Source organism: Syngnathus leptorhynchus, chromosome 7, assembly GCF_054491065.1.
Source record: "Syngnathus leptorhynchus isolate UIUO chromosome 7, UIUO_Slep, whole genome shotgun sequence".
Taxonomy (NCBI): Eukaryota; Metazoa; Chordata; class Actinopteri; order Syngnathiformes; family Syngnathidae; genus Syngnathus; species Syngnathus leptorhynchus.
The window spans coordinates 12,451,046-12,739,403 of NC_141201.1; the positions used below are offsets into that span (position 1 = coordinate 12,451,046).

The following is a 288,358-nucleotide window of genomic DNA, read 5'->3' on the forward strand; positions in this document are numbered from 1 at the left end:
AAAAAATCTGTTCAGTACTTTTCCGCGGCTTAACCATCTCACCTCTGTGTGATACGGCACGTCTGTGTGTTCCGAACCAAACTCTTCCAGAAAAGACTTAAACTCGCGGTGATTCAGACCTTTGGCTCTTATAAAGTTAACAACTTGTGTTACTGTGGTCATAACATGTTCCATCTTTAGGGCTTTAGCACACAGTGACTCTTGATGTATAATGCAGTGATAGACCGATAGCTCACCTGCACAGTTCTCTTCCTGCATCTTTTCACGCATCCTGCCCACCAGGCCATTCTTTTTACCACTCATCGCTGGCGCACCATCAGTGGTTAATCCCACGAGTTTATCCCACGGCAGGTTTATTTTAGTTACACATTTGCAAACCTCCTCAAAAATGTCCTTCCCTGTGGTTGTGCCATGCATGGATTTAAATCCCAAAAGCTCCTCTGTAACACACATTTTTGAGTCGACACCGCGGATGAAGACTGACAGCTGCGCAGTATCAGACGCGTCAGTGCTCTCGTCCACAGCGAGGGAAAAAGAAACAAAATCTTTCCCCTTTTCCATCAGCTGGTCATGCAGATTGGTGGCAAGATCACATATGCTCTCCGCTATTGTGTTCCTGCTCAGGCTTACGTTTGAAAAGGCCTGTTTTTTGTCTGGGCACACTTGGTCACAAACTTTCAGCATTATCTTTTTAATAAATTCTCCCTCATTAAAGGATCGGGCTGATTTGGCGATTTCTTCTGCCACGATATAACTCGCCTTTACAGCAGCCTCATTTTGTGCTGTGGCTTTTTTGAACATATTTTGTTGTGAAACCAACCCTCTCTTCATCTCCTCTACTTTTTGGCTCCTTTGAGTCGTGTCCAGGTCCTTGTACTTGTCCTGATGTTTCGTTTCATAGTGTCGCCTAAGGTTGTACTCCTTAGGTACCGACACGCTCCACAGACGAGACAAACAGGTCTGTCTTTCAGATAAGTAAACATATATTCTGTCTCCCACCTGTCCTGAAAAGTTCTGTTTTCTCCCTTCCTTTTCGTCATTTTTGGTAGGGGTAAAACAATGACACCTAGAGTTGTAGTATTGGGCCGCAGCACGTTTGGAAAGAACGCTGCTTGCTAGAAATCTACTGACACCAAGCTGGCGCGCCAAAACAACCGCAGAGCATTATGGGATTTGTAGTATTCGCGGTGAATGCGGTGTTACAGCAACACCACCGCTGTATTATACCGGCAGCCCAGCTCTGATGTTAATTTGATATTACCCCGCGGGCCAAATAAAATTACACGGCGGGCCAAATTTGCCCCGCGGGCCAGAGTTTGACACCTGTGAGGTAGAGCATCAGACTTCACCCTCAACGTCGTGAGTTTGAGTCCCGTAATAACAGTAGTGTGAAGTGTCTTCGCCTTCACACGCAATTTCTCCAGAAATTGCAAATTCTAGTGTTAACACATCATTTTAATTATTAATTTTATTCAACATCATCATCATAATTAATTTACCATTTTTAATTATTTTATTTCTCATCATTTAGCATCATTCCACCGCATTAATGGTGAGTCACTGTTTCGCTCAGTAGGTAGAGCATCAGACTTCCACCCTCAACGTCATGAGTTCGAGTCCCGTGATAAATTGCAAGTTCTAGTTCTACTTTATTATCATTAATTTTTTTTCTTATTCCTCCCACTTTTTTATTTTAGTCAACATCATCATCATAATTAATTTACCATTTTTCATCTTAATCATTTTATTTCTCATCATTTAGCATCATTCCACCGCATCAATAGTAAGTCACTGTTTAGCTCAGTAGGTAGAGCATCAGAATTCCACCCTCATCGTTGTGAGTTCGAGTCCCACAATAGTGTGAAGTTTCTTCGCCTTCACACGCAATTTCTCCAGCAATTGCAAATTCTACTTCCAATAATCTGCCCACTTTTTTTACACTTAACTACTTCCACATACTTCAACCGATTCACTCCGTTCCACTTTTCACTTATTCCAAATATTCATGACACTGTTGCTCACATTTATTTCATTCAAAAAAAATTCCCTTTTCAGAAAATTGCTCAAAAGTTTGCAAAATTTCACAAAATTTCGTTTTTCACTTCTAATTTCTACATTTTCAACCGATTCAACCCATTCCAACTTTCAACTGTTCATCATTTTCCTACCTATTTTACAACTTTCCACTTACCAAAAATTCCACATTTTCAATTTTGAAATTCACACCAAATTTCCTTTTTCCCTTCTAATTTCTACATTTTTCAACCAATTCAACTCGTTTCAACATCATTCGGCAGCATTTCCCAATTAATATTCAACCATTTCGTCTTCACACGTAATTTCTTCAGAAATTGCAAATTCTAGTTGTTATATGTCAATGTGCTTTTTGTTTGGTGTCTTATGCCGTATTTTGGGTGTACTGCAGTGACGTGATATTTTCTTTTTTATGTACTGTGGACATTTTATGTTGGTTTTCACCTTGTTTGCGGCAACGGGAAGTGAATGTAAGGAAGCCCGCCAAGAAGCACCGGTTTGGAGATGAGAGTGATAGAGGAATAGTAAAGACGTGAATGCCTGATCATAGCTATGATTCTGAAGGGACTCCCGGAGTCATACAAAGCCTTTCAGCATTCACACAACGCAAAGCAGCGAAGACTTAATGTTTTCCCAGTTTAAGGGTAAACTGCGAAGCTTTAAGGAGACAGAGAAATTTCACCACACCCAGATGTGTATGTGACGATGATCATTGGGACTTTTGACTTTAACAAAAGTGCCTCACACAGTGATGAGACATGCAGGCAAAAAGTGAAGTGGAAAGACGATGCAAAACAAATAGCAGTAAAACAGGAGGACCACAAGGCGGAAATGACATTTGTCTTCAAAATCCATCTGACACCTTCCAGAGGACATCAAAAGAAAAGGAATAATGATTGATTGTGGAGCCACATCACACATCATGAATGAAGAAAACCTATTCACAACATTCGACGAGACTTTTAACCCAGCAAAGCACTGCATGGAACTAGCTGATGGAACCAGGGAAAACAACGTGGGATTGAGGAGAGGAGATGCCAAGGTAATCCTTCAGGACAAGACAGTAAGATGCGTTGGTGTCACTTTGAAGAAAGTCTTACGAGTGATGGAGCCAAAGTAACATTTGAAGAAGGACGAAACGAACTGATGACCAAGGATGGAACAGTCTTCAGCATTGAGTAACAGGAACGTCTATACTACATGAGCACGCTAAATCCAAACGAATAATGTATTGATGAATCAATCAGTGACATGACGACCAAAGACGATGTGATGTTAACTTGTGATATCCAAACATGGCATGAGATTTTGGGACATTGTTGAAATTGCCAAGTGTGGTAAACGGTATGAAAATTACCGGTAAAACAAGAGGAGATTGTAATGTGTGCGCAGAAGGAAAATTCATAAACACAAGAAATAAGAAATCAGATGAAAAAGCGAATGCCCCTCTTGAGCTAGTACACAATGAGGTCCCATTGAGCCAACTAGTCGAGGAGGTTATAGGTATGCCATATCATTCACAGATGACTTTTCAGGAGCTGTGTCACTCTATTTCCTCAGAAGCAAAAGTGATGTATTACTGGCAACTGAAAAATTCCTAGCTGACAGTGCCCCCATATGGTAATATGTAGGCAATACCAGGAATGCCTTTCAGTCGCTCTTGAGAAATAGACGGATGAGACACGAAACATCATCACCATACTCTCCACACCAAAATGGTACCGCTGAACGACAGTGGAGAACGCTGTTCGAAATGGTTCGCTGTATGTTATTAGAAAAGGGGTTACTGAAGGTGCTGTGGCCTTATGCGGTCCAAAATGCTGCCCAAATCCGTAATAGATGTTCCAATAACAGGACCAAATTTTTTTTATATGCTAACGAAAAGAATGCCAGATCTTTCCGAAATGTGGGTGTTTGTATCCGAATGTTATATATACAAGCATGATCATAAGAAACTAGATGCTAGAGGTGAGAAAGGGATATTTGTTGGGTATAGTAGAAGTAGCCCAGCATATCTGATCTACAACCCACAGACAGGAAAAGTATCAAAACACAGGCTCGTTAAATTCATCAAAAGCATCAGCGTTGACAGTCAAATACAAACAGATGACGACTATGATTGGGAAACCATAGACATCAGGAGTAGAACCACTGAAACTAGGGTTGGTGAGGAGACATCACATAGTGACGATAATGGTGACATGATTGAGAACAAGAGATGGATGAATACAGATGCATCACAGCATAATGAGGCAGAAGTGCAACACAGGAACCAGACTGATGTAGACACTGAGCATCACCGCTATCCAAGAAGGGAAAGAAAGAGGCCAAAATACTTAGACGATTATGTTACACACAGCCGAGATAACAATATAGTCAATACTAACATTGATTATTGTTATAGAGCCATATGTGGAATTCCCCAGACCTACAGTGAAGCCCTGAGGTCTGACGAGGCAACCAAATGGATGCAAGCAATGAAAGATGAAATCCTATCACTTGAAGAAAACAAAACATTTGAACTGGTCTCTTTACCCAAAGGTAAAAGCACAATAGGGGGGAAATGGTTATATGCCTTCAAAGAAAATGCTGGAATAGGAAAAGTATATAAAGCTAGATATGTAGCCAAAGGTTACAATCAAACAGAAGGCATAGACTATCACGAGACATTTGCTCCAACAGCAAACCTCACGTCAATACGGGCATTGATGCAAATAACTGTTCAAAACAAACTCATTGTCCATAAAATGGATGTAAAGACAGCATATTTACATGGGCCAATAGAGGAAGAAGTTTTTTTGGAGCAACCAGAGGGTTTTGAAGAGACACAGCAAGGTACAAAGTTAGTAAACTAAAGAAATCCCTCTATGGTCTCAAACAGTCTGGGAGAAACTGGTACAAACTTCTGAATGACAACTTAGAACAAGACAATTTTGTGAGAAATCCCTCAGATCACTCTGTATATCGAAAACAGGTGGAAAATGATCTGGTCATTGTCATCATTTGGGTAGACGACCTAATCATTGCAGCAAGCGACACTCTTTTACTCAATCGATTCAAAGACACCACGAAATCCAAGTTTAACATGAAAGATCTAGGAAAAATATCACATTTCCTGGGGATCCAGTTTGAACAAGAGGACGAGAAAATCTGAATGAGCCAGAAAAGATATATTCTAAGGCAGAGAGTGGGTTCTGCATTGGCACATGTTGCTACTACCATTCAAAATTATAATTCATGATGCACTGTAAACCACATGTTTATAACTGTATTTCCCACCATTACCAAACAAATCCCTTCCGTGGCAATGTAATTGCACACAATCAAGTCATGAAACGGGTGTTGGGAGTGTTAACAGCTATATCCAGCAGGTAGAGCCAGAAGGCAACTCACAATTTTGCGTGTGATGTCGCCGTAAAACAAAACAAAGAAGAAAATGACGTAACTTCCCGTTCACGAACGAGTCGTGAATTGCATTTCCCGTTCACCAGCGAAAGAACCAATGAGTGAACGAATCAGTGAGTGATTCCGTTACATCGCGAGAACGGATCACTGAGGGAACGAATCCTGACTTTCCCGACTTCCCGTTCGCGAACGAGTCAATGGGTGAACTGCCTTTCCGTGCATCAACGGATCAGTCAGTGAATTATTATTCATTCATCTTCTGTTTACTATTTCATCCTCAAGAGGTTCGCAGGCGTGTTGGAACCTATCCCAGCAATCTATACGTAGGGTACACCCTGTATGTTATCCATAATGTTTTATTCTAGCAGTTGTTTTATGTCAGGTTTATGATTATCAGTTTTGTTATTGCTGTTTTATTTATTTGTAATCTAAGGAACATCTGCTGAAAAGAGCTGCAAATTAACCTACGTATCGCTACAATCTGGCATGTTTATATCGCTGCATTTTGTACAAGATGTTTGTTAACTTGCATTGTCCCTTCAAATAAATTAATTGAATTGAGATTGGCTCAGGGGGAACTGAGCCATTTATCAAATAAATGGAATAATGGGCCGCCCCATCTAGGTTGGGGGCCGGTTTTCTGGCAAAAAACAAAACAATACCACCACAGCTGTTCCAGGATCGCGGGCCCCACAGGCATTTGCCCTGGGTAAAATTGCTTTAATGCCATTCATAGCACAACAGATAACACAGATAAATTTGTGGCCTGTCCAATGCATTTGACAGAGACTGTACCTGAAGCACTCAAGTGTGGGCCATAAAACTGTGTGAATATGTGTCCTTTACCAAGTCTTGTGCAAATTTTCTTGCTGTAATTTGTAACAATTTAACACCCATCTGTGAATTTGTAACTCATAGAGACCAAGGACATGCACACACATTGATGGTGTGGGATAAAAATCTTTAAAGAAAATAGCACTGGCTGTGAGGATAAGTAGGGCCAGTATGTGGGGACTAACAGCTGGATAAATAGTGGTTTTTAATCCCCCTGGATTTGAACGGGAACAAATCAGTGCATGTGTTTTAATTTTTTTTTACATCTTATAATACTGGCAAAAGTTGACAGAGGTTAGTATGTACATGTGGTCACAGAAAATTATTCAAGTCTCATGAAGAGGTTAAGCAACTTTGGACTTCAATTCATAATTCAAACATCCCCGTTGGCAAGTAAGTACATTGGGGTCATAGAAATAAATGTATCCTTAGACACAAATAGGATCATACTTTGCACCTAAAATACACACGTTAAGAAAAGGCCATCAACTTGAAAGGCCAATATCTTATCTTATGTAATAGTGATCATAACAAATTGGTGTCGAAGTACACATATTTGGGGTCAAGTAATATGATAGAGAGTTTAAAGTTATTTCCGGACTATAAACCGCTTTTTCTTGGACAAGCTATGGACCGGACCCTTTATTACACTCCAGTGCATCTTATCTATAGATTTTTCATGATTTTTATGATATTATAATAGGATTTGTTTTGGTAATACAGGAAATAGAAATGAGGACAGTTCATTTAAAACACCTGCATTTTATAGTCCAGTGTAGCTTATATATGAACAAAACAGTAGTTTCCCCTAATTTTAGCTGGTGCGGTTTATATTTGATGGCTTATCAGAAATTCCAAAAGTTACGGTACATCAAAACCATTATTTCACTATACATGACAGTTGGAGTAAAATATGTAATTGTTAATAAAAAAAAAAAAGACAGTCCATTCACAACTATGTTTAAGTTTTTCCTTTAATCTTCTACTGCTTATCTGAAGTAGGGTCGCAGATGTGTCAGCTTCAGCAGAGAAGCCTGGACATCCCTGTCCCATTAACGCCTTCCAGGAGGATCACAAGGCTAACTGGGAGACAGTCTTTCCAGCATGTCCTGGTTTGTCTCTGTGGCCTCTTCACAGTAAAACCTGCCTTGGAAACATCCCCAGGAGGCATCCTAACCAGATTCCAGAACCACCTCATATGGCTCTTCTCGACAGAAGTTGTGGAAGAACAGCAGATGTACTCTGTACCCCTGATGCCCAAGCTTTTCACACCATCTGTGAGGGAAAGTACAGACACTGTCAAGGAAAGTACGTAATGTAGGTTCTTCATATCAGTGATCTTGTCATTTCTTTAGTGTCTTTAGTCATGATCCACAGTAGTGATGTGAATTCCAGTTCTTTTAGGTGAACTGAATCTTTAGAATCAGTTCACTCCAAAGAGTCCTTCAAGCGAATCGTTCAAGCGAATCGTTCAAGCGAATCGTTCAACAAATCGTCCCCCCTCGGGCGCCCCGCCCCCCCCCACACACAGACTGATCCGTTTTCTTTCTTTTTTTTATTTTTATTTTTTGCAACATCCCGTGGAAACAACCCATATGTCACGGGTGGAAGCGGAATGGAGCAGGGCGACAAAGTGCAGCTTGGACCAGGGTTTATTGGCGGAACTCAAAATACAGACTCGATAACCGGACCTGACAAAACTAACATGACTTCCTAACCAAAACATACTTGAAAACAACAGGAACCAAAATGACATGAAGACGACACGACAACAAAACAACAGACAACAATGATCCGACGGGGAGTGAAGGGCAGAAACCAAGACAAACGACACATAATGGAACGGCTGGGGACGAGACGTGACAGATGCCCCCCCCCACACACACACACACACACAAGCGACGGCTCCCGACGTCCCTAAAAGACCGAAACCCCCACATGGTGAAAGGGGGGGAAGCGCACCAGTTCAAATTACCTCACTGGCCATAGCAAAGTCCTAACCACGCTCTGCGGCATTCGGGGGAGTCAGAACCTCACTCGGCGGCATTAGGGGGAGTCAAGACCGCACTCGGCAGAATTCGCGGGACCTGAACCGTAACCGGCGGCGTTCACGGGGCCAAGGCCACAATCGCGGCACACTCTGGGGACCTGAACCGCAATCGGCAGCAACTCGGGGACATGAACCATGCTTGGCGGCAACTCGGGGACATGAACCGCGCTCGGCGGCAACTCGGGGACAAGAACCACGCTGGGCGGCAACTTGGGGACGTGAACCACGCTCGGCGGTGAAGGAACATAAGAGTTTGATCTTAAAGTAGTTCATTAGACATCCTGTGCATGAGAGTATGAAACTGTAAAGTGCTGAGTGTGTGACGGTGGGAACAAAACAAGATATGTGGTGCAAGGACGTCTGAGTTCCAGAACAAAAGATAACCCAGGAGCAGCAAGGAGGACAAGATACCCACAGGGCCAGCTGGTAGATAACAACTGGTGACCCTGGAAGGAAAACTACAACCAGGAGGAGCGAGCAAGTGATTCTGCAGGAGAAGAAAGACCAATGAGAGCAAGCTAAAGTTAACTGCAGTTTACACATAGCCAATAGAATAATGACAGAATGCCTTTGTTGATGTGCCATTTGCATATTGTGTAGTATAACTAATGGCTGGGCAACTCGGATGTAGAGTACGTCTGCTGGTGGCAACAGAGGCGTACAGAGGTGTATTGAGAGGGAGCCGAGACCCAGGTGATGTATTAGATTTGTGTGTTAGGAATAAATCCACTCGTGTGTGAAAATGCCGGCTTCCTAATACCTTTCTATTGCAGAACGAGCGCGCATATTGTTGGATGAGTGGCAGTTGGGTAAGGTCACAAATTGGAGTCAGATTAGTAACTTGAGTTTATGTTAAATTAGAAATAAATTCCAACAGCGGTAACTCGGGGACATGAACCACAACCAGCGGCGTTCAAGGAGCCAGGGCAATAATCGCAGTACACACTGGGGACCTGAACCGCAATCGGCGGGAACTCGGGGACATAAACCACAATCGGCAGCGTTCAAGGAGCCAGGGCCACATTCACGGCACACCCTGAGGTCCTGAACCGCAATCGGCGGCAACTCGGGAACATGAACCGCAACCGGCGGCGTTCAGGGAGCCAGGGCCACAATCGTGGCACACACTGGGGACCTGAACCACAATCGCCGGCAACTCTGGGATATGAACCGCAATCGGGCGGCAACTCAGGGGACAGAACCGCACTCGGGCAGCAACTCAGGGGACAGAACCGCACTCGGGCGGGAACTTGGGGAACAGAACCATACTCGGGCAACGACTTGGGGGACAGAACCGCACTCGGGCGGCAACTCGGGGGACAGAACCGCACTCGGGCGGCAACTTGGGGGAAAGAACCGCGCTCGGCGGAAACTCGGGGACAGAACCGCGCTCGGACGGCAACTTGGGGAACAGAACCACACTCGGGCGGCAACTTGGGGGACAGAACCGCACTTGGACAGCAAATTGGGGGACAGAACCGCACTCGGACGACAACTTGGGGAACAGACCCCCCCCCCCCCCCCCACACACACACACACACTGATCCGTTTTCTTTATTTTTTTTATTTTTTATTTTGCAACATCCCGTGGAAACAACCCATATGTCACGGGTGGAAGCGGAATGGAGCAGGGCGACAAAGTGCAGCTTGGAACAGGGTTTATTGGCGGAACTCAAATTACAGACTCGATAACCTGACCAGACTTAACAAAACTAACATGACTTCCTAACCAAAACATACTTGAAAACGACAGGAACCAAAAGGACATGAAAACGACACGACAACAAAACAACAGACAACAACAATGATTCAACGGGGAGCGAGGGGCAGACAGGACTTATATACACGACAGGTAACAAGAGGCAGGTGAGAACAATCCAACCAATCATGGGCACACAGGAGGGGCGAGCACACAGACAGAAACCAAGTCAACCAACACATAGTGGAACGGCTGGGGACGAGACGTGACACCATACACATGAAACAATACAACTACACCCCCCCCCCCCCCCCGCAAATTATTCTATATAATAATAATTGGCTAGGGTAATTAACACATTTCTTTCTATAATACAACACCTACACACTGATCCGTTGGCAAGTCTCTCACCTGGTCGTGAACGGGAAATTACGTCATTGACTCGGAAGGTCCCTCCTCCATCTATCACTCGCTGCTGATTGGTCGTTCGCAAATATTCACGAATGAGTGACAAACAGCATTACCGCTATGCCATTGCCAGCCAACACACGTTATGACGACATTTATGTTTTAATTTTGTATTTGTTGGCTTGTAGTTGATGGTATTAATATACCAAATGTGTTTGTGTTTGAATAAAAGGTTGAAAAAAAACGTTATGCCGACATCTTTTTATTTTGGGGGGCACCAACTCATATAACAATGTAAAACACGTATGCAAATTGTCATATAAAGCAGTTAACCAAGTGACTGATTTTTATGTTTTGTTTGGCGAATATAAAAATAAGGAATAAAACACCAGACAATTTATAACAAATGTGTATTAAAATAATAATGATGATAATAATAATAACTAATAATAATAATAAAAGTCTCAAACCAGCAATTTAATGTAAAACTGCAGTCGATATATTGGATAACAATATTTAGGCATATATATGCATACACGTTATGTAAAACCTATTATAAGTAAATCGTAAATTACATTCTTGCTTACATAGTTGACGCAAGGAGACGCAACACGTTCACTGACTTATCCGTTGATGCACGAAAAGGCAGTTCACCAATTGACTCGTTCGCGAACGGGAAAGTCAGGATTCGTTCCCTCACTGATCCGTTATCACGATGAACTGGAAATGCGAATCACTCACTCACTGATTCGTTCACTCAGATTCGTTCGTTGGTGAACGGCAAATGCAATTCACGACTTGTTCGTGAACTGGAAGTTACGTCACTGACTCGTAAAGTCCCTCCTCCATCTAACGCTCGCTGGCGCTGCTGATTGGTCTTCACGAGTGAGTGAGTGAGTGAGTGAGTGAGTGAGTGAGTGAGTGAGTGAGTGAGTGAGTGAGTGAGTGAGTGAGTGACAGACAGCATTGCTGCTATGCCATTGCCAGCCGACACGTTATGCCGACATTGATGTTTTAATTTTGTATTTGTTGGCTTGTAGTTGATGGTGTTAATATACCAAATGTGTTTGTGTTTGAATAAAAGGTTGAAAAAAAAACGTTATGCCGACATCTTTTTATTTTGGGGGGCACCAACTCATATAACAACGTAAAACACGTATGCAAATTGTCATATAAAGCAGTTAACCAAGTGTCTGATTTTTATGTTTTGTTTGGCGAATATAAAAATAAGGAATAAAACACCAGACAATTTATAACAAATGTGTATTAAAATAATAATAATGATGATAATAATAATAATTGATAATAATAATAAAAGTAAGTCTCAAACGTTATGCCGACATTTTTTTATTTTGGGGGGCACCAAGTCATAACGTAAAACACGTATACATATTGTCGTATAAAGCAGTTAACCAAATGTCAGATTTTTGTGTTTTGATTGGCGAATATAAAAACAAGGAATAAAACACCAGACAACTTATGATATAAATGTTTAATCATAATATTAAGAAAAACCAGACAAGTAATGATATAAATGTTTAATAATAATAATAATAATAATAATAATAATAATAATAATAATAATAATAATAATAATAATAATAATAATAATAATAGGGTGGCTCGGTGTCGCAGTGGGTAGCACGTTAGCCTCACAGTTAGGAGGGTGCGGGTTCGATTCCACCTCCGGCCCTCCCTGTGTGGAGTTTGCATGTTCTCCTCGTGTCCGCGTGGGTTTTCTCCGGGCACTCCGATTTCCTCCCACATCCCAAAAACATGCTTGATAGGCCAATTGGGCACTCCAAATTGTCTCTACGTGTGAGTGCGAGTGCGGATGATTGTTTGCTCCGATTGAGCACTCCAAATTGTCCCTAGGTGTGAGTGTGAATGGTTGTTCATCTCTGTGTGCCCTGTGATTGGCTGGCAACCAGTTCAGGTTGTCCCCCGCCTACAGCCCGATGACGGCTGAGATAGGCTACAGCACGCCCGCGACCCCGGTGGGGACAAAGCGGTTCAGAAAATGGATGGATGGATAATAATAACAATAATATTAATAATAAAAGTACATCTCAAACCAGCAATCCAATGTGAAACTGCAATCGATATATTGGATAACAATATTTAGGCATATATATGCATACAAGTTATTTAAAACCTACTATAAGTAAATCGGAAATCTACATTCTGGTTTACATTGTTCACGCTCGGAGACGAAAGACGTTCACTGACTGATCCGTTGATGCACGGAAAGCCAGTTCGCCCATTGACTCGTTCGCGAACGAGAAGTCGGGAAAGTCAGGATTCGTTCCCTCATGTGATCCGGTCTCGCGATGAACCAGAAATGCAAATCGCTCACTGATTCGTTCGTTGGTGAACGGGAAATGCAATCCACGACTCGTTCGTGAACGGGGAGTTACGTCATTTTCTTCTTGGTTTCGTTTTGCGGCGAGGTGGCACCAGCTTCAATGCGCATTACTGTCCCCTACTGGTTGAAGTCATATGAACTGAAAAAAAGAACGAATCACTTTTGGAAGTGATTCGTTCACTCTCGTTCACTGAAAAGATTCGTTGCTTTGAACGTATCGTTCACTTAGGAGCACAGCTCCGGCGCGCTCATAATCAATTGAGGATGTTGCTGTGATGGTGCTCTGGACAGGACGACACACTGGCACAAGACAAGGGGAAAATAAACACAGAAGGGTAAGGGCACAGATACAGACAATTAGGATTAAGGACATAGGAAGTGACAATACGACAAAAAAGACAAGACAACAATGACCCACAAAACATAACGGCATGACAGTTTTTCCTTTTTCAGATTTGTTCCAAGACTACAGTTACAGTTAAGACTTCACTTTGATAGTTAATGCAGTTATTGCAATTTTGTTGTTTTATCATAGTAGATAGGTTTATTTATATTTCAAAAACCTGAAGCCATTCATTTACAAATGTGATTGCACTTTAGTTTACATATTTAAATGTTCAGATATTAAGATGTGATAAACAGTTTTTGCATGATTTCAATGAGGCAAAATATCATGCTTTTTCTCTCGAATACATTGTTATAATCATTTGTTTCAGATGTACTGTAAATATTTTCTGTATAAAAATTAAATTTGGTCAAAAAGTCTTTTTTCAAACTTGAATCTTGAAAAAGAGTGGGTCGTCTGATAATCGGGGTCGTCTTATATCGGGACCAATACGGTATATATATATATATATATATATATATATATATATATATATATATATATATATATATATATATATATAGGAGTGCATGCTATAATGTTCAATTGTGTCAATTGAAGCATCTAGCTGTTCTAGGTATAAACTGCTGTATCTTGCACAGATATAATGTAAATAAGTTTTTGTCTTTGTTTTTCTCCTAAACATGCTAAAAAAATAAAAGTCAGATTTTTTCAGATTTTTCCGACAAACGCGTATTAAGTAGTCATGACGCAAAGTTGTGATGCGCGTTGACACGTCCAGCTGTTCTAGCTGTTAATTATTTACATGTTTGAAACAATTATTTCATGTTCTAAGAATAAAATATGCTCTCAAAGCCTTGGAATTGCTGCATAACACAAACCAATGTAAATGTTCAGTGTACATATAATAACAAGACCCTATTATTTTCATTTTGCCCAACACCAAAATGAGTTTTGCTGCCCATGTTTGGGACAACATTGCGCCTCTATGGACATTCAGACAGACAGACCCTCTCACATGCACACGCGCGACAATCTCCAAACTATTAGTTCATTTTATACCCATGTTGTTTCTTTGGTTTAACCTAATAGAGTGAAGAAAGGAGACAATGAATGTACTTCACAAAAGACCTTAACACTGCCGTGAGAGTCTGATAAACAAACGAACAAACGAACAAACAAACAAACAAACAAACAAACAAACAAACAAACAAACAAACAGACAAACAAATAGAAGACTAATAAATTGAAGCCTGGGACAGCATAAATGAACAGAAAAGGATTCACATGGTCTATTAGAGATATAAAGTGGACCCTTAATATCTGTTCCTTAGCACAACCTTTTCACCTTTATAACCACCCTGCTCTTGTATGGTCTTACTTTTTGTCCTTCTCTGCAAAGCAAAAAGAGTTTGACTATAATGTGTACCGACAGTGTGAGACAATGAATAACTCTTGTTTTCACTTGAATCCATGGCCACTACCACTTATCCCTACTTCCTTTTATCCTTTCAACTCTACAGAAAAGTCAAGCCTGGATATCATTGTATCATTTATCTTAGACTCCATTCTGCCAGTTTTGTCTTGAGGGGGAGCAATAAAAAGTCTCCATGTGTATGAACTTTGAACGTAAAGAGCAAAAATATATTCATAGAGTAATAAACTGGACAATATTAAAAACTATTTACATAAATCTTATGAAAATGGTAGACTGAATTTAAAAAATCTTTAGTAGATGCATTATTCTTTAAAGGCCTCCTGGGTTGTTAAATTTATTCAAACAAACAATGGATGATTAGTCAACTATTATACTTGAACTTGTCCTTTTCAAATCATTTATTTGCATTTTATCGGTTGAAAACCATACACATTGAAACATGATTTCAAAACTATTTTGAGCGATATACTCAAAGCGTAATTGAACTTCCATGATCATCACCCTGATTCGATTCAGGGTATTCGGACACAGACACTGTGGATACATTTTAGTTCTACAGGAGACAAACACTTACACTGGGATAGATGTATTAAAATGCATGTTTAATCAATATTCTCTTGATGAATCTGGAGTTGTTATATCTATTCTTTATATATATATATATATATATATATATATATATATATATATATATATATATATATATATATATATATATATACTGATTCTCTAGATTATTTAAGATTTAAAGATGGACTCCACAGGATTCTGCTTCAAAGTACCGTAATTTTCGGAGTATAAATCGCTCCGGAGTATAAATCGCACCAGCCATAAAATACACAATAAAGTGAAAAAAAACCATATATAAGTCGCACTTTTGGGGCAAATTTATTTGTCAAAATCCAACACCAAAGACAGACATGAACCAGCAACAACAGGCTAAACGATACGGTATGCTAATGTGACATATACACAAATGAGGAGCTGAGAACGGGCCTGACGTAACATTCAGAGTTATTCAAGTAAGTATTACATAAATAACACGTTTATCAAACCATCTGTGTCACTCCAATTCATTAAATCCATCGATCGTGCTTTATGTAAACAATGCCGCGTATGCGCCGCATATGCTCACGTCGGACCCGTTGTAAATTGCATTTCTAATTATTCCACAGACCCATATAACGATATATAAAGTATATTTCAAATAACTATCATATTACAACAATATTATCAAACCATCTGTGTCACTCCAAATCATTAAATCCATCGATCAAATTCCTCGTTCTTTATGTCAACAACGCCACGCGTGCACTGCAGAGATCTAGTATATAACTATATTGCAGCGTTAACAAAGTACCAGGAAAGACGTGGGTTTATATAACAACAATATTATCAAAGCATCTGTGTCACTCCAAATCATTAAATCCATGGCAATGTCCTCCAGGCTGGGCAGAGGGCAGGCTGTGATTTTCTGGGCTGTGCAGATGACCCTTTGTAGCGCTCTCCTGTCAGCTGCAGAACACCCCGCGTACCACGCTGTGATGCAGTACACCAGGATGCTCTCTATGATGGGTCTGTAGATCATCAGCAGGCTCTCCGTCAGGTTGTTCCTCTAAGGAAGTGGAGGCGCTGCTGGGCTTTCCTCATCACCGCTGAGGTGTTCGCACCTCAGATATCCCCACTCCCAGGAATCTCATGGTGTGGACCCTTTCTACCCTTAAACCGGCTTGACGAAGAGAGTGGGTCACATCAAATAAACGTCTGACTGGCCACGGCAGAATGGAGAAGAACCTACACCGCTGTGGCATTAGAGAGTCACCAACGTCCCCGCGGTGTTGGGAGAGGGAGCAGGACACTGATCACATCCTCAACATATGAGATTCGCTGGAGGCATTCAAACCGTGCTGAACTGTGAAAAGGCATTTAGCAACTGGCTGAGAGACACGGGGGTCGTGGTGTGACAGCCAAACAATACTACTGAGATCAGTCTGGAAGAGTGTGGTGCCTCAGCTGTGGAAGACGTCGTGCATCGTCCCTGTCGCGGCTGGAGAAGCCGCAACCCGCAGAGCAAAATATTTTCAGACCAGTTGCGCTGAGTTCACACATAATTAAGACTCTGGAACGATTGCTATTTCACCACCTCAGGCCTCAGGTTCGGCACGCTCTCAGCCCTCTATAATTTGCGTATCGGGAGAAGATGGGGATGGATGTTGTTGCCCATATGCTGCATCGCTCTCTCTCTCTCACCAGGGACAAGGGAAAAGGGGCTGAAAGGATTATTTTCCTGGATTTCTCCAGTGTCTTTAACATCATTCAGCCTGTGCTCTGAGTAACAAGATGTTGGTGATGGGCATGAGCTCACACCTGAGGGTGGATTACCCAATGGGCAGATCTCAGTATGTGTGCATGGAAGGCTGTAGGTCAGGAACAGTGAGGAGCATTGCGGGAGGTTCGCAGGGAACGGTGCTCTCTCCCATCCTATTCACCCTGTACATCTCTGACTAACTCTAACTCTGAGTTCTGCCATATGCAGATGTTTACGGACAACACTGCTATTGTTGGTTGTATTAGAGATGGATGGGAGGAGGACTATAGGAGCCTGGTCACACCAACCTCTTAGCCTACGATTTCCTGGCAACCAGTTTAGGGTGTCCCCCGCCTAGTGCCTGATGACTGCTGGTATAAGCTTCAGAACCCCCGTGACCCCTGTGGGGACAAGCGGTATGGGAAATGGATGGATGGGTATATAACGTAATTTTCTGACTGTCGCTCCGGAGTATAAGTCGCACCAGCCATAAAATTCACAATAAAGTGAAAAAAACCATACCGTAATTTTCGGACTATAAGTCGCTCCGGACTATAAGTCGCACCAGCCATAAAATGCACAATAAAGTGAAAAAAAAACATATATAAGTCGCACTTTTGGGGCAAATTTATTTGTCAAAATCCAACACCAAAGACAGACATGAACCAGCAACAACAGGCTAAATGATACGGTATGCTAAAGTGACATATTCACAAACGAGGAGCTGAGAACGGGCCTGACGTAACATTCAGAGTTATTCAAGTAAGTATTACATAAATAACACGTTTATCAAACCATCTGTGTCACTCCAATTCATTAAATCCATCGATCGTGCTTTATGTAAACAATGCCGCGTATGCGCCGCATATGCACACGTCGGACCCGATGACGTAGGGAGGAAGTGTGGAAGCCGGTGTGTGAGCTGCGGTCAGTCCATAGTGTTGGAATACAGTCTTTGGTGTTTAAAGTCCAGAAGAATATTCCGCGAGATCTGCAATGGATGTAGTCACAGGTGTAGAAGGGCCAAAGTGCGTTGACCAGCTCGCCAAAAGGAGAAAGTGTGGGAACGAGCCAGCGAAGCTCCGCTGGCGTGTAATGGACAATCATGACAGACGCTGAGAAGTGGCAGATCCCAGAGATAAGTGGAGGCATTTGCCGCAGCCGAAAGCCAGATGGTGAAGAAGGGTGAGCAGCAACAGCTGCGCCCCCGATGGCGGCGCGCCGGGTCCAGCCCCGGGAGTACGCAGCCGCAGAAGTATAAATATACTTTATATATAAAGTATATTTCAAATAACTATCATTTTAAAACAATATTATCAAACCATCTGTGTCACTCCAAATCATTAAATCCATCGATCAAATTCCTCGTTCTTTATGTCAACAACGCCGCGCGTGCTCTGCGTATATAACTATATTGTAGCGTGGGAAACGGCTCTTTATTTAACAAAACAAGAGTTCAACGAGCCAACAACTACTGAACTTCCAGCCACGGAGGTGGAAGAGAGCTCCATAGAATAGGAGCGGGCGTGCGTAAACGCCATGTCCGAGCCCCATCCACCGTCCCCGGACAGCGACCCGGCTGAGCGCCGGCCCCCGACTTCCAGCCACGGAGGTGAAAGAGAGCTCCCGTCGAGAAGGACCGGGCATCCGTAAAAGCCATAATAGTTTTTCAAACCTTCTGTGTCACTCCAAATCATTAAATCCTTCAAACTCTTCGTCCTCCGTGTCACTTACAAACAAAGCCGCTAATGATGCCGGTAGTACGTGAGGCCCTTCGTCATCTTCGTCATCCCATGATCGAATCCTTTGCCCTTTATGTAAACAACCGCCGTGCGGCATGGGTGACGTCACTTGCAGTTCAAATGACAGTAATCCCTTGCTACATCGTGGTTCATTTATCGCAGTTTCACTAGCGGTTTTTCGCTGATTTTTGAATTTTGAAAATTTGTGAAAAAAATCACATATAAGTCGCTCCTGAGTACAAGTCGCCCCCTCCACCCAAACTACCGCGATTTATAGTCCGAAAATTACGGTATCTTTACCTTTTCACTTTATCTGTCATTGCAGCTGGAGTCGCTGCCGGACTGACAAAGGTGGTGGAAAAAAAGAGGCAAGTCTTCCTGGTTTCTGGCTGATGTCCCACTTTGAGCGTTACGGGAGTGCAAAGCAGCAGGGCGGTGTGCTGGTTGTATTGTTTGGTCAGTTTGTACTGTAAGGGACGAGGCAGAGCAACCAAATGAGGCACAGACCTTTATTGAGGAGGGAAGGAAAAGGGAAGTGGATTGCTAGAATACGAGGATTGGACCATCAGCAAGCAGGACGTGAGGCTAACTCGTGGTCAGAGACGGTCGACCGGCCGGGGCCTTACGGCACCTGTACGCCGCCGGCTGGTTGGACGAGTTAATGTATTTGGCAACTAAAACAGACTGAGCGCAAGCACAGGGAAACAGACGGGCAGCAGAACAGGATAACAGGTAAGGCAACAGAAAGAAATGAGTTTTGAGCCGGTTAATATTCGAGAATAGGTGCCGATAATTAGTTGATTACAAGTGTGGCTGTTAACGATTGACGTCAACGAAAATCACTGGTTGGATGGCAGTTGGCCACCATTTATGACTCACATCTCATAAATAGCAGATTAACACAAACTATTTAAGATGGGTGTTCTTACAAGCCTCTGGAAATAATTTTCAGGCTGGAATCAAGTTAGAATTTCATGCGCTCTTTCTCTGGTTGTGGCATCAAGCATGTTCTCATGTGAGCCTCTTGTCTCATAGACCAGAAGCTATTATTTTGTCATAATGTTGCCTTTTTGTTCAGAAGAGACTGCCATCTATTATGCCCCCACCCAGTCCCTCCGACGCAGGCAAAAAAAGAAAAACCTTGCATACGAAAAAAAGAGTGTGAGATTTCATTTCTGGCGCAGGGGATAGTAACGATTGGAATCTCAAAATCCTGTGAAGTACTGCATTAATCAGTTTCAGCCATTCTTAAGACGTCCGTCCGTCCATCCATCCATCCATCCATCCATCCATCCATCCATCCATCCATCCATCCATCCATCCATCCATCCATCCATCCATCCATCCATCCATCCATCCATCCATCCATCCCAGGAGTCATTTGGCAGTAGGCGGGGGACACCTTGAACTGGTTGTCAGCCAATCGCAGGGCACACAGAGACAAACAGCACAACGCACTCACACCTACGGGCAATTTGGAGTGCTGAATAAGCCTACCGTGCTTGTTTTTGGGAAGTGGGAGGAAACGGGAGTGCCCGGGAAAACCTATGCTAAAGAGTCCTATGGAGACGAACTGATGCGAGTTGAAGAATTTGATTATTTGAAGCTTCGCACGCTGGGGCGGAGGAGCTGCATCCAGTGACTGATAATGTCTTCTCCATGTATTGTCCAATGTCCACTGATTTGCTTCACTCAAAGGATCGATCTGTTGCGTGTTTATTTCTTATCTAATATAAACTAGGTGAATGAACATTTTCAAAATGTAATGAAAAAAATCTTGTCACTTTGTGTGATTTCCAGATTAAATGAATAAAAATGGATCCAAGCATCCATTTTACCCTCATTATCGGGGTCACAAGTGAGCTTTCTTTTAAATGTGTTTTTATTAATTTTCAGGTTGACAACAACAAATATGACACCAAATCAAATATAATTGACCGTTTCAGTTATTTTAACAAAACAAATCTCTTCGTCAGCAAGCGCATATATGAGCACGCGCACACAAACATACGCACGCACCCACACACACAATAGATTACAAAGATCTTGAGCCTATCACTGACTTCAGGCAAAAGAGGGACCCAGAATTAAAACTCAAATGAAAATTTTATTTAACTCAATATGTTGGGTTAAAATGAGTGAATATTTATTTGAGTTCAATAATAATAATAATACTTAAAACTAATAATAATAAATTACAAAACATGCTTTGTAGTAATCAATGTTAGGCACATTGGATACAGTGCAACAAGTGTTGTGTAAATGAAATGATCATATATGGTTTATCCATCCATCCATTTTCTGAACCGCTTAGTCCTCACGGGGGTCGCGGGCGTGCTGGAGCCTATCCCAGCCGTTATCGGGCAGTAGGCGGGGGACACCCTGAACTGGTTGCCAACCAATCGCAGGGCACACACAGAGACGAACAACCATTCGCACTCGCACTCACACCTGGGGACAATTTGGAGTGCTCAATCGGCCTATCAAGCATGTTTTTGGGATGTGGGAGGAAACCGGTGCCCGGAGAAAATCCACGCGGACACGGGGAGAACATTCAAACTCCACACAGGGAGGGCCGGAGGTGGAATCGAACCCGCACCCTACCCCAATTCTTCCAATAATAATAATAAATCACAAAACATGCTTTCTCTGTTGGAATTAATGTTTGGCACATTGGATGCAGTACAAGTGTAGTGTAAAATAAAATTATCAAATGTTTTTTTACTCTCCCCCTAATTCTTCCAGAGGTCTTGTACTGTTTACATTTTGGATTTTGGGATTCCTAAACAGCCTCACATTGAGCCTGGGTTACACATATCAGATTTTATTCACAAATAAACCACACGGAAGGTTGTGTAATGCTGATTAAGCTTACAGCATTTTATGATATACCTTGAATAAAAATGTAATTATGTTGACGTGCAGTGTCATTTAAAATAATCAACAAATGTTTCGAAACTAAGTGATGTCCAAAGAAGAATGGAGCCGCAGATGCAGCTGTTGATGGTTTCATGGCGTTACACACACGCAGGACCCCAGGCTAAATATGAAGAGACAAGCAATTGTTCAAACTGCGAGCTGGCGCCTCTTAAGCTATAGCAAAGTGAGCGACCTACTTTGAAGAGCTTTTATATATATATATATATATATATATATATATATATATATATATATATATATATATATATATATATATGACAGCACTGCTCAGTGGGACCTCGTAACAGTGAGTCCCACCAATTTTCCACTATTCTGCCAATAATGATGGTTTATATATATATATATATATATATATATATATATATATATATATATATATATATATATATATATATATATATATATATATATATATATATATATAAAGACACAATAAAAGAAATCATATGTAATATGATTTATTTTATTGTCTCTACGTGCATGGAATCGCTGTGCATGTTTGCGGACGGACCATTATATTAAAAAAAGCGCAAACTCTTAATAATAATACCCTTGCAATATATCAAAGAATAAACTCACCGTTCTCCTTTTTGTTCAATTATTAATTGGGTACCTTCGTTTGCCCTGAATGTGGCAAGTGGATTTGCAATTTTTTGTTTCAATATTAAGATGTTACTACCTGCTCCCCGTGACAGCTGCTGTCTCTGTCGTTCCATGACAATCACGCAATGTTCCATGCACGAATAAATCTGGACCACCGATACCAAAACCTCAGCAGGAAAAAAATAAAATACTAATCACATGAGAAGGTGAAGTACTCCGCATTCAAACTATACCTCAAGTAACTAAAATAAAATCAGGCATGAAAATGTACGTACAGTATATCTGCTTTCCTCACTTTGGGAGGACACGACTCACGGGTAAACGCAAGCACATCTCTGCTGAATTTGAGCAAAAGGCGAGGAACTCCTTGAACTAATTGGCAGTACATCTCCGTTTTGTAAAAGTAATTGTTCAACACTGAAAACTGCTTGCTCCGCTGGTGGACAATAAACGGAGTGACGCCTTATTTGGCCCACAGCTGAGAACTGACCGTATTAAGCTCTAAAATGAGGGTGGGATTTCATGATCTCTCCTGTCATTGGTTACTCATTTTGTTATGTTTACACGTTTTCTCACAAGTAATGCTTCCGACACTTCTTTTTGCTACTCTTCTTATAGAGTCTGACCAGAACTGTCATAGCCACGCCCATAGAGGCCCGCAATTGGTCCAGAAAGCGAAAAATCAGCAATCAAATTGACTTGGTTCATTAAATGGGGGTCGAGGCAGGAAGGATGTGTGAGATTGGTCCCAGCCCCGCAGTGAACAGTGACCCGTCTCTCCTGTCAGTGTGGGATGACTGAGGCAAAGGAACGTCTCACTTCCTTCGGAGGGAGACTGCGCAACTCGGATCTGGCAACGCTCCGGGAATAACACTAAAGGACGGGAGACTATAAGGAAATCGAGTAGAAAATCGAAATGTTTGAGTAACATGTAGTGTAACGGACAAGGCCATTGTACTGACACTGATTAAGGTAGCCTATAATAGGTAGCGATTTAATACCAATTTTGATTTTTTTTTTTTTTGATGCACCGATGAGAGATCCAGCTTTTACTGGGACTGAAATGGCTTATCACCCTTTCCACGCGCACCTGCCCCCAGACTTCCCTATGTCCGCTTTCTTAGCGGCCGCTCAACCCTCTTTCTTCCCGGCGCTCAACCTTACCCCTGGGGCACTCACCAAGTCTATATCGGAACACAGTTTAGCTGGCGCGGAAACGGGACTCCACTCGGCGCTGGGCCACCACCAGGCTTCTCAAATCCGCAGCATTAAAAGCTTGGAGCCTGAAGGAGAAGTGGACGATGATCCCAAAGTTACTTTGGAAGCCAAGGATCTTTGGGACCAGTTTCATAAACTCGGCACCGAAATGGTCATTACTAAATCCGGAAGGTAAGAATTATACAGACTAATGACCCAGCACTACCTCTTACAGTATAAAAAAATAAAAGCAAATGTTCGTCATTATAAAACGATTTGGAGTAATGGGTGTATTGTAAGGGGAAATTAGTCTTATTTGACCATTTCTACAAAGAGTTATTATTTTTAATCCGTCAAATAATTGCGTGTGTGTGTGTGTGTGTGTGTGTGTGTGTGTGTGTGTGTGTGTGTGTGTGTGTGTGTGTGTGTGTGTGTGTGTGTGTGTGTGTGTGTGTGTGTGTGTGTGTGTGTGTGTGTGTGTGTGTGTGTGTGTGTGTGTGTGTGTGTGTGTGTGTGTGTGTGTGTGTGTGTGTGTGTGTGTGTGTGTGTGTGTGTGGAGGGGGGACTTAAATAGAACAAATCTAAGTAAAATGAAATTAGCATTCATTACATTTAAATTACGGCTGATACATTTATTGATTCAGGTTAAATAATTGACTACATTTAGTTCGTAAGAATTTAGTAGAAAACCAGACACTTGGAAACAACAACGATTGCACATTAAATAAGATATAAGGACACACAATGATGCGGATAAATCAAGTCTTAATAAATCAAGAAACACCAACGCGCAGCTTTCACCAATTGCGTTTAATTAAATTATTTCTTTTAGGCTTTTGGTCGCATCTGACATGAATGTCTTTCCTTTATAGGAGAATGTTTCCACCGTTCAAAGTGCGAATAAATGGGCTAGACAAAAAAGCAAAATATATTTTGCTAATGGATATCGTGGCAGCAGATGACTGCCGCTACAAGTTTCACAACTCCCGCTGGATGGTCGCGGGCAAAGCCGACCCAGAGATGCCGAAGAGAATGTACATCCACCCGGACAGTCCAGCCACTGGGGAGCAGTGGATGGCCAAGTCTGTTGCTTTTCATAAACTCAAACTCACCAATAATATATCAGATAAGCACGGATTTGTGAGTACAATAAATCTTTTTTTTTTTCCAAGGAGGTGTATATCTTCAGATTATGATTGTTTTTTGCTGAGTAATTATTTGGTGTTAACTCGTTTTTATGACCATTTTTGATGGTTAGATGCAAGAAAGCACGTGACTGAAACAAAAAAAATTGCCTCATTATTTTATATTATATTATATTATATTATATTACTGCCAGTAAAGCAAAATCAGTCCAGTGGGACAATTATGAGAAAATATGGGAAAATTGCTTGGAGCAATCTAAGTTGGTGTCTTCTTTACTAACAATTTAATGGTTCATAAAAATAAGATGCAAGTTGCATGGATTTATTTGTAATTAACATTATCAAGATTTTTAATGTCCCTCTTTTAAAAACGTAATGTCCTACTAATAATAGATTTATTGGTATATATATATATATATATATATATATATTGCTTGTTTGTGTCTTTCATTGTTTTTTTTATTGCGACAGACCATCCTAAATTCAATGCAAGTTGCATCGATATATTTCACAAAACTTGTTCTCTCAATGTATCGCAATTAACATTATCAGGCTATATATATATATATATATATATATATATATATATATATATATACATTGATTATTTGTGTCATTTTTTTTTTGCCACAGACGATCCTAAATTCAATGCACAAGTATCAGCCAAGATTCCACATTGTGCGGGCCAACGACATCTTGAAACTCCCTTACAGCACATTTAGAACATATGTTTTTCCGGAGACCGAGTTTGTGGCTGTGACAGCATATCAAAATGACAAGGTGAGTCAGTTTGCAAACTCAGGTGCCTCTATTGGTGCTGTTATATAATTCATATATCATACATGATGATCTTAATTAATTATTTTTCCCAATTCTTTAACATTAGATAAAACATTGTCCATTGTCTGCAATAATATAAAACATTAGCGGTAAATACTGTGAGAAATCATATTTATTATTTTTACAGCAACATTTTCGGCTCTTCAGAAATTACCCATTTTAATAATCTAGACCTAATGATTGAAAATTGAATTGAAGATCAGAATTGAATTGAACTGAAGATTTAGATGGGGGTTATTTTGCTCGTACCAGATTTTCACCTCACAAACGCTCATTGGAATTAAGTCTGGCGAAATTCAAATATAGAAGAGCGATTATGTCGAGGACTCTTGATCAAAAAAGGACTGGTCACCATGCAGCTAACAAAGACTGATACTAAAACTCTCTTTGTTGAAATAGAGAACGCCATAAATGCTTTGTTTAAGAAACATATTGGAGTAAAGCATCCAAGTATTGATAGTAAATGGACTGACTTGAAAGATTTCTGGAATGTTATGCAATATTTCTAACACAAGCAGCAGATTAATTATTCACGTCACAGTTATCTGTTTAAGTATTGCAGCCCGTGTGTGTGTGTGTGTGTGTGTGTGTGTGTGTGTGTGTGTGTGTGTGTGTGTGTGTGTGTGTGTGTGTGTGTGTGTGTGTGTGTGTGTGTGTGTGTGTGTGTGTGTGTGTGTGTGTGTGTGTGTGTGTGTGTGTGTGTGTGTGTGTGTGTGTGTGTGTGTGTGTGTGTGTGTGTGTGGGGTGGGGGGGGGGGGGGGGTTCTTTGCTCTTTTGAAGCGACACAGCTCCAGCTTTTTGTTGGCGAATGTCTCATCAGAGGCCCTATGAGTATAAAGCCTTTTATGCAAATCCAAAAGTATTGGGCTCTCTATTTTCATCTTTATTTGTAGGAAACTTAAATAAATCTGAGTAACAAGACATTGTTTTTTTATCTTTGCTGCTCTTATCACTGACAGATAACACAACTTAAGATTGACAACAATCCATTTGCCAAAGGATTCAGAGACACTGGGAACGGAAGAAGAGAGAAAAGGTTATTATTATTATAATTATTATTATTATCATTGGTCGACTGGTTAGCGCATCTGCCTCACAGTGGTAGTGAGTTCGATTTCGGCTTCGGCCTTCCTGTGTGGAGTTTGCATGGGTTTCTTCTGTGTTCTCCGGTTTCCTTTCACATCCCAAAAACATGCATGATAGGCCGATTGAGCACTCTAAATTGCCCATAGGTGTGATTGTGAGTGTGAATGTTTTTTTTTTTGTCTATGTGTGCCCTGCAACCAGTTCAGGGCATCCCCCAACTATTGCTCAAACTCAGATGGGATAGGCTCCAGCACGCCTGCGACCCTCAAGAGGAAACACAATTGGATGGATATTATATACTATATATCAGGGGTCACCAACACGGTGCCCGCGGGCACCAGGTCGCCCGTGAGGACCGCGTGAGTCGCCCGCAGGGCTTTTCCAAAATTAGCTCAAACAGCAGCACTTATCAGTGAGCTGCATCTATTTATTTTGTTTTATTTTTGCTATTCTTGTTTAAATCACACGTGAACTGGAAATGACAATTAATAATACCACATAGTTAAAGCAAAATTGAGCAAATTGGCTATTTCAGGAGTGTGTGTCAAACTGCTAGCCCTTTGCCTTAGTACCCAGGAAGTAGCCCTCGGTTTAAGAAAGGTTGGTGACCCCTGCTATATATACTACAATATGCTATTATTACTACTATTACTATAAATGTTGTCGTTGGCAGGAAACAATTAAGTCTGCCATCGTTGCGAATGTTTGACGACCAGCGCAGGGATGGCGGGGACTCAGATGCGTCAAGTGAAACTCCAACTGTTCGAGACAACATTCATTCCCCACTGGGAGCAGGCAGAAGCCCGTCGTGGTTCTACAGGCCTGGTCGAGGTGAGAATTGTTTATTGGTTATAATGATTCATTTTATTTATTGACTTGGTCTAATAATATATTGCTGTGTGTTTGTCTCACTAGTAGTGTGAGGTTGTGTGATACTCTTGACAGTTAAGCATTATTACATTTTAAGGGTTGATGTTGTATATATTTCTGATACATTCTTAGATGGACAACCAACAATGGTCTTGAAATAAAATTTGTGTATCTAAATTAAAGTTTTCAAAAATTCTGATCTTTACAACTGTATTGTGACGAGTCAACAACGTTGTCTACAATACCACAAATAATTGCATTTTGCATGCACAATTATTAGGGAAATTGTATTTTTGAGGATTCTTTTTTTTTTTTTAACTCAATCTGGTCAACCAAAGTGTAAAAAAGTTCAACTTGAAAATTTAAGAGAGCAAAAGTGAGATTCTGGCCTATCTGGAATATTTTCGTCAAAGTCACCTTTATTGTCAATCACTTCACATGCCAAGACACACAAAGAGATAGAAATTGCGTTACCCACTATCCCACGGTGACAAGACACATAACAAAACATCCCAAAAAAACAACACAAAAAGTAAAAGTAAAAACAAGAAGGCACATACAATGAATAAACAAGAGCGACGAATAAATATAAATAAATAAACAAATAAGAGGAGCAAAAATGGAGCAAGTGCGCATACAGCAGACAGTCAGAATATAGCGCGAGAGTAGTAGTGCAAGGCAGCCAACGCGGCCCGAAAGGTCAGGACGTTATGCAGCCGAGGGCAGAGGGGAGATAGAGTTCAGGATCCTAACAGCCAGGAGTATGAAGCTGTTGGGGAGTCTGGTGATGCGGGAGCGCAGGCGTGCTGAAATATGCCGACGACACAACTCTGGTGGGTATCATCACCGGGGTGACGAGACTCAATGCAGGTCGGAGGTCGACCTGGCCACATGGTGCAGGGACAACAATCTCCTGCTGAACGTCAGCAAGACCAAGGAGTTGTTGTTGACTCCTGGAAGGGTCACACCCAACACCTGCCGCTGACCATCAACAGTGCTGTGGTGGAGAGAGTGAGAAGCACTAGATACCTGGGGGTGCACATCCGTGAAAACCTCTCCTGGACCACCAACACTGCGTCGCTGGCAAAAAAAGCTCAGCCCCGCCTGTACTTTCTGTGGAAACTCAGGCGAGCGAGTGCTCCTCCTGCCATCATGACCACATTCTACCGTGGCACCATTGAGAGCGTCCTCTCAGTTGTATCGCTGTGTGGGGTGGTAGTTGCACTGAATACAACATGAAGGGCCTGCAGCGCATAGTGAACACAGCCGGTAGGATTATTGGTGCTTCACTCCCCTCCCTGAAGGACATTTACACCTCCCGTCTCATCCGCAAGGCGACCGCGATCGTGTGTGATGTGAGTCACCCTGCTCACACTTTGTTTGATCTGCTGCCCTCTGGGAAGAGGTACAGTCAAAGTCAAAGTCTGCTTTATTGTCAACTTTGTTGATACAACTGAGAGGACGCTCTCAATGGTGCCACGGTAGAATGTGGTCATGATGGCTGGTGGAGCACCTGCTCGCCTGAGTTTCCGCAGGAAGTTTAGAGAGTAAAAGTGAGATTCTGGCTTTCTTGGAAAATTTCTGTGTGCACAATTATCAGGCAACCATTATTGTGCAAAATTATGCCATCTCACTTGATTATTTTCATTTGCTAAAGAAAGAATAATAAACAACTCAAAATTTCCAAAATAACTTGGAAAAAAAAAAGTCAGTGACCAATATAGCCACCCTTCTCTTTAATAACAGTTATAAGACTTTCATCCATGGAGTCTGTCAGTTTCTTGATCTCTTGACCTTTGACTTTTTGTGCAGCAACAATCAGAGTCTCCCAGACATTCCTTCACCACTCCATAAGATCTTTGAAAAATGTGTTTTTTGATATTTCCTGGCTCAGTCGATATGTTTCAACATGCATGTCTTGTTCCGTGGTGGTCAGGTGTCAGCATTCTGTATCCTGGCCATGTCTCTGTGCACTCAACACTTGGTATTTCTGGGCACTCCAGGTAGATTGAAGTTCTGGAATATGGTAGCACCGATGGGTTCTTGGTAGCTTCATGTTTGAGTCATCTCAAATCTTTGGCAGTTAATATGCGTCTTTGTTTTCCAAAAGACATTTCTTGACATTGTTGACAATTTGCAATGAAACATTTGATGGTTCTGGGGTCACGCCCCAATATCTTAGCAATTTGACTTTTCAGAGTCACTTAAATCTCTTTTTTGTGCTGTTTTGTCTGAGGAAAACAAGCTGCTGACTAATTATGCACACTGAAATAGGGTGTTGATCTGATCTGCTGAGACCCCACCATCCCTTATAACACAAATACACTTCATCTCCTCCCTGACCCGGAGATGGCATTCCAGCTTTTTCCAACTGAGGACTATGGTCTCAGATTTGGCAGTGTTAATTTTCATCCCAGCCGCTTCACACTCAGCTGTGGATCATGGCGTAAAGAAAGCACCCCCCCCACAATACTCCCCAAGGGACACGGTTGACCGCCTTCTCCAAGTCTATGAAGCACATGGAGACTGGTTGGGCAAACTCCCATGCATGTAGAGCTAGTCCACAGTTCCACGGCTAGGACAAAAACCAAGTTGATACTCCTAAATCTGACATTTGACCTCCTGACGGACCCTCCGATCCAGTATCCCTGAATAGAGCTTACTGGGTAGGCTGAGGAATGTTATTCCTCTGTAGTTGGAACATATCCTCCAGTCCTCCTCCTTAAAACTGTAGACCATCACCCTGGCTGCCAATCTAGAGGCACTGTACCCAATGTCCACGTGATGTTGTAGAGGCCAGGGCCGCCCCACAACATCCGGAGCCTTTAGGACACAGGTGTCACACAAGGCCCTGGGGCCAGATGCGGCCCGCCACATCATTCTATGTGGCCCGCGAAGACAAATTGTGCACCAAATTTGTGTGTCATTACTAGAATTGCAAATTGTCTTCATTTTTAGTAATATATATTTTTGGAATATTTGACCAGTTTTTACTCGTCTGATTTGAAAACGAGTCATTTGTCAGTTTGTTTTGTAGCTTTTACTGTATATAATACGAGGTGCTCATACATTTATTTGGGTTGACAGTCATAATGGCCCTCCGAAAGAAGCTATGACTACAATGCGGCGCGCATAAAAAATGAGTTTGACACCCCTGCTTTAGGGACTCCGGGTGGATCTCATCAAAACACACTGTAAAAAACAAGTTGTTGGTCAAAATAAAGATGTCACAATTTTCCTGAATATTTAAAGTATATTTCAACGAAGCTATTGTTGAGTACAAGGTACAGAATCTAGCTAAGGAGAGAAAAAAATGTTCCTTCTGTCTTTCAAGCTGAGTAGTATCGTAGTAGATGGCATTAAGTCTATGTCTGGCTTTGCCTACCTTGCTGAGTTGGAGATCCGAGATCTAGCATAGGGTTGATTAGAATTCTGACAGAGGTACAAAATCTGACATTGTTGATAGATCAAAAGATGTAGCTCAGCTTAGTCTATTATGCTCATCCCGATGGAAGAGAGACAGTCTTTTGTTTTACTGTTTAACATTTTTGTTCCCTTACGTCACAAAAGTCGAGGGATTGATCATGTTCTTTATGATCCTGAACGGGGCGCAGTCCCCAGACCATATTAGTTTATCTTCCACTTCTGCCCTTTTAAGATTGCCATTCATCAAAGAATAGGTTATTTACAGGCTTTTTACAGTCACCTCACAGTTTATTATTACAGCTGATAAATTTGTTGACTTTCATAAATCCCATTAGAATCGGTCTAAGAACAAATGAAAACAAATTATAAATAGATGCCTACAAATTGCTGAAATCAGTATTTTTACTGTGTTTGGAAATGTGCATTCAGCTTGCCTTGTGTATCACATTCACCTTGATAACCGTTTTGCTTTTTTGTAATATTTGTTGTTTTAGATGAGAAAACGTGTACTGACAGTGAGCCGGAGCTTGAAAATCATGGTGAGCGTTGCACAAGCTCAAACAGCCTGGGGACTGAACCTGTGTCTCCCTATAGCACTCGATGTGAGGAGCGGATCAAAGAAAGGCCTGATATGGACATGAAGGATGACCACACATTCAATGTAAGGTACATGGATCAAGACAAAGATGAGATGAGGCATCGTAAAAACACTGCAGATATGTCGTTTAAAGACCCTGAACCTGGGACCATCAGTGCTATTAAGGACAACTTCTCCCCACTCGTGGTCCAGACCGAAAACCCTTCACACTTAAAGTCAGGTCATTTACAAAGCCTGGCACTGACTGGCCTCCACAGCCAACAGTTCTTTAACACTCTAAACACTGGATCACCACTTTTGTTTCACCCTGGGCAGTTTGCCATGACCCACGGAGCCCTTTCTGCTATGGGAATGGGTCATTTATTGGCCTCTGTATCTGGAGTAAATAGTCTGGAAAATAGCCATCTTTCTTCTCAAGAAGCAGGAGGAACCACCAATGCCTTCCCCTTCCATTTGTCTCAGCATGTGCTTGCCTCTCAGGTAAGGCTGACAATTCCTTTTATAAATGATCTAGCACACCTATACACCTGCAGCATTAAGTTTGATATCTACTCTATGGCTGTAACTGTGAGGTGTTTTATTTTACTCTGATTCAGCAGTACACTTACCTGGCACTATTAGGGGATAGGTTCATCAGTTCTCAAAAATTTACTTTTTCAATCAAGTAGCATTGCAGAATTTTGCATGGCAAAGGCTTACCATGACTCGAATTTGTAAATCAGTACATCATTAAAATATGTGAATATGAATCAACATCATAGGACTACAGTTTAGTCACAAATACTACCCCCACTACTACAAATGATAATGATAATAATAGTAGTTGTAGTAATATTAGTAGTCTTAGTATTGATAGTAGTAGTAATGATGATAGTAATAATAATAATAATAAAAATAATAATAGTAATATGAGTAGTAATCTTACTTTCAACAATAGTTTGAATTGAATATTAATAGTAGTAGTAGTAATCCAAATTTTCAACAAAAGTTTGAATTAAAAACCCCCAAAACTCATTCATGTAATTAGTTGATCTATTGACTAGACTGTATTGTTGAAAAATAAATATCCACTTTACCCTGTTGCATTTCAGGGCATCCCCATCCCTCAGTTTGGAGGTTTCTTTCCCTATCCCTACACCTATATGGCAGCAGCTGCAGCCTCAGCCATCCCAGCAACCAACACTTCCAGCCCATTCTCCAGAAACCCTTTTCTGGTCACATCTCGACCATGTCTCCGCTTCAACCCGTACCGGCTCCCAATGTCTTTGTCTCAGAGTTCTAGCATACTTACAACCAATCTGCAATGTAGCCTCAACCCGGGCTCTAAATCATGCAGTCGGGAGACCAGCCCAGCCCCAGTACACCACAGCCACAACAAGAATGGGGGATCCTACGGGACGGTCAAGTCTCCCAAAACGAAAGACTCTCTGAATGAAAAACAGAATATTCGGAAACTTGTGAGTGGCCTGGAGGGCCACAGTGATCCATCCCCAGCAGAACATTCTCCAGAGTGATATACGACTCAGTATGTTATGGCTTGGCTTGCAGATGTGAGGACTATTCTGTTATTTTTAGCACACTACAACAACTAAGGTGATGTTTTGATTAAGAATTGCTATTGAAACAATTATACATTAGTAAAAAGCCCAACACCAAAGCTGTGATATAGAATGGAAAAACTTATAACAAACCACATCCTCCTAATTTTCTTCCCCTGACTGAATCTTCCTGACGGGTAACATAAACCTACATAGTATGTTTGGGGTGGAAGGGGGTATTTGAGTGGCATCATAGTGTAAAACAAACAAAAACATCAACAAAACTAGACCATTTTGAGGCTGTGATCTGTTAATTGCACTCATGGGGAATTTTATTCAAGAGAAATTGATTTCTGATCAATTTATGTAATGCGAAGCTAAATAATTCTGTAAATAAGTATATGCAATTGGTATTAGATTATTTAAATGTGTGTACTAGTGTGTATATATCTTGAATATCACACTTTGCTATCTAACCCGCTTCGTTACATAGACTTCAACAATTTAAACGTGTTTTGAGTCACTGATTGTGGGACGTGTGCCATATTTGGTCTACGATATCCAGCAATATTTTCAGAGCAGCGGAGAAAACGGTTCATGTGATTTAAAACACCTCAGGTTACTTAACTTCTGTCAGGCTATTGACGATCAAAGCAGTCCCTGATTTAAAAATACGTCAGTTGATGGATTTATTGAATCAGTAAATGTTTTTAGTCATCCTGGTTGTCCGTTTTCTCTGATTGTCTCACACTTTTTAATAAAGCTTCTGTGTTGAAAATGTGTCTGATCATTTTAGTAATATTTACATAATTTGGTAGGAACAAATCGGAGATTAACGTCAGTTTACATATGAACAACTGTTGGACAGGAGCGCCCTCTGTTGCCCATATGCAAGTGAAACGTTGGCTTGGAGTTTATTTGTTCAAGAGCGTTTTAATGTATTTATGTACAGTAAACCATTCACTCAACTTAAGATCTCTTTATTTTATTCTCTTTATTTTTATAGGGTCAGATGAATGGATAGGTGGATGGGATTTTGAAACTGGGGGGGTATGTATATATCTATATACACTGCAAAAAATTTTTAAAGGAACAGTTTTTTATCAGGGTATGGCATGAATTCAATTACACTTCTCTGATAAGGTTTTGGTCAGGCACGTGGCAGAGGGGGTTGTTAATCACGTTCAGCTGCAACAACGAGATGGTCCCAAAAACGACTGGTTTTGCAGGTGGAGGCCATTTCAAGCTCCTCCCTCTTGATCTTTTTTAACTGTTTTAACAAGTGTTGGCTTTAGCAAGAGTCATTATCACGACTGGAAGCATGAGGCGATTTCTTAACCCTCCTGAAGTTGCGCAGATTGTCCAATTCCTCCAGGATGCCACATCCATGCGTGCTATTGCAAGAAGATTTGATGTGTCTCCCAGTACAATCTCCAGAGCATGGAGGAGATTCCAGGAGACAGGCAGTTACTCTAGGAGAGCTGCACAGGGCCGTAGACGGTCCTCATCCCATCAGCAGGACCGATATCCGCTGCTTTGTGCAAGGAGAAACACGTGACTTTCAGCAGGCTACTGGTCTGAATGTTTTTGCCCAAATAGTCAGAAACAGACTTCACGAGGGTGGCCTCAGGGCACGACGTCCTGTAGTGTGCCCTATGCTCACGACTCCGCACCGTGGAGCTCGTTTTGGGGGCTACACAAGATATTGAAAGAGTTTTGAATTGCAGAAATTGAATTTAGACAAAATGGACGAGCCTGCCACATCATTTTTTCACTTTGATTTGTGGGGTGTCTATATACTGAGCCCTCTGTAGGCTGAAAACTTTTATTTCTATCAAAAGATGTGGCATCCTTTTGTTCCCGAGACATTAAACTGTCCATATCAGTATAGATATCCAACTTTTTTTTCACTATTGAAATCTGATGTGTTTTCAAAGTGTTCGTTGAATTTTTTTGAGCAGTGTATAAATAAGCAGTATGAATGATCAATTATAATGTGTATGTATACCAAAAACCCATTATACAACTACACTTTTACCACTTTTGACCAGAGATTAGTTTTATTATTATTATTATTATTATTATCCATACATCCATTATCCCATACCGCTTGTCCCCACGGGTGTCATGGGTGTACCGAAGCCAATCCAGCATTCATGGCGCAGCAGGCGGGGGGGACACAGACAGTCGCAGGCCACACGGAGACAAATAACCATACGCACTCGCACCTACAGGCATTTTGATGTGTCCAATCAATGCACACGAGGAGAAAATGCACACAGGGAGGGCGGTGGAATCGAACCCACAACCCTAACTGTGTTCACTCATAACGTTCGTTCAAATGAATCGTTCAACGAATCATCACCCCTGGGCCGCACCCCCCCCCCCCCCCCCTTCCCCAGACTGATCGGTTTTCTCTTTTTTTTTTTTTTTTTTTTTTACAACATCCTGTGGAAACAACCCATTCACATCAAACAATACAACTACACCCCCCCCCCCCCATTATTATAGATAATAATAAATTAACACATTTCTTTCTATAATACAACACCTACACACCGATCCATTGGCAACAGACTCTCGCCTGGTCGTGAACGGAAAGTTGCGTCACTGACTCGTTCGTGAACGGGAAAATACGTCACTGACTCGTAAAGTCCCTCCTTCATCTATCACTCGCTGCTGATTGGTCGTTCGCGAAGATTCACGAATGAGTGACAGACAGCACTAACCCTAAGCCATTGCCTGCCGACACACATTGATGTTTTAATTTTGTATTTGTTGGCTTGTAGTTGATGGTGTTATTATATCGAATGGGTTTTGTGTTTGAATAAAAGGTTGGAAAAAAAAAACGTTATGCCGACATTTGTTAATTTTGGGGACACCAACTCATATAATGTCAACATTCCGGACTCTGCTGTGCAAATGGAGCAGCTAGCGTGCTATCGAGCGGACTGGGCCATTGTAAAAGGGGGAAAATCACGTGGAGGAGGAATCTGTGTCTACATCCGTGACAAATGATGCCGGTACTCTGTAGTTGTGCGCAGACACTGCTCGCCACTGGCGGAGTTTGTGATCATTAAGTGCCGTCCTTTTTAGCTGCCAAGGGAAATTACTGCAATTCTGCTAGTTGCCGTCTACTTCCCGCCTTCCAGCATTGAAAGCGACAGGATCACGGCCCTTAGTGAACTGTACCAGCCTGTCAGTGAACAGCAGACGGCGCACCCTGACGGTTTCACCATCTTCGCTGGGGATTTTAATCATGCTGACGTAAAGTCTGTCTTTCCAAAGCTTCACCAGCATGTTAATTTTCCGACACGTGGTGACAGCTTCCTGGACCCGGTCTACACTGCACATAAAGGAGCTTTCAAGGCCACCCACCTCCCCCACATTGGACTTTCTGACCATATCACTGTTATGCTTATGCCCGCGTACAAACAAAGAGTGAGAGCTTCCAGGCCGGTTCGCAAGCGAGGAAGAGTATTGCAACAATCAGACGGACTTTGAGGAGTATACTGACTCTGTGACCAATTACATCGCGAAGTGCATTGATGATGTGCCCGTCACAAAATACATCATCACTCGGGCTAACTGGAAGCCATGGCTGACAGGGGCTGTCCTCAGGCTGCTGAGGGCCAGCGACAAAGCCGACAGGGCTGGGGACGAAGCGGGCGTGAGATCAGCTAGGGCGAACCTGTCCCGGGGCATCAAGGAAGCGAAAAAGGCATTCTCTTCCAAGATTACCGCCCACTTCAAAGACAGCAGGGACGCCTGAGGCAAGGCATTCAGACCATCACGGACTACAAGCCCACACCGCAGAGCTGTGAGGGCGACGTCTTTCTGCTCAACGATCTGAACTGCTTCTTTGCTCGCTTTGAAGCTAAGAACAGCACTTGCCCGCTGAAGACGCCTCCCCCTCCGAACGAGCACCCCCTGTGCCTCTCTGCCGTTCGCGTGAGGAGGACGCTTGCCGCTATCAACACCCGTAAGGCGGCAGGCCGGGACAACATCCCAGATCGAGCGCTGAAGGACTGTGCTGATGAGCTGATGAATGTCTTCACGGACATCTTTAACATTTCCCTGCAGCAGGCCATCGTCCCATCATGTTTCAAGGCTGCCACCATCATACCTGTGCGGAAGAAACCTGCTCCTTCTTGCTTCAATTACTACTGCCCCGTGGCACTGACACCCATCATCATGAAGTGCTTTGAGCGGCTTGTCATAGCGCACGTCAGATCCGTTTTCCCCCCCACCATAGACCTGTGAACATTGCTGATTGGCTAAGACCTGTTAGAGCAGTTGTAACCTAGCTTTATCTCAGCCTCCGCTACGTATCCACTCTTCTTTTGTTCGTGTCAACAGAGTCAGCAGCATCGCTGAAGTGCGCTTCGTTTTGTCACGTATGTCAGGTATGACGACCAAATGCAACACAGATTCTTTACTTGAGGAAAGGTTAAAGTAGACAAGAAGGGTTGGAATGCCGGCAGAGCAGGACGACGAGGCAAGATGACGAGCTGGTCGGCGAGTGCGCGTCGTGCATCATCAAATAGCATACTCGTGGCTGAGGACAGGCAGAAATCTGAGCCAAACCGATTTCAAAACAGATCAGATCATGAAAACAGGCTTTCGCTAAACAGCGAATCACAGCTGACGGGCTTGCGGGATTTAAATCCACGCCCTAATCAGACGGTAAAGAGGGCACAGGTGGCAGTGATCAGCACTGATTAGTGCGAAGTTCCACATTGGATTTGCATGGGTATGAGGGCGCATCATCCGGCCAGCACGGCGAGAACAGAGTAGAGCCATGGCACGTTTACGGTCATTTTTTTTTTGTGACTTTGTGTGTTTTAGTGAAGAATGTTTCTAAAGATCAGTTTAACTTTTAAATGGTTGAAAAGTGGCGGCTCGGTGTAGCAGTGGGTAGCACGTCCGCCTCACAGTTAGGAGGGTGCGGGTTCGATTCCACCTCCAGCCCTCCCTGTGTGGAGTTTGCATGTTCTCCCCGTGTTCGCGTGGGTTTTCTCCGGGCACTCCGGTTTCCTCCCACATCCCAAAAACATGCTTGATAGGCCGATTCAGCACTCCAAATTGTCCCTAGGTGTGAGTGCGAGTGCGAATGGTTGTTCGTCTCTGTGTGCCCTGCGATTGGTTGGCAACCAGTTCAGGGTGTCCCCCACCTACTGCCGGGATAGGCTCCAGCACGCCCGCGACCCCCGTGGGGACTAAGCGGTTCAGAAAATGAATGAATGAATGAAAAGTGTTTTAGAATACAATAAAGTGTTAAAAATACAATTATAAGTCTTGTGTAGATATTGTTAAAACATTGACTCCTATTGGTGCCAATTTTGGCTTAATTTTGACATTTTCAGTTGGGGTGTACTCACTTTTGTTGCCAGCATTTTCCACATTCATTGTTATATTTTGAGTTACTTTGAAGTAACAATAAATTTACTTTGCTGTCCAAGCTCTACAGTGATTACTTAACATTGGATCAAAGTGTCATTTCTTCAGTGTTGTCTATGACAAGATATAAATAGAACATTGCAGAAATGAGAGGGGTGTACTCACTCTTGTGAGATACTGTATATCCTTTGCTGTCTGCAGATAGGTTGATATTGCAAATGAGAATCTATTGTCAATTGCACTACCAGAAAAGTTAAAAATTAAAATAATAATACATTAAATACAAATGAACAATTATCTGGAAATTTAATGATTTTTTTATTAGATGTATTAATTTTACTTATTGTGTGAAGGCCTTCACACTTATCTTATTCTACTCCATTCTCTATTATTGTGTGAAGGCGAAGGCCTTCACACTTATGTTATTCAACTGTATTCACTTTATTAATATTATTATGAGTGTGAAGGTGAAGACCTTCACACTATTGTTATTCCTGTCCTTTATTATTAGTGTGAAGGCGAAGGCCTTCACACTATTGTTATTCTACTTTTTTATTATTAGTGTGAAGGCGAAGGCCTTCACACTATTGTTATTCTACTTTATTAGTGTGCCTTCACACTTATGTTAGTCTACTCCTTTCACTTTATTATTGTGTGAAGGAAGGCCTTCACACATGTTATTCTACTCCTTTCACTTTATTATTATTGTGTGAAGGCGAAGGCCTTCACACTTGTTATTCTACTCCTTTCACTTTATTGTGTGAACACTTGTTATTCTACTCCTTTCACTTTATTGTGTGAAGGCTAAGGCCTTCACACTTATGTTATTCTACTCCTTTCACTTTATTATTATTATTGTGTGAAGGCGAAGGCCTTCACACTTATGTTATTCTACTCCATTCACTTTATTATTATTATTATTGTGTGAAGGCGAAGGCCTTCACACATATGTTATTCTACTCCATTCACTTTATTATTATTATTGTGTGAAGGCGAAGGCCTTCACACTTTTGTTATTCTTCTCCATTCACTTTATTGTGTGAACACTTGTTATTCTACTCCTTTCATTTTATTGTGTGAAGGTGTTTTTTCTGTCCTCTTCTTCCACACAATTCAACCCATTCACTCTATTCCACTTTTCACGCATTCCAAATATTCAAGAGATGAGCGCTTCCATTTTTCTTATTCCGAAAATTCTCAATTTCCGCAAAATTCCCAAATTTCCGACAAATTTTCCCCCATTCATTCTTAATGGCACATTCAACATTTCACATTTACGTCATTCCAGTTTCAAATTCACATCATTCAGCACACAAAAATTCCACATTTTCGAATTTGAAATTCCACCTGGAAAGCTAAAAAGGCCCAGTGAGGAGACAGAAGAAAAGGCTACAACTTTCAAGAAAAAGAAAGCTGGCTTAAAATCAAGGCAGAATATCCCGAGATCGCCTCAAAAGCACTGAAAACCCTGCTTCCCTTTCTAACATCCTACCTTTGTGAAGGGGGATTTTCTGCGCCTACAGCGACCAAAACAAAGCTACTGAACAGATACTTAATGGTGAGTTTTATTTTCATGCGGTTTGTATTTGTTTTTATGCTAGTTGTACAATTTTATTTCATTGTATTTATATATTTATTATAAATTTATTATTTACTTATATATTTATATGAAGGCCGGTCAGTGAAAATATTGTCTGACATGTAACTGGTCTGTGGCACAAAAAGATGCTCTAAAACAAGGGTGCAGATGTTTGACCTCTAAATGTGTAAAAGTACCTCGCCACTTTTGAACCCCACTGCAAGTCACTGCTACGGAGGCATGTCAGCCATCAAATCTGTAATCACAGTCCACAATCACAATGATGCTGTCTCCTTACAGCTTAATCTTTAGCTGCCAGCCTGGTCTGGCTCAAGTACTTAGTTTGATAAGTACAGTTTACCGGGGATCACATGCTGCTGATGGATGGTTAGCCAAAGCAGGAACAATCCTTCTGGAGGTGATTAAGTACCTAAATAAAGGCTAACTGGGATAAGCCTACTTGTCTTGTGCATACTGTACAAGTTATGCTTCAGACAGGTCAAAGATAAGACAACTATAACTAGAACCTTATAGAACCTGGATTTAACGCATCCAGAACCAGCGGACTCTGGAATTAATGAACAGAAAATAGAGTCCAGTCCATTCAAAACGCCTCTTTGTACAGTAATTATTACCAGTCTGTTATTTCAAGAATTGGTTGCGTGGCGCAATAAGCAGACACTGGTAAATGTATTTGTGAGTATATATATATATATATATATATATATATATATATATATATATATATATATATATATATATATTTATTTCTCTTAATTATTATTTTTTTGACTATAAACCGCTACTTTTTTCTCAAATTTTGAACCCTGCAGCTTTTAATCTGGTGCGTCTTATATAGTTTTTTTTCCATGATTTTTCTCATGACTTATACACTTATAAAAAGGCTGTGGACCGCTGTTGTGCTGTTATGTTAGTAAGTTACGCGTCCCCAAATAATCATCTCTCTCCTGACAATCATATTTGTTTGTATTCTCTTACAAATGGGAATTAAACATTAAAAACCTTACGCGATCATGCGACTTTACATGCATATTCCAATTGGACACTAAGGAGGAAGACAAAGACAGCTCTCAGTGACTTTGTTGACTGGTATGTTGTTGTTTTTTTACCCGCCTAGTTAGTGCTGTTACTTCCTTGTTTACAACAAAATGTTAATGTTATTAAAACTCTAGCCCAGCTAGTGCTGTTACTTCCGTGTTTACAACAAAATGTTAATGCTATTAAGACTTTACCCCAGCTAGTGCTGTTACTTCCGTGTTTACAACAAAATGTTAATGTGATTAAAACTTTAAAAAGGCTTTCTGTGTGCTGTCTTTCTTTGTAAATACCTCGTGCGCACGTGTGTACAATATATATATATATATATATATATATATATATATATATATATATATATATATATATATATATATATATATATATATATATATATATATATATTGTAGGGCTGTACTGGCTGACACGCCTCTGGAATGGCAATGGCAGACTGGGATGATGGTCCCCCTTTCTAAGAAGGGGAACCGGAGGGTGTGTTTCAGAGAATCACACTCCCTTACCTCCCTGGTAGGTCTATTCCAGGGTGCTGGAGAGGAGGCTCTGTCAGGAGGTTGAATCTCATCTTCAGGAGTAGCAGTGTGGTTTTTGTCCTGGCTGTGGAACACTGGACCTTGAGGGGAGTTCGCTCAACCAGTCCACATGTGTTTTGTGGACTTGGAGAAGGCATTCGACTGTGTCCCTTGGGGAGTTCTGTGGGGTTTGCTTTGGGAGTATGGATACCGAACCCCGTGATAAGGGTGGTTCAGTCCCTGTATCACTGATGTCAGAGTTTGGTCTGCATAATCGGCAGTAAGTCGGATTTGTTTCTGGTGATGTTTAGACTCTGCCAAGGCCGCCCTTTGTCACAGATTCTGTTCATAACTTTTATGGACAGAATATCTAGGCGCAGCCGAGGCGTTGAGGGGCCCAGATTGGCAGCCTCAGGATTGCATCTCTGCTTTTTGCAGACGATGTGGTGCTGTTGACTTCTTCAAGGCATGATCTCCAGCTATTGCTGGAGTGGTTCGCAGCTGAGTGTGAAGCAGTTGGTATGAAATATGAGACCATGGTCCTCAGTTGGAAACAGGGTGGAATGCTGTTAATAACATTTATGGACAAAATTTTAGGCGCAGTCGAGGCGTTGAGGGTGTCCGGTTTGGTTACCTTAGCATTGCATCTCTGCTTTTTTCAGCTGATGTGGTGCTATTGGCTTCTTCAAGCTGTGATCTCCAACTCACTGGAGTGGTTCACAGCAAAGTGTCAAGCGGTCGGGATGAAAATCAGCACCTCCCAATCTGAGACCATGGTCTTCAGTCGGCAAAGGGTGGAATGCCCTCTCCGGGTCGAGGATGAGATTCTGCCCTAAGTGGAGTTTAACTATCTTGGGGTCTTGTTCATGAGCAAGGGCAGGATGGAAGGTGAGATTTGACAGGCAGATCGGATGTTGTGATGCGGACTCTGTACCGTTCTGTTGTGGTAAAAATGCCAAAACGCGAAGCTTGCGATTCACTGATCGAGCTATGTTTCTGCCCTCACCTATGGTGACGAGCTATGGGTCATGACCGAAAGAACAAGGGTCTTGGATAAAAATGAGTTTGCTCCACCCGGTGTCCGGGCTCTCCCTTAGAGCTAGAGTGAGAAGCTCGGTCACCTGTTAGGGACTTGGAGTCGAACCACTGCTCCTATACATTGAGAGGAGCCAAATGAGGTGGCTCATTTGGACGCCTCCCATGGGAGAGAGGGGATGTGGAGAGCAGTAGTGTATTTTTTTCTTTTTAAATAATTTGAGACAAATGTAAAAAAAATCACAATTGTAAAATCTAAAATGAAATGTGAAGAAATATTGGCCATGCTATCTACAGAAAGACTTGTACACTCCCAGTATTCTTTTATCATGCACAGTATGACTCTCTAACTTGCCAACTAACTTAAAACTCACAAGAAACACTGAAAACGCCTAAAAGGCAGCGCAAGGTTTGGAGTGTTATTATGAACTAACGATACATTGAATGACGTTATCCACAAAAAACCTAGTGCTCGTTTGTCATCGATCATGTGATTTTCTTGGAAACAACATGCTCTGAATTGGGGCTTCATTGGGCACATCCAGTCTTGCCCGAGACATGCGCCAACGCTTCAGCACATGTCATAACATCACTACCAGTTTGCCTTTTTGTTCTTTCAAAAGTAAATTCTTATTTTGTGAGCTTCCCTGCTTTCACTCTCAATATTAATGAGGCCAACCATGTAAGGTGTAATGAACTGTCCTTACCTTGAAAATGTAATCTCGGGTAGTATGGACACCAGGTGATTAAACGGCAGGTGTTGGATTACTGAAGAATCTTTCCCGGTACGTATGTAACCTTGTGTCCTGCACAGTTGACATACAGTAAGAGGACTAGGCATGGTAAGAAAGGTAAACTAGGGTATTATGGTCCTTAGCTCTGACTGCAAAGAGTCTTAACAGATTATCTGTACCTAATCCCCTCAAGGTTTAGGCTGTGACGATCCGACAAAGTTCACTCATCAATTCAGGCATTTGTTTAACACAGCACTGCCAGGTTGATCTGGGCGACAGCCGAAGAACAAGTTGCTAATTGTTAATGCCACTGTTTCAATTTGCATTTTCTTGGTGATCCCATTATGCATGATTGAAAGCTGACAAATGTGTTCAAAAAAGGTCAAAGAAGGATTGTCATGTGTTGACATGACAACATTAAGAGTCAGTAGACATTTAAAGAGTGTTTGTGTGTGTGTGTGTGTGTTTTCATGGATTTATTCATAAATTTTCAAAGATTCTGCCTGTTCTTTTTACGGCGTATTCTCACTAAGTTTGGAAGTGTGATTGCCTACCCAAGCTTACTATACGCAAAATTGAGGTTCACCTCAAATTGTTTGCCAGCCAATCGCAAGGCATAAATAGACAAAGAACCATTCACACAAAGCAGGGGTGTCAAATTCATTTTAGTTTAGGGTCCACATAGAGGGATAATAATTCCCAAGTGGTACAGTAGGTAAAACCATGGTATATAACTTAATGAAAACAGATTTCTTTTTTTTCTTTCTTTTAATATGTTCCAAAATATAACAAGCACAACGTCACTATTAATTAAAAAACACGAGCAGGAAAAATAGGCCAATTATAGGCCAAAATAATTTCAAATATATATATAATGCCTGAAAAAAAATCCCCATGCATTTCAATTGGCATCAACCAATTATATGATCCTTCATGAAGTTGCAGCTGCTGCCAACTCCATACCATATCGTACCGTACCATACCATACCATACCATACCATACCATACAACTTTATTTTTCATAGCACATTTTACAACAAAGCTGCAACAAATAATTCAACAATCAGAATCAAAGACAATAAACTGTCAAGCAGTATAAAAATTATAAATTAAAGCACAAATACAATAACGCCAACATAACAACAAAGACAGTCTAAAGCCAGAGAATGAAAATGGGACTTCAAATCAGTTTTAATAATGAACACAGAGGGGCCTTGCCTAACATTTAAGAGAAGATAACTGCAGAGGAATGAAACGGTGTAGGTACCTGTGGTGTCTTGGTCCTGCCACTAGGAGGAATATAGAGATAGAATAAGGAGTGGAAACCAAAGAAGAGTGAGACCATGAGTGAAGGTTGTATATGCAGTTGAATGCTGAAGAAGGTCTAAAATAAATACAAATTGAATGAACGCAACAGCTTTCATTTTGGAATACAACATACTGGCGAAGAGCATCGTGGCTCTGAACTTGGTCCAACCTGCACCTTTTATAGAGAGAAAAAAATGCTTTTATTGTCATTGTACAACTGGTGTATCAATAAACATCGCCTTCCAGTGGGAGGCTGGTGCCATGGCAGCAGCCAATGGGAGCAAATTATGGTTCAGTATCTCAGGGTTGGAATTGGGGGGTTAGATATCCAAATGATTCCCGAGCGCGGCACCGCTGCTGCTCACTGCTCCCCTCTCCCCCAGGGGATGGATCAAAATCACATGGGGATGGGTTAAATGCAGAGGACAAATTTCACCACACCCAGATGTGTGTGTGACGATGATCATTGGGACTTTAACTTTAACTTCACTCAAGGACAATTCCACGTGGTGACCAGGGATGAGGTTTGAACTCACAACATTCAAATTGGGAGACAAACACGACCACTGAGCCACACCGCCCTTTTTTCTGTGAGTGGTTGGGTAACCACCAGTGCCATTCAAAGCATGGATAAGAACATAGAATTATTTGCTGACGATATTGTTAGAATAGGCCTCCTTGGCACATGTAATTAGCTAGGTAGCTTGAGCTATGCCGTTAAATTAAAAAATCTGCGATGTAGTGAAACCGTGATAAACGAACCGCGATGTAGCAAGGGATTATTGTCATTTGAACTGCAAGTGACGTCACCCGTGCCACGCGGCGGTTGTTTACATAAAGGGCAAAGGATTGGATCACGGGATGACGAAGATGACGAAGGGCCCCACGTACTACCGGCATCATTTGCGGCTTTGTTTGTAAGTGACACGAAGGACGAAGAGTTTGAAGGATTTAATGATTTGGAGTGACACAGAAGGTTTGAAAAACTATTATGGCTTTTACGCACGCCCGGTCCTTCTCGACGGGAGCTCTCTTTCACCTCCGTGGATGGAAGTCGGGGGCCGGCGCTCAGCCGGGTCGCTGTCCGGGGACGGTGGATGGGGCTCGGACATGGCGTTTACGCACGCCCGCTCCTATTCTATGGAGCTCTCTTCCACCTCCGTGGCTGGAAGTTCAGTAGTTGTTGGCTCGTTGAACTCTTGTCACCAGCTCAGTGGCCTAGTAGTAGAGTGTCCGCCCTGAGACTGGAAGGTTGTGGGTTCAAACCCCGGCCGGGTCATACCAAAGACTATAAAAATGGAACCCATTGCCTCCCTGCTTGGCACTCAGCATTAAGGGTTGGAATTGGGGGGTTAGATCACCAAAAATGATTCCCGAGCGCGGCGCCGCTGCTGCTCACTGCTCCCCTCTCCCCCAGGGGATGGATCAAAATCACATGGGGATGGGTTAAATGCAGAGGACAGAGCCCTTTGAGACTGCTTGTGATTTAGGGCTATATAAACTTGACTTGATTGATTGATTGATTGTTTTGTTAAATAAAGAGCCGTTTCCCACGCTACAATATAGTTATATACGCAGAGCACGCGCGGCGTTGTTGACATAAAGAACGAGGAATTTGATCGATGGATTTAATGATTTGGAGTGACACAGATGGTTTGATAATATTGTTTTAAAATGATAGTTATTTGAAATATACTTTATATATAAAGTACATTTATACTTCTGCAGCTGCGTACTCCCGGGGCTGGACCCGGCGCGCCGTCATCGGGGGCGCAGCTGTTGCTGCTCACCCTTCTTCACCATCTGGCTTTCGGCTGCGGCAAATGCCTCCACTCATCTCTGGGATCTGCCACTTCTCAGCGTCTGTCATGATTGTCCATTACACGCCAGCGGAGCTTCGCTGGCTCGTTCCCACACTTCCTCCTTTTGGCGAGCTGGTCAACGCACTTTGGCCCTTCTACACCTGTGACTACATCCATTGCAGATCTCGCGGAATATTCTTCTGGACTTTAAACACCAAAGACTGTATTCCAACACTATGGACTGACCGCAGCTCACACACCGGCTTCCACACTTCCTCCCTACGTCATCGGGTCCGACGTGTGCATATGCGGCGCATACGCGGCATTGTTTACATAAAGCACGATCGATGGATTTAATGAATTGGAGTGACACAGATGGTTTGATAAACGTGTTATTTATGTAATACTTACTTGAATAACTCTGAATGTTACGTCAGGCCCGTTCTCAGCTCCTCGTTTGTGAATATGTCACGTTAGCATACCGTATCATTTAGCCTGTTGTTGCTGGTTCATGTCTGTCTTTGGTGTTGGATTTTGACAAATAAATTTGCCCCAAAAGTGCGACTTATATATGTTTTTTTTTCACTTTATTGTGCATTTTATGGCTGGTGCGACTTATAGTCCGGAGCGACTTATAGTCCGAAAATTACGGTATGGTTTTTTTCACTTTATTGTGAATTTTATGGCTGGTGCGACTTATACTCCGGAGCGACAGTCAGAAAATTACGTTATATACCCATCCATCCATTTCCCATACCGCTTGTCCCCACAGGGGTCACGGGGGTTCTGAAGCTTATACCAGCAGTCATCAGGCACTAGGCGGGGGACACCCTAAACTGGTTGCCAGGAAATCGTAGGGTAAGAGGTTGGTGTGACCAGGCTCCTATAGTCCTCCTCCCATCCATCTCTAATACAACCAACAATAGCAGTGTTGTCCGCAAACATCTGCATATGGCAGAACTCAGAGTTAGAGTTAGTCAGAGATGTACAGGGTGAATAGGATGGGAGAGAGCACCGTTCCCTGCGAACCTCCCGCAATGCTCCTCACTGTTCCTGACCTACAGCCTTCCATGCACACATACTGAGATCTGCCCATTGGGTAATCCACCCTCAAGTGTGAGCTCATGCCCATCACACACATCTTGTTACTCAGAGCACAGGCTGAATGATGTTAAAGACACTGGAGAAATCCAGGAAAATAATCCTTTCAGCCCCTTTCCCCTTGTCCCTGGTGAGAGAGAGAGAGCGATGCAGCATATGGGCAACAACATCCATCCCCATCTTCTCCCGATACGCAAATTATAGAGGGCTGAGAGCGTGCCGAACCTGAGGCCTGAGGTGGTGAAATAGCAATCGTTCCAGAGTCTTAATTATGTGTGAACTCAGCGCAACTGGTCTGAAAATATTTTGCTCTGCGGGTTGCGGCTTCTCCAGCCGCGACAGGGACGATGCACGACGTCTTCCACAGCTGAGGCACCACACTCTTCCAGACTGATCTTAGTAGTATTGTTTGGCTGTCACACCACGACCCCCGTGTCTCTCAGCCAGTTGCTAAATGCCTTTTCACAGTTCAGCACGGTTTGAATGCCTCCAGCGAATCTCAAATGTTGAGGATGTGATCAGTGTCCTGCTCCCTCTCCCAACACCGCGGGGACGTTGGTGACTCTCTAATGCCACAGCGGTGTAGGTTCTTCTCCGTTCTGCCGTGGCCAGTCAGACGTTTATTTGATGTGACCCACTCTCTTCGTCAAGCCGGTTTAAGGGTAGAAAGGGTCCACACCATGAGATTCCTGGGAGTGGGGATATCTGAGCGGTGATGAGGAAAGCCCAGCAGCGCCTCCACTTCCTTAGAGGAACAACCTGACGGAGAGGCTGCTGATGATCTACAGACCCACCATAGAGAGCATCCTGGCGTACTGCATCACAGCGTGGTACGCGGGGTGTTCTGCAGCTGACAGGAGAGCGCTACAAAGGGTCATCTGCACAGCCCAGAAAATCACAGCCTGCCCTCTGCCCAGCCTGGAGGACATTGCCAACTCTCGCTATCTGACCAGAGCGGGCAACATCATCAAGGACTCTTACTACCCCGGTAATCACCGGTTTGACCTGTTACTGTCGGACCGAAGGTACAGGTCACACAAAACAAGGACAAGCAGACTCGGGGATAGCTTCTTTCTGGAGTCAACAAAAACAGATGAATCCAAAAATACATATACATATATAAATATATTCTGATCATATTGATCACAGTGCAATTTTCTTATCTATCTGAATCTTGTGCAATATTTTGGTTCCTGTGCAATAATCGGGTTTACCATATCATTATATGTTGTACATATATACATATACTCACTCCTGTCTGTACATACTACTGCCCTTTCTATATATTCTGTATGCTTTTTACATTTTATTTCGTGTACTCTAATGCTCTTTGATTTTAATTTGCTTTTTGTACCAAAAGGAGCAGCGCTCAAATTTTGATGTACTGTGTACAGCGACAATAAAGGTGATTCTGATTTTGACATGTCATTCCTGGAGTACACAATATAGCGGATGATGTCATTGTTTCAGGAGAAACCACTCAACAGCATGATAAGAGACTACATCAAGTCATGCAGCAACTGCAGGAAAGGGGCCTAATAGTCCATCCATCCATCCATCCATCCATCCATCCATCCATCCATCCATCCATCCGTCCATCCATCCATCCATCCATCCATCCATCTTCTTCTGCTTATCCGGGGTCGGGTCGCAGGGGCAGCAGCTTCAGGAGGGACTTCCAGACTTCCTGGGGAGACCCAGCCACTTCATCCAGCTCATCCCTGGGATCCCAAGGCGTTCCCAGGCCAGCCGAGAGACATAGTCTCTTCAGCGCATCCTGGGTTGCCCTTGGTGTCTCCTGCGGGTGGGACATGCCCGGAACACCTCCCCAAGGAAGCGTCCAGGCGGCATCCTGATGAGATGCCCGAGCCACCTCATCTGGCTCCTTTCAACGTGGAGGAGCAGCGGCTCTACTGCCAGTCTCTCCCGGATGACCGAGCTTCTCACCCTATCTCTAAGGGAGAGCCCGGACACCCTGTGGAGGAAACTCATTTCGGCCGCTTGTATCCTGGATCTCGTTCTTTCGGTCACAACCTGAGGTCCCCAAACCGGACCCCCTCAACCCCTCGGCTGCGCCTAGAAATCCTGTCCATAAAAATTATTAACAGAATCGATGACAAAGGGCAGCCTTGGCGGAGTCCAACCCTCACTGGGAACAAATCCGACTTACTGCCGGAAATGGCAGTGATGGTTTTGCGTGCCCTTATGATCCTAGGAGCCATGTTATCTGGGGCTTCATGCCCCTGGTAGGGTCACCCATGGCAAAAGGGTCCTAGGTGAGGGGCCAGACAAAGCACGGCTCAGAAGACCCCTCATGACGAAAAAGACAAATGGGGCCAAATAGTCGATAGAGAAAAATGCCAACTCAAGATCTCAGAGCTTGCGTTTATGGGTCATGTCCAAAAGTGGCATTGGGGCAGCTCAGTCTTAATTGAAGCAGTAGAGAATACGAGCCGCCCAACAATTGCAACTGAAGTCAGAGGTTTCATGGGGCTCGTCAACTATTGTGGCAGGTTCCTTCCCAATTTGGCGACGACGTCTGAACCACTGCAGAGGCTCACGAGACAATCATGCCAATGGACATGGGAAGCTGACCAGGAATCAGCTTTTGCAGAGCTAAAAAGACAGCTGGTGAGTTCACGTTATGGCATACTTCAAACAGGATGCGGAAACACGTCATTGTGGATTCTAGTCCCGTTGGACTGGGGGCAATATTAAGCCAAAAACAAAGTAATGATACAGGCCAGTCTACTATGCCAGCAGAGCCTGGATGTCGCTCTTCTCAGACAGAAAGAGAAGCTCCCGCCATCGTTGGGGGGCTGATGACAGCAGTTTGTCACCATTGATGAGAGCCACTTTAGACATACATAAACGAAAGGCAAGTACACGTTTCAAGATACTAATGTAAATTACTGTTGAGTAACAGATTATTCCTTCTGTTATAACTCATAACATTTAGAGGCCAAAGCTAAGACGGAGTGGATAGCGGATAGATACAGACGCGAATGAGAGTAAAGCGGATTGTGAATCCTTTGGTATTGCTGTGCTAAAGCAGGAGCTTTCCAGTCACTGCGCACAAGTTAATTCAACTCGGTAGGTGAGTGCAACTTTTCGGCAATCAGCTGTTACTGTTTGCTATTAGCTTTAGCTTAATGTGTTAACATTGCTACTTGCTGTTTTAGCTGCACACGAGAATACTGAGTGGATTTGACTTCAACGTGCTGTATTCTGTGCTTGAACCCACTCAAGGAGATCGTTTTTTGTTCCCCCCTTTTTATTCCCATCTGACGGATTGTCATTCTGATAAATCCGTTTATATCGATGGCGAGCCTTCTTAGTTGGATCTAAAAAGAGACAGAGATACCCTGCGGAGGAAACTCATTTCGGCCACTTGTATCCTGGATCTCGTTCTTTCGGTCACGACCCATAGCTCGTGACCATAGGTGAGGGTAGGAGCATAGATCGACCGGTAAATCGAGAGCTTTGCCTCAGCTCTCTCTTCACCACGACGGACCGGTACAGAGTCCGCATTACTGCCGACGCCGCACCGATCCGCCTGTCGATCTCGCGCTCTATCCTGCCCTCACTCGTGAACAAGACCCCAAGATACTTGAACTCCTCCACTTGGGGCAGGATCTCATCTCCGATCCGGAGAGGGCATTCCACCCTTTTCAAATTAATAGATCTCCATTGTGAAATTTTGATTTTAATTGGAATTTGAGGTTATTTTACCAATTTTCAAATCACACTGGGTGCACCCTAAAAAGAAAAATATAAACAGAGATTTCCATTGGCCAATGATGTATTGAGAGTGTGAATAATTTGTTTTCTATGTTGTATGTTTCAAAACTGTTAATATTTTCCTATGGAACGGCTGGGGACGAGACGTGACATTTTTCACTAGTCGGCAATATAATTCATTTTGTCTCAGTGTCTCATTTGAATGCTCACTCAGCTTTTGCAGCCGAACCAACTGGTCCATTTACTAAGAAACCTATGGTAAATAATTATTAAATTATCCTTCATAAGTGTTGCAAGTGGGTGTTTGGGATGCTAGGCGTGAGTCGGAGTAAAAAAACATGCAAAGCCTTTTCTTCGCTTAGTAGAGAGAAGAAGGCAGGACCTGGTGGCACTCATAGCGTATCATGTCAAAGTGGGATCTACAATAATAAGTGATGAATGGCGGGCTTATCGTAATGCTCCGTGAGGCTACACCCATTTCACTGTCAATCACAGTGTATCTTATGTCAATGCTCAAAACAGGTGCACATACTCAGCATATAGAGAGGGCCTGGAGAATGGAGAATGTGTGGAGACTCAGAAAGAACCGTAGAGAGGAGTTACTGGTGGACCATCTCAGAGTTATTGAATAGCATGAGTGAGACTAGCTAGTATGACAAAGGGCCAATAGGATGTATAATCCATGATATTGCTTTGATGTATGGTCATTTAATGTTCCTCTTAAATTTTGTTAGCACAAGTGTCCTAAATCTTTGTAGGACTATACTGTTGTATACTGTGTTTCTGTTTTTCTTTACATTTAACAGAATGTTCAGAATTCATCTGTGGTGTCTCTTTGGTCAAGTACATTACACAGAAAAGCTAGTATGACAAAGGGCCAATAGGATGTATAATCCATGATATTGCTTTGATGTATGATCATTTAATGTTCCTCTTAAATTTTGTTAGCACAAGTGTCCTAAATCTTTGTAGGACTATACTGTTGTATACTGTGTTTCTGTTTTTCTTTACATTAAACAGAATGTTCAGAATTCATCTGTGGTGTCTCTTTGGTCAAGTACATTACACAGAAAAGTCCAGTATGAAAAGTCTACAGTTTGTACAAAATGCTGCTGCAAGGCTGCTCTCACGGACAAGAAAATTTGATCACATTACCCCAATATTAGCCAACTCCCGGTCGATTTAAGATGTGACTTCAAGGTTTTCCTATTAACCTATCAATCATTGCATGGCTTAGGGCCTTCATATCTCATCGACCTAGTTGTTCCTTATGTTCCGTCTCGTAACCTTCGTTCGCAAAACGCTAGTCTTTTAGTGACACCGAGGGCCATGAAAATGTCTGCAGAGTCTAGAGCATTTTCTATTCGGGCTCCAGAGCTCTGGAATGCCCTACCAATGGATATTAGAACTGCTACCTCAGTAGAAATATTTAAGACACGTATAAAGACACATTTTTATAATATGGCCTTTAATTAACCTGTAATGGCCGATTTGGCTGGAGTTTGTGTTTTCACTTCCTACCTGGTGGGAGGTGGTTAGGTGACACCCAAACTGACAGCGGCTATCTAGATTCTCATGTACCAAATTCAGGATGAGGGAACTGCAGAAGATTACCCACCTCGAAGACACTGCCAGTACGATCGAGGGCTCCTCCGACAGCTCTTTGCTTTGGCCTGGACATCCACTTTTTGATTTCCATATTATGTATTTTATGTGCCCTCTCTGCATCCATTGCAGCCTGGTCATCTTGGAAAGGGGATCCTCCCATCTGTGGTCCCTTCTCAAGGGTTCTCATTTTTCCCCTGATAGGTTTTTTTTATTCCTTGCCCTCCTGGGAGTTTAAGATCAGGGGATGTTTGAGAATAATTGTCAATTTTTGGGGATATGTGAAGCCATTTGAGACTTGTTTGCGTCTACAGTGTTGAAGGCAGCACTAAGATCGAGTAGTAACAATATGAAGTGTATGAACTCATATGAATATGAAATATGAATGAAGTGTTTGAATCCATAGCTATGAGGAGATCATTCGTCACTTTAGCAAGTGCCGTCTCAGTGGAATGATTAGCTCTAAAATCAAACTGAAAAGATTCAAATCGATTATTAGCGACCATGTAATCAATAAGCTGCTGCCCTACTACTTTTTCAAGAAGTTTTGCTATGAATGGGAGATTTGAAACTGGCCTATAATTACTGAGACAGTCCGGGTCAAGATTTGGTCACTTAAGTAGTGGTTTAATGATACCAGTTTTAAAGGCTGTTGGCACTATCCCAGAGGAGACAGACAGATTAATTATATTTAAGACGGACGGTCCTAAGATTTGAAATAATTCTTTAAATAGTTTGGCTGGAAGTGGGTCGAGTAAACATGTTGTTTGTCTAGCCGCACTAACTAATTGTGTAAGCCTTTCGAGGGACACACTTTTAAAATTTGAGAGGGTTATTGCACGATCGTCAGCGCTGGTAATCGGCGGTCTCGACTGAGCGATCGGAATGGTCATCTTGATCTCATCCCTAATGGATTCAATCTTTCGAGCGAAGAATTTCATGAACTCGTCAGCTGAGTGAAAAGAGCTATCGGGGGTCGGCTGGCGTAGTGTTAGCTTTGCCACTGTATCAAATAGGTATTTGGGATTGTTTTTATTGAGATTAATGACTTGCGCAAAATAACGTGTTTTTGCTAAGATAAGCACATCTTTATATTTCAGGAGGCTGTCGCGCCAAGCCTGATGGAAAACCTAAAGTTTGGTTAAACGGCATTTCCGTTCATGCTTTCTACATAATTGTTTAAGCGTACGTGTTTCATCCGTAAACCATTGAGTAGGCAATCTACGGCGAGTTTTCAGACGTAGCGGCGCCACAGAGTCGATGGCATTTAACAATGCAGCATTGAATTCATTTGTAAGATTATCAATAGAGCCGGTATATGGGGGGAATACGACAGTTGCTGGTAGCAGTTGCTCAGATAGTGCAGTTGCAGTCATGGAGTTAATATTACGACTGCTATAATTCTGATTGCTCTCTTGTCTTTGACTAAGAACTAAATTTTCAAATTTTATTCAGTAATGATCAGACAAAACAGTAGTGTATGGCAGTACTGTTATGTTTGAGGTTGCCAGTCCTCGGGATATTACCAGATCTAAGGTGTTTCCATTCTTATGCGTTGCTGCCTGTACGGCTTGGGTAAAATCAAACGTATCAGTTACAGTCTGAAACACCAAAGTAAGTGGCTCTGACGGTAAATTCATGTGGATATTAAAATTGCCCATGATTATTATATTATCCGCATTTGTCACTAGATCAGCCATGAATTCTGAGAATTCATCCAGGAAGCCAGAGTAAGCCCCGGGTGGACAGTAAATAACAGCAAGATAAAATGACGGTAAAGCGGTGGATCAGACAGTGAGAAAGAACTTCAAATGTTTTAAATACGTTAATCGAACGAGGCATAAATCTAAGATCGGAATCTGAGATGAGGGCAACACCCCCACCCTTTTTTCGAGGACGCGTCACATGTGAGCTCACAGAATTTGGAGGCGAGGCCTCATTAAGCGGTAGCAGTTCATTAGGTTTTAATCAGGTCTCGGAAATACCAAATACATTTAGATTATGTTCCGTCATTAACAAGAACTGCTTTCGTATGAAGCGATCTAATATTCATAAAACCGAGTTTCAGTGTAATCGGTCGATCAGGGTTCATATCTGTCAAAGGATTTTTAAACGAAATGAAAGTAAGATTGTGTTCACTAGGCCTGACATCACCTCTCAATTGTTTATTAGCGCGGTCGGACGATACGACCGTAGGAATTTGATAGTAAATATTTGGTACACATGTAATATTATCTGAAACAGGCACCGTATCATCAGCTATACTGGTCGGGGTGGAGCGATAGGATTTCTCTACTACCTCAGTAGAAAGTGTGTTCATGTGTACTGTAGCACTATTCAAACTGTGACGCTCTAGTCTACACAAGGAGCTACCATAATTTTTGGACCATAAGCCCCAAAACATGCTTGGTAGGCGGATTGAGCACTCCAAATTGTCCCTAGGTGTGAGTGCGAGTGCGAATGGTTGTTCTTCCCTGTGTGCCCTGCGATTGGCTGGCAACCAGTTCAGTGTCCCCCGCCTACTGCCCGATGACGGCTGGGATAGGCTCCAGCACGCCCACGACCCCCGTGGGGACTAAGCGGTTCAGAAAATGGATGGCTGGATGGATGGATAATGCACTGGCAAGATATAACTTTCCTATCATATATTCAAAAGCGCCCACAGTAAATGCATTATTGATACGCTCACACGATAACACTCTGGTGGTGGTAAGCTACGTAAATAGCCACAGCACTCCTGGGCCAGGCTGACAGACGCGTGGCAACCAGTGCGCACCTACAGCCTGTCACACGGCGGTGAGGTTGTCTTTCTAAAGTTTTGTCTTGTCCTGTTATTTCCTGTTTTATTTTGAAATCCTGATTCCTCTCATTCCAGTTCACTTGCCCTTCGTCATGCCTCATCTATCCCCACCCTGATTCCTAATGGTGTCCACCTATTCCCAATTGGCATTTGTTAAATAGTCCCCGAAATGTTTCCCTTGTGGTCATCAAAGTGTCCACAGTCCTTATTGAGGAGGCTATTTTGCTGAGTCGTTAGGATGTATACAGCGTACAATCTGGTGTATCGGTAAGAATACAGGATGTGATGGATTGGGTACCGTATTTTTACGTTCAAACGACGCACTGTAATAAAAGGCGCAGTCTCAGTTGTGTGCCATGACTGTGTTTAACACACACATAGGGCGCTACGGCTCATAGGGCGCGAGTTTTATATAAACAATCCACGTGCGCACACACTGCAAATCCACGCCCACACTTTCCCCGTAAACGTTCTCATTTACATTTTCATTTATCAACAACACACACACACACACACACACACACACACACACACACACACACACACACACACACACACACACACACACACACACACACACAAAAGCATACAAGTGTGCGTATTTAAAAATGAAGCGGGAGCAAAACTGAGTTTGGTATTCACATTTTTATTACCGGTAATAGTCATCAATTGAACCCATCGAAGTCGTCATCCTCTGTTTCCGCATTGAAATCTCCAACTGACATGCCAGGTTCACTTTCTTCACTGTCTTTTTCTGTGGCGTGTGCCTCCTCGGCTATGATGCCGGCTTTGCAACATGAAGGCCCTGCACCGCATAGTGAACACAGCCGGTAGGATTATTGGTGCTTCACTCCCCTCCCTGAAGGACATTTACACCTCCCGTCTCACCTGCAAGGCAACCCCGATTGTGTGTGATGTGAGTCACCCCGCTCACCTTGATCTGATGCCCTCCAGAAAGTGGTACAGAAGCCTGCACCCCCGCGCCACCAGACTCATCAACAGCTTCATACTCCAGGCTGTTAGGATCCTGGACTCTCTCCCCCCTCCACCCTCGGCTGCATAACATCCTGACCTTTTGGGCCACGTTGGCTGCCTTGCACTACTCTCGCGCTATATTCTGACTGTCTGCTGTATGCACACTTGCTCCATTTTTGCTCCTCCTATTTATTTATTATTTATTCATCGCTCTTGTTTATTCATTATATGTGCCTTCTTGTTTTTACTCTTTATGTTGTTTTCTTGGATGTTTTGTAATATGTCTTGTCACCGTGGGATAGTGGGTAACGCAATTTCGATCTCTTTGTGTGTCTTGGCATGTGAAGAAATTGACAATAAAGCAGACTTTGACTTTTACAAAAGCTTGCACAACAGTGCCAGCAGACATGTTAGCCCAGGCATCCACAATTCATTCGCAAATTGTGGCGTAACTCGCCCGGCGCTGCCTTCCACTCTTAGTGAAACAGTGCTCGCCATCAGTCATCCATCGCTCCCATGTCGCTCGCAGCTTTACTTTGAACGGCCGGTTCACTCCGATGTCCAGCGGTTGGAGTTGCTTTGTCGTGCCTCCCGGAATGACAACAAGCTCGGCGTTCATTTGCTTCACCATTTTTTTCACATCGGCTGTGAGATGGGCACGCATAGAGTCACAGATCAACAGCGATGGTGACTGGTGGAAAAAAAACACCTGGTCTCCTCACATACACCTCCCTAGCCACTCAGTCATCATTTCCTCATCCATCCAGCCCTTTTCATTTGCCTTAATGATGACTCCTGCTGTGCTAACGTAGTCCTGGTCCGGATGGAAAAATGGCACCGTTTCATGAAACAAGCGCACCAAGACGGACCTCCTTGAAAATGTTAAATTTTCATTTGTTCTGCTAGCATTGCTGCTTTTAGTCATTCTCTACTACGTCCGCCTTACAACAACAACACACACACAGGGCGGGGCGTACTGCAAATCCATGCCCACAATTCTCCCTATAATGTTCTCATGGCGCTCTTTAATACGTGCGCCTTATAACAACAACACACATGAGGACCACCACATGATAGGGCGCGCCACACATTTTGAAGAAAATCTAAGACGTTAACCCGCGCCTAATAAACGTGAAAATACGGTATCTTTCTCAAGGGTTAGATTTACAGGTGGAGAAATGATGGTTGATGATAAATAAAAAATAATGGGTAGCAGGAATTCAACAACAGATTTCCTACAAAAGAAATCCAATAACAGAGGTCTTACAACAGATAATGTAAAATAACAATTAGAATATACACAATACTGAACTAAATGTCACATCTTAACATATAAGTTAAGATGTGACAACTTAACTTAAGTTGGGGAAACTCATGGTCCCCAACCTTTTTTGCGCCACAGACGTGTCAAAAATATTCTCATGGACCGCGCTTTCTATGAATAAATAATACATTTATATAAATAAATAATACATTTACAATAAATATACAATTTGTATGGAGGAAGGGAGACACCGTGACAACAAGCTGATGAAATTGATTTCATTAAGCTTATTTAACCTGATTAACCAGATCATCTGGCCTTAAAAAATCTGTCTACTGAAGCAGCTGTTAGAACTTGGCTTGAGTCATCGCTTTGAAACTATTCGGAAGAATAAACACAGATTTATTTCAGAGGGTCAGGAGAATTAAACACCTAATCTGGCTGCGTGGTTTCATAAGTATACTAATCTTGATTTGTACATTCCTTGTTTGGTCTTATCTGTGCTTAATGCATTAGCCAGTTAATGCTCTAAGTTATTGTGCTATTTGTCAGGTGACTGTCTTTTTGGTTTACAATGTGATAGAGACTTAATAAAGAACTATTAAGCTGTTACATATTATGCAACAACATTTTTCAATTACATAATCAAAAATGCAATTAGAGGTTATTTAAATACCACTAGTTTCATTTGGTAGTTACAAATTAAATAAATTATCAATTGTTTTATAACATACTGTAGAATCCTTCACTATGGTAATTTGTTGCAATACAAGTACAGTAATCCCTCGGTTCGTTTATTGCCGTTTTACTTGTAAATCAGTTAGTTTATTGACAAAAGAGTAAAACTTTGGGCCCAAACAAAAAAAGGTACACATTACAAAAGATTAAAATAAATAACACAATAGATTAAAATAAAAACAAAACACAAAAATCCTTGCTTCATACAGTTTTCTGTTTTTCCAACGTTGACAGGCAGGCATGTAACATTTGCAAAGTTTCTCTGTTAATGCCCACAAAGAGTGAGTTCAGGTCTTAACACTCAAGTCCATATTTCTCTCCGATGTCTTGTGTGAGGGGAGACACCAGTATGTGCTGTTTGTTCTGTATACCAGTCTCACATTGACATGTACGCTGCTCAGGTGGTGTGCGACTATACCTTCCCATTTCCATCCACATCGCGGATTTTTTCGCCAACTTAATTTTTTTCTTTTAAGTCAAAATGAAACTTCTAAATTGAGGAATTATGGCACAAAACCTGCCCACACGCCAGCAGAAGGCAAGGAGCGCCCACACAATTGCATTTTTTATAAAAAGGTATTTGTACCTTTTTATAATTTTTTTTTTATAATAATAAGAGTTCTAAAAACATATTTACAGTTACCTTGTTAAAAAATTTTTTTTATAATGATGAGTTCTAAAACCATATTTACAGTATGTACACTTGTACCTTGTTATAAAAAAAATATAAGAATAAAACTTGGTCTAAAAACACATTTACAGTCTGTGTTAAGAATTCTCCGCGTTATTTTTGTTATCCAGCCGTACTTTGATTTGAGGGTGATTTATTTTGAAGGCCGTTTTCAGTAGTGATGTAAATTCCAGTTCTTGTGGTGAACTGAATCTATAGAATCAGTTCACTCAAAAGATTCGTTCAAACAAATCATTTAACCAATCGTATTGGATAACAATATTATGGCAAATATATGAATACACATTATATAAAACCGACTAAGTAAATCGTAAATCTACAGTCTTGCTTACATAGTTCATGCAAGGAGACGCAACGCGTTCACGGACTGATCCCCTGATGCATAGAAAGGCAGTTCACCCATTTGCGAATGGGAAAATGGGAAAGTCAGGATTCGTTCCCTCACTGGAGCTAGGCCTGGAGGTGGGGCTCGAAGGCGAGCACCTGGTGGCCAGAACTTCACCCATGGGGTCCGGCCAGGCATAGCCCGAAAAGAGAATGTGGGTCCCCCTTCCCATGGGCTCACCACCTGTAGGAGGGGCCAAAGGGGTCGGGTGCAAAGTGAGCTGGGCGGCGGCCAAAGGCAGGGACCTTGGCGGTCCGATCCCCGGCTGCAGAGGCTGGCTCTACTGACATGGAATGTCACCTCTCTGGCTGGAAAGGAGCTCGAGCTGGTGTGTGAGGCAGAAAAGTTCCGACTAGAAATAGTCGGACTTGCCTCCACACATAGTTTGGGCTCTGGTACACGCCCTCTTGAGAGGGACTGGACTCTCTTCCACTCTGGAGTTGCCCATGGTGAGAGGCGTCGAGCAGGTGTTGGCATACTCATTTGCCCCTGGCTGGGCCCCTGCACATTGGGGTTCACCCTGGTGAGCGAGGGGGTAGGCTCCCTCCGCCTTCGGGTGGGGGGATGGGTCCTGACTGTTGTTTGTGTCTATGTACCGAACGGCAGCTCAGAGTACCCACCCTTTTTGGAGTCCCTGGAGGAAGTGCTGGAGAGCGCTCCTTCTGGGGACTCCATCGTTCTACTGGGTGACTTCAATTCTCACGTGGGCAACGACAGTGAGACCTGGAAGGGCGTGATTGGGAGGAACGGCCCCCCCGATCTGAACCCGAGCGGTGTTCTATTGTTGGACCCCTGTGCTCGACACAGATTTTCTAGAATGAACACCATATTCAAGCATAAGGGGGTCCATGTGTGCGCTTGGCACCAGGACAACCTCGGCCGCAGTTCGTTGATCGACTTTGTAGTCGTGTCATCGAATTTGCGGCCGCATGTTTTGGACACTCGGGTGAAGAGAGGGGCGGAGCTGTCAACTGATCACCACCTGGTGGTGGGTTGGTTCTGATAGTGGGGGAAGATGTCGGTCCGACCTGGCAGGCCCAAACGCTCTGTGAGGGTCTGCTGGGAACGTCTGGCAGAATCCCCTGTCAGGAAGAGCTTCAACTCCCACCTCCGGCAGAGCTTTTCCCACGTCCCGCGGGAGGCAGGGGACATTGAGTCCGAGTGGACCATGTTCCGCGCCTCCATTGTTGAGGCAGCCGACTGGAGCTGTGGCCGTAAGGTTGTTGGTGCCTGTTGTGGCGGCCATCCCCGAACCCGCTGGTGGACACCGGCGGTAAGAGATGCCGTCAAGCTGAAGAAGGAGTCCTATCGGGCCGTTTTGGCCTGCGGGACTCCGGAGGCAGCTGACGGGTACCGGATGGCCAAACGGAATGCGGCTTTGACGGTTGCTGAGGCAAAAACCCGGGCGTGGGAGGAGCTTGGCGAGGCCATGGACAATGACTTCAGAGAACAATTGAGAACGGTCTGAGTAAGCTGCCAAACACATCGCAAAAGGCCAAGCGAATTACGAAAGGCATCGTGGAATTCATTGCAATGCGTTTGCAACCTTACTCGGTTGTAGAGAATCGGGGATTTCGGAGAATGATGGAGGCAACGGAGCCGAGGTACGTCATCCCATCCCAACGCTATTTCACCACACTCTACAAGCAGACTAAAGCAGAAATATCATCGGTGTTGAATGCAGACCGAGTCGCCGTCACATGTGATGCGTGGACGTCTGTAGCAACAGACGTCCATGCATCACATGTAACGGTGACATGTTTGTTACTCTAACTGCGCATTTCATAACCGATGAGTGGGAGCTGAAAGCACACGTGCTTCAAACGAGCAATGCATGAAAGCCACACGGGTGCTAATATGGCTGAGCTGCTAAGCAGTGCTTTAAATGGATGAAACATCGCAAATAAAGAAGTTGTTCTAGTTACAAACAACGCAGCTAATATGGTTGTCGCTGCAGTCAATCGTGCACTTATCTGATGTAAGTGACCGATTCTCCGTTTAAAGGGTAAAATTCTGTACTTTGGCCCCTCTGCAGTAACGCAGTGTGTAGGGGAGACGAGAATTGATCCGGTACGGAAAGAAGATTCGTTCCGAGTCTAACCGCTGTTCAGGTAACTAATCTATTGTTAGATTAATTCCGTCATTTCCGGACGCCAGTCCCGTTGAAATCAAAGAAACCCGAGGGTTGAGTAGCTACTTTGTTGAGACCCAGGATCTTCAGCGGCTCTCCTTTCCGATTAAGATTGTTGCTTTTGTTATCCGCTTGGAATAGTTTAGCTGTCTTTGTTAAGACCGCAGGAACTTGTTTATTTTCACTAGCGTGCTCTCACACTAGCTGAGCTCAAGTTAACTGTTTCGAACCAGATTCTGACACTCCCTGATGTCAAGGATTAAAGCTGTCTTCATTTAAAAAAGTACTGAACGGTTTAAAGCTTAAAAGATCAAAATAATCCTCAATCGAAATTAAATGATTATAAAGGAGAAATTTAATGAATAAGCAAGAAAGAGAATTACAAGTTTCAATTGTTCAAACAACTAACAATAATTTCCACTCACCATTCTCAACAGAGCAAAAATTATTCAGTCTCGAAGTTCTCTCGATTGAAAACTAAAAAATATAGTAAAAAAGGGGAAGAGGCTAGAGGTCTAAAATGCTGTTTGGTGGAAAAGTCAAGGGATCAGGTCTCCTTGTTCCAAAATCCAAATTCTGTTTAAAAGAACAGGCTGGCCTGAAGAATATAGATGACGACTCCCTAAAAATGGCTCCTCTCTCCAGCACCGAGGTCTGCATCTCCTAGCCTGTCTTTAAGCTTAACATTTGACTAAGTCTAATTTGAAGATAGTATAAATTCATTTTAACGGACCTTGGGTTAATCTCAGAAAGAATGAAATCTATCTTTGTCTAATCGGCGTTCTCGACCCACGGCATTAGCCGCAGAGGCCGAGCCCGAGCCCGATGGGGAGAACCCACCGGGGGAAAGAGGGCGCTACTCTTTGTCTGAACGAACCTTTTATACCAGTCCAGTTCGTGGGTAGGTACTATGCCTGCTTGGTCACGTACCAATTTTTTTCCATGACGTCTTACATTGGCCTCAGATGACCCAAATGCTTCCAGAATAGACTGCACCTGCATCTTGGCCGGTCTCAACCGGATTCAACCAGATGACAAGTTTCTCACGGAAGTAACAATTTTCTCAGGGATGCTTCATCCTGTTTCCCACTTCCAAATCTTGTCAACTGTCCGTCAACTTGACATTTGCAAATATTTTTTCTCTGGCTTGTGTTCCGTCAAACAGCATTCTGTTTTGACCTCAACTGAGTATCACCATTAAGGTTTTCCGCCTCCTTGTCTTCGCTCACATTTATACATTCATGTGTAAATGGAACATCAATATTGCATACATGTTTGATACTGATTAAACATCGTGACAATAATAACACATACTTTCAGAATAATCAATTTAACACAATCATAACTATGATTGTGGATTCTCTTAGTTCGCGGGTTACAACACTCAACCAGCTTCAAAACGTATTTTGACAAGCTGGTGACCTCTGGGTCAAGCTCAAGCGTGGGATTGCAGTCTTCCACCCACGGTATCACTGTCAACCCCTTGTCCTTACTCAACTCTTAATACATTCATGTGTAAATGAAACATCAGTGCTATGATGCTGCTGAAGTTGCTACTAACTATACAATATTGCAAAGCAGAATAAAAAAAAGTATATTGCAGCTTACTCTAACTGTGATTAACATGTCTCATTCTTATTACCTAACGATGAGCATGGGCTTCCCGTTAGCAAATTAAAATATTCAAGCAGTTTCAAAGTATATTATAGCAAAACAAAATAATATAATCCAAAATTGTGTGTTGCTGTGCTTCAGAACAAGTCTTCATCTAATCGATGACTTATTCAACTATTAATTTACTATGTTAGATCTATCTGACTTTGGCACCATCTTCTGGTGAAATTTGGAAAGGGAATGGAGGTTTACTAGTTCAACAAACAAATTCTCCTTCACCAATTTAACAGTAGTTAATTTTGAAGAACTAACTTTTAAGTAACCCCTACTCAAGCCCCCTTCTTCAGGTCTTCCATGTCAAGCTTTGAAATTTGGAATTTCATCTTAGCCAATTCGTCTGGGCCAAATCCAATACACACTCACGCACCATCTTTTACCATCCTATCTACCATGTAACTCGACACTGCCCAGCTGGGTAACTTCAGCCATCTGAAATCCTACGCCCACACGCTGAACCGTGCGGCTCAACGTGCCCTGAAGGTGCCAAGTGTGGCCAGACTGCTAGGAAGAGTGAGACGCATCGGCACTTTTTTCCACCGCAGCACAGTCGGCGCACATCAGGTTAAAGAGAACCAGAAGCTGCTTAACATCCCCAAGCACAAACTGAAGGTAGACTGCTGTACTAGATGGAATAGTGCCTTTGAGATGGTGAGCAAGTTTTTGGAGCAGACGCCTGCCATCACCGCCACACTCCTCTCCCCTCAAGTGAGCAGATCAGAGAAAGACCTATGTACACTCAGTGAGGCTGATGTCACAAATGCTGAGGATATCAGAGCAGCCCTCAAGCCCCTGAAGGATGCCGGACCTTCGCAACGCTTAGCACCTGGTACGCCCCCGGGAGGGAGACGGATGGAAGACAAACTTCAACACTCCTCGCGGCACTGTGAATACCTGGTGGTTCCGTTTGGGCTTCCAAGCCCTGATCAACGATGTTCTGCGAGACATGTTAAATAGGTTCGTGCTCGTTTACCTGGATGACTTTCTCATCTTCTCCTACTCCCTCTGAACACATCAAACATGTCCGGGCAGTGCTGCGGTGTCTCCTTGAGAATTCCCTGTACGTTATGTTGGAGAAGTGCGACTTCCACACGTCTTCTGCCAAGTTTCTCGGCTATGTGGTGCGAGAGGGATCCGTTGAGATGGACCCCGAAAATACTTAGACTTTAGACTTAGACAAACTTTATTGTCATTTTGTCTGCACAGGGTGCATACAAAACGAAATTCCGTTGCAAACGGCTTACAACAATGCAGTGATATTGCAGTTGAATAAAAATAACATACTATATAAAAATATAAAATAAAATAAGTATAAAGTGCAGCAGTGATAAGTGCAAGGAGACAAAACAGTATTTAAAAAGTGCAGAGCAATGCCAAACCAGGTTGCGTACCTTTACATTTACATGGATTATAAAAGTTCAGCAAAGTTGGCAGTGCAAGATAGTGGTTCGTAGTGTCATAATGTTCAGTTCTGTGTATGTGTGATGCGAAGTCCAGTTTAGAGTTCAACAGTTCAACAGTCTGATAACAGCAGGGAAAAAGCTGTTGCAGAACCTGGTGGTCCTGCAGCGGATGCTGCAAAAATCTCTTCCCAGAGGGCAGCAGGGAGAACAGTCCATGGTGGGGGTGTGATGGGTCACCGATGATGTTACGGGCTCGGGACACGCAGCGCTGAGATGAAATGTCCTGAATGGAGGGAAGGGGAGCCACGATGACCCTCTCTGCTGTCCTCACCACTCTCCTCACGTTCTTCCAATCGGAGGCGCTGCAGCCTCCACACCACACAGAGAGACAGCTTGTCAGAATGCTCTATGGTGCTTCTGTAGAACATCCTCAAGACGGGTGGGGGCAGGTGGGCTCTCCTCATCCTCCGCAGGAAGTACAAGCGCTTCTGTGCCCTCTTGACCAGTGCCGTGGTGTTCACAGTCCAGGTGAGGTCGTCTGTGATGTGGACCCCCAGGAATTTGGTGCTGCTGACCACCTCCACAGCTGAGCTGTTGATGATCAGTGGAGCGTGGTGAGGCTGTTTTTTTCTGAAGTCGACGATGATCTTCTTCTCCACATTCAGAATCAGGCTGCTGTCTCTGCACCAGCCCACTAGCTGCTCCACCTCCTCTCTGTAGTCCAGGTCGTTGTTGTCTCTGATGAGGCCCACCACCGTTGTGTCATCTGCGAACGTCACGATGTGATTGGTGGTGAACCTGGGGACGCAGTCGTGTGTCATCAGGGTGAACAGCAGGGGGCTCAGGACGCAGCCCTGAGGGGAGCCTGTGCTGAGGGTGATGACATCGGAGGTGTTCTGTCCAACCCGGACTGACTGAGGTCTGTTGGTGAGGAAGTCTAGCAGCCAGTTGCGAAGGGGGGTGCTGAAGCCCAGGTGTTCCAGTTTTCCTACCAGATGCTGTGGGATGATGGTGTTAAACGCTGAACTGAAGTCCAGGAACAGCATCTGCACATGGGTGTTCTTCTCCTCCAGGTGAGCCAGGCTCAGGTGAAGAGTGGAGCGGTTCTGCCGGTAGGCAAACTGGAACGGGTCGAATGTTGGGGGGAGTCTGGACACGATGTGTTCTTTAAGCAGCCTTTCGAAGCACTTCATCATGATGGGAATCAAAGCAACAGGCCGGTAGTCATTAAATGAGGTGATTTGAGGTTTCTTCGGCACCGGAATGATGGAGGCAGTCTTGAAGCATGCTGGCACTGTGGCTTGGCCCAGTGAGGTGTTAAAAATGTCTGTGATGACACCAGCCAGCTGACCTGCAGATTCCCTGAACACCCGCCCAGGTATGTTGTCGGGGCCTGGGGCCTTACGTGGGTTGACTCTCCTCAGTCTTCAACACGTCGGCTGAGTCAAGGCAGAGTGCCTCCTCTTCCTGATGGGGAACAGTTTTAACTGCTGGAGTGTTGTTTAGTGCCTTGAACCTCCCAAAGAAATTATTTAGTCCATTTAGGAGGGTGGGAGGGTGAGATGTAGTCTGTAATCGCCCGTATGCCTTGCCACATACTCCTGGTGTTGTTGGCGTCGTGGAAAAGATCCTGAATTTTCCGACTGTGGCTCCGCTTTGCTAACCTGATGGCACGGTTCAAGTTGGCTCTCGCTGTCCTCAGTACCTCCTTGTCGCCAGACTTGAAGGCTGAGTTTCGTGCTCGTAGCGGTTGACGTAGCTCCTGAGTCATCCAGGGTCGTTGGTTGGCCCGAGTGATGATGTTCGTAGTGGTGCTGACGTCCTCGGTGCATTTGTTGATGTAGACTGACAGTCATGGCGTACTCATCAATGTTCATCTGGTTGTCATATGTTGCTGCTGATTTGAACATGTCCTAGTCAGAGCATTTAAAGCAGTCCTGGAGCGCCTCCATGGCCCCCTCAGACCACACCCTCACCTGCTTCACTGTGGGTTTTGCTCTGATCAGCAGAGGCCTGTATGCAGGGCCCTGCGGATCAGAGCAGGTGAGGGCAGTCACGTCTTGGCCATTTCCCAAAACACGCAAGCGGCTACAACAATTCTTGGGATTTGTGAAGTTCTACCACCGCTTCATCCGCAACTACAGCACCGTGGCAGCACCCCTCACCGCTCTTACCAGCCCCGCCTCCTCGTACAAATGGACAGACCCGGCAGAGCACGCCTTTGCAGAATTAAAGAGGAGGTTTATGTCTGCTACCATCCTCTGAGTGCCTGATCCCGAGAGGCAGTTCGTGGTCGAGGTGGATGCCTCCAACGTGCGAGTCGGGGCAGTATTGTCCCAGCATAGCCACGAGGATGATCGCCTCCACCCATGCGCTTTCGTTTCTCGCCACCTGTTGGCCGCAAAACGAAATTATGACATCGGCAATCGGGAACTCCTGGCAGTCAACCTGGCTCTGGAGGAGTGGAGGGACTGGTTGGAAGGCGCCACCACGCCGTTCATCGTCTGTACGGACCACCGGAACCTAGAATATTTTAGATCAGCCAAGAGACTGAACGCCAGGCAAGCTCGGTGGGCCCTTTTTTTTTTTACCCTTTTGAATTCTCGCTCTCTTACAGACTGGCCTCCCGTAATGCGAAGGCGGACGCCTTGTCGCGCAGGTTCCCTGGAGGGGAGGAGGTGAAGGGTCCGATTCCCACTATCCTTCCGAGCTCTGTTCGGGTGGCGGCCCTGTCGTAGGAGATTGGGCGTCAGGTGGAGGCCGCGGCGTGCGATTAACCTGGTCCCAGCAACTGCCCAGTGGGTCGCCTGTTTGTCACCAAGGACCGGCGGTCATCTGTCCTTCAACGGGCACACGACTCCCGCCTCGCCTGCCATCCCGGGACTGCCCGCACAAGGTTCATGGTGGCTCAGCGGTTCTGCTGGCCCACCTGGAGGGAGGACACGCGCGACTACGTCCGGGCCTGCCCTACCTGTAACCGCTGTAAGTCATCTAATTAGCCCCCGGCCGGGTTGCTCCAGCCCCTGCCTGTTCCCCGACGACCCTGGTCTCATCTATCGGTTGACTTCGTTCGTCACAAGGCTCCTGTCCCTGGAGGGGAACACTGTGGTCCTCACAGTTGTGGACCGGTTCAGCAAAATGGCCCATTTTATTCCACTGCCCAAACTCCCGTCTGCAAAACAATCAGAGTCTATTCTGCTGCAGGAGGTTTTTGGGCACTACAGCATCCCTCAGGACATTGTGTCAGACCGTGGCCCGCAATTCTCTTCCGCCTTCTGGGTGGAGTTCTGCCGGCTCCTCGGCGCCACGGCCAGCTTCTCCCTCAGGATTCTATCCGCAGTCAAATAAATGGACAAGCCGTACGTCTGAACCAGGAGCTGGGCAAGGCTCTCCAGTGCATGGCTGCTGCAGATCAGCGCGGGTGGGCCAAACAGCTTCCCTTGGTGGAGTATGCACACAATCCCCTTCCCAGCTCGGCCACAGGTCTGCCACTCTTTCATTGTGTGTTTGGTTATCAACCGCCCTTGTTCACCCACCAGGAGCAGAGCGCGACGTACCCGTCGGCCCTCGGTTGTGTGCGCCGCAGTCATCGGGCCTGGGCGAGGGATTGGGTCTCTCTCTTCCGCTCTGTCTCCAGCGACGCTCGCCAGGCCAATAAGCATCGGACGCCAGCTCCGTCGTACTGCGTGGGACAGCGTGTTTGGCTCTCGTCGCGGGATCTGCCGCTGCGCACGGAATCCCGCAAGCTGGCGCCCCGCTTCGTCAGTCCCTTCCCCATAAGCAAGGTAATCAACCCATCTGCTGTTCGTCTGCGCCTTCCTAGCTCCATGAAGGGCCATCCCACGTTCCACGTCTTTCAGGTGAGACCTGTGTTTGAGAGCACCTTGGCTGCGGCGTCTGCTCCTCCGCCGCCCCGGCTCGTCGAGGGAGAGCCGGCTTACACCGTCTGCTCCTTGCTTCGGTCATGGCCGCGGGCTCCAGTACCTCGTCGATTGGGAGGGGTACGATGATTCGCACCGCTCCTGGGTGCCGAGTCGCTGGATACTCGAACCCTCACTCGTCGTGGAGTTCCACCGCCTCCATCCGTACCAGTTGGGCCCCCGGCGAGGGCGTCCGTGTTGGAGGGAGATGGCCTATGGGGAAAGTTCGTCGCTGCACCGCGCCCCGGCCTCATCGCCTCCTGTGCTCCTGCGCCCGCGTCTGCTGCTTCGGCTGCCGATTCGGATGGTTCGACGGACTATTTAAAAACAATATTTTTCTACAAAATGCTACCATTTATTTTATTGAAAATTGAATGTACTGTTAAGCTGCTGATACAAAATGAGACTTGAGTCTTTTATTTACTTTTTTGAGCTGTTGGTACTGAAGTAGTCGCTCATTTAAGCCTGAGAGCACTTTTGTTTTATTTGTAACACATGAAACACAAAAAGCACCTTGAGCTGTACACTAGAGTTCAAATGTTCATGCATTTCCATTCCAATGGATATTTCCGTAAAGGTTAATAAAACATAATGGAAATTAATTCAACTCTTCTCTTGTTTCTTATTACAAATGCAGGGTTTTTTTGAACTGCAAGTGATGAATGCTCATTCACTGAGACAAAAAGAAATGTGGAAAAAGTGCATCATATACATAAATTAAAAATGCATCAATAATCATTTTATAATCGAATTGTAGCCTCTGAATTGTAATCGAATCGTGAGGTGCCTCAAGATTCCCACCCCTACTGATGAATGCTTAAATGTTTCTACACACGCCATTAATGTAGGCATCCAGGGTGTCTTAGACTCCAGGAGTGGATGTAACTAGTGTAAACAGCAAGGTTGGAAGTTCACCCGTCTTGCAGCGTTCTGCCCAATGAATGGTGGTAATGAGTGATTGTAGCTGAGCATTTAGTTGCACAAATTGTCACAGAATTCCTTAGCAGCTGACTGCTCTGTAGTTCACAGCAGAAGATGCTGGCATCCATCCATCCATCCATCCATCCATCCATCCATCCATCCATCCATCCATCCATCCATCCATCATCTGTACCGCTTGTCCCCACATGTGTCGCGGGCGTGCTGGAGCCTATCCCAGCCGTCATCGGGCAGTAGGCAGGGGACACCTTGAACTGGTTGCCATCCACTCTCAGAGCACACAGAGACGAACAACCTCGTACTCACATCTGTGAGCAATTTGAAGTGTTTAATTGGCCTACCAAGCATGTTTTTGGAATGTGGGAGAAATCGAAGTGCCCGGAGAAAACCCACGCGGGCCCAGGGAGAACATGCAACTCCACACAGGGAGGGCCGGAGGTGGAATCGAACCCGCACCCTCTTAACTGTGAGGCGGTCGTGCTAACCAGTGCCCCACCGAGCCGCCACATAGTCCAACATATTGAGTTATATAAAATTTTCATTTGAGTTTTAATTCTGGGTCCCTCTTGCCTAAAGAACATGCGGAGAACATGCAAACTCCACACAGGGAGGACGGGAGGTGGAATCGAACCCGCACCCTCGGAACTATCAGGCAGACGTCCAAACCAGTGCTCCAATGTGCCGCCCCGATCCATCCATTCATCCGCCCGTCCATCCATTTTCTGTATCGCTTTGTCCCCACAGGGGTCGCGGGCGTGCTGGAGTCTATCCCAGCCGTCGTCGGGCAGTAGGCGGAGGACACCCTGAATCGGTTGCCAGCCAATCGCAGGGCACACGGAGACAAACAACCATCCGCACTCGCACTCACACCTAGAGGCAATTTGGAGTGCTCGATAAGCCTACCATGCATGTTTTTGAGATGTGGGAGCAGACCGGAGTGCCCGGATTAAACCCATGCGGGCATGGGGAGGTGGAATCGAACCTGCACCTTCTTAACTGTGAGGCGGATGTGCTACCCAGTGCGTCACCATGCTGGCTGTTGTTGTATTTACCACTCTCCAAAACTGTTTGCCGCCTATTGTGTGTATTTCCCGCCTGTTGTTGTATCTACCGCTCTCCAAAATGTTTTTTTTACAATGCAAGCTGGCGATGACTGTTGTGTACTAGCTTGGAGGCTTGCAAAAAATGTATATTAACAAAGCACCAGTGATTGTTAAATGTTTACTTTATTGTTTCTAAAAACATACAATTCAAGCTGCATTTGCTACAGTATCTATTTGTTGACCTGAGGCTATGACTTATCTGTTAGAGAAAGGTGAGCTTTCTGTCTGGATCTTGACAGCCTGATCTTGTTTCTTACATGCTCTCCTGCAACATTTGTATCTTCTCTGCCCGATAATCCTATCTTTGTTGCGTCGATGGCAACCACGCGCTTTTCATCCAAGGGAGAAACCTGGTCAAGTTCAGATCCATAAGGATTCTGTGGGTGCAGGGTTCGACCCTCTGCTCCAAAAATGATCTGCGATGGAGATTCAATCTCAGCTTCTTTATGGGTATCAGCTTCTTCTGCTTCTAAAAGTTCAGATGTAAAAAAGACAGTCTTGTCCTCTTTGTTTTCATCTTTTTTGTTTGTTAGGGTCAATTCACGATAGGTGTTTGGATGGGATGTTAGTGTTTTCGATTTCCTCTTTTTGAATTCACTGGATTTAACTGCAGCTGATGATTCAAGGACTGAGTCCTCTGACTTCTTTTGCAGAGAGATACTTTGTTGTCGCTCTACAAAGGCAAAAAAAAAAAAAACATTTCTAAATGCTCATTTTTTGAACAGGTCTTTTTGAAAATAATTACCTGACGTCAGAAGGGCAGGTGGCGGATGTAAAAGTGGCACTGAAAAATGATCGTGTGTCACCCTTTGCCATTCTACAACAAGGACAACAAAGTTAGCATTTTACATCTCATTTTTAAACAATATGCTATGAAGAGATAAATGGAAACTAAGTACACAGCACACTCATGTCAAAATAAAATCAAACATCAAAGAATAAAACATTTTCTGTTAGCAAGTGGCATTCATTACCAATACGCAATACTGTCATCAAATGTGAATAATTATGACATTACAGGATTATGTTTTGTTACAGTAGATCTTTTAAGTAGAAGCTATGCCAAATTATAAAGTTAATTCTAAATGACTGACTTCTTAAGTATCACATGGCTGCAAAACATTTTTTCAGGGCTTTTTTAGGCTGACATATACAGCGAAATGTTCACAGATCTTGGTAAACCGTACAAACAAATGCTCTGTTAATTTTCTTGGGAATCAGATTTATTTTTTTATTTTTTTTAAATCACATTTGGGTGGCAACCGATTCAGGGTGTTCCCCTGCCTACCCGATGACCACTGTGATAGGCTCTAGTACGCCCGTGACCCCCGTGGGGACAAAGTGGTACAGAAAATGGATGGATGGATAATTCATGACATATTGATGATTATACCAAGCCTGATGTATTTGCAAAGTTTCATGAGTTTCCCTGCATGTTTATATCCTCAAACTGAGCGTTTTTTCCTTGGGAAAAATCTGTTGTAACTTGACAAATGATCCTATCTCCTCATTTGATGAGTCCAGGCCTGAAGACATCTACCAACTTGTTTTTCACTATCGTGGTAGTGCCAACTACTGGCTCAAAAATATAAATAAATTATTCTTTGACATTTTCGACCTAGCGGGTCAACCAAACCCACTTAATATTTGCTTGGAAGAGTGTTTAGGCCTTCATGATAATGAAACACGAAGTTCAAGAGTTTTTTCAAAACGCTGTTGCCGTGGCAATGCAAAGCACCCCAAGAATGGGGACAGGTTGCACAAGACTTTAGAGCGTTTGCTGCTTCACCACCTCAGGCCTCAGATTCGCCATGCTCTCAACCCTCTACAATTTGCGTATCAGGAGAAGGTGGGAGTGGAGGATGCTGTTGCCTTTATGCTGCATCGCTCTCTCACTTGGACAAGGGAAAAGGGGCTGTGAGGATTACCTTCCTGGATTTATCCAGCGCCTTTAACACCATTCAGCCTGCGCTCCTGAAAGAGAAGATCTTTGTGAAGGGCGTGAGCTCACACCTGAGGGCATGGATCATGACGGGAAGACCTCAGTATGTGCACATGGGAGGCTGTAAGTCAAGCAAGGTGAGGAGGAGCGTGGGAAGACCACAGGGAATGGTGTTGTCTCCCTTTCGGTTCACCCTGTACACCTCTGACTTTCAGTACAGCTCTGAGTTCTACCATGTGCAGAAGTTAGCGGAAGATACTACTATTGTTGGCTGTATTAGAGCCATTTTTAATTTACTTTAAAATTTGGCGTAGCTTCAGGTTGAAAGGTGCTGTAACATTACTCACATCATGCTTTTGTGTTAAAATATGCACGTTTGATGACAGTCTAAGCCTGAAACTATCTACAAAGTCAATTTCCATCGTTGTGGTAACGCCACATAATGGCAACAGGAATTGCTTTTCTTTCTGATTGTCTACTAATAGGTTCACAAGATCTTTACTAGGAAGTGTATCGATTATCGTCAGTCGCCATTGCACACAACACATGACTCGTCTGAAAACTCACAGTGCTTCCTGGATTGGGTCTTGAGGACACCCCCATCTTGGACACACACATTCAGGTTTGCAATTGCCCAAGACCTAAAATGTATCTGGAGCTCTACTTTAAATTCAACAATAAGTTGGCCGTTTTCTGCCCAAAAAAGTGTGACTTTTGGCCTTTTAATGAGGTCATATTTTATGGCAGTAACGCTTAATGATAATTTTCTGGAAACTCCAATTCCAATGTCCCAGTATCTCAACGTGCCAGTACCCCAATGTTGCCAGGGCTGCGAAGGCCTTTTATAGCTGCTCGCAGTTCGAGTCTAGTTGTTTTTCTTTTTACAAACACAAATACAACATCAAAGTCTGCTTTATAGTCAATTTCTTCACATGTTAAGACACACAAAGAGATCGAAATTACGTTTCCCACCGTCCCACGGTGACTATTCTTTTGTTCAGACAAATGAAATAATTTTTAGTTGTTACCTGCTGATTGATTTTGATTATGAAGCTAATCAAAACAAATACTACATCTTTAAAAAATCTTTTTAGAGAAATGCTAATAAAGAAACATTTGTTTTCCAGAAATGATGTTGGGGATTTTCTTCCTAAAACTTCCACAAATATGAGAATTTAAGGGTGCTGAATTGTTGAACCTTTTCCTATGGACTTACCACCTGTGGAAGGGGCCAAAGGGTCAAGCTCGTGATGAGGGAAATTTGTTGTTCTAATCCCGGGGTAGAGATACAAGCTCTAGGAACATGGAATATAACCTGTCTGGCAGGGAGGTATACCAAGCTGGTGTGCTGCACTGTTGTTTGTGCTTATGCACAAAACAGCAGTTCAGAGCACCCACCCTTTTTGGAGTTCTTGGAGGTGTTCTAGAGAGCACCCACCCTTTTTGGAGTTCTTGGAGGTGTTCTAGAGAGCGCTCCTCCAGTCCAAAATTGTTCAGCTGGGAGACTTCAGTGCTCATGTGGGCAATGACAGTGAGACCTGGAAGGGGGTGAATAGGAGCAACTTTGATCTGAACCCCAGTGGTGTTCTGTTATTGGCCTGTGTCCCACATAGATTGTCCATAACTAACACCATGTTCGAGCATAATGGTGTCCATAGGTGCAATTGCCACAAGGAGACCCAAGGCCACAACTCGATGATCGACTTTGTAGTCATGTCAGCCGATTTGTGCTACATGTTTTGGACACTCGGATGAAGAAATGGGCAGCGCTGTCAACTGATCACCACCTAGTGGTGTGTTGACTCCAATGGTGGTGGAAGATACCGATCTGACCTAGCAGACCCTAACTTATTGTAAGGGTTTGCTGGGAATGTCTGGCAGAATCCCCTGTCAGAGTGACTTTTAACTCCCACGTGAATGGATGGACAGATGCATGGACTGACGGATGGAATATATATGTAGAGGCTGACTAATGCACTTTTTGTAACAGTTAAATGTGTGTAAAATTATTATTTTTACTCATTTTGAAAAACAAAACGTTTGTGCCCTTTTATCTATGAACCAGGAATAGACAACATTTAAATTTGACTCACCTTGTTCACCACATTCAGTGTTAATTTGTGAGTGGGATGAAAAATCCACTGGTTTGGGTAAACCTTGTAATGCTTTAGTTATGGTTATGCTGCTTGGGAAGGAGATGGTTGAGTTCTGGCTGTCTGTCGGATAGCAACATTTCTGTAGTTGTTGAGAGAACTTAACAAGGGACTGCATGGCAGTGGAGAAGGTGTCATAATGCTGGACTAGTAGGCGAACCCATTTGGACAGACCTGAGACATCAGAAAAACAAGTTATTTTGCAAAATTATCATTTTAAGCCCCTATCCCACCAAAGAATGAACATTTGCGAGTGTTTATGATATATATATTTATTTATTTTCACGTTATTGTGCACAATATGGCTAATGTGACCAATATTCCGGAGTGACTTTTAGTCCGAAAAATACGGTAATGGTGCCGTCTACGAGTGTTGTGTGACGTCAGAGGTTGAGCGTGGACTTACGTGTTGTATTTCTGTCTGTTGCAGAACCACACACACACACCCCACAAACCACACACACCCTTGACACGTTTCACACACTACCCATTTGCCAATTTGCCTGTATGTCCTTATGAGCCACAGTGCCTGTTACCTTTTAGCCAAGAATTGAGTAAAGCAATCAAAACTGAACTACGTCTTCCTTCCTGTGTTCTGACCGACACCCGGGGGCGAAAAAAGCATAACCATCCGAGCCAACCCCCTATACAGTCAGTCCCTAGGCTCCCCAACAATAGCGGAAGCAGTTTCCATTATTTTATTGCAATGTTTTTCCTTATTCAGATTTGTTTCAAGACTACAGTCACAGTTGGACTTCACTTTGATGGTTAATGCAGTTATTGCAATTTTGTTGTTTTATCACAGTAGATTGGTTTATTTACATTTCAAAAACTAGAAGCCATTCATTTACAAATGTGATTGCACTTTAGTTTACATATGTAAATGTTCAGATATTAAGATGTGATAGACAGTTTTTGCATGATTTGAATGAGGCAAAATATCATGCTTTTTCTCTCGAATATATTGTTTAATCATTTGTTTTCGATGTACTGTACTTATTTTCTGTATAAAAATTAAATTTGGTGTTCAAAAAGTCTTTTTTCAAACTTGAGTCAAAAAGTCTTTTTTCAAACTTGAGTCTTGAAAAAGAGGGGATCGTCTTATAATCAGGGTCATCTTATATTTGGGCCAATACGGTAAGTGATAGTTATTTGATTAATTAGATCAACAATTACCCCACATTCACTACAGAAATGGTGCCCCGTGAGTGAGGAGCAGTTTTTTATTGAGATACAGTCAAAACCAGATCCGTGCAGTGTGCTCTACTTGTGGGAAAATACAGTGTTGGTACATTACCATAGAACTAACTTACGCTTCAGAACCGCTTAAATTTTAAGGGCAAAGCTGTGAAATAAGCAAGATGTTTAAACCTAGCCCCAGTTAAACTGGAGTAAATGTGTCTACTTGGTTAAGGGGTCCACACCGGAAACATTCACATTTTGTTTTGCATGCATTGTCTTTTTGTGCTCTGAGCTGACGTCAGACTCATCGTCAGTTGCAGTTCCAATTACTCCACAGGCCTATATACCTATATATAAACTATACATCAAATAACTATAATGAGTTTATCGAACCTTCCCTGTCACTCCAAATCATTAAAGATAGAATCAGATAAGGTTTTATATAAAGTAAGAAGGGATGAGCATGGGAGGAGGTGCCGCAGCTTGAAGAAAAGACCAACATATTTTGACAGTTTTTGAGCTAGGTAGTCTATGTGACTTTTGAAATTTAAACAGTCATCTATGTGGACCCCAAGGAATTTGGTAGAGTGGACCCTTTTAATCTCTTCACCATTTATTTTTATTTTAGTGATAGGATTTTCCATTTTTAATTGTTTTTGTTAGAGTGGAATAGGATATAATTAGTTTTCCCAATGTTGAGAGAAAGTTTGTTTACTTTAAGCTAAGAGTTCACCCTCTGTAGTTCCTTGTTGAGAAGGTCATGAAGTTCATAAATATTATTGTGTGATAAAAACAGGTTGGTGTCATCTGTAAAAAATATTTTATGGAGAGTTTTAGAGGAATTAACCAAGTCGTTTATATAGATGAAGAGCAACGGGCCAAGAATAGAGCCTTGTGGGACCCCACACTTGATGCATTTCTGTGGCGACTTAGTGTTGTTAATGCTGACATATTGTTGTCTCTGAGTAAGATAACTTTTGAACCAGTTAAGAGCTAAGCCACGGATCCCTTAATGATTCAATTTATCTAGGAGTATGTTCCGATCAATGGTGTCAAAGGCCTTTGATAGGTCCAGAAATACACCAATACCATAGTCACCTTGATCTAACGTGTCGTTAACTTTTTCAAGTAGATCCAGGATAGCCATACAGGTGGTGTGTTTCTTCCTGAAACCGTATTGGGATGATGTTCATATGTTTAGTTTGTCGAGGTAATTGATTAATCTATTGCAGACGATTCTCTCCAATATTTTGGAGAGGGTGGGTAGTATAGCTATGGGCCTTTCGGGAACAATGCCTGTGGATAGGGAGAGGTTGAGACAGTGGGCAAGTGGGTCAGCAATTACATTTGCTATAGATTTTAAAATTCTGCTGTTAATCTCATCCTCACCAGCTGAGTTGGAGGTCTTCATGGACTTTATGATGTTGAGAATTTCATTTTTGTCTGTTGGTTTCAGGAAGAAAGCTGTTGGGTAACTCTACCTGTCAGGTAATGTTGATACGAAGCTCCCTGTCGTTGGCTGATCTTACTTGATAAATTCTCACCTAGCGAAGTCAATGTTGCTGTTAGTAAAGGAGTCGGGGAGCGTAGTTTGTTTACGGCGTCTGTTTAGGACATTGTTTAATATGTGCCAAGATTTTTTTGAGTCTCCCTGCGCATCTTGCAGGAGTTAGCGATAGTGGTTGGCTTTACTCATCCTTAATAAATGTGTAAATTCATTTTTGTAGGTGATATATATATATTTTTTTTTCAATTGTTATCTGTCTTAAATATCTTTTGTATAGTTTTTTTTGTGCTTAATCGAATTAGAGAGCCCTTGGGTTACCCAGGGTTTAGTTTGCCTCTTGCCGCGTGTGACAGTCTTGACAGGGATGGTATTTAATATTGCATCACTAATTGCCAGGACCAGGCTGTCATATGCCGTGTTTGGATCATTGCACAGATAAACATTGTCCCAGTCTTTGGCCTGGAGGTCAGTGTTTAATTGCTGTAGTGTACTCTCGTTTATGACTCTAGTTTGCACTATATGTTGTAGTGTAGGACACTTGAGTGCAAGATTACAAAACATTACTATTGGGAGGTGGTCAGAGATATCAGAGAAGAGCACACCAGAATCAAGTTTGTTATTTTGAATGTTTATGATGATGTTGTCTATGATAGTTCTGGAGGAGTGGGTTACTCGTGTGGGTAATGTAATGGTAGGGAAAAAGGCTGATGAAAGAAGAGTATTAATGAAGTCATTTTTAGCTGTGTCTTCTCTGGAGATATCAATATTGTAATCTCCGAGATGGATACAGTCATTATTTGTTGTATTAATGAGCATCAGCGGCTCATCCAAGTTTGAATTAAAGGTAGATAGAGTGGAATCTGGTGGGTGGTATATCACTCCTACTATAAGTTTATGTTTTTACTTATAGTAACCTCAAGGCGCTCAAGACATAAGTCACTCCTGAATACAAGTCGCCCCCGGCCAAACTATGAAAAAAAACTGCGACGTATAGTCTGGAAAATACGGTATCTAGAACACACAAAGATAATTTATTAATTATGGTTTATTGAATATACAGGACCTAGTTAAATTACAGACATTGTGTGTTATGTTTAAGGCTAAAAATAAAGAATTACCAGCTCATTTACAAAAACTGTTTGTCGTCACCAGAGAATGAGGAGCATAGAAGAAAAGGTCATTTCAAACATCAGCATTCACGGGCAACTTTAAAACAAATGTGTATAACAGTGGTGGGGGTTAAACTGTGGGTATTGTATAAATATAGAGTAATCCCTCACTACTTCGCGGTTCAACTATCGCGGCCTCGCTGTAAGGCGGATTTTTTTAAAACAAATATTGCGGATAGATTCGGTACATTGCAGATTTTTTTTAAAAGTCTGCCCCCCCCCCACACACACACACACATTCATAGCGTCATATGCAATGAAGCACACAAGCCAGGCAACAAGACAGGCAAGTGCACCACGACACCATCAGCGACTGTCGTGGATTTTTGCAGCATCACTTGGAGCGCAGGGCTTTGTCTGTCCATATGACACTAATGACAACGTGAACATGTTGATCTGTGTCCTTGCAGCTGATTGGCTTAGCAGTTCGAACTACACTTTAGCTCAGCCTCCCGCACTTTATTCATTCCGTCTGCGTCAACATGTCAGCAGCACCCCAGAATTGCATTTCATTACACACATATTAGCACATCTCCGATCCTCGATCGCCAAGCGAAGTAGAACTGCGTCTGCTTGTCACTCCCAATCGGATCGTCCTGTTTGCCCGTCATAAAATTATGAAAGTCTTGTGCGGCTGCCCTTGCACTGGGTAGCGGGGGTGCGAAAGCAGGTCAGCACGGCAGGAGCAGAGCAGAGCAGAGCCGTTGCACGATTACACTTTAAAATGACGAGCTGGTCAGCGAGCTCGCGTCGTGCAGGCATCTTGTAACACAGCGGTTCAGGCAAACGAGAATCAGGTGGTACACGTGCATGTCAAAAAAGACAAAACTGTGAGGACTGATGATAAACAGTTTCATATTGGCGACGCGCGTCTCAGAGGTCTGGCGCGGAGGGCGCGTGATGCCATAGACCAGCAAGGCACGCAAGTGCAGACGTGACACAACTGCGCACGAAGGAAAAATGTACCACCGTGCAGAAACAGTTGTGAAAACAGCTGTGAGCGTAACCGCGCACATACGAAAAAAGCACCGTCGTCTAGGATTTGGGACAGCTGTCGGCACTAAGCAGAGGGCGTGCCTCTGAGCAGTGTGTGGATGCCCTCACGCTGGGCACTCTCAAGAGGGGCTGGACTCTCTTGTCAAGTCAAGTTTATTTGTATAGCCCTAAATCACAAGCAGTCTCAAAGGGCTTCACATAGACAAACAATTGACAATTATTCTCAAAGCATCCCCTGATTTCAAGCTACCAAAAGGGCAAGGAAAAACTCAAAAAAACCCTACCAGGGGAAAAATGAGAAACCTTGAAAAGGGACCACAGATGGAAGGATCCCCCTTTCAGGATCACCAGGCTGCAATGGATGCAAAGAGGGCACATAAAATACATAATATGGAAATCAAAAGTGGATGTCCAGGCCAAAGCAAAGAGCTGTCGAAGGAGCCCTCGATCGTACTGGCAGTGTCTTCGAGGAGGGTAATCCGCTCCAGTTCCCTCATCCGGAATTTGGTCCACGAGAATCTAAATAGCCGCTGTCAGCTTAGGTGTCACCTAACCACCTCCCCAGCCAGGGAGGGGTGGGGGAAGTGGGGTCGGGAAGAGGGAGCAAAAACAAACTCCAGCCGCATCGGCCACTACAGGTTGATTAAAGGCCATATTATAGAAATATGTCTTTAAACGTGTCTTAAATGTTTCTACTGAGTCAGCAGTTCTAATATCCATTGGTAGGGCATTCCAGAGCTCTGAAGCCCGAATAGAAAATGCTCTAGACCCTGCAGACATTTTCTTGGCCCTTGGTGTCACTAAAAGACTAGCGTTTTGCGAACAAAGGTTACGAGACGGAACATAACCTTGAAGTCATATCTTAAATGGACCGGGAGCCAGTGTAAATTGGCTAATATTGGGGTAATGTGATCAAATTTTCTTGTCCGTGAGAGCAGCCTTCCAGCAGCATTTTGTACTAACTGTAGACTTTTGATGCTGGACTTGGGAAGACCGGAGAATAATACATTACAGTAGTCCAGGCACGACGTGATAAACGGATGTATAATAATTTCTGCATCACCGGTCGAGAGGATTGGGCGAATCTTAGCATTATTCCGAAGGTGAAAAAACATAATTCTGGTTATATTCTTAATGTGCTTTTGAAAGGAGAGCGTTTGGTCAAATATTACTCCGAGATTAGTTAAAGTATCACTCTGACTGATAGTATAGTTATCTATAGTTAGAGTGGTTTCCTTAAACAAATGTTGATAACGAGCTGGACCAATAATCAACATCTCAGTTTCATCTGGGTTATCCGGAATATATAATTGGGTGTCATCCGCGTAACATTGAAAACTAATATTATATTTACGTATTATGTCCCCAAGCGGACCCCTCCGTGAGTCGTCACCTTATCGTGGTGGAGGGGTTTGCGTGCCCCTATGATCCTAGGAGCCATGTTGTCTGGGGCTTCATGCCCCTGGTAGGGTCACCCATGGCAGAAGGGTCCTAGGTGAGGGGACAGACAAAGCACGGCTCAGAAGACCCCTGATGATGATTACAATAAATGGACGTCGTTTTCCCTCGCCCGGACGCGGGTCACCGGGGCCCCTCTCTGGAGCCAGGCCTGGAGGTGGGGCTCGAAGGCGAGCGCCTGGTGGCCGGGCCTTCGCTCATGGTGTCCGGTCGGGCATAGCCCGAAAAGAAAACGTGGGTCCCCCTTCCAATGGGCTCACCACCTATAGGAGGGGCCAAAGGGGTCGAGTGCATAGTGAGCTGGGCGGCGGCCAAAGGCGGGGACCTTGGCGGTCCGATCCCCGGCTGCAGAAACTGGCTCTAGGGACATGGAATGTCACCTCTCTGGCTGGAAAGGAGCCCGAGCTGGTGTGTGAGGCAGAAAGGTTCCGACTAGATATAGTCGGACTTGCCTCCGCACATAGTTTGGGCTCTGGTACAAGTCCTCTCGAGAGGGGCTGGACTCTCTTCCACTCTGGAGTTGCCCACGGTGAGAGGCGTCGAGCAGGTGTTGGCATACTTATTGCCCCCCGGCTGGGCGCCTGCACATTGGGGTTCACCCCGGTGAGCGAGAGGGTAGCCTCCCTCCGCCTTTGGGTGGGGGGACGGGTCCTGACTGTTGTCTGTGTCTATGCACCGAACGGCAGCTCAGAGTACCCACCCTTCTTAGAGTCCCTGGAGGAAGTGCTGGAGAGCGCTCCTTCTGGGGACTCCATCGTTCTACTGGGTGACTTCAACGCTCACGTGGGCAATGACAGTGAGACCTGGAAGGGCGTGATTGGGAGGAACGGCCCCCCCGGGGACCTCAGCATCGCGTCTCTGCTTTTTGCAGATGACGTGGTGCTGTTGGCTTCTTCAGTCCGTGATCTCCAGCTCTCACTGGAGCGGTTCGCAGCCGAGTGTGAAGCGGTCGGGATGAGGGTCAGCACCTCCAAATCCGAGTCCATGGTCCTCGGTCGGAAAAGGGTGGAATGCCCTCTCCGGATCGGGGATGAGATCCTGCCCCAAGTGGAGGAGTTCAAGTATCTTGGGGTCTTGTTCACGAGTGAGGGCAGGATGGAGCGCGAGATCGACAGGCGGATCGGTGCAGCGTCGGCAGTAATGCGGACTCTGTACCGGTCCGTCGTGGTGAAGAGAGAGCTGAGCCAAAAGGCAAAGCTCTCGATTTACCGGTCGATCTACGCTCCTGCCCTCACCTATGGTCATGAGCTATGGGTCGTGACCGAAAGAACGAGATCCAGGATACAAGCGGCTGAAATGAGTTTCCTCCGCAGGGTGTCCGGGCTCTCCCTTAGAGATAGGGTGAGAAGCTCGGTCATCCGGGAGAGACTCGGAGTAGAGCCGCTGCTCCTCCACGTTGAGAGGAGCCAGATGAGGTGGCTCGGGCATCTCATCAGGATGCCTCCTGGACGCCTCCCTGGGGAGGTGTTCCGGGCATGTCCCACCGGTAGGAGACCCCGGGGTCGACCCAGGACGCGCTGGAGAGACTACGCCTCTCGGCTGGCCTGGGAACGCCTTGGGATCCCCCGGGATGAGCTGGAGGAAGTGGCTGGGGAGAGGGAGGTCTGGGAGTCCCTCCTAAAGCTGCTGCCCCCGCGACCCGACCCCGGATAAGCGGAAGAAGATGAAGGTGAAGAAGAAGGTGAAGGTCCCCAAGCGGAATCATATAAATATTAAATAGAATTGGTCCTAGTACCGATCCCTGTGGGACACCACACGTAACCTTATAGAGCTCAGAGGACGTATTGCCATGGACCACTCTGTGTGTCCTGTCTGATAGATATGAGTGAAAACAGCATAGTGCTGACCCTGAAATACCAACACAATCTTTAAGACGCTCTAATAAAATATCAAAGTCTACAGTGTCGAAGGCAGCACTAAGATTGAGTAGTAACAATACTGATAAAGTGTTTGAATCCATAGCTATGAGGAGATCATTCGTCACTTTAGCAAGTGCCGTCTCAGTGGAATGATTAGCTCTAAAATCAAACTGAAAAGATTCAAATCGATTATTAGCGACCATGTAATCAATAAGCTGCTGCCCTACTACTTTTTCAAGAAGTTTTGCTATGAATGGGAGATTTGAAACTGGCCTATAATTACTGAGACAGTCCGGGTCAAGATTTGGTCGCTTAAGTAGCAGTTTAATGATACCAGTTTTAAAGACTGTTGGCACTATCCCAGAGGAGACAGACAGATTAATTATATTTAAGACGGACGGTCCTAAGATTTGAAATAATTATTTAAATAGTTTGTCTGGAAGCGGGTCGAGTAAACATGTTGTTTGTCTAGCCGCGCTAACTAATTGTGTAAGCCTTTCGAGGGACAAAATTTGAGAGGGTTATTGCATGATCGTCAGCCCTGGTAATCGGCGGTCTCGACTGAGCGATCGGAATGGTCATGAACTCGTCAGCTGAGTGAAAGGAGCTATCGGGGGTCGGCTGGCGTAGTGTTAGCTTTGCCACTGTATCAAATAGGTATTTGGGATTGTTTTTATTGAGATTAATGACTTGCGAAAAATAACGTGTTTTTGCCAAGATAAGCGCGTCTTTATATTTCAGGAGGCTGTCGCGCCATGCCTGATGGAAAACCTCAAGTTTGGTTAAACGACATTTGCGTTCATGCTTTCTACATAATTGCTTAAGCGTAAGTGTTTCATCCGTGAACCACGGAGTAGGCAATCTACGGCGAGTTTTCAGACGTAGCGGCGCCACAGAGTCGATGTCATTTAACAATGCAGCATTGAATTCATTTGTAAGATTATCAATGGAGCCGGTATATGGGGGGAATACGGCAGTTGGTGGTAGCAGTTGCTCAGATAGCGCAGTTGCAGTCATGGAATTAATATTACGACTGCTATAATTCTGATTGCTCTCTTGTCTTTGACTAAGAACTAAAATTTCAAATTTTATTAAGTAATGATCAGACAAAACAGTAGTGTATGGCAGTACTGTTATATTTGAGGTTGCCAGTCCTCGGGATGATACCAGATCTATGGTATTTCCATTTTTATGCGTTGCTGCCTGTACGGCTTGAGTAAAACCAAACGTATCAGTTAGAGTCTGAAATGCCGAAGTAAGTGGCTCTGACGGTAAATTCATGTGGATATTAAAATCGCCCATGATTACTATATTATCCGCATTTGTCACTAGATCAGCCATGCATTCTGAAAATTCATCCAGGAAGCCAGAGTAAGCCTCAGGTGGACGGTAAATAACAGCAAGATAAAATGACGGTAAAGCGGTGGATTGGACAGTGAGAACTTCAAATGTTTTAAATACGGTAATCGAACGAGGCGTAAATCTAAGATTGGAATCTGAGATGAGGGCAACACCCCCACCCTTTTTTCGAGGACGCGCCACACGTGAGCTCACAAAATTTGGAGGCGAGGCCTCATTAAGCGGTAGCAGTTCATTAGGTTTTAACCAGGTCTCGCAAAGACCAAATACATTTAGATTGTGTTTCGTGATGAGGTCATTAACGAGAACTGCTTTCGTATGAAGCGATCTAATATTCATAAAACCGAGTTTAAGTGTAATCGGTCGATCAGGGTTCGTATATATCAAAGGATTTTTAAACAAAATGAAAGTAGGATTGTGTTCTTTAGGCCTGACATCACCTCTCAATTGTTTATTAGCGCGGTGGGATGATACGACCGTAGGAACTTGATAGTAAATATTTGGTACACATGTAATATTATCCGAAAGAGGCACCGTATCATCAGCTATACCGGTCAGGGTGGAGCGATTGGATTTGTCTACTACCTCAGTAGAAAGTGTGTTCACATGTACTGTAGCACGATTCAAACTGTGATGCTCTAGTCTACACAAGGAGCTATGTGCATGCTGGAAGTCTAGCCTAGCGCTAGTTAACTTTAACTTAACTGACTCCAAACCCATCCTGACAGGTGGTCTAATCACCTGTGCCCTGGCCTGCTCTAAAGTGACCTGTCATGAGTGGCACAATCAGTAATCTATATTCCTAGAAAGAGTGAAGCCGCCTTCACGGTTAGGATGAAGGCCGTCCTTCCTCAGCAGGTCGGGGCGGCCCCAGAAGGAGGACCAGTTATCTATACAATACAGTCCCTGCTTTTTACAGAACCCAGTCATCCATCGATTAAGGGAGACTAATCTACTAAACCTCTCATCAGAGCCTCTCCCAGGCAGGGGGCCAGAGACAAATACTCAATGCCGACTCATCTTTCTGGCGAGATCACAAGTCCTCGCTATGTTTTTCTTTGTGATCTCAGATTGCCTCATCCTAACATCATTGGCGCCGACGTGTATCACTATGTCCGAATAGCTAGTGTTGAAACTACGCTGTTGACTAGTCCTATTGCGAGTCAGCTCCCTAAGATTAGCTTCTATGTCGGGTGCTCTGCCCCCAGGAATACACATTGTGTGTGTGTGTGTGTGAGGGGGGGGGGGGGGGTTCCTGACTGTTGTTGGTGTCTATGCACCAAACGGCAGTTCAGAGTACCCACCCTTTTTGGAGTCGTTGGAAGAAGTGCTGGAGAGCGCTCCGTCTGGGGACTCCATCGTTCTCTTGGGTGACTTCAATGCTCACGTGGGCAATGACAGTGAGACCTGGAAGGGCGTGATTGGGAGGAACGGCCCCCCCGATCTGAACCCGAGCGGTGTTCTATTATTGGAATTCTGTGCTCGACACGGATTTTCTATAATGAACACCATGTTCAAGCATAAGGGTGTCCATGTGTGCACTTGGCACCAGGACACCCTAGGCCGCAGTTCGTTGATCGACCTTGTAGTCGTGTCATCGGATTTGCGGCCGCATGTTTTGGACACTCGGGTGAAGAGAGGGGCGGAGCTGTCAACTGATCACCACCTGGTGGTGGGTTGGCTCCGATGGTGGGGGAAGATGCCAGTCCGACCTGGCAGGCCCAAACGCTCTGTGAGGGTCTGCTGGGAACGTCTGTCAGAATCCCCTGTCAGGAAGAGCTTCAACTCCCACCTCCGGCAGAGCTTTTTCCACGTCCCGGGGGAGGCGGGGGACATTGAGTCCGAGTGGACCTTGTTCCGCGGCTCCATTGTTGAGGCAGCCGACCGGAGCTGTGGCCGTAAGGTTGTTGGTGCCTGTCGTGGCGGCAATCCCCGAACCCGGTGGTGGACACCGGCGGTAAGGGATGATGTCAAGCTGAAGAAGGAGTCCTATAGGGCTTTTTTGGCCTGCGGGACTCCGGAGGCAGCTGACAGGTACCGGATGGCCAAGCGGAACGCGGCTTCGGCGGTTGCTGAGGCAAATACTCGGGCGTGGGAGGAGTTTGGCGAGGCCATGGAGAATGACTTCCGGACAGCTTCGAGGAAATTCTGGTCCAGCATCCGGCGTCTCAGAAGGGGGAAGCAGTGCACAGTCAACACTGTTTACAGTGGAGATGGCGTGCTGCTGACCTCGACTCGGGACATCGTGAGTCGGTGGGGAGAATACTTCGAAGACCTCATCAATTCCAACGACACGCCTTCCATTGTGGAAGCAGGGCCTGGAGACTCTAAGGCGGACTCTCCAATCTCTGGGGTCAAAGTCACTGAGGTAGTTAAAAACCTTCATGGTGGCAGGGCCCCGGGGGTGGATGAGATCCGCCCAGAGTTTTTAAAGGCTCTGGATGTTGTGGGGCTGTCATGGCTGACATGTCTCTGCAGCATTGAATGGACATCGGGGACGGTGCCTTTGGATTGGCAGACTGGGGTGGTGGTTCCCCTCTTTAAGAAGCGGGACCGGTGGGTGAGTTTCAATTACAGGGGAATAACACTCCTAAGCCTTCCTGGTAAGGTCTATTCAGGGGTGCTGGAGAGGAGGGTCCGTCGGGAGGTCGAACCTCGGATTCGGGAGGAGCAGTGTGGCTTTCGTCCTGGCCGTGGAACAGTGGACCAGCTCTACACCCTCAGCAGGATCCTCGAGGGTGCATGGGAGTTCGCCCAACCAGTCCACATGTGTTTTGTGGACTTGGCGAAGGCGTTCGACTGTGTCCCTCGGGAGGTTCTGTGGAGTGTGGTTCGGGAGTACGGGGTGCCCAGCCAACTGATAAGGGCGGTTCAGTCCCTGTATCACCGATGCCAGAGTTTGGTTCGCATTTTCGGCAGTAAGTCGGATTCGTTTCCAGTGAGGGTTGGAGTCCGCCAAGGCTTTCCTTTGTCACCGTTTCTGTTCATAATTTATATGGACAGAATTTCTAGGCGCAGCCGAGGCGTTGAGGGGGTCCGGTTTGGGGACCTCAGCATCGGGTCTCTGCTTTTAGCAGATGACGTGGTGCTGTTGGCTTCTTCAGGCCGTGATCTCCAGCTCTCACTGGAGCGGTTCGCAGCCGAGTGTGAAGCGGTCGGGATGAGGGTCAGCACCTCCAAATCAGAGTCCATGGTCCTCGGTCTTAAAAGGGTGAAATGCCCCTCCGGATTGGGGATGAGATCCTGCCCTAAGTGGAGTTCAAGTATCTTGGGGTTTTGTACACAAGTGAGGGCAGGTGGGAGCGTGAGATAGACAGGCGGATCAGTGCAGCGTCGGCAGTAATGCGGACTCTGTACCGGTCCGTCGTGGTGAAGAGAGAGCTAAGCCAAAAGTCTCAGCTCTCGATTTATCGGTCGATCTATGCCCCTACCGTCTGTAGGGTGTCCGGGCTCACCCTTAGAGATAGGGTGAGAAGCTTGGTCATCTGGGAGAGACTCGGAGTAGAGCCGCTGCTCCTCCATGTTGAGAGGACCCAGATGAGGTGGCTCGGGTATCTCATCAGGATGCCTCCTGGACGCCTCCCTGGGGAGGTGTTCCGGGCATGTCCCACCGGTAGGAGACCCTGGGTACCTGTATGTGAGTTGTGCGTGAAGGTGAACAGCGCAAACTAATACTGCTCTCAAAACGTGTGCTGACGCGAAGAAAAGAAAAGTTGACAAGGAGTGCCGTGTTTTCAACAAGACATGGACTGCCAAGTATTTCTTTACAGAAAAGAAAGGTAATGCCGTGTGCCTGATTTGAGGTACACAGGTCATTGTGTTTAAAGAACTTAATTTGAGTCGCCAGTACACGACCAAGCATGAGGAAAAATACAGAAATCTGTCTGATAAAGAGCGCGCAAAAGAGGCAGATGCATAGCTAGCAAAACTGCAAGCCCAACAAGGACTTTTTATCAAACTTCACACCCACAGAGATGCTGCGGACAAGTTTTGTCATTTGAGGAAAAGTTAAAGAAGTTATGAATAAATTGTACTGATTAATGATTATTGTTTTTTTTTTTTACCTATACCCCACAATTTCATATAGCTTAATATAAATATATACAGAATAATTGTATTCTTCTAATTACCAATACCAGCTATTTAAAATAAATACTTTAGTGGATTTTATGATGGAAGAAAATTGAGCAGGTTTAAGTTATCGTTGGTGTGGCCCTCTGACACAACTCGGGTTTTTCATGTGGCCCCTTGTAAAAATTAATCGTCCACCCCTGGTATAAGGGCTGCTCCCATGTGGAATATGACACTGGGCTAACCAGGACACAATCTGAGGATGCTGTCGTCACTGTTGTGACAGAAAATTCAAATACAGGGCTGTACTTTAGAGTGACACCTCACTTGATCATGTCCAACGAAATCAACAACATGGTGTGTATGCAATTTTGAGAACTTCAAGAGATTGCATTTGTGTTTCATGTTGTGATGCATATCTGATTATGTCTGCACAATGCCTTATCTACATTAATGTATTGGAATATGAGTTATATGTATCTTAGATTTAAAATGTGCTTTCTTTCAGATTTACTCATGGTGGGTTGCTTGAACATTGATTAGATTTCAAAGCTAGATTTGTGATACGCCATAACTGTGAGCCATTTTGACCCCTGTTTAAATTACAGCTGGTATTGGGTTACAGAGACCTTCAGCCTATCCCTGAGCTGGGGGCATGTCTGGTTTGTTTAACGCAGCGTTAGCCAACCCGCGGCTCACGAGCCGCATGCGGCTCTTTGCCTGGTTTCATGCGTCTCTTTTACGTTCATATCAACTTTTGTGTTTGTGGTTTTTTTTTGTGTCGCTTCGCTTGAGTTCAATATGGTATTTCCATCAAACGTGCATGCGCATGAGGTTAAATCCCGCAAAGGAGGAGGGGCAAACCCATTTGAGGAAACAAATACAGTCTTCCCTCGTTTATTGTGGATAATTGGTTCCAAAAACCACCCACGAGAAGTGAAATCCGCTAAATATGGTCACCAACAAAAAGTACTGGGCAGGCTAACAAATTAACGGAAAGATGCTAATTCGCGATCGTGCTAACATGCGAAAACAGACTTCTAAAGGAATGTAAACGAACATTTGGAGCAATACAACATTGTCCTAAAGGTTAGACACATGTTTCCTCAATTTAGAAGTTTTATTTTGACTTTTAAATGTTTTTTTAAATTTGGAAAAAAAATCCATGATGTAGTGAAGCCGCGATAAACGAAATGGAAGGGATCGTTTGGCAATTTCGCTCTCAAAATGGCAGGGAGAAAATACACAGCTAAACGAAAATATGAAGATGAACACAGGACGTTTGTAACAGAGTGATAAAGTTTATATGTTTTTGTTGAACGCAATGGCAAGCCATTCTGCCTAAGTCAGACGTCATTAGCGCATTTCAAAGCTTCAAATCTTCAGCACCACTTCATGCTAATATCGATAAGAACTCTCCAAAGGGACTGAATTTCGCAAGCGCAAGTTGGACACTTTAAAAAGTCAGGCAGAAAACCAGGTAGTTTTTCAAAAAAATTACGATGGACTCAGAGACTGTCACGCTTGCATCGCATCAACTAGCTTGGAACATCGCACGGGCTAAAAAGCCATACAATGAAGGGGAGTTCGTTAAAAAATGCCTTCGTGACGGTGTTGAAATCTTGTCTCCTGAAAACTACAAACTAAAATAAATGGTAACAGACTTCCAACAAAAAGAATTGCTTCGAGTAGCAACAACGGAATACAAGCCAGATTTGAAGACGATTGTTCAAGGCAAGGAATGCACTATGCAACATGCATAGTAAGTGAAAAAACGCTATTGTAAATTATGTTTTTGTTTGTGGACTTTGTTGAAATGACAGTTTGTGTGTGAGATCTTAGTACTGTAGGAGTCAATTTCTGTCATTGTGTGTGTGTGTGTGTGTGTGTGTGTGTGTGCGTGCGAGAAAGAGTGTGAGTGGGGAGGGTGATGTTCATTGTGTGCTCATGTGTATGATGTGGCTGTTTGCGGTAACACAGTAAAAAATGTGGCTGTTAGTCTCTGACTGGTTGGCCACCCCTGGTCTAACGTGTAAAACCAGAGGCCACTTCCTTTCTCACTCTCTTTGCTGGTACCCTCCTCTGAACCCTCTTGTTCTTTGGACATTCTGTGGGCCTGTTGCCCTGACCATGGGCTTTTACGACCCCTCTCCGATGGGGGGGCTGGTTCCCTTGTTTCACTGCGAGCATATTGGCAAGCGACTTGGCTCACAATCAACCAAGCTGCCATTATTTGTTTTTGGCTGGGCCAGCCCTGTGGATTGCGCTCCACGTGTCTACGAAGACAGCAATGATGGCTTGCCTGGGTGAATGATGCCAGAATTGTTCTGGTACACGCACAGGATGATGCAACAGCCAAGAGATAAAAAACAGGCTGGCACATGCTAAAGAGCTCCCGTTACCATGTGCTGTGTGAGACCAGGATAATGCAGCAGTCAGGTGATAAAAATCAGGCTGGCAAATGCTGATGAGCTCTCGTGACCACGAGCTGTGCGAGACCAGCCTTGTCTCAATTATTTCATTTCCCATCTTTATTTTTAATTTTTTCCATCAACCTTTTAAAGGAACATAAGAGTTTGATCTTAAAGTAGTTCATCAGACATCCTGTGTATGAGAGTATGAAACTGTAAAGTGCTGAGTGTGTGACGGTGGGAACAAAACAAGATATGTGGTGCAAGGTATGAGAATGGAATCTTCCAGAACAAAAGATAACCCAGGAGCAGCAAGGAGGACAAGATAACCCCAGGGCCAGCTGGTAGATAACAACTGGTGACCCTGGAAGGAAAACTACAACCAGGAGGAGCGAGCAAGTGATTCTGCAGGAGAAGAAAGACCAATGAGAGCAAGCTAAAGTTAACTGCAGTATACACATAGCCAATAGAATAATGACAGAATGCCTTTGTTGATGTGCCATTTGCATATTGTGTAGTATAACTCATGGCTGGGCAACTCCGAAGTAGAGTACGTCTGCTGGTGGCAACAGAGGCGTACAGAGGTGTATTGAGAGGGACCCGAGACCCAGGTGATGTATAAGATTTGTGTGTTAGGAATAAATCCACTCGTGTGTGAAAATGCCGGCTTCCTGATACCTTTCTATTGCAGAACGAGCGTGCATATTGTTGGATGAGTGGCAGTTGGGTAAGGTCACAAATTGGAGTCAGATTAGTAACTTGAGTTTATGTTAAATTATAAATAAATTCCAACACTTTGCTGCCAACTCCTGACTTTGGGGCCCGGCTGACTGCAGAGCCACTCCAGTACCGCTTTCAGCTCATTCATTCAAGAACACAATCATTGAAATCAGTATATGAAATTAGAATGATAAATAAGAGATGCACATTCAAACATTTTAATAAACACTGCAACCTAAGAAAATACGAGATGAGAAAGGTTTTGACTGGTCGATCATTTTAGTGTAATTAACAACTGATTTAAAACATGGACAAAATCAAACAGTTAAGGTTGAGAAAGCTACCACAGAAGCTGAAGTAAATGAAATGAAATGTATTTAAATAAACCATCTTACCTTTGATATACTTGTTAGGATTACTCCTGTAACGGTCATCCACAAGAATTAGGGCACCCCAGTCATTTCTGTGTCGAATACACCTGAACAAGAGGTAAAATTGTATAAGTAGGACATGTATGTTAAATGAGGTGTGTTAGGCTATGTTCAGTCTACGGGTTTATTGCTCATATCAGATTTTGGGGTGAAATCCAATTTTTTGGGAATCCTTCACACTATATGCTGTATTAATTGCAACCTCTGTCTATCTGGTGTGTGAACCAAAATGCATCCCCAAAGTGACCCGCATGCACACAAGAGACAATATAACGTAAAATGTACCGTATTTTTCAGACTATAAGTCGCGTTTTTTTTCATAGTTTGGGTGGGAGGGCGACTTATACTCAGGAGTGACTTATATGTGAAATTTTTCCCAAAAATTTACTTGACACATTACTTACTAGTATAGTTGATCACTTCACATGTTATTTTCACTTTAGACCGCATGAGGGCGCACTATGGCTGTGGAATAATTGGAGTTTCCGATTGCGGGGGGGGGGGGGGGGGGGGATACGGGAAGAGCGATCCAGGGCGCTTGCATGTGTTGGCTCATATGTTGAGCTCTTTATTTGTGAAATAAAGAGACGGTTACAAAAACCCACGTCTTGCCTGGTACTTTGGTAAAACTACAATATAGTTAGATGCTAGATCTGTGGAATGATTGGGGCCACAACTAACGACGAGGCTGACGTCAGCGGCGCACGTAGGTCCGGAATCGACAGCTGTTTTTTGAGGGGGTTTTTTGACACAGAGGATGAATATTCCGGTGGATTTAATGATTTGAAGTGACACGGATGGTTCATTAAAATTCTTGTTTATATTACATTTATTTGATATATCTAGTCTGACGTCAGCAGCTCACGTGGTTCCGGCGTCAACAGCTGTGTATTTTTCTTTTTTGACTCAGAGGATAAATATTCCGATGGATTTAATGATTTAGAGTGTCACGGATGGTTTGTTAAAATTCTTCTTTATATTACATTTATTTGATACATCTTGTCTGACGTCAGCGGCGCATGTAGTCTTTCCGGGGTCAACAGCTGTGTGTGTGTGTTTTCTTATTTTTTATTATAATTGTTTTTTAAGGGACACAAGACTAAGATTCCGATGGATTTAAAGATTTTGAGTGACATGGATCGTTCGATAAAATTGTTTATATTATTGTTATTTCATACATGGTTTATATATTGTTATATGGGTCTGTGGAAAAATTTGAACTGCAACCCGCCGCTGACGTCAGACTTGTTCACATAAAAAAGGAAGAACTCGATCGATGGCTTTAATGATTTGGAGTGACACATGGTTTGATAAACGTGTTATTTATGTTATAGTTACTTGAATAACTGTTAATGTTACATCAGGCCCGTTCTCAGCTTCTCATTTGTGTTTATGTCACGTTAGCATACCGTATCGTGAGCCTGTTGTTGCTGGTTCATGTCTGTTTTTGGTGTTGGATTTTGTCAAATAAATTTTCCCCAAAATGCGACTTAAACTCCAGAGCGACTTATATATGTTTTTTCCTCTATATTGTGCATTTTATGGCTGATGCAACTTGTATTAATCGACTTTTAATCCGAAAAATACGGTAGTTTACAGAAGTAAATATGGTCAGGCAGTTTTTGCTTGATTTCCTGCAAAGTCTGCAGCAGATCACTAAACTTGGATGAATGTGGTACTCTTGTCTTTATTCTGGGTCAACTCTCAAGCAGACTTGATTGTTTGTAGCGTGTTTGCCGACACCGCTCAGCTGCTACCTGTGTGCTAGCTGGTCGTTGCTTCGCTGGTCCCTATCATCGTTTTCCTGTCCGGGCCGTGCATCATGCATGTTAACAACCCTGCTGGGAGCTCCATGCTGTGACGTCAAACTGGGACTACTTAACATCCGCTCCCTCACTGGCAAGGGACAGCTGCTACAGGGCATCCTTGATTGCAAGTTTGACTTTCTGTGTATGACTGAAATGTGGCAACATCCTGGTTGCTTTTCTCAGTTGAACGAACTATGTCCACCCGGGTTTGTTTATATGTGCAAATCACATGACTTTCTGTGTATGACTGAAACGTGGCAACATCCTGGTGACTTTTCTCAGTTGAACAAATCATGTCCACCCGGGTTTGTTTATATGTGCAAACCACGTCTCACCGGTCGAGGAGGAGGTCTTGCAATACTTCACTGTGAGACTTGGAAGGTCTCATCTGTTTTAGTGCCAGAGACCAGTTCTTTTGAATCTGTGGCTCTGCAACTAAATGGACCCTCACCAATTATTTTAGCTAATATCTACCGCCCACCCAAACCAAATAAGGACTTTCTTTATTAATGAATTCACCACATTCCTCACTCACATCTGCTCACTTTCATCCAACATCATTCTGCTAGGTGACTTAAATATTAGAGAAAGTTACAGCTGGTGCGGGGAACACCAGAGTCCCTTTCTCCATAATTAATACCGTAATTTTCAGACTATAAATCGCTCTGGAGTATAAGTCGCACCAGGCATAAAATGCACAATAAAGTGAAAAACAACATATATAAGTCGCAATGGAGTATAAGTCGCACTTTTGGGGCAAATTTATTTGTCAAAATCCAACACTAAAAACAGACATGAACCAGCAACAACAGGCTAAACCATACGATATGCTAACGTGACATATATACAAACGAGGAGCTGAGAACAGGCCTGACGTAACATTCAGAGTTATTCAAGTCAGTATTACATAAATAACACGTTTACCAAACCATCTGTGTCACTCCAATTCTTTAAATCCATCGATCATGCTTTATGTAAACAATGCCGCGTATGCGCCGCATATGCTCACGTCGGACCCGATGACGTAGGGAGGAAGTGTGGAAGCCGGTGTGTGAGCTGCGGTCAGTCCATAGTGTTGGAATACTACATAGTGTTGGAAAAGAAATAAAATCCTAGTTCACCTCAAACTTCCTTAAACTAAACAGCGACAAAACTGAGGTAGTCCTCATAGGTTCCAAAGCTTCTCTCAATAAACAACCCTATCTTACTCTCACCATTGACACCTCCTCGGTTTCCCCTTCCCCTCAAACAAAGAGTCTGGGTGTCATCCTTGATTAGACCCTATCATTCAGCATCCACATAAACAACACTATCCGTTCCGCTTATTTTCACCTCCGTAACATTAATCGCCTCCGCTCATCACTCACACCATCCAGCGCTGCTATCTTAGACCACTCGTCACCTCTCACTTAGATTACTGCATCCTTTTTGGTCTCCCTCAAAAACTCCTCCATAAATTGCAACTGGTCCAGAATGCTACTGCTCGCATTATCACCGGAACACCTGTCTACCATCATATCACTCCCGTTCTACACCAACTTCACTGGCTCCCCATAAAACAGCGCATTGATTATAAAATTCTCCTCCACACATTCAAGGCCATCCATAACCTTGCTCCTCCATACCTGTCAGACCTCCTTCATGTACACATTCCTACCCGGTCTTTCAGGTCTGCCTCCAGTATCACCCTCACTGTCCCCTCATTTCATCTGTCAACTATGGGGGCCAGAGCCTTCAGTTGCTCTGCCCCTCGCCTCTGGAATTCCCTCCCCCCGGACATCAGAAACATTGACTCCATTAAACTGTTCATATCCCACCTCAAAACCCACCTGTTTAGGCAGGCATTTGTCTAATTCTATTACTCTGCTGCAGAGGTTCTTTGATTTTAGACTTTCTTTTAATTGTGGCTGCTATTTTATGTGTGTCCGGCAACCTTGAGTGCCTTGAAAGGCGCTTTACAAATAAAATGCATTATTATTATTGAAATGTATTATTATTATTATTATAGTATAGAGGCTAATCTTTATCATCTCAGAGGAGCTATCCTAGATGAGATAGAAATGTTTCAGGGAAATGATGCAAATGCAAAAAATGCAAATACACACTGTTACAAAACTAATTTCGTTGTCCCAATTGTCTTTATTTTTTAAATGACAAAACAACCAAATATAAGCCAGTCAGGCAGATGTGAGCAACTCTAAAAACACAAATTCTGCCTTTCATTCATATCTGAAGAGTCCAATAACATTGAACAAACTGTATGAATTACCTTAAATTTACATGAGTTTAATATTATTTTTGCCTCATAAACATTTTAAACAGGAGTTATAAGTAATGCAAAGTTTAAAATTATTTTTGCATCATGTGTCAGGGTTTATAAACTATCTTGATCGTATGATTATGTTGGAATGTAGACTAGAATGATGAACTTTGTTTGAACCTTTTACCTTTCCTTGACCCTGAAAAGTTTAACCATTCAGTTGTTGAGACTTTCCAAATGGTGTGGAAACATCCTTGTTTAGATAGTCATCTAAAATGCTCCACTAGGTTTTATTTCCACGACCTCGTAAAACAATAAACTGGGACCCTCTGCACTGATTGACCAGTTGCTGAGGTGACCACCAAACATGCCAGATGTCACCCCCACCTTGGCCACTCCCACCCCCACCCTTCTTCTCTCAATAAATACTCTCTTGCATGAATCCAACGGCAGACTTTGTTCGAACATTGCTGTACCTACAGTAACGAACAAACTCTCCGCTTGCAAGTGTTCAAAGGGCATACTGTCTCCCGTGTGGTTCTTGCAAAATAAGTTAGAGTCAGAACATCTCCAACAATGGACATTTTAAACAGGAGTTATATGTAATGCAAAGTTGTCTGATATTAATTAAAACTTAAAATAAGTGAATTTTGCTCGTCATTTCCAATATATATCAGAAAGTAATAGTTTGTCACGTCTACAGGTTCATAACATCAGCAGTATTAACATATGACCACTCCGTAATATTTAATATTAAGTAATATTTACTTTTAATTAACTTTTGACTCACAGCCCCGTGAAGAATCGCTGTTGTGATGTCGGTTTAGCTTGGAGCTGCTTCAGCGCGGACACTCCCTGTTAGCTTGTTGTATGTGTTAGCATCTTTAGTCTAATAGTGTCTCTTTAGGTTGAAATCCTTAAACAAGGCAACCGTTTCTTTAGAAATTAGACAAACACAATTGCCTTGATTTTCAGTGAAGTATTGTAATTCCCATTTCTCTTGAAAGCGACGGCCCTCAATGTCAACTTTCCTCGTTTTCTTTGCAGTTGCAATGGCAGAAATGAGCGGAGGGGTGGTGCTGTCACCTTTTGATAATAGGACGAATTACAGTTTCACGTTTCATGATTATTATTATTTTTTTTAATTCAGTTTGACAGTGGAGGCGGGTCATAAATAATTCTAAGACCGAAGCTGCGGGCCGTAGGAAATCTGATCGGGGGCCAGACTTTGGACATTACTGCTTTAGACGGTTGCTGTCTGGTTAAGATTATCATCTTTCTTGCTAAATCCAAAGTGTTTCCATATTTGCATTGTCATTTTATCTATTTTCCCTCATTGCCATGATATATATTTTGTCCTTTCAGTCTCTGGAGCCAACGGTAGATGACGTGTGGGAGTTGATTAAAAACGACATTCACACTTGAATGAAAAAGAATAAATGTACAATATTAGGAATTTTGAGGATACAATAATTTTGTCAATTTTATCTATGCGATTAAATCGATTGAGATCTGACGAAAATTTTGTGTTGATGAGTGGCCACTGCCCAGCAATGATGTGCACTTGTTCAGCGCCGTCCGATGAAGCTAAATTGAAGGGCAGGCACATTGATCAAGTAGATGTCTTGTTAAAACCCTATTTCAGGCTGTCATGAAGAAAAAACAGATGCAGGTCATAAGGGAAAAATGATTTGAGCTGTATTTGCTTGCACTCTCAACATAACCTTAGATTTAAATCAAAATCAATAAAATTACAATAGCATATTTACCTTCCCAGGGCCTGGTTTAGAGCTCGGTAAGCCTGAATCTCATACCACTGATGGCCAGACAGAAGACCTCTACTCTTTGAGTGCTGATCATTGTATTTCATCTTGAGTTCGACCTGTAACACACCGTTATAGGGTAAACTTTGGAACGTCTGTGAGATATGGATAATGGCTCTGTCAAATCTCAGTAAAAGCCCACTCAATTAATTTTGAAAATACATTTATCAACATTTAATCTTTGTTTGGGTTGTCAAAAAAATACAAATATAACTTTAGTCGTAACATGAACCTGAACTTAAAACTATGGATAGTTTCATCTTATCTCACATATACTGTATAGGACAGATGCCAAGACAAATTGAGGGGATGGAAGTGAAGTCATTCCTGTCCAAAAATTACTGGAATCTGTCAATGCTGACAAATAGCATCAACATTTTGAAATGGAGCAATGAAAAGTTCATCTGCCATCTGAGGGGTAGCCATGAAGGGCAAGTGACTGAACAGAGCTATGACTAATCTTGACAGGTACTATTAGTTCGCCCAGAGCAACAAACGGATGTGACAGGTACATAATGTGTATCAAACAAAGTCACTGTAGCATGGCTTGCCTTTTTACAACACTATGACTAAGCACAGGTCAAATACTGAAAGAACCACATAATAGGTACTATGTGCTTGTGGAAAAACACAAAATCACCGTCATTATCAATAGACAGTGGAACACTAGAAACCTATTGAGTTGCGCTTAGGATGTCTTTTATATACCCACTTTGCAGTCTGAATACTGCTGAAAAACAGAATCTGTCCTATCCCGCTCAATCAATCAATCAATCAATCAATCAATCAATCAATCACGCACTCTATCTATCTATCTATCTATCTATCTATCTATCTATCTATCTATCTATCTATCTATCTATCTATCTATCTATCTATCTATCTATCTATCTATCTATCTATCTATCTATCTATCTATCTATCTATCTATCTATCTATCTATCTAAACAAACAAACAAACAAACAAACAAACAAACAAACAAACAAAGCGTCATAAGAAGTCCGGCTAATGATTGTCCACGATAAACCGCATGAGACAGCTGAGCCATTTATAAAAAAATAATAATAATAAAAAAAATAAAATAAAAAAAAATCTAAATCTACAGCTTTTGCACAAAATGCCAGTAGCCCAGGGGGATTTTGTCATCTAAATCCAATCCTGACCCATTGTAGCATTCAGGCTTCTAACAATCCTGGCCTACTCACTGTCATTGCCAATCTAACATGACAGGTAACATATGTGAAAAAGCCAATTCTGGCTTGGAGCAAATCTCAAAAATGTGCACGAAACAACAAGCTAGAAGCGATTAGTTAAAATGTCAAGGGATCACTTGCTTGCTTTGGCCTTGATTCCTGAAACCTGTTCATCCTGAAAAATATATTTGACTATTATAAGCCATGGCTCTCAGCAAAGGACATCTTAAATACTATTTTAAACTGGACTTTGGAGGTGGTGGTTAAATGGGAGGTGAATTTTGAGCTACATGTCTCTCCCTGTGGCAGTTTGCAGCATCACTGAGGTTGCTGGGGCTTTCATCTGTTTCTGAAATGAATTGACATCATTGTGACTCATTAAGATGTGTCTGCTTGAGTGAGCAGGAACATAGGCATTTGTTTAAAAAAAAAACTGCTATTTTATCACATTATTCCTACTCAATAGTCAATTTAGTTCCGTGTTGTCTTTTTTTTTTTTGCAACCCCCCCCCCCCAAACAAAAAACAGCTCCTCGAATCTAGATGTAAATCTGGAAATAAAAGATGTTCTATTGATTATGTATAATTTGAAGTGAATCCCAAATGGTTACTGTCTATGACAAACGTTTGAATAGAGTGTAGATTTATAAAATGAACTCAGAAATCAACAAAGGAATGTCAGCAATTTAAACACAAAAAGTTGACAAAAATTATTTGGAGACCCTTCATCATGCAGTACTGCTAAAACAACAAAGACAAGTGTACATTTAAACTTAAAATCTATACCTTGCTCTATGTGGAAACAGAAACGTTTTTCAGTTCAACTCCAGGTGAGTGAGAGCTCAGGATTTTACGACACTGCACTGGCACTCAGGAAATGTGGTCGTCTTCACGCAAAACACTACCGCTTTTTGTCCATAGGCACCACAATAATCAACAAAAACGGAATCATTTGCGGTGCTACTTTAAAAATATCATGGATTGACAGCGACAGTTCATCACCCACTACCTACCTGGAGATTTTTAATATTTGGAAATGGGATTCCAATAGTGATCACTGCTCTGGCATTGTCGTCTGTGAAGTCCAGTCCTTCACTCACTTTTCCCCGACACACAGCCATGAACAGAGCACCATCTATGGGAACAAAACCGGGAGTGAAAATATGCACCACGAGGGAAGGGTATAGAGCAGCGACCCCCAATCTTTTTAGCATCAGTAGGTGTAGGAAAGAATCCAGTCCATTATTCAAAATAAAAGACCGTTCAAACTCAGATAAATAAAACGGAAATAATGCAAGTTATTCATACTTTCTTGTGTGGTCTGGTACCAAATGATCCATGGACCGGTATCGGTCTACGGCCCAGGGGTTGAAGACCACTGGTATAGAGTACAATAAAAGGAAGTCAATTTAAAATGATTTGGTGCTGCACTCAAAAAGGGGAAAAGGGTAAGTCACCCCCAAAAGATTATTGGCAATAATGTGTCTCTTACAGACATATGGGGTATGTCTACTACTCTAAATATGGCATTCTGATTTTGCCACTTGCTGTTGGGTCACAACCAATCACGACTAAGCTTGAGAAAGCCATTTTCAGTCACTAGCAAGTCGACCAACGAAACATTTAATCAGAAAACTTTGTTTTGAATAGGTGAACTGCACAGTCCAACTAGTCTTTGGGTTGACTTCCACTTTATGTTGAGTGAAATGGAAGATCATTTTAAAGACCTGGAGCTTAGACACCAGACGGTGACAATTTGTATCTTGCTTACAAAAGCTAAAAAGACAGCTCAAATATAAAGCAATGTTTGTTGAAAATTACCTTGAGGGATGAATACAAAAGAAATCTCACCTCTTTTCTCACATGACTTAATTGCATTGTAGTAAGCCTGAAGTAGTTCATCCAAGTCATTCTTGCCACCACCACGAGGCTCTGTTATCACTTCTTTTTGTTTTTCAAGTTTTTCCCAAACGCCTGTGATGTTCCACCGATCCCGCATCTTATCGAGCATCTGAACAAATATATATATCAAAGTCCGCTTTATTATCAATTTCTTCACATGTTAAGACACACAAAGAGATCGAAATTACGTTTCCCACCGTCCCACGGTGACTAGACACAGTACACAACACTTACAATCAAATAGCACAAAGAGTAAAAATGAACAGACAAGAGCAATGGATAAGTAATAAGCAAATAACCCAAATACCTAAACAATAAATAAATAAATAAATAAATAAATAGACAAATAAGAGCAGCAAAATGGAGCAAGCGTGCTAATAGCAGACAGCCAGACCAAAGCGCAAAAGAACAGGACGTTATGCAGCCGAGGGTAGAGGGGGGAGGGAATTCAGGATCCTGACAGCTTGGAGTATGAAGCTGTTTTTTACTCTGGTGGTGCGGGAGCGCGGGCATCTGTACCTCTTCCCAGAGGGCAGAAGTTCAGACAAAGAGTGAGCGGGGTGACTCACATCACACACAATCGCGGTCGCCTTGCGGGTGAGACGGGAGGCGTAAATAAATATATATATATATTTAAGTAACTTAAAGTAAACGTTAAATCATAACAAATCATAACATTCCATTTTCCTGTCCTATATAGTCAGCAACTAATACTTGGAGTCTTTTCTTTGCAACAAATTTGTTTATGTTTGGGGTTAGGTTCTGTGGTGTGGAGATTCTCAGGATGGATTGCAGGTATTCATCAGTGCGGTGACTCCTGTGTGATGTTTTGTTAAGTTTCATCAGAGAACAGGTGCTCGCATAGATATGTGCTGCCAAACATGGACAGGATTCGAGCCACATGTTGGCGGAGCTGTGGCATCGCTTCAGGAAGGAAGCGAGTGAACTGGTTTGGCCCTGCAGTGTCGTATTTTGTCTTCAGTGTCCTGCTACATTACAGTTCTATCACCTCCATCTGCATTTCTACAGGTGCAGTTTCCACACCGACTCCAAATGAGTTGCAAAGCAGCTCGGAGTTACTTTTCTGTGCCTCAAAATCACCGAAGTGCCGTGTGAACTCAGCAAGTTTTTCAACAAAGGTGGCATTTGCGAAAACTGGCACTTTTTTGGTTCAGCATTACTTCGCAACAGGGATAGTGAGACAAGTTGCATTGGTGCATTTGTGTCTCCCATAAGCGCAGTTTCACTTGAAATGCCTTCACTGCATCATGCATATCAGTTATTATGTCCAAGCACATTAATAGACGGGTGAAGGGATGGAAGAAATGTGGCAGAAAAAAGTATACAAGCTATAGGGATAACACATCCTGGAGAGAACTGTGAAAAAAACCCCATTCAAGAATATGGGGGAGATTCACAAAAAGTGGACTGCAGCTAGAGTCATCACTTCAAGAACTACCACGAAGAGACGCATGAAAGACATGGGTTTCAGCTGTCACATTCCTTGTATCAAGCCACTCTTGAACAACAGACAGCGTAAGAAGCATCTCGCTTGGGCTAAGGACAAAAAGGACTGGACTGCTGCTGAGCGGTCCAAAGTTATGTTCTCTGATGAGAGTAAATTTTGCATTTCCTTTGGAAATCATGGTCCCAGAGTCTGGAGGAAGAGCGAAGAAGCACAGAATCCACGTTGCATGAAGTCCAGTGTAAAGTTTCCACTGTCAGCTGTGGGGTGCCATGTCATCTGCCGGTGTTGGCCCACTCTGTTTTCTGAGGTCCAAGGTCAATGCAGCATTTTACCAGTATGTTTTAGAGCACGTAATGCTTCCTGATTCTGACCAACTTTATGGAGATGCAGACTTCACTTGCCAACAGACTTGGCACCTGAACACAGTGCAAAAAACAGCAGTACCTGTTTTAGGACCATGGTATACCTGTCCTTGATTGGCCAGCAAACTCGCCTGACCCCATAGAAAATCTATGAGTTATTGTTAAAGTCCCAATGATCATCGTCACACACACATCTGGGTGTGTGACTGCATTTAACCCATCCTCATGTGATTTTGATCCATCCCCTAGGAGACAGGGGAGCAGTGAGCAGCAGCGGTGCCGCGCTCGGGAATCATTTGGTGATCTAACCCCCCAATTCCATCCCTTAATGCTGAGTGTCAAGCAGGGAGGCAAGGGGTCCCATTTTTATAGTCTTTGGTATGACCCGGCCGGGGTTAAAACCCACAACCTTCCAGTCTCAGGGCGGACACTCACCACTAGGCCAATGAGCTCTACTGTGAAGAAGAAGATGCACTTTGCTAGACCCAACAATCCAGAGGAGCTGAAGGCGACAATCAGAGCAAACTGGGCTCTTATAACACCTGAGCAGTGCCACGCTGCATTAATGCAGTAATTGAGGTATAAGGAGCACCGACCAAGTGCTGTACATGAAAATGTAATGTCATGCAAATATGTTTATAGAACTCTTTTATTATTAGAACTTTATTATAACTAGGTACAAGCGTACATACTGTAAATATATTTTTAGAACTTTTTAGAACAACTATAACAAGGTACATTACTGTAAATATGTTTTTAGAACTCACAACCTTTTTATAAAAAAGTGTACGTACTGCAATTGTGTGGACACTCCCTGCCTTCTGGTGGCGTATGGGCAACTTTTGTGCCATAATTCCTCAATTTAGAAGGTTTATTTTGAAGTTGTGATTTTTTTTTTATTTGGAAAAAAACAAACCGCGATGTATTGAGGGATTACTGTATACCCATTCTCCTACTGGCTTTGAAAGCCTCTGTTTTCAGGATAAAGTTTTTTTTTGGCCAGTGTTGGGGTCTAGCTTTAATTTGATACAAGCGTTGTATACATCAACAGACCGCGGCTTGCCCTTGGTTGTCAACAATTGCACTGCATCATGGGATTTGTAGTGTGTTAAGTTCATCCATGGATTTGCACAGACAGCGGTGGTAGCGTTCCGTTAGTAGAGCTGGACAGTGGAGCCACAGGTGATTCAGTCTCCTCGTTACAAGCAGCAGCGATCCGAGTTGGATTTCCCCATATGGTGGAGCCAACGACGGAGCAGGGGATGGTGTCCACTACGGAAACGAATCAGATCCGTGCGATCTCCTTTCAGCAGGGCAAGTTCTTCTTCAGTGACTTTTATGGTGTATGTCTGCAAGAGGCGGGGGCGGGAGAAGGGGGAGGGCGATATTCACGCTGGATGATGGCGTGTCTCGTGGCTGCATCGGGGGGAGTGGGAGGTTGGTCGTCGTTCGAACCAAGTTTAACTTGCGAGTCCGCCAGGTCGTTCCCACGTAGGTGACAGTGGCCCGGGATCCACAGTCATTGGAGTCGCTTGGACGGAGGGAGAAGGGTTAGATCACCCTGAAGCCTCTGAATAGTCGGGTCTTGCGTATGGGGGTTTCCCATGGCTAGAACTAGCGATTTACAATCAGTTAGGATAATTCATGTTTGCTAGTTGGGTGCTGTCATCAGCCAGGAGAGTGCCTCAGTGAGTGCCACTTTTTCGGAGTAATAGGAGCTGCTTTGAGCGCCTGTGGCACCATGCCATTGATGGATGATGAAGTCCTCCTTGAAGACGACAAACCCTGCACCGCCCATCCGTGGTGCCTTCTTTGGTGGATCCGTCAGTGAAGATCTGATTTGCCTACATTTATGATCAGCTCTTTGGCCCTAGCTCTTTGTATGCTGACTGGCATTTGCTATAAAACTTGAGTAAAAACAGCTAGAGTGAGGAGGTAAAAGCCAGGGTGGTAAGGGTTGAGAAGAATATGTACAGGGAAGGTAGAGGTTAAGGGCAGTAAGACCCCCGGGGGCGAGTCGTTGAGTGCCAGTCTGACTTCTTTTGCAGCCGCATTTTAAGGTTTTCGTGAATGTGGTATCGGGGGTCTGTAGGGGGCAGCTGGTTCCACCTGTCAGCTTTCAGAAGGAAATGCACTTTTAGACGGGATAAGAGCGGTGTAAGATGAACCTCGTGCAGGACTGCTTTGATTGGGGTTGACCAGACATGGTGGGTTATAGCGCAGGCTGCTTCCATTTGGTCTGTTTCAAGGGACTTGAGGTGGGTTGGAGCCAGCCCGAGGGCCCATGCGGGTGCGGCATATTCTGCAAGGCTTCTTTGGGTGGCAATATACACCATTCTGAGGTCGTTCGGTTGCCATCCCCACGAGGTGCCACTGAGCTTGCAGAGGACGTTAGACCGTTTTGACATTACTTGTCAGACCTTTTTTGCGTGCTCCGTAAACGTGAGTTGTCGGTCGAAGGAAACACTAAGGAAGCGTTTGGACGGGGTTATGTTTGAGCATGGCGCCATTTATGGAAATATTTGGTTTCCAGTTGGCCTCAGCTGAGTCCAAGTTGAAAAACGACACCTCACACTTGGCTGTGTTAAGTTTTAAGTGTGCTTTAGTACTCCACCGCCAGACTTTTTCTACCTCAGACTGCAGTCTTCTTTCCACCTCCTCTTTGTTCCGTCCCCGGCAAGCAAGAGCCAAATCGTCCGCATAGGCGCTGACAAGAGTGGATTCATTAAACTTGCCGAGGAGGTCATTAATATAGATGATGAATAGGAGATGCAACAGGACCGAGCCTTGCGGAAGTCCTTCTTTGAAGGTTCTGCTCCTTCCTTTGGTGGCGTTCATCTTGACTTTGGCTGTATGGTTAGTGAGCCAGGAGGCGGTCCATTTGATGAAGCAAAAGGTCTGCCATTTTTTGAAGGAGACCTGTTCTCCAGACCTGATCATACACTTTGCTGAAGTCGAATAATGTTGCAATCGTACACTGGCGCTGTGTTGACTGAAAGCTGTCGGAGATGAACTGCGACAGCCGAAGGGTCTAGTCCGTCATACTCCTTCCCTTTCTAAAACCGGCCTGCCAATGACTGAGGAGCCGTTTGTCTTCCAGCCACCATGCAAGACAGTTGGCGATGAGCCGCTCCATCGTTTTGCTGAGCGTAGAGGTGAGAGCGATGGATCTGTAGTTTCCAACGTCCTGTGGTGCTTTCCTTTTTTGAGGAAGGGTATGATGGTAGCCACGTGCCTAACTTGCGGGCACCAGCTCACTAGCCAACTGGTAATGACGATGTGGAGCAGTTCAGGGAGAAGAGCTTCCAGGAGGTTTATCAGAAGGTCTGGAGTAATGCTATCAGGTCCAGCTGCCTTGCCTGCTTGGAGTTGATTTAGCGCGGCCTGTAGCTCATTGACGGTGAACGGGAGCTCGAGTACTTGTCGCGGTGAACCGAGTAAGCTGGGGGTTGTCGTTCGAAGATTATGCACCGCTCTTCTACTTGGTTTGTCACTTTTGCATCCGCTGACCGAGGCATACTCTGATAAATGCAGTGGTTTTGGCGCCATCACTGACATATTCTTATAGACCAGTGTCTCACCAAAGTGTTGCGTTTTGTTGCCTGAGAGGGACTTTACGAGGGACCACGCTTGTCCCATAGATTTAGTCTCGGCAATCTTGGTTGGTGAGCATGCCATGCATTTCTCTTTGCTTCATCAGTTTCTTCCTTGACACATTTACAAAGGTTAAGCCATTCTTTCCCGTTATGTAGATTTCGGTGCAGTCTATTCCTCTCGTGGATGAGGTCTTTCAGGTCCTGTCAGCCAAGGGAGCTCCTTCTGGCTGGTAACTTTAGCTGGTATTGCCAGAGCGGCTCCCTCCTTCATATGCTGGACTAGGAGTTGCAGTTTTACCGGCCGGGGCTGCGGCAGCAGAGATCAGTTGTACTGTCGCTGGTGCTTGGGTGGTGGATGAGGATGGTTGTGATAAAAGGTTTTGTGGTGATAAGAGTGGTGGGATTTGTTGGGGCAGTTAGAGCAGGAGGTGGGGGAAATGGTGGAGGGGAAAGAGATTGTGCAGACACAGCATTTACCTTTCGGTCCCATGTAGACTGAACACGTAAGTGACAGCACGACGGCATTTCCAGAGCAGGATCCGCAGAGAAAGCCTTGATGACTCTTTCTGTGCACGGGTCAGGTCGCTACAGGTCCTGTGGAAACTCCGTCGGAAAGCGGTGTAGACTAGCAGGATGAAGTCACGACAGATCGTCTTAGAGCAGCCAAGGCAAGTAGGGCCCGGGTTCTCCGCGACGTCGCCCGCCCTTAGGAGGAGTTGCCGGAGATGTGGGGCAGGACGGACAGCTCCGGCTGGAAGAAAAACAAAGACAAGCGTGTTCCTCGGCGACATCTCTGGGTGGTTTCATTGGATTCGTAGACCGCGGGGGGCGGCCTCCTGAGAGACACCTCGTGAAGGTTCTAACGATCGTCTCTCATGGCTGCTGTTGAAACTGATGGGCAGCGGCTGGTGGCTGCGGCTGGAACTGAGGGGCAGCGGCAATTGGTGGTGGCTGGAGCTGATGGGCAGCGACTGGTGGCTGCGGCTGGAACCAATGGGCAGTGACTGGCGGTGGCTGCTGGAGCCGATGGGCAGTGACTGGCGGTGGCTGCTGGAGGTGATGGGCAGTGACTGCGGCTGCTGCTGGAGCTCATGGACGACGGCTGCTGGAGGTGACGGGTGGCGTCTGGTGGCTGCTGGAGCTGAGGGGCAGTGACTGATGGCGGCTGTTGCTGGAGCTGATGGGCGGCTACTGGTGGCTGCTGGAGCTGATGGGTGACGACTGATGGTGGCTGGGGCTAAAGGGCGGCGACTGATGGCTGCTTTTGGAGCTGATGGGCAGTGACTGATGGCTGTTGCTGGGCCTGATAGGCAGCACTGATGGTTGATGTTGGAGCTGATGGCCAGCGAACAATGGCAGCTGCTGGACCTAATGGGCAGCGACTGGTGGCAGCTGCCAGAGCTGAGAGAAGTTTCTGGAGCCGATGGGCAGCAACCGATTGCGGCTTAAGGTGATGGGCAGTGACTAGAACCTGGCACTAACATCACACTTGGTACAAAAATCCCTTCAAGTTAATTGCGCTTTAAAAATGTCTTAGTTGCACCCCTACAAATTTTCAACGAAATTTAAACATTCACCAAGATCAACTGGAACCTGGCACTCACATCACGCTTGTCACAGAAATCCCTACAAGTTAATTGCACTTTAAAAATCGCTTAGTTACACCCCCCTCCTACATCCCAAAACATGCTTGGTAGGCCAATTGAGCACTCCAAATTGTCCCTAGGTGTGAGTCCAAGTGCGAATGGTTGTTTGTCTCTGTGTCCCCTGCGATTGTCTGGCAACCAGTTCAGGGTGTCAACTGCCTACGGCCCAATGACGGCTGGGAAAGGCTCCAGCACGCCCGTGACCCCCCGTGGGGACAAGGCGGTACAGAAAATGGATGGATGGATATTGTTACAATATCCGCACAAGACTGTTATGAACCTTTATTGTAGTTTTATAAATTTTATTGCTTCTCAAACACGTTTTTTTGTATTTATAAAATCTTGTAGATTTTTTAAAAGTGAATCTGACTTTCAGAAGCATTCTTATGTATTTAAAAAAATAAGAAAATAAATAGGAGTACCGTAATTTTCAGACTATAAGTCGCGGTTTTTTTCATACTTTAGGTGTGTGTGTGTGGGGGGGGGCGACTCATACTCAGGAGCGACTTATGTGATTTTTTTCACAAATTCACAAAATTCAAAAATCCGCGAAGTACATGAACCGTGATGTAGTAAGGGATTACTGTCATTTGAACTGCAAGTGACGTCACCGGTGCCGCGCGTCGATTGTTTACATAAAGGACAAAGGATACGATCACGGGATGATGAAGATGAGGAAGGGCCCCACGTTTGAAGGATTTAATGATTTGGAGTGACACAAGGTTTGAAAAACGTATTTATGTTATAGTTATTTGATATATTTTATTTAGTGTAGCAACTTGTACATGTTTTTATCGTTACAGTTCAGTAGTTGTTGGCTCGTTGAACTCGTTTTGTTAAATAAAGAGCCGTTTACCAAACCCACGTCTTTCCTGGTACTTTGTTAACGCTACAATATAGTTATATACTAGATATGTGCGGAGCGCGCGCGGCGTTGTTGACATAAAGGACGAGGAATTTGATCGATGGATTTAATGATTAGGAGTGACACAGATGGTTTGATAATATTGTTGTTATGATAGTTATTTGAAATATACTTTATATATCGTTATATGGGTCTGTGGAATAATTAGAAATGCAATTTACGAGTTCGATGTCAGCGGTGCGGCGCATATGCGGCTCATACGCGGCATTGTTTACATGAAGGACGATCGATGGATTTAATGAATTGGAGTGACACAGATGGTTTGATAAACGTGTTCTTTATGTAATACTTGTTTGAATAACTCTGAATGTTGCATCAGGCCCGTTCTCAGCTCCTCGTTTGTGTATATGTCACGTTAGCATACCGTATCGTTTAGCCTGTTGTTGCTGGTTCATGTCTGTTCTTGGTGTCGGATTTTGACAAATAAATTTGCTCCAAAAGTGCGACTTTTACTCCGGTGCGACTTATATATGTTTTCTTTCCATTTTACTGTGCATTTTATGGCTGGTGCGACTTATACTCCGGAGCGACTTATAGTCCGAAAATTACGGAAAATTTATTGTTACAATATTCACACAAGCCTTTTATGAACCTTTTTTGAAGTGTAAATGTATCTCGGTCCTCTCTGCTCTTGCGTGCTGTAAAGGTGTCACGGCTCCGCTCTGCTCTCGTGGTGCTGACCGGCTGACGCACCCCTGCAGCCCAGCGCGAGGGCATGCGCACATTGCTCAGAGGCACACCCCACGCTATTCGTGCTCATTTCCGGATGCTGTCTCAAATCCTGGACGGAGGTGTGTTTTTCCTACGTGCGCGGTTGCGCTCACTGCTGTTGTCCCGACTGTTTCTGCACAGCAGTAAATTATTCCTTCGTGCGTGGCTGTGTCACGTCTCTGCTCTCGCCCTGCCGGACACGCCCTCCTCGCTAGACCTCTAAGGCGTGCGTCGCCAATACGGAACTGCTGATTTGTCTGTTTTGACACACACGCCTGCCACCTGATTCTCGTTTGCCTGACCCGCTGTGTTACGAGAGGCCTGCACGATGTGAGCCCGCTGACCACCTCATCAATTTTAAGTGTAGACGTGCAACGGCTCCGCTCTGCTCTTGCCGTGCTGACCAGCTGAAGCGCCCCCCCGCAGCCTAACGCGAGGGCATCCGCACAAGACTTTTATAATGTTAAACACTTTATTATACTTTAAACACTTTTTAAATAGCTTTAAAAAGCTTGCTATGCCCTTCTGCTTCAATGATGAACAACGCGAGCTCGCTGACTGGCTCGTCAGCCTTCCTCGTAGTCCTTTTCTGCCGGCATTTCAGACCTCCTTGTTTCCTTTAAACTTTCCCCAAACAAAGAGCCCATGTTGCATTTGGTTGTCCTGCCTCATTTGTGATAACAAAATGAAGCGCAAATCAGAGATGCTGCTGATTCTGCAGACACAAACAAAGTGGAGTGGATATGAAGCAGGAGACTGAGATAAACCCTAGTTAGAGTTGCTCTAAGCCAGGGGTGGCAAACATTTTTTTCGCGGGCCGCATTGTAGTCAAAGCTTCTTTCGGACGGCCATTATGACTGTCAACCCAAATAAATGTATGAGCACCTCATATTATATGCAGTAAAAGCTACAAAACAAACTGACAAATAACACGTTTTCAAATTAGACGAATAATAACTGGTCAAATATATATATATATATATATATATATATATATATATATATAAAGATATTAAAAGTGAAGACAATTTGCAATTCTAGTAATTACACACAAATTTGATGCACAATTTGTATTTGCGGGCCACATAAAATGATGAGGCGGGCCGTATCTGGCGCCCGGGCCTTGAGTTTGACATCTGTGCTCTAAGCCAATCATTGGCAAGGATACAGATCAACATGTTCCCATTTGTCTTTTACCAGCCAATAGTGTGCTGTAAAGTCATATGGGCGAACAAAGCTCCAAGCAAAACGCAGCGATGTATCGAATATATCCGCAATATGTGTTTTCAGAAAAATCCGTGATGCACCGAGGCCGTGATAAGTGAATCGCGAAGTAGCGATGGATTACTGTACACTTTCGGGTCATGTATTTTCGCCATACATATTAACAGTAATGACAGTGATTGAAATGACTGACAGAATATGTATTGTAAAGTGTCCTCCTGGGTCACTTTTGTGACCAATTATCATTTCTAAATAATTTTCTTTTAACACTAGAACCCTGGTGGCCTTTTCTGACTTGCGTGCTTCCCACAACTACTTGGCCCACTGGCTTTTCCTAAACTTTGTATCATTAGCAGTCCTATGAGACGCTTGTAAAATGACAAAATCACATTTAAATGTTATAGTCAATAAAGTAGCTTTTCTCTTAACCCCTTGGTATTAAGGGTGAAGAGAGAGGGACATGGTGAAGGTTAAAATAAGGAAATTAAAACCCATCCATCCATCCATCCATCCATCCATCCATCCATCCATCCATCCATCCATCTTCTTCCGCTTATCCTGGGTCGGGTCGCGGGGGCAGCAGCTTTAGGAGGGACTCCCAGACTTCCCTCTCCCCAGCCACTTCATCCAGCTCATCCCGGGGGATCCCCAGGCCAGCCGAGACACATAGTCTCTCCAGCGCATCCTGGGTCGTCCCCGGGGTCTCCTACCTGGGACATGCCCGGAACACTTCCCCAGGGAGGCTTCCAGGAGGCATCCTGATAAGATGCCCGAGCCACATTCTCTGGCTCCTCTCAATGTGGGGGAGCAGCGGCTCTACTCCGAGTCTCTCCCGGATGACCGAGCTTCTCACCCTATCTCTAAGGGAGAGCCTGGACCCTTTTCCGACCGAGGACCATGGACTTGGAGGTGCTGACCCTCATCCCGACCGCTTCACACTCTGCTGCAAACCGCTCCAGTGAGAGCTGGAGATCACGGCCTGAAGAAGCCAACAGCACCACGTCATCTGCAAAAAGCAGACACGATGCTGAGGTCCCCAAACCAGACCCCCTCAACGCCTCGACGGCGCCTAGAAATTCTGTCCATAAAAATTATGAACAGAATCTGTGACAAAGGACAGCCTTGGCGGAGTCCAACCCTCACTGGGAACGAATCCGACTTACTGCCGGAAATGCGGACCAAACTCTGGCATCGGTGATACAGGGACCGAATCACCCTTATCAGTTGGCTCGGCACCCCGTACTCCCGAAGCACCCTCCACAGAACCTCCTGAGGGACATGGTTGAACGCCTTCTCCAAGTCCACAAAACACACGTGGACTGGTTGGGCACACTCCCATGCACCCTCGAGGATCCTGCCGAGGGTGTAGAGCTGGTCCACTGTTCCACGGCCAGGACGAAAGCCACACTGCTCCTCCTGAATCCGAGGCTCGACCTCCTGACGGATCCTCCTCTCCAGCACCCCTGAATAGATCTTACTAGGGAGGCTGAGGAGTATGATTCCCTTGTAATTGGAACACACCCTCCGGCCCCCCTTCTTAAAGGGGGACCCCAGTCTGCCAATCCAGAGGCACCGTCCCCAATGTCCACGCAATGCTCTAGAGGCGTGTCAGCCATGACAGCCCCACAACATCCAGAGCTTTTAAGAACTTCAGGCGGATCTCATCCACCCCCGGGGCCTTGCCACGTAGGAGTTTTTTAACTACCTCAGTGACTTTGATCCCAGAGATTGGAGAGTCCGCCTCAGAGTCTCCAGGCCCTGCTTCCACAATGGAAGGCGTGTCGTTGGAATTGATGAGGTCTTCGAAGTATTCTCCCCACTGACTCACGACGTCCCGAGTTGAGGTCAACAGCAAGCCATCTCCACTGTAAACAGTGTTGACTGCGCACTGCTTCCTCCTCCCGAGACAGCGGATGGTGGACCAGAATTTCTTTGAAGCCGTCTGGAAGTCATTCTCCATGGCCTCGCCAAACTCCTCCCACGCCCGGGTTTTTGCCTCAGCAAACGCCGTAGCAACGTTCCGCTTGGCCATCCGGTACCTGTCAGCCCCCTCTGGAGTCCCGCAGGCCAAAATGGCCCGATAGGACTTCTTCTTCAGCTTGACGGCATCCCTTACCGCCGGTGTTCACCAGCGGGTCCGAGGATTGCCGCCACGACAGGCACCAACGACCTTACGGCCACAGCTCCGGTCGGCTGCCTCAACAATGGAGGCGCGGAACATGGTCTACTCGGACTCAATGTCCCCCGCCTCCCCCTGAACATGGGAAAAGCTCTGCCGGAAGTGGGAGTTGAAGCTCTCCCGTTCCTCCCAATCACGCCCTTCCAGGTCTCACTGTCATTGCCCACGTGAGCATTGAAGTCACCCAGTAGAACGATGGAGTCCCCAGAAGGAGCGCTCTCCAGCACTTCCTCCAGGGACTCCAAGAAGGATGTGTACTCTGAGCTATTGTTCGGTGCATAGACACAAACAACAGTCAGGACCCGTCACCCCACCCAAAGGCGGAGGGAGGCTACCCTCTCGCTCATCGGGGTGAACCCCAATGTGCAGGCACCCAGCTGGGGGGCAATAAGTATGCCCACACCTGCTCGACGCCTCTCACCGTGAGCAACTCCAGAGTGGAAGAGAGCCCAGCCCCTCTCAAGAGGGCTTGTACCAGAGCCCAAATTATGTGTGGAGGCAAGTCCGACTATGTCTAGTCGGAACTTTTCTGCCTCACACACCAGCTCAGGCACCTTTCCAGCCAGAGAGGTGACATTCCATGTCCCTAGAGCCAGCCTCTGCAGCCGGGGATCAGACCGCCAAGGTCCCCCGCCTTTGGCCGACTATGTGTGGAGGCAAGTCCGACTATGTCTAGTCAAAACCTTTCTGCCTCATACAGCAGCCCGGGCTCCTTTCCAGCCAGAGAGGTGACATTCCATGTCCCTAGAAGCAGCCTCTGCAGCCGGGGATCGGACCACCAAGGTCCCCGCCTTTGGTCGCCGCCCAGATCACTTTGCACCCGACCTCTTTGGCCCCTCCTACAGGTGGTGAGCCCATGGGAAGGAGGACCCACGTTTTCTTTTTAGGCTATGCCCGGCCGGGCATCATGGGCGAAGGCCGGCCACCAGGTGCTCGCCTTCGAGCCCCATCTCCAGGCCTGGCTCGAGAGGGGTGCCCCGGTGACCCGCGTCCGGGCGAGGGAAAACGAAGTTCATTTTTGTTTGTCATCATGAGGGGCTTTGGTGAGCCGTGCTTTGTCTGGCCCCTCACCTAGGACCCTTTTGCCATGGGTGACCCTACCAGGGGCATGAAGCCCCAGACAACATGGCTCCTAGGATCATAGGGGCACGCAAACCCCTCCACCACGATAAGGTGACGACTCACGGTACTTTAGATGACTAACTAAGGAAGAATGTTTCAAATCATTTGGAAATTAAAAACAAGAGAGCCAAATGGATTTGCCATCGGAGTGGCAGAGCACAAACTTTAGGGTGTAGCATCGAGAGTGAGGTCTGTAACCCGTCTAAACGACAAAAAATACTCTGCCAGAGTGGCTTGTATTTGGTTATTTTGTCATTTGAAAAAACAAAGACAATTGTGACAATGAAATTTGTTTTATAACAGTGTACAGTGTAACAGTTGTTTTATAACAATTTTCGTCGTTAGAAAATGTCCCAAAAAACTATTGGCCCCCGGGCCTCTTCACTTTATCAAATCTGGCTCTCCTTGCAATAGGTTTGGACACCCCTGTCTTAAGTGGACTGGGAACCAATGCAAGTTGGCTAGTAATATGATCAAACTTTCTCTTCCTTGTGAGCAGTCTAGTTGCAGAATTTTGTACCAACTGTAGACTTTTAATACTAGACCTAGTAAGAACAGAGAACAACACATTAAAGTAATTAAGGCGCAACGTAACGAACGCATGTATAATAATTTCTGCATCACGGGTTGAAAGGAGGCGGCTCAGTGACGCACTGCGTAGCACGTCTGCCTCACAGTTAGGAGGGTGCGGGTTTGACTCCACCTCCGGCCCTCCCTGTGTTGAGTTTGCATGTTCTCCCCGTGTCCGCGTGGGTTTTCTCCGGGCACTTTGGTTTCCTACAACATCCTAAAAACATGCTTAGTAGGCCGAAAGGTGTGAGTGGGAGTGTGGATGGTTAGTCGTCTGCGATTGGCTGGCAACCAGTCCAGGGTGTCCTCCGCCTGCTGCCCGATGACGGCTGGGATAGGCTTTACCACTCCCACGACCCCCGTGGGGACAAAGCAGTAAAGAAAATGGATGGATGGATGGATGGATGGATGGATGGATGGATGGATGGATGGATGGATGGGTTGAAAGGATTGGACATACCTTAGCAATATTACAGAGGGGAAAAAAACGCAGTTTTTAGTTACCGTATTTTCTGGACTATAATTTTTTTTATAGGGTGGGATTTATACTCTGGAGCAACTTATGTGTAAAATCAATAACACATTATTACATAATTTAATATGTTATTTTCACACTAAAGCGCAAGAGGGCCCTCAAGGCCTGTGTTGGCAACTGACGAGTCTGACGTGACATACAAAAGAAAGCGCCGCAACTTCTACCTCCGGAGTTAGCGGAGTTCTTTAAAAATGACACACAGGATAACAATTTCATTGGATTTAGTGATTTGGAGTGACAAGGGTGGTTTGGTTAGTATGTTTGCATGTTATTTATGCTATAGTTATCTGAACAACTCTTAATATGTTATGTTAACATACCAGGCACGTTCTCAGTTCATTGTTTGTTATGGAACATTAGCATACCATAAAATTGTCCAGTTGGTTGTTGTCTTTATTCCATTTTTATTTTATGTCTGTTTTTGGTGTTGGATTTCATTAAATAAATTTCTCCCAAAATGCGATTTATACTCCAGTGTGTCTTTTCCTTCTTTATTAAGCATTTTATGGCTGGTGCGACATGTACTCTGCAGCGATTTATAATTCAGAAAATACGGTATGTTTTATTGTGTTTTTGATAAGAGAGAGTTTGGTTCTATATTAAACAGAGATTCGTTACAGTATCACTTTGGGTAATTTATCTAGCTTGATAGCGGTTTCCTTAAATAGGTGCTGATTACGTGCAGGACCAATTATCAATATCTCGGTTTTATCTGGTTTAGGAAGTAGGAAATTGAGAGACATCCGTTGTTTAATCTCAGCAAGACACACTTTAGGATTACAACAATCCCGCGGATTTGTCATTTCTAACAGCAAATATAATTGGGTGTCATCAGCATAACAATGAAAACTAATATATTTACGTATAATGTCCCCATGCGTAATCATAAAAATGCTAAACAGTATAATAGGTCCAACTACAGATCAGCATCTTCGTGACACCACATGTAACATTCATGAACTCAGAGGTCGTGTTGCCATGGACTTTGCAGTGGGTCCTCTCAGAGAGACAAAAACTAAACGAAGAAAGTGCCGCCGTTGAAATACCAACAAAGGTTTCAAGACGATCTAATAATATGTTGTGATCGACAGTGTCAAAGGCAGCACTAAAATGGAGTCATAATAGTAAAAATGAGGTGTTTGAGCCCATATCCAGGGATGAGCAATGTTAGCCTCAGCGACTTGCGAGCATTCACCCGCCCACCCGGCATCTTTTGGCACATCTCAAGGCAAAATTAGTTAAGCCGTGAGTACGGAAATCAGCTTGCCTCTGTAAACCTAACTCACTGGCAGCAGTGATCCTCCTTATTTTCGGCAGCATTTTGGCGCTACTTTCGTCACATAATTTCCACTTGTTAACTTACGTGGAGAACAAAGTGCTTTTACACCACCACAATGTGAATTTGCGACTGGGTTTTCATCACTTGTAGACGAGTTATTTTGTTAGATAGATCTAGGGCCTACTCAGCAAAGGTTTTCGCCAGCATGGCGAAAAATGTGGACAAAAAAGACGAGGATCGTGCCAGGTAAATAGACAAGTTGAATGGGATCAAGAACTTCTTCAGATGGGCATGGCTCGAGAGCAGCGTCATCGAACAACTTAGAACACAGTCTGTAACCACGTGCCTGACGGAACATAAAGTAGATGTCACGGGGAAGGTTTTGTGTATTCTCTGTCAAGATATGATCAGCTATGGAGGTCGCTAGGAACATAAAGGAGCACATCGAAACAAAAAAACACAAGAACTAGGGCATAAAACAAACCATAATAAGTGTAAATGAGCGTTTAAAAGCAGACAAATAGTATTTAAACACCTTTTCACAGAGAATTTAAATCCTGAAAAAAATAATGAAAGAAATTAAACACAAATACCTTGTCCCCATTCCAGCCGGGTGCTGGCGTACATATAAGTCTGTTACGTCTGAGAGCAGCAACAAAAAAGTAACACATCAGATCGCGACCTCTTTTTCCTTTTTTTTGGCAGTGTCTCGCAACAATCAAGACACCGGGTAGAGGGTCAGCACTTTCTGAACTACTGAAGACCACCAAAATAAAAGCACAGCGCATCAAATTGTGGACTCAGAACATACACATGGCACGAACAGTATTTTACCATTCGGAAAAAAAAGCTAAAATTAGGGGAAAGTCCTGTTTTGTTCATATATAAGCTGTACTGGACTATAAAATGCAGGTGTTTTACATGATAAAAACACCATCATTTCTATTACCTTGTTTTACCAAAACAAATGCTTTTACAATATTATAAAAATCATGAAAAATCCATAGATAAGCCACACCGGACGATAAACCCCAGGGTTCAAAGCATGTGCAAAGAGTAGTGTCGTATAGTCCGAGAATTACGCTAACAATATTAATTATTACAATTAATAATGATAATAATAATAATAATAATAATAATCTGTTACAGTTACGCCAATTAGCTTCTCAATACCTACTCGACCAGATATCTTAAATCCAGAATCTCGGAACATCAGTTAATGTCCGTATTTCTTTTCTAGTGTCAAATCCGTAACCAAGTCATTAATTTGCATTATTAATCCAAATAAGATCCAAGAAATCAAACATAACAAAAAGGCTTCAAATGGACACACAGCAACCACCGTGACATTCCCAGAAATATGAAGTCCAAAACATGAGACTGACATTGTAAATCATGGCTCACTTTTAGCCAACCTTTATAACAAGTGCCGTGCTCACAATACAGAAATTTTGTACGTCACCGAAGGCCAAATACACTGAGCAGATTTCTTTTTTTTAATTGATATGTATACATATTTACCTTGTAGGAAGGCAAGAAGCAGAGCACACCCTTGGGCACAACTTTGCAGACATTCAGGAGGAGGGCACCAACTTCATCCTGGAAGGCATATGTTTCAGCATGTTGAAAGGTGGCACAGAGCTTTCTACCTTGAGGTCCTACACCAACAGTGCCAACCCAAACCTGCAGAAACATTTTTTTAATTTGAATTTCAAGTTTTTCATTCTTCATTCAGAGAACGTCTGCTCTCATGTACTATTAAATGCAACGTTTTGTTATTTTTTTTATTTTATAAATTATATTACCAGTTGTTATACATCATGGGTAAATTTATGTGGATTTATGGGTGTGCTTCATTTAACCCAATAAGGCCTAAAGTGCCTGGCAAAACACACCTAAGGGGAATGACAAGCTCTCCTGAAAACCTGAGGTTTTGATGGAAATCCAACACAATTGTCAACACCTACTTGTTAATGCCCCTGTTGCTGATAGAAACATAATTTCAATTCTACCTGTCGATGAGGTTTGACCCTCACCATGTAAAATAATTGGCAACTACAACGAGATAAAAAATATATATTTTATGTGATGAAACAATTTTTCCACATTATTGAAATTGATAGTGGGTTTTTAAAATTAACTACAATTTGCAATTTCTGGAGAAATTGCTTGTGAAAGCGAAATGGTTGAATAACCTTTTGGGGAATACCGCCGAATGATTTGGAAACGAGTTGAATTACCTGAGAAACATAGAATTTATAGGTGAAAAACGGAATTTGGGAGATTTTGGTTTTGGAAATGTAAGCAGTCGATTCCTGAATATTTGGAATAAGTGAAAAGTGGAACGGAGTGAATCGGTTGAAGTATGTGGAAGTAGTTAAGCGGCAAAAAAGTGGGCACAACAAAAAAGTAGAATAACAATAGTGTGAAGGTCTTCACCTTCACACTAACAACAGTGTGAAGGCCTTCGCCTTCACACTAATAATAAAGGACAGGAATAACAATAGTGTGAAGGTCTTCACCTTCACACTAATAATAACTAGAATTGGCAATTTCTGGAGAAATTGCGTGTGAAGGCGAAGGCACTTCACACTATTGTGGGACTCGAAATAATGATTAAATGAAATAAAAATGGTAAATTAATTATGATGTTGAATGAAATAAATTATTAAAACGAAATAATGATTAAATGAAATAAAAGTGGGGCGGCTCGGTGACGCAGTGGGTAATACGTCCGCCTCACAGTTAGGAGGGTGTGGGTTCGATTCCACCTCCGGCCCTCCCTGTGTGGAGTTTGCATGTTCTCCCCGTGTCCGCGTGGGTTTTCTCCGGGCACTCCGGTTTCCTCCCACATCCCAAAAACATGCTTGATAGGCCGATTGAGCACTCCAAAATGTCCCTAGGTGTGAGTGCGAGTGCGAATGGTTGTTCGTCTCTGTGTGCCCTGCGATTGGTTGGCAACCAGTTCAGGGTGTCCCCCGCCTACTGCCCGATGACGGCTGGGATAGGCATCAGCACACCCGCGACCCCCGTGGGGAGTAAGCGGTTCAGAAAATGAATGAATGAATGTAGACTTTTGATGCTGGACTTGGGAAGACCAGAGAATAATGAATTACAGTAGTCCAGGCGCGACGTGATAAATGCCTGTATAATAATTTCCGCATCTCCGGTCGAGAGCAATATTACGAAGGTGAGAAAATGCTATTCTGGTTATATTCTTAAAGTGCTTTTGAAAGGAGAGCGTTTGCTCAAATATTACCCCGAGATTAGTTACAGTATCACTCTGAGTGATAGTACGGTTATCTAGAGTTATAGTGGTTTCCTTAAATAAATGTTGATAACGAGCTGGACCAATTATCAACATCTCAGTTTTATCTGGGTTCAGACGAAGGAAGTTAAGAGACATCCATTGCTTGATCTCCGCAAGGCATGCCTCAAGATTACAACAGTCCCGCGGATCTGTCATTGATAACGGCATATATAATTGGGTGTCATCCGCGTAACATTGAAAACTAATATTATATTTACGTATTATGTCCCCAAGCGGAGTCATATAAATATTAAATAGAATTGGGCCTAGTACCGATCCCTGTGGGACACCACACGTAACTTTATAGAGCTCAGAGGACGCACTGCCATGGACCACTCGGTGGGTCCTGTCTGATAGATACGAATGAAACCAGCCTAGTGATGACCCCGAAATGCCAACACAACCAAGACACAGAGACAGCTTCTTCCCCCAGGCTGTTGCTCTGATGAACTCACACCACTCTTAGAGTCTCAGAGTCATTGCTGTGCAATAACATCCTGCTCTCCATACCTTTTTGGATTGTCTACACTGTTTATACGATGTGTCTTCTCTGCATCCATTGCAACCTGGTCATCCTGGAAGAGGGACCCTCCCATCTGTGGTCTCTTCTCAAGGTTTCTCATTTCTTTTAGTTAGAGTTTTGAGTTTTTCCTTGCCCTCCTGGGAGTTTAAGATCAGGGGATGGCTGAGAATATTTGTCATTTGTCATTTTGACTAAATGTTGAAAAGAGACTGTGATGTACCGAAGTCAAATTCCTTGTTTGGCAAACATGGCGAATAAAAATTCTTGAATCTGAATCTTGAAAGTGTGCGCACCAGTATGAGTGTTGCATGTAGGGGACCTCAGATTTGGAACTGAATGGATGAAGCCTTAAAGGTCATTCCCTTTATTTCCAATTTCAAAAAGCATCTTTTTGGGGATCTTTTACAAACCTATAATTAAATTTACATTTCCATAGTTAGCTGGGTTGAGAGTGTGTATGTGTGTGTATAATGAGTGTCTGTCTGTCCGTCCGTCTGTCTGACGGGGCCCCGTTATATAAGCTGATACTTAGCTTCACTCATGGACCTTTTTCCTCATGCTATTAAAATGTCATGATATATGTATATGTAATAATGATTAATGATGGTGTGAAGAAATAGTAAAATCAATCAATCAAATCAATCAAAACTTTGTTTCTTACTACAAATTGAAGAGGGAGCAACAGCAATGTGGACATGTTCTATCAGGGTGGACAATCTCTGTACAATATGATGCTCATATGTACAATTCTTTTATCATTTTATGCAAACATAACTGCTCAATCAGAACACGAATACAACACACAGAGGCAAACACACACGCACACACTGGGGGGTGCCGCCCCCCACACTCGACATGGTCATGTGACAAGTTCCCGCCTTTCCGGACAGTATAAAACAAGCTGACCTGGAGACAGAAGTTGTTGTTTCATCTGCTGTCGTGCCGTGTGTATTGGCCGCCATTAAACAACCCAAGATCTTGCCAATAAAGAACCAACTCTAAACTCCACACCTTTGCTTTCCTGGCTCAACAACGGACATCCCGCACAACACGCAACAAAATGCAGTGTTTTTTTTAACTGCAAGTGATGAATGCTCATTCAGTGAGACAAAAAAAAATGTGGAAAAAGTGCATCATATACATGAATTAAAAATGCATCAATAATCGTTTTATTATCGAGTTGTAGCCTCTGAATCGTAATCAAATCGTGAGGTGCCTCAAGATTCCCACCCCTAATGGTGTGGGAAAGGTGGCAAAAAATACTGAGAAAGCTGAGAAAAGCTCATCAAACAGGTATTTGGAACCTCCCACATGTGATCAGGCTAATTGGGAACAGGTGGGTACCATGATTGGGTATAAAAGGAGCCTCCCCAAACATGCTCAGTCTTTCACAAGCAAGGATGGGGCGAGTCCATTACCACTTTGTCCACAACTGCGTGAGAAAGTAGTTGAACAGTTTAAGAACAACATTTCTCTAAGCAAAATTGCAAGGAATTTAGGGATTTCAACGTCTACGGTCCATAATAATATCCAAAGGTTCAGAGAATCTGGTGAAATCACTGCACATAAGCGCCACGGCCGGAAACCAAGACTGAATGACCGTGACCTTCGATCCTTCAGACGACACTGCCTTAAAAACCGACATGAGTGTGTAAAGGATATCGCCAAATGGGCTCAGGAAAACTTCAGAAAACCACTGTCAGTAAATACAGTTCATCACTACATCAGTAAATGCGGGTTAAAATTCTACCATGCAAAGCCATGGTACCATGTTTATGAACAACATCCAGAAACCCCGCCGGGGTTCTCTGGGCCCGAGCTCATGTAAAATGGACTGATGCACAATGGAAAAGTGTTTTGTGGTCTGATGAGTCCACTTTTCAAATTGTTTTTGGAAACACTGGATGTCGTGTTCTCCGGACCAAAGAGGAAGCGGACCATCCAGACTGTTATTAACTCAAAGTTCAAAAGCCAGCATCTGTGATGGTATGGGGGTGCATTAGTTTCTGTGAAGGCAACATAAATGCTGAAAAGTAAGATTTTATAGCAACATATGCTACCATCCAAGCGACGTCTTTTTCATGGACGCTGCTGCTTATTTCAGCAAGATAATGCCAAGCCACATTCTGCACGTGTTACAATAGCGTGGCTTCGAAGTAAAAGAGTCCAGGTTCCCAGAAGCCCTGGCCCACTTGCAGTCCAGGCCTGTCTCGCATTGAAAATGTGTGGCGCAATATGAAGCGTAAAATACGACAGGGAAGACCCCGGACTGTTGAACAACTGAAGCTGTTCATCAAGGAAGAATGGGAAAGAATTCCACTTGAGAAGCTAAGAGAATTAGTCTCCTCTCTTCCAAAATGTTTATTGAGTGTTATTAAAAGGAAAGGTGATGTAACAAAGAGGTAAACATGCCCTTTCCCCACTTCTACTGCACGTGTTGCAGCCATGAAATTCTAAGTTAATTGTTAATTGAAAAATAAAATAAAGTTGATGAGTTTGAGCATTAAATATGTTGTCTTCGTAATGTAGTCAATTGAATATATGTCATGCCGTTGTTTTGTGGGTCATTGTTGTCTTTTATTGTTTGTCGTATTGTCACTTCCTGTTTTATTTTGATAAGTAACTCCTCTCGTTTCAGTTCGTGGGTCCTTCTTCTGTGCGTCAGTCTGCTTGTCTTCCCTGATCCTAATTGTGCGCACCTGTGTCCTTAAACCTAATTGTCTGCACCTGTGCCCTTACCCTTCTGTGTGTATTTAGTCAGAGTCTTCCCCTTGTCTTGTGCCAGCGGGTCTTGTCATGTCCAGAGCACCAGCGATCGCGTCAGTTGAAGAGACCTTTTTATCATCAAGCCCAAGCTCGTATTTTGTTTTTTGCCACCTCGTTTTCCCTTCTTAGAGGCACTTTTGGTTTTTGCTGACTCCAGCCTGTTAGAATAAAATCCCTTTTTGTTGTCAATCTGCATCCGAGTCCTCTCCTTGATCCAAGTCTGACAATATAGGTTGAAAAGGATTTTCAAATCATTGTTCATTGTTTATATTTACATTTTACACAATTTCCCAACTTCAATTGAATCCGGTTTGTCCAATAACATATTTAAAAGCACAATAGAGTGCATAAAAATAAAATTACCGTAATTTTCGGACTACAAGTCGCTCCAGCCATAAAATGCACAATAAAGTGAAAAAAAAACATATATAAGTCGCACCGGAATATAAGTCACATTTTTGGGGCAAATTCATTTGTGAAAATCCAACACCAACAACAGACATAAACCAGCAACAACAGGCTAAACGATACGGTGACATATAACGTGACATATACACAAACCAGGATCTGAGAACGGGCCTGACGTAACATTCAGAGAAATTCAAATAAGTATTACATAAATAACACTTTTATCAAACCATATGCGTTACTCCAATTCATTAAATCTATCGATCGTCCTTAATGTAAACAATGCCGCGTATGCGCCGCGTATGTGCCGTGCTGCTGACGTCGGACTCATTGTAAGTTACATTTCTAATGATTCCACAGACCCATATATAAAGTATGTATGTATGGTATGTTTTTTTTACCCGCCTAGTTAGTGCTGTTACTTCCGTGTGTACAACAAAATGTTAATGTCATTAAAACTTTAGCCTGGCTAGTGCTGTTACTTCCGTGTTTACAACGAAATGTTAGTGCTATTAAAACCTTGGCCCAGCTAGTGCTGTTACTTCCATGGTTAAAACCAAAATGTTAATGTGATTAGAACTTTAAAAAGGATTTCTGTGTACTGTCTTTCTTTGAAAATAACTCGTGCGCACGTGCGGCTTATATCAGTATAAAACAAAAAATAGCACGAATTTTAGCTGGTGCGGCTTGTAGTCTGGTGCGGTTTATAGCCCGGAAATTACAGTATGTTTTAATCGGAAATCTAAACCCTATTCCCACTGAGCACTTGACATCTATTAAGACATCTCGTCTATGTGTAGACTGATTTTAGACAAGTCTATAATTCGACTACACATAGATCTAATATAGATGACATAATTAAATCCAACAAATATGATCATATTTCATATTCTAAACCAGCTGTAAGTTTTAGAAATGAAGTACAAAGTTGTATTGCTTTGTTTGAAACAACCATTGATCTGTGTAAAGTGTGGTTATTTTTGTAACCAGATTTAGACGCATCTATAATTGGTTGTTACATAGACCAAATATAGACGACAAAATTAAATCCATTAATTATAAAATAGTTAAACTCTGAACCAGCAGTAAGTTGTATAAATAATGTATTGCTTCATTTTAAATCTTAAATAAATCCCATGGACGAAGATGAATTTAGAGTAAAACCAACTCGATAACTTCCCACTAGGAGGCAGCAACGTGCATAAATTGTGTGCTACCGTAAAACAAAACAAGAAGAAGTGTGCGGAGCAAGTAAAGTTTTTCTGCGTGTTTGTTGGAGTTTAAGTCGACGACTGTTGGGTCTTATGGACAAAATCACTCCAGAAAGATACTGAGAAAGGCTGCTTAGAGGTGAGTCCTCAAGTATTTCAATAAGAATTGTTTTGTCTTGCAAAGTTTGTCCATTTCATTATCAATTGATTGCAAAGTTGCACTCAAGATGTGGCTTGCCTGCTAGCTTGTAATTTGTTTTGCCATGGTTGTACTAAGTTCATTTTGTTTCCCTTGTCAAGCACTTTTTTGGCCAGAGTCATCCGCACCAAAGAAAATAAACCTCAGCGTTGGGTCAGGGAGGCCATTGAGATCCGAAAACGGGGCCCGAGGACCATCAACAGGGACGAGGGAACCTGCATGCTCTCTACCACCTGGAGCAGCATTTTGGAGAGGTGAAGGGACAACAGAGGGTGTGACTCATCTGTCAAATCTGACAGGTGAGGCACGCCTTCATTCATCCATCAGCTGAAAAAGACGTGTCACAACTACAGCAGTGAGACTCTGATGAAGGCGGAAGTACATGCCGAAACATGTCAGGTAATGCAACCTAAAATAAATTGTTTGTGATAAAAGAACCGAAAAAGTGATTGTTTTCCCATGATTTGCTACCTGACTAGTTGTTTTAGTTTTAATAATTTGGAAGAGAAGAGCTCCTGACACAAACATTAACGCTAAAGGGAATTTGTTTCAAATTCAAAACAGCTTGTTTCATGTCGATGTATAGTACATGTAGTGGTTTTCTTAAGTATATAAAATGAATTAAATCTTTTTGAAACTTTATAACTGTGTGAATAGCCGACATTTAAAAAGCAAATGTTATTTTTGACAAGATGTTACGCTGTACGCATTTACAATTTATATGTTAATTATGTGAAAAACTAATGTAAATAATGGCATTGCTTTTGCAGATGTCAGCAGCTCACTTTCAAAAATCGCCATGGCTAATGAAGAGGGAGCAACAGCAATGTGTACATGTTCTATTAGTGGAGACAATCTCTGTACAATGTGATGCTCATTTGTACAATTCTTTTATTATTTTATGTAAACATAACTACTCAATCAGAACACGTATTCAACACACAACTGGATGAACACACACAGGGGGGTGATGCCCCCACACTCAGGTACGAAACGGTCATGTGACAAGTTCCCGCCTCAGGTACGAAATGGTCATGTGACAAGTTCCCGCCTTTCCGGGCAGTATAAAAGAAGCTAACCTGGAGACAGAAGCTGTTTCATCTGCTGCCGTGCCTTGTGTATTGACCGCCATTAAACAACCCAAGATCTTGCCAATAAAGAACCAAATCCATACCCCACATCCTTGCTTTCCTGGCTCAACAACAGACATCCCATCCCGTACAACACTAATATAAAAAACTAGAATTGGCAATTTCTGGAGAAATTGCGTGTGAAGGCGAAGGCACTTCACACTATTGTGGGACTCGAAATGATGATTAAATGAAATAAAAATGGTAAATTAATGATGATGATGAAAATAATTATTAAAATGTGTTAAAATTGAATGAATGAAAAATTAATGAATAAAAAAATTATGGCCAAGCGGGATTCGAACGCCCTCGTGGAAGTGGCTCATGTTCAAAGCGCCATTGTCTTCTTACTGAGCTAAACAGCAACTTAGAGCTGCTCTGGTGGAATGATGCTATTAAACGAGAAATAAAAATGGTACATGCCGTTAAAACGGTAAAATGATGTTTTTAACTTAAAATTAAATGAATAACTAAATGAATGATGAAAATAATTATTAAAATGTGTTAAAATTGAATGAATGAAAAATTAATGAATAAAAAAATTATGGCCAAGCGGGATTCGAACTCGCTCGCGGACGTGGCTCGTGTTCAATGGACCATTGTCTTCTTACTGAGCTAAACAGCGACTTAGTGTTGCTGCGGTGGAATGATGATATTAAACAAGAAATAAAAACGGTAAAATGATGTTTTTAACTTAAAATTAAATGAATAACTAAATGAATGAACGGAAAATAAATAAATAAAAAATAAAAGAGTTAAATAAACGAGTTAAGGAAAGAAATCATGAAAAAAGTTGTCAGATGTCAAAATTTGAACTCACTCCTGAACGTCGCTCGTGTCTAATGCGCCATTAAGAATGAATGGGGGATTTTAAGGCACAAATTTGCTAATTATGCAAAAACGGTAAATGTTATGAACAAATGAAATACTAGCAGTCATGCCGTGAATTTTTGGAACGTGTGAAAGTTGGAATGGGGTGAATCGGTTAAAGCATGTGGGAGTAGTTAAGTGTAAAAAAAGTGGGAGGAATAAAGTAGGATAATAATAATAAGAAAAAAATAAAGTAGAATAACAATAGTGTGAAGGCCTTTGCCTTCACACTAACAAGATCAGTGTAAAGGTAGGTTTCTATCTGCTGTAACTATTGTCATTAAAATGTGCACCTAACTTTGTTTTACGCTCACCAGGCATTGGAACTCAAAGGCAAAGCACTACAAAAGTTAAAATTGTGTTGTGTAATGTGATTAACAGCGGTTAATGGGTGAGTTGTCAAATAGGTTTATAGAACCACAAATCTTTTTTCCCCTTTCCCAACACAGAGTCAAAACCGGAGAGAAGAGGAGTATCTTTATAAAAAACTGACCGGACTCCACCAAGTACCGATTGATTATAGAATTATTCTTGATTGTAGAAGTAATCGCAACTGCCTTGTGTTTTCTTAAGAAATTGTTATAGTATCGGTGGTTTGAATATGCTTATGTATGCTTAGCTACTGTCGATTTAGAGCATATGCAAAAAGCATATGCCTCCTGGACGCCTCCCTGGGGAGAGTTTCCAGGCATGTCCCACTGGAAGGAGGCCCAGGGGACGATCCAGAACACGCTTGAAGAGACTATGTTTCCCGGCTGACCAGGATGAGCCTGAAGAGGTGGCTGGGAGAGTAAAGTCTGGGCTTCCCTACTGAAGGTGCTGCCGCCGTGACCCGACTCCGGATAAGCTGTGGATGAATGTATGGACAGGTGGAATAACGGATGGAAGGACTGAAGTACTGACACTTGAGGGCAGAAAGCACTTTTTGACCTGAATTGTGCATTAGGGATATTAAGATTTTTTGTTTTATTGTACAGAAATGTTTAAACAAATCCATTTGTAAATTGAAAATATTCACTGATTCTTGGGGGACAAAAGATAATTTCTTGGACAATTTAAACATCTGATCTTGTGTGAGTTCCTTTCTGAAACCTTTTGCTCCAGAGTCTTGGTGTAACTGTCAGTCCATGGACGTTGCCTTAATTTTTGCTGAGCACCTACCAAAATGGTAGAGATGTGTAGAGGTGACATGCTATAGAGGTACATGTATACATGTGTACAGTATATTGTGAAAATGGTGAGACGTAAAAACATTGTCACTTGCCATTGGTTAGTATTTGGGGCTTCGATGTATGGTAAAAGGAACATAAAACGTTTAGTCTTGAGTTGTGCACACCGGAGGGCACAAATTATAGACCCAAATTTCTGGCCCAGTACTTCCCTGATAGAGATGTTTAGGACATGTTATAAATTGTTTAACTTTTTGAGAAAAATCCAATTCAATTGAATTACAAATACTTTACATTGACCTGAGATTTGTTGATGACATGGTTGGCCTCTAGTTGAACAGAAAACTTTACTCCAAGTTCCAAGGAGAAGGATCCCATTGGCGCCAATGTTCCTGATGTTAGAACAATGCTGTGCACTGTCCTGCTCAAGTCAGAAAAGGCCTAAAAACAGACACAACACACAACAGTTATTTGATTATTTCATTTCATTGTTTTATTTTTAATTAAACTCAGAGCGCCAGCCGTAATTGTGTGTAGAAGTTATTATCTTTTGTGAATGGCATTGCAACTGGCAGTTAAACTGATACACACAAATTCAGTCAGTGAATTAAAGAGGCCAACATGTATTGAGCAGAGAACTGCTTCTGTAGATTATCAGTTCTGAAGGTGTTCCACAGAGGCTGAATTGAGGCGGTTAGATTTGTAAACTATTTCCTTTGTATTTGTAAACTATTTCATCTTTAGTCAAAAACCACTTCATTCAACATTCTTATCCATTCCTATTATTATGCCTTGTACTCCGGAGCGTCTTATAGTCCGGAAAATTCGTTACATTAAAAGGTAGTTGTTAAAAATAACTGATGGGCAGCAAGAAGATGACGATGTCTGTGGAGTCCCAAGTGCCTCTTGCTAGCTTGCAATCATGCATAGATGTAATATTTTTGCCAGAAATCTCATGAGGTGTAATGCTTTTCGTGACCCCGCATTACCGTATTTTCCAGACCATAAGTCGCACCAGCCATAAAATGCATAATATAGAAGAAAAAACATATTTCAGTCGTACAGGAGTATAAGTTGCATTTTTGGGGAAAATTTATTTGACAAAATCCAACACCAAGAACAGACATGAAGAGGCAACAGGAGGCTGAACGATACGGTATGCTAATGTTGAACACAAACGAGGAACTGAGAATGTGCCTGATGTAACATATTAAGAGTTATTCAAATAACTAACAGTTATTTATGTAACTGTTACATAAACAGTTACTGTCACTCCAAGTCGTTAAATCCATCGAAATCTTCGTTCTCTGTGTCACTTTTAAACAACTCCGTTGACTCCGGAAGTAGATGCCGCGCTTCCTTTCTATGTCGCTGACGTCAGACTCGTCAGCTGCAGTTCCAATTATTCCACAGGCCTAGCGCGCCCTCATGTGGTTCAGTGTAAAAAAAACATGTGAAGTGATATACTAGTAAGTAAGTAATATTTAAATCAAGTAATATGTGTTAAGTAAAAATCGCACCCCCGGCCAAACTGAAAAATCTGCGACTTGTAGTCCGGAAGATACGGTACATTAAGACAGTTTCAATTTTAATATTTCCCATATTCCAACAATATCCCTCTGTCAGCAGTCTCAGGTAGTACGTGTTGGCGACAATGTCTCCAGCAGCATCACGCTGACCACGGGGGCCCCTCAAGGCTACGTGCTCAGTCCGCTCACTCTTCACCCTGCTGACGCATGACTGCACCGCAACCTACAGCAGCAACCGCGTGCTGAAATGTGCCGACGACACGACTGGTGGATCTGCTCACCGGTGGCGACGAGACTCACTACAGATCGGAGGTCGACCTTTTGGCCGCATGGTGCAGGGACAACAACCTTCTGCTGAACGTCAGCAAGACCGAGGAGATTGTTGTTGACTTCCGGAAGGGTCACACCCAACACCTGCCGCTGACCATCAACGGTGCTGTGGTGGAGAGAGTGAGCGGCACCAGATTCCTGGGGGTGCACATCAGTGAGGACCTCTCCTGGACCACTAACACTGCGCCGCTGGCGAAGAAAGCTCAGCGCGGCCTGTACTTTCTGCGGAAACTCAGGCGAGCAAGTGCTCCTCCTGCCATCATGACCACATTCTACCGTGGCACCATTGAGAACGTCCTCTCCAGTTGTATCGCTGTGTGGGGTGGTGGCTGCACTGAATACAACATGAAGGCTCTGCAGCGCATAGTAAACACTGCTAGTAAGATCGTCGGGGCTCCGCTCCCCTCCCTGAAAGACATTTACACCTCCCGTCTCACCCGCAAGGCGACCGCGATTGTGTGAGATGTGAATCACCCCCCTCACTCTTTGTTTGATCTTCTGCCCTCTGGGAAGAGGTACAGATGCCTGCGCTCCCGCACGACCAGACTCGCCAACAGCTTTGTACTCCAAGCTGTCAGGATCCTGAATTCTCTCCCCCCTCCACCCTCGGCTCCATGACGTCCTGTTCTTTTGCGCTTTATTCTGGCTGTCTGCTGTATGCACGCTTGCTCCATTTTGCTCCTCTTATTTATCTATTTATTTATTTGGGTTATTCGCTTATTACTTATTCATTGCTCTTGTCTATTCGTTTGTGCTATTTGCTTGTATGTGTTGTGTAATGTGTCTAGTCACCGTGGGACGGTGGGAAACCTAATTTTGATCTCTGTGTGTCTTCACATGTGAAGAAATTGACAATAAAGCTGACTGACTTTTTTTGACTTTGAAATAGGCGCCATATGGATGATAACTCTTTTTACATCTTTCTGATAGAATGCATTTGTTTTGTTGCTGTGTAATTTTCTGCAGTATTTATTAAAGAGTTATCGTTGTTGTTTTGGCTGTGGAACAAACTACAGTGTATTCTTATGGAAATATTTGATCCAACATACAAAGTAGGTTCCAGAACTAATTAAATTTGTATGTTGAGATTTGACTGTATTCGGTTTTTGACGCAAAATGTCAGGAAATGTTTGCCCTGGTACTTGGACTAAGCTTTGCAAAACGATGTCAGTTGGCAATTGTACGTGGCACGCATACGGAAAGCTACTACCATATGGGATTTATGCCACTACCATATGGGATTTATGCCACAACCATATGGGATTTATTCTATATCCACAACGTCCTGGAGTACACTGACACCGTACTTTCTTGCATAAGGAGCTGCATTGACAACGTCTCACCATCAACAAAAGGGTCAGGGTTTTTGCAATCCCTCCTGAAACAACGCAACACTGCCTTCAATTTAGGGGACAGGGCAATGTACAGCAAGACCAGGGCGGACCAGAAAAGGGGTATCAGTGAAGCCAAAGCGGCCTACAGAAGAAGAATTGAAGATCACTTCGCTGTTAATGTGGCAGGGAATAAATCACATCACGAACTATAGAGGAAACCACCAGACGACAGCCAGGACTGATGCCTTGCTGACAGAAGAATTAATTTACTTCTTTGACCCCAGTGGTCACATCACTCCCACCTCCCCCGAAGCACCAGCACACTGACATTCCAGGAGCAGGAACTAAGATGTGCGCTAAGGACAGTGACACCAAGGAAGGTGGCCGACCCGATGGAGTACCCGGTAAGGTATTCAGAACGTGTGCTGACAAACTGGCTGGTGTGTTTACGAGAATCTTCAATGTGTCCCTATCCTTAGCCACCGTCCCTCCCTGCCTCAAGACCTTCACAATCATCCCCATCCCCCAAAAAACAGATGTGGTCAACCCCAACGACTACAGGCCTGTAGTCATAAAATGCTTTGTGAGACTGGTCTCTCAGCACATCATAAGATGGCGCCGCGGATGGCCGCCTTGGTGACTCGCTCTCTGCTACTTTGTGTTATTTTCTGTGTTTTTTGCATCTTCTGCTGTGTTTTTTGCGACTTCTGCTGCCCATCCCAGATCACATTTAGCAGAGAAGAACTGTTTAACATCGAACAGTCTTCTCCTGGCACTTTCTCTCCGGTTTTCACTGACCCAGACATTTTGAGGGATATTTTAGCCGGAGCGGCGGCGTTCTACAAGTTCTGCCGGAGACGGCGGCGTGGCAAGCACGCCGCAGCCCTCATGAATATGAGGCAGAGAGGGTTCCGTCCTCTCCTACCATCAATTCATCTGGCGAATGTCCGCTCCCTGGCAAACAAGATGGATAAAATGCTGCTTCTCATCCCAAGGAACCTGGACGTTAACAGATTTGCCGTCTTGTGCTTTGCCGAAACGTGGCTCAACGAACACATCCCCACGGTGTTCAGCTGCGCGGATTACGACTAATAGCGCGGATCGCAGCACGGAGCTCACAGGGAAAACCAAAAGGAGGTGGTCTATGCTTCTACATTAATGAAGGTTGGTGGACTGATGTCACAGTGTTGAAAGAGTCTTGCAGCCCTCTCCTAGAGGCACTTTTCATAAACTGCCGGCCGTTATATTCACCATGTGAGTTCTCCTCGGTCGCAATGGCGGTTGCTTACATTTCACCACACGCACGTGCGATCGAAGCCACACATCTGCTGGCTGACCAGGTAACAGACATGGAGACAAAACTAACAAACTCACTGATCATTGTTTTGGGTGATTTTAACAGAGCGAACCTCACACACGCAGCACATAACGTCTCCCACCAGAGTGACACAGACACTGGACCACTGGTACTCCGTAATAAAGGACGCATACCGCTCTGTGCCCCGTGCAGCTTTAGGACTCTCGGACTCTTTTCGGACTTTTCATAAACTGCCGGCCATTATATTCACCACGTGAGTTCTCCTCAGTCGTAATGGCGGCTGCTTACATTTCACCACACGCACGTGCGATCGAAGCCACGCAGCTGCTGGCTGAGCAGGTAACAGACATGGAGACAAAACGAACAAACTCACTGATGATTGTTTTGGGTGATTTTAACAGAGCGAACCTCACAAACGCAGCACATAACGTCTCCCACCAGAGTGACACAGACACTGGACCACTGCTACTCCGTAATAAAGGACTCATACCACTCTGTGCCCTGTGCAGCTTTAGAACTCTCGGACCACTGTCTAGTTAATCTGATCGCTACCTACATAAAGAAATTAAAAACTTGTAAGCCTGTGGTGAGGACTGTGAGGAAATGGACAGTGGAGTCAAAGTAGGACCTCCAAGCCTGCTTTGACTGCGCTGGGGTGTTTTTGAGTGTCAGAACTGCATGAACTCACAGATACTGTGACATCATACATCAGCTTTTGTGAGGACTTGTGGGTGCAAACTAAGACTTTCTGCACGTACAACAACAACAAACCGTGGTTTACACCAAACCTCAGGATGCTGCGCAAAGCCAAGGAGGAGGCCTAGAGGAGTGGGGACTGTGACCTGTCCCAAGTGATCAGGAAAGCTAAGAGGAGCTATGGGCAGAGTTTGGAGAGACACCTCTCTGCAAATCCTGATATCTCATCAGTGTGGAAAGGCCTGCAGGGCATCACGAGCTTCAAGAGACCAACCCCCCTTCCTGTGGAGAACCCAGGCTTGCAAACCAGCTAAACAGGTTTTAACTGCAGGTTTGAACGGTCCAACCACACAATAGGAGCTTCAATCAACATACACAACCTGTTCACACCTCTATCGTCATTAACACCTACACTCTTTCAGAGGCCGTGCCCACATTTCAGATCCGCGAAGAGAAGTGTCAGATGTTCTGGAGACAAAAGGTCAGGAAGGCACGGGGCTCAGCGTGTCTTCCTCCTGCCTGAAGGTCTGTGCTGAACAACTGGCACCCACCTTTACACGGATCTTCAACCGTTCCCTGGAACTGTGTGAGGTGCCCTCGTGTTTCAGAAGCTCCATCATCGTACCGGTGACCAAGAAGCCTGCCATCACAGCATTGAATGTTTACGAACCTGTCGCCCTGACATCTGTGGTCATGAAATCCTTTGAAAAGGCTAGTGTTAGCCAACTGAAGGACATCACGGGCCCCCTGCTCGACCCCCTGCAGTTTGCTTACCGGGCAAACAAGTCGGTGGACGATGCGGTCAACATGGGGCAGCATTACATCCTGCGCCACCTAGACACCCCAGGGATGTACGCCATGATCCTGTTTGTGGTGTTCAACACCATCGCTCCCGACATCCTCCACCAGAAACTCATCCAGCTCGTGGTGCCTGCCTCCACCTGTCAGTGGATCACCAGCTTCCTGACCAACAGGAGACGGCATGAGAACATCACATCCGACACCCAGACCACCAGCACTGGCGCCCCCCAGGGGTGCGTACTCCCCCTACTGCTCTTCTCTCTGTTCCTTAGGCGACTCTTCTGTGAAGCTCCTGAAGTATACAGATTACACCACCCTCATCGGACTGATCCGGGTGGGTGACGAGACTGTGTACAGACAGGAGGTGGAGCGGCGGTCCACTCATGCAGCCAAAACCACAGGAGCTGAACCCATTCAAGACCGTGGCGATGACAGTGGACTTCAGGAGAGACCCTTCACCACGTCCACCCCTCACCATCCTCAGTAATGTTATTCCTACCACAGAAACATTCAAGTTCCTGGGATCCACAATCTCCTGGGACCTGAAATGGACCGGCAACATAGACTGTCCAGAAGAAGGCCCAGCAGAGGTTGTACTTTCTGAGACAAACTCAGGATGTTCAACCTGCCACAGGAGCTGCTGAAGACCTTCTACACTGCCATCATCCAGTCTATCCTCTGGATCTCGATCACTGTCTGGTTTGGATCGGCCACCAAACAAGACAAGCATGGACTGCAACGGACAATCAGGTCTGCGGAAAAGATAATCGGGACCAAACTCTCATCTATCCAATACTTGTACTTGTCCAGGACCAGGAAACGTGCAAGCAACATCTCTACAGGCTCTTCTCACCCAGGTTAGAGTCTGTTTGAACTACTCACCTCCGGACGGCGTTATAGAGCGCAGTACGCGAAAACCAGCAGACACAGACGCAGCTTCTTCCTCCAGGTTGTCGCTCTGATGAACTCACACCACTCACAGAGACTCAGAGACATCACTGTTGATAATTGGTCCAGCTTGTTATCAACACTTATTTAAGGAAACCACTCTAACTATAGATAACCGTACTATCACTCAGAGCGATACTGTATCTAATCGCGGGGTAATATTTGACCAAACGCTCTCCTTTCAAAAGCACATTAAGAATATAACCAGAATTGCGTTTTTTTCACCCTCGTAATATTGCTAAGATTCGTCTGATCCTCTTGACCGGTGATGCGGAAACTATTATACATGCGTTTATCACGTCGCACCTGGACTACTGTAATGCATTATTCTCTGGTTTTCATAAGTCCAGCATCAAAACTCTACAGTTAGTACAAAATGCTGCTGCAAGGCTGCTCTCACGGACAAGACAATTTGATCACATTACCCCAATATTAGCCAACTTACATTGGCTCCCGGTCCATTTAAGATGTGACTTCAAGGTTCTTCTATTAACCTATAAATCATTGCATGGCTTAGCGCCTTCATATCTCGTCGACCTAGTTGTTCCTTATGTTCCGTCTCGTAACCTTCATTCGCAAAACGCTAGTCTTTTAGTGACACCGAGGACCAAGAAAATGTCTGCAGGGTCTAAATCATTTTCTATTTGGGCTCCAGAGCTTTGGAATGCCCTATCAATGGATATTAGAACTGCTACCTCAGTAGAAACATTCAAGACACGTTTAAAGACACATTTCTATAATATGGCCTTTAATTAACCTGTAGTAGCCGATTCGGCTAGAGTTTGTTTTCACTCCCGCTCCTCATCCGCCCTCCCCGGCTGAAGAGGTGGTTAGGTGACACCCAAGCTGACAGCGGCTATCTGGATTCTCGTGGACCAATTCAGGATGAGGGAACTGCAGTGGACTGCCCACCTAGTAGACACTGCCAGGACAATCGAGGGCACCTCTGGCAGCTCTTTGCTTTGACTTGGACATCCACTTTTACATTGATTTTCACATTTTGTATTTTACGTGCCCTCTTTGCATCCATTGCAGCCTGGTGATCCTGAAAGGGAGATCCATCCATCTGTGGTCCCTTCTCAAGGTTTCTCATTTTTCCCCTGGTAGTTTTTTTTTTTTAGTTTTTCCTTGCCCTCCTGGGAGTTTAAGATCAGGGGATGTTGGGAATATTTGTGAATTTTTGAACATGCGAAGCCCTTTGAGACTTTTCTGTGATTTAGGGCTATACAAATAAATTTGACTTGACTTTGAGGACCTGAGAATAATTTCATTCGATCATATTATTTTCCCTAACATTCTCAAGGTTTCTCATTTTTCCCCTGGTAGTTTTTTTTTTTTTAGTTTTTCCTTGCCCTTTTGGGAGCTTAAGATCAGGGGATACTTTGAGAATAATTGTCAATTGTTTGTCTATGTGAAGCCCTTTGAGACTGCTTGTGATTTAGGGCTATACAAATAAACTTGACTTTACTGTGCAATAACATCCTGCTCTCGCTACTTAAATGTTGGTGGTTGCCTGAATGTTGTCAGTCACTTAAATGTCGTACAGAAGCTGAGATCAACCAGAGTCAAATTCCCTGTTTGGCAGGCACAAACTTGGTCAAAAAAGCTGATTCTGATAAAAACCTGTATGCCTCAAACTCTGGACCCCCACCAGTTTGGGCAAACCGATCAACCTATCACCATAGCGCTCCACCCCAAGCTGAGCCATCTGGAGCACCAGGGGAACTACGTAAGAATGCTCTTCCTGGACTTCAGCTCAGCTTTCAACCACATCATCCCGCAGATCCTGATCCAGAAGCTGCTCCACCTGGGTCTCCCCATCACGACCTGCCTCAGGATTAAGGACTTCTTGACAAACCGCCCACAGTCTGTCAGACTCAGCACCCACCAGTCCAACACCATCACACTCAACATCGGCTCTCCACAAGGCTCTGTTCTGAGTCCCCTCCTGTACATGCTCTAAACGTCTGACTGCCTCCTGACCTATCTGACATCTTCATAAAGTTTGCAGATGACACAACCGTGGTCAGACTCATCTTTGACTACAGAGAAGAGGTCTACAGACTGACTGTGTGGTGTTCAGTTAACAACCATCAACTGAACGCCACAAAAACAAAAGAAATCATAATAGATTTAAGGATGGGCAGAGTGGACCCGGCCAAACTTCACATCCACGGGCACTGTGTAGAAAGGGTCCACACCATAAGATTCCTGGGACTGCAGATATCCGAGGACCTCTCCTGGACCGTGGACACCTTGGCCCGGATGAGGAAAGACCAGCAGTGTCTCCACTTCCTGAGAGTGCTAAGAGGAACAACCTGGAGGAGATGCTGCTGGTGACCTTCTACAGAGCCACCATAGATAGCATCCTTGCATACTGCATCACAGCGTGGCACGCGGGGTGTTCTGCAGCTGACAGGAGAGTGCTCCAGAGGGTCATCTGCACAGTCCAGAAGATCACAGGCTGCCCTCTGCCCAGCCTGGAGGACATCGCCAACTCTCGCTACCTGACCAGAGCTGGCAACATCATCAAGGACTTCTACAACCCCGGTTATCACCTGTTTGACCTCTTACCGTCAGTAACATTATAGGTGAGGGGCCAGACAAAGCACGGCTCACCAAAGCCCCTTATGATGATGAACAAAAATGGACTCAGTTTTCCTTCGCCCGGACACGGGTCACCGGGACCCCTCAATAGAGCCAGGCCTGGAGGTGGGGCTCGAAGGCGAACGCCTGGTGGCCGGGCCTTCGCCCATGGGGTCCGGCCGGGCATAGCCCGAAAAGAAAATGTGGGTCCCCCTTTCCATGGGCTCACCACCTGTAGGAGGAAACAAAGGGGTCGGGTGCAAAGTGAGTTGGGCGGCGGCCAAAGGCGGGGACCTTGGCGGTCTGATCCCCGGCTGCAGAGGCTGGCTCTAGGGACATGGAATGTCACCTCTCTGGCTGGAAAGGTGCCTGAGCTGGTGTGTGAGGCAGAAAAGTTCCGACTAGACATAGTCGGACTTGCCTCCACACATAGTTTGGGCTCTGGTACAAGCCCTCTTGAGAGGGGCTGGACTCTCTTCCACTCTGGAGTTGCCCACGGTGAGAGGCGTCGAGCAGGTGTTGGCATACTTATTGCCCCCCGGCTGGGCGCCTGCACATTGGTGTTCACCCCGGTGAGCGAGCGGGTAGCCTCCCTCCGCCTTCGGGTGGGGGGACGGGTCCTGACTGTTGTTTGTGTCTATACAACGAACGGCAGCTCAGAGTACCCACCCTTTTTGGAGTCCCTGGAGGAAGTGCTGGAGAGCGCTCCTTCTGGGGACTCCATCGTTCTACTGGGTGACTTCAATGCTCACGTGGGCAATGAGAGTGAGACCTGGAAGGGCGTGATTAAGAGGAAATTTGGCGAGGCCATGGAGAATGACTTCCGGGCGGCTTCGAGGAAATTCTGGTCCATCATCCGGCGTCTCAGGAGGGGGAAGCAGTGCACGGTCAACACTGTTTACAGTGGAGCTGGTGTGCTGCTGACCTCGACTCGGGATGTCGTGAGTTGGTGGGGGGAATACTGCGAAGACCTGCTCAATTCCACCGACACGCCTTCCAGTGTGGAAGCAGGGCCTGGAGACTTTGAGGCGGACTCTCCAATCTCGGAGGTCGAAGTCACTGAGGTAGTTAAAAAACTCCTCTGTGGCAGGGCCCCGGGGGTGGATGAGATCCGCCCGGAGTTCTTAAAGGCTCTGGATGTTGTCGGGCTGTCATGGCTGACATGCCTCTACAGCTTTGCGTGGACATCGGGGATGGTGCCTCTGGATTGGCAGACTGGGGTGGTGGTTCCCCTCTTTAAGAAGGGGGACCGGAGGGTGGGTTACAATTACACGGGAATCACACTCCTCAGCCTCCCTGGTAAGGTCTATTCAGGGATGCTGAAGAGGAGGATCCGTCGGGAGGTTGAGCCTCGGATTCAGGAGGAGCAGTGTGGCTTTCGTCCTGGCCGTGGAAAAGTGGACCAGCTCTACACCCTCGACAGGATCCTCGAGGGTGCATGGGAGTTTGCCCAACCAGTCCACATGTGTTTTGTGGACTTGAAGAAGGCGTTCGACCGTGTCCCTCGGGAGGTTCTGTGGAGGGTGCTTCGGGAGTACGGGGTGCTGAGCCAACTGATAAGGGCGTTTCGGTCCCTGTATCACTGATGCCAGAGTTTGGTTCGCATTTCCGGCACTAAGTCAGATTCGTTCCCAGTGAGGGTTGGACTCAACCAAGCCTGCCTTTTGTCACCGACTCTGTTCATAATTTTTATGGACAGAATTTCTAGGCCCAGCCGAGGCGTTGAGGGGGTCCGGTTTGGGGACCTCAGCATCGCGTCACTGCTTTTTGCAGATGACGTGGTGCTGCTATTTTCTTCACCCCGTGATCTCCAGCTCTCACTTGAGCGGTTCGCAGCTGAGTGTGAAGCGGTCGAGATGAGGGTCAGCACCTCCAAATCAGAGTCCATGGTCCTCGGTCGGAAAAGGGTGGAATGCCCTCTCCGGATCGGGGATGAGATCCTGCCCCAAGTGGAGGAGTTCAAGTATCTTGGGGTCTTGTTCACGAGTGAGGGCAGGATGGAGCGCGAGATAGATAGGCGGATCGGTGCAGCGTCGGCAGTAATGCAGACTCTGTACCGGTCCGTCGTGGTAAAGAGAGAGCTGAGCCAAATGTCAAAGCTCTCTATTTACCGGTTGATCTACGCTCCTACCCTCACCTATGGTCACGAGCTATGGATCGTGACCGAAAGAACGAGATCCAGGATATAAGCGGCCGAAATGAGTTTCCTCCGCAGGGTGTCCGGGCTCTCCGTTAGAGATAGGGTGAGAAGCTTGGTCATCCGGGAGAGACTCGGAGAGCCGCTGCTCCTCCACGTTGAGAGGAGCCAGATTAGGTGGCTCGGGCATATCAGGATGCCTCCCTGGGGAAGTGTTCCGGGCATGTCCCAGGTAGGGTCAACCCCGGGGACGACCCAGGATGCGCTGGAGAGACTATGTGTCTCGGCTGGCCTGGGAACACCTTGGGATCCCACGGGATGAGCTGGATGAAGTGGCAGGGGAGAGGGAAGTCTGGGAGTCCCTCCTAAAGCTGCTGCCCCCGCGACCCGACCCCGGATAAGCGGGATATATATATATATATATATATATATATATATATATATATATATATATATATATATATATATATATAGAGGGCGGCTCGGTGGTGCAGTGGGTAGCACGTCCGCCTCACAGTTAGGAGGGTGCGGGTTCGATTCCACCTCCGGCCCTCCCTGTGTGGAGTTTGCATGTTCTTCCCATGTCCGCGTGGGTTTTCTCCGGGCACTCCGGTTTCCTCCCACATCCCAAAAACATGCTTGATAGGCCGATTGAGCACTTCAAATTGTCCCTAGGTGTGAGTGCGAGTGCGAATGGTTGTTCGTCTCTGTGTGCCCTGCGATTGGTTGGCAACCAGTTGAGGGTGTCCCCCGCCTACTGCCCGATGACGGCTGGGATAGGCTCCAGCACGCCCGCGACCCCCGTGGGGACTAAGCGGTTCAGAAAATGGATGGATGGATATATATATATATATATATATATATATATATATATATGGAAGCTATATATATACACACACACACACACACACACACACACACACACACACACACACACACACACACACACACACACACACACACACACACACACACCGTAATTTTCGGACTATAAGTCGCGCCGGAGTTTAAGTCACAACAGCCATAAAATGCACAATTAAGTGAAAAAAACATCAGTCGCACTTTTGGGGCAAATTTATTTGTCAAAATCCAACACCAAAAACAGACATTAACCAGCAAAAACAGGCTAAATGATACGGTATGCTAACGTGACATACACAAACGAGGAGCTGAGAACGGGCCTGACGTAACATTCAGAGTTATTTAAGTATTACATAAATAACACTTATCAAACCATCTGTCTCACTCCAATTTATTAAATCCTTGGATCGTGCTTTATGTAAACAGTATGCGCCGCATATGCTCACGTCGGACCCGTTGTAAGTTGCATTTCTAATTATTCCACAGACCCACATAACAATATAAAGTATATTTCAAATAACTATCATATTAAAACAATATTATCAAACCATCTGTGTCACTCCAAATCATTAAATCCATCGATCAAATTCCTCGTTCTTTATGTTAACAACGCCGCGCGTGCGCTGCAGAGATCTAGTATATAACTATATTGTAGCGTTAACAAAGTACCAGGAAAGACGTGGGTTTATATAACAATATTATCAAACCATCTGTGTCACTCCAAATCATTAAATCCATAGATCAAATTCCCCGTTCTTTATCTCAACAACGCTGTGCGTGCGCTGCAGAGATCTAGTATATAACTATATTGTAGTGTTAAAGTACCAGGAAAGATGTGGGTTTGGTAAACGGCTCTTTATTTAACAAAACAAGAGTTCAACGAGCCAACAATTACTGAACTTCTAGCCACGGAGGTGGAAGAGAGCTCCATAAATAGGACCGGGCGTGCGTAAAAGCCATGTCCGAGCCCCATCCACTGTCCCCGGACAGCCACCCGGCCGAGCCCCGGCCCCCGACTTCCATCCACGGAGGTAAAAGAGAGCTCCCGTCGAGAAGGACCGGGATTGCGTAAAATCCATAATAGTTTTTCAAACCTTCTGTGTCACTCCAAATCATTAAATCCTTCAAACTCTTTGTCCTCCGTGTCACTTACAAACAAAGCCGCTAATGATGCCGGTAGTACGTGGGGCCCTTTGTCATCTTCGTCATCCCGTGATCGAATCCTTTGTCCTTTCTGTAAATAACCGCCGCTCGGCACGGGTGACGTCACTTGCAGTTCCAATGACAGTAATCCCGTGCTACATCGCGGTCCGTTTATCATGGTTTCACTACATCGCGGATTTTTGAATTTTGAAAATTTGTGAAAAAAATCACATATGTCGCTCCTGAGTACAAGTCGCCCCCCCACCCAAACTACCGTAATTTTCGGACTATAAGTCGTGTTTTTTTCCATAGTTTGGGTGGGGGGGCGACTTATACTCAGAGCGACTTATATGTGTTTTTTTTCCCAAAAAATTTACTTGATCATTAACACATTACTTACCAGTACAGTTGATCACCTCACATATTATTTTTAATACACTGAAAAAACAAATAAAGCAATTCACACTTTAAAGCACAATATTCAAGTTCATGAAACAAAAAAAAACAACTGAAAAAGAAATAATAGTTATTTTCAAACTAAACTGAACGAGGGTGATTTAAATTTCACCATTGGCCGTGACGCAACAACTGGGAGGGGAAAGTGCTGTTTTTTGGAGTTTTTAAAAAGCACAGGTCTGGTGAAGAGAATTTAGTGTGGTGATGTAAAAAAAAACAAAAAAAAAACAGTAGGGGCAGCAATGCAATTTAGGATGCAAGCTCTGCTTGTGATGGACAGCATGCGAGCACACATCACGCCAGACATGCAAATCACGAGTGCGACGGCGCGCGTACCCGGCATTGTTTACACGATCGATGATCGATGTATTTTATGATTTGGAGTGACAGATGGTTTGGTAATATTGTTGCTATATGATAGTTATTTAAAATATACTTTATATATCGTTATATGGGTCTGTGGAATAATTAGACATGCAAATCACGAGTCCGACGGCGCGCGTACGCGGCATTGTTTACACGATCGATGATCGATAGATTTTATGATTTGGAGTGACAGATGGTTTGGTAATATTGTTGCTATATGATAGTTATTTGAAATATACTTTATATATCGTTATATGGGTCTGTGGAATAATTAGACATGCAAATCACGAGTCCGACGGCGCGCGTACGCGGCATTGTTTACACGATCGATGAATGATGTATTTTATGATTTGGAGTGACACATATATACACTTATATATGTTTTTTCACGTTATTGTGCATTTTATGGGTGGTGCGACATACTCCGGAGCGACTAATAGTCCGAAAATTACGGTATGACAAAATCCGCAATTTATAGTCCGAAAATTACGGTAATGATGAAATTATAATTAGTGTGAAGGCGAAGGCCTTCACACTATTGTTATTCTACTTTATTTTTTTTTATTGAACTCTATTGTTATTCTACTTTATTTTTCTTATTAGTGTGAAGGCGAACTTTCACACGTTCCAAAAATTCACGGCATAATTGCTAGTATTTTATTTGTTCATAACATTTACCGTTTTTGCATAATTAGCAAATTTGTGCCTTAAAATCCCCCATTCATTCTTAATGGCGTATTAGACACGAGCGACGTATACGACCGAGTTCGAATTTTGACATCTGACAACTTTTTTCATGATTTCTTTGCCTAACTCATTTATTTAACTCTTTTATTTTTTATTTATTTATTCTAGTAATAACTAGAATTGGCAATTTCTGGAGAAATTGCGTGTGAAGGCGAAGGCACTTCACACTATTGTGGGGCTCGAAATGATGATTAAATGACATACAAATGGTAAATTGATGATTAAATAAAACTAGAATTGGCAATTTCTGGAGAAATTGCGTGTGAAGGCGAAGGCACTTCACACTATTGTGGGACTCGAAATGATGATTAAATGAAATAAAAATGGTAAATTAATAATGATGATTAAATAAAATACAAATGGTAAATTAATGATGATGATGAAAATAATTATTAAAATGTGTTAAAATTGAATGAATGAAAAAAAATAATTGCCAAGCGGGATTCGAACTCGCACGGGAACAGGGCTCGTGTTTAAAGCTCCATTCTCTTCTTACTGAGCTAAACAGCGACTTAGTGTTGCTGCGGTGGAATGATGCTATTAAACAAGAAATAAAAATGGTAAATGCCGTTAAAACGGTAAAATGATGTTTTTAACTTAAAATTAAATGAATAACTAAATGAATGAATGGAAAATAAATAAATAAAAAATAAAAGAGTTAAATAAACGAGTTAAGGAAAGAAATCATGAAAAAAGTTGTCAGATGTCAAAATTTGAACTCACTCCTGAACGTCGCTCGTGTCTAATGCGCCATTAAGAATGAATGGGGGATTTTAAGGCACAAATTTGCTAATTATGCAAAAACGGTAAATGTTATGAACAAATAAAATACTAGCAATTATGCCGTGAATTTTTGGAACGTGTGAAAGTTGGAATGGGGTGAATCGGTTAAAGCATGTGGGAGTAGTTAGGTGTCAAAAAAGTGGGAGGAATAAATTGTTTAATAACTAGAATTGGCAATTTCTGGAGAAATTGCGTGTGAAGGCGAAGGCACTTCACACTATTGTGGGACTCGAAATAATGATTAAATGAAATAAAAATGGTAAATTAATAATGATGATTAAATAAAATAAAAATGGTAAATTAATGATGATGATGAAAATAATTATTAAAATGTGTTAAAATTGAATGAATGAAAAATTAATGAATAAAAAAATTATGGCCAAGCGGGATTCGAACGCCCTCGTGGAAGTGGCTCATGTTCAAAGCGCCATTGTCTTCTTACTGAGCTAAACAGCGACTTAGAGCTGCTCTGGTGGAATGATGCTATTAAACAAGAAATAAAAATGGTACATGCCGTTAAAACGGTAAAATGATGTTTTTAACTTAAAATTAAATGAATAACTAAATGAATGATGAAAATAATTATTAAAATGTGTTAAAATTGAATGAATGAAAAATTAATGAATAAAAAAATTATGGCCAAGCGGGATTCGAACTCGCTCGCGGACGTGGCTCGTGTTCAATGGACCATTGTCTTCTTACTGAGCTAAACGGCGACTTAGTTTTGCTGCGGTGGAATGATGATATTAAACAAGAAATAAAAATGGTAAAATGATGTTTTTAACTTAAAATTAAATGAATAACTAAATGAATGAATGGAAAATAAATAAATAAAAAATAAAAGAGTTAAATAAACGAGTTAAGGAAAGAAGTTGTCAGATGTCAAAATTTGAACTCACTCCTGAACGTCGCTCGTGTCTAATGCGCCATTAAGAATGAATGGGGGATTTTAAGGCACAAATTTGCTAATTATGCAAAAACGGTAAATGTTATGAACAAATAAAATACTAGCAATTATGCCGTGAATTTTTGGAACGTGTGAAAGTTGGAATGGGGTGAATCGGTTAAAGCATGTGGGAGTAGTTAGGTGTCAAAAAAGTGGGAAGAATAAATTGTTTAATAACTAGAATTGGCAATTTCTGGAGAAATTGCGTGTGAAGGCGAAGGCACTTCACACTATTGTGGGACTCGAAATGATGATTGAATGACATAAAAATGGTAAATTGATGATGATTAAATAAAATAAAAATGGTAAATTAATGATGATGATGAAAATAATTATTAAAGTGATGTGTTAAAATTGAATGAATGAAAAAAAAATATTGGTCAAGCGGGATTCGAACTCGCACGGGAACAGCGCTCGTGCTCCAAATTCCAGTCTCTTCTTACTGAGCTAAACAGCGGCTTAGTGTTGCTGTGGTGGAATGATGATATTAAACAAGAAATAAAAATGGTAAATGCCGTTAAAACGGTAAAATGATGTTTTTAACTTAAAATTAAATGAATAACTAAATGAATGAATGGAAAATAAATAAATAAAAAATAAAAGAGTTAAATAAACGAGTTAAGGAAAGAAATCATGAAAAAAGTTGTCAGATGTCAAAATTTGAACTCACTCCTGAACGTCGCTCGTGTCTAATGCGCCATTAAGAATGAATGGGGGATTTTAAGGCACAAATTTGCTAATTATGCAAAAACGGTAAATGTTATGAACAAATGAAATACCAGCAGTCATGCCGTGAATTTTTGGAACGTGTGAAAGTTGGAATGGGGTGAATCGGTTAAAGCATGTGGGAGTAGTTAGGTGTCAAAAAAGTGGGAGGAATAAAGTAGGATAATAATAAGAAGAAAAATAAAGTAGAATAACAATAGTGTGAAGGCCTTCGCCTTCACACTAATAATAATAAGAAGAAAAATAAAGTAGAATAACAATAGTGTGAAGGCCTTCGCCTTCACACTAATAATAAGAAGAAGAAAAACTAGAATTGGCAATTTCTGGAGAAATTGCGTGTGAAGGCGAAGGCACTTCACACTATTGTGGGACTCGAAATAATGATTAAATGAAATAAAAATGGTAAATTAATATAATGATTAAATAAAATTAAAATAATAAATTAATGATGATGATGAAAATAATTATTAAAATGTCTTAAAATTGAATGAATGAAAAATTAATGAATAAAAAAATTATGGCCAAGCGGGATTCGAACGCCCTCGTGGAAATGGCTCGTGTTTAGAGCGCCATTGTCCTCTTACTGACTTACTTATTATCCTACCGTTATAAAGTAGGATAATAATAAGAAGAAGAAAAATAAAGTAGAATAAATTGTTTAATAATAATAATAAAAAAATAATAAATAAAGTAGAATAACAATAGTGTGAAGGCCTTCGCCTTCACACTAATTATCCTACTTTATTCCTCCCACTTTTTTGACACCTAACTACTCCCACATGCTTTAACCGATTCACCCCATTCCAACTTTCACACGTTCCAAAAATTCACGGCATGACTGCTAGTATTTTGTTTGTTCATAACATTTACCGTTTTTGCATAATTAGCAAATTTGTGCCTTAAAATCCCCCATTCATTCTTAATGGCGCATTAGACACGAGCGACGTTCAGGAGCGAGTTCAAATTTTGACATCTGACAACTTTCTTCATGATTTCTTTCCTTAACTCTTTTATTTTTTATTTATTTATTTTTCATTCATTCATTTAGTTATTCATTTAATTTTAAGTTAAAAACATAATTTTACCGTTTTAACGGCATTTACCATTTTTATTTCTCGTTTAATAGCATCATTCCGCCGCAGCATCACTAAGTCGCTGTTTAGCTCAGTAAGAAGACAATGGCGCTTTGAACACGAGCCATTTCCACGAGGGAGTTCGAATCCCGCTTGGCCATAATTTTTTTATTCATTAATTTTTCATTCATTCAATTTTAACACATTTTAATAATTATTTTCATCATTCATTTAGTTATTCATTTAATTTTAAGTTAAAAACATCATTTTACCGTTTTAACGGCATGTACCATTTTTATTTCTCGTTTAATAGCATCATTCCACCGGAGCAACACTAAGTCGCTGTTTAGCTCAGTAAGAACACAATGGCGCTTTGAACACGAGCCACTTCCGCGAGGGCATTCGAATCCCGCTTGGCCATAATTTTTTTATTCATTAATTTTTCATTCATTCAATTTTAACACATTTTAATAATTATTTTAATCATCATCATTAATTTACCATTTTTATTTTATTTAATCATCATTAATTTACCATTTTTATTTCATTTAATCATTATTTCGAGTCCCACAATAGTGTGAAGTGCCTTCGCCTTCACACGCAATTTCTCCAGAAATTGCCAATTCTAGTTCTACTTTATTATTTTTTTCTTATTATTATTATCCTACTTTATTCCTCCCACTTTTTTGACACCTAACTACTCCCACATGCTTTAACCGATTCACCCCATTCCAACTTTCACACGTTCCAAAAATTCACGGCATGATTGCTAGTATTTTATTTGTTCATAACATTTACCGTTTTTGCATAATTAGCAAATTTGTGCCTTAAAATCCCCCATTCATTCTTAATGGCGCCTTAGACACGAGCGACGTTCACGAGTGAGTTCGAATTTTGACATCTGACAACTTTTTTCATGATTTCTTTCCTTAACTCATTTATTTTTTTATTTTTTGTTCATTCATTTATTTATTCATTTAATTTTAATTTAAAAACATCATTTTACCAAACGGCATTTACCATCTTTATTTCTCGTTTAATAGCATCATTCCACCACACAACACTAAGTCGCTGTTTAGCTCAGTAAGTAGAGAAAGGCTCTATCAACACGTGCCATTTTGAATAGCATCATTCCACCATGTTCTACCGCTTTGATAGTGTGTCACTGTTTAGCTCAGTAAATAGAGAATGGCGCTTTCAACTCTTGCCACTTTGACGAGTGAGTTCGAATCCCACTTGGCCGTTTTTTTTTATTCATTAATTTTTCATTCATTCAATTTTAACACATCACTTTAATAATTATTTTCATCATCATCATTAATTTACCATTTTTATTTTATTTAATCATCATTATTAATTTACCATTTTTATTTCATTTAATCATTATTTCGAGTCCCACAATAGTGTGAAGTGCCTTCGCCTTCACACGCAATTTCTCCATAAATTGCCAATTCTAGTTGGAAGCTGTTATTGAAAAGTGTTTCCAAACATTTGACTGGTACTGTATATGCTGGAAAGAACAACAGCTTTTCAGATATCTCCATTTAATATTCATAGCTGTGCTGTATACTTTATCTGTGGTACTTTGAAATGAAATGTAGCAAACATCATACCAAGTACATAGGTAATCTCACCACAGCAGGATTGAGGCACCAGAAATTTAGTGACAGAGATCCAGTCTTCCCTCTGACTCTTGGGTGTTGTGTTTGACCTTGTAGGGCCATGAAGCCCTGCGCGTCACTCCTATTAGACATGTCTTTTCTTATCCAAGAATATGTCTTTTGAAGTACAACTCTGTAGTCTTCAGAATACCTACAAATACCCCCCCACACACACACACACACACGCAAACAAACACACAGGCACGCAAGCAAACACACACACACAGACACAGACACACACATTCAGTCTATGCAATAATACTGAGAACTGGTACCATCAGATTAAAATCACGAGGGACAAGCAGTCCAGTCAATTGCTAAATGGATGGAAATTGTCAGCAATAATAACAATGTGTATCTTATATTTTAAAATTCCATAGATTTGCTTTTATGTTTTGGAATGACTCAAACCTGCAGTTATCTCTGTAGAGAAAGTCAAGAACCATGAAGAGTCCTTTGAGGATACTGGATGATGATGAGCTTATCGTTGGGACTTGCATCATGTTATCTTTGTCATTTATAAATCCTATAATCTCCTCCTTTTCAAGCACTGCAGCCATGTTTTGCTGCAATATATGAAACAAATGTTAATAACAATGCTGTGACCAGTATTATTTCACAGAAAAAACAAAAGTAATTAGCAGCTATGAAGGCCTTCCCCTCCCTTCGGGGTACAGGTACAATGGAATTGAATATTTATTTTGAAACTGGCCCAGGCCGGATTCTAGATTTTGTTAGATGTTCAATAACACATTTTCTTGTCTGTGTGTCTCAAGAAGTAGCCTTTGACAAAACATCACACGCTTGTTTAAACTTTTTTTTTAATTCAATGTTTTACCAGGTAAGCCAATTGAGAACATTTTCTCATTTACAATGGCGACCTGGAGACAAGGTGTGTGAAGTGTCTTGCCCAAGGACACGACATGTGACTGAGACAGAGCTGGGATCGAACCGCCAACCCCCCGGTTACTAAATGACCCAATCTACTGCCTGAGCCACAACCGCCACAGACAGATAATAAATAACAATAAAGCAATTCATTCATTCATTTATAAAGCCTAGACACTCCTCAGCGAAATCATATAACCCTCAAGGAGAAGTACATCAGCTAATAAGTGGTGGTCATTCTGTTAGGTTCAAGATATGGATCCAAGAGACCTTTGGTGCAGGTTTTGGGCTGTTATATATGCGTCCCAGTTTTCATGGACATAAGTGAAACAGAAGTGAAACAGGGCTGTTTGGTTGAATATTTCTTTGGTGTGCTTGTGAGTCTTCTTTTTAAAATCATAAAATACTTTTCCATATTAAATCCATATTGCTTTTCCAGGCCTCATGTGCGTGCAAATTTCATGTGTTCATGAATGTTAGAAACAAACTCAGCATAATTTTTCTTGGCAAACAGCATGTCGCTACAGCAACAACGTTTGACGGAATAAGCTGTGCATATACGTGTCATTTTCAACATCTGAAAATGAAAGTGCCATAGTTTCAAGACAATAAGCAGTATTAGTTGCGGACTTGTCATCTGACTCGTCAATGTGAAGGGATGGAGGAAAGAAAATGCTGCACAGCTGTTAATACGTTGCAGCAAACCACAATGTCTTTACATTTATTAATTTGTGAAGTTCTCACAACGGAGGCTCCATTCCTTCCCCAATCTCACTAATTGTTTGTCAAGCCACATTGTCAGGTCGGCTTCAGCTCTGACAGACGGCTGATATTGGTCTATATCAAATAATCTATTTTGAAACTCGAAGAGCCTTGTTGAAATGACTCATATGTCATAATATGATCATGTGTATGAAGCAAACTTCTGGGTATACACAATGAAGAAAAAGACTGAAAGATGAAGAAAAGAACAGATGGTCGTGTTTAATTTATTAGATAAAAAAAATTCAAAAATTCAGCACACCGTGGTAGCAAACGAGACACCTTGTACGAAGAGCTCTTATCTGAGAATCATGAAAACCTGTCCCGTGTGTTATTGCCTGTGAAATTAATGCCGATACTAAGTCCATCAACAGCCATTTGTGAGAGAGTATTTTCCATTTTGCATGAACCGTGTAAAAACAGTATGCCACGCAAGTCTCCAGGCTGAAACACTGAATACCCTTATGCACATGTACATAAATAAGCAATCAGTATTATCCTTTTGTCCTGAGACAGCAATTTATTTCTGGATGTTTTTGGATATAGTGTGCTCCTCCTTCCCACTCTTATCCATCCCCTGTTCTCTTGCCTTCCCACAGTCCGATCATCTCTGCATCCTCTTCTCCGCCCCTCTACCCTCACCTCATAATCCCACAAAACTCACTATCTCCGACCGCAACATCAAGACAGGAAAACCCACTCACACTGCCAGCTCATATCCTCTGCCCTTCCCTCTGACCCCACCCCCTCCATCTCTGATGACTTTGCCATCGTGCTCAACAACATCCTCTCTGACTCACTTGACTCCCTAGCCCACTGGAAAACTTCCTGTCTCATTCACCAACTCTGCCCCCTGGTACACCCGGAACTCTGTTCCATGAAACAAACTGGCCATCAACTTGAACGGCTCTACAAAAGAACCTTTCTCACAGTCTACGCTGAAGCCTTAAAACAACACATCTCTTCCTACCTTAATGCTTTTCTTGCTGCCAAATCCCCTCACTTCTCATCCCTCATTAACAGTACCAACTGGAATCCCCGCATCCTGTTCTCCACCATCAACAAATTGCTCCAGCCACCGGGCATCAACCCAGCCTCCTCACCCACCCTCTGGAATTCCTTCCTTCTAAGCTTTAACAAGAAAATTGCCCAAAAAGACAGCTTTCTGACCACCACCATCAGTAACTCCTCCTCGCCCATCTCTCCTGAGAGGAGAGTGGAGAATGGGGGTAATGTGTCTAATAGCCCCTTCCTGACTTCTCGCCCTTCCCCTCTCTCACTGCCTTCTCCTCTGTCAACACCTCCCACATCCTGGACATCATCACCGCATCCAAGACAACCAACTACTCTCGACCCCCTTCCAACTACCTTAACTAAGGCCTGCCTCCCCGTCCTCCTTCCTCACCTCAGCACCCTTTATAATCGGTCTCTATCCCTCGGCCACTTTCCCACCGTCTATATATTTGACGCCATCCTCAAAAAGCTCACCCTGGACCCAGTCAACCTCTCCAACTACCGTCCCATCTTCAACCTTTTGTTCTTCTCTAAAACCCTGGAACGCATGGTCTCTGCCCAACTCCACATCCATCTCTAGTCCAACAACCTCTACGAACCCTTCCAGTCTGGATTCCGCCCACTTCACAGCACCAAAACCGCTCATGTTAAAGTCACCGATGATCTCATTTCCGCAGACTCCGGTGCCCTCAACATCCTGCTATTACTCAAACTTAGTGCAGCCTTTGACACTGTGAACCACTCCATCCTTCTTCAAAGGCTGTGCCAACTAGGTATTGAGGGGACTGCACTCGACTGCCTCACCTCCTATCTCACCAACAGGCAACAGTTCGTCTCTCTCTCTCTCTCTCTCTCTCTCTCTCCGGCCACACATCCATCTTCTCTCCAGTCACACAAGGGGGTCCCTCAAGGCTCAGTTCTCGGCCCCCTCTTATTCATCGGCTACCTTTTGCCCCTGGGAGTTTAAGATCAGGGGATGTTGAGAATATTTGTCCATTTTTGAACGTGTGAAGCCCTTTGAAACTTGCCTGTGATTTTGTGCTATACAAATAAACTTGACTTGACTTTGAGGACCTGAGAATAATTTTATTCAATCATATTTTCCCTAACATATCTTTTTCATTACATCTGGTATTTTAGTTTTTTTTTTATTATTATTAGCAACTGCTATAGTTATTATTCCAACTATTATTACAATTTGCAATTATTTTTCCAATGTCCCCTCCATATCATCATCTATAATGATATATGTGAAACTAAACCGACAGACAGTCACAATCACAGATTTATGTTTGATTTATCTGTATACTTTTCATTGTTATTGCTTTGGAAAAACTAAAATTCTCCAAAGCAACCAACAATTGTAAATGCTAAAATGTTATGGTTTCTATGTACAATAATAATGGCATACCTTCAGCATCCGGACATTTTCAGGAGTGATACCCAGGGTGTGGAAAATGCTGAGTATCTCATTTCCATTCCAAACTTTAGATCCATCTTCATATTCCATATGAGACATTAGGCTTTGGCTCTCCCAGATCCAGCTATTCAGACATAAATGCCTCACAATAAGCATAATTTCAAAAAAACTGTCCACAAATGTAGGCCACGGGAAGGCTGGGGGGAAAAAAGGGAAAAAATTACACTTACTTGACTAAACTATAGCAAAAATCCCTAAGAGGCTCGTGTTTTAAACGCCGGATGTTGTTGTTGACCATGCTGTCAAGCTCGTCCCTGCACATCAGCAAACTATTATGGTCTAACATGAAGCTGGCACTTTCCCGAGCACAGTCTTCAATATTATGGGCTTCATCCAGAACTAATATGTGGCCCGCAAGGTTAATCTCCATCTGGTTCACAAGAAAACAATGGATTAGAGAGAGAAGAAAAATGACTGCAATCGTATGCTGCAGTTTTAATTATATTCTACATGCATTAAACATTGCGTACATATTTGCAGCATCACAAATTCCTTTTCTATCAAAGATTTATGCGTTTACTCACACTCTCTCTGATTAGTGGATCTAACAGGTAGTTATAAGGACAGAAGATGATGTCGGAGCCTTTCATAAGTTCACGAGCAGCATAATATGAACATGAATGAAGCCGTTTGCCCAATGAGACCAGGTCTTCAATGTCCCAGGCTTGGTGAATTCCATGGACCAACTGCAATGTGCTCTGGCTGCCCATTTTCTGCACTGCATGGAAGTAATGGCATGATCGTCCCTAAGATGTAAAAACAATATTGTGATACGGACAAGTAAAACATCAATTCTATGGCAAATATGGTGTCATTAATGATCTAATTAAGTAATTATTTAGTCAATGGCAGTGGAATACTACTGCTTGGAGTACAATCATCCTCCACTAACCCCATTGTTTTTCCATCCATCCATTTTCTGTGCCGCTTTGTCCCCACAGGGGTCGCGGGCGTGCTGGAGCCTATCGCAGCCATCATCGGGCAGTTGGCGGGTGACAGGTGACCATGCTGTCAAGCTCGTCCCTGCACATCAGCAAACTATTATGGTCTAACATGAAGCTGGCACATGATTTTGCCCAATGAGACCAGGTCTTCAATGTCCCAGGCTTGGTGAATTCCATGGACCAACTGCAATGTTGTCACCCGCCAACACCCACATAAACAACACTATCCGTTCCGCTTATTTTCACCTTCGTAACATTAATCGCCTCCGCTCATCACTCACCCCATCCAGCGTTGCTATCTTAGTCCACTCACTTGTCACCTCTCGCTTAGATTACTGCAACTCCATCCTTTTTGGTCTCCCTCAAAAACTCCTCCATAAATTGCAACTGGTCCAGAACGCTACTGCTTGCATTGTCACTGGAACCACTGTCTACCATCATATCACTCCCGTTCTACACCAACTTCACTGGCTCCCCATAAAACAGAGCATTGATTATAAAATTCTCCTTCACACATTCAAGGCCATCCATAACCTTGCTCCTCCATACCTGTCAGACCTCCTTCATGTACACAGTCCTACCCGGTCTCTCAGGTCTGCCTCCAGTATCACCCTCACTGTCCCCTCATTTCATCTGTCAACTATGGGGGCCAGAGCCTTCAGTTGCTCTGCCCCTCGCCTCTGGAATTCCCTCCCCCCGGACATCAGAAACATTGACTCCATCGAACTTTTTAAATCTCACCTCAAAACCCACCTGTTTGGGCAGGCATTTGTCTAAGTTTATTGCACTGCTCAAGAGGTCTCTTTGCTTTTGGACTTCTTTTCTTTTAATTGTGTCGATTTTACGTGTGTTCGGCGACCTTGAGTGCCGTGAAAGGCGCCATACAAATGTATTATTATTATTATTATTACCCTGAACTGGTTGCCAGCCAATCGCAGGGCACACAGACACAAACAACCATCCGCACTTGCACTCATACCTAGGGCCAATTTAGAGTTCAATCGGCCTACCAAGGATGTTTTTGCGATGTGGGAGGAAACCTGAGTGCCCGAAGAAAACCCACACGGACACGGGGAGAACATGCAAACTCCACATTGTTTTTCCTTATAGTTTAAAAAGGCTTAAACTCATGAAAAACCTCTGATAATCAGTCATTAAGTAGAAGGCTGCTTCACTAAAAAGGTTTGAGCTCGTTCTGGAACATAGAGGTTACTAGGTTTTATTGAGGCACACGTGATACCCAGTGTAGCTTTATATCGACATTTATTCTCTAACTCTACAACAAGAAAGCGGTTCTGGAGTGGGTTTGCAGTCAGCTGGCCAAGCCAAGAAAGCTCTTTCCTTCATGTCTTAGCAGCAAAAGTTGAAGGAAATATAATGGTACCGTACACTACTGTTATGCCTGATCACTAAGTTTTGGTTTCATGTTAACATCAGGAATGCAATTAAAGCTACAACAGCGGTAATATTAATTATTCAACGACTACGTAACTGCCTCTGACAACTGCCTCATTTCCCTCATATATATTGGTTCAATTGATAATCTCACACCTGATTCCAATGTCGCATCTGCTTGTGGATTTTTGATGAGCAGCAAAATTCATGCTGCAGAGATACTTTTATGATCTGTTTGGGAGGCTATTTTTTACTCCGTTCAATTTTCTCCGTTTTCTATTCTGTATTTTTATCTATTACATCACATCCGTTGGGATGGGACAAACCAAACAAGGTAATGGATGATGCCAAACGGTTTCGCAAATCTGCCATGTTTATTACTCGGAGAGACTTTTGCAGTCCAAACAACTCAAGGATGCCAAAGTGGAGCGATCAAAATGTTGGATGCATCAATTCACACAAATCATTGCACCGTCCCCCAACATAGGAACCTCAAAGAAGTGCCAAGTGAAATTTCATTTTTCAAGCAGTGTTCCCACGTCTGTGGACAAAGTCCTGCTTGTTCAAGGACGAGCGTTTCAGGACTCTTTTGCCAGTATAGAGAAGAATTCACCGAAAGACTTCGTTTCATTGATGGTTCAGTTTCTTTAATCTATGGAAATGACAGACACAGTAAAGCGGTAAACTTGAGATGAACCAAAAATAATAAACTGTATTTCACTTTAATAATATTGCATGTCTATGCACTTGTTTTATGTATTTTGAGTACCAAATTTTTTGGGCTAAGTCGCGTTTTTTTTCTTTGTTTGGGTGGGGGGGGCGACTTATACTGAGGAGCGACTTATATGTGAATTTTTTCACTAATTTTCAAAATAAAAAAAAAATATAAAAAAAAGGGGGGGGGGGGCACGAGAAACGAACCGCGATGTAGCAAGGGAATGCCGCAATTTGAATTTCAAGTGACGTCAGGGTGCGGCGGTTGTTTACTTAAAGGACAAAGATTCGATCGCGGGATAACGAAGATGATGAAGGGCCACGTGTACTACCAGCATCATTAGCAGCTGTGTTTGTAAGTGACACGGAGGACAAAGAGTTTGAAGGATTTAATGATTTGGAGTGACACCGAAGGTTTGAAAAACTATTATGGCTTTTACGCACGCCCGGTCCGACTCGACGGAGCTCTCTTTCACCTCCATGGATGGAAGTTGGGACATGGCTTCTACGCACGCCCGGTCCTATTCTATGGCGCTCTCTTTCACTTCTGTGGCTGGAAATGCCACCTCCGGGGATGGAAGTCCACACCGTCGGACGCCAGGAAGTCCACACCGGTGTTGAAATAATCTCGGGGGAAGCCTTGGCCTGCCAGACCAGGAGGCCTTATCTTTTACGAGTTTACGACTCTCCTTTGAACTAAGTACTACCTATTCAGTTCAGGGAATGTCTTTTGATCCCCGTCAGCCTTATGTATCCTTCCTGTCCTTATGTTACTTTTGTGTTTGTTTTGTAAGAGGCCTTCACTAACAATGAGCAGAGCTTCTTTGCATAGGCGAAATGTTCTTTGTTTAGTTTAAAGGGACTTCATTCCTTTTAGTTAACTGTAGCCTTGATTCATAGATTGTAATTTATCGGAACTGTTTTTCTTTGTTAAATGTTATATACAGTTTGGAGTAGTCTCATATAAGTTGTCCCATATTTACTCAATGTTCGTTTAATGAACTGTATACCAGTTACCTGACATTTACTTAATATGTGTTGAAATGTTTAGGTAGGACTAGAATCTAGTCACTAGATATTCATTATTATTGTGTTGTGTTAGTTTACTAAGAAGATAAACTTAGACAGGGTTTAGTTGCATTGTTCCACAGGTAAGCGGCATTCAACGTGCTTCAAGTTATCTGATCACAGTCGAGGAGGAGTCGGCCACCCATGGAGAAGACAACTGGTTGAGGGAAGAGAACAGACTCTGCAATCCCAATGCGGGGGTCGAGGGCCGACAAGTGCTAAATCACACCACGCTACATTCCTTAGCTAATCAGCGTTGCTACAACCACTATCTCCCCTCCCTTTAGTGTAGCAACGCCTTTGTAACCAGGGCAACCAAAACATTAAAAAGAGGAGCACGTGGAGGAGGAACTCAGAACTGATGGAGGTTGTAACTGAGCTTCCTATCTCTATCGTTCTCCTCGTGAGTAAACTCATCCTGGTTGTCCTCTCTTCGTTCCAGCATGTGATTTAATGTCTGATCATACTTAGACCTGATAGCCGGTGCTTGGGGCCGCGTGGCGGTAAACTATTTATGTTATATAATAAATATTTTATTTTGTGTAGAAACTTGTATATGTTTTTATCATTACAGTTCAGTAGTTGTTGCCTCGTTGAACTCTTGTTTTGTTAAATAAAGAGCCGTTTACCAAACCCACGTCTTTGCTTGTACTTTGTTAACGCTACAATATAGTTATATACTGGATCTGTGGAATAACGACGTGGCTGACGTCAGGGCGCACGTGCGGCGTTGTTGACAAAGGACGAGGAATATGATTAATGGATTTAATGATTTGGAGTGACACAAGGTTTCATAATATTTTTGTAATACGATAGTTATTTGAAATATACTTTATATATCGTTATATGGGTCTGTGGAATAATTAGAAATGCAATTTATGAGTCCGACGTCAGAGGCACATATGCGGCATTGTTTACATAAAGGACGATTGATAGATTTCATGAATTGGAGTGACACAGACTGTTTTATAAACGTGTTATTTATGTAATAGTTATTAGAATACCTCTGAATGTTACGTCAGACCCGTTCTCAGCTCTTTGCTTTGTTTTTATGTCACGTTAGCATGCCTATCATTTAGCCTGTTGTTGCTCGTTCATGTCTGTTCTTGGTGTTGGATTTTGTCGAATAAATTTCCCCCAAAATGCGACCTATAGCCCGGAGCGACTTATATGTTTTTTTCACGTTATTGTTCATTTTACGGCTAATGCGACTTATATTCCGGAGCAACTTTTAGTCTGAAAAATACGGTAGTTGTACCAGATGAATTGCATCAAAGGTGCTGTTTTATTCTTGGGGAACACAATAATCTGTTAAATGCATTAGTCAGCTTCTCGCTATCACTAGCGCTTGTTTACAAGAAGTGTTTGTAAATATTGTGAGGGGATTTATTTTGTTACGTGTCATGTATGTATGGACAATTCTTCTGCCGTTGACATCTTTTAATCAATCAAAAGGTTTGCGGTGCAAGTAAACGCTACCTCGGCTATAACTACAAATGTGTCTACCGGAAAGGGAGATGGACATCTTGCTGCCTACAGGGACTGTGGTGTGAAGTTTCTCATTTGCATTTGAAGAGACCGCACCATAACGGTTTGCTCTGAGCAGCACCTCAGAACAAGTACAAAAGAGGGACCTGTGATGTTATCAAAACGAGGAATTTTGACAAAAGCATCGCTGTTCCACTTTATATAGACCACAAATGAATGAGTGAAATGTGGAACAGGAGAATTTATCACTGTCCTACCGAATTTAAACTCGTCCGACGAGGCTTACTCCCTGGTACACGGATGAAACTCGCACATTTAAACAATTGCGCAGGAAGCTTGAGCGCAAAGGGTGTGTAACTAACCATGAGGTATTCTGTCAGGCATGGTGTGACAGCCTGCTGAAATTCAAAGCAGCGCTCGCTTTGGCAAAAACTAATTATTTCTCTTGAATTATCAGTCTCAATAAAAACAACCCTAAATACTAACAACAGCAGCAGACCTTCGACCGTTCTCCCCACTCAGCTGACAATTTGATGGAATTCTTCACTCAGAAGATTCAGTCCATTAGGGATGAGATCACAAAGACTGTTCCAACAACCCAGTCAAGAACTGCAATTACGGAAGTTAAAAGAAACAAGGCCTCTCACATTTTAAAAATGTGTCCCTTGAAACTCCTACACAACTGTATGGCAAATGTATGGGAAAACAAATGTATGGCAAAACCAACAACTTTCTTACTCAAACCGCTAGTTGGCAAACCCGTTGAAGAATTCTTTCTATGATTATTTTTTAATTATAGGCTGGCGTCAAATCTCCCATTCATTGCAAAAATTCCCCCTAAAAGTCTTGGTGCAACAACTTAATGATTATATAGTTGCTAACAATCGATTTAAACCTGGTTTCAGAGCTGACCACTCTACTGAGACAACCCTTGCTAAAGCTTCTCCAACCTACCTACGAACTCTGACACCTCATCAATACTATTGTTACTCAATCTTAGTGCTGCTTTTGACACTGCCAATCATAACATACTATTAGATTTCTTTACAATGTGCATTGATATTTCAGGTCAGCACTTTCCTGGTGTGGTCTACGGCAACACAACCTCTGAGCTTAATGTGACATGGTGTCCGGCAGAAATCCGTTCTTGGACCTTTTCTGTTATGTTTTGACATGCTTCCACTTGTTGGCATTATACGTCAATATAAGATTTCATTGTTATGCCCACAATACCCAATTATGCCACAGGAAATGACAAATCCACAGGATTGCTGTAAGCATGAGGCACGTCTTGCTGGGATTAAATAATGAATGTTTCGCAATTTCTTATTTCTTAACTGAGATAAAACCAAGATGTTGAGAATTGGCTCAACATCGGCACCAATTTAAGGACACTGTAAGTCTTGAAAATGTACCCAAAGTTATTCAGTAATAAATTTCGGTGTTTGACCAAACACTCCTTTCAAAAACGCATTATAAACATTACTGGAATGACGTTTTTAGCAACATACATTTCTCCTTATCAGTATTGGCACCCCTTCATATTTTACATACATTCATTTTCTGAATACATTGACAGAAAGCTTTAATTTTGTCTCATCCGTCCCAAAAACATTTTCCCCAAAGAATTGTGGTTTGTCCAGGTACTCCTTAGCGAAGTTTAGTCATTGCTTTGTCCATGATGCCTGGCTTGGTTCAGTGTGCTGCGTATGGTACATGTCGAAAGCATGATACCAGACTTTTCCAGGTTGGTCTTCAGGACTGGATGTTTCCTGTGGTGTTTTTCAAGCATTTGCATCAAACGTCTTTTTTTTTTTCTCTTTCTCCCTCATCCAGGGAGGTTTTTTTGAAAATGGCTATATACATGGTCTTGTATTCAGAAATTATAGCACTTCTGATGTCCTCAGACAGCTTCTTTGCTTTCAAAATTGTGATAAAGCAAAAAAAAAGAACAGATTGTTTTTCGTCATTTGTTGGTTGATTCATGTCCCATGGGCACGGACAATTTAGAATAAGATATTCTCATTAGTAATTTACCAAAGGAGCGTCACAATATGTTCCCATACTGATTTACAAGCAAGGTTGCCAATACTGAGTGACACAGCACATTGAGTTTTCTATTTTTCTCTCATTGTTTATTGTTTTGAATGGCCGTTTGTCATTTGCTCTTTCATAAAAAAACACAAGTTCTCTATATAAAAGAAAATGTTTCCCTTGATAATTTTTTTCCAGAAAATAGTCCACATTATGTACTGCATGCGTCCTAATAATGGTGAGCATGACTGTTTTGCCAGGTCTGATGTGTCGGCAAAATGTTATGAGTTTGTGTGCATGTTTAGATCCTCAAAATCAGTCGTCAGCTATTCCATGGCGGAATCCATCTCCAGGTTTACCATCATGTAATAGTATAATAGTGAATATAAACGATCAAGTTTCTTCACCATGATTAAACTGATTCAAGAATTGACCACCTGATATGAAGTGATCACATCAGTCTGTAACTGCCACTATGAGAATAATCCCACTCCTGTCTTTTTTTATCCCTCTTCCTTTTTTAGGGCTGCATGATGCCACGCAGTACTCTGGAGCTGGCGTCTGATGCTTATTCGCCTGGCAAGCGTAGCCGGAGACAGAACGGAAGAGAGAGACCCGGGCTCTTGCCCAGGCCTGATGACAGCGTGGAGACAGCCGAGGGCAGACGGGCACGCCGTGCTTTGCTCCTGGTGGGCGAACAAGGGCGGTTGAAGACTCAATGAAAAGGCGATAGTCCCATGCCCGAGCTGGGAAGGTCATTGTGGGCATACTCCACCCAGGGAAGCTGTTTGGCCCACCCGCGCTGATCTCCGGCGGCCATGCACTAGAGGGCTTTGCCTAGCTCCTGGTTCAAACGTTCAGCTTGCCCATTCGACTGCGGGTAAAACCCAGAGGAGAGGCTGGCCGTGGCGCCGAGGAGTCAACAGAACTCCGCCCAGAAAGCGGAAGCGAATTGTGGACCACAGTCCGAAACAATGTCCTGAGGAAGGCCGTGGTGCCAAACAACCTACCGCAGCACAATAGATGCCGTTTGCGTCGCCAACTGGAGTTTGGGCAGGGGAATAAAGTGGGCCATTTTACTAAAACTGTCCACGACCGTGAAAACTGCCGTGTTCCCCTCCGAGTGCGGGAGCCCGGGGACAAAGTCGATCAACAGGTGAGACCGGGGATGCCGGGGAACGGTCAGAGGTTGGTGCAGCCCAGCCGGGGGCCGATTAGACGACTTACAGTGGTTACAGATGGGACAGGCCTGAACGTAATCGCGAGTGTCTTCTCTCCAGGTGGGCCACCGGAACCGCTGAGGCACCACGAACCTCGTGCGGGCAGTCCCAGTCCAGCAGCGGGTTGTGCTGCCGCAGCCAGGGATGCCCCAGGATGAGCCGCTGCTCTGGGAGGGACAGAAGGAAAAACTGAATAGTCTCATTGTGATTACCCGAGAGAAGTAACCTGACCGGTTCCGTGATGGAAGTCATCTTGCCAATCAGTCGCCCGTCAATGGCATGAGCGGGGATGGAAGGGCTCGGGGGCAGGAACTTGATCCCCCAGTGATGGGCCAACCTGATGTTCAAGATGTTCCCTTCGCCCCGGAATCCACCAAGGCTACCACGTTGCGGTCACCCGCCGCAAGCTGGATGCGCGTCTAGCGTGAAGGAACTGAGATTGGAACTGGGAGAGCTGGTGCAGCGTCGGGGGATCTGCGGGAGCTCTGGCCTTTTAACGGACACCTCACTGTCCGATGGCCTCCCTCCCTACAGTACAGGCATAGTCCTTGCGTGAGCCGTTGGCGGTGTTCCTCCGTGGGAAAGCGGGCTTGCCCCAGCTCCATCGGTTTGACGGGTGGGGCAGTCAATGGAACCCGAACAAGTGGAGGAGAGTGGCTACACTGGCTTCACGGTGCTCTTCGCTCCCGTCACCGAGTTCGGATCTGCCGGTCCACTCGGGCCGCCAAGTCCATTGCCCCTTCCAGGGTTCGAGGATGATCATAGGACACCAGTTCGTCCTTCATATATAATCGACGAGCCCGTGGAGAAAGGTGCTCACAAGAGCCGGCGTGTTCCATTGGCTGCTGCCAGCCAATGTCTGGAACTTGAGCGCATAGTCCGCCACCGATTGGCTACCCTGTTGCAACGTAGCCAGCTCCTCGGCAGTTTCTTCTGTCGAATAGCTGTAGGAGCTCGCTCGCGAAGGATTCGAACGAATCACAAGCCAGGGCTTTTTGTTCAGACTCGGCCATTCCTCAAAGTCGTGCCTCGCTCGTGAGGTGGGTCAGAACAAACCCAACTTTAACTGGCTCGGTCGCGAACGTGACGGGCTGGAGACCAAACAGTTGGTCACGAACGCCCTGACATGTTTTGGATCTCCATTAAATTTTTATATACTGCAGAGACAGGGCTCCGGAACATCCACAAGCCTCAGGGGCTTGGTGACGGGATGGGAGATGGATGTGGAGGAGGGTGCAGTAACCCTGGTGGAGCGTGACTGGGTGGCTGGCTTACTGACATGGTGCGGAGGGTGCCGGGTACCTGAGCCATCGCCTGCCGCCGCTGCTCGACCTATTGGTGTTGTTGCTGCAGCTGGCGCTCCTGTTGCTGGCCCGCCTTGATTAAGGTTCGGATGTCTGCTGAGAGACTGCTGACTGCTATCTCGGTCCGCTCCAGTTGGAAGAATGCATTGTGTTGGTCAGCTTGTACTGTGAGAGATCGGACAGTACAGCCAAATGCAGGGTGAAACAGATTTTACTGCTGAGGGGAAGGGGAATGGTGGGGAGCTGGAGCGGCAAACGAGTGAGGCTGTGCTCGTCGGGTGTGGGTAGTCTGATGGGAGGCCAGGGGAAGGAGCGGCTGGCTGGGCTTCTCACGGCCGTGGACTGAATGCAGATGGGTGGTTTCCAAGGAGAGCAACTGTGGACTGACTAGGTAGAATGGGACAGACAGGATAAGGACCGAATTGTAACGAAACGGGGAGTCAAGCTTGCGAGGACCGGTGTGCACAAGGACATCACGAGACAAGCTGACAAGGGTTGCAGCGCTGGCCGCTCTGATAAAGCGCTTACAATGAGCCCGTGACAGTGATCCTGGTGACTGGGGGGCGTGGCTGAGGCACCGGGTCGGTTTTCGAACACAATCCGTTCCAAAAGGCTGTTCGAGAAGTGAATCGTTTGAATTCCGAATCATGTTTTCCCATTACAAATAATGGAAACAGTTTTTAATCCGTTCCAAGCAAAATAAACCCGTCATTTTTTTCATTTGCGCATTTTTGTCCGATCGCGCAACTGCAACGCACCGCCGACCACGCAACTACACCGCGATGGTCTCATTATTGTGACAGAGCGGCCACTGAAATTTAGAAAATATTTTTAAAGTCCTGGTGTACTTTCCAAAATTTAAGTGGACCTCAGTGCGCAGAGGGCTTAATTTGGTCCGATCGCGCAACCGCAGCGCGCCGGGCGGTCACTGTCGCATTGCTTTAGGAGGGTCTTTATGTTTTAGGATGGCTTTACTGCTCCCACTTGCTTCATTTGGAGGCATGATTAGAGTTGATGCAGTCCTCAGAGTAGCGAGAATTCAATAACGAACGGAGTCAATTGGCATGAGGGTCCTCTTGGCTCATCTCGCGAGGTTCGACAACCGAATTTTGTTCGACATCCGAAGCAAAAGAATCTTGAATTTTTTGTTCGAAAACCGAATTGTTCGAGAACTGAGACATTCGAAAACCAAGGCTCCACTGTAACTGCAATGAAGTGTATAAAATAATCATGAATATGAAGAATTCAAACTCAACTGGAACAGATGCTATCTCAAGTAAAATTCTGAAAAGCATCTCCAATATACCGTATTTTCACGTTTATTAGGCTCGGGTTAACGTCTAAGATTTTCTTCAAAATGTGCGGCGCGCCCTATCATGCGGTGGTCCCGATGTGTGTTGTTGTAAGGCGGACGTATTAAAGAGCGCCATGACAACGTTATAGGGAGAATTGTGGCGTTGGATTTGCAGTACATCCCGCCCTGGTGTTGTTGTTGTTGTAGAGAATGCCATGAGAAGGTTGAAGTGTGGGCGGTGGAAGTGTGGGCGTGGATTTTATATAAAAGAACGGGTACATGTGTCATGCAAAACATCATTATGACAACAGTAAAGAAGGCAAAAAGACACGTGTATCAAGCACAGTTAAAGCTGAAGGCGATCAGAAATGCGAAAGAGCATGGAAATCGAGCAGCCGCAAAAGAATTTGAAATCAACAAATCGATGGTTCGCAAGTCGAGGAAGTTGAAAAACGAGCTCCGACAAGTCAAGAAGAGGCAGCTGAGTTTCTGCGGACGTAAGGCGAGGTGGCCCGAGTTAGAGGAAAGTCTCGAACAGTGGATGATCGAGCAAAGAATGAGTGGGAGAAGCGTTTTGACGGTCACCATTTGACTAAAAGCAGCAACGCTAGCAGAACAAATGAAAATTGAACATTTTCAAGGAGATCCGTCTTGGTGCGCTCGTTTCATGAAACGATGCCATTTTTCCACCAGGACCAGGACTACGTTAGCGCAGCAATTTCCAGCGGATCCATCTTCCGCTCCTACTGCAGCAAACGCATCGCCGACAAACACATCCAGCCCAGCCACATCACCAACATGGACGAGGTGCTGCTCACTTTTGACATCCTGGTGAATCGCATTGTGGACCAGAAAGGGACCAAGACGATCGCGATACGCACAATGGGAGACGAAAAGTCTTCTTTTACTATTGTGCTTGATTGCCATGCTAATGGACAGAAACTGATTGATTGATTGATTGATTGATATCTTTAAACTGCCGCCTATGGTGATTTTTAAGAGAAAGACTTTGCCTAAAGAGAAGTTTCGAGCAGGAGTCATTATTAAGGCAAATGAAAAGGGCTGGATGGATGAGGAAATGATGACTGAGTGGCTGAGGGAGGTGTATGTGAGGAGACCAGGTGTTTTTTTCCACCAATCGCTGTTGATCTGTGACTCTAGGCGTGCCCTCACAGCTGATGTGAAAAAACTGGTGAAGCAAATAAACGCAGAACTTGTTGTCATTCCGGGAGGCACAACAAAGAAACTCCAACCGCTGGACATCGGAGTGAACCGGCCGTTCAAAGTAAAGCTCCGAGCGACATGGGAGCGATGGAGAGTACAGTTTTACTACGAGTGGAAGGCAGCGCCGGGAGAGTTACGCCACAATTTGCGAATGGATTGTGGATGCTTGGGCTAACATGTCTGCTGGCACTGTTGTGCGAGCTTTCGTAAAAGCTGGCATCATAGCCGAGGAGCCACACGCCACGGAAAAAGACAGTGAAGAAAGTGAACCTGGCATGTCAGTTGGAGATTTCAAGGCGGAAACAGAGGATGACGACTTCGATGGGTTCAATTGATGACCGATACCGGTAGTAAAAATGTGAATACCAAACTCAGTTTTGCTCCCGCTTCATTTTTAAATACGCACAACTTGTATGCTTGTGTGTGTGTTGTTGATAAATGAAAATGTAAATGAGAACGTTGACGAGGGAAGTGTGGGCGTTGATTTGCAGTGTGTGTGAACGTAAATTGTTGATATAAAACTCGCGCCCTATGAGCCGTTGCGCCCTATGTGTGTTAAACACAGTCATGACACACAACTGAGACTGCGCCTTTTATTACAGCGCGTCTTTTGAACGTGAAAATACAGTAATAACTACACCTCTTACACATTGCATCAATCTGTTTCTACTCTCTGGAGTAGTGCCACAAATGGCAAAAATTGCACGTATCACACAGGTCTTTAAATCTGGAGACAAGAACGATCTTAGCAACTACAGACCAATATCAATCTTGCCTACTCTTTCCAAATATATAAACATCTTTTCCCCATCCCAGTATGGACTCAGAAAGGAAAACGTTACATATATCGCAGTATTTGACTTGAATTATGATATCTACGATGCAATTGATAAAGGCGAATGTGGTATTGGCTTTTTTCTGGACTTGTCTATAGCTTTTGATACCATTACGATTGACATCCTTGTAAATCAGTTATAACACTAGGATATTATAGGCCTGGCGTTAGACTGGTTCCGCAACTACCTCTTTGGAAGAAAATATGTTTTTATCCATCCATCCATCCATCTTCCGCTTATCCGGGGTCGGGTCGCGGGGGCTGCAGCTTTAGGAGGGACTCCCAGACCTCTCTCTCCCGAGCCACTTCATCCAGCTCATCCCGGGGGATCCCAAGACGTTCCCAAGCCAGCCGAGAGACAGTCTCTCCAGCGCATCCTGGGTCGTCCCCGGGTTCTCCTACCGGTGGGACATGTTCGGAAAACCTCCCCAGGGAGGCGTCCAGGAGGCATCCAGATGAGATGCCCGAGCCACCTCATCTGGCTCCTCTTCCTGGATCTCGTTCTTTCGGTCACGACCCATAGCTCGTGACCATAGGTGAGGGTAGGAGCGTAGATCAACCTGTAAATCGAGAACTTTGCCATTTGGCTCAGTTCTCTCTTCACTAGGACGGACCGGTACAGAGTCCGCATTAATGCCGACGCTGCACCGATCCACCTGTTGATCTCGCGCTCCATCCTGCCCTCACTCGTGAACAAGACCCCAAGATACTTGAACTCCTCCACTTGGGGCAGGATCTCATCCCCGATCCGGAGAGGGCATTCCACCCTTTTCCGACTGAGGACCATGGACTCGGATTTGGAGGTGCTGACCCTCATTCCGACCGCTTCACACTCTGCTGCGAACCGCTCCAGTGAGAGCTGGAGATCACGGCCTGAAGAAGCCAAAAGCACCACGTCATCTGCTAAAAGCAGTGACAAGATGCTGAGGTCCCCAAACCGGACCCCCTCAACGCCTTGGCTGCGCCTAGAAATTCTGTCCATAAAAATTATGAACAGAATCTGTGACAAAGGGCAGCCTTGGCGGAGTCCAACCCTCACTGGGAATGAATCCGACTTACTGCCGGAAATGCGGACCAAACTCTGGCATCGGTGATACAGGGACCGAACCGCCCTTATGAGTTAAATAAAGCACCCCGTACTCCCGAACCACCCTCCAAAGAACCTCCCGAGGGACACGGTCGAACGCCTTCCCCAAGTCCACAAAACACGTGGACTGGTTGGGCGAACTCCCATGCACCCTCGAGGATCCTGCCGAGGGTGTAGAGCTGGTCCACTGTTCCACGGCCAGGACGAAAGCCACACTGCTCCTCCTGAATTCGAGGCTCGACCTTCCGACGGATCCTCCTCTCCAGCACCCCTGAATAGACCTTACCAGGGAGGCTGAGGAGTGTTATTCCCCTGTAATTGGAACACACCCTCCGGTCCCTCTTCTTAAAGAGGGGAACCACCACCCCAGTCTGCCAATCCAGAGGCACTGTCCCCGATGTCCACGCAATGCTGCAGAGGCGTGTCAGCCATGACAGCCCCACAACATCCAGAGCCTTGAAGAACTCCGGGCGGATCTCATCCACCCCCGGGACCCTTCCGCCGAGGAGTTTTTTTTAACTACCTCAGTGAGTTCAACCTCTGAGATTGGACAGTCCGCCTCAGTCTTCAGGCCCTGCTTCCACAATGAAAGGCGTGTTGGTGGAATTGAGGAGGTCTTCGAAGTATTCCCCCCACCGAGTCACGACGTCACGAGTCGAGGTCAGCAGCACACCATCTCTACTGTAAACAGTTTTGACCGTGCACTGCTTCCCCTTCCTGAGACGCCGGATGGTGGACCAGAATTTCCTCGAAGCCGTCCGGAAGTCATTCTCCATGGCCTCGCCAAACTCCTCCCAAACCTGGGGTTTTGCCTCAGCAACCACAGAAGCCGCGTTACGCTTGGCCCTCTGGTACCTGTCAGCTGCCTCCGGAGTTTCACAGGCCAAAGCAGTCCGATGGGACTCCTTCAGCTTGACGGCATCCCTTACCACCGGTGTCCACCAGCGGGTTCGGGGATTGCCGCCACGACAGGCACCAACAACCTTACGGCCACAGCTCTGGTCGGCTGCCTCAACAATGGAGGCGCGGAACATGGTCCAATCGGACTCAATGTCCCGGCCTCCCCCGGGACGTGGGAAAAGCTCTGCTGGAGGTGGGAGTTGAAGCTCTTCCTGACAGGGGATTCTGCCAGACGTTCCCAGCAGACCCTCACAGAGCGTCTGCCAGGTCGGACCGGCATCTTCCCCCACCATGGGAGCAAACCCATCACCAGGTGGTGATCAGTTGACAGCTCCGCCCCTCTCTTCACCCTAGTGTCCAAAACATGCGGCCGCAAATCCGATGACACGACTACAAAGTCGATCATCGAACCGCGGCCTAGGGTGTCCTGGTGCCAAGTGCACACATGGACACCCTTATGCCTGAACATGGTGTTCATTATAGAAAATCCGTGTCGAGCACAGAAGTCCAATAATAGAACACCGCTCGGGTTCAGATCGGGGGGGGGGGGGGGGGGGGGGGCGTTCCTCCCAATCATGCCTTTCCAGGTCTCACTGTCATTGCTCACGTGAGCATTGAAGTCACCCAGTAGAACGATGGAGTCCCCAGAAGGAGCGCTCTCCAGCACTTCCTCCAAGGACTCCAAAAAGGGTGGGTACTCTGAGCTGCCGTTTGGTTCATAAACACAAACAAGAGTCAGGACCCGTCCCCCCCACCCAAAGTCGGAGGGAGGCTACCCTTCGCTCACCGGGGTGAACCCCAATGTGCAGGCGCCCAGCCGGGGGGCAATAAGTATGCCAACACCTGCTCGACGCATCTCACCGTGGGCAACTCCAGAGTGGAAGAGAGTCCAGCCCCTCTTGAGAGGGCTTGTACCAGATCCCAAACTATGTTTGGAGGCAAGTCCGACTATGTCTAGTCTGAACTTTTCTGCCTCACACACCAGCTCGGGCTCCTTTCCAGCCAGAGAGGTGACATTCCATGTCCTTAGAGCCAGCCTCTGCAGCCGGGGATCGGACCGCCAAGGTCCCCGCCCAGCTCACTTTGCACCTGACCCCTTTGGCCCCTCCTACAGGTGGTGAGCCCATGGGAAGGGGGACCCACGTTTTCTTTTCGGGCTATGCCCGACCGGACCCCATGGTCGAAGGCCCAGCCACCAGGCGCTCACCTTCGAGCCCCACCTCCAGGCCTGGCTCCAGAGAGGGGCCCCGGTGACCCGCGTCCGGGCGAGGGAAAACTAGGTCCATATATTTTACTCGTCATAAGGGGTCTTCTATGTTGTATGTTAATATGTTTTTATTAACAACCATAAATCTTCATACACACCCATCAATCATGGAGGGCCAGAGACATAGCCTACAGGGCTGGGGATGAAGCGGGCGTGAGATCAACTAGGGCGAACCTGTCCTGGGGCATCAAGGAAGCGAAAAAGGAGTTCTCTTCCAAGACAGCAGGAACACACGGATGGCAAGGCATTCAGACCATCACGGACTACAAGCCCGTGCCGCAGAGCTGTGAAGGCAACATCCCTCTGCTCAACGATCTGAACCGCTTCGTTGCTCGCTTCGACGCTCAAAACAGCACTTGCCCGCTGAAGACCCCTCCCCCTCCACACGAGCAGCCCATGTGGCTCTCTGCCGATAGCGTGAGGAGAACACTTGCTGCTATCAACACTCTTAAGGCGGCATGCCCGGACAACATCCCAGGTCGAGCGCTGAAGGACTGTGCTGAGGAGCTTATGGGTGTCTTCACTGACATCTTTAACATTTCCCTGCAGCAGGCCATCGCCCCATCATGTTTCAAGGCTGACACCATCATACCTGCTCCTCACCCTGCTGACGCATGACTAAACTGCAACCTACAGCAACAACCGCATGCTGAAATTTGCTGACGACACGACTCTGGTGGGTCTCATCATCAAGGGCGACGAGACACAATACACGTCGGAGGTCGACCTTCTGGCCACGTGGTGCAGGGACAACAACCTCCAGCTGAACGTCAGCAAGGCCAAGGAGATTGTTGTTGACTTCTGGAAGGGTCACGCCCAACACCTGCCTCTGACCATCGATGGTGCTGTGGTGGGGAGAGTGAGCATCACCAGATTCATGGGGGTGCACATCACTGAAGACCTCTCCTGGACCACCAGAGCTGCATCACTGGCGAAGAAAGCTCAGCGCCACTTGTGCTTCCTGCGGAAACTCAGGCGAGTAGGTGCTCCACCAGCCATCATGACCACATTCTATCGTGGCACCATTGAGAGCGTCCTCTCCAGTTGTATCGCTGTGTGGGGTGGTAGCTGCACTGAATACAACATGAAGGCCCTGCAGCGCATAGTGAACACTATGCGCTGCAGGATTATTGGTGCTTCACTCCCCTTCCTGAAGGACATTTACACCTCCCATCTCACTCGCAAGGCGACCACGATTGTGTGTGATGTGAGTCACCCCGCTCACACTTTGTTTGATTTGCTGCCCTCTGGGAAGAGGTGCAGAAGTCTGCGCTCCCGCACCACCAGACTCATCAACAGCTTCATACTCTAGGCTGTTAGGGTTCTGAACTCTCTCCCCCCTCCACCCTCGGCTGCATAACGTCCTGACCTTTTGGGCCACGTTGGCTGCCTTGCACTAACTACTCTCGCGCTATATTCTGACTGTCTGCTGTATACACGTGCTCCATTTTTGCTCCTGTTATTTATTTATTTATTTAATTATTTATTTATTTTGTTTATTTATTTATGTATTTATTCATCGCTCTTGTTTATTCATTGTATGTGCCTAGGAACACCACTAGGAATAGCAATCTAATCATTGGGAAAAAACGGAAACTAAAATCTACAAGCTTTAGCATTCATTGTTTGAAGAGGGCCACAGATTTGGAATGAGCTTGATGAAACACAAAAAATGTTGCAGTCTATATCCATCTTCAAGGCACATCTAAAAAATCAACTATCAATGTATGTTTAATGTGCTGATTATTAATTGCTGTGTCCTGTTGTTAATTTATTAATTGCTAATGTACTTCACATCAAATCCAGTGTAACCAGAATACTGAGACTATCTATTACTTGTATGTTTATTGTGTGTCTACTGCTTGGTGTGCCTTATTGTGTGTTTATTGTTTATCATATATCTGTATGTTGTCCATAATGTAAAGATATCTGGCCAATATCTGATACTTATGGGAAACTGGGCCCCCTATTAAAAGCTTTAAATAGCTTGCTTGGGGTGACCTTTCACGCATCCGATTGTGTAATACTGTTTGTTGTATCATGTTGTATGTCTTGGATATTGCGTGAATAAACTAAAAAAACTAAACTAGATAGTTTTAAAAATTGAGTAAATGTAACATTTATTTCGATATGTGATAGTCCAGTTTATTAATTTTTTTAGTGATTTGAACTTGGCTTTACTATTGCATTGACTTAAAATTTTAAGTAAATGAACTCTTCTGCTTCTCCTGTCATGTCTTCAGACTTGCAACAGACTTTGTTGAGGCGAGCCAGGTCAACGCGTCGTCGTCCAGGTCAATCAGGCCTTGCTCGCCATTCGGAGGCCGGTGTTTGTGGCGCAGCTGCAACTTGTTTTTAATGGCGATCTGTTCGATGACGTTAAGTTTTGAGGTGGTAAGGCCTTCAACGTTGAGCTGCAGTAACGCTAAACCAGCTAGGCTTTGTGTGGTCTGCAGACGTGGCAAAGACATTACTTTCGGTTTTGTAGGCTTATTAAACCTGTAAGCTACTCGTAGAGGGGGCCACAAAGAGGCGGTCTTTTTCTCACCCATGATTTTTATATTTCATGGTACTCAATGTAGTTGAGTAGCATCTACTTAATTTTTTCAATTACATTTACTTACTGTATTTTTCACACCAAAAGGTGCACAGGATTATAAGGCGCACCCTCATTGAATTTTTTATTTTAGGAAATTATTTCATATATAGGGCGCACTGGTGTAAAAGGCGCATAAAATAGAAGCTATACTCCAACAAACTGAGGTTGACTAGGGTTGCGGTATGCATCCACTAGCCAATAACCAATGATCCCTCTGTAAACAATCTATCTCCTATAAAATGATCAGAACTGACTAAAGTTTGATCTAACGCATTGGTACTGCTTACCTGTGTTCCCCTTCCATATCAATCCGTAAATTTACTCGAAACATTAACAGAGCAGCCTATTTTGACATGAAATAGCTTTGTGCGTATAGCAGCTATCACTATAGCATTAGCCACCTGCAAAACCCATGAGCCTCAGCAAAGTGTAAACAATCGCGTTTCTCAAATGAGCTCCTATAAAATAGCGATAGACGCTAAAAGAAGCGATATGACCTTGTAATTTACTAGTTGTACTGAAACATTTTGGCAGAGCACTGTGTACAACCAGTATTGATCAACAAATTCAGTAAGTGATCCATATATAAGGCGCACGAAGGCTTTTGTGAAAGTTTTAGGTTTTTAGGTGCGCCTTATAGTCCGGAATATACAGTAGTTCAAGATTTAAATATAAATGATTTCATAGCTTTCAAATTTACTCAATATTTTTGCGTGTAAATTGTTACACAGATTAAAATGAGTAGAGCAGTTAAATTTTTTAGTGTTAAAATACACCCACAAGAAGTGAAAACATGGAGCGCACAGCTCCAAAATCAGCAGAAAGACTGACGCTAATCCTATGAAAACGAGTGCGTAGACAAAGTGAAATATAGTTTATTATTTTTGTGTCATCTCAAGCTTACCGCTTTACTGTGTCCGCCGTTTCCGTAGACTGAACTGAACCATCAACGAAAAAGTCTTCGGCGAATTCGAAGATTCGAAGATTTCTGAAACACTCCTTGAACAAGCAGGACTTTGCCCACAGACGTGGGAACACTGATTGAAAAATGAAGTTTGACCAGGCCATTCTTTGAGGTTCTGATGTCGGGGGATAGTGCAATGATTTGTGTGGATTGATGCATCCAACAACGGAACATTTTAATCTCTCCACTTAGACATCCTTGAGTTGTGTGGACAAAAAGTCTCTCCGAGTAATAAACATGGCGGATTCGTAAAAAACATAGCAGTTTCGCGAATCCGCCATGTTTATTACTCGGATTTCCATTTGGCAGCCCCCATTACCTTGTTTGGTTTGTCTCGCCCCAATGGATGTGATGTAATAAATAATCTGAACGGAGTAAAATATAGCCCCACAAACAGATCATAGAAGTATCTCTGCAGCACCTGGAGGGATGGATTCTACTTTTCTACACTCCTGGAGACTCCAAATACACAAGAACATTACCTTAAAAGCAAAAAAAAGTCGATTTTCCATGATATGTGTCCTTTAAAAGACTGTCATGAATTTCGCTGCTCATCAAGAATCCACAAGTGGATGTTGCACGAAATAGGTTGGGGAGAGGAACAAATAAATGTCCGTAAATAAAAACATGTCTTACCCGATGTTTTTTTAAAACAGTGGTTTTGCCAAATGACAAGTTATATTTTCCAAAGAAAGTACCACTTCAAAACGCTCTCGTTTTGGGGACACTCTACAAACATCGGAGATGCATAGAGGTGCATAGAGATGGAGGTGCATTTTTTTTTTATTGATTGTTTTTGTGATGTCATGTGAGATGGCTTGGTCTTATGTTTGGCGTACACTTGCTACCTCACATGCTATATATCAGAACTGTCTCCGCTTTCGGATGTGAGACCAACCCTCTGATAATTGGAATATCCTGTTCTCGGAAAAGACCTACAACAGAGTGCTGAGCGGAATAGTGATTGACCTTAAATTTATTGGGAAAATGACACTCAGTCTGAAAATAAATCCATAAATTCACTGACTCATTGTTCAAAACATGTGAAAAAAGTAATGCCAAAGTAGTACGAAAATGATTATGAGTTGTAAGTCAAATAGGTCAACTATCACACAACCAAATGACCTGCTACGACAGCAGAGATACACAAAAAGCTCAGGTTGTAATGCAAAGCCCGCTTTGTAAAAGAGTGTGATGATGTGTTTGAGGATGTTGGTGGCATCTCACATTTTTGGCTTCCATTAGGTCCTTGCAGAGGTCATTCCGGTTGGCGAGAGGTGCCACATCTGGGTTGACACATGTATAATCTCTGCTGGATAATATGGTCATTGGAGCAGTGGAGTATCCAGTACGCTTCATCTCATGAACAATTTGAGTTATTTGTTTATGAGTACGTGTGCCCACAAAAATCTTAGGGACCTTCCTTTTTCCATCTTTATTCTTTGCACTATCCTTGGCTGATGCACATGGGCACTGGAAGCATGATTCAGGGGACTACAAATAGAGAAAAAAATAAAAGGTTGGATTAGACAACAAAAAGACAGACTTCAGGATGCGTCCTCACACAGTACATAAAAAACATTGTAAAACTAAAACATGTCAAAAGAGTATTATTGATTGATTGATTGATTGATTAAATGATTGATTAAATGATTGATTAAATGATTGATTGATTGACCGCGGTGTTTTTAAACCTTTTTTGAGCCGTGGCACAGTTTTTACTTTTACAAAATCCTGGGGCACACAACAAACCAAAATGACAAAATGACATTAACACAGTAATACATATAGGTAATGTGTTTTTTTAATGAATGTATACACTAATTTAGTGTGAAACCTGGGCCTGTTTTGATGAAAATAAAATGGATATCCTGGCAGGAATGGTAGAAAGACACAAGAAGCTCTTGCTCAACAGCTCTTAGTCTCTCTCTGTTTTTATTTTTCATCGCACTCAAGCGTGAGAAGCTCAGCTCAAAGATATGTGGTTGAAAACGGGAGCAATGTCAAAACAGCTTTGTTGGCCAGAATGGGGGATTCCTTGGCAACTGATCACCAAAAACTGCCCAAACGAAGATCAGCAAATTTTAGCTTTAAACTGCAATTTTGTTTCAGTTCAATGAGTTCCTCTTGCTCCTTCAAAGTCATGTCCTTTCCAGCAACAGATGCTGAGCTGTATGGGTCCCTAACCCAGGCTGTGAAGGCTGAATGGAAATAAAATGACATCTTCTCCTCAAGAGTTTTCAAATGTGTGCCAATCACCTCGCACATTGCAGCAGTTTTACCATCATGCAGCTTCACTGCGAGTGGGAACATATCAAGGCTGCCACGCTGCACATGTTCCCAGAGCTGCAAATATAAACGAAATCCGTTCATTTTATCAGTAAATGTAAGCAGATTTTCATTTCTGCCTTCTGTTAAGTTCATTCAGATGATGTCATTCAGATGACAATATATATCAGCCAGGTATGCCAGGTTTGCACACCACTCATCACTTGCAAGCATCTTAGAATTATCGGACCTCTCGTTTGTCAGAGGAACCTTAAGTTACTCTTGCAGCTCATACACTCGGGCCAGTACTTTGCTGCCCAACAGCCACCGGACGTCCGTGTGGAGCAATAAGAATTTATTCCTTCACACAAAGATGCAAATAAGCGACATTTCAAAGGTCGCATCTTCACAAGGTTTACGATGCGCACAACATCATCCAACACAGGAACTAGATCTGTTGGTACGGTCTTTGGCATGAGGGCCTCACGGTGCAAAAAACTGTGTGTAACAGTAACATCTGTGTTTTTTTTCTTTGACCCTACTTAGAAAGCCTTTGATGCCCCAGACCATGCAGTGCAGACACCTGTACAGTTTTCCCACGTAAGTCCGCTTTTGTAAAGATATTCCGACGTGACCCGAAATAGTTCCTCTCATGTTGATTTTTCTGGCAGTGCCTTGCAAAATAGGAAGTTTTCTCAAATGGCTTCTCCATCCACAAAACGCATGTTGCCCAAGAGCTGACAATGTCCACCAATATCCGTTAACTCATCAAGTTGCAAGGCCTACTGATGCACATCTTTTCTAAAACAACAGTTTCGACAACCGCAGAGGCACTTTAGTAGCGTCAGGGCCGAGCATCTTATTTACAATGGCTTTACAAAGTGGCAGTATGTTTCTGCCACAGTGTGCGACATTTTTGATTTACCGTATTTTTCTGACTAAATGTCGCTCCGGAATACAAGTTGTATCAGCCATAAAATGCAAAATATAGAGGAAAAAAACATATATAAGTCACTGGAGTTTAAGTCGCCTTTTTGATTTATTTGACAAATTCCAACACCGAAAACAGACTTGAACCAGCAACAACAGGCTGACAATACAGTATGCTAACGTGACAAAGACAAACGAGAAGCTGAGAACGGGCCTGATGTAACATTAACAGTTATTCAAATAACTATAACATAAATAACACATTTATCAACCCATCTGTGTCACTCCAAATCATTAAAGCCATTGATCGAGTCCGTCCTCCTTTATGTAAACAAGTCCGACGTCAGCGGCGCATTGCAGGTCAAATTTTTCCACAGGCCCATATAACGATATATAAACAATGTTTGAAATAACAATAATATAAACAACAATTTTATCAAACTAGCCGTGTCACTCCAAATCTTTAAATCCATCTAAATCTTCATCTTGTGTCACTTAAAAAAAAACACACACACACACACAGAGCTGTTGACATCAAAAAGACTATGTGCGCCGGTGACGTCAGACTAGATATATTAAATAAATGTAATATAAAGAACAATTTTAACAAACCATCCGTGACACTCTAAATCATTAAATCCATTCAAATAGTTATCCTCTATGTCAAAAAAGAAATACACACAGTTGTTGATGCCGGAACTACGTGCCCTGCTGACGTCAAACTAGATATATCAAATAAATGTAATATAAACAAGAACTTTAACAAACCATCCGTGTCACTCCAAATCATTAAATCCACCGGATAATTCATCCTGTGTGTCAAAAAAAAACAAAAAAAAACAGCTGTCAATTCCAGACCTACGTATGCCGCTGACGTCAGCCTGGTCGTCAGCCTCGTCGTCAGTTGCGGCCCCAATTATTCCACGGATCTAGTATATAACTATATTGGAGCTTTACCAAAGTACCATGCAAGACGTGGGTTTGCTAACCGGCTCTTTATTTCACAAATCAAGAGCTCAACACAAGAGCCAACAAGCGCAAGTGCCCTGGATCGCTCTTTCCGCCCCCTCCCCCCCCTGCTGCCTTCACGGCCTCCCTAGACAATCGGAAACTACTGAAGTCTAACAACATACACGTCGCTACTCTAAATAAACTATATGTCAAATAACTACAACATCAATAACAAGTTTATCAAAACATCTCTGTCACTCCAAATCATTAACTCTCCCGACTCCGGAAGTCAGTGAATGGAACTAATGCGGTTTAAAGTGAAAATAACATGCAAATTGATCAACTATACGAGTAAGTACGTAAATGATGTGTTAATGATCAAGTAAAAATTTGTGAAAATTTTCACGTCGCTCCTGAGTATAAGTCGTCCCCCCCCACCCAAGCTATGAAAAGAAACGCAACTTATAGTCCGAAAATTATGGTAATGACAATACATTTACACAATTACCGTCATACTGACAATACATTTACACCATTACCATCAACCATGAATGCAATGTCAAATTCTACAAATTGGGCATAAAATAATTTCATACTCTACTTATTTTTGAGGGGAGTGTAGTTACAAATGCATCACAACCTGTCACTGTTTAAACAGGACAAACATCGTAAATTTCGAACAATAAGCTGCACCGGAGTATTGGCCGCACCAGCTAAATTTTGGGGGTATTTCAGTTGTTGTTTTTTTTAATATAAGCCGCACCCGGACTAAAAGCCGCACATGAGCACGAGTTATTCACAAAGAAAAACTGGACAAAGAAAGCATTTTTAAAGTTTTAATCACACGAACATTTCTTTTAAACAAGTAACATTTAATACTAGCTGGGCTAAAGTTTTAATACCATTAACATCTTTTTGTACACACGGAAGTAACAGCACTAACTTGGCGGGTAAAAGTTACCAGTCAACAAAGTCACTGAGAGCAGTCATCCTCCTGTCCACTGAAATCAGCAAAATCTTCCTCCTGTCCACTGAAACCAGCAAAATCTTCCTCCTCAGTGTCCTATTGGAATAGCACCAGATGTACGTCGCAACACTCTTTCTCATTCTCTCTTTCGTTGTTGCTTTCATCGTCACTCTCGTCCTGAGGCAAATTCACTCCTGAGCTTGTGCTCTCCTCTCCATCAAGCAGCAGACGGGCTTTTCGAAACCCGTTGGTAATCATGGATTTTTTCACACTGCTTTACGCTGTCAGGATCCACTGGCAGACTTGTGTGAAAGTTGCTCTTCGCATGCGTCCAGTTTTTGTAAAGGATTTCTCGCCGCTGGTCATCCAAGCCAACTCGCCAAATCACCAACACTATGACGCTCCTTCTTTGAAGTCTTGATATTTATTTTCGGTAGCAATTCCTTTTGCTTTCAGTCTGATCTGCACGGTGGAAACACCTCGGCCACCCGCTCTCTGTGTTCACCCAGTCTTCTAGAATGTTTTCCAGTTCGGACCACCCGCTTTTAAGAGCTCTGAAAGCTTTCGTCGTCTTTCTACATTGTTGCAGTGCTTCCCGATGCTGTTTCCACCGTCTCACCTTCGATTCAATAATGCCAAATTGACGTGCAACTGCTCTGTTCCCTTCTCTATCAGCCCGCTCAATGGCTTTTAACTTGAAAGCTGCGACATACGCATGTCTTCCGTTGTATTCTATCTTTGGGCTTAGTTTACGCCAACTTTCCGAATGCACAATGCGTCACTACTGTCTTCCTCGACGCATATATTGCCCCTCTTTCACTCTTACCTTTTCTGTTTGAGCCCCCCCCCCCCTGACGGTCGTTATTTGCCGCATGATCGCGTAATGTTTTTAATGTTTAAGAGAATATACACAGAGATGATTGTCAGGAAAGAGATGATTACTTAGGGACTAAAGGGAAATATGCTTTCAGCAGTTTGCAAAAATATTTTTTAAGGTTGTGTTAAACTTATAATCATATCAATATAATATCTAGTATTGGAGTGCTTGTGTGGATTGGTGGGGGTGAGGAATGTGCAGGCACACTGCATGAACTTGTTTTCTGTGAAGTGTTGTAAAACAGGCCCAGACAGGGAGTACGGGATGGTACGGGACGAAGGGAGTGCATATATAGTTATTTGCCGTTGAAACAGTTGGCAAGCTTCTTTATTTTTAAATACTGGTGCTAAAAAGAAATGCAGGCGGCACGGTGGAGCACGTCCGCCTCACAGTTCAGAGGGTGCGGGGTAGATTCCACCTCCAGCCCTCCCTCCGGACACTCCAATTTCCTCTCATATCCCAAAATAATGTATGGTTATAGATTGAGCACTGCAAATTGGCTGTAGGTGTGAGTCCGAGTGTAGATGGTGGTTCGTCTCTGTGTGCCCTGCGATTGGTTGGCAACCGGTTCAGAGTGTCCCCTGCCTACTGCCTGCTGGGATATGCTCCAGCACGCCCGGGACCCCCGTGGAGACAAGCAGTACAAAAAAATGGATGTATGGATGGACATATAATACCGCAATTTTCGGACTATAAGTCGCGGTTTTATTCTTAGTTTGGGTGGGGGGCGACTTATACTGAGGAGCGACTTATGTGATTTTTTTTCGCAAATTTTCAAGTGTAAAACAAAAAAGGGGGGGGGCGATAAACGAACCGCGATGTAGCAAGCGATTGCTGTAGTTTGAATTTCAAGTGACTTCAGCGGCGCGGCGGTTGTTTACATAAAGGACAAAGACTCGATCACAAAGATGACGAAGGGCCGCATGTACTACCGCCATCATTAGCGGCTTTGTTTGTAAGTGACACAGAGGACGAAGAGTTTGAAGGATTTAATTATGTGGAGTGAAAGAAGGTTTAAAAAACTATTAAGGCTTTTACGCACACCCGGTCCTACTTGACGGAGCTCTCTGTCACCTCTGTGGATGGAAGTCGGGGGCCGGCGCTCGGCCGGGTGGCTGTCCGGGGACAGTGGATGGGGCTCGGACATGGCTTTTACGCACGCCCGGTCCTATTCTATGGACCTCTCTTCCACCTCCGCGGCTGAAAATGCCACCTCCGGGGATGGAAGTTGACGCCGGTGCTTGCAGCCACGTGGCGGTGAACTATTTATGTTATAGTTATTTGATATATTTTATTTCGTGTAGCAACTTGTATACGTTTTTATCGTTACAGTTCAGTAGTTGTTGCCACGTTGAACTGCTTTGTTAAATAAAGAGCCATTTACCAAACCCACGTCTTTGCTTGTACTTTGTTAATGCTACAATATAGTTATATACTAGATCTGTGGAATAACGACAAAGCTGCCGTCAGGGCGCACACGCAGGCGGCATTGTTGACAAAGCACGAGGAATTTGATCGATGGATTTAATGATTTGGAGTGACTCAGATGGTTTGATAATCCAGCCATTTATTTTCTGAACCGCTTTGTCCCCACGGGGGTCGCGGGCGTGCTGGAGCCTATTTTAGCCGTCATCGGGCAGCAGGCGGGGGACACCCTGAACTGGTTGCCAGCCAATTGCAGGGCACACAGAGACGAACAACCATCCGCACTCACACTCACACCTAGGAGCAATTTGGAGTGCTCAATCGACCTATTATGTTTTTTGGGATGTGGGAAGAAACCGGAGTGCCCGGAGAAAACCCATGCGGGCTTGGGGAGAACATGCAAACTCCACACAGGGAGGGCCGGAGGTGGAATCGAACCCACACCTTAACTGTAAGGCGGACGTGCTACCCAGTGCGCCGCCGAGCCGCCGGTTTGATAATATTGTTGTAATATGACAGTAATTTGAAATATACTTTATATATCGTTATATGGGTCTGTGGAATAATTAGAAATGCAATGCAACTTACGAGTCCGACGTCAGTGGTGCGGACGTGCTACCCAGTGCGCCACCGAGCCGCCGGTTTGATAATATTGTTGTAATATGACAGTAATTTGAAATATACTTTATATATCGTTATATGGGTCTGTGGAATAATTAGAAATGCAATGCAACTTATGAGTCCGACGTCAGAGGCACATATGCGGCATTGTTTACATAAAGGACGATCGATGGATTTAATGAATTGGAGTGACACAGATGGTTTTATAAATGTGTTATTTATATAATAGTTATTAGAATAACTTTGAATGTTAAGTCAGGCCCGTTCTCAGCTCTTCGTTTGTGTTTGACACGTTAGCATACCTATCGTTTAGCCTGTTGTTGCTTGTTCATGTCTGTTCTTGGTGTTGGATTTAGTTGAATAAATTTCCCCCAAAATGCGTCCTATACTCCGACCTGTAGACTGATGTTTGGTTTTTTTTACGTTAGTGTGCATTTTATGGCTAATGCGACCTATATTGCGCATCGACTTTTAGTTATTAAATAAATGGATATAAATACAAAATAAACAGTATCATGACCATGAATGTTCTGCTTACCCCCAGCGACGAGTTAAAAAGTCTCAGGCCAAGCAGAAGAAATGAGTCCTTGAGCCTTTATCACGTGATGACGATCAAGGTTCTACTGCAGGTTTGATTGGTCCTCCCACACAACAGGACCTCCTGCAGCACAATCCACATACTCCCCTCCCGTCGCAACCGCTCTGTCCACACCTCCGTCACCGCTGTCACCTACTCTCTCTCCTGCAGAGGCCGTGCCCGCACTCCAGATCCGCGAGGAGGAAGTGCGCCAAATGTTCTGGAGACTAAAGATCAGGAAGGCACCGGGCCCAGACGGCGTGTCATTTTCCTGCTTGAAAGTCTGTGCTGTCGCTCTGACATCTGTGGTCATGAAATATTTCGAGAGGTTGGTGCTGAACAACCTGAAGCATGTCACGGGCCCCCTGCTTGACCCCCTCCAGTTTGCCTACCGGGAAAACAGGTTGGTGGATGATGCGGTCAACATGGGACTGCCCTACATCCTGCACCACCTGGACACCCCAGGAACGTACGCCAGGATCCTGTTTATGGATTTCAGCTCGCCGTTCAACACCATCGCAAGGTTCCAACAGAAGCTCATCCAGGTCGCGGTGCCTGCCTCCACCTGTCAGTGGATCATCAGCTTCATGACCAACAGGAGACAGCGTGTGAGGCTGGGAGCATCACATCTGACACCTAGACCACCAATACTGCACCCCTCAGGGGTGCGTCCTCTCCTCACTGTTCTTCTCTCTCTACACCAACGATTTCTCCTTAGGTGACTCTTATGTGAAGCTCCTGAAGTATGCAGACGACACCACTCTCATCGGACTGATCCGGGACGGTAATGAGGCTGCGTACAGACAGGAGGTGGAGCGGCTGGTCCACTGGTGCAGTCAAAACCACCTGGAGCTGAACCCGCTCAAAACCGTGGCGATGACAGTGGACTTCAGGCGAGACCCTTCACCACTTTCACCCCTCACTATCCGCAGTAATACTGTACTTTCCTCAGACACCTTCAAGTTCCTGGGAACGACAATCTCTCGGGACCTGAAATGGACCAGCCAAATAGACTCTGTCCGGAAGAAGGCCCAGTAGAGACTGTACTTACTGAGACAGCTCAAGAAGTTCAACCTGTCACGGGAGCTGCTGAAGACCTTCTACACTGCCATCATCTAGTCTGTCCTCTGCACCTCCATCACTGTCTGGTTTAGATCGGCCTCCAAACAAGACAAGCGCAGACTGCAACGGACAATCAGGCCTGCAGAAAGGATCATTGGAATCAACCTCCCATCTATCCAAGACTTGTACCTGTCCAGGACCCGGAAACGTGCAAGCAACATCTCTACAGACCCTTCTCACCCAGGTTACAGTCTGTTTGAACTACTCCCCTCCGGACGGCGTTATAGAGCCCTGTACGCCAAAACCAGCAGACACAGAGACAGCTTCTTACCCCAGGCTGTTGCTCTGATGAACTCACACCACTCTTAGAGTCTCAGAGTCCTTGCTGTGCAATACCATCCTGCTCTCCACACCTTTTTTGAATTGTGTACACTGTTTGTACTGTGTCCTCTCTGCAATTTATTGCAGCCTGGTCATCCTGGAAGAGGGACCCTCCCATCTGTGGTCTCTTCTCAAGGTTTCTATATCCCCTAGTTGGAGTTCTGAGTTTTTCCTTGCCCTCCTGGGAGTTTAAGATCAGGGGATGTTTGAGAATATTTGTCATTTGTCATTTTTCACATGTCCTGAGTGTTGTTAGTCACCTAAATCTTGAACAGAGACTGTGATGTACTGGAGTCAAATTCCTTGTTTAGCTCTCCAAACATGGCAAATAAAAAATCTTGAATCTCTGAATCTTAACGTTGAGCAAGATGGTGTCAGCAGTCTGTCACTGAAACTACTCTTCGGCCCAGTGACTGTGCTGTACAGTGGGTGGACCGGGTTGTCCATGATGGACAGCAGCCTGGCTAAAACCTGCCGTTCTGTCACAAACGTCAGGTCAGGCAGCTCTGTGACCACAACAGAACCCGCCTTCCACTCAAGTTTATCCAGGCGGGATTCGGGAGGCCTTGCCTTGGACCTTATTCCGTCCCACACCTGTTCCGCTGCAGCTTGTGTTTCAATTTCTTCCTATAGAGTGACCTCACCACCTTGAGCTAGGCCCTGATCTCCCTCTGCACTCGCTTGAGCTCCTGCTATTCACAAGCCCCTAAAGGCTTCTTTCAATTCAGGAGGCCTTTGATCCGACTCATAATCCATGGCTTGTTGTTGGCATAGCAGTGCACTGTACTGACAGGAACCTTATTGGATGCTTTATTGATCCCGGGAGGAAAGGCTTGGGGTTAGGAGCATTCATACCGCAGAGTGGGTATAGAAAAAACATACTGATGACATGAGCGCAATTCAATAGGATTCTAGAAAAGGCTCCCACTCACAACGACGCCACCAAAAAAAAAAATAAGTGTGACAGGATACAAGTAATCAATAGCAAAGTAACAAAGAAAAAATATTAAGTGCAGGTCATCTGGTGCGAGACCTACTAAATAATGTAAGGGATGTAAATGTTGTAAATGATCCAGAGGGCCGCCACACAGCCACCTTAATACCACAAACAACACCCCAAAATACACAAGCTCTACGAACCGGCACAAAGGCAGTTCAGCCGGCAATTTGCAGACAGCGGTGCGAGGCAATGGACCGTGCTTGTGAATCGTCAAAACATCACAAAACAGCCAAACATGCAAGCGGGCAAGGCGAAGGGCGGCCAAATCCAGGTTCCGACGAGCACGAGCAACCGGTTCTCTCACAGGGGTTGCTGCACCAGCCGGATGAACAGGTCCCAACCAATGCACGCAGAAATCCCCGGCTGCCAGGGCCAGGCAAAGGAAAAATATTCGCCCGTGCCGAGTCAAACTGCACACGCCGAGGTGTGGTAAATGGAACCGTTGTTTCGGAGTGGACGGCCACACTTGGGACGGACGGCCCCACCTGGGACGGCCCTAACTGTGGCCACACATAGCTGTGGGCCAACTCTGTATTACAGACAGAAAGAAAGAAAGAAAGAAAGAAAGAAAGAAAGAAAGAAAGAAAGAAAGAAAGAAAGAAAGAAAGAAAGAAAGAAAGAAAGAAAGAAAGAAAGAAAGAAAGAACACTGCTGGGAGGCTGCCACTTCCAGGACGGCGCCATGAATAAAAAATATTCTCCTGTCGCCGAAAGAATTGTCATTGGAAGAAAATGTGGACAACCACTGCCAGTTTTCATAAATGCTAAAACAAATTCTGGTCGTGCAATTGACAACAGATTCTCATTTGCAATATCAACCTATTTGCAAAGGATATAGTAAAGGATATGCCGTATTTTTCGGACTAAAAGTCGCTCAGAATATATGTCGCATTAGCCATAAAATGCACAATAAAGGGAAAAAAAACATATATAAACCGCACCGGAGTATAAATCGCATTTTGGGGGAAATTTAATCGACAAAATCCAACACCAAGAAGAGACATGAACGAGCAACAACAGGCTAAACAATAGGAATACTAACGTGACATAAACACAAACAAAGAGCTGAGAACGGGTCTGACGTAACATTGACAGTTATCCAAATAGCTATAACATAAACAACATCTTTATCAAACCATCTGTGTCACTCCAAATCATTAAATCCATCGATCGACCTTTATGTCAACAATGTTGGGTGCGCGCCGCTGACGGCGGTTGCACTTAAAATTATTCCACAGGCCCATATAACGATATAGAAATTACAAATCAAAAAACTGTTATATAAGCAATAATATGATCAAACCATCTGTGTCGCTCCAAATCATTAAATCCATAGATCGTCCTTTATGTCAACAATGCCGCATGCGCGCCGCTGACGCCGGTTGCATTTAAAATTATTCCACAGGCCCATATAACGATATATAATTTATATACCAAATAACTGATATATAAGCAATAATATGATCAAACCATCTGTGTTACTCCAAATCATTAAATCCATAGATTGTCCTTTATGTCAACAATACCAGTTGCGCGCCGCTGACAGCGGTTGCACTTCAAAATATTCCATAGGCCCATATAATTCTAAACAAGTATTTTGTCACTCCAAGTCATTGAATCCCGTGACCGAATCCTTTAGCCTTTATGTAAAACACCGCCGCATATGCGCCGCAGTTGGAGTTCAGATTACAGTAATCCCTTTCTACATCGCCGTTTGTTTATCGCGGTTTCACTACATCGCAGATTTTTTAATTTGGAAAATTTGTGAATAATTTCACATACAAGTCGCTCCTGAGTATAAGCCGTTATTCGAATAACTATTACATAAATAACACGTTTATAAAACCATCTGTGTCACTCCAATTCATGAAATCCATCGATTGTCCTTTATGTCAACAATGCCGGCTGGGTGCGCGCCGCTAACGGCGGTTGCATTTCAAATAATTCCACAGGCCCATATAACGATATATAAATTATATTTCAAATAACTATCATATTACAACAATATTATCAAACCATCTGTGACACTCCAAATCATTAAATCCATCGATCAAATTCCTCGTCCTTTGTCAACAACACCGCGCGTGCGCCCTGACGTCAGCCTCGTCGTTATTCCACAGATCTAGTATATAACTGTGTTAGCGTTAAAGTACAAGGAAAGACGTGGGTTTGGTAAATGGCTCTTTATTTAACAAAACAAGGATTCAACGAGCCAACAACTACTGAACTGTAACGATAAAAACATATACTAGTTGATTCACGAAATAAAATATATCATAACTATAACAGAAATAGCTCACCAACCACACGGCCCCAAGCACCAGCATCGCAGGTCCATAGAATAAGATCAGGCGTGCGTAAAAGCCATGTCCGAGCCCCATCCACCGTCCCCGGACAGCCACCTGGCCAAGCGCTGGCCCCCGGCTTCCATCCACTGAGGTGAAAGAGAGCTCCGTAGAGTAGGGCCGGGCATGCGTAAAAGCCATGTCCGAGCCCCATCCACCGTCCCCGGACAGCCACCCGCCGGCCCCCGACTTCCATCCACGGAGGTGAAAGAAAGCTCTGTAGAGTAGGACTGGGTGTGCGCAAAAGCCATAATAGTTTTTCAAACCTTCTGTGTCACTCCAAATCATGAAATCCTTCAAACTCTTCGTCCTCCGTGTCACTTACAAACAAAGCTGCTAATGATGCCGGTAGTACATGGGGCCTTTTGTCATTCTCGTCATCCTGTGATCGAATCTTTGTCCTTTACGTAAACAACCGCCGCGCCACGCCGCTGACGTCACTTGAAATTCAAATTACAGTAATCCCTTGCTACATCGCTGTTCGTTTATCGCGGTTTCACTTTTTTTTTTTGAAAACTTGTGATAAAATTCACATATAAGTCGCTCCTCAGTGTAAGTGCCCCCCCCCACGCAATCCTTGAAAAAAAACTGCGACTTAGTCCTAAAAATACGGTATTATTTCTTGTCACCGTGGGATAGTAGGAAATTAAATTTTGATTTCTGTGTGTCTTGACATGTGAAGAAATAGACAATAAAGCAGACTTTGACTTAATGGTACGGAGGTGGAGGATGCAACAAGATGAGCTACGCCAAGTCAAGAAGACTAAAAGGAGTTTCTGAGGGACCAAAACTCGATGGACAAATTTGGAGGACAAACTCGAACAGTGGGTTGTTGAACAGAGAGCAGCAATTAGAAGTGTCAGTACAACCACTATTCGAAATAAGGCAATAGTGCTAGCAAGCGAACTTGACATTAATGACTTTAAAGGCGGTCCTTCTTGGTGCTTTCGCTTTATGAAAAGACGTTGTCTCTCCATCCGCACACGAACTACTGTTTCACAGCAACCGCCAAAAGACTACCAAGAAAAGCTGGCCACTTTTCACGCATGTTGCAACAAGATTACTGAAAAAAAAATCTGGCCAGAGCACATCCCCAACATGGACGGAGCTCCACTCACCTTCGATATACCTGTGAACTGCACTGTGGATAAAACGGGAGCACATGTGGTCAATGTTCGCACCACAGGGAATGAGAAGTCAGCCTTCACGGTAGGTCTTGCTTGCCAGGCTAATGGGCAGAAACTTCCCCCCATGGTTATTTTCCAGAGGAAGACCTTGTTAAAAGAAAACTTTCCAGCCGGCGTCGTCATCAAAGTCAACTCGAAGGGATGGATGGATGAAGAAAAGATGAGCAAGTGGTTGAGAGAAATTTACGTGGAGACCAGGTGGCTTTTTTCACACAGGTCCGTCCCTGTTGATCTATGACTCCACGCCCATATCACAGATGGTGTCAAAAAACAAGTGAAGCACACTAATTCAACACTCGCCGTCGATCCGGGTGGATTGACAAAAGAACTCCAACCGCTAGATATCAGTGTCAACAGGGCATTCAAAGCTAGAATGCGAACTGCGTGGGAACGGGGGATGACAGAAGGCGAACACACGTTCACCAAGACAGGGAGACAGCGCCGAACGACATACGCCACTATCAGCCAGTGGATCGTAAATGCATGGGCTGATATATCTGTCTCAACTGTTGTCCGAGCTTTCAGGAAGGCAGGAATTGTCACTGAACTGCTAGACAGCAGCAGCGACACTGACTCGATCAATGATGACTACGATACGGAGCCGGGCATGTTGGATGCTGTATCCAACCCAACTGTTTAATTCAGAAACTGAAGAAGAAGAATTCAGGGGATTCGTGGATGAGGACTAACTTATTGAAGTAAGCTTTACGTGTTTATTTTGTGTGTTGTGTGATATTAATGTTTGAGCAACGTTGAGTGATTGATGTATTGTTATTGTTTTCACTATTTTGAGTGTTACTACATTGTGATTCCATTAACGTTTGAGCAACGTTGAGTTATTGATATATTGTTATTGTTTCCACTATTTCAAGTGTTACTATATTGTGATTGTATTAACATTTGAGCAAAGTTGAGTTATTGATATACTGTTATTGTTTTCACTATTTCGAGTGTTACTATATCGTGATTGCATTAACGTTTGATTTACCATAACAGTATCAGACTGGTTTTTTATGTGTTTATTGAATCGAGAAAAGGTCCCCTCCACTATGTGATATAAATGTTGCACTAAATGTTATACCTTAAACTACGCTGGTTTGTAATCTATTAATAAAGTTTACTGATCTATCTGACTGTTTTGTTGACATTCCCTTTAGTGCAGCTCCATCTAATTGATGCATAACGTAACCTTCAGTCTACTGTAGCGGCTATTCTATGCGCCTTGTAATCCGGTGGGCCTTATATATGGACAAAGTTTTAAAATGGGCCATTCATTGAAGGTGCGCCTTATAATCCGATGCACCTTACAGTGCAGAAAGTACGGTACAATAAAGGTTCATAAAAGTCTTTTGTGGATATTGTAACAATATAGTTTTTCTACATCACAGATTTTCACCTATCGCAGGTGGTCTTGGAACCATTATCCGCAATAAACGAGGGATTACTGTATCATTAAATTCACATAGTTATTTGAGGTGAAACGTGTAGTTATGTTTCATTAAGAAGACTGCTTACGTAGGCCTGCACTACGAGAAAGCCTTATTTATTTAATTATTAATATGTTGTTTATTCTTTCCTCATTTTGTTAGTTACAAAAAGAGAGAGACAAATAGATGTATACATACAGACATGATTGTATGGACAAGAAAAGTAAAAGCAAGAAAAGTACACCTTCTTTAAGGGGTTTTCTATTTTTGATTCTATATCTAGCTGCACATAGTCACATGTCGTGAGGAGAGCACATATGTACAGTGATCCCTCGCTACTTCGCAGTTCGTTTATCGCGGCTTCACTGCATCGCAGATTTTTTCCAGCCCAAAAAAAGTGATAATAAGAGTTCTAAAAACAGATTTGCAGTTTACTTCGTTATAAAAGTTGTTATAATAAAAGCCTTTTGAAAACATATTTACAGTATTGTACCTTGTTGTAAAACTTGTTATAATAATAAAAGAGTCCTAAAATCTTATTTACAGTATCTATACTTTGGCTACATATACATCTACAAAATGCGCATAGCGCTGCTATGGTAATTTTGACCACTAGAGGTCCCAGTTTAACCAAGGCTAGCAACAGAACGTCACATCTATACATGTTACACACCCACGCAAGTATAATATTTGTCCATCCATCCATCCATTTTCTGTACCGCTTTGTCCCCACGGGGGTCACGGGCGTGCTGGAGCCTATCCCAGCGGTCATCATTTATATTTTCAATATTTATACAATATTTTCTGTATGTTATTTATACTATTAATGTATTATTTACATGTTTGAAACTATTTAATGTTCTAATAATAACATATGCACTTAAATGGTTTCATATACATTTATCGACAAAAAATGTACAGATGAGGGTGACCCTACTTTGCAGATTTTACTTATCGCGGGGTGGTTATGGAACTAATTTCCCGCGCTAAACGAGGGATTACTGTATCTCAGAAATCAGCATGAATCTCCCACAAAAGAAAAGTGCGCCCAAATCAAGTGCTGTTACAAGCAACTGAAAAATATACCAGAAAATACCAGGTGAAATTAGAGTCCAGGTAAATCCATAATATTGGAAATTATTCTCTGGTCTTGGTTTCTTCCATACAATAAATGCCTCTCACTTATTTTGTAATCATCACCAACAGATGCTGAGTATGTCAAATACTTTGAAAAACTAACAAATAGGGTCTGATAAAACTTCAGAATGAAATAAAAAATATATAACCTAATTTGTGCAGGGACCAAAACTGTCTTCTGCGTGAAGAATGTGCTGTGAGGTAACATGCTGTAAAGTTAAATAATAATTGAAAACTTAATCCCACCTTGGGTTCTGCAGTGCGAATGAGTTTCCTCTCAGGCTGGAAATTTGCTTCGTCACCAATGTGGGAAAACTGCTTTGTCTCAGCCAGCTCAGAGGGTAACTTTTCTCTGGGAACTGACTTGGCTGACAAACAACGAAAATCAAGTGAGTACATGTGATAAATATACTGTCTGTGACATCATACATTGTCAATTTTAAACGAACACCTGGTGAGAACAATACGTATGATATAGGGATAGGAAACAATTGTTTTTGCAACCAACCAATTTGCCAGTACTATTCAAGTCAAATAATACCATGTTTGGGTAATTTAACATATCTTTTGAGTCAGTGTTTCCCAACCTTTTTTAATCCAAGGCACACCTTTTCATAGTAAAAAAATCTTGAGGCACACCATCAAAAATCGGTGTTCAATATTAAAATTAAATGGACACAGTTGAATTGAGTTTTTTGTAAAGTTGCAGTTCTTTATTTTTTATTCATAAATGTGATCCAATTACAATCCGAACCGCTTATTCTCAGGAGGGTCACGGCCACACTGGAACCTATCCCAGCTGACTTGAGGCAGTAGGCCGGGGATGCCTTGAACTGGTTGCTAACCAATCGCAATACTTTCCGTACTCCTCAGCATGTCCTGTATAATGACATTTCAAATTGTGTTCTTTGCGCACCACAACTTTTTCAGTGCAAATAAGACACGTTGGGGTGCCCCTGTGCTCAACAAAGAAATATTGCACTCTTCACTTTTCCTGAGATTGTCTGTGCTCATCACCGACCTTTCTCTTCACTGCAGGCTTTGAAAGCAACATCTTTGGGGCTCTGTAATATGTGATTCCACTTGGGAGTCAGTCTCGGGTTTAATTTTAACTTTCAATTGCGAGGCGCATGCGCACTTACGCTCTCCGATCGTTATCGTAAAAAGGCGTGTATATATGGCAGAGAGATCTGGATAGCTATCGGAGCTCTCTGGGTAGCTCAATCGGAGTTTTCCTCCGATCGCATCGGATAACGGCAGTTATCCAAATTTCTCAAGTGTCATGTAAAAGCACTTTTAAGTTTCAGTTTCACTCGCGACGCGCCTACACTTAATTGGAGAACTGTGGGGGCCAAGCGGAGTCAGCGTCTTCATGGCTTCTCCTCCGCCCAGCTGACTGGAGGATTGAATGAATAAGTGAGCGAGGCACTGGACAGCCCGGCCGATGTCCCGCCCTCCAGAGCCATATACCTCACCGTGATTGGTTTATTCAGCTCCGCAGACAACAAGTGTAATTCATATCAATCTTGCGGACCGCACAAACATTAATCTTTCATATTAACACGGGGGCCGCAAATTAGCGTCCCAGGGGCCGCGAGTCTGAGACCCCTGATCTAGAGAGTACTTAATGAGGATGAAGTTGGAATTTAACAATTCAATACTGTGCCAATGTACAAAAAAAAAATCTACGTATTCAGGTCACATTTGCACACAACTAACCCGGATAAAAGTTCAGCAGACAATTTGTTTACTGACCAAACTGTGCCTGCTGCCATCCCAGGGTTGAACACAGCAAGGCTAGACTCTTGCCACTTCCAGTAGGACTCTCCAGCAAACAATGCTGCCCAGAGTTCAATCCTCGTATGATCTGCAAATTTAACAATTTTAATTACTTTCTTGTTATAATGGCAATGAAAAATGAAATGATTGGAACTGACTAAAGTTCGATCTAACACATTGGTACTGCTTACCTGTGTTTCCCTTCCACATCGATACGTAAATTTACTCGAAACATTAACAGAGCAGCCTATTTTGACATGAAATAGCCTCGTGCATTAAACAGCTATCATTATAGCATTACCCACCCGCAAACTCCCATAAGCCTCAGCTTGCAGACTCCCATGAGCCTCAGCAAAGTGTAAACAATCGCGTTTCTCAAACAAGCTCCTATAAAATGATCGGAACTGATTAAAGTTCGATCTAACACATTGGTACTGCTTACCATGTTTACATGTTTTCCTTCCATATCGATCCGTGAATTTACTCAAAACAAAAACGGAGCAGCCTATTTTAAAATGAAATAGCCTCATGGATACAACAGCTATTAAGTGACGGTTCCTGACCACGGTTGCCGTAATGCTGGGAAGCGATGCGACCTTGTAATTTACTAAAACGTACCAAAACATTTAAGCAAAACACTGTGTACAACCAGTATGGATCAACAAATTCATCAATTGATGAGGTGCACCAGACTATAAGGCGGCTTTTGAGAAAATGTTAGGTTTTTAGATGCACCTTATAGTCCGGAAAACACGGTAAGTAAACTGTCGCAGTATTTTAAATCAACCTACTGTTTAACATTTTTGTACAGTTAAACGTGTGCTAAGATATTTAAGGGGTACCAGTGAGAAGAAGTTATGCGACCAAAAGCGTAATGAAAACCTGGGTATACAAGCCTACAGTGATGCAAACTGGGCTAGTGATGTAGATCGACGTAGTACAACTGGTTATTGTGTAACTATCTCAGGGTGGTACTTTAGTGTCATGGAAGACAAAAAGACAGCCAACTGTAGCAATCTCTATTTGTGAGGCAGAGTATATTGATCTGGCTACAACTATCCAAGAGTGTCTATACCTCACACAACTGCTAAATGGTATTGATAAGCATGTGTATATGCTACCTGTAGTTTTTGAAGACAATCAAGGCACGATTGCATGAGCAAAGAATCCTGTTAAAAGACAGCGATGCAAACATGTGGATATTAAATCCTACTTTATTCGGTCCAATGTTACCACTGGTAAACTGTCCTTACAGTAGTCCAACTGAACATATGGTTGTCGATGTAATGACCAAGCGTGCAACAATATTTAATTTGTCAGAATTTGCTGAGTCCATGTTTGGGTCTAACTAAAACTGACTAAACTAGACTAAAATGTCAATGGAATGAATGTGGGTTTTTTTTTTTTTTGGGGGGGGGGGTTATAATGCGAGAGCAAGTGGGGATATTGAGATATGCTCTCAATTATATGGTTTCTATTTTGTTTTGTCCAAATGTTGATTTATTGTATTTATTATTTTCTTGTTATAATGTCAGAAAATGTTGACTGTTGAAAATGTCCACAGCCTTGAGACATCTCAGTTTGCATACAAGAGAGTGAGCAAACAGGAGAGTGGGAAAGCGAGCGGGTAAGCGAGGGGCTGCATGGCTGCACACAACACGCAGAAGGACAGCAGAGCAGCCAGTCGGGCAGATGGTGTAAAATCTTAGTTGCCCGACGTCAGGCTAGTTATTTTGTGAGCTCTGACAAGCATAGATCTAAATAAAGTTATTTTACTAAATAGAATGCATAGACTACCGCCAGCAAGAGTCCAGAAATTTCAGTAATAAATGTTGGACAACACTAGCACAACGCCAGTCTCAATGACCAATCAATTGAGCAGAAGTAGTAACTGCTTGGAATTTAGAACAGAAGGATCCCGCCTCCCTCATCCTGATTTGAATTGTAGTCAGTAATGCTGAGGGACAAAGCGAGAGTAGGGGGAGAATAAAGTAAAGATTTAACATGTGTATGACTGTTGTTTGAGACATACATTATAATGTTTATGACTTAGTGGTTGAATGTGATGAGAGCACCTACGGTGTTCAGCTTTTGTGTGTGGAGTGTTTGCTTGAATGTAATCAGTTGTGGTGACTGTGGCTGGACTGTTTTTTGTGTGGACTCCAGCATGGATGAGCTTTTTTCTTTTCCCCTAAGGTAGAGACTTTGGTGATCCCCACAAAGAACCCACGGAAGAGAGGCTAACAGAGGGACTTGAGGTTACATGCAGGGGCCGACAGAGTGACTTGGGGTTACATGCAGGCGGAAATCATCTTTTGATGGTTGGCCTCAGAGGGACTGAAGGGGTGGATTCAAATTCCCTGTCAGCAAAAGGCATATGCATATACCCATTGGTTTAAAGTGCATGTGTTTATATGTATTCATAACATTCATACATCATTCAAGGACAGCAGTTTGTACAAATGGGTAATATCAGGTCACAGATTAAACGTATTACTTGTGGTGTCCCCCAGGAGTCGGTACTGGGGTCTTTGCTATTCCTATTATACATGCATTAGCAACATATGCAATACTACAAGTAAATTAAAATTGATAGTTTGCCGATGATACAACCATCCTGGGTAGCAGCAAGAAACTAGAACAGTTAATGGATTAATTCACTATTGTATATATATATTGTATTATATATATATATATATATATATATATATATATACACATATACATACATACATATATATATATATACACATATACATACATATACATTTATATACACATATATATACATATACATATATACACACATATATATATACATATATACACACATATATATATACATATATATACACACATATATATATACATATATATACACACATATATATATACATATATATACACACACACACACAAACATATATATATATATATATATATACATACACATATATACACACACACACATATATATATATATATACACACACACACATATATATATATATACATATATACATACATACATATACACATATATACACACACACAAGTCAAAGTCTGCTTTATTGTCAATTTCTTCACACGTTAAGACACACAAAGAGATCGAAATTACGTTTCCCACCGTGACTAGAGACAGTACACAACACTTACAACCAAATAGCACAAAGAGTAAAAACGAGCAACGAATAAGTAATAAGCAAATAACCCAAATAAATAAATAAATAGACAAGAGCAACAAAATGGAGCAAGCGTGCTAATAACAGACACCCAGATCCTAGCGCAAAAGAACAGGACATCATGCAGCAGAGGGTGGAGGGAATTCAGGATCCTGACAGCTTGGAGTATGAAGCTGTTTTTGAGTCTGGTGGTGCGGGAGCGCATTCATTTGTACCTTTTCCCAGAGGGCAGAAGTTCAAACAAAGAGTAAGCGGGGTGACTCACATCACACATGATCGCGGCCACCTTGCGGGTGAGACAGGAGGCGTAAACGTCCTTCAGGGAGGGGAATGGAGCCCCAATGATTTTACTTGCAGTGTTCACTATGCGCTGCAGGGCCTTCATGTTGTACTCAGAGAAGCCACCACCCCACACAACGATACAACAGGAGAGGACGCTCTCAACAGTGCCACGGTAGAATGTGGTCATGACGGCGGGAGGAGCACTTGCTCGCCTGAGTTTCCGCAGAAAGTACAGGCGGCGCTGAGCTTTCTTCGCCAGCGATGCAGCGTTGGTGGTCCAGGAGAGGTCCTCACTGATGTGCACCCCCAGGAATCTGGTGCTGCTCACTCTCTCCACCATAGCACCGTCAACGGTCAGCGGCGGGTGGTGATATGATAATCTCCTTGGTCTTGTTGACGTTCAGCAGAAGGTTGTGGTCCCTGCACCACGCGGGCAAAAGGTCGACCTTCGATATGTGGTGAGTCTCGTCGCCACCACAGTGAGTGAGTGAACAGACCAATCACAGTCGTGTCGTCGGCATATTTCAGCACGCTGTTGCTGCTGTAGAGTCATGCGTCAGCAGGGTGAAGAGCAGCGGACTGAGCACGCAGCCTTAAGGGGCCCCCGTGCTCAGCGTGATGCTGCCGGAGATAGTGTCACCAACATGAACCACCTGAGCCCTCTGACAGACATTGTCACCCACACGGCCTACTTGAAGCCTCTGACAGAGGAAGTCCAGTAGCCAGTTGCAAAGGGAGGTACTGAGGCCCAGCTTGTCGAGTTTGCAAATGAGACGCTGTGGAACAATGGTGTTGAATGCAGAACTGAAGTCCATAAACAGCAATCTCACATACGAGTCCCTGTTCTCCAGGTGGGTGAGGGCAGATTGGAGGCCAGAGCAGATGGCATCCTCAGAGGACCGATTGGGTCGGAAGGCAAACTGGAAAGGGTCAAAGGTGGGAGGAAGAACAGATCTGACGTGCGCCAAGACAAGCCGCTCAAAGCACTTCATGACGATGGGGGTCAGTGCCACAGGGCGGTAGTCATTGAAGCAGGAAGGAGCAGGATTTTTCGGCACAGGTATGATGGTGGCAGCCTTGAAGCATGACGGGACGATGGCCTGCTGCAGGGAAATGTTAAAGATGTCCGTGAAGACATTCATCAGCTCCTCAGCGCAGTCCTTCAGCGCCCGTCCCGGGATGTTGTCCGGGCCCACCGCCTTACGGGTGTTGATAGCAGCAAGCGCCCTCCTCACGCTAACGGCAGAGAGGCACAGGGGCTGCTCGTCCGGAGGGGGAGGGGTCTTCAGCAGGCAAGTGTCGTTCTGAGCGTCGAAGCGAGCAAAGAAGCGGTTCAGTTCGTTGAGCAGAGGGACGTCGCCCTCACAGCTCTGTGGCGCGGGCTTGTAGTCCGTGATGGTCTGTATGCCTCACACATGTACATACATACAAATCAGATTTCAATGGTGGAAAAAAAAAAGTTGGATATCTATACTGATATGAACAGTTTAATGTCTCAGGAACAAACGGATGCCACATCTTTTGATGGAAAAAAGTTTTCAGCCTACAGAGGGCTCGGTATATAGACATCCCAAAAATCAAAGTGAAAAAATGATGTGGAAGGCTCGTTCATTTTGCCTAAATTCAATTTCTGCAATTGAAAACTCTTTTTAATACCTTGTGTAGCCCCCACATACTTGTATGCAAGCTTGACAACGCCGCGGGATGCTCCTAATGAGACGACGGATGGTGTCTTGTGGGATGTCCTCCCAAATCTGTCTCAGGGCATCAGTGAGCTCCTGCAAAGTCTAACAAGCAACCTGGTGGCGCCTGATGGACCGAAACATTATGTCCCAAAGGTGTTCTATCGGGTTTAGATCAGGTGATCGTGAGGGCCATTCAATTGTATCAATTCCTTCATCCTCCAGATACTGTCTGCATACTCTTGCCACATGAGGCCGGGAATTTCGTGGATCAGGAGGAACGCAGGACCTACTGCACCAGCGTAGGGTCTGACCATGGGTGCAAGGATTTCATCCCGCTACCTAATGGCAGTCAGACTGCCGTTCTCTAGCCTGTAGAGGTCTGTTCGTCTCTCCATGGAAATTCCTTTCTTGACCATCAGTGACCCACCGCCGAACCAGTAATGCTGAATGATGTTGCAGGCAGCATAGCGCTCTCCTTGGCTTCTATAGACCCTTTCACGTCTATCACAGGTGCTCAGGGTAAACCTGCTCTCATCAGTGAAAAGCACAGGGCGCCAGTGGCGGACTTGCCAATTCTGGTGTTCCATGGCAAATGCCAATCAAGCTCCACGGTGCTGAGTAGTGTGCATTGGGTACACTACAGGACGTCGTGCCCTGAGGCCACCCTCGTGAAGTCTGTTTCTGACTGTTTGGGAAAAAACATTCACACCAGTAGCCTGCTGAAGGTCATTCTGTAGGGCTCGGGCAGTGCTCAACCTGTTCCTCCTTGCACAAAGCAGCGGATATCGGTCCTGCTGATGAGATGAGGACCATCTACAGCCCTGTTCAGCTCTCCTAAAGTAACTGCCTGTCTCCTGGAATCTCCTCCATGCTCTGGAGATTGTACTGGGAGAAACATCAAATCTTCTTGGAACAGCATGCATGGATGTGCCATCCTGGAGGAGTTGGACAATCTGCGCAACTTCAAGAGGGTTAAGAAATTGCCTTACGCTTCCAGTCGTGATAATGACTCATGCTAAAGCCAACACTTGTGGAAAAACAGTTTAAAAAGATCAAGAGGGGAGGAACTTGAAATGGCCTTCACCTGCAAAACCAGTCCAATTCATTAAATCCATTGATCGTGCTTTATGTAAACAATGCCGCGTATGCGCCGCATATGCTCACGTCGGACCCGTTGTAAGTTGCAATTCTAATTCTTCTACAGACCCATATAACGATATATCTAGTATATTTCAAATAACTATCATATCAAAACAGTACGCAGCCGCGGAATTATAAATGTACTTTATATATAAAGTATATTTCAAATAACTATCATTTTAAAACAATATTATCACACCATCTGTGTCACTCCAAATTATTAAATCCATCGATCAAATTTCTCGTTCTTCATATCAACAACGCTGCGCGTGCGCTGCAGAGATCTAGTATATAACTATATTGTATTGTTAACAAAGTACCAGGAAAGACGTGGGTTTGGTAAACGGCTCTTTATTTAACAAAACAAGAGTTCAACGAGCCAACAACTACTGAACTTCCAGCTACGGAGGTGGAAGAGAGCTCCATAAATAGAACCGGGCGTGCGTAAAAGCCATGTCCAAGCCCCATCCACCGTCCCCGGACAGCCACCCGGCCGAGCGCCGGCCCCCGACTTCCATCCACAGAGGTTGAAGAGAGTTCCATAAAATAGGAGTGTGCATGCGTAAAAGCCATGTCCGAGCCCCATCCACCGTCCCCAGACAGCCACCCAGCCGAGCGCCGGCCCCCGCCTCCCATCCACGGAGGTGAAAGAGAGCTCCCGTCGAGAAGGACCGGGCGTGCGTAAAAGCCATAATAGTTTTTCAAATCTTCTGTGTCACACCAAATCATTAAATCCTTCAAACTCTTAGTCCTCCGTGTCACTTACAAATAAAGCCGCTATTGATGCCGGTAGTACGTGGGGCCCTTTGTCATACCGTGATCGAATCCTTTGCCCTTTATGTAAACAACCGCCGCGTGGCACGAGTGACGTCACTTGCAGTTGAAATGACAGTAATCCCTTGCTACATCGCGGTTCGTTTATCGCGGTTTCACTACTTCACTACATCGCGGATTTTTGAATTTTGAAAATTTGTGAAAATCACATATAAGTCGCTCCTGAGTATAAGTGGCCCCCCCACCCAAACTATGACAAAAACCGTGACTTATAGTCCGAAAATTACGGTATTTAAATAAGAATGTTTCTGAACATCAGTTTGACTTTAAAATTTTTACTCAAGTGTTTAAAAATACAAAAAAGTGTTTAAAAAACAATCAAGTGTATAAAGCTACAATAAAGGCTCATAAAGGTCTTGTGCAGATATTGTAACAATATATTCACTCTTATTATCTTTATTTTCTTATTTGAATAAAGAAGAATGTTTATAAAAAGCAGTTTGACTTTAAAATGTTTACAAAAGTGTTTATAAATACAAAAAAAACATTTAAAAGTTCAATAAAGTGTTTGTAAATACAATAAAGATTCATACAAGTTTTTTATGGATAGTGTAACAATATATGTTCTCTACATTGCGGATCTTCGCCTATCGCGGGTGGTCTTGGAACCAATTATCCGTAATATACGAGGAATTACGGTACCTTCCTTCAAACTGAAGAAAAACTAACACATTGAGTAAGTTGGCACAGACAGTCAGTATTAGTTTCATGCCGCGGAGTGCGACTGGTGCACTCCCCATTGGTAATTCAACACAACCCTCAAGATATTAAAGATATCACAATTTGGTGCTGCTGCACACAAACAGATATAAGGCGAAACGGAAAGGGATAAAAACCACCCAGTTTCAACAATGTTATGTGAAGCCTGCTCATCTGTTCCGTTTTTATCCCTGGCAAATATTTGTATTTTCATTTTGTAAAGAGCATTCCATAATCTCATCGCTTCGCTCAGATATTATGGAATGCAAAGGACTGTCTACACGAACATTTAACTTGAACGTATTGAGCGCGTTCTTTTGAGCTAACATGAACGTGTTTATTCATGTTTTACATACTGAATTCATCATGGCCAGCTGGGATGGATACGCCTTGCACGGGAACTGGATCCGCACACCTCCAATGATGTACTCCAACGATGATGTCGTCATGCTGCAGCTTTAGCAACACGTTTAACTAACACCCATACACTGAAGCTTCGTCCGATGTAGACCAGGTACCTACACCGACTGTGCATTTGACCACCTTCGATGGCATTCGAAGTTCTTCAATTTCCCGCGAACTGAAAATGTCTTCTTCTGCTGCTGCTGCTGCTGCTGCTTCTTCGTCTTCTGCTGGTGCTGCTTCTTCGTCTTCTTCTGCTGCTGGTGCTTCTTTTTCTTCTTCTTCTCCTTCCTTCTTTTTACCTCTTCGCGGGTGCTTCTTCTTCTTCTGCTGCTGCTGCTGCTTCTTCTTTTTCTTCTCCTTCTTTTTACCTCTTCGCGGGTGTGAGGGGCGCGTCCACGGTCATGATGACACTGCTTATTGTTTAACTATTTAATTATTTTATTAACCTTAGTGATAACAAATGCGATGGCTCGTGAACCAATGAATCACTTCAACACAATTGTACCAAACTCGAAACGCTGCTTTGAAGCTTTTGATTCACTTTGAAGAGTGACATCTTCCGATTTGCGCATTAGTTTATGACGAATGTGGCTTGAGCTGTAATAGTAATAATAATTATGACAATAAAGATAAAAGGAAAAAAAATCCAGACACGTGTATTTTAATGCATTTTATAGCCCTTTTGATGCATGCTTAATGAAGCTTTTATTGTAGTTTTTTTTTAGGTAATAATAACTATAAGCATATGTGGATAAAATGTTAAGGGGAATGTGAGAAATGTGCTTCTGCAACTGGTATAGTCTTTAATCTTTAATCTTTATTTCGAACATCCAAAACAAAAAGAAAATTAAGCAAAACAGATAGCACTTGAAGTGCCATATATAAATCCATACAACAGACAAACAAAAAAATAAACCAACAAACAAAGAATAATTATTTTAAATAAAATAAATAATAATAATAATAATACATAAATAAATAAATAGATCAATAAAGAATGCTCGAAAAGGAGTAGGAGGAAGCATAGCTTTTTAGATTCCTACCCCTTTTTCACTTTATCCATTAAACCAGTGATTCAACATATACTGTAATTCTACCACAGAACGCAAGTAGACACACTTTCACACTTATTTTCTGTTTCATTTTTACTTGCATGTAGCCCTTTGGCACTTTTAGCCTTTGTACTCGATAAACAACATATTTTTGTACATTATTTTAAACTGGTGGATATTTGGACTTTGCTTGAGTTCCTCACTTAGATTGTTCCATAGTTTGACCCCGGTTATAGTGATACAGAAACGTTTTAAGGTTGTTCTTATGTTTAAGATTTTGAAATTGTGATGCCCCCTTAACTTATAACCTCCCTCCCGATTCCAAAATAAGTTTTGGATATTTTCTGGTAGTTGTTGTGCTTTCGCCCTATACATGATGATTGCTGTTTGATAAGATACTATGTCGGTGAATTTTAATAGTTTGGATTGTATGAAAAGTGGATTTGTGTGTTCCAAGTAGTTGACTTTATGAATAGTCCTTATTGCTCTTTTCTGCAGAATGATAAGTGGCTGTAGTGAAGTTTTATAAGTATTCCCCCAAACCTCAACACAGTAATGCAAATAGGGCAAGACAAGAGAACAATAAAGTGTACGAAGTGAATGATAATTCAGTAATTCTTTTGCTTTGTATATAACTGCCATGCTTCTTGAAATTTTAGACTTTACGTGTTCGATGTGTGGCTTCCAACTCAGCCTGTCATATATTATAACCCCAAGAAATTTGTTTTCCTTTTCCTTTCCAGTCCCATCTATTTCTATTCGTATCTTTTTGTTCTTTTTGCCAAATACCATAAACTTGGTCTTACTTACATTTAATGATAATTTGTTCCAATCGAACCACATTTTGATTTTTTTTCATTTCTTCATTCGACACTGATTCCACTTGTTGAATGTTGTCACCTGAACAAAAGATATTTGTGTCATCTGCAAAATTTACGAGTTTTAGTTCTTTAGAGACTTTGCACATGTCATTTATATACAAAATAAATAATTTAGGGCCTAAAACTGATCCTTGTGGAACACCGCAAGCTATGTCCAAATATCCAGAGCAGTGATTACCCAACTTTACATATTGTTGCCGTTCTCGCAGATAATCTTTTATCCAGTCTAATACTAATCCCCTTATCCCATATTTTTCTAATTTGTTAAATAGTATATCATGATTAATTGTGTCAAAAGCTTTTTTGAGGTCAATGAAAACTCCTACTGCATGTCGTTTGTTGTCTATTGCATCGGTGATTTCCTCGATTGATTCCATTAATGCCTGTGCTGTTGATCTGTTTACTCTAAAACCATATTGGTTCTCAGCAAATAAATTATATTTTTCCAAAAATCCATCCATTCTACTGTTAAAAAGCTTTTCCAATATTTTTGAGAGTTGTGGCAATATTGAGATAGGTCTGTAGTCTGTAAAGTTGTGTTTGCTCCCAGTTTTATAAAGAGGAATGACCTTAGCAATTTTCATCTTCTTTGGGAATGTACCAGTTAAAAATGACAAGTTACAGATGTACACAAGTGGCTTTGAAATCCCCTCAATGACTTGCTTAACTAACATCATATCAATCCCATTGCAGTCGGTAGATGTTTTATTTTTGCATTGTTTTACAGTGTTAATAATTTCATTTTCATCAACTGCCTTCAAAAACATTGAGTAAGGATTCCTTTCTATTAATTGATCTCTGTTGCCTGCATCTGGCGCTGGAATCGGTATGTTTTTTGCTATTTGAGGCCCAACATTTACAAAGAACTGATTAAAACTGTTTGCCACTTCTTCCATATTATAATTTTCAGTATCATTTATAACAAAATATTTAGGTAATTTGTTTTGTTCGGTACCTTCTCTAATAATGTGATTTAGGAGAGTCCATATCCCCTTGATATTATTTTTATTATCCTCTAATTCATTTTCATAATATTCTTTCTTACTCAATCTTATAATATTAGTTAATTTATTCTTATATCTCTTATATTTATTTTCAGCGCACTTTGTTCTCTGTTTTATGAAATTCCAATAGAGTACATTTTTCTTTTTACAAGCATTTACTAATCCTTTTGTCAACCATGGACTGTTCTTATATTTAGTTTTTTTATTATATTCCTTGATTGGACAATGCTTATTATATAATAAAGTGAATGTAGTCATCAATTTATGGTATGCATTATTTACATCTTTTTCTTTATATATTGCATCCCAGTTATGTTCCATTAATTCATGTTTTAGAGTACCAATTGTCTCATCTGTCCTAATTCTTCTTTGTTGCTTATACACCCCAATTTCAGATTTGAAATTATTGTCATACACTGTGAACACTGGAAGTGTAGTGTGGTGTAACTGATGAGAGCAACAGCAATGGGTACATGTTCTATTAGGGTGGATAATCTCTGTACAATGTGATGCTCATATATGTACAATTCTTTTGTTATTTTCTGTAAATATAACTGCTCAATCAGAACACGAATACAACACACATAACTGGATGAACACACATGGGGGTGACGGCCCCACACTCAGGTACGAAATGGTCATGTGACAAGTTCCCGCTTCAGGTACGACAGTATAAAACAAGCTGACCTGGAGACAGAAGTTGTTGTTTCATCTGCTGCCGTTCCTTGTGTATTGACCGCCATTAAACAACCCAAGATCTTGCCAATGAAGAATCAACTCCATACTCCACATCCTTGCTTTCCTGGCTCAACAATGGACATCCCAACACGCAACAAATGGTGACCCTGACGTGGGTTTTGTCCAGTTGAGCGAGTTCAGCCGTTTTCAGGTGAGGCTTGCCGCTCCGGTCCGGAGGTCCAGGGGCCCCCGCCATCGCAAGGTAAGAGGATTTTTCCCTTCACAAACTGGGACCTCTGCAACGTGGTGGCATTGCCCTGTCTGGCGCTAAGCGTATTTTGCCGTGAGTTGAACGGGTTTGTGCGCATGAACTTGTTCTGGTAAAATAAAGCGGACGGGTGTGGGCAAGAGTTGTTCCTTATTGGGGTATATGTGGTACGTTGTTTGTGTTGTTGTTTGAGATAAACATTTGAGAAACGGGTTCCTCGGCGTTGCGGTTTTGCGACCTCGATTTAGTTCGGGTCCAGTTGCCGAACGTGACATCGACGCGTCGGTAAATCATTTCACTACTAGTGCCTATTTGTGTTATGATTCCACAAGGTTCGTGAGTTACGTTATCATTCCCGTGAACTCTTTATCTTTGGGGGGGTTCAGAGGGGTGGCGTGGGCCGATTATGACTGGTACGGGGATGGATTTGGTTTGACGGGGCGGACATCCTCGTGGGAGTCGGTGTTTGCTACCACGGCTTCTGACTGGCCCGCCGATTCCTACGGCTGGGACCGGGGAGCGGCACGATGGTCTTGTATGATCACTATGAGCAAGCAAGGGAGGGGTGAGGCGACCAAATTGGTCCTGGTGTTTAATAGCACCCAACACCCGTGAGAACGTGAGCCTCTGTCCGCGTTTGGGAGTCAAGGCAGGCCATGTCACAGGTTAGGTTTATGTGTCAAGTACTGGGAGACGGACCCATGCACCGTCGTCTCATTGTGCCCTAATGTAACCGGGTTGACGAGTCAGACAGTGCCGCGACGGCCGGGACTTACTAAGGGCCCTAGATCGATTTCCCCTGTCCAGATGACTATACGCAATTCGGAACTGACACCTGATGACTGGTTTAAAGTTACCACCGGCATCACGGGAGACAATAATAACTGGTTATTCATGGCTGAACAAGCCGCTGCCGCAGTGGGGTCGGACTGTGTCGTGTGTCTGGGCCCTAGGCCTTTATTGCGGATAGTACCGGCACCAATTTCGGCGCCCTGCCTAGTTGATGTGATGACCTCGACTAACCCGTCTCCAGGCTGTGGCGTGTACAGGAGTTACCCCCTGACCTAATCAATTAAGGCTGGCCTGTTGTTTACGTAGCAGTAAGGTGGCGTTTGGCAGTTTCCCATGTGTGCGCAGTACGGGTTGTGGCCAAAGGTTGGGGAATTTAACTGCCAAGTCGTGCTCGTTTATTGTGGAGGTAGGCCCGATGTTTAGACCCATCAGGAGCGATGACTAATGATCTCCTCATAGCTATGGATTCAAACACTTCATCGGCATTGTTACTACTCGAGCTTAGTGCTGCCTTCGACACTGTAGACTTCGATATTTTATTAGAGTGTCTTAAAGGTTGCGTTGGTATTTCAGGGTCAGCACTAGGCTGGTTTCATTCCCATCTATCAGACAGGACACGCTGAGTGGCCCATGGCAATAGGTCCTCTGAGCTCTATAATGTTGCGTGTGGTCTCCCACAGGGATCGGTACTAGGACCAATTCTATTTAATATTTATATGATTTCACTTGAGAACATAATATGTAAATATAATATTAGTTTTCAATGTTACGCGGATGACACCCAATTATATGTGCCATTATTAACGACAGATCCGCGGGACTGTTGTAATCTTGAGGCCTGCCTTGCGGAGATCAAGCAATGGATGTCTCTCAATTTCTTTCATCTTAACCCAGATAATACTGAGATGTTGATAATTGGTCCAGCTCGTTATCAACACTTATTTAAGGAAACTATTCTAACTATAGATAACTATAACTCACAGCGATACTGTAACTAATCTTGGGGTAATATTTGACCAAACGCTCTCCTTTAATTAACCTGTAGTGGCCAATTCGGCTGGAGTTTGTTTTTGCTCCGTCTCCCCAATCGAGACACCTCCGGCAGCTCTTCTCTTTGACCTGGACATCCACTTTTTTAATTGATTTTCATATTTCGTATTTTATGTGCCCTATCTGCATCCATTGCAGCCTGGTGATCCTGAAAAGGGGATCTATCCATCTGTGGTCTCTTCTCAAGGTTTCTCATTTTTCCCCTGATAGGGTTTTTTTGAGATTTTCCTTGCCATTTTGGGAGCTCAAGATCCGCTTTGAGAATAATTGTCAATTGTTTGTCTATGTAAAGCCCTTTGAGACTGCTTGTGATTTAGGGCTATACAGATAGACTTGACTTGACATGGGAGTCTACGAGCTGAGGCTCATGGGAGTTTGCGGGTGGCTAATGCTATAGTGATAGCTGCTATACGCACGAGGCTATTTCATGTCAAAATAGGCTGCTCTGTTAATGTTTCGAGTAAATTTACGGATCGATATGGAAGGGAAACATAGGAAAGCAGTACCAATCTGTTCGATAGAACTTTAGTAAGGTCCGATCATTTTATAGTAGGTCGTTTGAGAAACGCGATTGTTTACACTTTGCCGAGCCTCATGGGAGTCTGCAAGCTGAGGCTCATGGGAGTTTGCAGATGGCTAATGCTATAATGATAGTTGCTATACGCATGAGGCTATTTCATGTCAAAATCAAAGTCAAAGTCAGCTTTATTGTCAATATTTTCACATGCCAAGACACACAAAGAGATCGAAATTATGCTTCCCACTGTCCCACGGTGACAAGACATAAAACACAATACATACAATACATATAAAATACATATATGATTGTAATGAATAAATAAGCAAGATGAATAAATAAAAATAGAATACAAATACAAACAAAGTGTGAGCGGGGTGACTCACATCACACACAATCGTGGTCGCCTTGCGGGTGAGACAGGAGGTGTAAATGTCCTCCAGGGAGGGGAGTGAAGCACCGATAATCCTACCGGCTGTGTCTCGTCGCCCTTGGTGATGAGACCCACCAGTCGTTTCGTCAGCAAACTTCAGCATGCGGTTGCCGCTGTAGGTTGCAGTGCAGTCATGCGTCAGCAGGGTGAAGAGCAGCGGACTGAGCACGCAGCCTTGGGGGGCCCCTGTGCTCAGCGTGATGCTGCCGGAGATAGTGTCGCCAACATAAACCACCTGAGGCCTCTGACAGAAGAAGTCCAGTTGCAGAGGAAGGTACTGAGACCCAGTTTGTCGAGTTTGCAGATGAGACGCTGTGATACAATGGTGTTGAATGCAGAACTGAAGTCCACAAACAGCAATCTCACATACGAGTGTCTTTTTTCCAGGTGGGTGAGGGATGAGTGGAAGGCAGAGCAGATAGCATCCTCAGAGGACCGTTTGGCTTGGTACGCAAACTGGAAGGGGTCAAGGGTGGGGGGGGGGAGAACGGATCTGATGTGCGTCATGACAAGCCGCTCAAAGCACTTCATGACAATGGGAGTCAGCGCCATGGGGCGGTAGTCATTGAAGCAGGATGGAGCAGGTTTCTTCGGCACAGGTATGATGGTGGCAGCCTTGAAACATGATGGGACAATGGCCTGCTGCAGGGAAATTTTAAATATGTCTGTGAAGACACCCATAAGCTCCTCAACGCAGTCCTTCAGCGCACGACCTGGGATTTTGTCTGGGCCCACCGCCTTACGGGTGTCGATAGCAGCAAGCATCCTCCTCACGCTATCGGCAGAGGTGCACAAGGGCTGCTCGTGTGTAAGGGGAGGGGTCTTCAGCGGGCAAGTGCTGTTCTGAGCGTCGAAGCGAGCAAAGAAGCGGTTCAGATCGTTGAGCAGAGGGACGTCGCCCTCACAGCTCTACGGCGTGGGCTTGTAGTCCGTGATGGTCTGAATGCCTTGCCATAGGCTTCGCACGTTCCTGCTGTCTTTGAAGTGGGCGGTAATCCTGCAAGAGAATGCCTTTTTCCCTTCTTTGATGCCCTGGGACAGGTTGGCCCTCGCTGTCCTCAAGCCAGCTTCATCCCCAGCCCTGTAGGCTTTGTCTCTGGCCCTCAGCAGCCTGAGGACAGCCCCTGTCAGCCAAGGCTTCCAGTTAGCCCGAGTGACGATGTATTTTGTGTGGGTCACATCAACGCACTTCGAGATGTAAGAGGTAACAGAGGCAGTATACTCCCCCAAGTCCGTCTGATTGTTGCAAGTGGCTGCCTGCTTAAACATTTCCCTGTCTGTTGTGTCAAAGCAGTCACAAAGAGCATCAGAGGCTCCCTCAGGCCACACTCTCACCCGCTTGCAAACCGGCCTGGATGCTTTCACCCTTTGTCTGTAAGCGGGCAGAAGCATAACAGTGATATGGTCCGAAAGTTCAATGTGGGAGGAGGGCTTTGAAAGCTCTATGAGTAGTGTAGACCAGGTCCAGGAAGCTGTCACCACGTGTCGGAAAATTAACATGCTGGTGAAGCTTAGGAAAAACAGACTTCAGGTCCGCATGATTAAAATCCCCAGCGAAGATGGTGAAACCGTCAGGGTGCGCCGTCTGTTGCACTGACAGCCTGGTACAGATCACTAAGAGCCGCGATCCTCTCGCTGCCAATGTTGGAAGGCGCGATGTATACTGCGACCGGCAGAATCGCAGTAATTTCCCTTGGCAGGTTAAAAAGGACGGCACTGAATGATCACAAACTCCGCCAGTGGCGAGCAGTGCCTGCATACAACTACAATGTCCCGGCACCATTCGTCACGTATGTAGACACAGATTCCACCCGCTCGCGATTTGCCACCCTACACAATGGCCCGGTCCGCATGATAGCATGTTAGCCGCTCCAGATGTACAGGAGAGTCCGGAATGTTGACATTCAACCAAGTCTCAGTGAACACGAGCACACAGCAGTTACTCACTGTCCGGTTCGTAGTTCGCAGCAGTCGAACGTAATCCATTTTGTTGTCCAGCGATCGAACATTCGCCAGAAGAACGGAAGGTATGGCCGGGCGAGTGGGGTTGGCCGCTAGCCTGGCCCGGACACCTCCGCGCTTGCCTCTCTTCTGCCTCCTCGCACACCGCTTCCGACGCTTCCAGGGGAGGAGTAGCAGGGTCTGTTAATGTTTCGAGTAAACGGATTGATATGGAAGGGAAACACTGGTAAGCAGTACCAATGCGTTCGATCGAACTTTAGTCAGTTCTGATCATTTTATAGGCGATAGTTTGAGAAACGCAATTGTTTACAGAGGGCTCTTTGGTTATTGGCTAGTGGATGCATACCCCAACCCGAGTCAACCTGTTTGTTGCAGTATAGCTTCTATTTTATGCGCTTTATAATCCGGTGCGCCTTATATATGGACAAAGTTTTAAAATGGGCCAATCATTGAAGGTGTGCCTTATAATCCGGTGCGCATTTTAGTCTGGAAAATACGGAAAATAAAACAAGTCATACTGTGGAGACAGAGAAAATGACGACCGTCACACAACTCTGGTTTGCCAGTGCCCATTAACACATTGGTAACACCTGGCTTTTATTAAGAACATTTGTCAAACAGAAATAGTAAAATCAGTACTTCCTGTGTAGCATCCTTCAAAATAAAAGTGTCAATATATGGAGCACATATACTAACAGAGTCCTTGTGGCGAGTTTGTGTTGTACCATTCAGTTTAAAGGTATGACTTTTGAAGCGGACACAGTTTTCTTCTGCAGACAACTCTGTAGAGGCCATAATAAATGCCGCCAGGACTTTCAAACACATTGATTGTTTCATCCATACATACATCCATACATTTTCTATTCCGCTTGTCCTCATGGGGGTCGCGGCCGTGCTGAAGCCTATCCCAGCAGTCATCGGGTAGCAGGCCAATCATAGGGCACACAGAGACAAACAACCATCCGCACTTGCACTCATACCTAGGGACAACCTGAAGTGTAAACCTACCATGCATGTTTTTGGGATGTGGGAGGAAACCGGAGTGCCAGGAGAAAACCCACGCGGGCACGGGGAGAACATGCAAAGTCCACACAGGGAGGGCCGGAGCTGGAATCAAACCCGCACCTTCCTAACTGTGAGGGGGACATGCTGACCAGTGCGTCACCGAACCGTGATTGTTTCATAGTCATGGTAATGGGAGGTACATCGGTTGTGAGGGATGCTAGGGCTGATTTGACAGTTTCATGCTGTTCATACAGCTTTCAGTTCCAATGTGTTTTGAAGAGGGAGCAACAGCAATGTCTAAATACTCTTATTAATTTATGTATTCAGTCAGAACACTGACATAGCACACACAGCTTGGTAACTTTTCCATTACACATAAGGCAGACCTCATTAATGTCATGACACATTGATACAAAACATTCAGTAGATAAGACATTCTTATGAGGACATGTTTTTCCTTCTCCCCCTCCCTCTTTTTCTTCCTTTCCGTATTCCTGCTTGCGGAGAGTATAAAACCTTCTGATATGGACCTTGTTGTTTTCATCTGCTGAAGTGCACTGTGTTACTGACTGCCGTGAAGCAACCCAAGAACTTGCAAATAAAGAACCAACTATTACTCCACATCTTTGTATTCTTTGCACAACGACGGACATCTTTAACAAAACGCAACAATTGGTGACCCCAACGCGATGTCCAGTTGAGCGGGTTTAAGACTTCCGATGGGGAGAGCTTCTTCTGCGGTCTGGAGGCTTTCCTTCATAAACTGTGCCCTCCGCACCATAGAGGAATTGTCTTTCCCGACCCCAAATTTGATACTTTAATGATTATGTGGTGGTTGTTTCTTTATTCTTTCTTTATGGTTTTCTTTAGTTTTGTTTTGTGTTGTAACTTCCGAGGTGGAATCCGGGGTTTAGTTTGTGGTGTTAGAACATCCGAGGTGGAATCCAGGGTTTTGTTTTGTTTTAAATTGTAACTTCCGAGGTGGAATCCGGGGTTTAGCTTTGTAGTGTTAGAACTTCCGAGGTGGAATCGGGGGTTTAGTTTAGTAGTGTTAGAACTTCTGAGGTGGAATGCGGGTTTTTTTTTTTTTTTTTTTTATGTTGTAACTTCCGAGGTGGAATCCGGGGTTTAGTTTTGTTTTATGTTGTAACTTCTGAGGTGAAATCCGGGTTTAGTTTTGTATAGTGTTATAACTTTACTTTTATGTTGTGTCATTTGTGAGTATTTTTGTCCTGTTGTGTTTGTGTATTGTCTTGTCATTTGTGAGTATTTTTGTGCTGTTGTGCTTGTGTATCGTCTTGTCTGTATTGTGGAGTGCCAGTGGTAGGGCGTTGGCTCTGTTGCTATAAAGCAGAGCAGACGTATTTCGGGCGTTGGCCCTTGACTGTCTGGTTGTAATACTGTTGAAGTTGTCAATACAATTGTTACTGTTGTTGTTATTACTGTTACATATTATTAATAGTGCTAATTCGGATTAATTTTGAAAATGGAAGATGAATTTGATCACGGGAGAAGATTGGTTTTATTTGAAAGCACTCCCATTGGCAGACAAGAGTGTGCAAGCTCAACTGAGTGCTGCTGTTGCAATTCAAGTGGAAAGTTTTCCGCCTAAAGAGCACCAAAAGACTGATTGGATAAAGAACTTTCAAAGATCTGGAGACTTCCCTACTGATGATCACAAAACTGATGTGTGGCATTGTTACAAAAAAACTGAAGCTAAATTGATTATCAGATTGGAAGAATTGACTGCTGTTATGTGTTTATGCGTGATGACTGTGAAAATGTCAGTCTGTTGTCGTCCTTCTGTGTGTTTGTGCGCGCGTGTGAAGAAGTTGGGGATCCCCTTGTGTGTGTTTATTTGAATGAGTGATTGGCGCTAAGTGGAACAGCATGGCTCCAGTGGAGGGAAGTTGGTCCAGGTTCGAGGGAGGGGGAGACTGATGAGTGTGCATGCGCTCCTCCCGGAGTGTGTGGCTGCAGGGCGGGACCTGGTCTCTGCGCGTGGTCGTATGCTGTGCCCGCACGGGTGGGTGCCGGCGACATGATCGCTACAGGCGTGGCCAACCTGTGACGTATAGATGTTGCAAAGCCGGCCCGCCCTCGTTCCGGCGGGGCTGTTGCTGCGCGTGGGGCAGGGTGTGCCTGCTCCGGGGGCCGTGTGTGATGCGAGTGAGACTACGACAGGATAATGGGAGAATGAATGATAACGGGCAAAGAATTCATACACGACATTGACTATTGAAACAGCCACCCAGAGATGAACGTTTAACTGCTTGCCAACAGGTGGGAAAGAAGCATGCTTGGACTAATCATTGCAATACTATGTGTGACTGTAGGCCTAACAAACGCCCACATGATAAATATATTTTTTACAATGGATACAATAATAATTTCTGAAAGAAGGTTAGATAGGCTTTTGCAACAATAATAGATGAGAGGAGGGGAGGAATCAGATAAGAGCTACGGCTCCGGCTGGGAGTTCAAGGAATTTTCTGGAGCAAGACAATGAGCTGAGTTGGAGTGAGGGGGGTCTGCGCGTGAATTGCAGCACAAATCCAATTGATCTATCTATCTATCTATCTATCTATCTATCTATCTATCTATCTATCTATCTATCTATCTATCTATCTATCTATCTATCTATCTATCTATCTATCTATCTATCTATCTATCTATATCTGTAAATATTAGGCAGTCAAGAGTTGAAAAGAACAAATTAAGACTACATTTGGAACACAGACCCAATATGAGTTAATTGAATAGAAAGCCGTCAGCTAAAATGTAGCTTGAAAACAGAATCAGTTTGCAGGACTTACGGTATGCAAAAGAGATCAATGTCACGAGGGGAATTTGATAAACAAAGTTACTTGGGAATAAACGGCAACTAAATTTGTAGACAATCTTATGAGTTTGGTGTCCCAGTCTGTCTCTCCCAGATCCCAAGACTCCACCTGCAGCCTTGACCAACAAGAAAACGGTCCCTGGCTTTGAGCATTGCAAGAACAAAGGGGGACTGTTTTTGTGCTTGGGGGGGAGCCAAGCACTTTTTTCCGGAGGAAAAACATCATCCTCAGAGATGAGTACAGCTATTGAGAGGTGGAGGAACTCACAAGATGAAAATGGACATTTTGGAAAATTGACTCAATCAAGAGTGTTGGACAGGTTGGCTATGAGACAACGACTAAAGCAGAACTTGAGACAATGAGGTGCTGCGAAAGACACGTGAAACATGGTGTCCAACAACCGAACTCGACTCCTTGTTGAGGCGTTTCCAAATTTGGTGGGGCTTAGGTCAAAGTGGATGGAAGCTTGCTTGGCATTGAGTTTGACATAACGGAGGAGTTTTGATAATATGGGAATAATGTGTAGAATAGAGTTGGATGATACAGATAGTATACTAAAACGGTAGGAAACAAGCAGTGGGATCAGATATTTTGGTTCATCAAACTTAAAAGGAGTTGAAATTTAGCCAAGTAAAATTTTAAAATTGGGAATAAGCCATTTGTACCCAATTGAAATCAGTCAAAAGGGGGCAAGGTTGCTCAATATACCTCATCAATACAATAGTTATTAGTTAATTACACCTCAGCGGAAATTAAGTTGTCAGAGTTGTGTCCATTTAAAGGAGAGTTAAAAGGGCTGTAAGAATTTTTTACCTTTAAATTAATTATGCATAAAAAGCGACAGTTAACAAAATGACAAAGACCCAGAGGAATTAGTCTGACTATTCTTTCCTAGCTTTTTGATGAGAATAATTGATTAGGATAATTTTTGGGGGAGCTATCTGATGCTGCATAACACAGACCCATACTTGGCCTCTGGAGTAGAAATATTTATTGATAATTTTATTGAAACTTGGATTGATGTATTTACGAAAGATTTAATTCGCGAGACTGTCCAAACGAGTAGAATTATTTTTAGGATTCAATGTTTGCTTGCTCACTTACATACTAAATTTGCTTGTTGTGAGATGAGAGTTGAGCTCTAAAGGTGAATGAATGGGCGCCCGTGTGTCTGTGAATGTGTAGGTGTGTGCATGCGCAATATGATTGGCCAAGATAGTTTGGAGTTGGGGTGTTGTGATCACGATAGAGGATAAAATTCCTCTCACCTGAATGTATAGTACAGATTGGAATACCTAGCATTTGATGATTGATCAGGGGCACCCATGACGACAAAATGGTTCAATGGGGAAGGCCCGTCTCAGTCCTATGACTGGACATGATTGGATCCGCTAGTCCAGCTACGATCAGTATGATACTGTGCCGGCACACTTTGTTGGTCCCTTTTGATCCCTGATGACACAATTCAACACGTGTGAATGTCAAAGTCAAAAAATTCTGCCTGCTTTATTGTCAATTTCTTCACGTTAAGACACACAAAGAGATCAAAATTACGTTTCCCACCGTCCCGTGCTGACTAGACACATCACACAACACATACCAGCAAATAGCACAAAGAGTAAAAACAATAGATAAGAGCGATGAATAAGTAATAAGAAAAATAACTGAAATAAATAAACAATAAATAAATAAATAAATAGACAAATAAGAGGAACAAAATGGAGCAAGCGTGCATACAGCAGAAAGCCAGAATATAGCGCAAAAGTACAGTCAAAGGGGGGAGAGTGAGTGTAAATGAGTAAGAATCAATTTGTAAATTGTGAGATTCAATATTTTTTCAAATGTACCGTAATTTTCGGACAATAAGTCGCTCCGGAGTATAAGTCGTACCAGCCATAAAATGCACAATAAAGTGGAAAAAAAACATATATAAGTCTCACCAGAGTATAAGTCGCACTAAAGTAGCTACTAATAGTCCGAAAATTACGGTATTTGTCAAAATCCAACACCATAAAGATACATGAACCAGCAACAACAGGCTAAACGATACGGTATGCTAACGTGACATATACACAAACGAGGAGCTGAGAACGGGCCTGACGTAACATTCAGAGTTATTCAAGTAAGTATTACATAAATGACACGTTTATCAAACCATCTGTGTCACTCCAATTCATTAAATCCATCGATCGTGCTTTATGTAAACAATGCCCCGCGTATGCCCCGCGTATGCCCCGCGTATGCCCCGCGTATGCGCCGCGTATGCGCCGCGTATGCGCCGCGTATGCGCCGCGTATGCGCCGCGTATGCGCCGCGTATGCGCCGCGTATGCGCCGCGTATGCGCCGCGTATGCGCCGCGTATGCGCCGCGTATGCGCCGCGTATGCGCCGCGTATGCGCCGCGTATGCGCCGCGTATGCGCCGCGTATGCGCCGCGTATGCGCCGCGTATGCGCCGCGTATGCGCCGCGTATGCGCCGCGTATGCGCCGCGTATGCGCCGCGTATGCGCCGCGTATGCGCCGCGTATGCGCCGCGTATGCGCCGCGTATGCTCACGTCGGACCCGATGACGTAGGGAGGAAGTGTGGAAGCCGGTGTGTGAGCTGCGGTTAGTCCATAGTGTTAGAATACAGTCTTTGGTGTTTAAAGTCCAAAAGAATTTTCGGCGAGATCCGCAATAAATGTAGGGTGGTCGGCGTAGAAGGGCCAAAGTGCGTTGACCAGCTCGCCAAAAGGAGGAAGTGTGGGAACAAGACAGCGAAGCTCGGCCGGCGTGTAATGGAGAACCATGATAGACGCTGAGAAGTGGCAGATCCCAGAGATAAGTGGAAGCATTTGCCGCAGCCGAAAGCCAGATGGAGAAGAAGGGTGAACAGCAACAGCGGCGCCCCTGATGGCGGCGTGCCGGGTCCAGCCCCGGGAGTACGCAGATGCGGAAGTATAAATGTACTTTATATATAAAGTATATTTCAAATAACTATCATTTTAAAACAATATTATCAAACCATCTGTGTCACTTCAAATCATTAAATCCATTGATCAAATTCCTCGTTCTTTGTCAACAACGCTGCGCGTGCGCTGCAGAGATCAAGTATATAACTAGATAGTAGTGTTAACAAAGTACCAGGAAAAACGTGTGTTTGGTAAACGGCTTTGTATTTAACAAAACAAGAGTTCAACGAGCCAACAACCACTGAACTTCCAGCCACGTAGGTGGAAGAGAGCTCCATAAATAGGACCGGGCGTGCGTAAAAGCCATGTCCGAGCCCCATCCACCGTTCCCGGACAGCTACCCGGTCGAGCGCCGGCCCCCAACTTCCATCCACGGAGGTGAAAGAGAGCTCCCGTCGAGAAGGACCGGGCGTGCTGCAAATCATCAAATCCTTCAAACTCTTCGTCCTCCGTGTCACTTACAAACAAAGCCGCTAATGATGCCGGTAGTACGTGGGGCCCTTTGTCATCCCGTGATCGAATCCTTTGCCCTTTATGTAAACAACCGCCGCGTGGCACGGGTGACGTCACTTGCAGTTCAAATGACAGTAATCCCTTGCTACATCGCGGTTCGTTTATCGCGGTTTCACTACATCGCGGATTTTTGAATTTTGAAAATTTGTGAAAAAATCACATATAAGTCGCTTTTGAGTATAATGTGGTAGACTGGCCGGCAAAGGAGACACGTGGTATCACCTATCCCAGTGTGCCCCTGTGAAGGATTCCTGCAAACATCCAGATCCGCCATCGACAGCGTCCCCACTCCAATTGAAAAAGAGGCAGAATAATCCTCGTCCCCTTGGTGGCCAGGTAGTCTACCCTGAGCCACTGAAGACAAAGACTGCACAGCAGACGTTTTCAGGTTCCTTCCGGACGGAGCAGAGCTGCAAAGGGGGTAAGAACTGTGCTTATCCTCCACCAGTGGGCGTGTCAAGTCCCCAACGGTTGAACTACTACGAGCAAGTGTTATCTCGGACTGATGTTATTGATAACATTTTGGTCGCTCGCCTAAGGGAAAGGGACCGTGTGAGCCTTTTCCTGCATTATAACATGCGATAGGTTTTTCACTCACGCACTCAAGTTGAACAGCAGAATTGAGGCGAGACCTCCTCCTCCTTGTGGCAGTTTCTTGCTGACATTGAGGTTTTTGATCATGTATCACTTTTAGCAACCCCGACCCCGTCTTCCCTCATTTACTCTCTTGATGTTAGGTATTTGTGCTCTTGCTCTCTTTATCATTTCTCCACTGATATGGCTCGAATTGCAGCCTCCCCTCGAATTGATACAAATTTCTGCCGCACATTCGAATGACACCTGCATGGACATCGATACTCTCATGCCTACAGCCGACCTCGACATAAGCACGTGTATCATCTGTGTTGGTTTTTTCATGGTTTACGGATGTTGTGTTCCTTGATTTCGCTGTCTGTGTTCCTAACTGATTACTACTGTAATTGAGAGCCACGAGTTAGATTGACCTACCACCTATCAGATGATCCAATATTCCTGTGTTCATGACGTACTTTGTTAGTTTGTCCTTGCCTTTTGGTTGACCTCTGTCGAGGTCAAAAGGGGGACTGAAGAGGGAGCAACAGCAATGTCTAAATACTCTTTTTAATTTATGTTTTCAATCAGAACACTGACACAGCACACACAGCTTGGTAACTTTTCCATTACACCTAAGGCAGACCTCATTAACGTCATGACACATTGATACAAAACATTCAGTAGATAACAAGACATTCTTATGAGGATATGTTTTTCCTTCTCCCCCGCCCTTTTTTCCCTTCCGTATTCCTGCTTGCGGGCAGTATAAATCCTTCTGATCTGCAGTCTGACCTTGTTGTTTTCATCTGCTGAAGTGCACTGTGTACTGACTGCCGTGAAGCAACCCAAGAACTTGCAAATAAAGAAACAACTATTACTCCACATCTTTATTTTATTAGCTCAAGGACGGACATCTTGAACAAAACGCAACAGTTTCAACCTCTTGTATGAGTTTGTGTGATGGTTTCTGTCGTTGCTTTTGAATCTCACCAAGTTTTGCTTTTACTTTGACGCTGGTCTTAAAGTAGGTAACTATTCGGCATGCTTTTACTCTTTTTTCACCAAGCACTGTTTGAAAGGTTCCTATGTTCCATCCATCCATTTTCTATGACGCTTGTCCCCACGGGGGGTCGCGGGCGTGCTGGAGCCTATCCCAGCAATCATCGGGCAGTAGGCGCGGGACACCCTGAACTGGTTGCCAGCCAATCGCAGGGCATGCTCCTTTAAGTTTGTCTCACATCGTATGGGAAGTGTGCAAAGTGCATTATTATGCAGCGCCACGGTGATGAACAGTCGCCAAGTATTCAGAAATTACGTTTTATTTGTCTTTGGTTTCTTATGTTTGGCGCGTTGTCTAACTTGTCTCAGTTTATAGCTATTGTAGTATCTAAGCAGTTACGTCCAGTCAGTTACTTGATGCATGCCGTCTTGCAATGTTGTGTGACGTCAGAAGTCGAGCATTGTCATGTGCGCTACGACACCCGGCATAGCATGCCCTTCCGAGCCAACCCTTCAGGCTCCCCTACAAGCAGTCATTAGTTTGAGTTATTTTCCTAAGAATGTTGAAACTGTGTGCAAAACATTGCACATTGCGCACACCGAATCATGTTCTAAGCGTTGTCTTTTTCGAGCCCCATTGTTCAATTTGCTGCTCCGTGGCATCCCTTAAATGTTCGCCTGTGTGACTGGGTGAAATGCCCCACTCCCAACAAAACACTTGTTAAATCAGTGCCATTATCGCTCACATAGTCTTGGCGCACGTCAGATCTGTTCTTCCCCCCACCGTGGACCCTTTCCAGTTTGCCTTCCGACCCAATCGGTCCTCCGAGGATGCCATCTGCTCTACCCTCCACTCTGCCCTCACCCACCTGGAGAACAGGGACTCGTATGTGAGATTGCTGTTTGTGGACTTCAGTTCTGCATTCAACACCATTGTTCCACAGTGTCTCATTTGCAAACTCGACAAGCTGGGCCTCAGTACCTCCCTTTGCAACTGGCTACTGGACTTCCTCTGTCAGAGGCCTCAAGTAGTGCGTGTGGGCGACAATGTCTCCGGCAGCATCACGCTGTGCACGGGGGCCCCTAAAGGCTGCGTGCTCAGTCCACTGCTCTTCACCCTGCTGACGCATGACTGCACTGCGACCTACAGCAGCAACCGCATGCTGAAATATGCCGACGACACGACTGTGGTGGGTCTGCTCACCGGTGGCGACGAGACTCAGATCGGAGGTCGACCTTTTGGCCGCATGGTGCAGGGAAAACAACCTTCTGCTGAACGTCAACAAGACCAAGGAGATTATCATTGACTTCCGGAAGGGTCACACCCACCACCTGCCGCTGACCGTCGACGGTGCTGTGGTGGAGAGTGAGCAGCACCAGATTCCTGGGGGTGCACATCAGTGAGGACCTCTCCTGGACCACCAACGCTGCGTCGCTGGCGAAGAAAGCTCAGCGCCGCCTGTACTTTCTGCGGAAACTCAGGCGAGCAAGTGCTCCTCCCGCCGTCATGACCACATTCTACCGTGGCACCATTGAGAGCGTCCTCTCCAGTTGTATCGCTGCGTGGGGTGGTGGCTGCTCTGAGTACAGCATGAAGGCCCTGCAGCGCATAGTGACCACTGCGAGTAAAATCATCGGGGCTCCACTCCCCTCCCTGAAGGAAGTTTACGCCTCCCGTCTCACCCGCAAAGCGGCCGCGATTGTGTGTGAGTCACCCCCCTCACTCTTTGTTTGTACTCCTGCCCTCTAGGAAGAGGTACAGATGCCTGCGCTCCCGCACCACCAGACTCAGAGACAGCTTCGTGCTCCAAGCTGTCCGGATCCTGAATTCCCTCCCCGCTCCACCCTCTGCTACTTGACGTCCTGTTCTTTTGCGCTATGATCTGGCTGTCTGCTATTAGCACGCTTGCTCCATTTTGCTGCTCTTATTTGTCCATTTATTTATTTATTGTTTATTTATTTGGGTTATTTGCTTATTACTTATTCGTTGCTCTTGCCTGTTCGTTTTTGCTCTTTGTGCTTTTGATGTGAGTGTTGTGTACTGTGTCTAGTCACTGTGGGACGGTGGGAAACGTAATTTCGATCTCTTTGTGTGCCTTGACGTGAATAAATTGACAATAAAGCGGACTGCTTCCAGATTCATATGATCATAGCAGCTTTGTCATAGTAGTCAGACTGACTGACTCTACTTTTTCCAGCTCCGGCATAGCCTTCTTTTTCCTCCTCTTCTTATTTTTTACCCGCCATACCTTTTAAAGTTTGGCCCTAAACTAGACCTTAATATAAACTAATCCAATACAAATACTTTCCCTGGTTGAAGTAATAACTGTGACAAATAGCAATGGAAATGACAATAACCTCCTCTCAACCCCACGGTTTGAGCTGGTACAGGTTATCTTTAAATACTCAACGTACAGAACTGAAATGGCCAGATTTTTAGAATTTCCTGTGAAGCTCGTGACGCATTGTGATGTATCGAGGCCTCACTTGCAGTGGTCACGTGACCCAGGGCATGCTCAGCGACACTTCGGCTTCAGAGATTCTTGGTGCTTTGTCGAGTGGACTGATTCGAATTTACCATCTGTAATTAACATATCTATTTAATTTAATCTTCCTCATCTTCACCTTCATCTTCTTCCGCTTATCCGGTTTCGGGTTGCGAGGGCAGCAGCTTTAGGAGGGTTTCCCAGACTTCCCTCTACCCAGCCACTTCATCCAGCTCATCCCGGGGGATCCCAAGGCGTACCCAGGCCAGCCGAGAGACGTAGTCTCTCCAGCGCGTCCTGGGTCGTCCCCGGGGTCTCCTACCGGTGGGACATGCCCGGAACACCTCCCCGGGGAGGCGTCCAGGAGGCATCCTGATGAGATGCCCGAGCCACCTCATCTGGCTCCTCTCAACGTGGAGGAGCAGCGGCTCTACTCCGAGTCTCTCCCGGATGACCGAGCTTCTCACCCTATCTCTGAGAGCCCGGACATTACTGCCGACGCTGCACCGATCCGCCTGTCGATCTCACGTTCCATCCTGCCCTCACTCGGGAACAAGACCCCAAGATACTTGAACTCCTCCACTTGGGGCAGGATCTCATCCCCGATCCGGAGAGGGCATTCCACCCTTTTCCGACCGAGGACCATGGACTCGGATTTGGAGGTGCTGACCCTCATCACGACCGCTTCACACTCGGCTGCGAACCGCTCCAGTGAGAGCTGGAGATCACGGACTGAAGAAGCCAACAGCACCACGTCAAGGGGGACACCCTGAACTGGTTGCCAACCAATCGCAGGGCACACAGAGACGAACAACCATCCGCACTCGCACTCACACCTAGGGACAATTTGGAGTGCTCAATCGGCCTATCAAGCATGTTTTTGGGATGTGGGAGGAAACCGGAGTGCCCGGAGAAAACCCACGCGGACACGGGGAGAACATGCAAACTCCACACAGGGAGGGCCGGAGGTGGAATCAAACCCGCACCCTCCTAATTGTGAGGCGGACGTGCTACCCACAGCTCCACCGAGCCGCCCTATTATTTATTTATATAAATTTATTATTTATTTATATAAAGGCCGGTCCGCAAAAATATTTCTGACGCGTAACCGGTCCGTGGCGCAAAAAAGGTTGGGGACCACTGCAATAAACTAGCGAGCTACACGTTTAGCTCCAGAGTAGACGTGACTGGGAAATAAAGAAAGAAAAGGGTGACTGTAATTGTGTGGAGAAGTCATCCTGACCGGAGGCCTCATATCTTTGCTTAAACAAAGATTTCTGTCTATCTTCAGAGAGTTCTTAGACTCCCTTCCTTTCTTATGTTTTTGTATATACCTGTGAGACGGTTTGTGTATAAAAGCTTCCTTTCAGTAATGTCCGTCTTGATCTCGTTGTGTCTCTTCTTTGTGTGAATTATATGGCACTATTTGCCTGGCTGATGGACATGCGATCAACACACCACTTTTTTCCCCAGTGACCATGTCACATACCCCTCCCTCGGTGCCGCACAACAGCGGTCCACAGCCTTTTTACGAATGTATAAAAGTGATCAGGTCATCACAAAAATCACTGAAAAAATCCTATATAAACTGCACTGGACTATAAGCCACAGGATTCAAAATTTGAGAGAAAAGCCGCGGTTTATAGTCCGAAATTTACGGTACTGTTTATGTATTTAACTACTGGCAACTGTGGAACAGCTAGGTTGGGAGAACAACAAAGGGAATCCAAACGATCCTCTGATTTTTCCTCTCCTTTATTTCACACAGATGTGCAAAACAGAAAGCTGTAAAACTAAACAGAATTACAAATGTGTTTTTGCTTATATTAGCTTTCAAACAATTTTCAAATACATTTTCTCTTAATTTTCTCTACAGAGCCGATTGTCACGAGGGAAAATCTAAATGAACGAATGATCGTTTGGACCAACACACTACTTCAGAATATCCTGCCCCAAGTGGAGGAGTTCAAGTATCTTGGGGTCTTGTTCACGAGTGAGGGCAGGATGCAGCGCGAGATCGACAGGCGGATCGGTGCAGCGTCGGCAGTAATGCGGACTCTGTACCGGTCCGTCGTGGTGAAGAGAGTGCTGAGCCAAATGGCAAAGCTCTCGATTTACCGGTCGATCTACGCTCCTACCCTCACCTATGGTCACGAGCTATGGGTCGTGACCGAAAGAACGAGATCCAGGATACAAGCGGCCGAAATGAGTTTCCTCTGCAGGGTGTCCGGGCTCTCCCTTAGAGATAGGGTGAGAAGCTCGGTCACCCGGGAGAGACTCGGAGTAGAGCTGCTGCTCCTCCACGTTGAGAGGAGCCAGATGAGGTGGCTCGGGCATCTCATCGGGATGCCTCCTGGACGCCTCCCTGGGGAGGTGTTCCGGGCATGTCCCACGGGTAGGGGACCCCGGGGACGACCCAGGATGCGCTGGAGAGACTATGTCTCTCGGCTGGCCTGGGTACGCCTTGGGATCCCCCGGGATGAGCTGGATGAAGTGGCTGGGTAGAGGGAAGTCTGGGACTCCCTCCCAAAGCTGCTGCCCCTGCGACCCGACCCCGGATAAGCGGAAGAAAGTGGATGGATGGATGTTTGTACTATGTTTACTCTATGCATCCATTGCAGCCTGGTCATCCTGGAAGAGGGACCCTCCCATCTGTGGTCTCTTCTCAAGGTTTTTCATTTCGCCTCGTTGGAGTTTTGAGTTTTTCCTTGCCCTCCGGGCAGTTCAAGATCAGGGGATGTTTGAGAATATTTGTCACTTTTCACATGTTCTGAGTGTTGTTAGTCGCCTAAATGTTGAACAGAGGCTGTGATGTACCAAAGTCAAATTCCTTGTTTGGCACACTCAAACATGGCGAATAAAAACTCTTGATTCTTGAATATTTAAGAGGCTGGACAACAGATCTTTTTCAGGGCAAGTTTTAATGCGGGGCCTTTTCAAAACTGAACATATCCACGAGATGCAACACACCAGCTCAACTTCTGCACACACGTAATGACAGGTACATGTGCCTGTGTGCACTTACATTTGTCACACTGTATTTGTAAACAATAGCCGTCCTTTTCGTTCACAATGATTAGCTTTTGGGACATTATTTTCAGGACTATGGCTCTTTACATTATTTTGTCATGTTTAATTTATTTTTTGGTCATTATTTGTCTTTTAAATATCCATGTCAAGTGCCACATACAAACTGCATAAGTCTGTCCTCGAAGCTTTTGCTGTAGTGTATTTTTGTTGTTTTATGTTGTGTTTTAGACAAAATTGTACAAATTGGTTTGGAACACAAAGGCTTCGCTTCTCGACGGTCCTTCTGGAATGATTTAGCCTCACGATCCGGGGTTCTACTGTACACTGAAATGCCATCTTGGAACCAGTGTGATAGCTTGGTGGACAAAAGTGTATTCCTGTCACCAAACATTCAATACAGCATTTATCTGACGGAAATCCATTAAGTGCAACTGTTACAAATTATAGAATGCGGTTTATCATACTATACATGCTGTACCAACATGTCAAACTGCATTTGTGCAAAGTTTCTTCAAAACAAAAATAATTTATGTAAAAACAAGATGTTTGACAAAAAACAAAGATGTGATTCAGAGAGAGAAAAATGCTGCAAATTATGGAGGGCATCACAGGCAAGGCGTGATGAGATTTCCTTGATAAAAGCGGGCATTGTCTTTGAAAACAAAGATGCTGTTGAATAGACTGAGTCTTCGGGCTTGTGGAATTATGGGGTTTTACATTCATGACACTGTTTGACTATCAACTGTTGTAGCAAGTGGAATGGGTATTAATTATACATTAAAACACCTGCAATTTATAGTCACGTGCAGCCCAATATTTTTCCCTCAATTTTTCCCTGGTGTGGCTCATAATGAGGTGCGGTAGTCCAGAAATTCCAGTAGTCCCCAAAGCTGTGAGAAAACCGACCCAAGCTTGCCTTGCCGATGACTAACCTCACCTTTTTCTGTTTTATGCGTCGCTAACTCAGTACAAAGTCTGTCTAATTTTTAGCTCATTCTCACTTTGAGATTTCAAACAACAGCACAGGTAGAGCAGCAATCCATAAGACCTGCTCTCTACCACAGGACAACAAAATCATCTTTCTTCACTTTGCATCCAAGAAACAGAAAGGCTTATGGTTGGAGTTTATTTATGCACTGAATGTGCCAAAACAACTTTCAAAATGTGTGTTAGTATGTGGCAAACATTTTAAATAGTGACATTTTCAGCAATTTTGGGCAATAAAAATGTGACCACAGTTCGATGATCGACTTTGTAGTCGTGTCATCGGATTTGTGGCCGCATGTTTTGGACACTCGGGTGAAGAGAGGGGCGGAGCTGTCAACTGATCACCACCTGGTGGTGGGTTGGCTCCGATGGTGGGGGAAGATGACGGTCAGACCTGGCAGACCCACACGTTCTGTGAGGGTTTGCAGTGAACATCTGGCAGAAAGAGCTTGAAATCCCACCTCCAGCAGAGCTTTCCCCACGTTCCGGAGGAGGCGGGGGACCATATGCCGTGCCTCCATTGTTGAGGCAAGCGACTGGAGTTGTGGTCGTTAGGTGGTCGTTGCCTGTTGTGGCCGAATCCGCTGTTGGACACCGGCGGAAAGCTGGAGAAGGAGTCCTATCGGGCTGTTTTGGCCCGTGGGACTCCAAAGGCTGCTGACAGGTACCGGATGGCCAAGCGGAACGCAGCCTCAGTGGTTACTGAGGTAAAAACCCGGACGTGGGAGGAGTTTGACAAGGCCATAGAGAATGACTTCGGGAACAGTGTTAATGGTGAACTGCGTCCACTATCCGGCGCCTCAGGAGGTGGAAGCAGTTCACCTTCAAAACTGTTTACAGTGGAGACGGTGTGCTGCTGACTTCGACTCGGGATGTTGTGAGTCAGTGGAGAGAATACTTTGAAGATCTTCTCTATTCCACTGACATGCCTTCCATTGTGGAAGCAGGGCCTGGAGGCTCTGAGGTGGACTCTCCAATCTCTGGGGTCAAAGTCACCGAGGTGAAAAACTCTTTGGGGGCAAGGCCCCAGGGGTGGATGAGATCCGCCTGGAGTTCCTAAAGGCTCTAGATGTTGTGGGGCTGTCATGGCTGACACGCATCTACAGCATTGAGTGGACATCGGGGACAGTGCCTCTGGATTGGCAGCCTAGGGTGGTAGTCCCCCTTTTTAAGGGGTACCGGAGGGTGTGTTCCAAGTACAGAGGAATCACACTCCTCAGCCTCCCTGGTAAGGTCTATTCAGGGGTGCTGGAGAGGAGGGTCCGTGGGAAGGTCGAATCTTGTATTCAGGAGGAGCACTGTGGTTTTCGTCCTGGCCGTGGAACAGTGGACCAGCTCCATACCCTCAATAGGATCCTCGAGGGTTTGCTCAACCAGTCCACGTGTTTTGTGGACCTGGAGAAGGCGTTCAACCGTGTCCCTCGGAGAGTTCTGTTGGGGGTGCTTCGAGAGTACAGGGTGCTGAACCAACTGATAAGGGCAGTTCGGTCCCTGTATCATCGATGCAAGACTTTGGTCCGCATTTCCGGGAGTAAGTCGATTTTGTTCCCAGTGGGGGTTGGGCTGCCCTTTGTCACCAATTCTGTTCATAATTTTTATAGACAGAATTTCTAGGCGGAGCCAAGGCGTTGAAGGTGTCCGGTTTGGGGACCTCAGCATCGCGTCTCTGCTTTTTGCAAACAACGTGGTGCTGTTGGCTTCTTCAAGCCGTGATCTCCAGCTCTCACTGGAGCGGTTCGCAGCCGACTGTGAAGCGGTCGGGATGAAAGTCAGTGCCTCCAAATCTGAGTCCATGGTCCTCGGTCGGAAAAGGGTGGAATGCCCTCTCCGGATCGGGGATGAGATCCTGCCCCAAGTGGAGGTGTTCAAGTATCTTGGGGTCGAGCGAGGGCAGGATGGATCGTGAGATCGACAGACAGATTGGTGCAGCATCTGCCGTGATGCGGACTCTGTACCGGTCCATCGTGCTGAAGAGGGAGCTGAGTCGAAAGGCGAAGCTCTCAATTTACCGGTCAATCTACGCTCCTACACTTACCGTAATTTTCGGACTATAAGTCGCGTTTTTTTTTTCATAGTTTGGGTGGGGGGACGACTTATACTCAGGAGCGACTTATATGTGTTTTTTTTCAAAAATATTTACTTGATCATTAACACATTACTTACTAATACAGTTGATCACCTCACATATTATTTTTAATACACTGAAAAAACGAATAAAGCAATTCACACTTTAAAGCACAATATTCAAGTTCATGAAACAAATAAACAAAACAAAAAAAAAACAACTGAAAAAGAAATATTGTTATTTTCAAACTAAACTGAAGGAGGGTGATTTAAATTTCACCGGTGGCCGTGACGCAACAACTGGGAGGGGAAAGCGCTGTTTTTTTGAGTTTTTAAAAAGCACAGGTCTGGTGAAAAGAATTTGGTGCGGTGATGTAAAAAAAAAAAAAAAAAAAAAAACAGTAGGGGCGGCAATGCAATTTAGGATGCAATGTTGTGATGGACAGCATGCGAGCACACATCACGCCAGACTTGCAAATCACGAGTCCGACGGCGCACGTACGCGGCATTGTTTACACGATTCATGATCGATGTATTATATGATTTGGAGTGACAGATGGTTTGGTAATATTGTTGCTATATGATAGTTATTTGAAATATACTTTATATATCGTTATATGGGTCTGTGGAATAATTAGACATCCAAATCACGAGTTCGACGGCGCGCGTACGCGGCATTGTTTACACGATCGATGATCGATGTATTTTATGATTTGGAGTGACAAAGATGGTTTGATAAACGTGTTATTTATGTAATAATCATTTGAATAACTCTGAATGTTACGTTAGGCCCGTTCTCAGCCTCTCGTTTGTGTATGTCACGTTAGCATATCGTATCGTTTAGCCTGTTGTTGCTGGTTCGTGTCTGTTTTTGGTGTTGGATTTTGACAAATACATTTGCCCCAAAAGTGCGACTTATACTCCGGAGCGACTTATATATGTTTTTTTTTCACGTTATTGTGCATTTTATGGGTGGTGCGACTTATACTCCGGAGCGACTAATAGTCCGAAAATTACGGTACTTATGGTCACGAGCTATGGGTTGTGACTAAAAGGACAAGGTCCTGGATACAAGCGTCTAAAATGAGTTTCCTCCGCAGGGTTTCTGGGCTCTCCCTTAGAGATAGGGTGAGAAGCTCGGTCATCCGGGAGGGACTCGGAGTCGAGCCACTGTTCCTCTATGTTGAGAGGAGCCAGATGAGGTGGCTTGGGGATCTCATCAGAATGCCTCCTGGACGCCTCCCACTGGCAGGAGACCCCAGGGATGACACAGGACACACTGGAGCGATTGTCTCTCGGTTGGCCTGGGAATGCCTTGGTATCCCCCCGGGATGAGCTGGACGAAGTGGCCGGGAGAGGGAACTCTGGGCATCCCTCCTAAAGCTGATGCCCCCGTGACGGATAAGCACAATAAGATGGATGGATTTTTTTTAAAGTGAAGACAATTTGCAATTTTAGTAATGACACATGAATTTGATGCACAATTTATCTTCGCGGGCCACATAAAATGATTTGGCGGGCCAGATCTGGCCTTGAGTTTGACACAAGTGGTTTAGTGGGTCACCCAGCTCCATAGCGCAGGCCTTCAGCAAATGAGGAGAGACCCTGTCTGGACTCGCAGCCTTTCCGGGGCGGAGTCTCCTCAGCTGTCCACTCACTTAAGCGGCCGTCACCCTGGGTGAAAGGGTATCATACCGGCCTGCAGCTGAGTAATGGGGCATGGGCAGATCAGGGAGAAGAAGGGGCTGGTGGGAGCTAGGGCGAGCGGGTGTTGTTGAATCTGTTAGAAAAGTCATTCAGCTGGTTTGCCCTCTCCACACCGCCACTAATAGTGACACCTTGCTTTGGGCCACAGCCGGTGAACAACCTCATCCCGTCCCACACCTCCTTCATTCTGTTCCGCTGCAGCTTCTGCTCCAACGTCTTCCTATAAAGTAATCTTGCCACCTTGAGCTCCCTCTGCACTTGCTTGAGCTCCTGCTTATTACCGTCCTTGAAGGCCCGCTTCTTGTGATTCACGAGGCTCTTGATCTCTCTCGTAATCCAAAACTTGTTTTCATATAAGTGCACTGTCCTTACTTGAACCACAACATCCATGCAGAAGTTAATGTACTCAGGCGTATGGTCAACTGCCTCCTCAACGTCCTCAATGCGTGGCCCCAGCAACACATCCTGTCGGCAGTCCCAAAGTAATCCTTCAGAGACTGCTCAGCTTCAGGCGACCACCTCCTGAACCCTTTGATGCATGTCTTACATAACATTCTTCCATAAGTGGGTCAAAAATGACCCATATTAGAATTAATGCGTTTTATGCCATTTTTTTGCCATTTTGCCTAAGAATAAACATACATATAACATTCAGTATTATATATACATTATTTACATGATTTCATGTTTGAAAAAAATGTTTATTTTTCACTTTTTGACTTTTTGACATTTTTCCAGTCAAAACGTGGAACAACAATAGAATAGAACACCAATAGAAAAACTGTGAACTGTGTGCGTATGTGTGTTTTGCTTCATGTTCTCATCACTGCCTGCAGTTCAGGCAAACTATAATCTTCTGGCTATGCTTATTGCACACAGGTACATGCCATTTCCCACACCTATTGCTGACCTTTCAGTCTTCTTTGCTTGGGCAGAGCTGAAACCGCTTCCTCTTTTGTTGGCCTAGACTGCTACTTTCTGGCTGGGTTGTGGGTTTTGTCACCCCACACATTTGCATTGCGTCTATAATTGGCGTTTGTAGCTGGGGGCAGCGTTCCAGCCGACTCCTCATATGTGGTGTAATAAGCTCCTTTGACAGCTCTTTGAGGAAGAGCTGTCGTGCATAGTTGATGCCCCTGTTGAATTCAGGATGTTGCGCTGTGAAGAAGGTGTAAGCATTCAGGGTGGCGATGTCCATCATGATGTACCACAGCACCATGGGCCACCTCTGTGTTTGGGGCTTGCAAGTGTATGTGCCAACCATCTGGTCCAGGCTGTCGACACCTCCTTTTGTCGTGTTGTAAAAAGTGATGACTTCAGGTTTTTTCTTCACGTTACTTTCATCCACTGCTCTGTCGTGGTGCATCGTGCTCAGGAGCACAACAGCTTTCCCCTTCTTCCTGACGTAGCTAACCGTGGTGAGATTGGCATTGAAGCCAAACTCGGTGCTGTGAACCTCCCTGGACTTGGAAGGCTTCATCAGAGGAGGGATATCTGGCTTGTTTTGGCGTAAGGTCCCCACAATGGTGAGATCCTTGTCCAATAGATGCTGCGCAAGAGGCACACTTGTCATAGTCAAAAATGTCAAAGTCAAAGTCCGCTTTATTGTCAATTTCTTCACATGTCAAGGCACACAAAGAGATCCAAATCACGTTTCCCACCGTCCCACAGTGACTAGACACAGTACACAACACTCACATCAAAAGCACAAAGAGCAAAAACGAACAGGCAAGAGCAACGAATAAGTAATAAGCAAATAACCCAGATAAATAAACAATAAATAAATAAATAAATAAATAAATAAATTGACAAATAAGAGCAGCAAAATGGAGCAAGCGCGCTAATAGCAGACAGCCAGATCATAGCGCAAAAGAACAGGACGTCATGTAGCAGAGGGTGGAGGGGGGAGGGAATTCAGGATCCGGACAGCTTGGAGCACGAAGCTGTCTCTGAGTCTGGTGGTGCGGGAGCGCAGGCATCTGTACCTCTTCCTAGAGGGCAGAAGTACAAACAAAGAGTGAGTGGCGTGACTCACATCACACACAATCGCGGCCGCTTTGCGGGTGAGACGGAGGCGTAAACTTCCTTCAGAGAGGGGAGTGGAGCCCCGATGATTTTACTCGCAGTGGTCACTATGCGCTGCAGGGCCTGCATGTTGTACTCAGAGCAGCCACCACCCCACACAGCGATACAACTGGAGAGGACGCTCTCAATGATGCCACGGTAGAATGTGGTCATGACGGCGGGAGGAGCACTTGCTCGCCTGAGTTTCCGCAGAAAGTACAGGCGGCGCTGAGCTTTCTTCGCCAGCGACGCAGCGTTGGTGGTCCAGGAGAGGTCCTCACTGATGTGCACCCCCAGGAATCTGGTGCTGCTCACTCTCCACCACAGCACCGTCGACGGTCAGTGGCAGGTGGTGGGTGTGACCCTTCCGGAAGTCAATGATAATCTCCTTGGTCTTGTTGACGTTCAGCAGAAGGTTGTTGTCCCTGCACCATGCGGCCAAAAGGTCGACCTCCGATCTGTAGTGAGTCTCGTCGCCACCGGTGAGCAGATCCACCAGTCGTGTCGTCGGCACATTTCAGCACGCGGTTGCTGCTGTAGGTCGCAGTGCAGTCATGCGTCAGCAGGGTGAAGAGCAGCGGACTGAGCACGCAGCCTTGAGGGGCCCCCGTGCTCAGCGTGATGCTGCCGGAGATAGTGTCACCAACATGAACCACCTGAGGCCTCTGACAGTTATTGTCGCCCACACGCCCTACTTGAGGCCTCTGACAGAGGAAGTCCAGTAGCCAGTTGCAAAGGAAGGTACTGAGGCCCAGCTTGTCGAGTTTGCAAATGAGACGCTGTGGAACAATGGTGTTGAATGCAGAACTGAAGTCCACAAACAGCAATCTCACATACGAGTCCCTGTTCTCCAGGTGGGTGAGGGCAGAGTGGAGGGCAGTCGCAACAACAAACAGTCACAGTCACAATCACAGAGAAGGACACTTTGTGTGTGTGTGTGTGTGTGTGTGTGTGTGTGTGTGTGTGTGTTTGTGTGTGTGTGTGTGTGTGTGTGTGTGTGTGTGTGTGTGTGTGTGTGTAAGTGTGTGTGTGTGTGTGTGTGTGTGTGTGTGTGTGTGTGTGTGCGCTTGTGCATGTATGTGTGTGCGCTTGTGCATGTATGTGTTTGTGTGTGTGTTTGTGCACGCGTGTTGTGTGGTGAGGTTATAAACTCCCAACTGAACCTCCTACCACACCCTTACAACTCCATTTAAAACTGCCTCGAACCATCAGTGTTCATACAATGTATTATAGTAATTCTGTTATATTGTGAAGACATTTGTACAAGTCTGTGTAACTCTGCAACTCAATGACTACTGATTAATGATTAAAGTATATTGACCTCCTTTTGATAAGCGTTGATAAATGAGTAATACCTGTATCATTCATTCTGAGACTTATATAGTGGACACATTTAAAAGGATGTTCTAGATTGAATATCATGGGCAGTGATATCTTTGTGTAAGCATTGCTAAAACAGAATAGCCATGCAGGGCCTTAACCTAGAATTATGCATGTTGTGCTGTAAACACCAGTGAGTTTATGTTCTATGTTTATACGTTTATATATAATTATAATGGATGGATGGATATAATGAAACATACCAAGAAAAATTAAATTCTTAACTCTTTCATCTTTAAATACCAGATTTGAAGTAAACTGTATCAACAGCAAAAACAATTTTTAGGCATACTTTTCAAACACACCCATGTTCTTAATTCGACACTTAGTTACGCGGGGTAATCTTCTGAGATGATATAATTTCAAGTACGCAGAGTCTCCATTCAACCATTGTACTGTAGTGTGTGTCTCATTCACTGCTCTTTCCCATTGTTATCTTGTTATTCAGCGAAACGCCTCGGTGTTGTGTGGCAATGCATTGCTCACATTTAGGCTACAGTACATCCAAAACAGTGCTGCTCAGATCCTGATGAGGGTGCGGAAAAGCGACCACACCACACCCATCCTCCGTTCTCTGCACTGGCTCCCCATCAAATTCGGAACTGATTACAAGATCGCCCTGCTCAATCACCAGTGTATCCTCAGACATGCTCCCCTATACCTCAAAGAACTCCTTGCCCCAAAACCTGCCACCCGATGCCTCCGCTCATCCAACTCACACCTTCTTGACGTCCCGAAAACCAAGTTGCGCAGCATGGGCCTTCTGCCATGCAGCCCCCACACTGTGGAACTACCTCCCCGACCACCTAAGAGCACCCCAATCCACTGACTTTTTCAAAACCAGACTTAAAACTCACCTCTTTACCCTAGCAATTCCGTAATCCTGTTTTCCGCATCTTGGTTGTCGTCCAGTTGTTTAATACTTGTCTTTGCTTTGATTTCTTGTCTATACTTGCTATGTAGCACTTTGAGATTCCTCCGAATGTAAAGTGCGTGACAAATATAATTTATCATTATTATTATTTAAGCCAACAGTTGTTTGCGTGGCCAAAAGGTAAGAATAGGGCCCATAAATGAACCATTTTTGTCCTCAAAGCAAACTAATTTCAGGCCTGTTTTGATTTATTTTTATTTTTTTCCACAAGCTCTTCAAAGATCTGTTTTTTCCAACTGTTATGCTGATGATAAAGGATTTGCAAAAGGGTAGGTGTGATTGTCATCTCTTTTGATATACGTGTAGAATGTCAATACTACATCGGTGGCAAATAAAGACGCAAAACATTCTTACTAAAAGTTGTTCAGTTGTCCATGCAAAACTGACAAGTAGACCAATAGATGAAACAAAGAATGTCCGTGAGTTAAATGCTATCATACAGTTAAAGGCAGGCAAGCTAATTAAAATCAGCACCAATGTAACGGTAAATTATTAACTTTCAAACAACGCGCAGGGAGCAATCCAGGCTGTTGTATACTTATTTTCCTGTCTGATACTGAACAAATAATGAAGACAAACAACAGCACGGATGCATTCATGTGAATGCCCTCTTGAGAGGTCCAGTACACAGGTAAAGTTAGCAAGACATTGGCACACTGACTGGTGATATTTGTGGCTTGCAAACATAGAAACTCATTTATTGTATAATGTTAAATTACTGTACTTGTGACATAACTATTGACATATATTTGGCATTTCTGAAATTACTTCACACTTGGTCTTTAAAGTATTGTCACTGAACATAAATACAGACTATGGCACATGCATAATATCTGACATATTTACTGGGTTTGGACATTTGACTTTTTTTTTTTTTCAACATTATGACTATACACCTACAGTTATACATAAAGATTGGGTTGTCCCCTGAAAAGAGTTTCTGTCACTTTAAGACGTGGGACGGACAGTGAACAACAAGCTTCAGTCTGTTACTCAACAACACTGCAGCCCATAGGAAATCTGATCTTCTTTCTGATAAGATCTCTCAAACGATTTTCTTTCCACAGAGACACAATTTGAATTGCATTAAGGTAAGTTCCATTAAATTACAAAATAATAGTGAAATGTCCTACATTGAAATTGCATTTTTAAAATCTGAAATGATCTGACATGACAGTTCTGCCATAATATGCTCAAAATTAAGAAAATGCCCCAAATATTTGGATTGGTAAATAGTGTACGCATAAAGTAAAGCACAACTCAGCCTAATTGTTATGCCATCCGTTATGTATAGAGTACACCAGGGATGGGCAAATCATTTTGCAAAGGGGTCCACATAATAATAATTTAATTTTCTGATAAGATTTCTCCAACGATTTCCTTTCCACAGAGAGACACAATTTCACTTGCATTAAGGTAGGTTCCACTAAATGACTAAATAATAGTGAAATGTCCAACATTGAAATTGCATTTTTAAAATCTGAAATGATCTGACTTATTCGTTGCTCTTGTCTATTCGTTTTTACCCTTTGTGCTATTTGATTGTAAGTGTTGTTAGGATACGGATTTTTAGCTATTGATCTGACTCCAAATTGCGATCAACACTTAACACAAGTTGCTATGTCCCAATCCACACACTGGCGCACCTAACAATTTTGCGAGTTCGTTCTGTCAAAGAGAAGACCAGTAGATCAATCAGACCAAATTTACCAATTGTTTATTCCTAACAAAGCGCACTAATACAGGCCTGGGTCCCGGGTCCCTCACACTAAAACACGTGCGTTTTTGTGACCACCAAAAGACGACACATTCTTCCGGGTTTCCCAGTTTTAAAGATACACAATATGAATATTAAAACATGCAAAACATTGTGTGATGATTGGTCGATGGCCATCTCCTCCCCGTCGAGGTGTTATCAGGCGGTTGGTTTTTTTCCTCTCGAAGCCCAACCACCTGGACGTAGTGTTGTTCTTTGTTCTCGTTCCTCACCGACCTTGAGGTGTTATCGTCCAGTACTCCCTTCGTCCCGTACCGTCCCGTACTCTCTTCGTCTGGTACTCCCTTCCTGGGCCTCCCTGTTCCACAACTCTTAGAAGAAAGCAAGGTCAGGCAGTGTGCTTGCACATTCTTCACCCCCACCAATCCACACAAGGACTCCAATACTAGATATTATATTGATATGATTATAAGTTCAACACAACCTCAAAAAATATGTTTGCAAACTGCTGAAAGCACATTTCCCTTTAGTGTTGTGTACTGTGTCTAGTCACAGTGGGACGGTGGGAAACGTAATTTCGATCTCTTTGTGTGTCTTAACGTGTGAGGAAATTGACAATAAAGCGGACTTTGACTTATGAAGTCAGACACACGGTCTTATGAAGTCAGACACAGTAAATAGTGTATGCATAAAATAAAGCACAACTCAGCTGAATTGTCATGCCAGCCTTCATGTACATAGTACAACAGGGGCGGGCAAATAATTTTGCAAAGCGGTCCACATGAGAAACTGAAGCACTTGCCGAGAGCCAAGCGAACACTTTAATCTCAACCCTGAGTTTGTATGTAAAAAACAAATTTACAAACAGTCATGTTGCACGGTTGAGGACCGAAACAGTCATGCGAGGTATGAGTACAGTGCTCTTTATTAAATGTATTGTGTTCCTATTCTTTATTAATGTATAAAAGCTAAGGCCTTCACACATGGTATTCTACACACCTGACTTTCTTCTTTTTGGTGATCTTCTACGTCTTCATTTTTTATTGATTTTCACCTTTCCAACCTCAACGTATTCCAAAAATTCATAATTCACCCTAACCCAATGGTGCATTCAATGTGAACATTTACATTCTTCTCATCTAAAATTCAAAACATTCAGCTCATTCAATTCAACTTGGTGTATGTTTTCAACATGCCTCTAATTGCCAATTACCAAATATTTCCCCTTTTAAAATATCCACAACAATTAAAACAAGTATCATTTATTTTGTGTTTTTCCCTTATGTCGAACTTTTTTGACCAAAGTTCATTTAATTCAGGGCTTTTTCTGTCTTATTCTTAAATAGCGTTTTTTCACATTTTTGGGAGACCAAAAATTCACAACATTCACTATTCATTCTCTGTGGCATATTCAAAATTTCACATTGACATTGTTCTCATTTGAGTTGTTTTTCTTTTTCTCTGCTAATTTCTACATTTCTTTTACTGAAATTCCCACTGACCAAAATTGCTAAATATATATGCAACATATCCACAAAAATCTAATTATTATTTTTCATTTTGTATTTTGTAAATGTAATGTTCCATCCATCCATACCGTTATTTACTTTTGTTTTTTTTTTGACTGATTCAACCCCGGGCGGCTCGGTGGCGCACTGGGTAGCGGGTTCAGTTCCACCTCCGACCCTCCCTGTGTGGAGTTTGGATGTTCTCCCCGTGTCCGCGTGGGTTTTCTCCGGGCACTCCGGTTTCCTCCCACATCCAAAAAACATGCTTGGTAGGCCGATTGAAGACTCCAAATTGTCCCTAGGTATGAGTGCGAGTGCGGATGGTTGTTTGTCTCTGTATGCCCTGCAATTGGCTGGCAACCGGTTCAGAGTGTCCCCCGCCTACTGCCCGATGACGGCTGGGATAGGCTCCAGCACGCCCGCGACCCCCGTGGGGACAAAGTGGTTCAGAAAGTGGATGGATGGATGATTCAACACCTTCCATTTTTAAACTATTCTGGGGCCAATAATTGCCACTCATCAGAATCCTTTTTTGTTATTTAAAGCAAGACATGATTTGGACCTTCATTAAATGTTTTCATAACTCTTATGATGAAACATCAACTTACAACTAATATACCGTAATTTTCGGACTATAAGTCGCGGTTTTTGTCATAGTTTGGGTGGGGGGGCGACTTATACTCAGGAGCGACTTATATGTGATTTTTTCCACAAATTTTCAAAATTCAAAAATCCGCGATATAGTGAAACCGCGATAAACGAACCGCGATGTAGCAAGGGATTACTGTCATTTGAACTGCAAGTGACGTCACCCGTGCCACACGGCGGTTGTTTACATAAAAGGCAAAGGATTCGATCACGGGATGACGAAGGGCCCCACGTATTACCGGCATCATTAGCGGCTTTATTTGTAAGTGACACAGAGGACAAAGAGTTTGAAGAATTTAATGATTTGGAGTGACACAGAAGGTTTGAAAAACTATTATGGCTTTCGGTCCTTCTCGACGGGAGCTCTCTTTCACCTCCGTGGATGGAAGTCAGGGGCCGGCGCTCGGCCGGGTGGCTGTTCGAGGACGGTGGATGGGGCTCGGACATGGCTTTTACGCACGCTCGGTCCTATTTATGGAGCTCTCTTCCACCTCCGTGGCTGGAAGTTCAGTAGTTGTTGGCTCGTTGAACTCTTGTTTTGTTAAATAAAGAGCCGTTTACCAAACCCACGTCTTTCCCACGCTACAATATAGTTATATACTTGATCTCTGCAGCGCACGCGCGGCGTTGTTGACATATAGAACGAGGAATTTGATCGATGGATTTAATGATTTGGAGTGACACAGATGGTTTGATAATATTGTTTTAAAATGATAGTTATTTGAAATATACTTTATATATAAAGTATATTTATACTTCTGCGGCTGCGTACTCCCGGGGCTGGACCCGGCGCGCCGGCATCGGGGGCGCAGCTGTTGCTGCTCACCCTTCTTCACCATCTGGCTTTCGGCTGCGGCAAATGCCTCCACTCATCTCTGGGATCTGCCACTTCTTAGCGTCTGTCATGATTCTCCATTACACGCCAGCGGAGCTTCGCTGGCTCATTCCCACACTTCCTCCTTTCGGCGAGCTGGTCAACGCACTTTGGCCCTTCTACGCCTGTAACTACATCCATTGCAGATCTTGCGGAAAATTCTTCTGGACTTTAAACATCAAAGACTGTATTCCAACACTATGGACTGATCGCAGCTCACACACCGGCTTCCACACTTCCTCCCTACGTCATCGGGTCCGAGGTGAGCATATGCGGCGCATACGCGGCATTGTTTACATCAAGCACGATCGATGGATTTAATGAATTGGAGTGACACAGATGGTTTGATAAACGTGTGATTTATGTAATACTTACTTGAATAAGTCTGAATGTTACGTCAGGCCCGTTCTCAGCTCGTTTGTGTATATGTCACGTTAGCATATCGTATCGTTTAGCCTGTTGTTGCTGGTTCATGTCTGTTTTTGGTGTTGGATTTTGACAAATAAATTTGCCCCAAAAGTGCGACTTATACTCCGGTGCGACTTATATATGGTTTTTTTCCACTTTATTGTGCATTTTATGGCTGGTGCAACTTATACTCCGGAGCGACTTATAGTCCAAAAATTACGGTAATGGTACCGTTGTGATGGCCTGGTGGTGTTTGCTTTTACTGACACAAAAAAATCTTTGAACCCTGCCACACAAAAACACTACAAATGTGCTGACATGCTTGAGAGCAGACATTGGCAAACTACAGCCCGCGGGCCACAAACCTGAATGAATTATATTATAAAAAATGTTTTGGGTCATTTTCCCTGCAATGATTGCATTTCCATTGTAGATGGGTCAAGCCTGCCCACGCATTTATTCTCGGAAGTCGTGCCAGAAAGCTCATCGCACACTCACAAGTACGTGTACGTACTCAATAGTACGGACCCGGCGTAGTCCACACTCTATTTTTATCAGTGCCGAGATTGCATTTTGAGTGTGGGCACTCTGTCAGCTTTCTCGAAATTCACGCGCTGAGCTTTCAGATAGTTTTACGCTAAAGTAGGGTGACCAGACGTCCTCTTTTTCCCGGACATGTCCTACTTTTGAGACCTAAAAAAATGTCCAGGGGGCATTTCAAAATCGTCCGGGATTTTGTTGGACTGCCTCAATCATAATATATGTACAGTAGACTACAATAGAATTTCCACTCTGTTCCACTTCACTGAATTCCAGGTTTTTCTGTATCGTTCGCAAATAAGTCACGCCCTTCTCCTCAAATTTAGTTACTTTGCTACGAAGTAGGGCGGGCTGGCCAGTCTACACCGAGTCTTTACAAGCAATGCCGAAATGAAAATACTCAGGGCTGTGGAATAATTGGAACTGCAACTGACGATGAGTCTGACGTCAGCGCCGCATATACTTCCGGATTCAGCGGAGTTGTTTATAAGTGACACAGTGGACGAAGATTTCGATGGATTTAATGATTTGGAGTGACACGGATGGTTCAATAAACTTGTTAATTATGGTATAGTTATTTGAATAATAATATGTTACTTTTGTCAGGCACGTTCTCAGTCCCTTCCCCCTCAAAAGCGAGTCCAAATAATCTGGATCCCTCTGCAGTGCGGTCTCCTGGGTAACGACCAAGCTGATGAAGAGGCGAAAGCCGGTTCATCGCTCCCCCAAACTTAAGGGCAACTGGACAAATCCACTAGACATGCCCTCATCCGTGAGGCCTTTAACCCTTCCCCTCTTGAACACCCTTGACTAATTGATTTACACTTCCATCGCTACAACCCCTTCGAAGAAGTTGAGTTGTCAGAAAAAAAAGACCTTGTCGACCTCATTCGTTTCTGATCTGGACATCACCCGGCCCTGCGTAGGTGACCTTCGATGACATTTGTGCGGCGAGGAAGACGAAACAGTTGAACACCTCTGGCTTAGGTGCTCAGCGGAGATGACTGAGCGGTATTATCGTCAACTCGGCCAATCCTTCGGTGAACTTCTCAGCCTTCCAAGCGCCATCTAGCGCTAGTGTTTAAAATGACTTATTTAACAGAATCAGACTCACGATTGTGAGCCAAGGCGAGAATCAAATGTAAGTAATTTATTCCGCTGTCGTAGAACATCCAAGCTGGTCTCTCTGAGAATAACGGCTTTCATTTTTTGATGCAACAGAGAGAAAAGGTAACGGGGCTAACTAATGATTTAATGATTAATAAACATATTAATAACCTAATAAATATTCACATCACATTTAGTCTGAAAGTATTTTTTTCTTCTCTGTTCATAAATAAATACTTTGTTGCGATACTTCTGACAGTTTGCATGTGACTGACGGCTGTAGAGTGACTGCAGAGTGCGCATGTGTGAGGAGTTGCTTGAGGGGAATTAGGAAGAAGGTTGGAGCAGCTGAGAGGCCTATCTGCATCTAAATGGCAAAAGAAGCAAGGAAAAGAGTGCAAAATAAAACAAGGACTGGAGTGCATAACCACTGTCTCCTTGTTGTGTGTGGTTGGTCCGCTGGCCTCCTCCATTGACGTGATCGCGTAGGCCATCCTTGGAGAAAGCCTTCCCCCTCCTGGTTAGTTTGGCGCAAGCAGGAACAGACAACAATTTTCTCCTGCCTTCGTACACAAAACGGTATCACCTCTGTTTGTCTGTGTTGAGTGTCACGAACAGGGCCACCAAATGTGGCTTAGACCAAAAAGGGGTTTATTGGAGGGAAAGTGGTCGTGGAGAACAGGATGACAGGAGGCTACAAGGATTTCAACAGACAGGCATAGTAACAGACCGGGCTACGGCAGACTACATAATAGGCAACAGACATATAGCGTACTGGTAGGGCAAAAGAACTGACACTGAGGGCTGGGTGTGCGGGTTTATAAGGAGTGGGTAACAAGCACTGAGCAGGTATGGAGAAAGCCGCAGGTACGGGCAATATAATGATAGCTGCTGACAGGACGGGAGGGGCAGGAGGGATGAGCTGTTCACAGTCCGGGTCACACGGATGCGTGCCTCCCATCCATCCATCCATCCATCCATCTTCTTCCGCTTATCCGGGGTCGGGTCGCAGGGGCAGCAGCTTTAGGAGGGACTCCCAGACCTCCCTCTCCCCAGCCACTTCATCCAGCTCATCCCGGGAGATCCCAAGGCGTTCCCAGGCCAGCCGAGAGACATATTCTCTCCAGCACGTCCTGGGTCGTTCCCGGGGTCTCCTACCGGTGGGACATGCCCGGAACACCTCCCCAGGGAGGCGTCCAGGAGGCATCCCGATGAGATGCCCGAGCCACCTCATCTGGCTCCTCTCAACGTGGAGGAGCAGCGGCTCTACTCCGAGTCTCTCCCAGATGACCGAGCTTCTCACCCTATCTCTAAGGGAGAGCCCGGACACCCTGCGGAGGAAACTCATTTCGGCCGCTTGTATCCGGGATCTCGTTCTTTCGGTCACGACCCATAGCTCGTGACCATAGGTGAGGGTAGGAGCGTAGATTGACCGGTAAATCGAGAGCTTTGCCATTTGGCCCACTCTCTCTTGACCTCAACGGACCGATACAGAGTCCGCATTACTGCCGACGCTGCACCGATCCGCCTGTCGATCTCGTGCTCCATCCTGCCCTCACTCGTGAACAAGACCCCCAGATACTTGAATTCCTCCTCTTGGGGCAGGATCTCATCCCCGATCCGGAGAGGGCATTCCACCCTTTTCCGACGAGGACCATGGACTCGGATTTGGAAGTGAGAGCTGGAGACCACGGCCTGAAGAAGCCAACAGCACCACGTCATCTGCAAAAAGCAGTAACGCGATGCTGAGGTCCCCAAACCGGACCCCCTCAACGCCTCGGCTGCGCCTAGAAATTCTGTCCATAAAAATTATGAACAGAATCGGTGACAAAGGGCAGCCTTGGCGGAGTCCTACCCTCACTGGGAAGGAATCAGACTTACTGCCGGAAATGCGGACCAAACTCTGGCATCGGTGATACAGGGACCGAACCGCCGTTATCAGTTGGCTCGGCACCCCGTACTCCCGAAGCACCCTCCACAGAACCTCCCGAGGGACATGGTCGAACGCCTTCGCCAAGTCCACAAAACACATGTGGACTGGTTGGGCGAACTCCCATGCACCCTCGAGGATCCTGCCAAGGGTGTAGAGCTGGTCCACTGTTCCACGGCCAGGATGAAAGCCACACTGCTCCTCCTGAATCCGAGGCTCGACCTCCTGACGGATCCTCCTCTCCAGCACCCCGAATAGACCTTAGTTCATAGTTCATTATAGAAAATCCGTGTCGAGCACAGAAGTCCAACAATAGAACACCGCTCGTGTTCAGATCGGGGGGGGCGTTCCTCTCAATCACGCCCTTCCAGGTCTCACTGTCATTGCCCACGTGAGCATTGAAGTCACCCAGTAGAACGATGGAGTCCCCAGAAGGAGCGCTCTCCAGCACATCCTCCAGGGACTCTAAGAAGGGTGGGTACTCTGAGCTGCCGTTTGGTGCATAGACACAAACAACAGTCAGGAACCGTCCCCCCACCCGAAGGCGGAGGGAGGCTACCCTCTCGCTCACCGGGGTGAACCCCAATGTGCAGGCACCCAGCCGGGGGGCAATAAGTATGCCAACACCTGCTCGACGCCTCTCACCGTGGGCAACACCAGAGTGGAAGAGAGTCCAGCCCCTCTTGAGAGGGCTTGTACCAGAGCCCAAACTATGTGTGGAGGCAAGTCCGACTATGTCTAGTGACTAGTGTCTAGGGGTGGGCAAACTTTTTGACTCAAGGGCCACAATGAGTTCTAAAATTTGACAGAGGGGCCGAGTCAAGAACAGATGGATGGAGTGTTATATAAATTACACACAGGATTTGACCTTTTAATGATTAATTTAATTACATTTCAGTTGAATAAACACAGCAGGAAAACTCACCATCAGTTTCAGTGGGAACAGTGTTGTTGATCTCCCTGTTTTGTCAATGCATCAAAGTCTGGAGTAAGTTTTGTTGTAGCGATTCTCAGGATAGATCCGGGGAAGATGGACGACAACCTTCACGCGGTCTTCCCTGTGAGTAGCAAGGTCAGGGTGCAAAACCCGCTTGTGAAACTAATGTCGACAAACAAACGCAGAGCACGCAGAGCCGGCAGACTGAAGAATGGCGGACGGGCAGCCATCCCGACCGTCGAAAACCGAGGCCTGTCGGTGCTTCAACTTAATGTCGAGGGCCTTACCATCGCCAAACTCGAAGTCCTACGGCACCTGGCCGACTCCAACGGGGCCACGGTCCTGCTCATACAGGAGACGCACTGCACGACCAACAACATCCTCAAGATCCCTGGGTTTCATCTCGCTGGGTCCATCAACACCAAGCAGCACGGAGTGGCAACCTTTGTACGCACTGGAATAAGCTGGGCAGCCTGTAGCCAATCCCCACCAGGCTCCAACATCGAGTGGCTGGTTACCAAAATCCAGGAAACCTTAGTCATCAACGTTTACAAGCCCCCAACATCGGAGCTAACCACAACGTCAATCCCATCTGCAACTGCACCCGCAATCTACGCAGGCGACTTCAACTGTCAGCACACAGACTGGGGGTACAACAACTCAACACCTAGCGGAGTGGCGCTGTGTGAATGGGCTTCCAACACTGATGCCCAGCTGCTGTACGACCCCAAGGAACCCCCAACCTTCTTCTCTGCACGCTGGAACACCGCCACCAACCCGGACCTGGCCTTCGTCATTTGCCGCAGCAACGACCCAAGACCGGAGAGGCGTGTCCTTGACAGGTTCCCCCGCTCACACCACCGACCTTCCATCATCAAAGTCCCATCACTGGTGGAACCGGTGCCAGGGAAGCCTGTGAAGAGATGGAACTTCCGAAAAGCCAACTGGGAGACGTATGCTGAGGAGACGGAAAGTAGGTCAGCCGGCCTGCCAGACCCAGAGTCCACAGATGTGGATGCAGCCTATGCAACCTACTGCCAGATCCTCCTGCGTGCGGCAAAGAAGAGTATCCCACGTGGATATAACAGGAACTACATCCCAGGCTGAGATGAGGAGTGTAGCTGTCTCCTGAGGGAACATCAGAGAGCTAGCTCTAGAGAAGAGGAGGACGCAACGGCAGCAGCACTGCTCGAAAAGCTGGACTTCTCCCGCAAGGCGAGATGGACAGAAGTTGTTGAATCAATTAACTTCACCCATTCCAGCCGGAAGGCGTGGCAGACCATCAACCAGCTCACAGGCAGAAATACATCAGCCCACAGATGCCCAGTCACTGCAAACGCAATCGCCTCCCAACTCCTGAAGAATGGCCGCTTCCCGGAAGCAGACAAAGACCTTGCACGACTGATATCGCGTGAGGTGTCCTGGGACAAGAGATGCTGGCGTGGCTCCACGACACTAAGTTGGAGCTCTGATGTTACACGAAAGAAGAAGAAGAAGAAGAAGAAGGATAGATCCGAGGTGTTGGTCAGTTATCCTGGATCTGTGACGGGATTTGTTCATGTTCATAACACTGAATGTCTGCTCACATACATAGGTCGAGCCAAACAAGCCCAGCATCCTCTGTGCTGTCCTCCGTAGGTTTTAAAAGGTGGCTTCGTTCAGTGAAGCATAAAAGTCATTAAGTTTAAGAGTGTTGAACCTTTCCTTCAAGCTGGCGTCAGACTGAAGATCGATCAGTCCCAATTGCACCTCATGTGGTACTGTTTCAGGGTCTTGTGAGAAGGGACATGACACGAGCTGAAGTGACTCTTCAATGTTTTCAAAATCAGAGAACCGGCGACTGAATTCTCTGTGCAGGTCATCCAGTGATTTGCTGTATTTCTTTGCATATCGCGTCGCCTCTTTCTGAGTGTCAAGTGTGGCGAAATGAGTGAAGGATGCGTTCGCAACTTGTCTGGAGAATAAAAGGAGCTTAAACGCTGTAACATGTTTGTACATGTCATGCACAAACTGATCTTTCCCCTGCAGTTTCACATTCAGTTCATTCAAGTGTGAAAATACATCCACAGCAAACGCAAAATCACAAAGCCAGTTCTGGTCTCGTAGCTCAGGAAATTCGTTAGATTTCTCATTGAACTCTAAAAATGCGCCGATCTCTTCTTTCAGGTCCCAAATGCGTTGAAACAGTTTGCCCAAACTTAACCACCGGACACGAGAGTGGTAAAGTAAGTCCTGATGATCCGCATCAATTTCCTCCAGTAACGTGATGAACTGACGATGCTGGAGTCCCCTTGCGCGTATAAAGTTCACAAGTTTTACGACTGGATTCACAATATGGTGAAGCTGCAATAAAGACTTGCAAAGTGATTCCTGATGAATGATTCAGTGAAGAAAAATAACATTTTGTTCAGGATTTTCCTCTTTTACTTTATCCTGGATTCGTTTCAGCAGCCCAATGTTTTTTCCTGTTAAATTTGGTGATCCATCCGTCGTGATATTGGCAAGTTTTCTCCAAGGTAGTTTATGTTTCTCGATGGCAGCAGACACCTTGTCATACAAATCCTCTGCCCGCGTTGTTCCCTTCAAAGACTCCATGGTCAAAAACTCCTCCGTTATCTCAAAGCTGTCATTTATTCCTCAGATAAAAATTAGGAGCTGCGCTGTCTCTTTGAAATCATTACTTTCATCAAGTGCAAATGAATATAACTGAAAGAACTCTGCCTTTTTGTTTAGCTGGCTAGCTATATGTTCATCAATTAGTTCCACACGGCGAGTCACAGTCCGACGTGACAAACTGATTTTTTCAAACTTGCCTTGACTTTCCGGACACAGAACACCTGCAGTCTCCACCATGCAGTCTTTCAAAAACTCACCTTCGGAGAAAGGCTTGCTAGCTGCTGCTAATTTGAATGCCAGCAAAAAGCTTGCCTTGGTAGTCGACTCCTGGAGCGCAGTTTGCCGGTGAAAAAAGTTTTGCTGGGACAGTAAATTGGCTGCCATCCTCTCAGCCGTAGCTGCCCGTTCTTGCGCCGACAGCTTGCTGGCATAATTGACATGCTTCGTAGCAAAGTGACGGCTAATATTGTACTCCTTAAAAACCGCGACACTTTCTTGGCATATCAAGCATACAGCCTTTGATCGGACTTCTTTGAAAAAATATTTTGTTGTCCATTCTGTTTTAAACACTCGGCACTCACTGTCGACTTTTCTTTTCTTTGATAAACTCATGTTTGTTTTTAGGAGGAGGAAAGCTTTACCGCTGAAACCAAGAAGGAGAGTGCTTCTTCTGGGAAAAGCTTAACCGGGAAGGGGGGAAATGCTCAAGGACGCCATCTATTGGGAAAATGTGGGCATTACAGGGGAAAGTAAATGAACAAGGTTCGCCAGTATATTTTGATATAACTGGGAGATGTTTGGCGGGCCGGATTAAAAAGACCAACGGGCCGTATATGGCCCGCGGGCCGTAGTATGCCCATGTCTAGTCTTGTCGGAACTTTTCTGCCTCACACACCAGCTCGGGCTCCTTTCCAGCCAGAGAGGTGACATTCCATGTCCCCAGAGCCAGCCTCTGCAGCCGGGAATCGGACCGCCAAGGTCCCCGCCTTTGGCCGCTGCCCAGCTCACTTTGCACCCGACCCTTTGGCCCCTCCTACAGCTGGTGAGCCCATGGGAAGGGGGACCCACGTTTTTTATTCCGGGCTATGCCCGACCGGACCCCATGGGCAAAGGCCCGGCCACCAGGCGCTCGCCTTCGAGCCCCACCTCCAGGCCTGGCTCCAGAGAGGGGCCCCGGTGACCCGCGTCCGGGCGAGGGAAAACTAGGTCCATATATTGTACTCGTCATAGGCATCTTCTGAGCCGTGCTTTGTCTGGCCCCTCACCTAGGACCCTTCTGCCATGGGTGACCCTACCAGGGGCATGAAGCCCCAGACAACATGGCTCCTAGGATCATAGGGGCACGCAAACCCCTCCACCACGATAAGGTGACGACTCACGGCTATCCCAGCCGTCATCGGGAAATAGGCAGGGGACACCCTGAACTGGTTGCCAGCCAATCGCAGGGCACACAAAGACGAACAACCATCCGCACTCGCAATCATACCTAGGGACAATTTAGAGTCTCCAATCGGCCTACCAAGCATGTTTTTGGAGGAAACCGGAGTGCCCGGAGAAAACCCACGTGGACACGGGGAGAACATGCAACCTCCACACAGCGAGGGCCGGAGTAGGAATCGAACCCACACCACCCTAACTGTGAGGCAGGCGTGCTAACCAGTGCGACACAGAGCCGCCAAGGAAGAAATTATTCAAATAAAATCAATATTTGATGTCCTGTACTGTATTGTGGCTTCACTCATCATCCAGCTGAATCAATCATCAGCTCCTTCTGAGGCGTCCAGATTTAATTTATTTATTTATTTTTATTTATTTCAATGTAAATGGACTACTGTAATGCATTATTCTCTGGTCTTCCCAAGTCCAGCATCAAAAGTCTACAGTTAGTACAAAATGCTGCTGCAAGGCTGCTCTCACGGACAAGAAAATTTGATCACATTACCCCAATATTAGCCAATTTACATTGGCTCCCGGTCCATTTAAGATGTGACTTCAAGGTTCTTCTATTAACCTATAAATCATTGCATGGCTTAGCGCCTTCATATCTCGTCGACTTAGTTGTTCCTTATGTTCTGTCTCGTAACCTTCGTTCGCAAAACGCTAGTCTTTTAGTGACACCGAGGGCCAAGAAAATGTCTGCAGGGGCTAGAGCATTTTCCATTCGGGCTCCAGAGCTCTGGAATGCCCTGCCAATGGATATTAGAACTGCTACCTCAGTAGAAACATTTAAGACACGTTTAAAGACGTATTTCTATGATATGGCCTTTAATTAACCTCTCCCCGACCCCACTCCCCCCACCCCTCCCCGGCTGGGGAGGTGGTTAGGTGACACCCAAGCTGACGATGGCTATCTAGATTCTCGTGGACCATTTCAGCATGAGGGAACTGCAGCGGAATACCCTCCTGGAGGACACTGCCAGGACAATCGAAGGCACCTCCGACAGCTCTTGGCTTTGGCCTGGACATCCACTTTTTGGTTTCCATATTATGTATTTTATGTGCCCATCTTTGCATCCATTGCAGCCTGGTGATCCTGAAAGGGGGATCCTTCCATCTGTGGTCCCTTCTCAAGGTTTCTCATTTTTCCCCTGGTAGGGGTTTTTTGAGTTTTTCCTTGCCCTTTTGGGAGCCTAAGATCAGGGGATGCTTTGAGAATTATTGTCAATTGATTGTCTATGTGAAGCCCTTTGAGACTGCTTGTGATTTAGGGCTATACAAATAAACTTGACTTGACTTGTTTTACCAGGTAAGTGTGGTGAATTGTCTTCGTGGCTCCGCTGTTCTTCTCACAAACACTCTCAAGCCACAAAAATGCTGGCTTTAAAGAAGGAAATGCTTCTGGGACACACGGCTGGTTGGAAAAAGATTTTATTCAGTCAATGTCAGAAGATGTTTTCTCACGCCCCACAGACCCGATGTTCAAAAGTCTGCCAGGCAATGCCTTTCTTATACCTGGCGAGACTCATGATCTCACCGCTTTGAATAGTAGCTACGCTTTGAGACCCTGTACATGTGTTGGCTGTCTGCCCTTACAAGGCCCTCAACTCGGTTGTTTTCCTGGTCCTAAACACCTGCCAATATATATCCTGTCGTGCCTCACATTACCGAAACCAAACCATCCTGTCCACACAAATAGCCTTGTGCTTGACCTGAGGCATGACCCCGGCCCTGTGAGGGCAACATACAGAGAGACATGCAGGCAAAAAATACACTACATAAGCCAATTTAGAACACTTTCTCTAATATTTTTGAATGTTGCCACCTAATGTCCATAGCATGATGTAGTTCTCTCTTTTTCACTGTCTATACCTAGCTGAAATTATGGAGAGACAGATTATTCAGCATACCCGGGAGGCCTTTGAGAGTGGAAGAACTCGTCCTATTGAGTTCAGGCTGCAGCAGCTTCAGGCCCTCCAGAAGATGATAAGTGAGAAGGAGGTTGATATCGCCACAGCTCTCAAACAGGATATCAACAGGGTGAGTGGAAACACTGGACACACTGGGCCGTATTTTGGTTTTGGTTCTGCACTCTATTTAAAAATTGCACAATTTCTTTTTTGGATCAACACAAGTCTAATCTAGTATCTTTGGGGCCTTATCGCGCTCACCTGGTCGAACTGGCATATTGAAGCCAGCACACCCAGGCAAGTGTGCTGGCTTCAATATGTATCACCGATATCAGAGTGATGAACCTGATAATTTGGTCACAGAAAGTTGTATGTGGTTGGCATAAAAGCAGGTACATCGTCATATTTGTGCCGGGACAATGGTTTATTTCGGCGTATTTGTGAGTTTGGAAAACGCACTACACTCACTGGGCGTTTACACATCACCTACCAGCGTATCGGCATGTTTGGTTACACAAAATAGTCTACATTTTAGACTGGGGAAAAGCAGGTCAAATTCCAGGCGCAGGTGGTTTCATCCATCCATCCATCTATCCATCCATCCATCCATCCATCCATCCATCCATCCCACCCACCCACCGCTTCACACTCAGCTGCGAACCGCTCCAGTGAAAGCTGGATATCACGGCTTGAAGAAGTCAATAGCACCGCATCGTCTGCAAAAACCATAGATGTGATGCTGAGGTCACTTAACCAGACTCCCTCAACACCTCTGCTGTGCCTAGAAATTATGGCCATGTAAGTTATGAACAGAATTAATGACAAAGGGTAGCCTTGGCGAAGTCCAACCCTCACGTGAAACAAATTACACAATGTAAACGGTGCACTGCTTCCTATTCCTGAGATGGTGGATGGTGGACCAGAATTTCCTCAATGCTGTCCGGAAGCCATTCTCCATGGCCTCACCAGATTCCTCCCACACCCAGGATTTTGCCTCAGCAACCACTGAAGCAGCTTTCCACTTGGCCATTTGGTACCTGTCGGCTGGCTCCGGAGTCCCACAGGCCAAAACGGCCCCAAAGGACACTCTTCAGTTTGGTCCACCAGCAGATTCGGGGGTTGCCGCCACGACGGACATCAACCACCTTACGGCCACAGCTTCGGTCGGCCGCCTCAACAATGAAGGCACAGAACATGGTCCACGTTTAGACTCAATGTCCTTCGCCGCCCCCTCCGATGTGGGAAAAGGTCTGCCAGAGGTGAGAGTTGAAACTCTTTCTGACAGGGGATTCTGCCAGATGTTCCCAGCAAACCCTCACAGTACGTTTGAGTCTGCCAGGATGACATCCCCCCACCATCGGAGCCAGCTCAGTGGCCTAAGGGTAGAATTTGAGACTGGAAGGTTGTGGTTTCAAACCCTGGCCGGGTCATACCAAAGACTATAAAAATGGCACTCAGCATGAAGGGTTGGAATTGGGGGGTTAGATCACCAAATGATTCCCGAGCGCGGCACCGCTGCTGCTCACTGCTCCCCTCTCCCCCAGGGAATGGATCAAAATCACACGGGGATGGGTTAAATGCAGAGGACAAATTTCACCACACCCAGATGTGTGTGTGACGATCATTGAGACTTTAACTTAACCCACCACCAGGTGGTTATCAGTTGACAGCTCTGCCCCTCTCTTCACCTGAGTCTCCAAAACACGTGGTTGCAAATCCGATGACATGACTACAAAGTTGATCATCGAACTGCGGCCTAGGGTGTCCTGATCCCAGGTGCACACATGGTGTTCATTATGGACAATCCATGTCGAGCACAGAAGTCCAATAATAGAACACTGCTTGGGTTCTGATCAGAGGGGCCCCTTCCTTCTAATCATGTCCCTTCCAAGTCTCACTGTCACTGCCACATGAGCATTGATGGAGTTCACATAAAGAGCACTCTCCAGCACGTCTTCCAAGGACTCCACAAAGGGTGGGTACTCCTAAAAGCACACTTTTGTTTGTGTGTGTTGGGTGGATGCCCATACGTATCTCTGACGCCCCCCCCCCCCCCCCCCTCCATTGCCCCTGTCAAAGTAAATACATTAGTTACATGTTGATCAGCTGATCAATAATAATGTGCATGCCGAAGGACATCTTGCTGGGATACAGGGGGGCTAGATTTAGAGAAAGGTACATCGTATGAAAATGTTTAACGGTTGCCAGTCTGAGTTCTGTCTTACATTGCGGTTACAAGGCAACGCGACAAACCATTGGCCTGGGCTTTTAGCTCTCTGGGTCTGTGCTCTGTGGTCAAGTAACATGCTTTTTATGTTTCCGCAATGTTATTCATGACAGACAGAGGTTTGCACTTGGACCTTCTTGATGAGGTTTGCACTTGGACCTTCTTGATTTTGATGCAAATGGTGCAGATTGGTTGGGGAAAGTCTACTTCTATCCCACAGCAGTGCACAAAGTCAAAGTCAGCTTTATTGTCAATCATTTCACATGCAAAAACACACAAAGAGATTAAAATTGTGTTACCCACTATCCCACGGTGACAAGACATAACAAAACATAAAAAAACAACATAAAAAGTAAACACAAGGCACATACAATGAATAAACAAGACCGACGAATAAATATAAAAAAATAAAAAAATAAGAGGAGCAAAAATGGAGCAAGTGTGCAGACAGCAGACAGTCAGAATATAGCGCGAGAGTAGTGCAAGGCAGCCAACGTGGCCCAACAGGTCAGGGCGTTATGCAGCCGAGGGTGGATAGTTTTCAGTATGCTAACAGCCTGGAGTATGAAGCTGTTGGTGAGTCTGGTGGTGCGGGAGCGCAGGCTCCTGTACCTCTTCCCAGAGGGCAGCAGATCAAACAAAGTGTGAGCGGGGTGACTCACATCACAAACAATCGTGATCGCCTTGCGGGTGAGACAGGAGGTGTAAATGTCCTTCGGGGAGGGGAGTGAAGCACCAATAATCCTACCGTCTGTGTTCACTATGCGCTGCAGGTCCTTCATGTTGTATTCAGTGCAGCTACCACCCCACACAGCGATACAACTGGAAAGGACGCTCTCAATGGTGCCACGGTAGAATGTGGTCATGATGGCTAGTGGAGCACCTGTTCGCCTGAGTTTCCGCAGGAAGTACAGGCGGCGCTGAGCTTTCTTCGCCAGTGATGCAGTGTTGGTGGTCCAGGAGAGGTCTTCACTGATGTGCACCCCCAGGAATCTGGTGCTGCTCACTCTCTCCACCACAGCACCATCGATGGTCAGTTGCAGGTGTTGGGCGTGACCCTTCCCGAAGTCAACAACAATCTCCTTGGTCTTGCTGACGTTCAGCTGGAGGTTGTTGTCCCTGCATCACGTGGCCAGAAGGTCGATCTCCGACCTGTATTTAGTCTTGTCGCCCTTGGTGATGAGACCCACCAGAGTCCTTGTCCGAGGTTGTTGTCCCTGCACCATGCGGCCACAAGGTCGACCTCCGATCTGTAGTGAGTCTCGTTGCCACCGGTAATCAGACCCACCACAGTCGTGTCGTCAGCAAACTTCAGCATGCGGTTGCCGCTGTAGGTTGCAGTGCAGTCATGCGGCAGCAGGGTGAAGAGCAGCGGACTGAGCACGCAGCTTTTGGGGGCCCCCGTGCTCAGCGTGATGCTGCCGGAGATAGTATCGCCAACACGAACCACCTAGGCTTTGGACAGAGGAAGTCCAAAAGCCAGTTGCAGAGGAAGGTACTGAGACCCAGTTTGTCGAGCTTGCAGATGAGACACTGTGGTACAATGGTGTTGAATGCAGAACTGAACTCCACAAACAGCAATCTCACATACGAGTCTCTTTTTTCCAGGTGGGTGAAGCCACTAACATCTGATTGACACTCAATTGTAATCGCGCAAAGTGTAGCAAAACCCCCAAAGAAAGACAATTTGTCCTTTACACACAGTTAGATTGCGCTTTGCAGTTAGAATGAAAATTGGGTCCACAATGTCTATAAATAAGTCTCTGTCCATGGTTTTCTGGCGTGTATTTTGATGTATTCTGTTTGGTGTCTTACAGAGCCACTATGATACATCACTTTTGGAGTTGATTGGAATAGATAATGAGATTAACCTGGCAATGGAAAAACTGAGAGAGTGGGCAGCCCCTCGGCTGGTGGAGAAGAATCTCTTCACTATGTCAGACGAGGCTTACATCCAGCCAGAACCCCTGGGAGTTGTGCTTATAATTGGAGCCTGGAATTACCCATGGGCCGTAACATTGATACCGCTTGTAGGAGCTATTGCTGCAGGTACACACACACAGCTGTCACCTGCACCCTGTAGGTGGGAATGTGCCCCCTCCTTCCCCGCAGACAGGCACACAAAATTTTAGACGCAACTTGTTTTACATTTGTGATTCAGACGCCATTATTGGGAAGTGTTGTGAATGAATGAATGAATGAATGAATGAATGAATGAATGGTATTTGTTTTGAACATGTAAACTATGCATCATCAATCAAATGAAGACAAATAATAAAAAAGCAAAAACAAGGTAAAAGTCATAAAATGAATAAATGAATGAATAAAAAATAACGGCCAATGTGAGATTCGAACCCACTCAGGAAAATGGCTCATGTTGAATGTGCCATTAAGAATGAATGGGGGATTTTAAGGCACAAATTTGCTAATTACGCAAAAACTGCAAAAATTAGGCAGTTTAAAATTAGGCCTTCGCCTTCACACAATAATAATAAAATAGAATAATGTGTGAAGGCCTTCACCTTCACACAATAACAATGTGTGAAGGCCTTCGCCTTCACACAGTAATAATAATAATAATAATAAAGGACAGGACAATAGTAGGTCTTCACCTTCTCACTAATACAAAAGTAGAATAACAATGTGTGAAGGCCTTTGCCTTCACACAATAAAGTAGAATAACGTGTGAAGGCTTTCAACATCACACAACTAGAATTGCAATTTCTGGAGAAAATGCATGTGAAGGCGAAGACACTTCACACTATTGTTATTCTACTTTTTACGAAATGAAAAAAGGGAAAAATGAAAATTTAATGATGATAAATGATGTTAAATAAAATAAATGTAACATTTAGTAAATAACATCTCTTTCTATGCAAAATTAAACATAGAAAATATTATGGTTAAATCCACTCTTTTTTCACTTGGACAATAGTATGAGAACAAGTGACTCTTTTTTATTGTTGTGTGCTGCTGTGTATTTGTTAAGTAATTTGGAAGGTTGAATTTATTGGTTCAGTTTCAGATTAGGTAATGTTTCTGAAGAGTACATTTGCTTACTTGTTGGATCTCTAACCAACATGCTAAGCAGATAGCTCTCCATGGATTAAAAAAACCCCCAAACAAGCAATTGTGAATCTGAAAGAAGACATTCACTTTAGCATTATCTTCTCAGCTACTCCTAGTTATCTGCTCTTTATTTTGTTGCAGTATCATCCTATTAAATAACTACTATGTCATCACTGCAGGCAATGGCGCTGTGGTGAAACCGTCCGAGATTTGTGGTTACTCATCTCTTCTTCTCGCAACACTGCTTCCTCTCTATCTGGATAAGGTCAGATGGTCTCGTTCTTTTTTTATTTGAATGTGCACAGGGCAAACAGAAAAAAATACTCCAGCATGTTATACTTTTATTCAATACAGTGCAGGTATAATTAATTGTATACCATGAGTAGCAGACACAATAATAAAGAAACAAAAATAATGCAACAAGTAAATATGAATCTAAGAAGTCAAATATAAGCTGAGATAAAATGAATGGTTAAAATTAGATGGAGTAAAATTTTTGAGATAAGTATAATTACAGTCTAGTTCGTATCTGAAATTAAGTGGTACTGTGAAAGCCAGGTGACAGTTACAAAAGGTGGGCCTTTTACAAAGCAGGCCTTGGCTTAAGTGGGTAGAGTGGTCGTCGTTGAACCCAAAGGTTGTGGGTTCGATCTTCAACCCTTGTAATCATGTCTAAGTGTCCTTGAGCAAGATACTGAACGTTCAGTTGCTCCTGATGCTGCATCATCAGGTGGTAAAATCAGAAGACGGTGTTAAACGCTGTGAGTACCTAAGAAGAAGCTTTACAAGTGAAATCCCATTTACCGTCTGAAGGAGAAAAAAAAAAGCAATACAACAAACAAATATAAATCATAAGAGGTCAATTATAGAGGTGAGCTTAAGTACCGTAATTTTCGGACTTTAAGTATAAGTCACACTAGCCATAAAATGCACAATAAAGTGAAAAAAAAACCATATATAAATCGCACCGGAGTATAAGTCGCACCTTTGGCGCAAATTTGTCAAAATCCAACACCAAGAACAGACATGAACCAGCAAAAACAGGCTAAACGATACGGTATGCTGACGTGACGTACACAAACGAGGAGCTGAGAACGGGCCTGACGTAACATTCAGAGTTATTCAAATAAGTAGTACATAAATAACACGTTTATCAAACCATCTGTCACTCCAATTCGTTAAATCCATCGATCGTCCTTTATGTAAACAATGCCGCGTATGCGCCGCATATGCGCCGCTGATGTCGGACCCGTTGTAAGTTGCATTTCTAATTATTCCACAGACCCATATAATGATATATAAAGTATATTTCAAATAACTACCATATAACAATATTATCAAACCATCTGTGTCACTCCTAATCATTAAATCCATCGATCAAATTCCTCGTCCTTAATGTCAACAACGCCGCGCGCACACCTCACAGATCTAGTATATAACTATATTGTAGTGTTAACAAAGTACCAGGAAAGACGTGGGTTTGGTAAACGGCTTTTTATTTAACAAACAAGAGTTCAACGAGCCAACAACTACTGAACTGTAACGATAAAAATTGTCAATGTAACTCAGCAACACGATGAGCACATGTCCCCTATCGTGTCAAACTGTAACCGTAAGGTATTATCTTATAAGTGCAAACAAGAATTTTATTTGAGAATGTAGTACTGTCAATGGCGTTAAACACCAATTATCTTAATGAGATTTTTTTCTTGCTGTTGTTTGTTATTTATTTGGCTTTGCACCTTTAACTTTGCACGTTTATGTCCCAAGTTCTAAAGTTTAGAGAAGTAAAAAAATATATACATTCACAAAAAATTAAAATTGATTTAAAGTTAATATGTTATTTGATTTGTTTTGCACATATTACATTATTTTATCCATCCACCCATCCATCCATTTTCTGAACCGCTATGTCCCCACGGGGGTCGCGGGCGTGCTGGAGCCTATCCCAGCCGTCACCGGGCAGTAGGCGGGGGACACCCTGAACATATTCTGTTCATCCTTAGTTTGTAATTCTTTCAATTACAATTAACTACGAACTAGTTCATATAGAAAATGAACTTTCCCAACAATGATGAATTCCAAAGTTGGGTGCAGAGCTCTATGGTGTCCTGTAAGGTGGACAGACAAGCAGAGGGGAAAGTAACACCTTGAGTGGAAGAGAATTTGAGTGCGAGAATATGTCAATATGGAGAATGAAAAATATGGTAGAGTGGGTTTATGGACAGCTTTCAACATCAGGATAAGTATTTCAAACTAATTGAAATGTGTATAATTGAGATCTGTTTCACGTCTTCTTCGCAGGATCTATACCCAGTGGTGGCAGGTGGAGTTCCAGAGACACAGGAATTGTTGAAGCAGAGGTTTGACCACATCTTCTACACAGGAAGTAGTGTGGTCGGCAAATTAGTAATGGAGGCTGCAGCGCGACATATCACCCCGGTGACTCTGGAGTTGGGAGGGAAGAGTCCTTGCTACATCGACAAGAATTGTGACATCAGAGTTGCCTGCCGGTAAAATCTGTGTGAATAATTGCAGTCATGAAAACCCACTGACAACACGTACTATACAGTGATCCATCGTTTATTGCTAATAAGTGGTTCCTATCCCCATGATAATAATAATAACAATCTTCATCTTCATCTTCTTCCGCTTATCCGGGGTCGGGTCGCGGGGGCAGCAGCTTTAGGAGGGATTCCCAGACCTCCCTCTCCCCAGCCACTTCCTCCAGCTCATCCCGGGGGATCCCAAGGCGTTCCCAGGCCAGCCGAGAGACATAGTCTCTCCAGCGCGTCCTGGGTCGACCCCGGGTCTCCTAGCGGTGGGTCATGCCCGGAACACCTCCCCAGGGAGGCGTCCAGGAGGCATCCTGATGAGATGCCCGAGCCACCTCATCTGGCTCCTCTCAACGTGGAGGAGCAGCGGCTCTACTCCGAGTCTCTCCCGGATGACCGAACTTCTCAACCTATATCTAAGGAAGAGCATTTCAGCCGCTTGTATCCTGGATCTCGTTCTTTCGGTCACGACCCATAGCTCGTGACCATAGGTGAGGGTAGGAGCGTAAAGCGACCAGTAAATCGAGAGCTTTGCCATTTGGCTCAGCTCTCTCTTCACCACAACGGACCGGTACAGAGTCCGCATTACTGCCGACGCTGCACCGATCCGCCTGTCGATCTCGCGCTCCATCCTGCCCTCACTCGTGAACAAGACCCCAAGATACTTGAACTCCTCCACTTGGGGCAGGATCTCATCCCCGATCCGGAGAGGGCATTCCACCCTTTTCCGACAGAGGACCATGGACTCTGATTTGGAGGTGCTGACCCTCATCCCGACCGCTTCACACTCGGCTGCGAACCGCTCCAGTGAGAGCTGGAGATCACGGACTGAAGAAGCCAACAGCACCACGTGATCTGCAAAAAGCAGTGACGCGATGCTGAGGTCCCCAAACCGGACCCCCTCGACGCCTCGGCTGCGCCTAGAAATTCTGTCCATAAAAATTATGAACAGAATCGGTGACAAAGGGCAGCCTTGGCGGAGTCCAACCCTCACTGGGAACGAATCCGACTTACTGCCGGAAATGCGGACCAAACTCTGGCATCGGTGATACAGGGACCGAACCGCCCTTATCAGTTGGCTCAGCACCCCGTACTCCCGAAGCACCCTCCAGAGAACCTCCCGAGGGACACGGTCGAACGCCTTCTCCAAGTCCACAAAACACATGTGGACTGGTTGGGCGAACTCCCATGCACCCTCGAAGATCCTGCCGAGGGTGTAGAGCTGGTCCACTGTTCCACGGCCAGGACGAAAGCCACACTGCTCCTCCTGAATCCGAGGTTCGACCTCCCGACGGATCCTCCTCTCCAGCACCCCTGAATAGACCTTACCAGGGAGGCTGAGGAGTGTGATTCCCCTGTAATTGGAACACACCCTCCGGTCCCCCTTCTTAAAGAGGGGAACCACCACCCCAGTCTGCCAATCCAGAGGCACCGTCCCCGATGTCCACGCAATGCTGTAGAGGCGTGTCAGCCATGACAGCCCCACAACATCCAGAGCCTTTAAGAACTCCGGGCGGATCTCATCCACCCCCGGGGCCTTGCCACCGAGGAGTTTTTTTAACTACCTCAGTGACTTCGACCTCCGAGATTGGAGAGTCCGCCTCAGAGTCCTCAGGCCCTGCTTCCACAATGGAAGGTGTGTCGGTGGAATTGAGGAGGTCTTCGAAGTATTCCCCCCACCGACTCACGACATCCCGAGTCGAGGTCAGCAGCACACCATCTCCACTGTAAACAGTGTTGACCGTGCACTGCTTCCCCTTCCTGAGACGCCGGATGGTGGACCAGAATTTCCTCGAAGCCGTCTGGAAGTCATTCTCCATGGCCTCGCCAAACTCCTCCCACGCCCGAGTTTTTGCCTCAGCAACCACCGAAGCCGCGTTCCGCTTGGCCATCCGGTACCTGTCAGCTGCCTCCGGAGTCCCGCAGGCCAAAACGGCCCTATAGGACTCCTTCTTCAGCTTGACGGCATCCCTTACCGCCGGTGTCCACCAGCGAGTTCGGGGATTGCCGCCACGACAGGCACCAACAACCTTACGGCCACAGCTCCGGTCGGCTGCCTCAACAATGGAGGCGCGGAACAAGGTCCACTCGGACTCAATGTCCCCCGTCTCCCTCAGGACGTGGGAAAAGCTCTGCCGGAGGTGGGAGTTGAAGCTCTTCCTGACAGGGGATTCCGCCAGACGTTCCCAGCAGACCCTCACAGAGCGTTTGGGTCTGCCAGGTCGGACCGGCATCTTCCCCCACCATCTGAGCCAACCCACCACCAGGTGGTGATCAGTTGACAGCTCCGCCCCTCTCTTCACCCGAGTGTCCAAAACATGCGGCCGCAAATACGATGACACGACTACAAGGTCGATCAACGAACTGCGGCCTAGGGTGTCCTGGTGCCAAGTGCACACATGGACACCCTTATGCTTGAACATGGTGTTCATTATAGAAAATCCGTGTCTAGCACAGAATTCCAACAATAGAACACCGCTCGGGTTCAGATCGGGGGGGCCGTTCCTCCCAATCACGCCCTTCCAGGTCTCACTGTAATTGCCCACGTGAGCATTGAAGTCACCCAGTAGAACGATGGAGTCCCCAGAAGGAGCGCTCTCCAGCACTTCCTCCAAGGACTCTAAGAAGGGTGGGTACTCTGAGCTGCCGTTCGGTGCATAGACACAAACAACAGTCAGGACCCGTCCCCCCACCCGAAGGCGGAGGGAGGCTACCCTCTCGCTCACCGGGGTGAACCCCAATGTGCAGGCGCCCAGCCGGGGGGCAATAAGTATGCCAACACCTGCTCGACGCCTCTCACCGTGGGCAACTCCAGAGTGGAAGAGAGTCCAGCCCCTCTCGAGAGGGCTTGTACCAGAGCCCAAACTATGTGTGGAGGCAAGTCAGACTATGTCTAGTCGGAACCTTTCTGCCTCACACACCAGCTCGGGCTCCTTTTCAGCCAGAGAGGTGACATTCCATGTCCCTAGAGCCAGCCTCTGCAGCCGGGGATCGGACCGCCAAGGTCCCCGCCTTTGGCCGCCGCCCAGCTCACTATGCACCCGACCCCTTTGGCCCCTCCTATAGGTGGTGAGCCCATTGGAAGGGGGACCCACGTTTTCTTTTCGGGCTATGCCCGACCGGACCCCATGAGCGAAGGCCCGGCCACCAGGCGCTCGCCTTCGAGCCCCACCTCCAGGCCTGGCTCCAGAGAGGGGCCCCGGTGACCCGCGTCCGGGCGAGGGAAAACGACATCCATATATTGTATTCCTCATAAGGGGTCTTCTGAGCCGTGCTTTGTCTGGCCCCTCACCTAGGACCCTTCTGCCATGGGTGACCCTACCAGGGGCATGAAGCCCCAGACAACATGGCTCCTAGGATCATAGGGGCACGCAAACCCCTCCACCACGATAAGGTGACGACTCATCTCCGTGAGTCGTCACCTTATCGTGGTGGAGGGGTTTGCGTGCCCCTATGATCGTTTTTTCATCGTTTATTGCTATTAAGTGGTTCCTATCCCCATGATAATAATAATAATAATAATAATATATCGGTTTTATATAGCTCCTTTCTAGACACTCAAAGTCGATTTACATACACAATTACAACAGATTATCAAGATAAAAAAACGTGACCAACTTATACACCTATGTACAAAAAGCTGCGTTAGCTTAGCTCAGACGCCGCGCGGCTAGTTGGCATAGGGCATGCGCGCTTGTCGTCGCTGAGGAAGTTGAGCATGGTCTGCACCAGCTTGGGCAGGTCGTAGTCGTGCTTCCAGGCCCAGTTGCGTTTGGCGTTGGAGTCGTCAAAGTCCAGCGGCCAGGAGTCGGCGATGGCCTGCCGGATGGGGGGGTCCACGATGTACGGGACCTCCAGCTCGGGCATGTGCCTGCGCAGCTCCCGCACTAGCTCTTCGGGCGAGAGGCTCATGGCGCCGATGGAGCGTGCCGAGCGTGCCGAGCGTACCGAGCGTCGCCTCCAGCACCCCAAGGGTGGCGCGCAAGGAGTCGTCGACACACACCATGGGAAGCCACGTATCGGGCCGCAGGAAGCACCCAAACCTGCCCCTCCCGAGAGCGTCACCAACCAGCTGCTCGCAGCCAGCAGCTGGCAGTGGAGGCTGCCGCCACCGCTGGCAGCCAAAAGACGCAGGGAGCTGCAGAGGGCTGCCAAAAAGCAACGAAAAACACGCTAAAATACTAACTTAAAAATAACTTTAGTGATTTAAAAAGTTAAGAAAGAAAATGACTAAAACTAAGCTAACTCTGGTGGAGAAGCGGCGAACATTCAGCGCCAACGTCCTTTCCGACCGGAAGTTAACCGGTGAAAAAAAATTTGATGAAAATCCGCAATGTGGAGTCATTGTTTTTACGATATCTGCACAAGACTTTCCTACACTTTATGGTATTTTTAAATACATTTTGAACATTTTAAAGTTAAACTCACTTTTAGAAACAAACACTTTCTTACACTTTATGGTATTTATAAACACATTTTGGTGCTTACGTATTATCGGGAGGACCTTTGATTTTTACTTTTTCTTTTTTTTCCACATGGTTTGTTGGTTAGTATGAAGATCTGAGGCTGTTGTGTTCCTTCAGGATCCTTACGTATTAATGGGAGGACCTTTGATTTTTACTTTTTCTCCGGGGCTATGGAGCTATGGCGCTCCGGGGCTATGGAGCTCCGGGGCTATGGAGCTATGGAGCTCCGGGGCTATGGAGCTCCGGGGCTATGGAGCTCCGGGGCTATGGAGCTATGGAGCTCCGGGGCTATGGAGCTCCGGGGCTATGGAGCTCCGGGGCTATGGAGCTATGGAACTATGGATCTCTGGAGCTATGGAAGTATGGATGATCCAGCACCCTCCGTGGCTGACCGCTGGTGCTCGGGGTCGTTCTGGCCTCCGGAATTACAAATGTAATGTTATCGTTTCAATAAATAATTTACTTTAATTTTTGAGTCGTTTTTTTAAAGGTCCTCCCGATAATACGTAAGCACCCACATTTTAAACATCTTAAAGTTAAACTGACTTTTAGAAACATTCTTGAGGGCTTTACTAAAACTCACAAAGTCACAAAAAAAAACAACAACAACTAACGTGCCACGGCTCCGCTCTGCTCTCGCCGTGCTGGCCGGCGGACGCACCCTCGCGCTCCTCTGTGGGGACACGCATATCCAATGCAGGACTATGCGCACTAATCAATTCTGATTCTAATTCTACCATCTGTGCCCTTGTTCACAGCTGATTACGTCGCGTATTTAAACTCCGCAAGCCCGCCAGTATGCGGTGGTTCGCCTGCCTCAATAAACGAATGCCTGTCACCTGGTTCTGCTATGCCACCTGATTTCCGTTTGCGTGATCCGCTGTTTAGCGCGATGACTGTTTCCCGATTCGCTGTTTAGCGAAAGCCTTATTTTGATTTGCTCTGAACTCGGTTTGACTCGATTTTCTACCTATCCACGTCAACGAGCTTGCTATGCCCATCTGCTTTGAAGACGAATAACGTGCGCTTGCTGACTGGCTCGTAAGCTTGTCTCTCTGGTTCCACTCTACCAGCAATTCAGCCCTCCTTGTCTCCTTTAAACTTTCCCCAAATAAAGAGCCCGTGTTGCATTTTGTTGTCCTGCCTCATTCGTGACAAAACGAAGCACAATTCAGGGATGCTGTTAATTCTGCTGATGAGAATGAAGTGGAAGAGTGGACACATAGCGGGAGGCTGAAATAAAGCGTGATTAGAATTGCTCTTACAACTCTAAGCCAATCAGCGGCAAGAATGTAGATCAACATGTTCCCATTGGTCTCATCTCCTCTACTGGCCAGTAGTGTGCTAAAGTCATATGGGTAGACAAAGCCGTGTGCTTCAAGTAACGCCGCAAAATGCTGCGATGCACCGAAATATCTGCAATATTAAATTGACTTAACCCGCGATGCACTGCAAAATAGCAAAGGATAACTCTGTTTACATGCATGTTTAAAACCTCAAATTCAGCGTTGTTTTGCTGGCAAACTTTGTTGCCAAAGCAACAGCATTATCAGGCATTTTCATATCATCATGAAGGACTGAAGGAATATGAAGTAGATCTGGTTAACCCACTAGGAGAAAAACATCAAAGATTGTAATGTGGCAGACGTCAGTACCAGGCCTCTCACTCAGCAGGCCTCCAGTGAGGGGTTTTGTAATACGTTTGTCCTTTGTGATGTCATACTCTCTTTGTTGCTTTGATGACTTGTCTCTGGCCACAGTTGTTGGCAGACAGTCATGGAAGTCATGAAGACCTCCCTTCTGCCACATTGGTGACCCCGACGTGATGTTGGTTCAGCGCAAAGTGAGTCCAACAGATTAATTTCTGCCATTCTCCATGGATGGCTGCGTTGACCAGCTGCGCATCTTCTCCACTGGACACTCTCCAGCCTACTACGCCACGATCGTCCGCTCACAGGATGACGGTCAGTCAGGCTCAACATGCCGCATGCCTTCATGCCCGCCTGCTCTGCGCCACCCGGAACCTTCTGCCCGCGTCTCAACGTGCAACCCCTGAGTCAGGTTTTCAGAGTCTTCAGGGATGCACCCCATGTGAGGACCGTCCCAAGCAAGTCATCCATTCCTTCCACTCAGCCGCGCCTCGGGACTACTGCCCGCACCTTGGCATGTGCGTCCCTAACGGTCAGGATAGCTGCACGTCTCAGTCAGTACTGGCACGAACCACGCATCCTGCTTATCCAGTCAGCGCCACCTTGAACCCATTGCCTGCATCTCAGCATTTGCCTCCTGAGTCTGACCCTAGCTGTCAGGATAGCTGCACGCCTCAGTCAGGACCAGCCCGACTCTGCTGTTCTGCCTGCTCATCTGGCGCCGTGGATCCAACCTTCCGCAACCACCCGGCTTTTCTGGCTAGCTCTGCTAGCTGTGTTGGTCGCAGGTAGCCACCTGGCTGATGTCTGTAGTGCCTCATCGTTTTTCCGGCTAGTTCTGCTACCTGTGTTAGACGTGTGACTTCCTGGCGGCATCTGCTGGTGTGCTGTATCCTTTTCGTTAAGCCTATGCCCTCTGTGAGAGATCCACTCATTCCCCTCATCCTCGTAGGACTCCGGATGTGGCCAACCTCTGCCGTACCTGCCCTGGGGTGCAGAGGCTCCATCTGCATCTATCCTGACTGACTGCCCAGGGCTCTGTACTCACATTTGCCTGTTTGTGAGGCCCAACACCCACAGTCCACTGAGGCGCACCATTGTCTGCGTCTCGCTCGCCGAACCGCATCTGTGCCTCTGTGCCGGTTCATGGTGGCGGGGCTGTGTTGTGGACCTCAGTACAAGTGTCACGCTGTCTTTTTTGATGACTTGTCTAGCCACAGTTGGCAGACATGGAATAACAACTTGTTCCTCCCTTCCGCCACAGTAACATATATTTCCATTAGCAAAAAAATGAATGAGAAGAATTATAATACAGTATAAAGGGAGTCAAATAAACATGAAACATTTAGTAAACAAACAAAAACCGTTCTGACAGCGTTGTTATGACGTGCGTGAGTGGATGGTGGTGTGGTCGATTACTGTTTGGAGGGGGAATCCTCCTTCGTCAGAACATCAGGGGGAGGGGACTTCTCTGTTGCTATGAGGGAAAATACTTGTCAAATACTTGTTGCTTTTTCTTCTTTGACATCATCAAGATTGTTGGCCTCGACATGACGTATTTGATTGCGATATCTGAGACGCATCGCCCTTTCAAAGTTGTCTATCATTTCTTTTTTCAAATTGATTGTTGCCTGCTGCTGTTTCACCACCCCGCTACTGCTACTATCGCTCTTCTTTGGAGCCATGATACAGTGACTGTGTGGTACTTTCCACATGTGATGGGTTTAAACTGTACTCTGGCCTTGTAGAAAGAATAACCTGCACTTTTCTCACATTCTTTTAGAAAATAAGAAGCAAAATAATAATTTTACTCTGTTGTATATTGTACTCTGTACTCTACTGTTATTAGTGCCTGATTTCCTTTTTTGTTTTGCTTCTGTTTCTTTAGTCGTATAACATGGGGAAAATATGTCAACTGTGGGCAGACGTGTATTGCTCCAGACTACATACTGTGTGAACCTTGTGTACAAGGCCGTGTGGTGGAATGCATCCGGCAAACACTTTTGGTAATATACAATGTTATAGTACGTAGGTCTCCCTTCAACTATGACAGGATGGAATTTCAGTTGATGGACAACTTTAATTTATCACAGGAATTTTATGGTCCAGACCCCAAATCATCACCAGACTATGGTCGCATCATTAACCAAACTCACTTCAACAGAGTTGTGGGTCTGATGGAGGGGTATGCACCAGTACTAGGTGGCCAGTATGATGCCTCACAGCGCTATATAGGTAGGTGTGCTCTTCATTTAAAGCACATAGCTGTGTATGATGACAGTTTTTGTTAACTGTATGATTGCTCAAACAGCTCCAACCATATTGAAGGATGTGCCCCCTGATTCCAAGCTGATGCGGGAAGAAATATTTGGTCCTCTGTTGCCGATAGTGACTGTGAGTGGCCTAGATGAAGCCATTAATTTCATCAATAAGAGAGACAAACCTTTGGCCCTCTACATATTCTCCTCTGACAAAAAGGTGAGAAAGCTAGGGGAAGCATTGTACTACTCAGGACTTGTCACTACCTAGCCTGGCAAGCCACATCTCTCATTGCGGCTGAGTCTAAGCTCAAAACAAACTGTCCATTCAAATTCACATATTTGATGTGACGTATCCTTGCGCAATGTCAGTCTTCGGAGGCGGAAGTTTATTGTCAATCAAAATGATGCACGAGAGAGACAATAGTTTGTTAACATCAACCACCATAACAAAAAAGGTAGGATGCAAAACTGCACAGCATGTTCAATGCATTCATTTCAAACCATCTGCCAGTCTTATCCATCAGTGATCAGAAAGATAATTGGTGCAAAAAAAACAACAAAAGAAACGTTCAGAAGAATTAAAAATGACTTAAATTTAGAACAAGAAATGCTGAAACAATGGGATGACATTTATAATAAAGCAGATATAAACAGGGCAAATGAATGTTTTCTAAAAACATTGCTTTCACTCTATGATGACTGGTCAGATTTCGGCAATGTAAAAAAAAAAATAAAAAAAAATCGAGAAAACAATTTTTTTTTCTGCATAAAAATAACACAAATGTAACATGAAGAAAAAAATAATAATTCAAAGAAAATAATCATGCGCAAGGAAGACGAGAAACCCTGATGGGCTTATAAGGTGTCTCCCTCAGACTTCAAGTTAAAATCAAAGAAAATTTTATAAAAATATATCTAATCAATCAATGAGCCTACTATTTGAAGTAGGATTGAAATCGGTGTCATTAGAAAGGGATGGTAATAATAACTTAATAAACAAACAATGATAATAAATCCTTAGTAAACAAATGATAGCACCATCAAGGCAAAATAATAACAGTAGCCAAGGTAACAAGCACCCTAACTCAGGTAATACTACTATAGTTCATAATGCATATGTGATTTGTGAATATGTATTGTTTAACGGCAGTTTTAAACATGAAGGAAGAAAGGTCAAAGAAATGGATAAGAAGTTGATTAATGGCTCAGTGTGACTAGCAAATGCATGCAGGAAAAATTTCAATACATTTTTTTTTTTAAAGATTGGACTGAAAATATTTTACAAAATATAAAGGTTATAGAAATAAGGTTAATTATCTATTGAGAAGAGAAAAGAAAAAATACTTTGAGAAGCTCTTAGTAAAGAATGAGTTCACCATGAAACTGGGATATAATCAATTTGATTACAGGTTGTGGAATAAACATTGAACACCCAATTATTTCAGCATAAATAATAGCAACAAACAACAAGGATATTATATATGAAAGTTTCAGTAACTACTTTGTTGATGTTGGACAGCAAGTAGCCAAGGACATCCCTGATCAGCAGCTGCACTGGAATCATTTTGAGGAGGCTAAATCCGCTGGAGCAACTTTTGTGCTGAGGCCAGTCAGTCAAGATGAGATGAGGTCTATCTTAAAGTGCACGAGCAAAACATCTATAGATTAGATAGATATCCATCCATCCATCCCTTTCCCCACCCACTTTGTCCAGCTCATCCTGGGGGATTTGCACGCGTTCCCCCCAGGCCAGCTGAGAGACATAGACATCCAGCGTGTCCTGGGTCATACCCGTGGACTCCTTCCAGAGGGACATCCAGGAGCCATCCTAATAAGATGCCTGAGCCACCTCATCTGGTTTGGCAGAAGTGGCTCAATTTGTGTATTACAGAGCTTCTCACCCTATCTCTAAGGGAGAGCCTGAACACCCTGCGAAGAAAATTGTTTTGGTTGCTTGTATCCAGGATCTTATTATTTCTGTTATGACTCAGCCTGTGACCATAGGTGAGTGTAGGCATGAAAATTGACTGGTAAATCGAAATCTTCGCCTTTCGGCTCAGCTCCCTCTTCACTATGACAGTGACTCTGGTGTCAAAGAGTCAAAGCAGACGCTGTACCGATCCGCTTGTCAATCTCCTACTTCATTCTACCCTCACTTCTGATCAAGACCTCAAAATACTTGAATTCCCTCACTTTGGGCAGAATCTCACCCCCGACCCGGAGAGGGCATTCCACCCTTTTAAAGTCAAGTTAAAGTTAAAGTCCCAATGATCATCGTCACGCAAACACTGGGTGTGGTGAAATTTGTCCTCTGCATTTAACCCATCCCCATGTGATTCTGATCCATCCCCTGGGGGAGAGGGGAGCAGTGAGCAGCAGCAGCAGTGCTGCGCTCGGGAATCATTTGGTGACCCCCAATTCCATCCCCTTAATGCTGAGTGCCAAGCAGGGAGGCAATGGATCCCAATTTTTATAGTCTTTGATATGACCCGGTCAGGGTTTGAACCCACAACCTTCCAGTCTCAGGGCGGACACTCTACCACTAGGCCTGACTGAGCTGGCGACATGGCATCAGATTTGATGGTGCTGTTTCATCCCAAATGCTTCACACGTGAGAGTTAGAGATCATGGCTTGACAAACCTAACAGCACCACATCACCTGCAAAAAGCCACTAAACCAGACCCCTCAATGACTGGGCTGTGCCGAGAAATTTTGTCCAGAAAAGGTATGAACACAATCAGTGACAAATGGCAACCTTGGCGTAGTCCAACCCTCACTGGAAATGAATCAGACTTATTGCCAGAAATGTGGACCAAATTCTGGCTTACCGTACTCCTAAAGTACCCCTCACAGAAATTCCAGAGGGACAGGGTCAAACGCCTTCCCCAGGGCCACAAAACACATGTAGACTGGTTGGTAAACTCCCATGCACTCCCGAGGACGGTGTAAGCAAGAAAAATGATAAGCGCGAAACTGGAAGGAACAAAAACGGTAAGCGAGAAAATTGGTAAGCAGGTGGGACACCCTGAACTGGTTGCCAGCCGATTGCAGGGCACACAGAAATGAACAATTATCCGCACGCAGACCTACGACCACAATTGTGTGTGATGTGAGTCACCCCGCTCACACTTGGGAAGAGGTACAGAAGCCTGCGCTCCCGCACCACCACAGTCTCCAACAACTTTATACTTCAGGCTGTTAGGATCCTGAACTCTCTCCCCTCCACCCTCAGCTGCATAACGTCCTGGCCTTTTGGGCCACGTTGGCTGCCTTGCACTACTCCCGTACTTTTGCACTATATTCTGACCGTCTGCTGTATGCACGCTCCATTTTTGCTCCTCTTATTTATTAATTATTTTATTTATTATTTATTCATCGCTCTTATTTATTATTTGTTTTTACTTTTTGTGTTGTTTACTTGAATGTTTTGTTTGTCCGTGGACCTATATAATTTATATATATAATGTGGAATATGTCTTGTCACTGTGGGATGGTAAGAAATGAAATTTTGATCTCTTTGTGTGTGTGTAGAAATTGACAATAAAGCAGACTTTGAGTGACAGACAGCATTGCTGCTATCCTAGCCAGCACACGTTATGCCGACATTGATGTTTGATTTTGTATTTGTTGGCTTGTAATTGATGATATTATACCGAATGTGTTTGCGTTTGAAATGTTGAATGGAAAAAAAACCCCGAAAACGTAATGCCGACATTTGTTATTTTGGGGGACACCAACACATATAACACAACGTAAAACACATATACATATTGCCATATAAAGCAGTTAACCAAATTTCAGATTTTTATGTTTTCATGCGCAAAAATAAAAACAAGGAATAAAACACTCAAACACTAGACAAGTTTTAAAATACATGTTTATTAAAATAATAATAATAAAAGTAAATTTCAACCAGCAATCTAATGTGAAATTGCAGTAGATGTATTGGATAACAATATTTAAGCGTATATATGCATACATGTTATTTAAAAACTACTGCAAGTATGATAAAATAAAGATAACTCAAAGAGAAACAATCTACCCGCTGTTGCCTACAGGCGCATCCCTTCATGCAATTAAGTTAGCTGTTAGCTTGGAGAAAACGAGCACAAAATATGTGGTGTTTCAGTGAGTGGTTCTTCCTTTCTTTGGCAAATCGTAAATCTACACTGTGGTTTACATACTTCACGTTCATTCACTGAATTGTTCACGCCAACACGCTCACTGACTGATCCGTTGATTCACAGGAAGGCAGTTCACTCACTGATCCGTTCTCGCGATGAACGAGCAAGGCAAAACACTCAATCACTGATCCATTCTCGCGATGAACAGGAAATGCAATCACTTCAGGAGGTGATTCGTTCACTGAAAGAATTCGTTCTTTTGAACGAATCGTTCACTCACGAGCCAATACTAGATTATTTGATGCTCTACTTTGTCTTGTGGACCAGAGGGGAAATGAATATAATAGTTTTTAACGGGACACTTTATTTCTTTTTCTTTAATTTTTAATGTCCGATATCTTTGTTTTACTTAAGGTCACAAAAAAGATGATTAAAGAGACGACAAGTGGAGGAGTGACCGTTAATGACGTTATGATGCACTACACACTCATTTCACTTCCATTTGGTGGTATAGGTAAGATGGCTTAACATTTTTATGCATGGACAATACGCAAGCACCCACGCACACACAAAAACACACACACTCACACACACACGCACGCACGCACGCGCACACACACACACACACACACACACACACACACACACACACACACACACACACACACACACACAGCTCAAAAAGATTAAAGGAACACTTTGAAAACACATCAGATTTCAATGGTGAAAAAAAAAAGTTGGATATCTATACTGATATGGACAGTTTAATGTCTCAGGAACAAAAGGATGCCACATCTTTTGATGGAAATAAAAGTTTTCAGCCTACAGAGGGCTCAGTATATAGACACCCCAAAAATCAAAGTGAAAAAATGATGTGGCAGGCTCGTCCATTTTGCCTAAATTCAATTTCTGCAATTCAAAACTCTTTTCAATATCTTGTGTAGCCCCCACATGCTTGTATGCATGCTTGACGTCGCGGCAAGCTCCTAATGAGACGACGGATGGTGTCTTGTGGAATGTCTTCCCAGATCTGTCTAAGGGCATCAGTGAGCTCCTGCAAAGTCTAACGAGCAAACTGGCTGCGTCTGATGGACCGAAATATTATGTCCCAAAGGTGTTCTATCAGGTTTAGATCAGGTGATCGTGAGGGGCATTCAATTGTGTCAATTCCTTCATCCTCCAGATACTGTCTGCATACTCTTGCCACATGAGGCCGGGAATGTCGTGGATCAGGAGGAACCCAGGACCTACTGCACTAGCGTAGGGTCTGACCATGGGTGCAAGAATTTCATCCCGATACCTAATGGCAGTCAGACTGCCGTTCTCTAGCCTGTAGAAGTCTGTTCGTCCCTCTATGGAAATGCCTCCCCAGACCATCACTGACCCACCACAGAACCGGTCATGCTGAATGATGCTGCAGGCAGCATAGCACTCTCCTTGGGTTCTCCAGACCCTTTCACATCTATCGGAGATGCTCAGGGTAAACCTGCTCTCATCTGTGAAAAGCACAGGGCGCCAGTGGCGGACTTGCCAATTCTGGTGTTCTATGGCAAATGCCAATCGAGCTCCACGGTGCTGAGTAGTGAGCATAGGGCACACTACAGGACGTCGTGCCCTGAGGCCACCCTCGTGAAGTCTGTTTCTGACTGTTTGGGCAAAAACATTCACACCAGTAGCCTGCTGAAGGTCATTCTGTAGGGCTCGGGCAATGCTCAACCTGTTCCTCCTTGCACAAAGCAGCGGATATCGGTCCTGCTGATGGGATGAGGACCGTCTACGGCCCTGTGCAGCTCTCCTAGAGTAACTGCCTGTCTCCTCCATGCTCTGGAGATTGTACTGGAAGACACATCAAATCTTCTTGCAACAGCATGCATGGATGTGTCATCCTGGAGGAGTTGGATAATCTGCGCATCTTCAGGAGGGTTAAGAAATCGCCTCCAGTCGTGATAATGACTCTTGCTAAAGCCAACACTTGTGGAAAAACAGTTAAAAAAGATCAAGAGGGAGGAGCTTGAAATGGCCTCCACCTGCAAAACCAGTCCTGTTTTGGAGACCATCTTGTTGTTGCCCCTCTAGTGTACCTGTTCCATCAACACCAATGCAGCTGAAAGTGATTAACAACCCCCTCTGCCACGTGCCTGACCAAAACCTTATCAGAAAAGTGCAATTGAATTCATGCCATACCCTGATAAAAAAACTGTTCCTTTAATTTTTTTGAGCAGTGTGTGTGTGTGTGCGTGTGTGTGTGTGTGTGTGTGTGTGTGTGTGTGTGTGTGTGTGTGTCCACATTTTCACGACCATAAGGTGCACATAAAAGCCTTTAATTTTCTGGAAAAACACAGGTGCGCCTTTTAATAAGGTGCACCTTTTGTGTGGACCAAATTAAAAAATCTGTAAAGTTGTTTTGTGTGGCTTCCGTAATATACAGGCGTAATATGAAGAGCCGATGAACCAATCAGAGGACATTATGCTTTACGTACGTAGATCGGGACAAAAACAAAACAATCAGAGGTAACGTAGATTTGTACGTACCTTCGCCGCCATTGGTAAATAAATACTATCGTTTGTGCAAAGAAAAACAGCATTGGGACCCTCTAAAATGGCATAGACAAAGATACATGCTTATGATGCACCATTCAAGGTTCCTGGAAAGCCGGGATCAGCACCGAAGAGCAACGTGTCAACAACAAGACAATGACGAGGGAAATTGGCGTGTCAGATGTTGAACTTGCCCAACTGTTTAATTTGGATACAGAAGATGATGACTTGGACAGATTTGTGTATGAATATGGATTAACAATAGTATGAGTACAATGGAGTCCATGGTTATACAGTAGAATTAAGTACAACCGAACTCACTTTCTTGCTCCCGTGACGTTTTTTTGCTTACCGTAAATCATATAATGTGTGGAATTAATACAAAATAGACCCCGTAATTTAGTCTGCGGTGTGTTTAGAAATATAAAATAGATCATATATTTTTTATATATATTCTTGTGTGTGTGTGTGTGTTTTCATTTGCATTATCTTAGCCTCAGACACGTGTTCTAAGACAATTTACAAAATATTCCTCAACATGGTAGACAATGTTAGGCATCGAGAGTAATAATACCATTGAGTGAAAATGAATCAAGTGATAAATCAACAGCTGTGGTACAAGTGCAACAAAACGATTTGTTTCTTGCAAACAAAAAATGTAAAAGACACTTCCCAACTAAAATACACACACACAACTAACAACTCTTCATTTTGGAACATGAAATAAAGGGAAAAGATGTAATATTAAACAGTGAGAGGCATTATGTGAGGCATTATGAGATGACACTCAGTCGTCTAGGGTAACGACGTCACTCAGGGTTTTTTTTTTCTTTGCCAAGTCATGTTTTCCACACGTTGACATCGAAAGACAAAGACATTTGCTTGTCAAGCTGGAACAAGGGTTGGTTGTATATTCCATCGTGTTTTCTACTTCATCATGACAAAAAAAAAACTTCCTGAGAACGTCCGGGTCGAGATTTTACGGAAGAGGATTAGGGCCAGTGAAGAAAAAAAAACGAGGGGTGACAGGATTCTGACTTTTTTTCTCAGAATTCTGACTTTATTCTCAGAATTCTGACTTTAAAGTCAGAATTCCCCATTTCTGACTTTAAAGTCAGAATTTTGACTTTATTCTCAGAATTCTGACTTTAAATTCTGGTCTATTGGCGTTGCAGACTCCCTCTTCCTCTTTCCGCATTCCCTAAATAAACAATCCGTGTTGCACATGGTCATTTGTGACAGACTGGCTGCTGCGCTTCCCCTGTTTGTCTGCAGTGACGCACATTGCTCAGAGCCTATCAGCGTGGATTTAAACGCCATTCTCCCGTCACTCATAAACCCGTGAAGAAGCGCCTCTGCGATAGGTGAAGCGCGAAGTGGTCAGGGATCACTGTAGTTATAGAATTTTCTAAGGCAAACATAAATGAAAGAAAACTAAATAAATGGATTAGAAAGAAAATGGGAATTATACAAAATAAGTGACGTTTTTATTATTTCTCTTTCCAGGATTGCATGAAATAATGATTTTCTACACTGCTCTTCATGCTTTTGGTGATTTTATAACTACTGCTTCATTTTGTAGGTCAGAGTGGTATGGGCTTCTATCATGGCAAACACACCTTTGACCGGTTGAGCCACCACAGGGCATGTCTACTCCGTTCACTTGCCATGGAAAGTATCAACCTAGCTCGCTACCCACCTCAGGACCGCCAGCGAGCAAGAAGGGCACGGTTTGCCCTAATGTCGCCCTTGATTGACTTATCCAAGAAAACGTATATTTGGGCTATCAGTATGACTGTCATTGCATTTGGGCTACTCATCACTTTGCTAGTTATTCTTCTTCTTGCTGCAGGGTTGAATTGTACCTGCTGGTACTGGAGAGGTTTTTTTAATTAGATGAGGAAAATGACTGCCTTATATACATTACTTATACATGATTGTCAGTTTGATCTTATAAAAAGTGGTGGAAAGTCTGTCAATATTAACAGGAGGTCCGTCAGTTTGCCACTGACAGACTCACGTTTTGGTGGTGGGCTGATGACTGATGGAAACATTGGTATAAGCGCCAACATAAGCGAATTTCCTCCGCCCCTAAACTGTCACTAACCCAAAAAGCAGGCCAACATTTGGCAAATAATGTTTTGTGGCACACATTGGCACATTAGCTCCATCCACATTACAGAAATTTCTGCATGACCACGCTGTGCCATATCAGTAGCCTGCTGGCTTTCGTAATAAAAGGTTTTTGGAAACACTCTACACTTTTGGACGCCCCAAAAATAAGCCCTCTCCATGGCCTTCTTCTCCAAGGAGTACAGGGAGGTGTGGGTAGTCATTAAGTACAACACCATCACCATAGCTCCGCTGACAACATCCATAAGCCGAAGAAGCACCAACTTCCAGAAGCTGGTGTTCCTCAAGGCAATGGTCCTCAATGACCAGTTGACCTTCCAAAGCACAATATACACATATATAAGGCTCTCATTCTCAAGAATTGTGATACAACTGTCCTCAGCTTTCAGCTGAACATAAAACATAAACATAAGGCATGGCAGAGATGCGCAAGACAGCAGCCAATCAGTCAAATCTTCTTTTTCTACTTTTATTTGCAAGTTGAACATGTAAACTAAAAGTAAAAAAACAACAACAAGAAGTAAATAATAACCAAACACAGCAATGACTTGCCGTTATCATCTCAGCTACTACTTTGACATTATTGATCCTCACCATTGTTTGTGTATTGGTATCTCCAAAGAGAGGTGGAGTAAATTGTGCAAGGAAAGTGTCAAACAAAAGAAACACAACAATCTTGTTGAATCATTGGAACGAATAGCACCCAAGTAATCATATGCATGATAATGTAAGAAGGGTTTACACAAGCTAAAGACATTATTAGACACTACTAAATAGTAAGAGTTGATATATTCATGTGTACAGTGGTCCTAACTGTTTCAAAATGATGATGCACTGGCGAGTTGATTGATTGATTTCATTTATTTCGAATAGCCTCTGTACATACAGATAAATAACAATGATAATGATAAATAAGGGTAGACATGAATAGGTATATTCAAAAAGGAGTGTGAAGAAGTAAAACGTATTAAATCCCACCCCCTTTACATGAGATATTTACTATGAAAGTAAGTCCAGTGCCCGCTGTGCAACAACACAGGCTGTGTTCAAGAAGCCATTTATACGAAACAAAGAATAAAGAAAAAATAAACAATGATCTTAAGAATTTGACTCTTAACTATTAAAATTAATCCTAACAATCACAATTATTATCACTATTTTCATCATATTTAATAATAATATAATATTTATAATACTAATAAAATAATAATAAGATAATATTTACAATACATTAATCTGGATAAGGCCACTACGTAGGCACAGCAATCCATATACACCCCCCAGATCACACACAACAATAACAATAATTACACATAGGTGGTGTCTAGCCAACTGCCTCTTTGTACACTGCAAAGATCATATCTTTGTACAACCTCTTAAATTGCTCCATACTAGGACATCTCCTAAGATTGTCATCCAGACCATTCCACCGCTTCACCCCACAAGTTATGAAACGTTTCATATTAGTGCGTGCTTTTCTGTTTTGAGATTTGACTCTGCCCCTTAACCAATAATTTTCTTCAACTAAAGTAAAAATGCTTTGTATATTGAAAGGTAGATTATTTTTCGCTCTAAACAGTATTTGTACCATTTTGAAGTTGACCAGGTCTGCAAATTTAAGAATTTTTGACTGCAAGAATAATGCATTTGTGTGAGGCTGTTTCCTCATTTCTGTCCAACCGGGCACCCGCAGCGCACCGGACGCATTATTGTGACTGTGCTGTTGCTGTCCCTTAGAAAAAAAGTCAATAATTCGAGTGAAACTCCTTGCGCAGGAGGCAGATTTTTTTGTCATTTTGATCCGACCACAAAACCGCAGCGCGCCCGACGCATTATTGACACAGAAAATATTCCAAATTTGAGATGACCTCCAGGCTGGAGAGGATGATTTTTAATCTTTTCCGTCGGACCGCACAATTGCAGCGTGCCGGATGCATTATTGTGACAGCGCCGTCGCTGACACTTAGAAAACTTTCCAAAATTTGAATGGGACTCCGTGCGCAGGAGGATGATTTTTCTTCATTTCTGTCCGACCACGCAACCGCAGCGCGCCGGACATATTATTGTGATCGCGTCGTCGCTGTCACTTAGAAAAAAAAACTCACAAATTTGAGTGGAACTCCTTGCGGAGGAAGCTGATTCTTTTGTCATTTTGGTCCGACGGCGCCATGGCAGCGCGCTGGACGCATTTTTGTAACACCGCCGTTGCTGACACAATTTTTTTTTCCAAAATTTGAGTTGACCTCCTGGCTGGAGAAGCTGATTTTTCTTCATTTCTGTCCGATCACGCAAACGCAGCGTGCCGGACAAATTATAGTGACAGCGCCGTCGCTGACACTTAGAAAATACTCCAAAATTAGAATTGAACTTCTGTGCGCAGAGGCTGATATTTTGTCATTTCTGTCCAAAATTTGAGTGGAACTTCATGCGCAGCGCGTTGCCCAAATGCAGCTTTCCGCGTTTGGCTTGACTTTTTTTTTGCTTCATCGGTCGGAATGATGAGGGAATTAAGGGGAGGGCTGTGCACGGACGGGGAGCCCCCCCACGGCCATGGGGCTTGCTGTGGGGCGGTCCGTGGTGGCTCTTGAGACTAATCAGGCAAGGCCCCCCTTCGCCCATCGTCGGGGCAGGGTTCCAGGCATTCGGCTTGAATATTGTCTACGCTCTTGCTAGATTGCCGCCGGGGAAATGTCGCCCTCTGGCCGACGCCCAAAGTAAATGAATGGGCCTTCACACTGTGCAATTTCAAGCAGGTGAAGTCTGTGGCTTTGGAGCGGCCGTTGTGCTCGGCTGGTGACGGCTGTTAGAGTTTACAAATTATCTTGATCGTATGATTATGTTGGAATGTAGACTAGAATTATCAACTTTGTTTAAACCTTTTACCTTTCCTTGACTCTGAAAAGTGTAACCATTCATTTGTTGAAACTTTCCAAATGGTGTGGAAACATTCTTGCTTAGTTAGTCATCTAAAATGCTCCCCGAGTTTCTGTTTCCACGACCTTGTAAAACAATGAGCTGGGACCCTCCGCACTGATTAACCATTTGCTGAGGTGACCAACAAACATGTCCAATGTCACCTCCACCCTACTTGTTCTCAATAAATATGCTCTTGCAAGAGACCAAAGGCAGACTTTGTTCGAACATTGCTGTACCTACAGTAATGAACAAATTCTCCACTTGCAAGTGCTTAAAGGGCATACTGTCTCCCGTGTGGTTCTTGCAAAGTAAGTTAGAGTGAGAACCACTCTTAACAACGGCCTCCACGGCCACGGGGCTCACTCAGTTAATGTTAGTCTCGTATGTTACCCCACACCTCGGAACCATAACTTAAATTGGGAGATACCAGTGGACAGTACAAAATCTGAAGTAACGGTCAAGAAAATATCTTCCTTTGTTCATTATTGCAATACTTTTGGACAATTTGGAGGATACCGTAATTTCCAGACTATAAGCCGCTACTTTTTGCTCAAGTTTTGAATTCTGCGGCTTGTCGTCCGGTGCGCCGCATCTATGGATATTTGGCCATCTTTGATCTCTAACTAGGCAACTGCAGTAGGTCAGATCGGAAAGCGTAACTAATGCGTGAGCAATTACAGAGATCACATTATGGTGCATTTGAGAGTTAATTAGTTGAAAGATAAAAGATACCGTGATTTCCGGACTGTAAGCCGCTACTTTTTGCTCAAGTTTTGAACCCTGCGGCTTGTTGCCTGGTGCGTTAGCTATGTATTTTTCGTGATTTTTGTGATGACTACTAATACACATACATTCGTAAAAAGGCTGTGGACCGCTGTTGTGCGGCACAGCTTTGCTGGGCGGAGGGATATGTGACAGTCACTGGGGAAAAGAGTGGCGTGTTGCTTGCACATCCATCCGCCAGGCAAATAGTGGTGTATAAGTGACACAAGAGACAGAACGAGATCAAGACAGACATTACTGAAGAAAAGAAGCTTTTATACACAAGCTCTCATTGGGGAACAAAATAAATGCATATGATGCCACTTTTAAGTTAAAGGCAGTCGGGTTGCCTGTTAACATAGGAAAGAGAGCTGCTCATGGATAAACTGTAGAGGTTTCTTCCGGTCACTTGGGGGCACTGGGCTATTGTTGATGACATCTAGTTGCGTCACCCTATTCTTTATTTCTCGGTCACATCTACTTTGGCGCTATACATGTAGCTGTAGTTTAATGGAACTTAACGCTTTGTGCATGACTAAAATTAACATGAACAGACCCTCATCATGGAAAATGCGAGAAGAAATGCATAAAAGCAACAACGAAAGAGAGACTGAGAAAGTTTGTGTCGAAGTACAACTGGCGCTATTCCAATCCAACACTGAGGAGGAAGACTTCGATGGTTTCAGTGCACAGGAGGCACTGTGCTGCTGTGTTACTGCTGTGTCTCTGTGACTTTTACCGGTATGTTTTACTAGTGCTGTGTTACTTCCATGTTGCTGCTGTGTCACTGTCGCGTCACGTCACAGGCATCGTTAGGATAGAAAAGTTAAGGTATGTTATTAAAAGTTTGAAAACTCTTTCCGTGTACCGTCTTTTTTTGTGAGCACATGCAGCTTATAGTACGTTGTGGCTTATGTATGTAAAAAAAAAAAAAAAAAACATTTTTGCCGGCTTATAATCAGGTGGGGCTTATTGTCCAGGAATTACGGTATATATTTTATATGTGGTTTCCAACTGAGCTTTTCATCGATGATTGTTCCCAGGAATTTTATCTCCTTCACTCTTTCCATGTTGACCCCTTCGATCTGAATATTTATTTGTGTCCAATTTATTTTTCCCCAAAAATATTAGTTTCGTTTTATTCAAATTGATCAAGATCAAATATTTTTTTTTAATTTAAGTAGCTCATTAGTAATCTCATCTACTAACTGTTTCAAATTGTCCCCAGTGCCTAGAATGTTTGTGTCATCTGCAAACAAAATAAAGTGTAATACATTGCCTATATCATTAATGTACAACAGAAATAATTTTGGTCCCAATACTAACCCCTGGGGGACCCCACAGGTGATGTTCAAACATGATGTTGGGAAATATGTCAAATATTGTCATTAGATTCTATGGAGGATCTTTGCTGTATGTATAGAATGTTAAGAGAACAATGGTGTTTTTCATGGCTCAGGAAGCATATGGCTGAAGCCATGAGTCGCTTTAAACATCCTGGTTTGAACAATAACATTGTTGAAATGTCCATACTGCTCGCCTTAAACAATAACATCCTTGTTTTTCCAAACTCATGAGATGAATGTACTGCTGTGAACAAGAGAACCTATACATTTGTGTAAACTCCACCCATTACATTTATTCAATAAAAAGCGACCAGCCTGGAGCTGGGGCATGGTTCGGGCCACACATCCTGTGTGTGTGTGTGTGTGTCCCGGGCACCCTCCTGCAGTGGTCGTTGGCCTGATGAAGACAACTCTCGGTCTGAAGAAGGTCTTTGTGCAAATGTTGATGAACCCAACATTTCTCGGGGACTCGTCCGGGGTCCCAAGAAATCTGCTCGCTGAACCAAGGAGTGTTGAAGATGCCGAAATCCGTGCACACCTGGAAAAAAGACCTGGGGAGCGACGTTCATCCACCAGGCCGGCGAAGTCCAGTTCAGCACCTCTCGGAGGCGACGATTAACGTGAATCTTCGGAGAAGTCTTTCACAGACTCGGTGAGTCTCTTCTTCGGCTACGTTTGGGGTTTTTAGTCCCCGGAAAAGAGGGTCCCTGGTAAGGATGGCTGAGTACTTGGTAATGTATTCCATGGTACTGGAATTCGGTCTACAGATGTAACTTCTAGACGTAAATACACCTCGTTGTGTTAAATAGATTCCGTGGGAAAAATGTGTGAATGTGTGTGTGAATGGTAACACGTATCACTTGATATTGTGTTGCGTGTAACATAGTGGGGAGAAATAAAGAATTTCTGTGGAAGCACAGGCAAGTATTCCTCACCTGGAAACTGGTCGAAGCTGGAATTACCACAGGAAGTTATCATCCCACTAAAGAAAACATTCCATCTTTAGAAATCCCTAGGATTTGACAGTTGGACTTAATTGACGAAAATGGGTGGGAGACAGTGTCCCTGACAATGTATAAGGAGATGAGAAGTATATGTGAACTAAGTTGGCAAACTTGAGGCGAGTGTGATTAAAAATGATGAGGCCGCAAATGTTTGTCAGACCGAAAGACAATGAGGCCACAGCGCGCAGGCACTGTCCCAGCCGCAGGTCAAGGCGTGGCTGAAGCAGAGGAGCCTGAGGCAAAAGCTCCTTCTGCTCCTATGTAAAACATGCATTCAAATGTAAAAGACCTGTAACCTCCCCCATATAAGAGCAAAAGAAGCCATGGTCAGATTATTAGAACTCCTTTACAAACAAGAAGTAGGACCAATGCTGTTAAATTTCCCCAAAATATAAACAATGCGGCGGCTCGGTGGAGCATTGGGTAGCACGTCCGCCTCACAGTTAGGAGGGTGCGGGTTCGATTCCACCTCCGGCCCTCCCTGTGTGGAGTTTGCATGTTCTCTCCGAGCCCGCGTGGGTTTTCTCCGGGCACTCCGGTTTCCTCCCACATCCCGAAAAAACATGCTTGGTAGGCCGATTGAAGACTCTAAATTTCCCCTAGGTATGAGTGCGAGTGCGGATGGTTGTTCGTCTCTGTGTGCCCTGCAATTGGCTGGCAACCGGTTCAGGGTGTCCCCCGCCTACTGCCCGATGACGGCTGGGATAGGCTCCAGCACGCCCGCGATCTCCGTGGGGACAAGGCGGTTCAGAAAATGAATGAATGAATGAATATAAACAATGCTGACGTATGCCAATGATACAGGGGTTAAACCTTATTGGAGGATAAAGACCACTAATATGACAAAAAAGTAAAACCAAAACGTCAAAATAGAGGATGATATTTGTTCAGCGTTGTTTGTTGGGGTTTTTTGTGTACTGTGTCATTATTGTGGGCCCTTGTCTTGTCCTTGTGTTTTCTGTGTGTCTATGTGTAAAAATGATGAAATTGGCTAAAATTGTGTGCAAAGAAATTTACTAGACTGTGGTCTATTCGATTTGCACCACGACACAAACAAAACGATTTTGAAACTAGAAAATGCAATTTCTGGAGGAATTGCGTGTGAAGGTGAAGAAGCTGAATAAATTCTTGGGGAATGCTGCAGAATGATGTTGGAACGGGTTGAATCAGTTGGAAAATGTAGAGATTAGAGGTGAAAAACAAATCAATCAAGCAATCAATCAATCAATCAATCAATCAATCAATCAATCAATCAATCAATCTTTTATTGGCCCAAGTTTGAGCATGCCAAACAAGGAATTAATATTTAAATGTGAAGATGTGACATTTCTTAATATGGCTATTTCGGGAATGTTGAAAATCTTCCACGATGTGATTTGAATGTGCTGAATGATGTGAATTTCAAACTAGGACGACATAAATGTGAAATGTTGAATGTGCCAATAAGAATGAATGGAGAAAATTTGAGAATGAAAATGGAAGATTTTTGGAATTAATTGAATGCAAGCAGCCCTTGCGTGAATTTTTGGGATATGTTGAAATTGGAATGGAGTGAATTGGATAAATTATGTGGAAGGAGTAGTACGTCAAAAAAAATGCAAGGAATAAAATATAATAGAGTGAATGGCGTAGAATAACATACATGTGAAGGCCTTGGTCTTCACACTAATATTAAGAAGGAGAGGAAAATAAAGAAATTTGTCCGTGGGCAGAAAAAAAAATCATTCTGATTAATTTTTTCTAGATTGGTGGGTTGTTTTGTCAAGAACCTTGAGATAGGAAAAAATTAGGATGAGAAATGTGAGTTGAGAATGATGTATAAATGTGTGAAGAGCTTGAAGAGAGCTTGGAGAGAGCGAGACCAGTGTGTGATGGAGGGTGTGTGTGTGTGTGTGTGTGTGTGAGATGCAAATGAGCAAGGATAAACGACTGACAGGAGGAAAATACAGGTTGAATGGTTGAAGTTGTCGGATACTACTATGGGAAAATTAGTAGAACAACTTTGAAGTAAGAGTGATTTTGAGCAAATTTAATGCTAAGTAAAGAAAACAAGGGTCTCTTTTGGATTGATAATTAACTAGAGGAAAAATAGGGAGAAACAAAACAAAAAGAACCGGTGAACTAGTAACACATGCAGGAGATATGTGAACTGGGAAACGGAGTAGCGTTTTGAGAAAAAAGTCAAATTAAATCATGATAGAATCAAATGTAGAAAAGAACACATCTTTCCAAAAAGTTGTCTTAGTGACACTGTACGAGGACTGTGAGGCTTGGGCTTTTTGTCAAGCCTCAACAGGGGGAGAGTGTAAGACAAATAGTGGAAAATAGTAATAATACAACACTTTATGACATATGAGTTTTCTAATACATTTGGCGTCGTACAATTAAGTCAAACTTTTTCTCAAACTTTTGCTGTAAACAATCGGAAGATGATTGAAAAGTGGCTAAAGAAGCTATGAGGAAGTGATGTAGTTGTTGGAAAGGCACGCGTTTAAGCGCTTTCCTGACTAATCAACAGATGTTTGACTGATAAGGAGGAGGAATGTTAGAGTGGTGCTCACTCTAACTTATATGCAAGAACCACACAGGAGACAGTTTGCCCTTTGAGCACTTGCAAGTGGAGAAATCATTTGTTACTGTGCATACAGCGATGTTCGAATGAAATCTGACTTTGGATTCTTGCAAGAGCATATTTATTGAGAAGCAGGCTGGGGGTGAGAGTGGACAGGTTTGGTGAACCCCTGGCCTCTGGTCAAATCAGAGCAGGGAGTGTTTTACGATGTTGTGTAAACAGAACAACTTTGATTGCTTCCTCTGCAGCTGGTAAATCAGTTCAAGGGATCTTAGCACTTTGTTCTACTACTTTGTTAAGACAGGACAAGATTGGTTAATTATTACAGGTTACATTCCAACATAATCATAGGACCAAACTAATCTATAAACCCTAATAAAGCTGGATACATCTCAGCCGCTGTAAGCTGCAGAGAGTGCTTGACTTCGAGGCCTTGGTCGGGGTGAAGGCTGGCTACAAAGGGAAAGTCAATTTTAGTTCGGCTTCAGTCTCAAACCAGTGAAGAATTAAGAACCCCGGCCATTTAGCTCCCTAGGGGTACAGGTGGCTTTGTGGAACTGAACAGAAAATGGTGCTCAGAGGAGTGCTTGTCCGTGCTGTGGCTGAAGCATGTTTACCAATGATATGGCATGTCCAGGATCCCAAAGAGGAAATAAAAGCCACAAATGCATTGAAACTGCCCTCCAGGAGGAAACTGGATGGGAGCCTTGGACATCACCACTAAGTGCGAGGATAGGAGTGCTATTTCAAATGGTGAGGGCTCTCCGACCAACATGGCTGGTGAATTTGTGGTCATAAGGGTTTTCTGATGCTGCCCGCTAACTGGACAGGAGTGTGTGCACCAGTGTGGGTGACGGACCACACCTGAAGATACAGCATCATCAGATGACAACAGCACACAACTTTTCTGGACGCCGACACAGGGCTGTTACGACCTTTGACCCACATTACCCCTTCTGGGGTGCGAATGTCCCTTACAACCACAAAGTGTGGTCTGTCGGAGACAAAGTCGTTCATGCACTTTTTCCTTGGATCGGAGTTGAAAAACAATCACTCTTTACTATCTGCACTATTTCCAATCTTTTGTGACTTTCTTGCTGATGGACAAAACAGAGAGATCCAGGCTATTAGAGTAATGGTCTTGTAAAACAGGATGGTTCTAGAAGTGAGTAAAGCCATCTCACATCCCCTGTGTTTCCATTGAAATCATGTTGATGGAAGAAAGGTGGGAAACACAAGACACTGCATCACCACCGTGAGTCTACAACTGTTCGACAAGACCTCGTTGAATGCCACAGTAGCCCTCAGACAAATCCTAGCAGGAGGTGAAAATCCTCTATCATCAAAGGAGGATGGTGGCTCTGTGGACGCCGAGGCTACGGAATTCTTCCAGGAAAATGGGATGGCACATGTTCCTCCGTCCGTATATGTGTCAGATCACACTGTGTTCCTCAGTCTGACACATTTTCAGGAACATCATCAGTGAAGGACACGTGCAGCTGTTGCTCCCACCTTCAGTCCTCACGACAGTGTCTGGGGCTCAGACGTTCCAGAATAATACAAGCATTGGAACACAAGACAAAAGGTGTTCCTAGAAATCCATCGACACTCTGCATACTTAACTTTCCTACTATGCTGAACACGTGGACAATTTTTCTTAAACAGAGCTGAGAAAATGCTCAAGAATTTCTCATAAGCAATATTCATGTCACCTAATGAGTATACTTCATCCCAGTTACTATACGTCAGTAAATGCGAATGGACTAAGCCTGCTATATTTTCCAATTTCTTTTTCCCATAATTACAATCATAAACAGCAAAGACTGGAAAATGGTCGCTGATATAATTTATTAAGAGGCCGCTCACAACCTTAATATCAATATCATTAGTAAATACACGTATTATCAATAAAGTTGGCACTGCGTGAGGTAATCTACTGGGTCTTGTAATTTTCGGGCATAAAGTCATACTGTACATAGTACTGATGAATTTATCAGTCGCTTTATGATAATCTGGGTGAAATAAGTCAATGTTAAAGTCCCCGCGAATAAAGATTGTTTTGTTACTCATTTCAGAAAACGTTTCCTCCATCCAGCCACAAAAACCTTTGAAGTTAGATTCTGCAGCTCTGTAAATACATCTGACCATTATATGTTTATGCTTTTCCCTCCAAATTTCAACTGTGATGCATTCCAGAAAGTTGTCAACAACTATTGTAACTTTTTCTAGAAACTTAAAATTCAGAAACTTATCCATATGATAATAAATAAATGAACAAACAAACAAACAAACAAACAAACAAACAAACAAACAAACAAACAAATAGATAAATAAAGGATTGTGAAAATGTAAATAATCCTTTATAAGACTGAAGTTGGCAACATGCTTCTACAGTTGAAGTGTATAATTGAGAGCTTGGCATCTGCCTTAACATCACGATCATATTGATCTTCAGTGTAATAATGACAGTCATTAACGATGGAAGAGAAAAAGTTATTGCCCAGCCGGGGAGGAATGGGGGAAAGTGGGGTCGGGGAGAGGGAGCAAAAACAAACGCCAGTCGAATCGGCCACTACAGGTTAATTAAAGGCCATATCATAGAAATATGTCTTTAAATGTGTCTTAAATGTTTCTACTGAGGTAGCAGTTCTAATATCCATTGGTAGGGCATTCCAGAGCTCTGGAGCCCGAATAGAAAATGCTCTAGACCCTGCAGACATTTTCTTGGCCCTCTGTGTCACTAAAAGACTAGCGTTTTGCAAACAAAGGTTGCGAGACGGAACATAAGGAACAACTAGGTTGACGAGATATGAAGGCGCTAAACCATGCAATGATTTATAGGTTAATAGAAGAACCTTGAAGTCAAATCTTAAATGGACCGGGAGCCAGTGTGTAAGTTGGCTAATATTGGGGTAATGTGATCAAATTTTTTTGTCCATGAGAGCAGCCTTGCAGCAGCATTTTGTACTAACTGTAAACTTTTGATGCTGGACTTGGAAAGACCAGAGAATAATGCATTACAGTAGTTCAGGCGTGACGTGATAAACGCATGTATAATAATTTCCGCATCACCGGTCGAGACTAGGGTTGCGATATGCATCCACTAACCAATAACCAATGGGCCCTCTGTAAACAATCGCGTTTCTCAAACTATCCTATAAAATGATCAGAACTAACTAAATTTCGATCTAACACCTTGTTACTGCTTACCTATGTTTCCCTTGCATATCGATCCGTAAATTTACTCGAAACATTAACAGAGCAGCCTATTTTGACATGAAATAGCCTTGTGCGTATAGCAGCTATCACTATAGCATTAGCCACCCGCAAACTTCCATGAGCCTCAGCAAAGTGTAAACAATCGCGTTTCTCAAACGAGGGCTTAAAAAATGATCAGAACTGACTAAGGTTCGATCTAACACCTTGGTACTGCTTACCTATGTTTCCCTTCCGTATCGATCCGTAAATGTACTCGAAACATTAACAGAGCAGCCTATTTTGACATGAAATAGCCACGTGCGTATAGCAAGTCAAGTCAAGTCAAGTCAAGTCAAGCTTATTTGTATAGTCCTAAATCACAAGCAGTCTCAAAGGGCTTCACATAATCAATCAATTAACAATTATTCTCAAAGCATCCCCTGATCTTGGGCTCCCAAAAGGGCAAGGAAAAACTCAAAAACCCCTACTAGGGGAAAAATGAGAAACCTTGAGAAGGGACCACAGATGGAAGGATCCCCCTTTCAGGATCACCAGGCTGCAATGGATGCAAAGAGAGCACATAAAATACATAATATGGAAATCAAAAAGTGGATGTCCAGGCCAAAGCCAAGAGCTGTCGGAGGTGACTTCGATTGTCCTGGCAGTGTCCTCTAGGAGGGTAATCCGCTGCTGTTCCCTCATGCTGAATTGGTCCACGAGAATCTAGATAGCTGCCGTCAGCTTGGGTGTCACCTAACCACCTCCCCAGCCGGGGAGGGGTGGGGGGAGTGGGGTCGGGGAGAGGGAGCAAAAACAAACTCCAGCCGAATCGGCTACTACAGGCTAATCAAAGAAATACGTCTTTAAACGTGTCTTAAATGTTTCTACTGAGGTAGCAGTTCTACTATCCATTGGTAGGGCATTCCAGAGCTCTGGAGCCCGAATAGAAAATGCTCTAGCCCCTGCAGACATTTTCTTGGCCCTCGGTGTCACTAAAAGACTAGCATTTTGCGAACGAAGGTTACGAGACGGAACATAAGGAACAACTAAGTCGACGAGATATGAAGGCGCTAAGTCATGCAATGATTTATAGGTTAATAGAAGAACCTTGAAGTCGCATCTTAAATGGACCGGGAGCCAGTGTAAATTGGCTAATATTGGGGTAATGTGATCAAATTTTCTTGTCCGTGAGAGCAGCCTTGCAGCAGCCTTTTGTACTAACTGTAGACTTTTGATGCTGGACTTGGGAAGACCAGAGAATAATTCATTACAGTAGTCCAGGCTCAACGTGATAAATGCATGTATAATAATTTCCGCATCACCGGTCGAGAGGATTGGGCGAATCTTAGCAATATTACGAAGGTGAAAAAAATGCTATTCTGGTTATATTCTTAATGTGCTTTTGAAAGGACAAGTTTGGTCAAATATTACTCCGAGATTAGTTATAGTATCACTCTGAGTGATAGTACGGTTATCTATAGTTAAAGTGGTTTCCTTAAATAAATGGTGATAACGAGCTGGACCAATTATCAACATCTCAGTTTTATCCTGTGGGACACCACACGTAACTTTATAGAGCTCAGAGGACGCATTGCCATGGCCCACTCGGTGCATCCTGTCTGATAGATACGAATGAAACCAGCCTAGTGCTGACCCCGAAATACCAACACAACTTTTAAGACGCTCTAATAAAATATCAAAGTCAACAGTGTCGAAGGCAGCACTAAGATCGAGTAGTAACAATACCGATGAAATGTTTGAATCCATAGCTATGAGGAGATCATTAGTCACTTTAGCAAGTGCTGTCTCAGTGGAATGATTAGCTCGAAAACCAGACTGAAAAGATTCATATCGATTATTAGCGACCATGTAGTCAATAAGATGCTGCGCTACTACCTTTTCAAGCAGTTTTGCTATGAATGGGAGATTTGAAACTGGCCTATAGTTACTGAGACAGTCCGGGTTAAGATTTGGTCGCTTAAGTAGCGGTTTAATGATAGCAGCTATCACTATAGCATTAGCCACCCGCAAACTCCCATGAGCCTAAGCTCGCAGACTCCCATGAGCCTCAGCAAAGTGTAAACAATTGCGTTTCTCAAACGAGGGTTTAAAAAATGATCGGAACTGACTAAATTTCGATCTAACACCTTGGTACTGCTTACCTATGTGTTGGAATAATCTCGGGGGGAAGCCTTGGCCTGACAGACCAGGAGGCCTTATCTTTTACGAGTTTACGACTCTCCTTTGAACTAAGTACTACCTATTCAGTTCAGGGAATTTCTTTTGATCTCCGTCAGCCTTATGTATCCTTCCTGTCCTTATGTTACTTTTGTGTTTGTTTTGCAAGAGGCCTTCACTAACAATGAGCAGAGCTTCTTTGCATAGGCGAAATGTTCTTTGTTTAGTTTAAAGGGACTTCATTCCTTTTAGTTAACTGTAGCCTTGATTCATAGATTGTAGTTGATCGGAACTGTTTCGAGTAGTGACATATAAGTTATCCCATATTTACTCAATGTTCGTTTAAGGAACTGTATACCAGTTACCTGACATTTTCTTAATATGTGTGGAAATGTTTAAGTAGGGCTAGATATTATTATTATTATTATTATGTGTTGTGTTAGTTTACTAAGAAGATAAACTTAGCAAGGGTTTAGTTGCATTGTTCCACAGGTAAGCGGCATTCAACGTGCTTCAAGTTATCTGATCACAGTCGAGGAGGAGTCGGCCACCCATGGAGAAGACAAGTGGTTGAGGGAAGAGAACAGACTCTGCAATCCCAATGCGAGGGTCGAGGGCCGACAATTAAGTGCTAAATCACACCACACTACATTCCTTAGCTAATCAGCGTTGCTACAACCACTATCTCCCCTCCCTTTAGTGTAGCAACACCTCTGTAACCAGGGCAACCAAAACATTAAAAAGAGGAGCACGTGGAGGAGGAACTCAGAACTGATGGAGATTGTAACTGAGCCTTTCTCTATCGTTCTCCTCGCGAGTAAACTCATCCTGGTTGTCTTCTCCTCTTCGTTCCAGCATGTGATTTAATGTCTGATCATACTTAGACCTGACACTATGTTTCCCTTCCATATTGATCTGTAAATTTACTCGAAAAATTAACAAAGCATTCTATTTTGACATGAGATAGCCTCACGGGTACAACAGCTATTCAGTGACGCCCCCTAACCACGATTGCCGTAATGCTGGTAAGCGATGCGACCTTGTAATTTACTAGTTGTACTAAAATGTACTGAATATTTTGGCAGAGCGCTGTGTACAACCAGTATGGATCAACAAATTCATAAATTGATCCGTATATAAGGCACACCGGACTATAAGGCGCACTGTCGGCTTTTGAGAAAATTTTGGGTTTTTAGGTCCGCCTTATAGTCCGGAAATTACGTGAAATTACTTCAGTAGGT

General features: G+C 44.2%; 3 protein-coding genes and 3 pseudogenes across 10 annotated transcripts; 2 read left to right on the forward strand and 4 right to left on the reverse strand.

Moving 5' to 3' along the window:
• Window positions 1–1,040, reverse strand: part of LOC147054806 (general transcription factor II-I repeat domain-containing protein 2 pseudogene) — a 1,832-nt pseudogene extending 792 nt beyond the window's left edge.
• Window positions 1,041–22,886: 21,846 nt separating this feature from the next.
• Window positions 22,887–33,637, forward strand: tbx2b (T-box transcription factor 2b). Its single transcript, XM_085916788.1, has 7 exons — window positions 22,887–23,561; window positions 24,242–24,509; window positions 25,148–25,294; window positions 26,314–26,390; window positions 27,114–27,271; window positions 31,231–31,814; window positions 32,426–33,637. The coding sequence occupies exons 1-7, from the start codon at window positions 23,206–23,208 to the stop codon at window positions 32,846–32,848; spliced, it is 2,013 nt and encodes a 670-aa protein (XP_085772914.1). The 5' UTR covers window positions 22,887–23,205; the 3' UTR covers window positions 32,849–33,637.
• Window positions 33,638–70,892: 37,255 nt separating this feature from the next.
• On the reverse strand, window positions 70,893–200,802 carry brip1 (BRCA1 interacting helicase 1). 2 transcript variants are annotated; one of them, XM_085915845.1, is made up of 18 exons: window positions 200,264–200,802; window positions 192,062–192,173; window positions 190,553–190,674; window positions 174,380–174,646; window positions 153,340–153,561; window positions 152,986–153,185; window positions 152,747–152,879; window positions 149,083–149,237; window positions 148,645–148,822; window positions 128,531–128,671; window positions 118,166–118,243; window positions 100,977–101,136; window positions 100,139–100,260; window positions 97,879–97,991; window positions 92,006–92,088; window positions 74,819–75,052; window positions 71,529–71,600; window positions 70,893–71,456 (listed from the first exon to the last, which is right to left on the reverse strand). In XM_085915845.1, the coding sequence occupies exons 1-18, from the start codon at window positions 200,354–200,356 to the stop codon at window positions 70,972–70,974; spliced, it is 2,970 nt and encodes a 989-aa protein (XP_085771971.1). In that variant the 5' UTR covers window positions 200,357–200,802; the 3' UTR covers window positions 70,893–70,971. The 2 variants fall into 2 exon arrangements, with proteins under 2 accessions (XP_085771971.1, XP_085771970.1); XM_085915844.1 differs by having other exon boundaries at window positions 118,166–118,327.
• Window positions 200,803–233,452: 32,650 nt separating this feature from the next.
• Window positions 233,453–276,338, forward strand: LOC147054809 (aldehyde dehydrogenase family 3 member A2-like). Of its 6 annotated transcripts, XM_085916504.1 has the most exons (11): window positions 233,507–233,577; window positions 233,877–233,902; window positions 248,085–248,248; window positions 252,163–252,394; window positions 253,594–253,679; window positions 255,719–255,927; window positions 263,973–264,090; window positions 264,178–264,319; window positions 264,396–264,562; window positions 268,885–268,984; window positions 272,591–276,338. In XM_085916504.1, exons 3-11 carry the CDS (start codon window positions 248,093–248,095, stop codon window positions 272,902–272,904), a joined length of 1,524 nt encoding a protein of 507 aa, XP_085772630.1. In that variant the 5' UTR covers window positions 233,507–233,577; window positions 233,877–233,902; window positions 248,085–248,092; the 3' UTR covers window positions 272,905–276,338. The 6 variants fall into 6 exon arrangements, with proteins under 6 accessions (XP_085772629.1, XP_085772632.1, XP_085772633.1 ...); XM_085916503.1 differs by lacking the exon at window positions 233,877–233,902 and having other exon boundaries at window positions 233,453–233,577; XM_085916506.1 differs by lacking the exons at window positions 233,877–233,902; window positions 272,591–276,338 and adding an exon at window positions 271,112–272,583 and having other exon boundaries at window positions 233,453–233,577.
• On the reverse strand, window positions 243,695–245,208 carry LOC147054810 (general transcription factor II-I repeat domain-containing protein 2-like; annotated as a pseudogene).
• Window positions 259,446–261,825, reverse strand: LOC147054811 (L-threonine 3-dehydrogenase, mitochondrial pseudogene; annotated as a pseudogene). Its single transcript, XR_015066703.1, has 2 exons — window positions 261,050–261,825; window positions 259,446–260,117 (listed from the first exon to the last, which is right to left on the reverse strand). The product of XR_015066703.1 is annotated as an L-threonine 3-dehydrogenase, mitochondrial pseudogene (transcript).
• Window positions 276,339–288,358: the final 12,020 nt, after the last annotated feature.

What these genes read in the sequence shown, in the direction of transcription:
- tbx2b (XM_085916788.1), top strand. Translation starts at nt 23,206, where the DNA reads ATGAGAGATCCAGCTTTTACTGGGACTGAAATGGCTTATCACCCTTTC. An exon ending in GTCATTACTAAATCCGGAAG is followed by an intron (nt 23,562 to 24,241) that starts GTAAGAATTATA and finishes TTTCCTTTATAG; the next exon opens with GAGAATGTTTCCACCGTTCA. An exon ending in AACGGAAGAAGAGAGAAAAG is followed by an intron (nt 26,391 to 27,113) that starts GTTATTATTATT and finishes TGTCGTTGGCAG; the next exon opens with GAAACAATTAAGTCTGCCAT.
- brip1 (XM_085915844.1), bottom strand. Translation starts at nt 200,356, where the DNA reads ATGACGACATCATCGTTGGAGTACATCATTGGAGGTGTGCGGATCCAG. An exon ending in ATGGCAGCAGGCACAGTTTG is followed by an intron (nt 190,675 to 192,061) that starts GTCAGTAAACAA and finishes GTTGTTTGTCAG; the next exon opens with CCAAGTCAGTTCCCAGAGAA. An exon ending in TCCTAACAAGTATATCAAAG is followed by an intron (nt 75,053 to 92,005) that starts GTAAGATGGTTT and finishes CTGATGTCTCAG; the next exon opens with GTCTGTCCAAATGGGTTCGC.
- LOC147054809 (XM_085916503.1), top strand. Translation starts at nt 248,093, where the DNA reads ATGGAGAGACAGATTATTCAGCATACCCGGGAGGCCTTTGAGAGTGGA. An exon ending in TGTAGGAGCTATTGCTGCAG is followed by an intron (nt 252,395 to 253,593) that starts GTACACACACAC and finishes TCATCACTGCAG; the next exon opens with GCAATGGCGCTGTGGTGAAA. An exon ending in TGCCTCACAGCGCTATATAG is followed by an intron (nt 264,320 to 264,395) that starts GTAGGTGTGCTC and finishes TTGCTCAAACAG; the next exon opens with CTCCAACCATATTGAAGGAT.